General features: G+C 39.2%; 6 protein-coding genes across 12 annotated transcripts in view; 4 read left to right on the top strand and 2 right to left on the bottom strand.

Annotated features, from left to right (window-relative positions):
- Nucleotides 1-947: 947 nt before the first annotated feature.
- Nucleotides 948-14387, bottom strand: TRIM23 (tripartite motif containing 23). Its single transcript, XM_032214669.1, has 11 exons — nucleotides 14188-14387; nucleotides 12773-12935; nucleotides 12341-12462; nucleotides 11281-11559; nucleotides 10063-10245; nucleotides 9119-9334; nucleotides 6690-6824; nucleotides 5005-5134; nucleotides 4809-4919; nucleotides 3469-3593; nucleotides 948-2711 (listed from the first exon to the last, which is right to left on the bottom strand). Exons 1-11 carry the CDS (start codon nucleotides 14278-14280, stop codon nucleotides 2532-2534), a joined length of 1737 nt encoding a protein of 578 aa, XP_032070560.1. The 5' UTR covers nucleotides 14281-14387; the 3' UTR covers nucleotides 948-2531.
- A 239-nt stretch (nucleotides 14388-14626) lies between these two features.
- Nucleotides 14627-41941, top strand: TRAPPC13 (trafficking protein particle complex 13). 5 transcript variants are annotated; one of them, XR_004255066.1, is made up of 13 exons: nucleotides 14627-14884; nucleotides 23977-24045; nucleotides 25157-25256; nucleotides 26617-26701; nucleotides 28164-28291; nucleotides 28444-28516; nucleotides 30222-30284; nucleotides 32503-32520; nucleotides 36653-36786; nucleotides 38351-38549; nucleotides 39580-39680; nucleotides 40144-40261; nucleotides 41393-41481. XR_004255066.1 is itself a non-coding variant. In XM_032214671.1 (13 exons), the coding sequence occupies exons 1-13, from the start codon at nucleotides 14839-14841 to the stop codon at nucleotides 41720-41722; spliced, it is 1257 nt and encodes a 418-aa protein (XP_032070562.1). In that variant the 5' UTR covers nucleotides 14636-14838; the 3' UTR covers nucleotides 41723-41941. The 5 variants fall into 5 exon arrangements, 4 of the variants coding, with proteins under 4 accessions (XP_032070562.1, XP_032070564.1, XP_032070561.1 ...); XM_032214671.1 differs by lacking the exon at nucleotides 40144-40261 and adding an exon at nucleotides 41630-41941 and having other exon boundaries at nucleotides 14636-14884; nucleotides 41396-41543; XM_032214673.1 differs by lacking the exon at nucleotides 40144-40261 and adding an exon at nucleotides 41630-41941 and having other exon boundaries at nucleotides 14640-14884; nucleotides 30240-30284; nucleotides 41396-41543.
- On the top strand, nucleotides 17458-19292 carry SHLD3 (shieldin complex subunit 3). Its single transcript, XM_032214674.1, has one exon. The coding sequence runs from the start codon at nucleotides 17551-17553 to the stop codon at nucleotides 18313-18315; it is 765 nt and encodes a 254-aa protein (XP_032070565.1). The 5' UTR covers nucleotides 17458-17550; the 3' UTR covers nucleotides 18316-19292.
- Nucleotides 41942-44897: 2956 nt separating the features above from the next.
- On the bottom strand, nucleotides 44898-76052 carry SGTB (small glutamine rich tetratricopeptide repeat containing beta). Its single transcript, XM_032214752.1, has 11 exons — nucleotides 75916-76052; nucleotides 64409-64530; nucleotides 61739-61842; nucleotides 60572-60641; nucleotides 59348-59447; nucleotides 57241-57345; nucleotides 52996-53134; nucleotides 52836-52898; nucleotides 50159-50196; nucleotides 47900-47983; nucleotides 44898-47171 (listed from the first exon to the last, which is right to left on the bottom strand). The coding sequence occupies exons 2-11, from the start codon at nucleotides 64506-64508 to the stop codon at nucleotides 47060-47062; spliced, it is 915 nt and encodes a 304-aa protein (XP_032070643.1). The 5' UTR covers nucleotides 64509-64530; nucleotides 75916-76052; the 3' UTR covers nucleotides 44898-47059.
- A 111-nt stretch (nucleotides 76053-76163) lies between these two features.
- On the top strand, nucleotides 76164-121549 carry NLN (neurolysin). The gene is made up of 13 exons (XM_032214735.1): nucleotides 76164-76329; nucleotides 83454-83710; nucleotides 84425-84573; nucleotides 100508-100615; nucleotides 103823-103925; nucleotides 104495-104655; nucleotides 107086-107221; nucleotides 108116-108482; nucleotides 111659-111860; nucleotides 113838-114024; nucleotides 116133-116261; nucleotides 117148-117284; nucleotides 120337-121549. The coding sequence occupies exons 1-13, from the start codon at nucleotides 76289-76291 to the stop codon at nucleotides 120466-120468; spliced, it is 2109 nt and encodes a 702-aa protein (XP_032070626.1). The 5' UTR covers nucleotides 76164-76288; the 3' UTR covers nucleotides 120469-121549.
- A 49865-nt stretch (nucleotides 121550-171414) lies between these two features.
- Nucleotides 171415-243793, top strand: part of LOC116505685 (erbin-like) — a 92470-nt gene continuing 20091 nt past the window's right edge. Inside the window, exons 1-22 of one of the 3 annotated variants that reach the window (XM_032213034.1) lie at nucleotides 171415-172131; nucleotides 201032-201088; nucleotides 203912-204135; nucleotides 214895-215012; nucleotides 217775-217853; nucleotides 217971-218060; nucleotides 219903-219959; nucleotides 221302-221365; nucleotides 221777-221851; nucleotides 222334-222478; nucleotides 223436-223508; nucleotides 223854-223983; nucleotides 225512-225627; nucleotides 226427-226496; nucleotides 227798-227897; nucleotides 229357-229478; nucleotides 230801-230971; nucleotides 232443-232622; nucleotides 233775-233889; nucleotides 235167-235350; nucleotides 236253-237771; nucleotides 242496-242639. In XM_032213034.1, the coding sequence (XP_032068925.1) occupies nucleotides 203947-204135; nucleotides 214895-215012; nucleotides 217775-217853; nucleotides 217971-218060; nucleotides 219903-219959; nucleotides 221302-221365; nucleotides 221777-221851; nucleotides 222334-222478; nucleotides 223436-223508; nucleotides 223854-223983; nucleotides 225512-225627; nucleotides 226427-226496; nucleotides 227798-227897; nucleotides 229357-229478; nucleotides 230801-230971; nucleotides 232443-232622; nucleotides 233775-233889; nucleotides 235167-235350; nucleotides 236253-237771; nucleotides 242496-242639 (3741 nt within the window). In that variant the 5' untranslated portion in view covers nucleotides 171415-172131; nucleotides 201032-201088; nucleotides 203912-203946. The remainder of the gene's footprint in view (nucleotides 172132-201031; nucleotides 201089-203911; nucleotides 204136-214894; nucleotides 215013-217774; nucleotides 217854-217970; nucleotides 218061-219902; nucleotides 219960-221301; nucleotides 221366-221776; nucleotides 221852-222333; nucleotides 222479-223435; nucleotides 223509-223853; nucleotides 223984-225511; nucleotides 225628-226426; nucleotides 226497-227797; nucleotides 227898-229356; nucleotides 229479-230800; nucleotides 230972-232442; nucleotides 232623-233774; nucleotides 233890-235166; nucleotides 235351-236252; nucleotides 237772-242495; nucleotides 242640-243793) is intronic. The other 2 variants (XM_032213033.1, XM_032213035.1) reach the window with 2 other exon arrangements.

Raw genomic sequence — 243793 nt, 5'->3', positions numbered from 1 at the left:
TACTTATGTATAAACTTCTCTTTCAAGTTACTCTATCAAGCAAACTTTACCTTAAAATTTAGTGCATGTCAAAATGAATGAATTCAAGTATTAGCATGAAATTATTAACCATGGTAAAGCATGACCCTTAGAATGTGTATTACTTGATAAAACATAGTCAAAGAATTAAACAATATTAAACATCAAAATTACCAATTCACAGAACTTTCTCCATCAATAAGCCAACTAATATCAAGAGGGAAAATGAAAGATTATCTTTATAGAATCATAGTAAAAAAAATTAATCTAAAAGCAAATCTTAGTTCAAATTAAAGTAGAAACAAATGTGCAGTCTGTGGCACTAGGGAGATAGTGTGTTTCCATGTCTCTCATATATATATATATATATATATATATATATATATGTATGTATGTATGTATGTATGTATGTATGTATGTATGTATGTATGCATGCATACATACATACATATATATAGTGTGTGTGTGTGTGTTTCCATGTCTCATATATATATGAGATACACATATGTGTGTATACACACTCATACACACACACACACTCATACACACACACACACACACACACACACATATATGAATGAAAACCAAAGGATCTTCAACTTTCCAACATCTCCTCATAAAACAGATTTTGAATAATTAAATATTAAACAGATTAGAATGAACTGTAAAGCCTAACAATCCCCAAATTCTGATAAGCATTAAGATGACAAGGAAATGAGAAGGGATTCTGACATGCAATCTCAACTAAAAAAATGCTAAGATGCTAAGACAATGGCACAGTGTCTTTTAAAGAAAGTCTGATTTCCATGTACCAATTTAAGCAAAGACTGGTAGTTGTAAATTCTGAAACATTTGTTACATAATTCGAAATCGTATCTGCCACATATCTAACTGGTAGCTTTTCTGTAAGGCAGTGCTGTTTTTACTCCCAACAACATCCCAACTAAGATAAGTATAGTAGAAGACAAACAATCTGTGGATAGGGGCTTTTCATGAATTTTTATTACAAGAAATTTAAGAGACAGCAATCTGTCAAAGATGTAAAAACCCAACCCCTACAGAGAATTTTGGTAAAAAATAATGTGAAAAGAGAAAGAAACAAGAAAGGCATGTAGCAGAAGCAGTCTACATAAAATTGAAAAAGCAAATAAAACAGTCAGGACACTTTTTATCTAAGCTGAAACTATTTGGATGGGCTGGTACATTTCCCACAATTCACAGTGAGAATGTGTAACTTTGACATCTTTGTAAATAATTAAGTTGAGAAATGCTGCTCTTATCATTTTAATATTCAAGAGACTGCCTTCATTTTCCTCTCCATTTTTATTAGAATGCATTTTTTTCTGGGCAAAAATTTCCTGCCCTTTCTAGAGTTGAACAAATGGTTTGTTGAATCTTCCATGTTTGCTACAACCTGCACTATTAATTTTTAAACTTCTCATCTCAACTACATTAGTGGAGGTCCTATTTCACTACTGTTATTTATTTCTGCATTTTCAAGGCTGCTCATAATTTATCGAAAGCACACCAGTAACAAGTAATGTGTGCAAGAAAAATTAACCACAATTAAATAGGCTATATGATTTCAACAAGTTAAAAAATCATCATGTGCAATTAAAGCACACAATATATTTATGAACGGGTCAGAGTAACTTCAAATCTGTCAGATATTATACTTAATCCTTTCTTAACTCTGAATGGATGGAATATTTGTACATTAGAAATTTCTAAATGTATCTAAAAATTAACATGTGTGTCGTATTAATGCAATTTTAGGCAGCCTCAATATATACTTTGTAAGCCACATTTGCAAAATAACAGTAATAAGTCTTTGATCAGCACAACAGTTTTTCCAAGATACAGACCAAAAAAATCCTATGTTTATAGGAAATTTTACCTAGATGATATGTGCAAAAATGTATAATTATTTAATATCAGAGAAGAGTTTCCTCAAAAGCAGCATCCAAATTAAGAATAAAAGAAATACATAAAAGCAATAGTAAGCAATAGTAAGTCTATAGCACAAGTGGAAAACTGTTATTAGTATACTAGTATAGATATGGGCTTGAATTTTAAGAGCAAGAGCTATTAACCAAAACCAAGCATTTGTTCAATCAGTTCTTGCTTCGCTTTAATATATAGTAAACTATGTTGGTAATGTGAAATAATGGTTATACATGCACCCAAGTCTGCGAGAGCAAGTGAATGCAGCAAGGCCATCACTGAAAGAAGTAGAATTAAATAGATGCTAAGTCCTGAGAGAAGGATGTTTAATAGGGAAGGCTGAAGATCCTCAGTTCAAATTTCTTTAAAAGAAATTAAGGCACCTTTCCCACAAATACATTAGATCACTCTGTTTGGTTACTGTAATTTACACAAGTTATACCTACACTGTGCTTCAGTCTAGCATTCCAACAAAATGTTTTTAAGGATTAACAGGTTTAGATGAAGTTCGTATCTGATCATATCAATTCACATAAATAAACAACTAATCTTTATGCTTACTGGCTCTCTTAAGCCACATCCAGTACACCTGCAGCTACCAGGTGCCTTGAAAGCCAATCCAGTCCTTCGTAAAGTCCCATGCCACTTCGGGCATCACAACCTTGAATGTACCAGCTACGACCACAGCAAAGTTTGTGGAGATTCAGTAATTCTGTGATTTCTTCTACTGACAGTGCCCCTGGCACATCCTGTAAAGAGAGGTAATAGTTTAAAAGTAAATGTTCTCATTTAAGAATAGGGTGGGGTTTTGTTTTAAACAGTTTGAACATGTAGCACAATAGGGTGGGGAAACACATTTAGGACACTGAGGGGAAGAGAAAAGACAGATCACAACTTTTATTATAAAAATATTGTTACACATTGCATATAGTAAGAAATGCTTCATCCAACATCTAGGAAGAGAGATAGCAACACCATATATCATTTAAATTGTTTCTGTAACGGCATTCAAATTATGTAATATATATATCAAGATTCTTCCTAAGGGAAGAATCTTTCCAATCAACTTTCAACTAAGGATCCTGCTTTAAGTTCCAACCATTTGAAGAAATAAGTTGAAGAAATAAATTCAACACAAGAAACCAGACACATAACTACAAAGGGGTAGGCCAAAAATACCTAGTGTTAGAAAGCAAAATTTAACTAATTACGGGCTAACAGGTTCATATCAGCCTTTAGTGGGGTTTATTGATAATGTAACAAGTTAACACAAAGAGCATTTTGGAGGATTGACTTGGTATTGGGTGAATGGACATAGGAAAAAAGATTATTATTTTTAATGCAATAATCTAATATTTATTTTTATTTTGATTGATTGATGTGTTCTTAAGGATTGCCATTTAAATTACAACAGTTTTTTATTTATTCTGTGTTTTCTCCTATTTTATACTGCCAAAATGAAAACAATGGAAATGAAACAGAAAAAAACACAATGGGCTATATTACCTGCTTGTTGGCAAAGATCAGTAACAAAGCATCACGCAGCTCCTTCTCTGTTAATAGTTTGGCAAGTTCACTGTGTGCCTCACTGACTCTGTCTCTATGGCTGCTATCAATGACAAAGACCACAGCTACAGAAAAGAACAATTATGCAATTATATATGTTATGAACTTGTTTCTTCCTACTAACATTTTATTTTTTTTAGGTCAGGAGGAGGATTAAATTTTAAATTCAATTTGAAAGCTAGGACTTAGTACAAATGTCCAAATTGCCATCTACTTGAAGCAGACTCATATATTTACACACAAAAAAAATGCAGCCTCCTATGCAGCACCAGAAATCTTTGAAGAGCAAAATAGCTTTCAGGGTTAGGCAGAAGTAATAGCAGTAGACTTATATACCGCTTCATAGGGCTTTCAGCCCTCTCTAAGCGGTTTACAGAGAGTCAGCATATTGCCCCCAACAATCTGGGTCCTCATTTTACCCACCTCGGAAGGATGGAAGCTGAGTCAACCCTGAGCCGGTGGGATTTGAACCGCTGAACTGCTGATCTAGCAGTAGCCTGCAGTGCTGCATTTAACCACTGCGCCACCTTGGCTTTACTTTAACTTTAAACTTTATTAATTGGAGAACCAGCAACTGGAATGCAAGGAAGTGGTTTTAATGGCCTGCTTATCCAATCTAACAAAATTTGCTCCAAATAAGATAGCACTAAGAAGAGGAGGAAATAAAATCAGTGAAAATATCTATATTTTCCTGTTCCACTATGTGTGTGGCAATAGTAGAGACAGGAAGCTCTGCAGTTCAACCATGAGAAGAATCTTTGGAGGCCCCTCTGGTATGTCCTAAATTATTAGGGTCTGGACTTTAGAAAAAAGTCTTTAAGTGATTGCATGTAGGTTCTCCAACTTTATGAAATCAAATCACTTTGCCAACAAATGAAAGTCTCTCTTACTTCCTCCCTGAAAAGTAAGTGAAAACCCTTCCTTCTGAAGAGTTTTTAGTGTCTTTAGTGTATCATCTTTCTTAATTTTTGTTCTTGTTGCTGAATTGTCTTTTATGTTTCTACTTTTCAGAGAAATGCTTTTACTGTTATTTGCTGTGAGTTGCAGAGATTTCTGTCAAGGATATGTGGGATTTAATTTTTAAAAATTAATTAAACAACAATCCCATTATCATTTAAACTTTTGCAAATCCCCAGAAATCATAAACAAATAAATATAAACATTATCTACATTTTAAATATTTATACTTTGAAGTTAAATGAATTTCAATGGGACTACCAAAACCTTTGGATGAGAGATAAAATTTTGAGTAATTAAGTCACAAAGTATTGTATTCTTACCTTGTGTATTGAGGTAATAATGTTTCCATAAAGGCCTCAGTTTGTGTTTGCCACCTACATCCCAAATAGTAAATTTCAGGTTTTTATATTCTACTGTCTCAACATTAAAACCTAAGGGAGTGAAAGAACTTTAATTATACATTCCTAACAAAACATATTCAAGAAAGTCACAATTTTTAAAATCTCTGTTACTTACCTATAGTTGGAATGGGTTGCATGAACTCATCTTGTTTTAGTTTAAATAAAATAGTAGTTTTGCCTGCTCCATCTAATCCAAGGGTCACCACTCTAATCTCCATTTTTGGTCCAATGTGTACTCTGTTGTCCTGTATTAGAGAAAAAAAGAGGATTGCTCATTTTTGAAGCTAACATTCAAAGGCATTCTTACATGCCAGCCAAATATCTTATCCCTTTTGTTATAGAAATCAGGAATTGAGGATTGAGAAAATAATTTATCTTGTCAATATCCTCAGGCCTTAACAACTTGATGTTTCATAAACAACATTGACCATTATTTTACAAATCTGAAGTTTTGGAAATACACTGAAATGTGGTGCCCATACTGTGGTAGACAGGAACAAATTTTAAAATAACTGCACTAATCATCTTCGTTAGAGAGGGAAAGGAGGCTGAAACACAACCGTGGTAGTGATGGAGTGAATATGCATAGATAGATAGATAGATAGATAGATAGATAGATAGATAGATAGATAGATAGATAGATAGATATAGATAGATAGATAGATAGATAGATAGATAGATAGATAGAGATATAGTTGTATTTGTGCTGATAAATAAATAAAGGGAGACTAGTATAGATCTATTTCAAGCTATTTAGCTCTCATCAGCTAGCCATACCCTTACTGGGATTTGAACCTGGGCTATATTACATATTAGGCAGACGTCTTAGCCATTAGGCCACAGGCTCTGATCCGTTATCAGCCAAGCCAGGGTGAAAGGGCTTTTACAATCTCCGGTATGCCCAAATATGGGAGGAAGATCACTACTTCCATTCTCTGTCCTTCGGCTCGTCACAAGAGACCATTTTTCTGCCTGGATGGTCTCTTGTGACAAGCTGAAAGACAGAGAATGGAAGTAGTGATCTTCCTCCCATATTTGGGCATACCGGGGGTTGTAAATGGAAGTAGTGACCTTCCTCCCATATTTGGACATACCGGTAGGATAGAGTGCAACTTTCTTAAAACCTACTCAAGTGTGAAATTTTGCATGCACCTATAACAAGGGAGAAGTAACTGGGCATTTATGTGTATGATTTTGACTACAATTGCCTTTTCCTTCAGTGCTGTCCTGAAGAATTATCCAGCTACTACTACCAAGTTTTTCATCCAAAAGGCCATCTATCTTGAATTTGTAACATATGATGTTACAAAGATGATTTGTAAAAGGTGATTAATGTTGACAATTCCATATTGGATATATTACAACACTGGAAATCAAACTAATGTTTTGCTTTCCTGGCAATAGTTTAAATAGATAGATCAATGCCTATTGAAGTTCATGAATATACCCACTGTCAGGCCTATACAAATGAAAAGCTGTGCAGTTTTTCATTAGCAGATAGCAGTTCAACCAAATACAGCTTGAGAACTACTTGGCTCATGGAGGGCAATAGTCAATACATTCTTTGTTCCATCTGGTATAGAACATAAACAGAAGGAATGAATGGAACTCAACGTTCCAGGTTCCACTTTTAGCTACAGATCATGAACCAAATTAACCTTTTAATTGTAGTTTTCATCTTATCCCAAATAGATTCTTGTACCATACAGCAGACTATTTCAAAGTTGCCTAAGTTGTTAGTAGGCGAAGAATACAAACTCATGTTCTGAATCTTTAACCTAGAGATTAAAAGAACTATACCTTTGTAAAAGTAACTGGAATGCTAGCATCAAGTTGAATGTGGTCTGCAAGTTCTGTAAACTGTTGTTGTTGTTTCTGCAATGTTTCTAAAAGCCTTGTAATCTCTTGTTTAGCCAAAACAACTCTACAGTCATCCTAAAAAGGAAAGCTAAATTTAGTGTAATAAGCACAGAATCATCTAAATATTAGCATTCTCAACATATAACAGAATGGAAAATTGCTCCAAGATGGGGGAATTCACAGCCCTTGCACAGTACCTATTTTTGGCCCACAGGCCCTCAAATCATTTTGCCAACATTTGGCAATAGAATGGTTGAATTTCAGTTGCATTCCTATCACAACCCTACCTAAAATAAGTGGAAAACTCATTTTTGCTCATTCTGGTAAGGAGATGATGGTGAAGGAGAAGGAAAAAATAATTAGAACAGGTGGTATACAATACAATTAAATGATATATTCAATAAAACTACAAATTAGGATATTAATCAGTAAAAAAAAACCTCAACCAACAGGAACAGCAATAAAAATGCAACCTAGCTGACTTAATAACAACCACAATTACATTTCAAAAGTCCTACAAAAGAATTCTGACTTCATAGCTTTACATAAAAATTCCAAGTTAAATGCTGATCAAATCTCTGGTGGGATGGTATCGCACAAGATACCTCCACAGAAAAACATGTCTTTTGGGCCCTTACTAGTCTTACTTCCCACATTCTGGTAACTAAGCATCTTAAGAGCCAAGATGTGTATAAAACAAATCAGGTTTCTTGAGAGAGATAAACAACTGGAAACCAAACCACATAGTCCTTGAAAGGCCACTTTGAATTCTTCCTATAAACCTATCACAGATCTATGCAGCAGTCACAATTAGTATTAAAAGTATTAAATGGCTGCACCGACTTGTGCCGGCTGCTGCACTTTGCATTGACTGCAGTTTCAGAATAGTTATTCAAATGTTCCTTAAAAAGAGCATTGCAGTAATCTCCTGTTGTGATCATGAGATATGAATCACAATCAACAGGTGATCAGGTGGCCTTTGGAAGGCAGACTCTCAATTGTGGAAATATTGCCCATCTCTGAACATACAATCCCTCCCCAAACATTTAATTTTATGGCTTAATATAACATGGAACCTATACTACATAGAAGGAGAGATATGTCATGATTTGCAGCAACAGATTACTGATATGCATTATTTGTCAACATCTGAATCAGACTTTTCTTCGTGGCCACTTTATCAAAAAAGACTTTCAAGCAACACTAAATTTTTGAAATTGTTTTTCTTATAATATATGTAGTTCTTCCTCCCTTCTTTCCATATATCACCAAAGTTATATAACTCACAACTATATTTATTAATTTTGAGATTATATTTGATTGTTTAATGCTGTTGTATAATATACATTTTTCTGATGGATTAGATTACTGTACAAAGTAAAAAAAGATCTGTATGCCACTCCAAAACTGGTTAAGAAAAGCACATTAAAAAATGGAACTTCAACGTAGCAGATTTAGATTAAAATTATTTTGCAACAGAAATAAATACTACTATTTCATAATACATTAATATAAAAAACTACAAAGACAGTATATTGTTCATAAAAACTTTTCTCTTAAAGATCAGAGCAGCACTCTACTAGAAACAAGAAAACAAGTTATATTTTATTCAGTTGAAAGAATACAACCAAATTGCTCATCAATACTCAAAATGTTTTTAAATTAATTTCTAAAAGGTTAACCAGAAGATCAAGCCAGTCAATTTTAGTTTACTTCTTTTATATATTTTTGGACACAATGGTATTTAAATTTTATTGAATAATTACATGCTTTAGTAATCAAGTTTAATATCCTTCATAAACACTTTCACCCATGGGAATCCATAAAGAGGCAAATGGCATAATGTGTGTAATGAGGTCATCACACAAATACCACAACCTATGTATTTGCATCCAACATCACTGTAATGTACTACAGATGCCTAAGCTTATACCTCGAAGTCAGCTCTAATATATTTTCTTAGATATTTATATCACTTTTCAGAAGTGGGGTCTCAAACATTTTAATAAAAAATAAACCATAAATAAAACTCAAGGTTTAATTTGAATTTGACCTCAACCAATTACTTATGACATTTTTGGTTCCTTTGGCATTTTTGTTATTTTTTTGGCCCACTGCTATTTATGAAATCAGTATTTTCAGTAAAGCCAAGTTATAATTCAGTAACAGAATCTGTAACAAAATGAATGTAATTTGTCCAATAGTTATGAGAATTGGCATTACAAGATATAGCTAGATAGCTAGATACATACATACATACATACATACATACATACATACATACATACATACATACACACACACATACATACACACACACACACACCTCTGTCCCAATATTGATTTTGGTTATAGTATTGATTCCCTACCTGTTGTAAAGTCTTTTCACAGTGAAGACATGCAGTTGAAACTTGTGATAACAGGATAGTCATATCTTCTTGCTGTTGCCTAAGCCAGATCAATTTCTCTCGCACATGTGCATCTACCACACTAAGTGCCATTTCTTCTTGGCGGCAAAGAGTCTCGTGAAGGTCAGAAAAATAGGCTCTGATACATGACCGAGCATTCTCTGCAGTGCCTGGAATCTGAAGTGAGATTATAAAATCAAACAAAGAGGCTGCAGGGGCATTACAATTATACTAAAGCAGTTTTTTGTCATGAATGGTATTTCTCTCTAGTGTATGCTCAACCAGATACAGTATCACTTGCTACAGAGGGTATTCATTTTTAATATGTGACAATCATGAATTATTTGGAGGGAAGAATAAAAGACTAAGAGCAGCAGGTTTTTAGTATTAATGTATAAAAAAATCAAAATGCATGCTTTCAGATTTCACAATGTATATCTCCAATGTTAAAAATGCTGAAATATTAGAGCACAGAGTGAAATAAAAAAAACCAAAAAATTAGTTTTCTCCCATTAATTTGCACAAAATGGTTTTTTTTAAGTTTGTTTAAAGAAATGAATGAAAATCCCATTGAATGTGCCTTTGCCCTAGTTTTAAAGGAGTTCTCTGCTTTCCAAGTGTTTTTTCATTATGTTTTCAAATTTTCCATAATCAATTAGCTCCTTAATGCTCTTGACATCTGTTTTATCCTACAGATAAAAGTTCCTGTAAGAACTTTATCAACTTTTTGGGTGTCTGCCATAGTTGGTGCTAAATTTATTTACTGGGAGGGGGCACAAAAAAGTTCATAAATCATGTAACTACTGTAGCATGTGGCAAAAGTACTTCCAAAAGTAATTTAAAATTAGGAAATGAATTTATAATAAAGATTATGCATAAATTGAAGAAACTACAAAATTGCTTACATGTTCTGTATGGGTCATTCCTATACCATCTTCGAAGAGCTGTTCTCCTCCCTCTATTTGTTGTACAATTCCATCTAGTTTCCGAGAATAATCTGAGATTTCTTCTGTGAAAGTTCTTATACAATGAGCCATATCTAAAATGGAAGCGCGGATCTGATTTGCTTCTGGTTCCAAAATACTGTGCTAAAGGAAAAACAAACAAACAAAGCAATGAACATCCTTTCCTGAACTTCTTCTGATCTGCATTCCATTTGTCATCCATTATCAATTGGAAACAGAATGTTGGACATTCTGCTTACAAAAACATAGAATGCAACAGATATGGGAAAGCATATTTTCCAAATTCTTTAACAGAATTAGCTTTGACAGCATCAGGAGTCTGTATATTTTGTTTAGTGATATTCTGTATTTGAGTGTTTTTGTTCTTCCCTTGGGTTGTAGCTACGTTTTGGGATATATGGACACACTGTGAAGCACAGGAGGAGCTGCATATGGTCCACTTTAGATCATGAAGGACAAAGAGAGAGAGAGGGCTTAGAATGGAACAGTCAGAGACATTTCAAGCTGCCACCCAACTGGGTTTCCTGAATGACTGCATTGGAAAAATGCACACCAAATTTGGTCCCATTTTATTAAGTTTTTGGAGTGTGATCCTATCAACAGACAGAAAGTCTCTTTCATAATAATAAAAAGGGAGATGGTAAATTTAAAGAATAAATCTACTTTTCTAAAAGTTTTGATTTTGATTGAAGCTTTTAAAAAGACTATTTTATTCAGATTGGTTGATTCTAAAATATTACAGAGAGTAACAAGATAAGCACTGTATACAAACAGCATTTCCAATAAAATTAAAAACACTCATGCATAGACATCCTACCATATTACTGCAGACAAGCAATTTTAAAGTGATGTTACTGGAATGCATATACATATTACCTACTCAGTCAGTCATGTATTAAGAGCCATGGTGGCCCAGTGGTTAGAGTGCAGTACTGCAGGCTACTTTTGCTGTCTGCCGGCTACAAGCAGTTCAGCAGTTAGATTCTCATGGGCTCAAGGTTGACTCAGTCTTCCATCCTTCTGAGGTCGGTAAAATGAGGACCCAGATTGTTGGGGACAATATGCTGACTCTGAAAACTGCTTAAAGCACTGTGAAGTGGTTTATAAGTCTAAGTGCTATTGCTATTAACACAGATGGAAATAAAGAATGAAACCTACTTTATGACCCTGGTGTTTTCCGTATTCTTTGCAAACACAACACATAAGAGGACTGGCCTGACAACCTTCTTCCAAACATACAAATTCAATGGCATGCACTTGGTGCTGAGAACACATCGTCTTTTCATGTGGCTTATCAGCAAGGGGCACACGTCTGTGTTTTGCTAGTGTCTTTGTAGAATGTGTAAGGTGGGAACAGTCTGTACACAGGTGAGTAGCACAAACAGTGCAGTACACAGAAGCCAGATGAGTATCATCTTCATCACATCGGATAATGCACTAAAAATAAAGAAAAGAACAGCTTTTTTTTAAAAAAGTAAATAATCGAAATATTTATATCTTTCATTTTTTGAGACAAACTCCTACAAATATAGTTAAGCCAGTCTAGGTTAAAAAAAATTCAAAAACTTTCTTAAAGATCTATACCAGATTATGTAGAGAGATGCAGAGAGAAAGAAACTGAGAGGCCATTACTAAAAAAAATCCTGTCCTTTATTCTCACCAATCTAGCTGTTCTAACAACCAAATAAGAGTAAAGCAGTGGCCCTCAACTTTTTGGGCACCAGGGAAAGCTCTCTCCATGGAGAGAGCTTTTTCTGCAGACTGGAGGGGGCGTGGTTACATGTGCTGCCTGCATCCCGGGGATGGGGCTTCACTTGTTTGCACGGCCCAATTTCTGGCATGCCGCAGCCCGATACCAATCCCCAACCCCAGGGATTAGGGATCCCTGGAGTAGAGCACCTGATATAAATTTTTTTAAAAAATGGACAGGATTGCCTTTAGAAAATGTGGCTTAAAAGCCATTTATCCAATTAAAACAGGGTAACGAACTTGTGATTGTCCAAATTTTGCTGAACTACAATTCTCAGAATTTCTGGCCACTGGTGGCGCTGGGTAGGGCTGCTAGAGTAATAACTAAGGAACATGTGGAGAGCCACTTGTTTCAATCCTATTCAAAGGTGCTTTGAAGTATTTTCAAATCATTCTGGAAATGAAATTAGAAGCAAAAATGGTTGAATGTGAATGTGACAATCAAATAAATAAAATGAATTATTATTACCTCTCCGGATAGGCCAATAGTTTCTTCAATTGTTCCACACGGACCACCTAATCCATTCTGCAATCGCTCCAGGAGTTCCAACAAAGCAAAGTTTTTTTTCAATCCCCATACACCAGAATCACCTATTTGGGTAAAAAAGGTAGAAATTTAGCATCTTGGGATTCTTACTAAAACTTTGATTCATTCTGAGGCAAAAAATGAAGTTCCTTGGATTTTTATTAACTCAGTTTAGCATATGCAATACAGGTAGTCCTCATCTTACAATTGATTTCACAGGTACTTGGATCAACAGCTGGCTTTTATGGCTAATATATACATACACATATATACATGAATATATATAATCTGAATAAAATAGTTGAGTTCAACTTACTCTTCCACTTACTGAACAGCAAAATCTTAACCATGTATCAAGGTTTAAAAATACCATACCTAGTTCAGTAACTTGTCGATCAAAAGGACACCGAACTGCTCTACCATGGAGAGGAAGTCGAGTAAGACAGTCATGACAGACAGTATGACCACATAAAAGAAGTCTGGGAACTTTGTCTCCTTGCAATGAAAATACATCTTCACAGACTCCACATTCCAAAACCTATAATTAACAGAAGAGAATTGGACATAATTAAATGAAAAGAAAAAAAGTTCAATTTTGAATGATTAAGGCTATCTATGTGGCTTAAACTGATGCAATTAAGAGTGGAAAATGAAGACATCACCAATTTCCTTAGTTTATTTAGAAGATATAATTCATTCTCAACCTGCAACATTTATTCTGTACACCAATCAGTCTGCGTGATAGTTTACACCTCACGTCCTAGAGTACATCAGATAGTGCCTTGATCAGCAGATTTGATTCAAATGTTTTCTCAATAACCTTACACTGAGAATCCATGTCTTTTCAGAGGCAATTTTACATGGGACTTACTCCCAGCTAAGAGAGTTATATAGGATGGGCAATTACTAGTCTCAGTTCACTTTTCCTTTAACCCAAAAGAACATCCTAAGAGACCTCTTTTTTAAAAAGACAGAGATAAATCTACTGCCTTCTGGAGTGGAATAATATCTAGGTTTTAATTACTGCTATTGTATAAAGAGAAAAATCTCAATTTACTAAGGAGATTTCCTCTCTTCATATATTCATAGTTCCAATTACTTGACACTATATTTACATTTGTGAGGGGAAAGACTTTTTCAAGAATTACATGCCAAGAATAATTCAATCTGAAAAGGGCTGATTGTATTACTGTCTCCATCAACTACATTTTCCTGAAGTGTTTCACTCATTTAAATTGTATCCAATATATCATCCTGAAAGGAGAGGATCTCATCCCTAGCGGCAAGAATACTCATCCTTTTTCCTTATTCAATCTATGAAGAAAATATGAAGAACTGAGGAAGCTTCTTGGATGAGAAGCAACATGTCTTCTTTAAGGAAAAAAAATAGTCCTGTTATTTTGAAAAAAAAAGCACCTTTGAGACAACCATGATCTGGATGGTTGAGAATCTCCATAGACATATGAAGAAAATATAAATATAAAAAAATATGCGTGTGGGATTCTATTACTTTCACGCACTCGTTTTATCAAGATGGGAGAAAGAAAGGGAATGCATCTGAGTTGATGGCATAGACAAGGCGGGGCATTACAACTACCCTCTTTTGCTTCAACACCGCCTGCGAGAATCTAGCCAGAGAAATTCCAGTGATTCTCGAGGGATGCTACTAAGAAAGAGAGAGAAAGAGAAGCGCCAGCGGGGTAAAAGGACGGATCCTCTCGGTTTTCCCTCGCTCGATCCCTGCAGAAGGCAAAACCAAGGACCCGCCCTCTCAGGTTCACTGTCCTCACCTTCACAACAGGCCCCGCCGGATTCCGGCTGTGCCTGTTCCCGGCATCCATCCCAGCGCCAGACCCGATTTTGTTTACACTTAGCGTTGCCATCTTGGACGAGGAAGGAGAACGCCCGAGAGAAAGTGGACTCCACTAGGGAACCTACAGCGGAGGCCCCCCTGGAGACGGAGAAGACGCGAAAAACGTCACTAAAGAGAGCCGGAGGCAGGCCTACTAGAGAGACGTTTAAAAAAGGCGTTTAACTTGGGCCTATGGGCTTCTTACCACCACGCATGTCTGTTTCTTTTCAGGCCGCTACAGAACGTCATAATAAAGAAAAAGGTCAAGGTTCGCCGGAACTACAACTACCAGAATGCATTGTTTTGACAAAGCGCGTTGCTCTCGGTAGCAGCAATAATAATAATAATAATAAATCGAATCTACGGAAGGCGAACCGCGCGACGTATCGCAAGACTCTTTGGGAATTGTAGTTTCGGAAGAAACTACGGTAGTGGTCTGTCTTCCGCGAAACGCTATTGACTGAAAATCAGCGGACCAGAAGCAGGCGGGTTTTTATTTTTTTATAGAGTGGATAGGGAGTGATGCGGAGACAGGCTACTTTCTAATCTTGACTGAAGAAGGGAAGGCCCAAGTGGCGTGGCTGAGGCAATGGATGTGACCCAAGCCAAGCAAGAGCATCTCTTGGCCTTGAAAGGTACTGCTAGGTTTTCGGCTCCTTGTTATTGTGAAGCTCCTTGCCTCGCCTGGTGCTCGTCATCTGGTTTAGAGGAGAAAGGCCTAAGCCTGGTAGTAAAACCAATGTCCCACAAATGGGGGATCGGATTTCCTCTTGTGGGGCGTAAGGGCAGAAGTAACCTTCTTCCCACTTGTGATATCTTATTCGGGGCGGACAGTGGGGGATGGCAGGGATGATTGGGGTAAAAATGGGGAGGGCGCAATTCATTAACCTTGTTTCATCCCCTCCCTTCAATTGGATCAGTGGGAAGGACCATGTGGCTGTGCATATTCTGCAAACAAGGCAGAAAGAAGTTGGTTTTTGGTTCTTCTTCTCATTTAGCCATAACAGGAACAACAAGTCTGATGATAAAATATACTATGGGTTAGTTTTTGAAAATAAAGCCAGCAATTTTGTATCTTCTTGGTTGGTTCTCCTAGAAAATTATCCTTTTAGGGATTGTGGATAAGAAACCCCAGATAAAGAACTTGATATCTCTGTTCTGTCAGGCAAATGTAGATAGTCCTCAACCTACAATCTTTCATTTAGCGACTTATCGAAATTACAGTGGCACTGGGAAAAAGTGATTTATGACCATGTTTCACACTTGCAGCATCCCATGGTCATGTGATCAAAATTTGGTTGCTTGGCAACTGGCTCATATTTATGACAGCAGTAGTGTCCTGGGTCATGTGGTCACCTTTTGCAATCTTTGGACAAACAGAATCAATGAGAAAACCAGATTCACTTTACTAACCGAACAACTGCAAGAAAGATTGTAAAATTGAGCAAATTCACTAAACAGTTGTCTTGCTTAGCAATGGAAATTATAGTCATAAGTCAAGAACTATATCAAACAATTGCCTTCTGCAGTAGGACTTCACTCTTTCACCTTTGTACCAGGATAAAATTATATATGTTGACCTATGGATATTTCCCCAGCTTACTATTCTTGAAGAAAACAAAATGCTTTTATTATTTTGAAATGCATAATTATAGCAATAGCAATAGCAATAGCAGTTAGACTTATATACCGCTTCATAGGGCTTTCAGCCCTCTCTAAGCGGTTTACAGAGTCAGCATATTGCCCCCAACAACAATCCGGGTCCTCATTTTACCCACCTCGGAAGGATGGAAGGCTGAGTCAATCTTGAGCCGGTGAGATTTGAACAGCCGAACTGCAGAACTGCAGTCAGCTGAAGTAGCCTGCAGTGCTGCATTTAACCACTGCGCCACCTCGGCTCTGTAATTATTGTTTATGCTAGCATTAAAATAATATATATTATTAATATGTAATAATGTCAATATTGCTATTATTACAGTAATAGAACTAAACTGTATTAATGGAAAAATATGTTTATACACATACATTTTTTTAATTATTACATCTTGCAGAGTGTCCTACTCAGAATGCAGATTCCTGATGGGAAAACAATATAACTTGGGGTGACAAAAAGCTTATGTGGAGCACATGTATAGAAAAATTAGTTCCTTATTTGTGTATATTCTTTTCATTCACATTTTATATGTGTGAAAATAAAAGTTTTAAGGTTTAAGGCTAGAATCACTTTTTCAGGGTTTTTGCCTCTAAAATCCTTCTGATCAAAAGCCAAGATAATTTATATTGAATTTTTTAAAAAATATGCAAATGAGTGTTTTTTTTTTTAGTGTGCCTGTATAATGCTTAAAGCAGTGTGTCTAGCTTGTTGTTTTTAGATGGTCTGCCCTGGAACTACGACTCCCAGAATTCAAAGCCAGCATAAATAAAAACTGAGGGACGCAGTGCCTCAGTGGCTAAGACACTGAGCTTGTCGATCAGAAAGGTTTGCAGTTCAGCAGTTCGAATCCCTAGTGCCGCATAACGGAGTGAGCTCCCGTTACTTGTCCCAGCTTCTGCCAACCTAGCCGTTCGAAAGCATGTAAAAATGCAAGTAGAAAAATAGGAACCATCTTTGGTGGGAAGGTAACAGCGTTCCCTGCACCTTCAGCATTTAGTCATGCTGGCCACATGGCCACGGAGATGTCTTCAGACAGTGATGGCTCTTCAGTTTTGAAATGAAGATGAGCACAGCCCCCCTAGAATCAGGAATGACTAGCACATATGTGCGAAGGGACCCTTTATCTTTATAAATAGAAAATCGAGGAATTCTCCCAGGCTGGAGAAGAGTAGAACAGAAAGGATATATATATAGGGAAATTGTGTGACATGAAACTTAGTTTCACATAATATGTGATGATTAACATAATGTATATATCCAAATATTGTACTGTTTTGATCATCTAGGAAATATATGAACATTGAAAACAAAAGATACTATAGTTCTAACTCATTTGTTTCATACTGGTAACATAGAAACTCTTGTGGTTTCAATGACAATAATAAAACTGGGAAGAGGCTGTTAATAAAACTGAGGGTGTAATATACCATTTGAGATGTTTTTCCAAAAGTATATATTTATGGTAAATTAAATTAGTAGAATATTGACTAGCAAAATCTCAGTGAATTTGATGGTAAAGTTGTTAGAGTATCTTATTACTTCTACTCTAGGTCCTGTTCTCAGCTGCACAGCCCACAGAATAAGATTCTTTTGAGCAATAACATGTTTGTTGAGATACGCCTGCCCAGAAAACTTTTAAAATAAAACATGGATTCCCACTGTACAAGGATGGAAATGGTTTTGCACTACCGAGCTTGGGAAAAGGACCCTGCAGCATTGCAAAACATTGCAGAAGAAGCCTTGAAGAAATTTCCTAGGCGGCAATTGCCAGTCTTCATACCCTGGTTTCCAAACGCTTCATGTAAACTGACTATTAAACCTAAAAATGCTCCTCCAGTTGTTTCTGTTAGAGAAGTAGAAGAAGTTAAAGGATCTATTGCTACTTCAGAAACTATTTGCAACACTTCCTTTTGTTATAACAGTGTAGAAGGGCTTAAGGATTTTCAACCTAATATAAAAGCTGAACAGACTTTACACATTGAGCATGGAGAAACTGACCTGACCAATTTGGAAAAGCCATCAGGCCATGGCAGAGGCAAGCTAAGGAGAACTTGGAGTGTTTCTCTACCCGGCTCAAAACTTAAAAGCAGCATTCTTCCTTTATCTCTAGAATTGCAGAGAACTTTAAAAAAATTAAAGCTGCATGTATTCTATAGAGCATGGTGGATAATAGAACCGTCTATTTGTAACAACCAAGTTTTGGAAGACATTTGGATAAATCTTAATGGCATGATCAAACACAATGAACTTCCATCTTGTAATGCTACAATCCAGAGACATGAAAATCAGATTTTGGTTTTTTGTGATATATTATACTGTGAAAATGTTGCAAACTGCCTTAGAAAAAAATTAAACATTAAGGGAAAGATGAATCTGCTTGTTCACAAATATGGGATTATACATAGTTTCTAGTTTTTAGCTAAAGCAAGGCATGTATGTAACTTGGGAGCTGATAAATCAAAATAACATATTTGCTGCTGTATATTTGCCAAAACATGCTTCCACTCACCACTCTTCCCAACAAAGAGTTAAACAGTAGGTAGATGGTTCACAGATGGTTAGTTGAGTATTAGGCTCAAAGTGATCTATTTCTTCTATTCCCTATGAAGCTAAAAATCTAAATCCTGAATGTTTATGCAGGCAACAAGCAAGGCTGTCTTTTTTAAAAAATATACTGCTAAATAAACTACAAATGGAATTTATGGATTTATTAGCTGTGCCTTCTGGCAGGATAAGATGAGCAGAAGTAATCATGAAGCATGTGCTGATATAAGACACTTTAATAATACATTTGGTGAACCATACTTTCTTATAAATGATAACAGACAAATACAAGACTATATTAAATGTTTCTAGTTAGTTCTGTAGGAACTAAAGATACCAATAGTTTGTTGAGTACTAGAAATCCTTATTGTAGTCCCTCACATCATTTCTGAATTTACTGTTTAATTAAATGATTTTCTTAATATGATTCAGTCCATATGGTCAAGTGGTGATAAAACATATTTGCAAATGAATTGATTTCTACAAGATGTACTGTAAGTTTTCCAAAGATACACAATTATTTCAGAAAATGACATTTGGGGGAAAAAAGTCTGCCTGTGAATAATTATGTTTCGAATCTTTGTTACTAGAGCATAAAAATATTTGTGTATAAATATTAAATAAATGCAAAAGCTATTTCTATCAATATTTTAAAAATGTTGTTTGTAATATTTGACCCTATCATTGGATTATTATTACAGTACTATTAGGATAAGTAAGTATAGGCAATGGAGCTGGCAGTAAATTGGGAGGACAGAATTACATGCTGTGAGGCTTTATTTAAGTATCCTTGAATGTTCATTTTGAGTTCTGCCTCAATTTATTGTATGCTTCCTCTTCCTTGGCCCAAGCATGTACTGATCTTTTTTTAATAAAATCTACAATTTGTTTGAATGAATGACTGTTACTATCATAGGAAATGATAATACATACTCAGATTAGAGTCTGTAGAAGAGAGTCTTGTTTGCAATGCTCTTTTATTTTTGACATATAATTGGCTGATGATACTAATGAGAACAGCCCAGTGTGAGCCACATTAAGCCCTACATGAGCAAATAAAATAACTAGCAAATTTGGATTTGAATCACTTCAATTTCTAATTTGAGTCTTTCATTAAGGACAAATTGAAAGGTCAAATAAAGAGACTGTTAAAAAGGTCCACAATTAGAAAAGACTGTTGTTTTCTACATAGTAAATTGTGTGATGATTTTTGCAACAAATAATATGATGTTGGAGAGGAATAGAATTTCTTCCCTGTATCCAGTCCAATCTTTAAATTGCTGAGACCAGTATTTTAGGCCACAGAACAGGTATCATTGATATGTGTAGTTTTCTTACTAGAGGTTTGAAATACTGTATACAGTGGGGCAAAACTGGAAGATGGCTGGAAGAGGTGGGAGTGGGAGGCACCGTTTTACGGTGGTTCTCCTCTTAACTCTCCGACAGGTCACAGTCGGTATTGGTTGGAGGGCAGAGGTCGACTCCTAGGCCCCTTAATTATGGGGTGTCGCAGGGGTCGGTCCTGTCCCCCCTTCTATTTAATATCTACATGAAGCCACTGGGTGAGATCATTCGCTGGCACGGGATCAAATACCACTAGTATGCGGACGATACACAGTTGTATCTGTCCGCCCTGTGCCAACTCAGCATAGTGGTGGAAGTGATGCTCCAGTGCCTGGAAGCTGTTAGGGTCTGAATGGGAGTGAACAAACTCGCACTCAATCCCGACAAGACCGAGTGGCTGTGGATGTTGCCTCCTAAGGACAGCCCAGCTAGTCTGTCCCTAAGCCTGGGAGGAGAAAATTTGCTCCTCTCGGGGTCTGCAACTTGGGGGTCCTCCTGGATCTGCAGCTGATGTTGAAACATCATCTGTCGGCTGTGACCAGGGGGGCCTTTGCCCAGGTTCGCCTGGTGCACCAGTTGCAGCCCTATTTGGACCGGGAGGCACTGCAAACTGTCACTCACACCCTCGTCACCTCAAGACTGGATTACTGTAATGCGCTCTACATGGGGCTGCCCTTGAAAAGTGTTCGGAGACTACAATTAGTCCAGAATGCAGTCACGCGAGCGATACCTAGGTACACCCACACTACACCTATCCTCCACAAGCTGCACTGGCTTCCTATTGGTCTCTGAGCACGATTCAAGCTGCTGGTTATCACCTTTAAAGCCCTACATGGCCTAGGACCCAGATATCTACGAGACCGTCTTCTGCTGCGTACCTCCCTAAGACCGATAAGATCGCACAGGATGGGCCTTCTCCAAGTTCCATCAGCTGGACAATGCCGGCTGGCAACGCCTCAGAGTAGGGCCTTCTCTGTTGCCGCTCCGGCCCTATGGAATGAGCTACCCCCAGAGATCCGGACCCTACCCACTCTCATGGCCTTACGAAAAGCTATTAAAACCTGGCTATTCTGGCAGGCCTGGGGCTGTTGACCTCTGGATTGAGGTCCAGCCCCGCTTAGATTGGGTTTCATGTTGTGTCTTTTTTAAATTTGTTGTGTTTTATTTGTTTTTAATCTTTCTTAATTTTTGTTTCTGTAAGCCGCCCGGAGTCCTCCGGGATTGGGCGGCCTATAAATTTAATAAACAGTAAACAGTAAAAAAGTATTTAGTCAGTCACCAATTGTGCAAGTTCTCCCACTTAAAAAGATGAGCGAGGACTGTAATTGACTTCATAGGTAGACCTCAACTATGAGAGACAAAATGAGAAAACAAATCCAGACAATCACATTGTCTGATTTGGAAAGAATTTTTTTGCAAATTATAGAAATTTGATTAATAAATACATAAAATGTTCTACAAAGAGTATGATTGGGATCCTTATTTATTGGGGCTCTGGCTGAAAAACTCCATTGAAACAAATATTTTTAGTAAGATTTCAGTTCATACCTTTAACGGTTGTAAAATAAGTAAGTTTCATTCTGTAAATCAAAATTGGTTTTGTAAAAACAAACATAAAGCATATTGAAATGAAAACTCATATTAAAAGCAGATGAATCATTGGATATAAGTTCATCTGCCTAGCATAATTTTTTATTGTTTTTATGGGTAATCCTTGATTTATAACCATTTGTTCAAAATTACAGTGACACTGAAAAAGCTTTGAACCTCACACTTACAACCCTCAGTCATATGATCAGAATTCAGGCACTTGGCAATTGGCATGTATTTACAATTGTTGCAGCTTCCCAGGATCATTTGTCTGTCTGTCTGTCTGTCTGTCTGTCTGTCTGTCTCTCTCTCTCTCTCTCTCTCTCACACACACACACACACACACACACACACACACACACACACACACGCCATCCAAGAAGCCAAGTCGATGGGGGAAACCAAATTCATCTTAATGATTGTGTGATTCCCTTAACAACTGCAGTGATTCGCTTAACCATGGCAAAAGTGATCATAAAATCGAGCATGACTCTTAACTGTCTTACTTAGCTACATTAATTCTGGGCCCAGTTGCAGTTATGCATCAAGGACTACCTGTCATGAATTCTTCCCACTTGGCCATTCATTGTCTTGCAGTTATGATATAATTGTTATATAATTCATCCCTACAATTAAGAACAGGGCTTAATTATCTTCTTCACAGTTTAGAGTCATTGACAAAAGTGTCAGGAGCTGCTGGAAATTTTGACCACAATTTAAACTACAGAGTGAAAACTTCTGAATTGTTACTTTGGAGCACTGATTTAGCATTATTGGATTTTTTTAAAAAACAAAACCTTGGTATTTGCATGGTTTGTCTCACATTTTACTAGTCAATTACATGAATGATTGCTGCATTTCTATACAGGTAGCTCTCGACTTAAAATAGTTCATTTAGTGACTGTTTTTCACACTTACAACCGTTGTAGCATCCCCATGGTCGTGTGATCAAAATTCAGATGCTTGGTAACTGGTTCATATTTATGTTGGTTGCAGTGTCCTGGGGCCCTATGATCTCCTTTTGTGACGCTGACAAAGTCATGGGGAAGCAAGATTCACTTAACAACTGGGTTATTAACTTAACTGCAATGATTTACTTAACAACTTTGGCAAGAAAAGTCATAAAATGGGGCAAAACTCATTTAACAAATTTCTCACTTAGCAACATAAATATCGGGCTCAATTATAGTCATAGGTTGTGGACTACTTGTATGGTTGTACTGTATTCAGTTTTCTTCCTTCTTGAACTTGCTACCGATATTAAGCGGAAACTTCCGTGTTTTGATTATAGAAACAATATACTACTGTTCCTTGGATGATCTCTGTTAAAATATGTTATTTGAAAATATGAGCCGAGGTGGCGCAATGGTTAGGGTGCAGTACTGCAGGCCACTTCAGCTGACTCTTATCTGCAGTTCAGCGGTTCAGATCTCACTGGCTCAAGGTTGACTCAGCCTTCCATCCTTCCGAGGTGGGTGAAATGAGGACCCAGACTGTGGGGACAATATGCTGACTCTGTAAACCTCTTAGAGAGGGCTGAAAGCCCTATGAAGCAGTATATAAGTCTAACTGCTATTGCTATTGCTATGTTAGTGTTTTAAGGCAATCTAATTTACAAAGGATAGGATTTGTGTAAAAATAAATTCTTCCAAATCTCATTGTGATGGCAGATATTAAAATACAAATTAATCAGATGCATTTATTGATGCAACCATGAATCACAACTAATATCATGATAATTCCTTGTGTTAATTGTCACCAACTTCAGTGAAAAAAGTTAAGAAATACTAGACTTTCTTAAGGCTTCAATTACTCTCCACTTTCCCTATTTACACAGTTGTAATCTGGAAACGCAGAAGCAGCAATAGCAATAGTACTTAGATGTATATACCACTTCATAGTGCTTTACAGCCCTCTCTAAGCAGTTTACAGAGTCAGCATATTGCCCTCAACAATCTGGATCCTCATTTTACCGACATCGGAAGGATGGAAGGCTAAGCCAACCATGAACTGTTGAGAATTGAATTGCTCGAACTGCTGGCAGTTGGCAGTCAGCAGTATTAGTCTGCAATACTGCATTCTAACCACTGTGCCACCAAGGATCTAATTAATAAAGTGGTATTAACAATAAAGACAATTTTGTTCTCTTAATGTTTAAGAAATTATGCTATCTTTTATATTTATGTTAATATATTCACCATTTATTATTACCTGGTTTTGAATACTATTTAGAAAAATGGAACACTACAGATAGATTTTTATATGAAAAAATGTGCAACTTACATTCACAACAGTCAGAAAACAGCCACATACTATTTTTATTTATGCTTTTTTTCCATGCATATTCTTGGATTTGTTTATACCTTTTCTATTTAGCTCATTTTATAAATTATTTAGCAGCGTGAGAAATGGTCACACTTCATTAAACACAATATCTATTTCTCTTCAATTTGCAAAAGACAGTACAAATACTTACCTAACTCTAGCCCTACTTTTTAAAATGCCAAGGCAATGACTGATCAGTCTTATATTTTTTGAAGATTCCTTTAATATTTATATTCTGTATTAAATTGAATTTGCTTTTTACGTTCACAGTAATGAGATTGACCAAGCCTACATTATTCACGAATATACCAGTGACTTGTGAAGAAAGAGATCTGCCAGGTAAATAAAGTTATGTTTAAAAGTAATTTAAATGGTTATTAATTAATTGTTCTTATTTCTACACTAGGTTCTTAATTTCTGAAAAAGTAGTTTGGCTTTTACTTTAAAGCAATAAGCTTCCTCGGCTCTGATGGAATATATTGTCCTCTTGTCACCATTGCTAGTATACACAAATAGGTAGTGGAACATCCAGATAAGCAGAGTTTAACACCAGGTAAACAATCAAGCAGAAAACATCAAAATCAAGAAACTACCAAGGAGAACCCTCCCAACATTGGCAGGGCAAGTAACTATATATAAAGAGGGGGCAGTTTGCCCCCTCTTTATATATAGTTACTTGCCCTGATATTTTCTGCTTGATTGTTTGCCTGGTGTTAATCTCTGCTTATCTGGACATTGGATGTTAGCTGGTTGAGAATATGTGTTCTAATCTTTTAATGTTCTTATTATGTTTTTTGAAAAGTGTGCAATATGCTTTATTTCTATGTGTCTATTGGTGGCTGATTTGTCTGAATGCCAAGCTTCCAGGAATTCCCTAGCATTTTTAGATCAGCTTGATCTAGGGTACTGACAGCTTCCTGGTTGAAACTGGCTAAGGTTGTTCATATGTTGTGAGATTAAGATTCCATTGTGTCTTCTTACTGCTAGTTAATACTCATGAATGTGCTCTGCAGTGCTCTGTCATATGTATTGGTTGTTTCAGTCCTTACATTCTTTGTTGTGGATGACTCCTGTTTTTTCTTCTTAGATTACTGGGTCTCCTGGTTCACTTAAGACATCTTGGACAGTTTATGTGCCACATAAACTGTGTGTTTGTAATAGTCTGTTGGTTGTTTCTGAGATTTTTTGATGTATGACAGTGTTATCCTTTTCATAGTCTATGTGTTTCATAGCCTTAACACAAACTCACACTAATGATGTTACCTAATTGGGTAATATAATTGCCTGCAAGCCAAAAAGAAAGAAAACAAATCCAACAATTAAACTCAGAAAGCACCAAGGAATCCTGAGCTACAGATATTCTGTTTTATTGGTATAAATATGTATAAAAGATCTTTAATTAATTTGCATTCTAAATAGAGTTGACTTGACATAATTCTATATTCTTCAGGAGATCTATTTAATCAATTAATGAAAGATGATCCTTCTACTGTAAAAGGAGCAGAAACATTAATGCTTGGAGAAATGTTGACGTTGCCTCAGAATTTTGGGTAAGAATTTGTATATAGATTTAGATTTATTGATTTAATTATGCTTCCTGACTACAGGTAGTCCTCAACTTGCAACAGTTCATTTAATAACCCTTTGAAGTTGCAACGCCACTGAAAAATGTGACTTATGACCATTTTTCACACTTATGACCATTACAGCATCCCCATGGTCACGTGATTTTACATTTGGATGCTTAACAACTGGTTCATATTTATGATTATCGCAGTGTCCCAGGGTCATGTGATCACTTTTTGTGACCTTCTGGCAAGCAAAGTCAATGAAGAAATCCAGATTCACTTAACAACCATGTTCGTAACAACTACAGTGATTCACTTAACAAGTGTGGCAAGAAAGGTTGTAAAATGGGGCAAAATTCACTTAACAAATTTCTCACTTAGCAACATAAATTTTGGGCTCAATTGTGACCGTAAGCCGAGGACTACTTGTACGTATTTAGTTGCATTTTTGAGAGGAGAAATCTCATGAACTAATCCAAATATTATTTTTCCAAGACTATAAAAAGCCACATATGTTACTAATGTTACTAACTTTTCAGCACAAGAATATCTGTTTTCAGCACAAGAATATCTATTTATTTCTGGTTATTATAGTTGTTTGTTATAGTTGTTTTGTACAGTCTACAAAAAAAATGAATCTTTATATTCGTTATTAGTAGTGTGGTGAGACTCTTGAGATATTCCAACATTTTAATATTTGGAAGTGTTAGTCAAAGTTCTGTTGGATCAGACGAAAACATCCAGCATCCTATATCCTGTGGTCAACCAGTTGCAGCTTGGAAGTTCAAAAACTATTTATATCGTATGATATGATGAATCTGATATAAATAGCTTTTTCCTTATATTGTTTCCTAGCAACTGGTATGCATGAGTGTGACTAGTGGCTTCATTTTCCATATGTGTTTAATTTTTTAAACATTATGCTAATTCTTACACATTCATCCATATCATCTCCTTGTATTAATTCTGCTTGTTCTTAATATATTTTCAGTTGGTTTTGTCATACAACAAACTGCTAAAAACTATATAAGACATAGGTTCATAATTGATTACAGGTTCAATCAGTTTCATCAGTACTAACTGCATTAGCATAGCCTTCTTCCACTTGCTGTTTTCAGTTGTTGGGCATTAAGTGTCAGAATCTATAATCAATGACATTATTTTGGAACTTTGTACTGTTGCAGACCAACATATCTAGAGGTCACTGACCTGGAAGAAGTAGTACAGAAACTTTGGAAATATTTCAGGGGTGGGTTATGTAATGACTGAATGTAAAGATGAATCAGCTAAGAAAAAAAATGATTTATCACTTTACTGTCTTTCCTCCTTTCTGTTTGAACAGAAATATATTCTTAGGAGAAACATTTTCCAGCTACATTAGCGTTCATAATGACAGTCACCAAGTTGTAAAAGACATTTTGGTAAAGGTATGTTTCATTTTGTATAGTCACTCTTAATATGTTAAAATTCTTCTATTTGAAATTTGTAAATTTATTTGGTCCACAAATGTGAGAAATTGTAAAGGCATGTTTCTTCTGTTTGTAGGAGAATTTTTAAAGAAAAACTGGAAAAATACTTGGTTCTGCACTTTTCTTTCTTTTTAAGAGTTTAATCCAAGACTTTAATTATGGGTAAACTGATATGTAAAATGCTAACAGTTCAGTAATCTTAATAATCAAATATAGTTATTGTTGGAATTTGGATCTCCTTTGAATGAGAATTTTCTACTTAGTGAATATTTAAGCTTTGGAGTTTATATATTATTTAAATTTATTATATATTATTTTGGTTTATGGCCCACCTTTCTTTCATGGACAAAAGATAGCGTATTTACCATTCTTGCACTTATTTTTCGGGTGGAACAGAGGGAGAGGGGCTTTTTCAAGGTCACAGGAAATTTCTGTGGCTGAGTGTGAACTTAAGTCTGGCCATTCCAACACCTTAATCCCTATATCTCACCTGTTCCAATCTAACAATGACTGACATAAATGTATTAGCTGGAATTAATATGAGCTTGTCGATCAGAAGATCAGCAGTTCACGGTTTGAATCCTTAGCACCATGTAACTGAGTGAGCTTCCGTTACTTGTCCCAGCTTCTGCCAACCTTGAAGTTCCAAAGCATGTAAAAATTCAAGTAGAAAAATAGGGATCACTTTGGTGGGAAAGTAACAGCACTTCCTGTGCATTCTACATTTAGTCATGCTGGCCACATGACCACAGAAATGTCTTCGGACAGCGCTGGCTCTTCGGCTTGGAAACAGAGATGAGCATCGTCCCTAGAGCAGGAAATGACTAGCCCGCATGTGCGGGAGAACCTCTATATAGTAATTATATGTCATTTTGATTATTTAAGCAGGCTGGGCAAACTACAGTTCCGGGATTATCTGTGTCTCATGTGTCTACCTTTTTTGCAACCCTTCAGAATCCTAATTCTGAATGCTGAAAAATTAACAACATTGCAACTTTCAAAGCAGTAGTAAATGCATGATAACTGCTTTAAATTGTAAAAAAAATACAAAAAATAAAATGCCACCAAGCTACCCTGCAAACCCAGTCCTGCCAACAGACCATGGGCCACCTGCCAGCATTTGTAGAGGTACAGCTCTTGACCACCAAATGCCAGTTTGTTTTTAGGCCAGGAAAAGTCAGATTTCATAATGTAGGCAAATCATACTTATTGGATGACCTTAGTAAAATGCTATTGAGTGTGTCTTGTTCCATCTATAAAATGTGAAGATGAGAATTTTCTAATAGAACAGTATTGACTTCTGTTTTTCTCTGAGCCAATCTACAATTGTGATACAACACTATTCATTTCTATGGGTGTCTTTTAAAATTTATTTACTCTTTTATTTAATGTGTTTTTTTCTTTTGTTCCAATTTCCAAGGCTGACCTACAGACAAGTTCACAACGCTTAAACCTTTCAGCCTCTAATGCTGCAGTGGCAGAACTGAAGCAAGATTGTTGCATTGACGATGTAATCCATCATGAAGTAAAGGAAATAGGGACACATATGTGAGATACTTATTATTTTCTTATATTCATAAGCACATACCCATTGTTTATATTTTGTAATATATAGGCAGACAGGCAGGCAGATATATAACAGATACTCATTGCCCCTATCCCAAATAGTTAAAATACATTGAACTCTTTGTGTCTTTCAGTTTAGTATGTGCCGTAAGCTATACCACACAGACTGGTGAAAAGATGTACTTCCGAAAGTTCTTCAAATTCCAGGTATTGAAAATACAGCTAGGACTTTACACTGTCCCCCAATCTCTCTTTCTTATATCCTCAACATTGTATCAAATGTTTATAAGATAAATCTGAGAGGGGATAATGTTCAGAATGTTGTATTTAATATTAGCTTTGTCTGTACTATTTTGTATCAGTCTTAAAATAAACTACCAGGAAAAGGGTTTGCAGTACATGAGGAGGGGGATCCAGAGGAATATGCACATTTGGAACAAAGATCCATGATCCAGAGAGCCGAGGTGGGGCAGTGGTTAGAGTGCAGCATTGCAGGCTATTTCAGCTGACTTCTAGCTGCAGTTTGGCAGTTCAAATCTCACTGGCACAAGGTTGACTCAGCCTTCCATCCTTCCGAGGTGGGTAAATGAGGATCCAGATTGTTGGGGGCAATATGATGACTCTGTAAACCTTTTAGAGAGGGCTGTAAAAGCACTATGAAGAGGTATATAAATCTAAGTGCTATTGCTATGATTGTCCTGGTGGGATGCTAAGTAATTTTTGCCACTGTATTATGCACTGTGCAAAGCTCATACACCTGGGCTACTTTTTCAGACTAATTATTACATTTTTAAAAATCACAATTTAAAAATAGGTGAAGATAGAACAAAATTATATTACATTTAATAAAAACTAAAGCAAAATTGGATATGTTCTCTTCTCTCGTATCCTAGAGTCAACTCATTTAAGGCTGGAAGATGCTACCATCCATTGATACTAAGTAACACCGAGTTTAGGAAATCTCTAGATTGTGTAACTGACTCTACAGAAATTGTATAATATTTTCTGAACGGGATTGAAAACTTCTATCCATAATGGTTTTTTTTTTCAAATAAACCCACTTTTCATGGAAAGCTGGGCTTATTTGAAGCAAATCTTTTTGAACCCACATGGATAAAAATGCTTCATCTTTCTTCATAACTTTTTGGAATTGTAAGAGAATTGGGGACAGCTTGAACTTTGTGAGAATGCTGAGGAAGGGAGCACTGACAGAAAAAGGTCCCCAATGAAGCACTTCCTAAGTGTAGGAAGATGAAGAATTTTTCCCCTCTCATATCTTATTGAAAGAGCAGATATTAATGAGAGAAGATAGCCTGGATCCTGAGCCATGCAGGGCTTTAAAGGACAAAATCAATACCTTGAATTGCAGCAAAAGTCAATTGGTAACTAGTTTGACTCTAGAGATGTCATGTGGGAATATAATGTAGAACCTGTAGCTGTTTGAGCTAGTTCATTCTGGACTAGCTGTAACTTCCAAATATTGTGAAGGGTATCCCTTTCTACAAGAAGTAATAGTACTCATAAGATGAACAAGGCTTGAATTACTATGAGGAGAGCCTTCTGATCCAGGAAAAGTTGCAGTTGGTACACAAGATGTAATTGCCTGAATTTTGCTCTTTGACAAGCAGCTATGAGTTCAAGAAAACATCTAAACTGCATACCAGTTAAGCATGAGAGAGCACAACCCTTTCTAAAATTAAAGGAGGAAATTGATTGGTCTCAAATGGCATCCAAACTCACCGCTATTCTGTCTTGCTAGAATTGTGTTTCAAACAGTTCCTCTCCATCCAGACTCTTACAGCATCCTTAATGATATCTCCTGTTTGACTCAGATATATACCGTAGTTGGACTTAGAAAAACAAAAGCCAATAAATTAATGCCAGTGAAGGAATCTAGTAAATTTTCTGTTAGTATTTTTTTTTCCTGCAGGTCCTTAAACCACTAGATGTTAAAACTAAGTTCTACAATGCTGAGGTAAGTAGAAAATATTGGTGCCTTTAATGTACAGTAATATAAGGTAATTTCTCTTAGGAATGGAAACTGTGGTGTCAGGATTTTTCTCCTGCATGAGATAAACTAATAAGCCCAGCTACTTTTTTACAAAATCAATGTATCTATCTATCCACCATCTGCCTGTACTTAAGTATCTTCCTCCTATCTTAAGGATAGAAGAAGATACTTTTTTGTATCTTTTGAATATTATTATTTTTATTGATCAAGAGAATGCCAAATGATAATATCAGAAAACTAGGAAGAACATCAAGCAAAAAGAAAAAGAAAAGAATGGTTTTAAAAGTAATTGAAAAAACAGTTCATTTAAATATATTTAGAGCTTATTTTGTTTAAATCTGTGTCAGCTGTCCCCATTTTTGGTCCGAAGAGCACATTTTGAAGTTTGACAGCACATTATGTCACACTCACAAAATGAGAGGCATGGTGGCCATGTCCAGTTATAAAGTATCAGGGTTGCTGAGGTTTTTCCTGAGCATCCTCAGAGAAGGAAATAATACGTAAGGGTTTGAATGTTGTGCTTTTGAAACCAGCAATCACTGGACTTGTTTTGTTAAGTCTTATTAACTTTTCTTCTATAAATATATTATTATATTCTTCTAAACTTGATTAAATGATTCAGGTGCTAACTATGGGGTACAGACCTGATACCTCCAAAAATATTTTTTACTACCTTGGGTTCCCCCCCCCCCCGCCTTTTTCAGCATTGTATTTTAGCCCCATTTTAAGAATGTTTCTGTGTGTGTACAGGTCCAGAAACATTCCTGTAAATAACAAATTAGTTTATTCACTTTTTTATATCAAAGAATCTAAAAAAAATAATTTTAATTGAAAGAATCTAAATAATCAATACAACATGGAACCTGAGGGGCATCAAATATGTCTGTGGCACAATGGCGCCACTAGGGACCTTGGTATGAGGTTGCAAACATGAAAGATGTGCAAAATGGGGGGTGTCTGTCCTGCCAACAAGTTTATGTATGTTGGTTATATAAAGTAGCTACCTAGTTGATGCTGTGACAGTGGAATGACTGTTTGGATGAGGGTGGGGGTCGGGGTGTGCATGGAAGGGTGTATCCCTATTTTGTTGAGTAAATACAATTTACTCCCTCCCTTTTTAATCTACCCATTTATAATTGCTATTCTGATATAATTATATGTTTTGACATGGGGAAAATGGTAAAAGTATTGAGTATTCCTGCTCAACATTTCTCCTCGAAGGTGGACCTATAGTCAGAATTATTACATAGAGAAGACTGGTCTTAGCAATCAAGGAATAACATTTCTGTGATGTTTCCCAATGCTTGCCTGTTCCATACCATTGCTGCCTCTCCTTATGAGGAAAGCTGCACCTGCCAAATTAAAGAGGGAGAAAAACTGTGACAGGAGACCAAAATTGCACAGTCATGCTCTTCTGGCATCAGTCTGTTAATTTGATTTTCATAGGTCTTATGCACAATATTGGCAGGATGTGAAATGGGTGAATGAACAGAAGGTTAAATAAAAGCTGCATACAGAAAAGGAAAGTATGTCTCATAAATCTAAAGCAGGGGTGTCAAACTCATGTCGTCACGGCAGCGTCACGTGACATATCAGAACTCCCCCCCCTTTGCTAAATTGGGTGTGGGCATGGGCCGGGAGTTTGACAGTCATGATCTAAAGTAAGTTGGGAAATTGAAATTTAGTGGAAGGTGCATCTTTTAAAATTACATTTCCTCAACTGTGCTGCCTGCAACTTTGCATTTAGTTGTGTGCTTTAGAGAGGGAAATCATGTCTAAACAGATTTGATTTCTCTTATGGACACCTTCCATGTTAAAAGACAGTGTACAAGACAAAATCCTAAAAGAAAAGAAACCCAGATATTTCCCATGTAGAACCTCTTCCCTGAGCATGTACTAGTTTACCAGTGTGTTCATTGTACAATTACTGTCTTTACCATTCCACATATTTTTTCCCTTTGTTATACCATTTGCTGGCACAAGTCTTATTTAGAAGTTAAATGTCTTATTAGTGATCCTTTTCATTTTACTGCAGTGTACATTTTTCTCTTACTAATGCTGTCTTGTTTAAATACACAAAAATGCAAAAAGATGCATTTTATTTGAAACGTGGTTATCCTCCTCTTTTCTTTAACATTTAACCCTAAATTCTCTAATGTTTTTCTTTTTATTTTCCCATTAGAGTGACCTCAGTTCTGTGGTAATTTTTATTTATTATTTATAAATATGTATGTATGCTTGTCTTCTGTTTGTCTTTCTGCCTGTTACTAACATTTTGTTCAAATATAATGGAAAAGCAATGTTTGCTGTACTGACCCATAAATATTGCCTTTTGCTTTTTTTTCCTGGAATTATAAAAAATGTTGGGTAAAGGTGGGGAGAAAGAAAAAACAGCTCTCCAAATGCATTAGCTCTTTCCTTGTCATCCATTGCTTTCATTAGTTTTCAGTAACATGTTCTCAAAAACAATTTCCTTTTTTTTTGTTTGAACATAGAGCAACACATGATATTCCCAATATTATATACATAAGGCTGTTAGTGTTACATGGAAAACAACACAATTTTTAATTGGAAATAAATTCACATTCTAGAGTAGTATAACTCTGAAAAATGTCCAGATTCTATATGAGAAATTCTGAAGCCAAACAGGAATTTGAATACGATTTTTATTATTCGATAGTAAGAACTACTGGTCTTAAATTTTACATGGTCCTCTCTCATGACTAACAAAGCCAGAATAAATTAGGCAAAATGATAAAGAATGTATGTGAAATCAAAAAGATTGGGTGGAAAATGTTAGCAAGGATTTTTCTGCTGACAAAAATAGAATGTTTGCCTTGTGGGGAGTTTTTTTCACAAAAGGTTCCCCCCCTCCCCCAGTTACAAAAGATAAAGATTTGGAACAAACTGAAGCCTAAAAACTGCTATGAAACATATTTTCAGAGTATTGTCTCAAGCAGAAGGTGTTTTTAAACAGAAATCTGTCAGCCATTTTACTTCCTCTTGTAGTTGTTTGTATCCAGCCAAGAATTCAAATTTATTTTATATATACTGTATATGTTGCAGTTTCCCTCAGTTTGGATGGCCTGAGGAAAAAGGTGTGTTTTGTTTTTTGGAGTAGTATGAAGTACATGCAGCCCATTATATAGACTTATATCACATTACATTATGTTTAGGTTTCTGTTATCTACTTTTTTGTGAAGACACTGGATTGGAGGAGAGAGTCTAAGATCTATTGCATTTTTCTTCACATGCTTACGCTGCTTTCCAACTCCTAAACCAGTGTTTCTCAACTTTGGCGACTTTAAGTCCTGTGGACTTCAACTCCCAGACTCCTCCAGCTACGCTGGCTGGAGGAGTCTGGGAGTTGAAGTCCACAGGACTTAAAGTCACCAAGGTTAAGAAACACTGTCCTAAACGCATGTGGCAATGTTTACTATAACATTACTGCAGTGTGATTTTATTTCAAATTTTAATAGATGGGGTGGAATCTACAAATTTGCTATGAAACATTTTGCTCTAATAAAGTTATTGCTAAGATTAATCAGTTCTTGCTTCATTGTATTCTACTTTGCTTTTTCATTATATTACTTGATTTTGCTTTCTTCCCTCAACTGAATTATTGCTAATTTTTTGTTAATCGATTCTTTTTTAAATCTATTAGAGGAAAATATGGAAACCCCAGAGATTAGCAGTGAATTTATATTATTGTAGAATAGTAGAATATTTTAAATATCAGATACTGGAAAATGTGGGAGCAATTAAGCTAAAATGCTTCAGAAGCAAGATAGCTGAATTTGTCACTGGTGTTTTGCTTGACAAAGGCTGCATTCAAACATAGCTCTCCATTTTTAGTATCTTCATGACCTCTTGAAGGTCCCCAATTCCTTGAATTCTTCCAATGAGGTCAGGAAGGGGACAGAATTGACCACAATTTAGTATGGTACCCAAATCTTCATTAATCTTAACTATGGGTAATGCAAATAAGTCATAATTAGGTAAAGCTAAAAGTTCCCCTTGCACATTGCTCCCGGTTCATCTCCGTTTCAAAGCTGAAGAGCCAGTGCTGTCTGAAGACATCTCTGTGGTCATGTGGCCGGCATGACTAAATGCCAAAGGCGCACGGAACACTGTTACCTTCCCACCAAAGGTGGTTACTACTTTTCTACTTGCTTTTTTACATGCTTTTGAACCGCTAGGTTGGCAGAAGCCATAATTAGTGGTGTAAAATTAGATTGATTCTCATAACCGTAATTAATTTGAAGTAACTCAGAAAACATGGATTTTGTGCTAATCTAAAATGAGAAAAAGCGCTCTGAATAATTCCAAGGTGCACCTGAAAGGAAGGAGGGGAAGGAAGGAGCTTGCAGTCCCAGAACCATATGCCCTGCAATTGTTTTGATAAAGTTAAATTGGGATTTAGTATTAAAATCCAAACTGAGCCTATTTTTTTCCTTTTTTGTTGGTATCATGTCAATATCCAGGGATATTTGTTGTTGTTCAGTTAGCCCGCCGGGTTCCCCTGTCTTCCATTGTCCCCTGGAGTTTGCCTGAATTCATGTTCATCCCAGGATACCATAGACTAGAATCTACTGTGCAGTTTGCTACAATTATTCAACATGCTACTCTAACTATTTTTTTTACACATTGGGACTGTACAAATCCTTTAGAAGATGTTTTACAATGAACAGGAATGCATATGAACCTTTTTTTTTGAATCATCAAAGAAATGTGGAGTTTTTAAATGTATGCAGAGACAACCAGAAGCATTTTATGAAGCAGCTGTGTGAGAAGGGTTACTGCAGATTTTCAAAGACCTTTAAAAAAAAAAAAAGATTTGCCTAGCCAGAGAAAACCTGCTGTGAAATTTTCCTTGCATATGTTTTTGAAGAACAGGGTGTGTATAAGGAGACTTGATCAAGTGGCTATTTTCATCTCTGCTATGCTAGCTTTTTTAATCACCAACAGGTTTTGATTTCAGCTTGAAAAAGCTAGCTTTTTTTTTTTTTTTTGCTTTGCAGCACTCAGCTCTTGGAGAGAATAAAAACACAAAGAATTATTTTGCTGCTAAAAGGAATCATGCAGTTCACATGCAAACATCCATGAATCTCTGCATACTGCTATATAAATTATTATAATTATTTTTAAAACAGCGAATCATTTTTACTTGTCACTTAATGATTTATAAATATTTCAATCCTGAAGATGAATAGTTCTTGCTTATTTTTATTACTCTCCTCCTGTGTCTCCATTAACTTCAGGTTTTATTTTGACATATAATTGAAATGATATAATTTATTGATGAACTCTGTTCATTAACTCAGTTAATGAACATAATTAAATATATTAATATCTGAACTAATTAATATAAGGAGATGTACTAGATTACATTAGTGCTACTCAGGTACTTTTGCATTCTCTCTATGAAGAAACTCAGGCTAATATCCTCTGCACATTTACCTAGGGAGTTGATTTAATTGAAATTAGATCAAGTTGAGTTCACACACATAAAGACTGCACCTGCTGCATGGGTTTTACAGTACGGCTTTATCCGTAAATCTTTGTGAAAGGTGAAAACCAGCTCGGGCTTTTAAAATACATGTATTTTAGTCTTGAAACTGACAGCTAATCTCTTACTCTAAATTAGTCATTTTGGCAGAGTCCACAAGTGTCCAACTGTTCATTCATGGAAATAAAAGTAAGATCAGATGCTTATTGTTGGAAGTCTTAGAGCAAGAAATAACAGTGAGATAATAAGAAAATTAACCTATGTGACAGGATTCTTAGGGCTCCCTATAAGAGCTTCAGAAAAAATTCATAGGAATAAAATGTAAGAATTAATAGTGATTATATCATTTACGGTACCAGAGCTTCTGGGATAGTTGGTGTACTGTCAGAAACAGTGGCAAAGCTCCCCATTAATAATCCCATATTTTCTTCGTATGCAGTCCGATGCATCATTGGCATGGCATATGTACATATGCATTGCAGTCATTTCTCATTTCCTAAACATACTTTCCTTTTTTTGACAAATTCTGAATTCATGTGATTGTAGATCGATATGCAGACCTTAAAATATTACCATAAGCCAGGATAATGTAAGAAATTATCCCACATCCATTGTTCAGCACAATTCCAGTTGACTAACTTTTTTGCTTCTATTGCTCTCCTTTGGGATGAAGACTTTTCTCGCATTTAATTACTGTTACTTTGATTTTTCAGGCATGAAACTAACTGCGTATGTGGTTTAATGTTTTTCAAACATTTAAAGTGCTGGAACTTTTCTCAGTTCAAACTGCTCTTTATTTAAGCATTTTTCCTTGATTTTTCAGACTGATGAAGTGTTTTTGGAAGCTCAGATTCAGAATATCACAAGCTCTCCAATGTTTATGGAGAAGGTCTCCTTAGAACCTTCTATTATGTACAATGTAGCAGAATTAAATACAGTCAACCATGGGGGGAACAGGTAAGAGACTTGTTTGTAGCCAGTATTATTTGAGAGTGCTGTATTTACATTCACCTATAGCCGTGATGGCGAACTTATGGCATGCGTGCCACAGGTGGCACGCACAGCGTTCTCTGTGGTCACACCAGTCATTGCCCCAGCTCAGCTCCACTGCGCATGTGCGCGCGTCTCCCACCAGCCAGCTGATTTTTTGGTCTTTGCTGTACATGCACAGGGGCGGGGCATATGAGGGAGACACATTCATGGGGGTGGGGAGCGCAGGGGGAGCAGTGCCCCCCCTCACAGCCCATTTTGGTCCCAGGGGGCTGCAGGGAGTCACACAGCGACAAAAAGGTTAGCCATCACTTTCAGAAAGCAAAGACATCTGTGTCTAATTGGAACTGTTTCTATATATAGACTCAGTGTACTGTGTATCCCTGTATTGAGTAATGAGGACAGTTTAGCATCAAATAGTCTATTTCTCTTTTAGATTTTCTTCATTTCCCTAGGTTAATCTTCTAAGAATCACAAATGTTATGGTTGCGATTTTTTGGAATCAACTCACATAAGTTTGCAGTTGTGAAGAACTTAGATTGTAAAAGATACTGATTTTCATAAAATGGACATGTAAAAACCTTAACCGCTTATTTAATTAAATGTTTTGCAGGATGAAGAGTGTCTCTCACTGGATCAGAAATAAAAATGTGTTTTTATATTCCTAAGCATTAAATTTTTTTACCTGTGTAAGATGTGATGCTAACTTATTAGTAGTTCCATTCTTTGGATTACAATACCTCATTCAGACGTAGAATAAATTATATGTCTAAATACTTTGCATTTGTTAACATGTGAGGATAACTAGTATTTTAAAGATTTTTTTAAAAAACAACTCTTTAAAACTTGGAATTCTTTGTAAAAACTCCTTAATTGCCACCATCTTTTAAATTCAAAGATTATATTTAATATAAATATGACAAGCAGACTTTTAAGATTTATTATGTGTTGGTTAGCTATTTATCTTACCTTTCATTCAGGAACACAAGACAACATTATACAATGTTCCATCTTCCTATTTTTTTCTCTCAGAGACGCTTTGTGAGATAGGTTGGTGTTAGCTTTTTGAGGTAGAAGAGACACAAAAAAGGACCAGATGAACTAATTTTACTTTACTGTAAGGCTGTAATGTAAGGTTACCTTAAAAGAGATTTACAAGTCTGAAAAGGGAAGATTTCTTTTGAGCCTCATTTGCCATCCTTTCTTATCATTTCCTAAGCAGCATCTCGTCTCCCCATGCCTCACCCCACTTCTCCCAAGGCACTTCCACATTCCTTTACAGTTGGGCTGAGAATAACTGGCCCAAAATCATTTGGTGAACTTCCATTGGGCTGGAGAACCTTTGTTTCCTCATGCCAACCCAGACATTTAACCACTAAAGCACCAGGGCTTCCAATTTATCTGAGTGATTTTGTTTTTCTTCTCTTTGTGTTAATTTGTTTGCCATATTTGTAGACTGATTCCTAAATGAATTATCTAGAAGTCCAAATCTGAAGTATAAGCTGAGGTGAATTTTTAACTTTCCCTCCAGCGTGTCAACGTTTGGTACAAGGACATACTTACAGCCAATGGATACCCGGCAGTATTTATATTGTCTGAAACCCAAGCAGGAATTTTCAGAAAAAGTTGGTGTTATTAAAGGTGTAACAGTTATTGGGAAGCTCGACATCGTATGGAAGACAAATTTGGGTGAAAGGGGAAGGTTGCAAACCAGCCAACTTCAAAGAATGGCAAGTCCTTTTTTATGACATTCTCTTTAAAGAAAACGAAGCTGCATTTTCTTTGTTGTGAATAGAAAGGGGGGGGGGTGAAGGATCTGTCTGCTGATAAGTCACACTTAATATTTACCTGTGTTTTTTTTCCAGAAAAAAACCTTTTTAGGTATATCTGAGCATCTTTATCTTCAATAACAATTTTCAGAAGTAGCAAAAAGACAAGTGATATATGCTTTTTTCATTTGTCATCTGTTGTTAAAGAGTTGGAATGAACATATCCCTTATTCTTAATTGTTTCCTTGTTTTCATTATCACAAAATGGCCTGTAGGATGATGGCCATTTGCTTAAGTGCCTTTAAAAGGGGTCAGGCAGATTAATGAAGCACAGAACTATCGGTCTGTAATAGCTTGGCTGTTTCAGTGGAGCCTCTGTATATAGAATCAATATCAATTCATAGGAGGCAGCTAGTAGGAGAAAGTTATCACCTTTTTGCCTTGCTTGCAGGTTTCCCAAAAACCATAAAATAATCTTACATTTCTAATCCATTGAAACCATTGTTGAAATAGGGACTTTTTTTGGTCTCATGCAAATGACAGTACAATATTCCTAAAAAGAATTAAAACTTAATGCTATCTTTCAAACATAGTCCATGAGGAATGATAGCAGCTGGAGGGTGCAATTAAAACAAATAGAAAATATAAAACTGGTAAATATTATATTGGGTGTCTCCCTTTGTAAGAATGTATAGCTTGCAACTGGTGACTAATGCACCATTTCATGAATTTATACGATATGATTCTAAGTATTTTTTTAAAAGAATCTCAGGAAAGTTCCTCCTGCTTATATCGAGCCAAAGGAAGATATTATGGTCTCTCAATGACGTTTGCAGAGTTAATTTAATTCCTTACACTTTCATCCAAAGTACATTGAGGTTAGGCAAAGTGCACATTTTTATTATTCTGTGTTTTTGCTAGAAGTTAAAAATGACTTGATGGCTCGTAAGGATGATCAATCATGCTTTGCTAAGCTTTTAATACTCCTTAGGCTCCAGGTTACGGTGATGTGAGGCTTTCATTGGAGACAATACCCGACACAGTCGGCCTGGAAGAGCCTTTCAACATCACTTGTAAAATAACAAACTGCAGGTAATGCAATACTTTCCCTTGCTCATTTGGACTTTCAGAATGCAATCCTTATTTTCAGTCAAAGGAAAAGCACTGTAGAGGTATCAATAGCACTTAGATTTATATACTGTTTCATAGTGCTTTACAGCCCTCTCTAAGTGGTTTACAGAGTCAGCATATTGCCCCAACAATCTGGGCCCTCATTTTACTGACCTCAGAAGGATGGAAGGCTGAGTCAACCTTGAGCCTGGTGAGATTCAAACTGCCTAATTGCAGGCAGCAGAGGTAGCCTGCAGTATTGCATTCTAACCACTGTGCCACCACAGCTCTCAGTATGTTATTTTTTTTTTAGATGCACAGATAGTCTTCACCTAATGTTCACAATAGGGATCTGCAAGTCTGTTCTTAATTGATTCACTAGTTAATCAGATATCACAGGTCCATGAGTTGTGATTTTACTGCCAGCTTTTCCATTGACTATTAGTTGGAAGTCAGCAGGAAAATGCACAAATGGTTATCATGACCACGGAATGCTGTGGAGTTTGTAAATACCTGCTGGTGGCAAAGCATCTGAATCTCAATCACATGAACCTACAATAGTCGTAAGTGTGAGCATCTGTTAACATTACTTTTTCAGTACCGTTGTAAATTTGAACGGTTGCTAAACAGGGCTATTGTTAAGCGAGGATTGTTTGTACTAAAATATTAATGTTAATATATCAATCACAAAGTAATATTTTAATATGATTAAAACTGTTGAAGCAATTGGCTCTTAGAAATATTTTTACAAATAGATTGCCAGTAAACCTACCTTCAAACATTCAGATTTAGAATCAGAACTGATTTATTTCAGCAACAATGTTTGAGGCATATGTATTAATTAGGAAGGAAAAAGTTGTGTTCTAATTTTTATTATTGGCTGGGTCCAAAATTAGTTTAATGTGATAACTTAAGTTTGTAGCATAACTACTGTGATTGTAGCTTATTTAATAAACTATACCAAGTAATCTGCTTAACAGTGGTTCATTGTTTAACAAGCCACAGTAGCTAGGTGCATATACCACATTAAGCGAAAAATAAGCAAATCAGAGTGTGATTTAGCATATTTGTAAAGAAGACTGGTATTTTTGCTGAGCTTTCCATTATAAATATATAGAACTTGGTTTGTATAATCCATTAACTAAGATATGGTTGAGATGTTTGTAATTTAGTATGCTGTAGGAGCTAAGACACTCTGCCCCTTGCTTTAATACTTCATAGTTAAATCAATTAAAATGTTCTAAAATGCACTATTGGGCAGCATATAAAATAAGCTGGGGAATCTCTAATTCATCTGCATCCTACCTTTCTTCAATTTTCTTTAATCCATTTACAAACTCATAACCGAAACACCAAATTTCTGAGGTATAGATGTATGGGTATGAATTATTAGATCAATATTATTTATAAAAGGCCATTATGCATAAGAGAGAGAGAATCTAGAGGGACTTCTCCAACTGTGATGTGATTCCCAGAAAAGACTTCTCCAAATAGTGTGGTCTTTAGATTTACATTTTCTATCTCGGCCCCTGTATTTTGAAATTCAACATCACACACAGAAATGTGTGCATAAGATAAATGAATCATGATGTGTACCTCTAAAATTGCCAAAAAGAAAAACTGGTATAGTGATACGAACTGGATCTTTTAAAAACTGGTGTTTGTATTAAATTATATGTGTACATTTTATCTAGCAGTGAAAGGACCATGGATCTGGTTTTGGAAATGTGCAATACTAATTCAATTCACTGGTGTGGTGTGTCAGGAAGACAGCTGGGCAAACTGCATCCTACTTCATCACTATATTTGACACTTACGCTGCTATCATCAGTACAGGGACTACAAGTAAGATATTGAAGTGGTTCTGATTTTAGCCTTATTTCGTCTCCAACCACACTAATCACTGTGTCTATCCTTTCTTTCCATTTTAGAGTGTCTCTGGCTTAAGATTAACAGATACTTTTTTGAAAAGAACATACGAGTATGATGATATTGCTCAAGTCTGTGTGGTTTCTTCAAAATGAAAAAAAAAATATTCTTAAGATTTGTGGACCAACTGTCTGACAACAATCTAATGAATCCAGAATAATCTAACTGTATCCAAGAGAAAAAATGTTATTTAATAATTCCCCCCCCAAATGAACATGACATTTTTGGAATGTTTAAATATAGCTGCTAAGAGCCAACCAATTATGTGTATTTTAATTATTTGGAAATAAAGACTTAGGCAACTTATACAACTATTTAATTGTGTTACATTTTTGTACAGATCATTTTCTAATATTTGCAGTATGATTTGTAATTCTTGGGCAAATAATTCTCTACATGGGGATTGGACTAGAAACCTTTTTCCCAGTCTTCATTTGAAAAAAAAAACAGGATTCTATAAACGAAGGAACACAGATTTATAGCTGATATTTTAACATTAAAGGATCAATGGTTTGAACCATGTTGTATAGAATTATACAACATATATGGCATAAATCTAGCTTTAACATAGTTTTCATGCATGTAAATGTAGAGTTGGAGAAACAGATGGTTTGAAAAACAAATTTGATTTGAGAAAGAAACAAGCATGTACATTTGAACAAAGTAAATTCTGAATCAGATTAAACATCCATATAATATAGCATTTTCTTTGCCAATCAGTAACCAGATGTCTCTGGGAGTCAAGGGATGCTTGAATTTAATAGATAGTTATTATTGTTATTTCTTAGGAACTATATATATGTCCTGGCACATACAAATAGTTTCACCTTATTCTAACAAAAGAATAGCTATGGCTTGCTAAACAAATCACAATTTCTCAGTTCATATGTAACCATAAATTGTAATATACTGTATTTTTTGGAGTATAATACGCACTGGAGTATAAGACGCACCAAGAGTTTGAAGAGGCAAATTTAAAAAAAGTTTTTGCACTTTGCAGACCTCCCAAAAATGGCCCGTTTTTTGTCACAAAAAAGGGATGCATAACCTTTAGGAGGCTTAGAGTGCTTCTGAGGGCTGGGGGCACAAAAACAAGCAAAAAACAGCCAATTTTCACTCATTCTTGCCTTCCCCAGTCCCCAGGAGTACTCTATAAGCCTCCTAAAGGCTCTGCACGGCCATTTTTGCAAAGGGGGCGGGGTTTCAGGAGGCAAAAAAATGCTGTATTCAGTGTATAAGACACACCCAGATTTTCACCTTGAGGGGAAAAGGTGCGTCTTATACTCCAAAAAATATGGTAGGTGCATGTATAGCTCTAACTCAAAGGACACGCATCATATTATGGTTCAGAGGTATGTGTGAATAAAGCTACTGCCTATGAACTAGAAGGCTTTTTGATGAATAGTAATCTATTTGCCCTTTAAAACTGATTAGACATTCTTCTTGCAAGCTATTTTGTCTGAATTCTTTTTTTCATCTTACAACCTTCATCCTTAGTATATGAAACTGGGAGAATCTAAATGATTCTTAAATATAATTGAGGTACTACGACTTCTATAGCTATTGATGAAAGATGCTGGAAACTATGGTACAAAAACAACTGAAGGACCAGAGATTCTCTAACCCTTACCTAGTTTAATTCAAATAAGTCCATGAATGTTTCCAGTATCTTTAGGCATGGTAAGTCTTGCTCCATGTTCCTGGTTTTTTTTAATTAAAAGAAACTAGATGAAGTTGGCAGTCTCAAGATTTATTTCACAACCAAATCCATTTATACAAGTCTCAGACAAGAAACACCTTCCAACCGCCATTTGTCCCTACATTGTCAATAAATCACTAGAAAAGATCGATAACTGATTGAATTTTGTTGCTTTGTAAAGTCTCAGCTGCTCTGCTGGCATCCTGGGATGTTGCAGATGTTGGCCTGTTCTAAGCATTATCTCCTTCCTTTCCTAGTCGCCTCTCCAGCTGTTTCTGTTCTCCCTCCAGCAATTGGCCAGTCAAATACATCATGGTTAAGACCCTCTCTTGCACGGACTCTAAGCTAGTTAAAAGAATTTCCCGTGAAGCTTCCAACCGAGCACCATGCATACTTTGTATGCCTCAGTAAACGTCATTCCTCTTTCCTCTAATTCTAGGAATATCTCATAGCCTGCAGATGTGTGGACATGCTCTCCCCTGGCTTCAGTTGTGCTTTATACAGTCTTCTTGTCAGCAACACTTTATTGCCTACAGTCTAACATACACACTGAACAACGCCTCCCAGCAGTCTTTTGCAGACTGGAGACTCCTCATATGTATCAGCTGATTGTTCTCTAAAGCCAGAATTATGCTGGCTAATGCCTTCATTTCTTCTCCGGTCCCCATCATCCAGGTCTGTTGGTGGATCAGTAACTATCATCCACAAGTCCTCCCTTCGCAGGTACATCGCCATCTTTACACTCCATGAGAGATAGTTTGCCTCATTTAGCCAAGACACAACGAAACCTTCTCCCATTATGCTGATAGAAGCCATGTTCCCTGTTTCCGTTACAAGCACTAACCACTAACAAACCACGATGCACAGCCTCTGGCTCTGGAGCAAACTCTCACTGGATTTCTCTTCTCTGGTTTCTCTAGTCACTATGGCCTTCTCTCTGGACTGGGTCCATAACATGTCAGAGTGCACACAGTGTGACTATTTTGAGACAACCCAGGAGCAAAATACAGTAAACAGAGGTTTGTCTTTCAAATAGTGGTTTATCTACAAGGAATATATACATACATGTACTAGGCAAAGTCAGGCAATTAATCATCAAATACAGCACGGAAGCACAAAGAGAGAGAGAGAGATGCCCTCACAGGACTTCTCTTATAAAGCCCTCTTAAAGTGATAACAGTTGAATAGCCCTGCTGACTCATTCTCGTTGCATCATTTCAGTATTACAGCAACTGTTCAGCTATTAAATCATTACCTTAACACATCTCTTTGACTACATCTACTGATTCACTAAAAAGAGGGGATTGATAATTAAATATTCAGATTTTTAGACCAAATAAAGGGCATAAAGAGCTGGGAATAACAAGAAAATTGAATTATATCATATTACTAATACTGATATTTGGTATTTGCCACATTTGTTGACATTTATGAAAGTTTAACATGAAATAGGATTTTTTTTACTTAGAATGGCAATCTTTATTTAGGAAACAAGTTATATTAAACTTAGTAAGTCTGTCACTTAATAGCAATGGCTAAATTTCTAAATAGAATATGTAACTATAAGTGTACAAACTTTAGAAATACAGTTACCTCTACAAATATCCCTGGTTTAAAATAGCTTGAGACATGAGAATTGACTTTTTCCTGAAATAAAGAATGAAAAGAAAACACCACAGACAATACTGTATGAAAACGGCATATTTGTTTTATTAAACTTATTCCAAATAACACAGGACTGATCCATTATTCGTCCTTGAAAAATTGAGATAAGTAACTAGAGAGGAATGTGAATAATTATTTAAATGGTACTTTCTGAAATATGTATTCATTTGGCAAATACTCCACTGTGAATATGAAAGTGCTAGTGCTGTACTGCGCACCTAACTTTTTGAATTTGAAATGCAATGAATTGGGATATACAGGACATTTTAACACATGCTTATAGAAGGAGTAGGGTTGCTAAGAAAAACATGGAATCTTCATTTTATAATTAAAACTAGCAACAGTAAGCACTATAGTAGCAATTTTTAAGTTAGCATTGGAGTAAATTTACCAAATTATTTCAGAACATTACACATAGTATAATTTAGAACAGTTTTTAGAGTTAATTATTAACACCTGGACTACAAATGTATTCTAAATTAATATTTGTTAGCAGTTCCTCCCACTTTTAGAGTATATACTTAATGCAGTTAGTTTAATCTGTTCTAGTGCCAACAGAATTTGTTAAACACAGGTGGGAGGAAAATCAGAGTAGTTCAGGGGCTCCACATATATTCAGAATAAATGTTTAACAAACTGTTGTTTGGAGCAGAAGGTTGTCAATGTTCTTCCACCCACTCAATATTCCACAATATCCTCCCCTGAAAAGTTTTCTAAATATAACACTATACTGTGACACTGAAAGCTTTCTCCTGAATGAAGTGCTCTATTCCTGTAGAAATGATTTAAGTAATTCTGTTCCACATTTTTTTTAAATGGGAAGAGGGAGAAAAGAAACAAGAAAAAATAAAAGCGGAGTGGTGGTGGTGAAATCAGATTCATAATAGAGGAATAAAACTGTGATGAACACAGTTTTTTATATAGTAGTCAATGTTTTAAATAATGTATCTAAGTATGCCATCTCAAATTCTTAAAATGGATTTGTAATGTACAATCAACCATCCAGGACTATGCAAGCAGATAGATGACAAATACAGTTGATACCGTGCATATAAAATTATATTAATATAGAACATGGTATCATTTCATAAGAAAGGTCTTTAGAGTTTCCATATGCAGATTCTCCCCATTCTATATTCTCTGGAGCTTTCTCTTTTAACATTCCTTTATGTAACATTTCTGGACATCCATTCTAACTTCATCCTTCTACTAATCATTGAACACAAGCTTAATTATATCTCCTAAAGATGGAATTCACAATCCTCTTCTCCCATCCCTATAGTATAGAAGATTTGGATGTTAATCCTTTTTGTAAAACAATACAGAAGAGCAAGCATTTCGCTATATCTTCTTTTCAAACTTAGCAGTTAATCAATAGCAATCACTCTACAAACTGATTTGTCTGCCCTCGTACATTATAAATGCAGCTTAATATCTCTGGTCCACTTTCTATAACCACACCTATCCATATTCATAGCTTTTCTTTCTCCTGCCATAGTATCTGATCCTAAAGCAATTCAAACAGGTTGTCTTTTCTTCCAACAATTCCAATAATCAACCATACTTTGTCAGAAGTGAACCCTTTTATGTTTATTGCCAATTAGACATGCATAATTGTATATGTACCCCACAGCCTTGTATTGGAGGGCAAAAACAACCTTATCGAATATAATTTATACATAACCTTTATACAGGAGTGATAGCCCATCTTCTACTCCTCTGACATGCACCAGCTGTTTTTCAGTGCACAGTATGCTGCAAAATCCATTCTCTCAAAAGTGAATGAAAAATCCACATGCTGTTGCTTATTAATATAAAGATGCTCCCCGGACACAGAGATTGTAATAAGTCAACAGTTCTAATTATAATCCATGTACAAAGGCATCACTAAACATACATGATATGTTCAAATCTGTGTGCAATGATCTGTTTCCAACAGACAATAAGGAATACACACAAATAATTTTCTATCTCATGTCTGAGAAGAATTACAATGGTGATATTTGCTACAAGCTACAATATGCCTTTTGGAATTAGTGGAACGATATTTTAACTGATGTTTCTTGAATCAAGAATGCTCTTCAGTGCTACCACTGAAGGATCTGCTTCGAACATGATTTCGCAGTTGCTCTATGAGCTCTGGATTTTGCTGCTGGATCTGCTGGGCAAATTGCTGTCCCCTGTAAAAATATGTATTTTTTAAAACAAAGATCAAATAAAGACAGTTACTATCATGTACTAATCAAAGATGAATGAAATAATATTATTCAAAAAGAAGTTACTGTTTACCCTAAGAGAAAAATACATAAGCATTTGAAAATTCTTTCTAACTTAATGTTAACCTAAGGGTGTATAGGTAGTCCTTGACATGACATTAATGAAGCCTGCCTATTATGGTCATAAATTGTGACGGCTGTAAAGCAGGTCAGCACATGACCAACTTTATTTTACCTTTTTAGCAACTGCCGTTATTATAGTCATGGTAATTAAGTGAATCCATGATCATTAAGGAAACCTGTTGTTTGCTATAGGGTATTTTGCTGAAAAGTTGAACTAAGTGCTGTTTTGTCAAAAACATCATAAATTACAGTCCCATGATTTGGGATGCTGAAAATGGCTGTAAATGTGGGCCATTTGGAATGCATCTGAAATGAAATGTGACTGAGGGGGGGAGGCAGCTGTCGGAACCAGGCCATAATTACCTTCTTGGGGAGGGGCTCTATCATAACTTCAAATGGTTGTAAGTGACTGTCATTTAAAGGGGACTGCTGTGTTAAGCAATATAAAAATGATAAAAACAACAAAGATTAATCTTTATTTCTGTGTTATATGTCAATGTACATTTTTTGCACACCGATCTGGCAGTAATGCCAGTAGCAACCCATCCCTGTAAACCATATATACTCACGCATGAATTAGGCTTGAGAGATCAGTGAGACCGCCAACGCCTGCAGCAGGCCCGCCAATAGCATTTGTCATCATTCCTGACATTCTAAAGGGAACAGATATGACACTGATAGAGAGAAATACAGATTTTCAAATCCATTGTTATTGACTGTCTTTTTCTTTAAGAGTCTACAAATAAATGTAAAGCCTATTTACATTGAGAATGAGATATATTAATGCAAACAATTTCCACTCACATAAATCCAAATAAGAACAATGTGAGTTTTTTTAAAAGCAGTTACCATAAAAGTTGCTATCACTTGTGATCTCTGCAGAAACGGGGCGGGGGGGGGGGGCAGTTATGATGATCCACCTCAGATGTCTTATGGATAGAAGTGGTTTTAAAGATTTCCCTAACCATCTGGTGATTAGTTTGGCTCTTTACTTAGTTAATCTCTAGAATAGAAAGTGAACAATGCTGTTGTGCAAGATTTCACCACCACCACCATACACCTCCTCTGGTTGCTGATCCAAGGGTGCTCATGGTTTAAGGAGCAGCAAAGGGAAATTAAATGTAGATTTCACAGATTCTAGATCAGGGATGTCAAACTCGTGGCCCACGAGCCGGATGCATCACGCGCTGGCCACAGCTATGGCCACGCCTGGTTTAGCAAATGGGAAAAGGTTCGTGATACGTCACGTGATGACATAGTGACGACGTGAGTTTGACACCCTTGTTCCAGATAGTAAAATATGAATAAATATGACTGAACACTGGTATGAACCTAGGTTTGGATCTATACTATCTGTCTGCCTGTCTGCCTACTTGCCTATCGTGTCTGTCTGTCTGTCTAACTAACTAACTAACTAACTGTCAAATGTATCGGCTACCCATCTTACCTCTGGGTGGCTTACAATGTTAAACATTTACTTCACTGGTTAAGGTGGTGAAATAGTTCTCTCTGTGCCCTATTATATCTGTGCATCTCACAGCTCTGTTTAGATCAGGGGTAGTCAACCTTTTTATACCTACCGCCCGCTTTTGTATCTCTGTTAGTAGTAAAATTTTCTAACCGCCCACCAGTAATGGTGATTTATAAAGTAGGGAAGTAACTTTACTTTATAAAATTTATAAAGCAGAGTTACAGCAAACCCCTACCGCCCACCATGAAAGCTGAAACACCCACTAGTGGGCGGTAGGGACCAGGTTAACTACCACTGGTTTAGATGGACTGACATGCTGTTAGGGAATGATAGATGAGAAGAACTTCAGGCTACTGGGACTTGTTTATCAGGCATTTTGGAGATTAAAAGAATCACTTGAATTTGCAAGTTCGGCACACATAATTAAAGGCAAAATTCAATGACATAGCTGATGCAATGGCTTCTAAGTTTCTCTGGAACTGTTTTAAACCTGCAGAATCTTTTGGAGCAATTATATTCCCTTCCTGGACTTATATAAGCAGACAAGGAACAAACAGGCAACTGAGTTTGAGGGATGGAAAATACTTCTTTAAGGGAAGGGACTATACCAGTCACTTTGAAGAAGAGAACAAATACCACTGGGCTTTTAATTGACCCTTTCTACATAAAGGCAGAGAATATGACGAGGATTTGGTTAGAGAGAGTCCTGGATGTAGGGGATTTTAACCTGGCCTTGTGATCAAAACATCCTGATCATCACCCAGATGGGTAGAGTTTCTTGGTCTATTGGACCTCCCAGCAACATTCAAAACTATTGACACATCCTGAACAGCAGATGGAGGCTTAATCAGGATAACCATTACTCAGCTTTAGTTGCTGCACCAGAGTGACAATTTTTGAGCAGCAAATTCTGTTCAATAGACACTGATGCTCTTTATCACATCCTGCTTGAGGCTAACTCTCAAAACTACTTACAAGCTTTATATTTTGTACTCTATTGGTTTTATGAGTCACTTATAGAGTCTAAAAGTGTGGTGGAATAGAAACTACATCACATAACATGCATGTACTCATTTTATTAGGATTTGAATTTCAGAAACTCATATAAATTTTCTGTGAACCCATCAAAGAACAGATTCCACTGCCAGATTTTCTTCTTGAGTTCAAAAGCAGAGCTATAATCTCTTCTTCATCCTACCCTAACAAACGGAAAAATCATTACTAGAAAGAAATTTGTTCAGTGAAATTTCAGCACTAGGTGTGTTTCCTGAAAGTGATGTGTGCTCACCCTAATCCTCTATGTTATGCTTGCTTTGTCACCTCTATGACAACACAGGTGGCCTGTGTTGATACTTACAGTTGCTGGACTTGAGGATTCTGCATTAAACTTGCTGCCTGAAATAGATGAAATAATTTCAGCCATAAGGAAGCCAATACTTAGGATAGTTGCATTACCAGTAGTATTGAGTAATGGTTAAACTTGCACTTTCAAAGTCAAACTTTTTGGGGATTTAATTAACCTTAGCATCAAATGACTATGGCAGTGATGGCGAACCTTTTTTTTTTTTTTAAATATAATTTTTATTAAATATTATTACCTTTAAAAAACAAGAAGAAAAATACAACAACATAAATACAACGACATAAGCAAGACAAATCATACATAACAATATAGAGTAAAACATACAGATACAAATGCCGTTTTAAACATACAACCCCCCTCCCCCCCCCACGGTGACAGTCATTCACAGCCCGATTTTTTCTTTCTTTCCTCATTATTAGGTCTCTAAGCCACATCTTCTCATTGCAAGATTCAGGGATCTATTACGGTACCTACGTTAACTTTCCCCATTTTAAGTCCCTGCTGTTCTCCTAGTCGCCCACATATACCATAGGTTCCAGCTAAGATAATGTTCTGTTTCTCCTTTGTCTCTCAGCCAGCCCGTCATTCTGTCCATTTCTGCACATTCGTAGATCTTTTTAATTATAGCATCTTCCGACGGTATAGTGGTGGATTTCCAAGATTGTGCATAGGTTATTCTTGCAGCCACAATTATATGCAGGCTCAAGTGCCATATTGAACTGCTTATGTTATCTGGTTTGATGCTTAGTAACAGGTTCTCAGGTCTCCATTCAATGTTTGCCCCGGTAACCTCTTTTAACCATTTTTTAATCCTTTTCCAATATTTCGTGGCCTCAGTACAGGACCACCAAATATGATAGAATGTGCCCTCCTTTCTTCCACATTTCCAACACAATGGAGATAACCCAGGAAACATCTTGGCTAACCTCGTTGGGGGGAAGTGCCACCTATAAACCATCTTGTATATGTTTTCTTTGAATGCAGTGGATGTTGTAAGTTTAATGGTCTTACTCCATAGCTCCCACCATTTGCCCATTTCAATTTCATAACCTAGGTTTCTCTCCCATACTATTAGAAGGCTTTTGTCCATCTCTTCATTAGTATCTTGGCAGGTCAAAAATTGGTAGATCTTCGATAACATTTTCTTGTCTCCACCAAACAAAATCTTATCTAGCCCCTGAGGGTTTGGGTAGATCCCGAAACGTGCCTTATCACTTTTAAACCTGTTTCTAACCTGTAAATATTCCCACCATTCCAAATTCCTTCCCTGTTGCTCTAATTCCATTTTTGTTTTCATGTTGCCCTCTTCTGTCATGATATCTTTATATGTTATGTTTCTTGTCCAATTAAATAAACTCGGATGCGTTAAGGCCTCTAATGGTGCCAACCAACACGGAACCCTAAGATAATATTTTTTCCTCATTTTTTCCCAGACCCCCATCAAAATCTTCCAAATATAATGTCCCATGAAGTACCTATGGGGGGTGTCTCTTTCTTGCCAGAGGGAGGCATGCCATCCCTGGGGGAGGTCATGTCCCTCTATAGCCAATAGGCGAACCTTTTTTAGCTCCCGTGCCAAAAGCTGGGGGAGCACAGGGGGGTCATGCGCCAGCGTACCACACCCATAATGCTATGTGCGTGATGCCCCCCTGCCCATGCGTGCGTAACCAGTGCCCCCCTCCCCGCTTTTGCTGCAATTTTTTCACCCTTCCCAGGCTCCATAGGCTTTCTAGGAGCCTGGGGAAGGCGAAAACAGCTTTCGCCCCGGATGCCGTCCAGAAGCCTCGAGCTTCCCTGAAGCCTCTGGAGGGGAAAAACGGACCTACGAGGAACCCGGAAGTTCGGGAAGGGTAACTTCCAGTTTACTCGTAGGGCCGAAGGCCCCTGAAGGCTCCCGAGGGCGAAAAACAAACCTACAGAGAACCCGGAAGTTCAGACATGGTGACTTCTGGTTTGTCTGTAGGGCCAATTTTCGTCCTCTGGAGGCTTCAGAGGCCTTCAGGAGGCTTTCATGAAGGCTCTGGAGGGCGAAAAATGATCCAATGAGCAAACTGGAAGTTTGGGAACGCAAGGCCGGTTTTTCGTGCTACGGAGGCTTCAAGGAAGCCTCCAGAGGGTGAAAAACAGCCTCAAAAGAAGGTCGAAGTCAGCTGGCCAGCCACCCTGAAAAATAGCTCCACGTGCCACCTGTGGCATGCATCACGGGACTATGGTATCTCATTACTGGCTTATTATATAATTAATATGTGGTTCTTTTAAAAATGCCTCAGCTCAGCTATTCAAATCTTTTCAAGTGTGGAGCCAAGCTATGAAATACTTTCCCAGAGAATATAACTTCACCCCACCCTCAGTCTTCCAGTTTTTAGCAAAATATCAAAAAAACTCTTTTTCACCAGGCTTTTGGCTGTTTGAGCAGTTTGTCCTGGTGTTAAGAAAATTGCATTGTCTCCGTTGATTTTAATTGTATTGGTTTGATTGTTGAGTTTTTGTATTTTGTATTCCAGTTACAAGGTACTTTGAATAAGGTGAAAGACGGGATTTAATTTTAATCAATGGCATCATCATCTTAACAATTAATGAAAAGATGACGTCAAGAAGAGTAAGGAATAGTTAGCCAATATGAGAAACAGTGGAACCAGGAACAGCAAAAATATTTTTTAAGCGTACTTACCATGCTAATGAAGGCAGGATTGTTTATCAAACTTGCCATATCAAAACTCACACCAGTTCCAGTCTGAAAATAAATACATGTCAACTATTAGTAAAGAAGTATAGGTTAACCAAAGCATTTAAACAATATATTATTACAAATGGTTTGAAAGCTAACTTACAGGACTGGACATGTCTCTTGATTTCTGTTCAGCTATTTTCAGGTTTGATTTGTAAGAATCATTTTCTGGATCAAGGTCCAGTGCCTTTTGGTAACTGTTAATTGCCTCTCGGTATTTATTCATTGAAGTCAGAGCCAATCTAATATGCACAAAGGAAGCCAACATGAGGACAATCTGAATAAATATTTTTATTTTTTTAAATCTATTCTTTTAAAATATACAGTTTAAATTGTACGGAAAAGAATGGGCTCAAATCCATTAAAAATATGCCTCAAAGTAATAAAAATGTTAATATTTCCCTGGCTCTATAGCTTTATTTTAAAACAGCATTCACCAAATATTTATATTTGTTACTTTATTGCTCAGTTTATTTACAGTGTCTAGTAGTAACTCTACTGCAGTTTCATACAAGCTTCCCTCTGCCCCTCATTCCAACTACCTGCAGAATTGCTGAGATGTTTTTGTAAAAGAGCAGCAGAGCTGCAGGTGGGGCAGAATAAAACACATAATCAATTTAGAGTCCTTGCATTGCCACAAGTAATCCAAGCCTAGCCCCTCCTTGACTTCCTTTGACACTTATCTAGTGCCAATTTAGTGCTGATAGATACACTATATTGCCAAAAGTATTCGCTCACCCATCCAAATAATCAGAATCAGATGTTCCAATAACTTCCATGCCCATAGATGTATAAAATCAAGTACCTAGGCATGCAGACTGTTTTTACAAACATTTGTGAAAGAATGGGTTGCTCTCAGGAGCTCAGTAAATTCCAGCGTGGAACTGTGATCGGATGCCACCTGTGCAACAAATCCAGTTGTGAAATTTCCTCACTCCTAAATATTCCACTGTCAACTGACAGCTGTATTATAAGAACATGGAAGTGTTTGGGAACTACAACAACTCAACCACAAAGTGGTAGGCCACGTAAACTCGTCCAATATCAGTGTGTGACCTCACAAATGCACTTCTAGAAGAATGGTCAAAAATTCCCATCAACACACCCCTAAACCTTGTGGACAGCCTTCCCAGAAGAGTTGAAGCTGTTATAGCTGCAAAGGGTGGACCGACGTCATATTGAACCCTATGGATTAGGAATGGGATGTCACTTACAGTAAGTTCATATGCGAGTAAAGGCAGTTGAGCGAATACTTTTGGCAATATAGTGTAGTTGACCAGATTGTGTATAGGCTATATGGTATAGGCACTATAGGCTGTATATAGTAAATAAATCGTTTATGCTCCATTAATAGTTCTGATTCTTTGCACCTGACAGTTTTTGTCTGCAACTAAAAAAAGTTACAAGAAATCCCTTTAAAAGCATGGACCATATGTATACATTTGTAATGATATAATGTAGCATATGTGTAGCTAATAGTATCACATCATGTATAAGGAGAATTTTATTACAATTTGCATACATTTAGAAAATAGGGAGTGGTATATAATTTCAATTCTGTATAGTAGGATACCATGAGAATTGGGCTTACCATTCGGTTACATCAGGGGTGGGTTCGGGCAGGCACTACTACCGGTTCACTCATGATTGAGCTGCGTGTGCATGCTTGATACTGTGCGCGTATGCGCAGTGCAATAAAAATTGTTCTGTGCATTCACAGAACCCAAAAGCAAGATGGCAATGTCTATGGTGCCGCCCGGAGAACATATTTGGGTTTCTACAGGTTGGAATCAAATCTTACTTTTAAGAAGCTCAAAGCTTGCTTATCTTGAAAATAATAAGGGTCAACAGAGAGGGTCAATGTAATGAGTCAACTGAAAACAGGCCATCGATTAAAGTACTTCCTATTTTTTTGAAACCATGTTATATAACCCACCAATTATTAGCATGGAATTTAAAAATACTTATTACCCTATGTCCTTGAAAGTTCACAGTGGGCTTTTAACAAGGGGGGGGGAAGGAAGGAAGGAAGGAAGGAAGGAAGAAAAGAAAGAAAGAAAGAAAGAAAGAAAGAAAGAAAGAAAGAAAGAAAGAAAGAAAGAAAGAAAATCTTCCATGTAAAGAAAACTTTCTTGATCTGGCTTTTGCTGATTTTTCAATTACAAGATGGGAGAATAAATTGAAAGTTAAAAAATGATTTAAAAGTCCATTGATGAACATACATGAAATCACCAGGGACACTGCAGATTTCATAAACACAAGTAGTAGAACCTCAAAATTAATTGCTTTGGTTTTGAATGGAATTAAAATCATGAAGCATATCAGAATGAAGTCATGCAGTAATCCAGACAGCCCTTTCATTTTGTGGGTATTAATTTGAACAGCTTAGTTTAATTAAATTGATTAAATTATTATTATTATTCAGATTAATGAATTCAAATTGATCTTTTAAATTCTTTGTAGCCAAGTAAAAAGATATACTAATTTGAGATGTTCGTAAATATTTTCAATATCTAGAGCTTTTCCCTCTTAGAGAAAATGGTTCAGACTGCTAGGAGGAGCTTCATATTCCTCGTTTTCTGAGAAAATGGAAAAGGAGATAGGGAGGAAGACAAATACCACAGAGACTAGAAAGTGTGGAGAACAAAGGAGAGAATGGAAAGAAAGAAGGAACAAAAGTGCTAAAGAAAGAAAAATACGGAGGGGGAAAGAAATGAAAGAGTGTCAAAGAATGAATTAATAGCACTCTTGCTCCATGATTTATTTTTAATCTTTAACAGCATCAGTACATGGTCTAAGGCAATGGTTCTCAACTTTCCTAATGCCGTGACCCTTTAATACAGTTCCTCATGTTGTGGTGACCCCAACCATAAAATTATTATCATTGCTACTTCACAACTGTAATTTTGCTACTGTTATGAATCGTAATGTAAGGATGTATGCAGGATGTATTTTCATTATTACAAATTGAACATAATTAATTAAAGACCCATTTTGAGTCTAACCACTAGTAAGAGTTCACATTTGCATCTACACAGTGAAAATCCAACAATCAAATTGAGATATTTTGCCACATCATTGCATCTGATTAAAAAAAGAAAAGACGATTTTCATCAGCCAATATCAAAATCATTATGGCTCACAGTGTACTTAGCCACCATAGTACATGACTACATAACAAATTATATAGTTTATAATTCATTTTGCCATGAACCCAACAGTAGTTTGATTCATCACTAGTGCAATGTATGAATACAGGACTAAGGCAAGAATTAATACTGATTATGGCTTGGGCTGAAGAGACCACAAAGTGGCTGACTTGAGGCTGATAACACTCAAATTGACCTTCCTCAGCGGTTGTTATTTGAATGGCGATCCCCGAGCTGGGAACTCTAACTCCCAGAAGGAAGAAGGGATAGAAAAGCAATAATTAACTGAATACGAATTAGGGCACTGACCCAACTGGATTCAAAGCCCACACTTGAGCATCGTGCAAAGTTACAGGTTAAATTCGTGCAGCAAAGTAAGCAAAGAGCAAGGATGCCTCCTTTGACACTCAGCAGGCTGCAGCCCTGGATACTCACTTCCCTAGTTTGAAGTTAAAACCCGCTGCCTGGCCCAAGAACCTCAAAGGGGGACGCTGACACAAACCCCTTGCCACCACGATGGTTCCTCTTCCCTCTTGGTTGCCAGGGCAGCCTGAAGGGAAAGCGGTGAAGATACTTCCCTTGGCCGCTCAGCGCGGGTTATTCCGTAAGATGGCGGAGGCGTCTTGTGAAAAATAAAGGCTGTGCCAAACAGCTGTCGCCAATCTGGCTTGCGTCTCCCAAGAGTGGTGACTGCTTCTCCTTCCTGCCTTAGCCAAAGAAAGAGCAGGAGCCCAGCAGATCAATGGAATCGGTCCCAGCCCCGCTCCCTTCACTGCCCGCTCTTCTCATCTTTGCCGGGCCACCAGCGGCTACCGTGGCCGAGCGAGGCTCCCTTTTTAGGAAAGGAGGAGCGACTGCTCAGCGCTTGTGGCTCAGAGCAGCTCTTCCAAAGAGCATATCAGAAGCTTTGCCGAGCAGAAACAGCCAGCTGACACCCAGCCTTTCTTTTCGTGGCTCAGAAGGGGATGCCAGGAGCTGTAGTTTGAGCTCAGTCTACGCTGTTCCTAAAACCATCGAAAATATGTGTTTTCCGATGGTCTTAGGCGACCCGTGAAAGGGTTGTCCGACCCCCAAAGGGATCGTGACCCACAGGTTGAGAACCTCTGGTCTAAGTGAATGTAGCAAAAAATAGAACAATTCCCTCTCTGAAGGAGATGGGTGGTCCAGAAATGTGAGATATAACAAGTTAATTTACTTACCCCATTCTTCCATATGCTTTGCTGTATTTTGGATCTATTGCAATTGCTCTCTCACAGTCTTTTATTGCTTCACTGTGATTGTTCAGTTTACTTTGAGCAGCAGCTCTACGGTGTGAAAAAAGAGCAAAGCTCAAAAAATATAAAAGTCAACAAAATGATCTCATTCTGACCACCAATCATTAATATGACTAACATGTTGTCTTGCATTGAAAAAAAGGGCTGTAGATTGTTTTTCCACCCACCAATTATATGTTTTTTGAATAAAAAGAATATTGAGGAAAAAGATCTACCGAAGTCACATTTGCGTTTTGTCAAGAAATACATTCACAACACATTCTTTTGTCAAGGAACACAAAAATAAGAATATGTTTAGAGCATACATTTTTGCTTTCAGACTCCTTCCCACTTTTAAAAATTATGGAGGACCCTAACAGAGCCTATTTTGTATGATTCTTGTTTCACTGAAAATTAAGCCCAATCAGGTTTTTAAGCGCATGCACTAAAATAAGCCCGCCCCGAAAATATTGCAACACAGCAGCAGCTATGAGGTGACCACGTTCACCGCTTCCTGCACTTTCAAAAATAATAAGACGTCCCTGAAAATAAGGCCAAGAGCTTATTTCGGGGGTCAAAAGAAAATAAGACCCTGGGTTTTTTAGGGGAAATACGTTGTGTGTGTGTGTGTGTGTGTGTGTGTGTGTGTGTGTGTGTGTGTAAATTAAAAATTAAAACTTATGCATTTATAGAATCTTGTCAAAATAATATTATACCAATTAAATATTAACATAAATATTTTTCATGAAAAGCCCTACATTTTTAACTAAATGAGAAGAATGATCTTGTTTTAAATTTTTGCAAGTATCTTCAATATCTGGCAAAGAACTTAGATTTCTTGGACCTTTGAAGGGTCCTTTGAGACCCACAGGGGTCCTCGGAGCACACTTTAGGAAACATTATTCTAGAGTTTGTTTATTAATATAAATGCCACATGACTGCAGAGTGACTCTGGACAGTTTAGTCTGTGGAAACATAAACAATAAGTAAACAGAGAAAAGTCTCTATCCAGACATGACAACCTCCATATTTTATAAATACACTCCTGACAGGAGTTAAAAGTGATGCTACCCCAAGCCTGGGAGAACAACCCCACGCCTGGGAGAACAACCAGGATGGGCCGCAGTGGCGCAGTGGTTAGAGTGCAGTACTGCAGGCTACTTCTGCTGATCACTGGCTGCCAGCAGTTTGCCAGTTTGAATCTCAAGCTTGACTCAGCCTTTCATCCTTCTGAGGTGGGTAAAATGAGGACGCAGATTGTTGGGGGCAATATGCTGACTCTGGAAAACTGCTTAGAGAGGACTGTAAAGCACTGTGGAGCCGTATATAAGTCTAAGTGCTATTGCTATTTAAAGACTTCTAGAACAACATCAGAAGGCTATTCCCAGAGGGCAGGTGCTGTGTCAGAAAAGGCATAATCCTGACAGATGGTATGGTTGAACACAGTGCTTCTCAAATTCAATAATTTCAACATGTGTGGAATTCTAGAATTCCTCAGCCAGCATACTGGCTACATACTGGTTGAGAAACACTGGTTTAAAAGGATACAACCTGAAACAAAGACCTCTGCCTGATCTTACCAGACAGGCAGAAACCATGCAAGAGAGTTGGCTCGTCAATAACAATATCATTGTTGCATCATGTTGCTAACTCTTCAATGTCTCCTTCACTCAAAAATATATTTTCCCGGGACCATACAGTTACTATGCAAGGATGGGAAAAGAAACAGCTTCTTAAAGAATGCACACGTGTCTTCCAAAGTATTTGTTCTGCTTCAGAACTGAAGAGCTGCACATTCCTAAAACTAAACACAGACTTGCCCATCTAACTCTACTAACATTTTTTTTCAAAAGAAGTTCCATTGATCTCCGCTGGGCCTTAAATTTCAAATAAAAAGATAGCTGATGACTGAGCCTAATTAAGGAAGGACAATAAATGCAGCAGTGAAATTAACAAACGTCTGGCATAGCATTCTGCAGAACAGTGGTATATATTGAGAAAAGTATAAATATAGTTCAGAAATAAATATCCACATGCTTTATATGAACTTCACCTGTTGCAGTAATAGACCGCATTATTTGGATCTAATTCTATAGCTCTGGTGTAACAATCCACAGCAGCTGCATAATTGTCTTCTTTCATGTGATTATTACCTAAAATAAATCATCATAATAAAATGGTCATGAATAATTGAAATGATGAATTGCTGTTCACCCCTAGCCTTAGGGGTGCTGTAAAATACAACACATAAAAAACAACTTGGTTTCCCTTTGTAAATATTTTTTGAAAACAAATTATTTTGAGCAATGCTATACAAACTGGGACTATTAAAATTTGTGGCCTGTAATTTTGTTTGACACAAGATGGCACATTCCTTGAAAAACTGGCTGAAATTAATGATCCATTACAGTTCCAATAGCTACAGTATCATAGCTGAAATCAAAAGATTTGTGTCCAAATGCCATGTCATGAATGATGGCAATTTTGGATATCCTTTAACTTAAATTGATAATAATAATTACCTTAGAACACAGGACAAAAAAAATAGATTTTAAGCCACAGAAAAATAACAGACTTACGTTATAGTTATAGAACTATAAACAATACTTCAAAAATGGAACCAATTACCAGTGATCTAAGAAATGGACTCTCTTTGAATGAAGCACTGAGGCAGAAGATGGATAGCCATCTGTCAGAAATGCTTTAATTTATATTATTGCATTGAGCAGGGAGTTGCTAATTGGAGTAGCAACAAAAATAGCTACTGCTTTCATTCTACTAAACCACTTATGAGACTGCATTCTTTTGTAAGGGAGTCACACTGAATGTACAGTATATTATGATCTGAAAGGAAACAAATGATGTTACTAAAATGAAGCTGACAATGATAGGCTTGATTCAGGAAACAAAAAACTCTAAGGATTTTTAGGTTATTTTAACATGCTATAAACCATAGGCTGCAAAGCAAAGTCTTATACTATGTTACTGTGATTTAAATGCAATATACCTTTCCAGTCCTAAGTCCGAATAAGCATTTATATTGATTTGCTGTACATTTATCTTGTGGTTTTTTTTATTCTTCCACAGCAGCAAGGAGACATTATACTTTAAACACACTATTCATTCTATAAGAGATCATCTATCAAACACCAATTATCAAACACCAATTGTCTGAAGATTTGCAATTCATTAATGAGCTTAACTATCATCATGACCAACAAATAAACTATCAATGGCGGAAAGGATTCTTTTCTTCAATTCCTTTTCAATTTCCTACCTTCATCCTTGAGCTGATCGGCTTTTTCAAGATCCTCTGGCAAAGAATCTGAGAGAGGCAGAATCTCATTCTATGGGTATTTTAAAGAAAGACAAATATCATTTTCTATAACCCTTTATTTAGGGTCATTTATATCACTGATGTTAAACAAGCCACAAGGGGCCTATTCTGCAATAAATATCAATAAAGTAATATCAGGAAGAAATCAATACTATAAAGCAATTTCCTTTTTAGTGCACAGTATGTCAGAGCAGAGACACTATTCAAAATAGTAATCTGGGAGTACTCAAATCCACTCTTTAAATCTTGAGTTCCATTTACTGTATTAATTTTGAACACAAGCAGTAGGGTGAACAATGCACTAATCTATGCTGGATTTCACCATATTCAATCAGCTCTAAGTATGTCAATTTCTTTCTTTGGTATGTAGAACAAATGGATCTGATTGCCTTCTCTCTCTCTCTCTCTCTCTCTCTCTCTCTCTCTCTCTCTCCCTCCCTCCCTCCCTCCCTCCATCCATCCATATAATACATATATACATACATGCATACATACATACATACACATGCTACATACATACTTACATACATATATATATATATAAGATCTGAATGCAGGAAATATGCCAACTAAAGCTAGTTATTAAAGCTAAATATTAATCAGCAGTGTGCAACTAAGATATCTGAAGTTATACAAGGTATTTTGTATGAAAGTATACAAAACTATATTATAAATATTTACTTACATTTTTATATCAAATGTACGTTTCTAATTAAGCTATTCTACCTGCAATTGTACAATTATCATTTTTTGAACAAATCAAGCTCTCAAATACATTTTAAACCATATTTTTAAATCATGACAAGTTGTCAATAATAGTCTGTCAATAATCTGTCAGTAATAGTTCTTAATCTATATGAAATAAAAACCTGTCAGAACTTTCAAAAAAGGAATGGAAAAAAATCTATAAGCTGAGTGAAAATCTTTGGGCCAGGCTAACAAAAATATCATAACTTTTCATAAATAAGGCATCACCTATAAGAAAGGCCATTCTTACAATTCTTTGGAAGCAAACTGGAGCTAGAATTCTCTATAGAAAAGTGTAACCTATTAAAATGTTTGAATCTCTATATAAATACAATAATACAAAAGTTTATTTATTTGTACCTTATGACAGGAATCTGCAAATATTTCTATCAAACGTGACGGTACTGCAAGACGGGTATCCTCTAAATTAATTTTGAAGACTGTCTCCAAACACTGAATTGCCACTAGAGAGAGAAAAATTATTTTTAAAAATAATGTGATTTTATCATCATCATAAATTTCATACCGTAATTGTTATCTGATCTGAAACCTAAAAACCAATAATCTGGATTTTCATCTCTGATATTCAAAAAAGGAATGTAACTTCCATAATGCACAGCTATCATATAACTCAACACCCAGATTACCATAAATTGGAATAAGATTGGAATGTAGGATGGATGGGGCCCTTGTTCGATATATATTTTTTCTCTATGTTTCTATGCAAAGCAACTAAATCCCATCTTGTTTTGTTTTGTACTGTGTTTCCGTTTTTGTTTATTATTATTATTATCTTTTATTCATTAAACATGAAACTCAGTCAATTGAACATTTAAAAATGTATCACAACTATCATTGGCTGGCACTAATGGTAGATATGGGTTGCTGCCAGCATCCTAGTTGCTGTTGTTGTTGTTATATACTTTATAAAATAGCTTCATTCCACATTTAGTGTTGGATTGATAATGTGTGCTACCTCCACTCCCTTGCCCCAGTAGCCTGTAAAATCACCTCCCATCTTAACAGACACCCAAGTAAAAATGCCAACCAAAAATCACTTAATGATGAGCCAAAAAGTCAACAAATACCAAGTCTACTCAGACAGGACCTAAATTGTGCAAAATACAAATATTTCAGAAATATTTGAATCAGCACACAATGGGGACTTGTAGGAAGTCGATGTTTTCCTGGTAGTAGACAGAAGTAAATGATTCTATCCTAGGTAAGGCTACCTTCAGGGGTGGGGGGAACCGGACTTCCTACAATGGCTTTACATATGTTAGAGTAGATTAGAATAGCTTTAGTCCAAACTGATTTTGGGATATACTGCAGGAAATTACAATAGTTTCAATTACTACATTGGTATTATGTTTACAAATAAAATTTACAAATAAAGTTTACAAATAAAAATTAAATAAAGTGAGGCTGGGTGACTTCTATAAGATATTCAGTAAATCTCTGTTCTGATAGTGACTTAGAATTTTACTTCTCTTAATGACAAAAGAGTGAAATGTTTTTACCCATTTGATTTGGAAGAAGTGTTCTATAATACCTTTTTAAATTGTTTAAAATATATATCAAAGGAGACTTTCCTAAATATTTTCCTTAAAAAGTATCCACATTTTATTGATATAAAATATAGAAAATCTCAAAGCTTTCAAAGAAAACTTGTTGCTTCAACCAACAATAACTCTAAATGTAATTTCCTTTGAATATTCTAAAATTAGATTCAATTATCTAGACTTAACAGTAAACAAAATTTGTTCAGACATAAGCTTCACAATCTTAATCATATGCCTACATTCCCAAATACCTACAGCCTGGCTGGCAAGAATAACTTAACATATGGTAGAAAAAATATATTTAACAAATCGGCACAATTGTTAGCCTACAGCTATCAGCATCATGATCATGCTGTCCATATATTCAACAAGAGGTGAATTTGACAGAAAAAAACTATTAATGATTAAAATTATTTTATAATTAAATGACCATAATTTTATCAAAATGGATGCAATAATAATCTTGCAATCTCTGCTAAGCAGGAGATGGTAGCATCAAGCTGGTTTCAACAATTAAACAGGGTTCAGAAGGTACTCACAAAAAACAAGGCATGCATATGCTTTGGGAGGCTTGTAGAGTGCTCCTGGGACTGGAGGGCAAAAACAGGCAAAGAATGGTCTATTTTCACTCATTTTCGCCCTCCCTGGCCCCCAGGAACACTTTGCAAGCCTTCTAAACACTCTGCACGTCCATTTTTGCAAAAAACAAGATGCCTGGGGGCGGGGTGGCCAAAAATGCTTTGTTCAGTGTATAAGATGCACCCAGATGTTCACCCTCTTTTTAGGGGGAAAAGGTGCATCTTATACTCCGAAAATTATGGTAAATAGTCTGGGAAGTGGGAAAATTCCTCTGAATAAGATAAAGGCAAAATATTTCAATATTACCATCAAGGAAACTACATGGTTATTTCTATGTAATTATTATAATTCCCTGGGACATGGAAAATCCAAGGTATTAAAGCAACTGATAGATAAATATTTTATCATCACACGATATCCACATACTGATAGTTAACTCTGGTACTTACAATCAAGATTAGTCTTAACATACTGCAGGAAATAATGTATATTTCCCTTTATTAAATTAAAAGCTAAACCTTACCAGTTACTGGTAACTGGTACTATATAAATTATATAGTAAATCCTATAAAGAGGATTTACTATATAAATCCTACATATGAAATCTACTCTAGGTTTGTGAATTCTTGCCTGCCACAATAATTCTCCATGTGAACTGGATGCACATTCTGGAATACCAAACATTCCTCTATGACTATGCCCTGAAACCAGAAAACTGACTGTGTTGAACAATCTTTCTGATTTACCCATTTACTGAGGTAAACGTCTACGGGACTCTAAAGTTCTTCAGTTTTAAAATCAGCTTATAAAATACAATAAATAAAGCATTAACCCTTCTTAACAGCAACATTTCAACATTTCAATACCAAGTTGCCCCTTCTCTACACACCTTCCAAGCTTTCTTGTTCATCTGATGTGAAAGTATCCATCTGACTCTGTTCCCTCAGGAAATGGATGATAGCATAAACGAGGTGCTTCACTGAAGACATTCTCAAATTTAATGCAGTTTTCCTGAATCATAAAAACAGGACAATCAAAATGCTGTTAATGAAGTTAACATCTATTGCACTGAAGAAGAAATGGACAAACGAGGGGTTGTATTCTGAATTAGATTTTTAACTGAGCATCTCTTTCTTGAGGAAAAGCTTTCAGTCACTTTTAAATAGCATGGGCTCAGTTCTTCAAAAAGGACAAGAACTTTTTAGATATTATTTTACTCCTATTAACCTATTAATAGAATACAAAGAATAATTCAAAGAAAAATATAATTTAAAGGTATTGTCTAAAATCACCAGATTAACTAATTTTATTTCCCATTTCTCCATCTTTAGTAGTTAGAATAAGAAATGGATTCTAAAGCAAATGGTCTTCTTTCATCCTGGATTCTGTTTATAAGTTAACAAACTGCTAGAAGTTTCATAACAGTCTCTTAATCCACAGCTGAACCTCCCTTTGACATTCCTGCCATCTGTGGGCTAAAGAATCTAGATCCAACCTGTGCATAAACTGATTTGGCTGACCCGCCCTCCAGCATGCAATGTTTTCATCTGAAGAAGCAAACACAAATGCATTCAATTCAACTGTATTATGGCTTTTAGACAGCAAATAAAATAGTAAAGAAGCAGTAAATAAACCATAACTATACAACAAAGTGTGATTTTCCACTACAGATCATCTGCCAGAATCTGCTAAATAACAAAACTTTGCAATATTGTGTGTTGCATGAAAAACATTATCAACAAACAACACAGAAGATAGCTTAGTGACCAGGGATTGATCCTAAAATGGGAAAAAATAGTTTTGGTTCAATGTTGTATTAACAACGTAAAAGAAGATGAGTAATTGATTCTACCTACTTCTTGTGTGCAACATGGGCAGAGACAATGAACCACAAACACTGTAATATTTGCTCTTTAACAATGCTGTAGTAAGTGCATTACACCACCCTTAGTAAAGGTCCAATGATAACTTGGGTAAGCAAGTTAGATGGAGAGCCAGTGCCTCTGATTATTTTTTGTATCAATCAAAAGCTGGATAACCTGGTGCCTCCTCCACTGAGTGCTGAAGCAGAAGTGGTAGGGGGCCCAGGCCTACCTCTCGTCCTAGAATGAATGATATGAATGGCCTGCCGGGGAGATATGAATGATATGAATGGCCTGCTGGGGAGAATGGGGGCTACGGGAGGGGAAGTGGGGTCTACGGGTGCGAGGATGGGCCGGCGCATTCCGGTCATTGTTGGGAGAGGCAGGTTTGACTGGAGCTATAGGGCTAGCCATTACCAGGAAAGGAGGGTTCGCTACGTCACAGCAATCCCTCCTTCTGACCCTATTAGCTCCACTCCAGGACCAGATGGCGAGAGTTGTTAGGGCCCTGGTCTCAAGCTGCTGTTGCTAAATGCCAGGTCTGTGGTTCACAAAGCTCCCCTCGTCCGGGACCTAATATTAGACGAGGGGGCAGACCTGGCATGTATTATTGAGGCCTGGCTGGGCCATGAGGGAGGAGTCCTCCTCACTGAAATGTGCCCAGAAGGGTTTCAGGTGCTACATTAGCCGCGACACCAGTTAAGGGGTGGGGGAGTGGCAGTCATCATCCGAGAGTCCCTAGTTCCTTGTAGGATCCCTGCTCCGGAGATTGTCGGGTGTGAGTCCCTTCTGGTGAAGTTGGACCTTGGGGGTCAAATGGGTTTGTTGCTAACGTACCTACCTCCCAAAAGCATTGCAACAGCCCTGCCTATGCTCCTTGAGTCAGCTGAGCTGGCGGTTGAGTTCCCCAGGCTTGTAGTGCTGGGGGATTTCAACCTGCCGTCGCTCAGTGAACGCTCTGATGGAGCACAGGAGTTCATGGCTTCCATGACAGCCATGGACTTGACCCAGGTAATTCAGGGTCCGACTCATTCAGCAGGGCACACGCTCGACCTCGTATTTCTCTCGGAGCAGTGGAGACGTGATCTAGATTTGAAGGGCATTAAGATCTTGCCCTTGTCATGGTCAGATCACTCCCTACTGAGGCTTGACATTCGGAAACCAATCCCCCACTGTAGGTGGTTCCGCCCCAGGCGCCTGATGGACCCTATTGGATTTCAGATGGCACTTGGGGAGATACCTGACTCTCTGGCCCACAGTCCGGCAGAGTCCTTGGTCGCTGCTTGGAATATAGTGGCGGCAGAGGCTCTGGACCGGATCACGCCTTTACGGACTCTTCACAGCAGTGGATCCAGGTGGGCTCCTTGGTTTACCGAGGAACTCCGGGAGATAAAGCGCCAAAAGAGACGTCTAGAGCGATGCTGGAGGACTAGTAACTCCGAATCCGACCGAACACAATTAAGAGCCTTTATTAGGACTTATCTAGTGGCGATACGGGCGGCAAAATGTGCACATTTTTCCGCTCTTCTTGCATACGCCGAATCTCGCCCAGCCGCCCTGTTTAGGATAGCCCGCTCCCTCTTGAAAGGGAGGGATGCAGACGAACCCTTGCAGGGTAGAGCTGAGGAATTTGTTCAGTTTCTGATGGATAAAATCACTCGGATCCGGACGGACCTGGACTCCACTTTGACGGTACCAGCCAAGGCGCCGGGGGAAGGTCCTGATCGGATTTTATGGAGCGAGTTTGAAATTGTCGCTCCTGAGGAAGTGGACAAGGCCATGGGAGCGGTGAGTGCCTCCACCTGTTTACTGGACCCGTGTCCCTCCTGGCTAGTCTCGACCAGCAGGGAGGATTGTTAACACCTCTCTTCTGGAGGGATCCTTCCCACAGCTTCTAAAGGATGCGGTGGTGAGACCCCTCCTTAAGAAACCATCCCTGGACCCAGCCATTTTAAACAACTATCATCCAGTCTCCAACCTCCCATTCGTAGGGAAGGTTGTTGAGAAGGTGGTGGCCTTTCAACTCCGGCGGACCTTAGATGAAGCAGATTATCTGGATCCCTTTCAGTCGGGTTTCAGGCCTGGTCACGGCACGGAAACTGCTTTGGTCGCGCTGATCGATGATCTCTGGCAGGCCAGGGATAGAGGTCATTCCTCTATCCTAGTGCTCCTTGACCTCTCAGCGGCCTTCGATACCATCGACCATGGTATCCTTCTGCGACGGTTACGGGATGTGGGAGTGGGAGGCACCGTCCTAAGGTGGTTCTCCTCCTACCTCTCGGACAGGTCGCAGTTGGTGTTGGTTGGAGGACAGAGGTCGACCCCTAGGCCCCTCAAATATGGGGTGCCGCAGGGTTCGGTCCTGTCCCCCCTCCTATTTAACATCTACATGAAGCCGCTGGGTGAGATCATATCCTGGCATCGGATCAAATATCATCAATATGCGGACAATACCCAATTGTATCTGTCCGCCCGTGCCAGCTCAGCGAAGCAGTGGAAGTGATGTGCCAGTGCCTGGAGGCTGTCAGGGTCTGGATGGGAGCGAACAAGCTTGCACTCAATCCAGACAAGACCGAGTGGCTATTAATGTTGCCTCCCAAGGTTAGTCCAGATATTCCACCTCTTACCCTGGGGAGTGAAATTATACACCCCTCAGAGAGAGCCCACAATTTGGGTGTCCTCCTGGACCCACAGCTGATGTTAGAGCACCACCTGTCGGCTATGACCAGCGGGGCTTTTGCCCAGGTTCGCCCGGTGCATCAGTTGCGGCCCTACCTGGACCGGGAGGCACTTCGAATAGTCACTCATGCCCTCGTCACCTCAAGACTGGATTACTATAACGCGCTCTACATGGGGCTGCCCCTGAAGAGTGTTCGAAGACTACAGTTGGTCCAGAACGCAGCCACGCGAGCAATATGGGGTGTATCTAGATACACCCATGTTACACCGATCCTCCGCGAGCTGCACTGGCTCCCCATTGGTCTCCGGACTCGCTTCAAGGTGCTAGTCATTACTTTTAAAGCCCTACATGGTTTAGGACCTGGCTACCTGAGAGACCGCCTCCTGCCACTCACCTCCCAACGACCAATAAGATCGCACAGGTTGGGCCTTCTCCGGGTGCCGTCAACTGGACAATGCCAGTTGGCGGCTCCCCGGGGGAGGGCCTTCTCTGTTGCTGCGCCGGCCCTGTGGAACGATCTACCCTCAGAGATCCGGACACTTACTACTCTCCCGGCCTTCCGTAAAGCCGTTAAGACCTGGTTGTTCCAGCAGGCCTGGGGCTGTTGATGGATATCCAGCCCCCGCTTAGATGCAATGGATGATGTGAATTTTTTAATATTGTATTTTTCTATTTTTAAATTTAAACTGTTTCTGTCTTGCTGTGAGCCGCCCAGAGTCCCGATGGGAGTGGACAGCATACAAATTTTAATAAACCTTAAACCTTAAATCTCTTTAAATTATACTGTAACTCAATTTCAAATAATGATTGGACAATGAATTATTTTGCCTAAGACCAGCCAACAGTACATAAAATGGTCTTAAAAAGACTATGTGAAAGTAGTATCTGCTCAAGAGACTTCTTAAAGTAGATTGAAATGAATCATTTAAAACACAATAAAGAAGCCCAGTAGACTAATAAATAAATTTAAGCCACTAATTAAATATTCTTAAGATTTGTTTCTATTCTAATCAGCCTTGTTTCTGGCCTGAGCCACATATGAACCACATTTGGGAGTACCAAAAATAAACCTGAGAAATCTAGATTGAAGAGATCTCAGTAGACTAGAATTAGATTACAAACTGACAGTTGCCCCAAATAGTTATTGTACTAAGCCTTTGTCTGTAAAGTTTAAGAGCCCCGGATAAATATCTATTTCTTTATGAATAATAATACTGTATTATTAGTTTTTATTTTTATTATACTTTATTCATTAAACATGAAACTCAGTCAACTGAACATTCAAAAATGCATCACAAATGCCATTGACTGGTGCTAACGGTTGATACGGGTTGCTGCCAGCATTCAAGGTATCATCCAAGTACCTTCTTAAAATATACAATGTTCTGAGTAGCACAGTTTTTTACAATTCCACTGGTGTTATTGCAGGAAGCTGCAATTTGTTGATGTATCTATAACAGTTTCAACTTTGTTGTTGCAAAGTCGGCAGATACAAAGCAAAGATACAAAAATCAGTGGATTTTTGTATCTTTGCTTTCATGGCATTTGTTTGTAGTGCTTGCTGTTGAGCAGCGAGTATTAAACCTTCCATTTCTTTCTTGATGGTTCCCAACTTAAGCCACGTACATGTCAAGTTGTCATCACATTTTTCTTCAATGTTTTTCAAGTGCTGTGCATGCAAAGCTTTGGTTTTCCATCTATTTAATCTGTCATCCAGCTATTTTTCCTTATATTCTGCCTTTGTTTCTGTTGTTTTTATATTGTTCTCTGTTTTCACAGCCTGTAACAATTTTTCTGTGCTTTGGTTAACATAATCATTCAAACTTTGTTTTTCTTCTTCTACAATTTGATGGATTTCCAATAGCCCTCTGCTCCCTATTTTTCGTGGCAGGTACAACCTGTCGATGTCACTTCATGGATGTAAAACGTGATACATATTCAAAAGTTTGCAGATTTTCAGGTCCAAGTTTTCCAGTTCAGCCAAAGTCCAGTTGATGATTCCAGCTGAGTAGCATATCACTGGAACTTCCCATGTATTAATGGCTTTAATTATGTTTCCAGCATTCAGCTTTAATTTTAATATTTTGCGGACCCTCCTGATGTATTCCTGATGCTTTGACTTTTCCATTCAAGATGTTATCTGCCTCCAATATGCTTATGTATTTGTAACCATCATCCTTTGTTAATGCTTTCACTAATGCTTCAATTTCCCAGTTCTATTTCTTCTATTTTTTCCATTTTTCCTTGCTGCATGGATAATATAGCACATTTTTCAAGTCCAAAGCTCATTTTGTTTGTTTGTTTGTTGTTGTTGTTGTTATATTTAGTTTCCTAGTATGATTTATGTTGATTGCTTATTTAGTATACTATGACTATCACTAAGTGTTGTATCATGATTTATAATAAATGTATTTTTATGATGACTATGACCATGATTTATCACTTATAGCTTTTATTTACATTGAGAGCTTATGCACCAAAGACAAATTCTTTGTATGTTCGATTACACCTGGCCAATAAAGAATTCTATTCTATTCTATTCTATTCTATTCTATTCTATTCTATTCTATTCTATCCAATTATTAAACTCAAGATATATAAACAATTTAACATGTTCCGTCTGGTAACTATTAATGATTAACTAAAATGTTTTTTAAAAATAATTAACCATCAAATGCTTTTTAGGGTAATGCTGGACCAAGACAATGATAGGTCTTTTATGACCAATCCACGTTTAGAATGACAGAATCATCTATATAAAGATTGGAGGTGGTGATTTACCAGTTAGGGAGCCAAAATAGCTAGAGATTTTAACTGCTGAGGGAATTAATACACATATTAAATAAAATGGGAGCTAGAACACAACCCTGGTGAACATCCATAAATATCAAATAGATTTTTTTTTAAAAAAAGCTCAACTGTATCATGCACCCAAATCAGTTGAGGTGTTGTCGGGTTTGGACCATAGCAAATTATAAGAAATGACACCACTTTGAAGGCCACAAAAGTAGTAAACTGTTGACTTAGGACTAGGTTGTTATAAAATGTGTGGATGATCTTGGGGAATGAAGGAAAGAGATGCTACTTAGGAAACAATCAGACAAGTAAGACAGGATCCCTCAATGGCTGAACAATCAGAGAAAGTAAGTTAGGAAGGACCCTAATAGATCAAGCAGCTAAAAGTGGTGGCAGGAAATTTGTACTTTTAGGCTTGCAAAATTCTGTTAACGTAGTCTTGCAAAAAATTAAAATTAATTCATCTACTTTAATCACGTTTCCTGTCTGATTTACCTGGGAGAAATGACAAAGGGCAGCAGACACAGCAGATATCTCATGGATGACATAAATGCTTAGATATGCAACAAATGGCTGACTTTTTGCATGTGGCTAAGCACAACTCCAACCCACTTCTAAAACTATTCAAATGGGTAGCAATCATACCACACAACGGTAATGAATTCCACAGGTAAATTACACACTGTATGAAGAATTGCTTCCTTTTCTCTATTTTACATTTCATGCCAGCCTCACTGGATGGTCCCAATGTTTTGAGAATGAGATAAAAAGCTCTTTGCTGTCTTCTTTCTCCAAACCTGTTTCATTTTGTATTCTTCAGCTGTGTTCTACTGTGCTAAAATTTGCGGGTGAGAGTGTTACATGTTTTACATAAGCAATGATGCTCTTCATTAAAGCAGTAGAGTAAAATCTAATAGCTAATGATTCAAACATTAAAGCAGCATTAGAGTTAAAAAGCCATTATGGAGTTGGTCTTTTCGTTTATATATCTTAGGAAATCATAAAATGCTGGCTTATAAGGGAAGGAAAAGTTCTCCCATCTATATATTCTAATGTTTCTTGTACTATGATTGTCAAACTTTTTTTCAGGCATGGCAATAAAATTTGACTTGCCAAACATTAAATCCATAATCAGGAATTTGTACATAGGCACAATACAGCTTTGTATAATTGTTTTATTGCAGACAAGAGAAATCATGTATAATGGCAGAAGGATCAGGCCTTAAATACAGTATATGTTTCAAACTTTAAATCATAATTTTTCTCCTTGCAATTTTTGAATAAAAGGACATTGGGCTGTTCAACCATTCTGACAAGCCTGAAAATTCCTGTTTTACTCATCAGCTTCAGCCTTTACACTAATCTGCATTACTCTTTGATAATATTAAATATTCTATTAATTAAAAAATTAAATGTTATTTCATAACCTTATTTCTTCATTCTACCATATCCTTTCTTCTTCTCTGTTGGTTTAAAAATATTATGGTTGTCAGTTATCCTTTAAAGAATGCTAATTTCCTGATTACATAATGAAATACAAAGTTTGAAGGGTTATTTTGTTTTTTACTTTTGCAAGTCCATTATTGGATTAATATCTGTCCTGGATTATTTTTTCTGATTCATTCCAGATCCTAGTTTCTTTTAGAGTACTAAACTTGTCTGTTTTAATTTCTAAGTATATATCATTACACAGGCCAGGGTTGGGCACATTTGAGGCATGCTTGATTCGATTTCCTTTTTTCTAGAATCCCCAAATTCACCAAGCATTAACTATTGTAAAATGCATATACATAAGATGAAAAGTGTCAGATCTCAAAGAATTTAAGCACTAAAAATGTATTTTCAGTACTCGTACTGAACAGTTTTTCTACCCTCAAATCCACTCTTGGTTCTTCCAGGCTTTTTTCCTGCCAATCACATAATTTGGGGAATGCAATTATCATAACATTAGCTGTAAGCAATCTACTGCCAATCATTCAGAATTAAATATATCTGGATCCATCTTATGCTGAGGCAGACCTAAGTGGTTCCTTCCAATGAATCATAATAAAACCTATGCACATGAATGGTGCCCTGTAATGCAGAACGGCAGAGAGAGGGGTAGTTTGACTGCTCTGCTGATTATACTGTCTTTGTTTTATTTTGCAGTGCAATGGGTAGTGTTTTCTCGTAGTCCCTGCTTGTTTCTGAGTCTGATTCCCTCTCCTTCCCCAATTTCTTTCTCTTATTCTAAAATACAGAACCAATTTATGATTTCTTTATCTCTGCCACACTTAGAATGCAATCAGATGTCTTAATCCAAAATGGACAAGGTTTCTTTTCAAAAGTTTGTTTTTTCTCAGAGTTTGGCTACTAGTTCACAATTCAACTTCGGTGCCACATTAACCCAGCTCATCTTTATATTCTAGTCAGACTTCAGGTTCATTGCTAATGGCAATGGGCAGAGAGGGGGAAAAAGGAATTAAATCTGCAACAGGAAACCTGCCAGTTTCAAACATACAATGTGTGGATGATATCAATCCAGAATAAACTCTCTAGCTTTACTTGTGTCACAAATCCTGTCTCTTATTTTCCTCTATCCAACATGTATCCTTGCATAGCTCCAGTTCTACCATTGGCAATCATACAAAGTTTTCAGTTCCCTCAAATATCACCATCCTTCCTCTCCCCTCCCTGTCTTTTCCCTTACTTGTTCCTTGTGCCTGCAATTATCTTCCTGAATACTTTGTCTTGTTTCCTTCCAAATCCATTTTTTTAACATTTTGGCCCAATAATCTAGGAAATTTAAGGTTGTAATCCTAAAGATGCTCACTTGAAAGTAAATCCTACTAAACTCAACAGATACATTTCTGATTAGAAATTTACAAAATAAACATAAACATCAAAAAAAATATTTTTTTTTGCTTCTGCTTGGATTCTCCGTTATCTTTAAGTCCCACACAATCTTCAAGTCATACACAATGACTTGTTGAACAACAACTCAGTGGCAATTTCCCCATGAATTCAGACGCATAACTAATACAACTCACCATATTACATGAATCTAGCAAATGTGATTTATGGGATAATCCAGAAACAAACCACAAGTGACAGTGCGAATCAGAGTACAGTAATCTTGCTGGAAGAACATTTTATGTAGCTTATTGACCAGATCCCTGTTTGTCTTCCCTCCTTTTAAATTTACACATCTATAAATTGATTAGAGGTTTGAAAAAGGCATGAAGACAAACTAGAAATAACTAGGAAATCACACATATGGTGACAGTATCAGGCTAGAAGCCAGGAAACTGAGTTCTAGTCCAGCTTTAGGCATAAAAGCTCGCTGGATGACTTTCGGCCAATCACTCTCAGCCCAATTCACCTGACCGAGTTGTTGTGATGGGGAAAATAAGGAGGAGGGTGAAGTATTATGTATATTAGAGGGCCTTAAGTTATTCAAAAAAATAATAAAGGCAGGATATCAATAAATAAAGTTGGTAACCATTTCCATTTGCACATTATACAGAAAGCAGTAACAGTAAATACATAGCTAAGAACCATTTAGCATTTTGTTTGGTGATGTCAATTGCTAAGTGTTTTGCTGTATGGCACACAACATAGCACTTACAAACTAAATGTTTAATAAACTTTAAAACTAAAACCATGCCCTTCCTAGCCCTACCTACCAAACCAAAAGCATATTCTATTACAAAGGATGAACAAGACTTCTCCAGATAGGTTTCTGTTCCCTTATTCTTTGTAATTTTGATTGCAAATTCAGAATTGCCTTCAGTGTCATTTAAATCAAATTAGATGGTTAAATTTAAACAATGCATTTAGGGGGGGGGGAATCTGAAGTTATCCCAAAGAAGGCAAGATGACATCAGAAAAATGACACAAATTATAAACTCACATCATTTCCACAATGAAGTCATGGTGTTATCACTTACTAACCCTTTGAGGGCACCCATGAAAATATCTTACTTTTCACTTCGCTTATAAGCAGCCCAACTTTTCATAAACCTTCATTTTATAATAAAATCTGGAACATTGTGACCTCAATGCAAACTTGTGATTAGTGGCACAAACTGAGTCAGAGCTTCATTTACATTCAGCATCTCCTGTACCTATTAGAATTATATAACTTCAATAAAGTATTTTAGCCCAACTTCCAAGGTTCTTCATTTTCTTATAACATTTTCCCCCACATTTTATCCTGAAATCCTGAAAAATAAGCTGTACACATCTTGAAATTCTTGCTGACAAGACTACAAAGGTTTTTGTTTTTGTTGTTGTTGTTATTGAGAATGGTGAAGCGGTGATTGGAGATTTGCAAGAATGGAAATGCAAGTGTTGCCATATAAACATATTTTTTTTCTTTAAGAGGGGCACGGCCCACTGGAGGGCAGAAGCATGTGGCTACCTAAGGACATTAAAGAAGCATGTTTTGTCCGAATGGTGGTACAACCCATTCGAAGATGTGGTGAGATTCAACCTCCGGGGCGATATGCTTGATGGGATTATATAACTGGGCAATCTGATCTTTGAAATGTGACACCTTGGGGGGGGGGAACCCACACTTGGCAGTCAGCGGCAGATGGACATCTTTAATGATCTGAGCACGTAAAATGAGAGCGGTCGTATTTTTTTACACGGGGAACACACCTGCCAGGCAGCACTCGAAAAGAAACAGCTCCGCTCGTCCATCTTTCTCATCCCATCCCCTGAATCCTAAAGGCGCAAACAACCGCGGGCACCAATCCTTCAGTCCCCACCCCCCTTAAGGATGCTGGAGAGGGAAAGATAACGGCCAGGAGGAGTGGGGGTGGGGGTGGGGAGGAAACCAGGCAAGCCAGGTGCCTTGCCTTGATCGTGGCCAGTCACCCGAGACGGCTCCCGAGGACGCACAAAACAAAACCGGGTAGCCAAATGCGGGTCCCACCGCTCAGCCTTTATAGTATATAAGGGAAAGGCGGCGGCAGCCTCTCCTATTAGGAGCCACGGCTCCTATTCTGCTGCAGACAGCGGACAGTAGCATCCCTCCCCGCGCCCAGGGAAAGCTTAGCGGCCGTCGCTTACCGTGCCGGCAGGAATGGACGGGTGGTGAGGCGGTGTGATGCTAAATGGCTGGTCAGACGGGCGGACGGGTTGCTTGCTTGCTTCCCTCCGCCGACTCCAGGCGCAGCAAACTTCTCCCCGCTGCTGGCTCCCGCGGCGTCCTCCGGAAAGGGGTGGGGGGGACGTGAGCCGCGCGCGCGGGAGTCTGTAGAGGGCGCGCGACGCCGAGCTCAGGAAGGGCGGAAGTGACTCCGCCGCTCTCCCCAACTCGCCGGCCGGGCTGTGGGCGGCACGTGGTGGTGGGAGAGCTGTGCCTTCGCTTGCGGTGAAGCGGTCTGCGGTCGGCCGGCTGTGGGTCGGAAGGCGGTGGCGCCGTTCTCCTTGTCCTCGCTCGATGCTGTCCTTGGGCATTTCTGCGGGCCGAAGCTTGAGCAGGTATTGGGTGCAAAAGACACACACACACCACACATCACACACCGTTTCACCAGCCCGCATTTGTCGCCCAGATGAAGATTCGGGCGGGATCCCCCAAACGCCTGCAATGTGAGATCCTCCGCGTCTTCTTCCCATCCCCTGAAACAGCGTCTTTTGTTAGCAAAAGGAGAGGTGCCAAAATATAGCCAGGCCAGGTAGCCTTGTATGAAAGCGTTACATTTGTAAAAGGCCTTATCGCCTGTTGCCAAGAAGGTGAACCGTCTTGTCGTCTGTACAATATCTGGATTTCCTCCTGTCAGTTAATTTGGGAGAGGGGCAATCCCCAAGCCATAACAATGATCAGTGGGGTTAACCCACAGCAAGAATTATAACTGGTCTCTCTTATTCCTCTTGACTATGTGGATTAGTTTAGATTTCTGATGGGTGCTGTGTTGTCAGCAGAACTTGGATATTGCTATTAACATGCAAAAAAAAAAAAACTTGCCTAGATTTTCTAAACAAAAATATTATGAAGATAATATTCTGCACCTTCATAATGTGTCATTTCTTTCAACGTTAGGTAGTAAATGTTAAATATTCAGTTAAAGAAATTTAAATTAATTTAAGAAACCCAGTGCTTGCTTCTGTTGAAATATTTTTTTATTAATTATTATATTAAATCCATGCCTCCCAGATCAGCGCTTTGCAATTGGAAGATTGGAGTTGTGTGCCCTATAAATGTGCTAAAAGAAATTGTTTTTTAAGCTAGAATAGTATCTTTTATACTATAGTATACTGTTGGAAGAAATATACGTCCGGTTCAGTTGTAATCAGGAGAAAGGCACTGGAGACAAAATGGAGGCTGGAGGCTGATTGGAAAGAGGGTTCATTTATTGATGAAGCAGAACCACCAAGCACTAGCTGACCCCATGGAGTTGAGAGAGAGAGGTATTTATATCTTCTCTTGGGCTTCCTGTTCCTGTGCAAGAACATGTGTTCTATTGGCTGTTGCCAGACTCCCATGGTGCCATGTACAAATGCTAGGAGTTTGTCCGAGCTAAGCTTGGTTGAAATTTGGCTGATGCAATGAAGGGGCTTGGGCAATTCTCATTGTGGCTGAGAGTTAACCCTATCTTTGTTCAGACCTGGTTGTAGGGAGTAATGGATTACCAAATCTGTGTTTCTAAAAGCTGGCCTTAGCTTAGTATTTGCTTGGGGGGCAGGGAGCTGGGACTCTGACTTTCTGTCTCCCTTAAGATTTTTATTTCTCTTTTAGGGGAAAATTTTGTCCTGCCTTTTTAATATTTCTCAAAATATTTCATTCTTCTAGGAGAGGGGTGGATGCTAGCTTTCTACAATACTATACTATAGTTTTTGATCATCAAGATTCAGATCAGTGACAAAGAATAAAATAGCCAATAGTAATTGTTAAATAGGGTACTTGATTTTAGTTTTTTTTAACTAAAGATATTTGGCTATGGTTCAAGAAGTGCGTATTTTTCACAGCTAAAATAGCCACAAGACCACATTATGGGTATAGAGCAGTGATGTCGAATCGTTTTGGCACTAAGTGCCCAAACCGAAACACGCATGCACTCTAGGGCCCCATAAACTAAAAGACCAGCTGGCTGGTGTGCATGCGCACGCCAGCCAGCTGGTGGTCTGGTTTACAGCATGCACATTGCTGGTCAGCTGACCTTTGCGTGTGCCAGAGACCCGGAAACCTGGTCTTCGGGCTTCCAGTGCTCCCACACGCCCGAGACAGTCAGCTGGCTGGCGATGTGCATGTCAGAAACCAGAAAACCAGCTGGTGACGGCGCACATGCCCATAGAGAGGGCTTTGTGTGCCACTTCTGGCACGTGTGCCATAGGTTTGCCATCATGGGTATAGGGGTACCTAGGGTTATATCATTAAGGCAATGAAGGTTGAAATGAAAGTACTTGTTGTTTTGGATATTGGCTGGATTCCTCAACACAATAAGCCAGATCCAAACTTAATATTCTATCTTATTTAGGGTGGAAAAACCAACCAAAGTCCTGTTTTATTTCAAGAATCCATTTGCATGCTGATAAAAAATAAAATAAAAATCAAGAACATAATATATAATTTATATTTTATTTATTTATTACATTTTTAAAACTGACAGTCTAGGGAGTAAAGGTTGTACGTTGAAGGAATAGGATTGAAAGAATATTGATGCTACTTGGTGTTGGTGAAGACTCCTAAGAATTCCATGAATAACCAAGAAAACAAACAAATGGATCATGAACAATTCAATTGAAGCACAAACTACCAGGGTCAAATATTTCAGACATGCTACAAAAAGATCTAGTTGTCTGGAGAAGTCGGTAATGCAGGGAAGGGTAAAAGAAAAGACAAAAAGAGGAAGTAGGAAATTCATGGACTGAATTATAGCAATGTAGGGAAATGTACAGTACTAGGCTAAGGACAGATTTTCCTGGAGAAAATCTGCTTGGTCACTGAGAGTCAACATCACTTTAATGGCACTTGATCAATATTTGTGTACCACTGAATCAGATCAATTCACAATGGTTTATAAATAGATGAAACCAATATACAATCAAATTACAAAAGTAAAACAGTAAAACAATAATGGTAGACATTAAATTCAATTAATTTAGCAGTAAGTAAACTTCAAAGGCCCAATAGAAAAGCTTGATTTTGATGACCAGTTGGAATGACATTAAGATGGGTGCCAACTGGGCCTCTTGAGGGAAGTTATTCCTGCAAAGTATTTTCTGAATGATTCCCATACAGATATTGATCCAGCTTAGCTTCAAAGCCCAGACACAATCTACCAATTTTGTCAGCTTCACGGATTATGTTGGTAAACTTTAGCATAATTTTACCAAGCTTAGATTCATCTACATTTATATATCTGCTTAATATCCAGCAGCAAATTGTTGATAGCTGCAAGCCTGACACATAAACATCTGGTATGAGTATATTATGAGGACCCAGATTGTTGCGGGCAATATGCTGACTCTGTAAACCGCTTAGAGAGGGCTGTAAAACACTATGAAATGGTATATAAGTCTAAGTGCTATCGCTATTATAGGAAAACGTATATAAAATCAGTTAGTCCTTGAGTTTGATCCTTAGTTGACATTTCTGTAAACCACATAATATAATGCCACTATAAAATGGAATACATACCTGGAATAGAATGTGGTGAAAAACTCAGGAACATCCTATTTTTGTCCAGTGTATGCTGAACTTGCTCCTGGAGTGTGCTATTTTAACATCTGGTTTCTGGTTTGGATGATTTATTTATGAAAACTGCTCAACTTTCTATGGAAAGATGTAGTCTGAGAGGAGATTCGACCTGCTATGAGTAAACAGGAACATTCCATTATTCTCTAGAACACTCCATTCCCAGAACAATGGATTTTGCACTGCTTGGTGCTGAGATGGCGAACCCATGGCATGTGTGCAACAGGTGGCACTCAGAGCCCTCTCTGCGGGCACATGAGCCATCGCCCCAGCTCAGCTCCACCAGGCATGTGCACGTGCCTCCCACCAGCCAGTAGATTTTCAGGTCTCTGCTGTGCATGCACGGGGGGCAGGGTGCATGTGGGAGATGCACGTGCATGCATGTGGGTCCCAGGAGGCTGCAGGAAGGCCTGCTAGGCCTAAAGCGAGACGTGGGATGTGTGGCACACACACACACACCCTGGGGCCCATTTTTGGTCTCAGGAGGCTGGGAGGGAGGCTTACTAGGCCCAAAACAGGGCACGGGAGGGTTGTGTACACGTGCATGGGGCAGGGCATGGCATGGCATGGGGGATTTCACTCACACATTGCACTATGGGTGCGGGCGCGCACGCAGGCACACACTTTCAGCACATGACAACAAAAAGGTTAGCCATCACTGGCTTAGTGTCTGGAAAGTAATATTACCATTATATCTTAAAAACTGTATTGCTAAACTATATTTTTGAATACTGTTGGAAAATAAAGATAGAAATAAGTTCTATTATTTCTAATGCTAAATGCACCCACACAGAAACATTTAGCTGTATCTTTTAAAGTAAGCAGAAGAGTAATGATATTTAAGTTTAATTGTAGAAGCAGTTCCATTACTTACTGTGTAACTGTATTTGTAACTGTATTTGCAGAATTAAAGCCAATCATTTATCTAACTGCATGTACTTATTTACTTCCCATACTTACTTTTGTGCTGATAAATGGATAAAAGCCTTTTACATGAAATGCATTCTCACAATGCATTAAGCCATTGTGGTTTGAAAATAGAGGGGTTATAGTTTAGCATCCTTCTTTGAGCAAATTCTGCTTACCATGATGTATGCACATAGAGCGTCCTGAGAGTACTTTCAGTTCTTATTTATACTGCTAATGAAAATCTCAGGATTCTTTGCCTGATTAATGGACCTAAGACAGGAAGAAGACTCCTCCTATGTTTTCCTTTGAAGGCTGAGTTCAAGCTATGTCAGCTTGAGGAATTTATGCCAGAGAATTTAGCTTTAAATGGCTTTGGTCTGTTATGTTGTTACGTGGGATGTAGTGATAGGAAAAAATTCATTTGTGTCTTAGGCATGCCAGGACTCCAGCATTTCTTTGAAGACAAGAATAAAGCTTAGCAATATTGTGTTTCTCTGATGTTGTCAGAATTCCAACCATGACTGTATTTGTTTGGTGTGGTCTTTTAATGGTTAGCAGATAGGGAAATATTCCTTGGCATGCCACCCTTATTGCAAACTTTGCTCAGATGATGTTTTTCTGTTTTGCAATTAGAAGAATTTTATATTCTGGAAAACGAAAAAAAAAGAAATGCCCCCTATGAAATATCTAGGCACTTTTTCTTCATCTTAGACAAGCACTACTTCAAGGGAAAATCTGTAAAGTATTTCTGATAGAAAGACTTAGTATGATGAGACAGAACAAGAGATGAAGAATACAATGAAGAGAGGAAAAAGACTTTTTTAAAAATATCAGAATATAGCATTTTTAAAAGCTTTCTGCCTTTATCAAAGAACACCCCAGTCAGAGTATTAAGAGGCTAGCCCTGCAGCAGGATTTCAGTTCCAGAATTTCATACCCACAAATAATCTGGTTCACATTATAAACTTAGCCATAATGTGACATGTTTGGTTTTATCATAAACTTTCATGCTAACCAGCAATTGTGGTTTACTAACTGTTTTATAGGCAAGTTATTGTATGAAGCCAGCTAGTTGTTTTAGGGAGGAAACCAATCATGGCTTATTGTGCTGTCTTATCAATAGGCTTGCTATTGAATTCAGACCTGTTTCATATGATATATTTATCTAAGATCTTTCCCTGGCTTCCATTATTCTTTTTTACTTCCACCTTAAATTCATTTTGTTGGATTCCCCTTTTTGAAAGGTGACTTCTCATTTTTCTCTCATGCCTATTTAGCGAATCTGGGAGCCTGATGGATGGGCACATCACAAACAATTTTGAAATCTTGTCCATTAGGCTGTAATTTGTTTTGTTCAACAAAGTGTGCTTGGTAGAGAGAAAGGAATTAAATGCAGACCATCTGCCCATGTCAGTTACCATTCTATTCTACAGAAAATGTCTTTGTGGCCACGTCCATACGGCTTTATTTTTATGCTCCCACCCCATTGTAGAGCTGCCAGGAAATAATCTCACTCTAAATCATGCTACCCCCACTGCACATTCTTAATGCACATGTGGAACGGATTGTATGCTGCCCTGTTGTCCCTTTTTAAAAAGAATCCTTGAATGATAGGTTAGTTGGATGCATGTTCATTCTAACAGCCATTAGATGGCAGCAAAATTTAAGACTTTTTTTTTAATTGATTGCTATTTAATGACTTGTACAGCCATGATGCAGCAAGTGGAAAAGGACCCTTGGGAGTTTGAGAAAGGGAGAATGATGTAGAAGGTGTAAACAATGCTAAGGACACATTGTGGAGAAAGGAAGCAAGAAATCAAGACTCTCCTGGGAGCAGCAGCCACTCGGAGGGGAATTCCCAACTATAGCAATAGAATATATAACAAGTCCTTTCATGTTTGCATGCTCATAATTGACATTAAGCCTGGAATGAGCTAATCAGTGTTGATGCTTTGTAATCTGTAGATCTTTTTGATTGTAGAATGTAATAAGTAGACCTTTTCAGTCACTAGATGGCAGAATAGAGCTAAAGGTTATTGTATGGCTGCCACCTAGCGATCATGATAATTTGCATAGGCGTATATGCGGCTACTGGATAACTGTTGTTAAGGCATTCAGGAAAACAGCAGCTACAGAAGGAAATTTCCTGCTGTCAAGCTGTAGAAGAACAAGTTCTTTTTGATGATGTGTTCTGTTACATGCATTAAAAATGAATGTAACTTCGAAGCTTTGTGCTCTCTAGGTTGACCATTTCACAACTCATTAAAATAAAAAGTGATTGCAGAAGCTGGGATTTTGATTTCCTTTGTTTTCCAGCAAAAAGAAGTTGGGTTTACAGAAAAAGTGTGGTCCCGCAGAAAACCAATTGAATAGTATAGTTTTCATCACAACATTGCTTTTGATATCATTTTGATAAGAGCAAGAAGCTTCTGTGGATACCCATGACTTAGCAGGCTGTGTGAACCTATCTTGTAGTTTATTCAACAAATAGTAGCTAATGAAAGCATGTATGAACTCAATTATTCTCTCTTTTCCTCAGTATTACCCTGTTTCCCTGAAAATAAGACCTCCCCAGATAATAAGCCCAATCGGACTTTTGAGCACATGCGCTAAAATAAACCCTCCCCAAAAATACGCTCGCCACCTCCTGCACCTCAAAAATAATAAGACTTCCCTGAAAATAAGGCTAAGTGCTTATTTTGGGGGCAAATGAAAATAAGACACTGTCTTATTTTTGGAGAAACACGGTATAGTTTCCCAAAATGATTTCTCTTAATTTCATCTATAACATTCTTCTGGATGTATTGTCCAAATACATATTTTCCTTTTTAGCTTCAATATAATTTCTTAGCAAAATAATAATTATCCATAAAACGCTATGATCTTTCATCTCTCCTTAATGGCCAATTACATCTATTGTCTCTGTTTTCATCTTTGGGTTTTGTAATCAAATATCCTGGAGTATTAATTTTTTGTCTTACTCTTTTATTTTAAATTGCAGAGCTAGAAACTCAAGGATTTTACTCAAAATGACATTAGGAACAGAGATTACATCATTTCTCAAGGTGTCTTCTTACAGTGGAGCTGACCAAAATTTCCTGAAATGGGATCTCTCACCTGAGCAGATTAGAACAAAAACTGAAGAACTTATCAAGAAAGCAAAGCAAGTTTATGACAAAGTTGGCATACTTAATATGGAAGAAATCACTTATGAGAACACCGTACAGCCTCTAGCAGATTTAGAAGTGGAATATTCAGGTATATATAATATCAGTACAGTTAGACCAAGAGTGTCAAACTCAATTTCATTGAGGGCCACATCAGGGGGCATGGGGGTGGCCGTGGCTACGGTGGCCATGACATGGAACCGCGCCTCCGCAAACATGGTTTTATAAACTTATAAAAATAGGGAGGTGTACATTTCTGTGATTTTGTTTTTTTAATACTTACTTGATCTACTTGATCACCTTATGAAAGAGAGGCCAGATTAAGAAACAGTCTCCATAGGAAAACTAGAACTATAAATTATTGACATTGGCTATAGTAGCAGAATCTTTCAAGCCTGAAAGGTAAAATATTTTACTTTTCCTCCCTTTTATAACCTGAGTCAAGGATGGCTTCCTGGACCACTTGGGAGGCCCCGTTTTGGCCCTGGAAGACCGCCTAGACCACTCCGGAGACTTCATTTTGGGCCTGGAGGACTTCGGAGGCCAAAAGTGGTTGCGGGGGAGCACGCATGTCCCGCTCGCACTCCCTTTTTGCTAGCAGAGGCACCGTGGGCCAGTCTTTTGCTATTTCCAGATCGGCCCTGCGGGTTTGACCTGATCTAATAGATGTCTTAGTAACTATAGTTTAAAAACTTTAAATTATATATTTGTAATGGGAAAGTCTCTCCTTTCAAATACTTAAAGTAAATCAGTCTACTGCATTATCTGTTATTTTTCTTTGAAAGTTTTTCTTTCCTTCTGATAGTGGAAAGGAGCATATTGGATTTCCCACAACATGTATCCCCTGATAAAGATGTCCGTGCGGCAAGTACCGAAGCTGATAAAAAGCTTTCTCACTTTGATGTTGAGATGAGCATGAGAAAGGATGTGTTCCAAAGGATTGTCCATTTACAGGTAAATTAGAAATAAAGATTACGGGTTATTTGCAGAATCCTTTATAATGAAAAGCATTGCAGTTTGGATAATCAGTGCTTTCATCATCTTTGTCAATTGCTATCTCTTTGCAAATGACAGAAGAGGCAAATGACAGAAGAGGCACTACAACAATATTATTAAATACCTGAACAAGTTACAAAGTTGAAAAACATAGGAGCCTTGCAGTATTAGGTGAAAAGTCCACATAAAACTATAATGGCTGCATATGTACATTCTTGAAGTTCATAAAACATGCTGAGAATTCTCAGCAGTGCTCCTAGATTTGATGTTTACAGTACACAGTTTATAATTCAGGAACTAAGATGTATCCATCAAAAGTAATTGTTAATAGTTCTGCTTTCCATTAGCTTGTTTAGTTCATTTTTGGTAGCAAAATAAAGGAAGGAGAGGGCGTCATAAATGACTTAGCCAGGGCTAGCATTCCTTCGAAAGGCCACTGCAAAAATGTGTAAAATTGTTAATAGAATTGACGAAAGATACACTCAGTTACTACTGGCACATGATCATCAGAAATAGACTCACATTCAAAAACCCTCCAAAGCTATCAGTGTAATTTCTGGAAAATTGTGGACCCTTCTAAAGTAGATTGAATTTCTTAATACTATTTTGAGTGAGTTCTTTTGGCCATTATAGGAGACACACAGAAAGACTGAGTGGAAGCTTTTTAGCACTGTATTGTGTTTGACCATGTACCTGATACAAGCCCCCTTTACCTGGTGTGTACAGTTTATTGAAGATAGGCTGATTTGATTTAACAGTATCCTATATTGCAGGGGTGGGTTCCGGGCAGTACGGACCGGTTTGGCCATACCGATAGTAGCTGGGAGCAGCGGCCACCGTACTGGTATGGTGGCTCATTTAGCCCACACGCCCGCCTGCGTTCCTTACCTGCTTTTGAAGCAACTGGGCCAATTGCGCATGCGCGCACAGCGTGTGGCGTCTGCATGACCTCTGCCAAGCAGCTGGATGCCGCATGGTGGTGTGCGCATGTACGTGCAACGCACATGCCCGTCTAGTTGCGCCGGGGTCCGGAACCCACCACTGCTATAATGGTACGTGGGAATGAGTTTGGGAAACAGAAGGAAGAACCGCAGCCTACACAACCATCGTGCCAAAGGTATCTCAGCACACAGAAGCAGAGAGGGCGTGGGAAGCATTTCAGAAGGAACCCTCCCTAGTTTTTCAGAGAGTAAAAAAGAAAGAAGCGGAGGAATACAGATAGTCTTTGACTTACAACCACAACTGGAGCCCAAACTTTCTGTTGCTAAGTGAGACATTGGTTAAGCAGGTTTTGCCCCATTGTACGATATTTCTTGCCACAGTTGTTAAGTGAATCACTGCCATTGTTAAGTTAGTAACACGGTGGTTAAGTGAACTGGTTTCCCCATTGACTTTGCTTGTCAGAAGGTTGCCCACGGTGATCGTATGAATCCGATACACTGCAACTGTCATAAATATGAGTCGGTTGCCAAGCACCTGAATGTTTATCACATGACCATGGGGATGCGGCAGTGGACATCAATGGTCATAAGTCATTTTTTTTTCAGTGCTGTTGTAACTGAACAGTCACTAAATGAACTGTTGTAAGTCAAGGACTACCTATATTTTCAGGGCCACAAGTTAAAGTAACCTTGAGATAGAGCTAGTATTCATTGTGCTTCTTGTCTGGATTTAGTAGTTAGTTAGCAGTTAGCAGTTAGACTTATATACCGCTTCCTAGGGCTTTCAGCCCTCTCTTAAGCGATTTACAGAGTCAGCATATCGCCCCCACAGTCCGGGTCCTCATTTTACCCACCTCGGAAGGATGGAAGGCTGAGTCAACCCTGAGCTGGTGAGATTTGAACAGCCAAACTGCAGATAACAGTCAGCTGAAGTGGCTGCAGTACAGCACTCTAACCACTGCGCCACCTCGGCTCTCAAAGATTTAATATACCTTGACCCTTTCAGATGGAGTTTGCCAAATTGTCAATCCCTGGCAATGTGGGATAGTCATGGTTGCCCCAGGGTTTCTTGTTTCAGAGCTAGCTGCCTTCAGGCTGCATGCAGGGTTGTTCTAAAGATCCAAGATGAGCAGTGAGTAGGGCAGCTACTTAGTCTCTGAGCTCCCAAGCAACATTTCAGGCAACTTTGTGGTTGTTCCTGCTGGTCTTGTCTTTGTGGCTGAAATACTTGATCCTGATAAGCCTTGCTCTCTGGTAATAATAAGAACTGTGGGTGGACTTCTTTGTTGGCTTTATTTCTGCTGTCTTCCTTAGTTGCCTTGCTATTTGCCACCCTTCACTCATCCTTAACTCTGCCTTTAACTCCAATTCTCACGTGTGGCGAATGAGTCAACCTGTCTGACTACGAAAGAATCACATCACAAAAGAATTCAAGGTGTCCAGCTAGATAGTCCAGCTATGGACACCATTGCATATCCTAAAAGGCTGTGTCTACTCAAACAGCCATCTGAAAATACTGACAAGGGGATACATGAGAAGCAGGGTTGGACTAGTCAGGCTCTTCTGTATAGCTTTCCCAGCTGGATAGTTCCTTTTTTTCCCTGCACAACTTGGGAAGGCCAGGGAGGCACCATTTGAGCTGGCAGCAGCCACACCGGTCTTGGTTGTTTCCATGGAGCCCTTTTAAAGTGCAGAGATGTCATTTCAGCCTGCAGCCACAACCAATATTATATCCTGCTGAGCTGGGCTACTTTTTACAATAAAATCAGATAATTTACTTCCCAGATTCAGTTTTATTCCCAGTCTGATACTTTCTGTTGATGTTTAGAGATGTAGTGTATTTGGTTGGTATCTTTCTTTCTTTCTTTCTTTCTTTCTTTCTTTCTTTCTTTCTTTCTTTCTTTCTTTCTTTCTTTCTTTCTTTCTTCTATATATATAAAAACTGCTGTGTGTGTGTACGTTCCAGCGTAACTCTGAAACACCCTGAGCAATTTCAACCAAACTTGGTTCATAGATGACTTACTCTCTGAAAACAAATACTGTGGGGGTAAGACAGCCCTAAAAACCCTTGGGGGAGGGGCGGAGGTGCTCTGTTAAGATACAGCCTGTTGTGCCTTAAAATGGCTTCTACTATACTGCTGTAAAATGGCTTCCACAGTGCAGTGGAGTTGCCATGGTAACAGCTTCACAGTACTCCACAAGGGGGGAAATCCAACATTACAAATTATGTTTGGTCCAGACATTTTCCTCCTATAAATAAATACCCGGGCAACACTGGGTTATCAGCTACTAGACCTATAATAGAGAAATTGAGAAAGCCGCCATTCCTGAGCACAAGCAGACAGTGAGGGAAAGGGAATAATTCTTTTCTTCACAATCAGACCTTTCACTGTTTGCTTCCAACAAAGTCAATTTACTTAAGATTGCATCACCTAGGTCTGGGATTTAAAGAATTGCAGATTTGAGATAGCTGGAGTCACCACTGTTTTGTTTGTATAGAGCTAGAAATTGTAAGATGGAAGACCTTTCTTTATGCTTGTCATCATGCCAGATCATTCTCTAGTCAGTTTTAGACTGACTGTTCATATAAATGTCTTCAGTCTTCAGGGGTGGAGGTTTGTATACTTAAATATCCAACTTAAATGCCTGGTGGATGTGAATAGTTTAGTGGAAATAGATATTTCCTACACTGTGATAGTGCTCATGCCTGGTTAACCTGTGGAATGTGGATACATTTGCTTCTAAAGTGTACCTTCATAAAGTTACATTATAGTAATCCTACTTGTTCTAGGGAGTTGAATGGGGTAAAACAAATGGATGGATCAGATTATATAGAATGTGGGAGTCACATGTGGGAGTCATGTCAATGCCCATTTAAATTGTTATTCTGTGACAGAGGAGGCAGTTAGGAACACTTGTCTACCCTCCATTGTGTTGCACAGGACAGACTGGCATTGGTCTCCCATAATATGCAGTATCTTTTTCAACATGCTTAATAGAGAGAGCCCGAACAATTCATGGCATGCTGTCAGCAATTTGTATCATTCTTTATTAACATAACTGATTAGATTTGCCTTGATTTAGAATCCAGCATTGGGATGTAACTTGAGCAATCACTTGTCCTGTAAATTTGAATCCTTTCCATCTTGTACAGTTCAAGATTGTGTGCATGTGAATAAATTAGGATCATTGCCTATTTTTTCAACCTTCACCCCCCCTCCCCACCAGCCAATTAAATCAGCCAGACTGGCACAATCTGCATAGTTAAAGAAAGTAATCATTTCTTTCTTACAGAAGAGATATACTCCCAATTTGCCTAAAGATGTATCCCAGATTGGGAAATTTGTGCAATTGTATCCCAGTTCCAAACATTACATTTCTGGATCAAATTATTAAGAACATGCCTGACAATTCCAAATGGATTTAAATGATGCAAGTAATCCTTGACATATGACATTTGTTCAGCAACCATTCAAAGGCCATGATTGTGCAATGGTTAGAATGCAGTATTGCAGGCTAACTCTGCCCATTGCCAAGGAGTTTGATCCTAACCAGTTCAAGATTGACTTAGCCTTCCATCTTTCCGAGGATAAGGAAAGTGCATCTCTACTAGTCCTTCTGGATTACAATATTAACATCTGTGGTGTCCTTCTGGAACACTAGGTAGGGGTAATTTGGGCACTAGTATATGGTGGTTCTTTCATTCCTGTTAGGCTATGCCCAGAAAATAAAGTAGGGAGTTTATAAAGTACACAATTTATACTGAAAACTCTGCACTGGTGGCCAACACCTAATTGGACATGAGCGCTTAATAGCATAAAGCCCGATGTTTTGCTTATAGTTCCGTGATTTAAATGTGTAAGTGGAAATCAAGCTGAGAATAAATCAGGAAACCTTATGCAAACCACGCAGTCCCATTTACAGAGGCAGTCCCGTTCTTTACACTGTGTAGATTACAGTCTCATTCTTGAGTTCTCTTAGATATATGTTTTGGGCCATTATCTAGATGATTTCTGACTGAATTTTCTAAGAATGAGCATTGTATTTCGCTCCAAAATGTGTCCTAATGATTCCTGATTTCTTTGTATCCTAGCAAATTCAAAGTATCCAGTTTCTCAGTAAACAATGGTATTCTTTTCTTTAATAGCATCGCTTTTTCTTCTGAGAAATTATAGCTGCTGTGACTTAGCAAAAAGCTGTAATTTGTTTTCATCTTTCCAGAGGGCATTCTCCTAGAAAATGTGACTTGTCAACATCCATTTTAGCAAACTCCAGACATGCTTGTTGTGTGTCTGCCTTTTAGAAGAGGAGTCTTCCTAGGTCTTCTCTCATGGCAGGCGTCTTTTAGTAAGACGATGGATGGTGCAACTTTATATTGTTGTATCTTGATCTTCGGAGGTCAGACAGAATCTCTTTTAAACTTTTCATTGGTTCTTTCTACACCATTCAAACTATCCTTCTGTTCAGTTTTCTACTTGTGACCATGTCTAGGTAGGTTTGACTATGGTCCTGGGGACTTTAAAGTTGTTGATATTAGCAGCTGTGCTTTAGCAATATGAACCTCTTTGGAAATGGTTTTGTAATCTTTATCCTTACAATGCTTGGTTATTACCCTTTTCCTTTCCTCTCCAGAAAACCTCTGCTTTTCTTTCTCTTGTCTATGTTCACTATACTGCTCATGACCCAAAATGCCTGACTATGTTTCTCCATAATCAGCGACTTATGAGATTGAAACTATCTATGATACTAATTAAAGAAAACAGCCTGCTTGAGAGATCGCTAACATCAGAGATGGGTTTCTCCCGGGTGAACCGGTAGTAGTGGCAGTGGGGTGCTCCGTTCATCCACCCGGACGCATCTGCACATGCACAGAAGCATTGCGCGAGAGAGAAAGAGCAAACTGGTAGCAGAAAATTTAGAAACCCACCACTGACTAACATCCAATAATGTATTTTATTTTCTAAGGAATACCATTTTCATTTGTTTTGTTACTTACAAGAATATGTGAAGTCATCATACATCAAAAGCACAATGTCTGCTCTAGAGACACTGGAATAAGAATAGTGGTTGTCACTACTGATAGAGATGTAATCCTAGTCTGTGTATATATGTGTGTGTGTGTGTATGTGTATGTATGTGTATATATACAAAAAGGCAACAGTAAAAATATTGGGTTTCTGCCTGGATGGTCTCTTGTGACGAGCCGAAGGACAGAGAATGGAAATAGTGATCTTCCTCCCATATTTGGGCATACCGGGGGTTGTAAAAAATCTAATAAAAATCATATATATATATGATTTTTATTAGATTTTTAGATATACATACATACATACACACACACACACACACACACACAGGCCATGATTGAAACAATGTATCTGTCACTTTAAATGCTCAAGTGAGATGTGATTGGATGCTGTTGCTTTAATCAGCCATAAGAGGAAGTAGGAACTACTACTGTCTTGTTCCTGGTTGTTTCTTGTATGTTCTCCATGCTTGTTATTGGAGTTGAATACTATATATTGGATGGTGGCTACTCTGTATGTTAGTTACCTGTCTACATGGTGAATCGTGAGTTGAGCATCTGTAAACCAACGTGTTGTATCATAGACTATGTATATAATTCAAGACTACTTATCGCTTGTTTTGGAGAATGTTTATCCTACTTTATTCTTGTTAACGCAAGTAAAGTTATCCTTGTTTTAACTTCGGCGGCTGTGATTGGTAGTGTGACCATTCAGTGGCACATTCCTGGCTACTTTCTGCTACTTAACTCTAGTCTCCAAAAGGAGATATACTTAACAACTACCTTATATCAGTTTCAAATTTATTTAACAGGAAATTAGGATGGAAGGGAGGTGGACAGATACTAATACTTTCAGCTGCATCTGTACACTTGTTGTAATTAATAAGCCAACAAGAACCTCACTTTTTATTTCAATTTATATTTAAACTAAACTTCTAAAACTATCTAGTGACCTTCAATAATATAAAATCTTTATTCCAAGTTTAACACTTTCCATAGAATCTATTCATCATTGTTTATTTGTCTGACAACTGTTATATGAATTTTTTTTGTACATAAAAGGAGAGCCGATTAAAAGGCTTCTTCAAGTCTTGATGACAGCTGAATTATCTTTGTGGCCCATTCCTTTGCTGTTCATTGGAGCATTGTTTTTTCCTTTTATATGAATAAACAATGCTCCATCGGGAAGCCTGTCTCTAAAACGGATGATTTTCAATAGAAGACGCTCAGTTGCCTAGAGGTCTTGCCCTGAAATTTGATTCCGTTTTTGCTGATGAGCAGAAAAGAAGCATCCGGCTTGGCTTGCGCAGCTAATGAATTCAGCCTCTCTTTGTTGAATGAAGGTTCTGCTCAAAGAAAATGCCTCCACTCAGTTCATGTGATTCTCTGCCACAATGCATTCCATTTCTGAACTCCCATGTCTCAAAACATTAAAAAAAAACCTTGAGATTGTAAGGAACAGAAATGAATGGTGAAAGTCCTTTTACATATCACCTTCTACCAACATTTCTCTGTATTTTTAGAATGATACAGTAGATTCATTTGATCATCACTTTAAGTCTTAATGCATCACACAAAAATTAAAATAAAGATATATTCTATCCAGTATAGAGTTATGTAGTAAAACAATCCAAGAAACAGGCAAGAGTTTATAAACTCTGGGTATAACTTTGCTTAGCGCACATCTTCTGAATCAGTCCTTCCATATTCTCCAGTGCACTGCTCAGAGAGCCCAAATGCTGGGTTAACACAGCCTATCTGCCCTTGGACTGAGTGATGTTTTTCTTGACCACGCCTCCCTTTGCCTGCACATGCTCAATTTGAAAACTCAGTCCGCCCGAGTTAGGGCTGTTTTGGGAGAGCTCCAGTCTAAGAGCAGAAAGGCTGGAAAAAGTTTTCCCAATTTGGACCACGTTTAAATTCTCAGATAGAGGAAATCACGCTTCTACATCAGGTCTGTCTATTTGCCTCCAGTGAGGCTTCCGTCGCTTTAAGAGAAGGGCTGCCGGGTTTTCCCTGCTGTTGCTAATTGCAAGCACTGCAGGGGGTTGAAAAGGCTTGCACAGCGGGGGCTGGCTAGCAAGGGAGCAATTAGTGGGATAAACCAAGTTCCCTGTTGGAACAGGGGCGTCCCAGGGGGAGGGAAAGTCCAGCAAGGCTCTGAGAAGGCTCTAAAGCAGGTGAGCCGGATTGCTAGGATTCCCTCGCCTGCTCCATTTTGCCCGGCAACAGCAGCGACGGCTGGAGCCTTCGCGCGCTTTTCAGGGCTGGAAAGAGTGGGAAGCGGCTGCGTGCGCACCCCCCGCCATTTTGGATCGCTCCGACTCACTGTGCAGAGCGGCAGAGCTCAAGAAGAGCCCAGCCAGCCAACGGAGCCTCAGCGAGCCCTCAACGACTGCAGAATACCGCAGGGAGGCTGGGGGCTAGACTGGGAAGCCAGCTAGTCTCTCCCTCCGGAAGATAAGCTAAGTCTCGGGGAACCGAGGGCGGTGGGAGGAAGGAAATCCGACCCCAAGGCGGCCCTTCCCTCCTGGAGATTCTGCCAGCGCTTTTGGACTGCAAAGGCCAGCGCCTGCCCATCCCAGCTCCAGCTATCTCCCAGGCCTCGTGGGGACCTGAAGTGGCTGAGGAATGCAGGGAGGCCTTAGGGGATCAGGTGGGGCCCTCCAGCAAGCGCTGCAAGCTGGATCCCTCTGCAAATAAAGGCAAAGGGCACAAAGGCTCACTTGAAAGGTCTTCTCCAAGAGCCACAGTGGATCCCAGGGAGGTTTCAAGGCCCCTTCAGCCAGAACCTAGCCCAGACCGTCGCAGCAGGGAGTCAGCTTCCCCTGATCGTGAGGCCCAACCCCCCGGGGACAGTGAATTCTTGTCTGGGGATAACTATGCATCCAGGGATCCATCTCCTGAAGCATCTTGGGGGTACCCCGACTCCCCTAGCTCCTCCATCGGAGAGGAACGAGATTCTGTCCAGAATTCCCCCCTTGGGAAGGGTGGATCCAGCTCAGGCAGGCCTAGCCAGCGCAGGCCCAGGAAGCAGAAGAAAAAAAGGGGGAAAAGTCCTGCTCTCTCGGATGAAATGAGGGAGGTAATTGCCTTAGCCATCTCCCAAGGGATAGCTGAAGGCATTAAGCGCAAGGGCTCTCGCAAGGGCAAGGCCCCAAAGGAGAAACGCAAACCTCGGGCCTCCACCTCTAAGGAGCCTGTATCCTCCTCCCCATCTTCAAGCCCCTCTCACTCTGGGTTATCAAGTTCTGAGCAGGGAGAAGGGGAGATTTTCGCCCTTTCCGAAGACGAAAACCCCACCCCTGACAAGCCAAAAATTCTCTGGCCTGTTTCAACCGTCATTATTCAAGTCTATCTTGCACAAAGCCATGATGGCCACAGAGTTAGGCCCCATTTCCAGGCCTGAGGCCTCTCAGGCTTCCACTTCCAAGGATCTTAAGCATGGGTTGTTCAAAGAGACAGTAGAAACTCCCGAGGTTATTCCTGTGCCAGACCTATTTATGGACGCGGTATAGCGCCAGTGGCTACAGCCAGGCACCCTGACCAACCCCAGTGGGGGGGATAGAACTCTATATGCAGTAGAAGATAAAATGGAGGAAATCCTCAAATTCCCAGAAGTAGATGCCCCAGTCGTGTCTCTGACTTCCAATTCCAACCTGCCAGCTGAGCTCCTAGAGGGACTTAAGGCAGAAGATAAGAGGTCGGAAAAGGCATGTCAGAAAACACACATGGCGTCTGCCTGGGCCATCAAGGCATCCACCTCTGCCTCCTTTTTTATTAGGGCCACCCTATTCTGGCTGCGCCAACTCAGGTCCAGACCCCTGCCCAGGAAATCTAGGTGGCGCCATGAGCTAACCAAGATTATTACCGCTGTCGAGTATTCGGTGGATGCCACCTTGACAGCAGCAAAATTCTCTTCCAGAGCTCTAGCTTCCAATATCACCTCCCGCCGCCTCCTATGGCTCAGGCTCTGGCAGGCCGAAATGAAGGCTAAATGGAAGCTGGCATCGGCCCCATTTAAAGGGGGCTTTCTGTTTGGAGAGGCCCTGGACAAGTTTGTCACCGAAACCAAGGACAAACGCAAGATCCTTCCGGCAACCTTTAAAAGGGGTGACCGGAAAGGGGTGGGGTCCTTTCGTAAGAGACCCTACAGGAGCCAGGAAACAGGGCAATCTTCTCACCCTTCCTCCTATCAGAGGCCCTTTCAGGCAGGGGGGGATAGGCACCAAGACAGATCCTTCGGGGCTCGTGCCAACCAATCCCAGTCTTCCTTTCGGAGACCATTCCGAGGAGGAGGAAACAACAGTGGTGGATCCCGGCCCTTTCGTAAGGGAAAGTGACGGTCACAGGGATCCCCCCATCGGGGGTCGGCTACGGCTGTAGGCCGACAGGTGGGAGGAGATAACATCGGACAAGTGGGTCCTCAACACCATTCGCAAGGGCCTTCTCCTGGACTTCCTAGCCTTTCCCCAAAGAAAGTTTATCCGCTGTCCTACCCCCAGGAACCCAGAAAAGAGGGAACGCATGAGGGCAGAAATCTGCCATCTCCTAGAGATAGAGGCGATAGAGCCAGTCCCCAGGGATCAGCAGGGGAGGGGCTTCTATTCGATCCTCTTCCTAGTGCCCAAAAGTTCAGGGGGGTGGAGGGCCATCTTGGACCTCAAGAGCCTAAATCAGCATCTGGCTTACAAGAGGTTCAAGATGCAGTCACTCCACTCCATCCTGGGCTGTGTGAGGGAGGGGGACCTATTGACATCAATAGATCTCAAAGAGGCCTACCTGCATGTCCCCATCCATGTGGCCCACAGGCGGTTCCTGAGGTTCTACGCGGAAGGGAAGCATTTCCAGTACAGGGCTCTTCCCTTCGGGCTATCATCTGCGCCCAGAACATTCACCAAAATTCTGGCAGTGCTAGCGGCTCATCTCCGCAACCATCCGGTTCGTCTGGAATGTTATTTAGACGACATAATCATTCACTCTCTCACCACCAAGCAGGCACACCGCGATGTTTCTCTAACTGTGCAGACCCTGCAGTACCATGGCTTCTCTGTCAACATGGAGAAGAGCCAGTTCCGACCATCCACCTGTATACAGCACCTGGGTGCGGTCATCAACTCCACCTCCTGCCAGGTATTTCTTTCGCCAGACCGGCTGTCGAACCTGAGACGCAGAGTGAAGCACTGCAGCCTTGCCAGGTCGGTACCCATCATTCAGCTGTCCCAGCTCCTAGGGATAATGATCTCGTGCCTGGGGGTGATTCCCTGGGCTCGCCTTCACGCCAGGGAGCTGCAGTGGTTTCTGCTGCCAGTGCAGAGGGCCAGGAACAGCAACTCACTCAGGCGGGTTCGGCTCCCACAAAAGGTGATCCGGTCTCTGGCATGGTGGAGGTCCAAGGCAGTCAGGAAGGGCTGCCTGTTCAAGGAGCCGGAGAGACTAGTTGTCACCACGGATGCCAGCCTCCTGGGGTGGGGCGCCCACTGTCAGGGCCACCTAGCCCAAGGCCGATGGACTCAGAGGGAGGCCGCCCACAGCATCAATTGGCTGGAACTGAGGGCAGCTCGCCTAGCGCTGAGAAAGTTCGCATCTCTAGTAAGAGGGGCTCATGTACTGCTGATGACAGACAATGTGGCGACAAAAGCGCACATAAACCGGCAAGGGGGCACTCGATCAAAGGCCCTCATGCTCGAGGCAGAAGCGCTGGGCAGGTGGGCGGAACGTCATCTGGCTTCTCTCAGTGCAGATCACATCTCCGGCGTAAGCAACCGGGAAGCAGACTGGCTGAGCCGCCAACGCATCGACCACTCGGAGTGGCGCCTGCACCCGGACCTGTTCCAGCAGATCGTGAGGAGGTTCGGCAAGCCACAGGTAGACCTGTTTGCCACACACAACAACACACAGCTCCCACGCTGCTTCAGTCGCTACCACTCGCCCCAGGCGGAGGGAACAAATGCTCTGAGGTCAGCGTGGCCTCAGGGACTTCTGTATGCCTTCCCTCCACTTCCGCTCATCCCTCAAGTGGTGAACAAGCTCCTGACCGAAAAGGCAGACCTCATTCTGGTGGCTCCCTTCTGGCCCAGAAGGCCCTGGTACGCAGACCTGGTCAGCCTCTCAGTTCAAAGACCTTGGAGAATCCCCCGGGACAAGATTGCCCTCAGCCAGGGGGCCATCACCCATCCGGAGCCCCAGTGGCTGCAGCTAGCCGTTTGGCACTTGAAGGGGAGCTCCTGAGAAAGCAAAAATTCTCTGACCAGGTCATTCGAACAATCCAAGCGTCCAGGAAGCCCTCTACGACTAGAATCTACGATGCCACCTGGGCCGCCTTCTCACGGTGGTGCAAGACTAGGAACATAGAGGCCTCCTCAGCCTCGATCCCCCAGACCCTAGACTTTTTGCAAGAGGGTCTGGATAAGGGCCTTGCAGTCAGCACCCTCAGACGCCAGGTTGCAGCGTTGTCTACCATCCTGGCAAAGGGCTCCTCTCGCTCGCTGAGTCAGCTCCCCCAGATCAAGAGCTTTCTCAAGGGAGCACCGAACATCAGCCCTCCAACTGTTCACCGGTATCCGTCATGGGATCTTCCATTTGTGCTTAAGGCCCTGACCAAAGCCCCATTTGAGCCTTTAAAAAAGACCAGTCTGCGCTACCTCACCATCAAAACCGCTTTCCTGGTGGCCATTACATCCGCTCGCAGGGTAGCCGAGCTTGCTGCGCTCTCTGTCAGGGAAGATTTGTGCGTAGTTCACCCGGACAGAGTAATATTGAGACTTGATCCGTCATTTGCTCCGAAAATTAACTCCCTGTTTCACAGGACTCAAGAACTTATTTTGCCCAACTTCTGTCCCCATCCTTCTCACCCTAAGGAGCGTGAGTGGCACAAGCTGGACGTGAGACGGGCCGTGCGCACGTATGTAAAGAGAACAAAGGACTACCGCCGGTCAGAGGCTTTCTTTGTCTCCTTCCTCCCTGCGTCCCTGGGCCGCAAGGTCTCCTCTCACACTGTGGGACGTTGGCTACATGCTTGCATCAAACTGGCATATGAGCACCAGGGCAAGACGGCTCCAAGACGAATCACCGCTCACTCCACCAGGAGTGCTGCAACGTCTGCAGCCTGGGCAACCCAGGCCTCTATCCTAGACATTTGTAGAGCGGCCACCTGGGCTTCCCCCACGGCCTTTATTAGAAACTATAAGATTGACACCTTTGCCTCAGCCGAAGCCTCCTTTGGCAGAAGAGTATTACAAAGAGTGGCTGAAATGCCAGAGGCTTCGGCGCTTCCCCACCCTGGGACTCAATAGCTTGGGCATGTCCCAGCATTTGGGCTCTCTGAGCAGTGCACTGGAGAAAGACCGTTGGCTTACCTGAACGGTCGTTCTCGGGGCACTGCGAAGAGAGCCCAAACCCACCCGGGTGTTTGTATTTTGAACGATGTGGCTGTATTGACTGTAATTGATTACAGGACGGTTCCTTCGTTTTCGAATTGAGCATGTGCAGGCAAAGGAAGGCGTGGTCAAGAAAAACATCACTCAGTCCAAGGGCAGATAGGCTGTGTTAACCCAGCATTTGGGCTCTCTTCGCAGTGCCCCGAGAACGACCGTTCAGGTAAGCCAACGGTCTTTCTGAACTATTCCATCATAGCCAGAAGGGGTTGCTCCCAGTTCAGTCAAACCGGTAGTGGAATTCAGGTCTGGGTTGCCGAACCGGCAGCAACCCAGGCCTGCCACGCCCCTGAACCAGTACCCTCCCTGCCACTGGGCCAGTGCCATTTTGGTTTTTAGTGACTGCATGTGCGCAGTTCACTGTAATATTCTGCGCATGTGCGAAGAACAATTTACATTGAACAGTACACGCCCACCCACGTCTGGTGCGGGTTGTGCGGATTGCGAACCAGTATTAAAACTGGCAGCAACCCACCCTGATCATAGCATGTCCAAAAAGAACATTCACTCAGATTTGCAACCTTTGATGCTCTTCTATGGTCATAGAATAACCCTAAATATCTATCAGACGTAAACATTTTCTCAAATGGGATGAATTTTGGATGTCAAATATACACATAAAAAGCATCATTGTATAAAGAAGAGCATAACAGGATAGAGAAGCAATTCCAAAATGTGGGTCTGTTTGTAAACATTTGTTGAAGGTGGCCTGTTAGTCTTCATCTTACATACGCTTTCCAGGGTTGGTAGTTGAAAAGAAATCTCCCTCCTACCTTCAAAGATGCAGAAAAACAATGGTCCTGATTTTCTATGGTTGGAAATAGTTTTAACTCCTCTACCCACCAATCAATTTTATTCCCAGATCCATTGTTGGAATGAGAAGAATGCAGTATTTATCTGCTGGGGCAAATCATGTCCTGGTTCCTCAACCAAGACTTTGAGTTCATACACCATGCTGAATAAAAAATTACCCATAGGAGAAATGGTTCCTCTTCTTGCTGCAAATTGTCTTAATCAACAAGTCATTTTGTGACACCCTTAGTCAACAAGGGGTGTCACAAAATACACACAATCATGTAAATCTTTTCATGATATTTCAGTACCAAGGTACAAAGATGAATGAATTGGTTAGAGCTGAGTTTGCCTTTAATGGCTATGAATGTTTATTACCATTTCTATTATTAAAATACAACATTAATTAATATGTTCAGATATTGAACATATAATTCCTCGGGAGGTGGAAGAAAGGACATGTCCACCAAAGCTAAATGAAAATAGCAGGGCAGTCTCCTCCCAAAGATGCTGCTAAATTGATGTGTTGCAGGTGGCATGTATTGTGAGACGTGTAAAAATACTGTATTTTTCGGACTATAAGATGCACCGGTGTACAAGACACACCAAGATTTCGAAGAGGTAAGTAAGAAAAAAAGTTGTTGTCCTCCCCAGACCCCAGGGGTGGGGGAGGTGTTTTTGCCTTCCCCCAGCCCTGCTGAAGCCTGCACAGTGCTTCTGGGGGTTGGGGGAAGGCAAAAACGCCTACGTTTTGGGGGGAAACTACCCATTTTTCACAAAAATGGGATGCGTGGGCAGTGCTTCGGGAGGCCATAAATGGCTGTATTCGGTGTATAAGATGTACTGACATTTCCACACTCTTTTATGGGGGGGGGGGGAGGTGTGTCTTGTACTCCGAAAAATACAGTAAGTCTTAATGACAAATTTTGAATTTAAATGAATGTGGAACGATGGTGAGTACTAGTTTAAAGAAAACAAGGGCGGGACATTTTTAAAAGCATAAATCTTATGTGTTCTTAGCCTTACAGCAGTTAAAGTGAGCTAAAGTGGTTCATGTTACTCCTCACTTGACAGTAGTTTCTTGTAATGTTAATAAATGGCAAATTAATTGAGACAAATCTAATTTTTTCAAAAATGGCTTGTTGCGAAGTCGTATCCGACCCATCGCAACCCCATGGACAACATTCCTCCAGGCCTTCCTGTCCTCCACCATCCTCTGGAGTCCATTTAACCTCATGCCTTCTGCTTCGATGAATCCATCCAGCCACCTCATTCTCTGTCGTCCCATTCTTCTTTTGCCCTCCTTCTTTTGGGGGGGGGGCAAATTACTAGGTGATTTAAGGCAAGCTATTGTGTCTGACTCTCTTGGCTTCTAGCTGTGATCTACACATTTAGTCTTAAAGCTTATGAGGCTGTTAGCGTACAACTGAAGCTGTTTAACCTCAGCTATATTATCTTTTTTTTTAAGGATCTCCTTATTCAATTGAAGAAATATGAGAAATTTGGAAAAAAGGAATCTGTTCTGCCAGAACTGTTTTTGCTGCTGAACAGGCATGCATCACTGAATATAAAATTCACCGTGTCAAACTATTATTCTTATACCAAGCAAAATATTTAATGTTTTATATAGAAATACAACTCATGCATTAATACTGAACTTTGAATATATTAAATGTTATTATTTCTTTACATTTCAGCAAATGTGTAACCCTGAGATTTTAAGACCAGAAGCTAAAAGATACTTAGAGAAGTCAATAAAAATGGGGGAAAGGAATGGGCTTCACCTTCCTGCAGAAGTCCAGAATGTAAGTGTAGCATAATTCAACATTTTTTAAAAAGGTGAAAATTATATTTGTCCAAAAATATGTATATATTAATTTTAACTTTAGTAAGTCTTACAAATAACACATTGAAATCCTATACAAAGCTCCCCTTGGTTTCTTACTTACTATAAGATTGCAAATTCAGTAGAATCAAGGTGATAAAAGACTGTTTCAAATGATATAATTTTATGTTCTAACTCTTAGTTAGACTTTTCTGTTTTATATTCTTCTGAATTTAATATTTCTAAACTGTATGCATCAGACTTACATAGCAGACTTACTTTGGCAAGAATGATTTGCCAGGTAGCCCTGGATATCTTATTGGTTGGGATTATTATATTTCCATATTTGTTTCATATCTTCTTAGTTTATTTGAACAGTGTACAGCCATAATTTCATTTGAGTATATGTCTAGAATAGCCAACATCAGACATTAACATAAGACTCAATGGTGTAGATCTAAAGAATAGTCATACAATATTAATAAAGCTAAAACTAATTAACTGTCTCCTTTAGCAAGATTTATGACTGATTGGGGATTTGAAGTATCCTAATTTTGTAATGTTAAACACATTTATTAGCTAATTGCTTCCTTGCATTATTGTCAGCTTTCTGCTTATACATACTCAAGGGACCTTATCAAAATAATAACCATAAAATTGCCAATGGATATTGAGTGACATTAAAGTCTGTTATCCCACTCATGGAACAGCATCCATTAATGACAAGTCTTCTTTTGCAAACCTCCTCTCAAAACTGTAATGAAACTGGGGTGGTTGGGTGGGCTTCATAGCAGATTTTAGAGGCGTAATGAGAATCTGTAGAAGTGTGAGATTTCTTTCCATACATCTCAACTCCACTCATATACTGAAGCTATCTAACAGCAGTAATTCTCGAAGAGATACTGGTGATAGATAAATTTATTGAAATCAAGAAGAAAAGAAAATATATATCCATAAGATCCTAGAGAATAGGTATCAAGCCTATAGGAGTGCCCTCAGGATACAAATCCTAGCCTTTTCCTTTTGACTCATTTTCCATCATTTGCATTTGTCCCAAGTTTGAATAGTAGTTTCTCTAAACTGAGAGTCATAATTTCCAGCTTTTCCAATTTCTGCCCCTATGATATGGTAAAATATGTTGGATGGCCAGAAGTTTGTTCCTTGCTTGAGATTGTATGCAACCTGTTATCTTAAATATATGAAAGTATGGATAAATTAAGAATTACTTACTTTAAATGTGTTTCTTTTAGTTGAGGGCACACCATATTGACTTACCGTATATACTCGAGTATAGGCCGACCCGAATATAAGCCGAGGCACCTAATTTTACCACAAAAAACTGGAAAAGTTATTGACTCAAGTATAAGCCTAGGGTGGGAAATGCAGCAGCTACCGGTAAATTTCAAAAATAAAAATAGATACCAATAATGTTTTTGAATATTTATTTCAAAGAAAAACAGTAAACTAGCGGTGTATTCAATGAAATACTTCACTCACCTCATGATGCTGATGTCCCGCTATGATGATGATGTCCCGTGCAGCCGCGGGAGCGATGTCCCGCCTCCTATGACACACGGCACAGTGATTCCTATCATTGGATCACTGTACCAGATTAGGTGGGACATCGCTATGTGGCTGCTTGCTATAACAAGGAGGAGGTGGGACATCGTTGCAGAGCGGCAGGAGGGGGAGGAAGGGGAATCGTAAGACAGCCCTGCATTACATTAGAACGTGAGGAGGGGGGATGGTGCGGTGCACGCTGCGCGGCAAACTGACACAGAGGGAGGGGAAACTCACAGGGGCGCCGGGCCATTCACGAGCGTCACCCAGCGGCATAGCCCCGCCCCTTTTTCTCCTCCATTTCGGGCAAATTTTTCACTGACTCGAGTATAAGCCGAGGCGGCTTTTTTCAGCCCAAAAAGTGGGCTGAAAAACTCGGCTTATACTTGAGTATATACGGTATGTCAAAAGGGCATATTAAAAGAATACTAGGAATTTCTTGTATATAATACTTTAGTTTATCATATTTCTTTATCTGCCTTACCCAGCTATGGTGCCATAGATCAGAAAAGTACTTAAAATAGTGTTGTGGCCCACCAGCAGAGCTGGAAGCAGATTCGGACAGTGAGGAGGTCGGGGAAGAACATGGTCCAGTCCTGGAGTCTAGGGAAGGCTCTCATGTTGAAGGCAGAGAGGGGGCCAGAGGCATATGCCAGTTATCAGCTGCCTTCAGTGAGGCAGACAAACACCTGGAGCCTGTTCCCAGTGTGTGTATGCGCAGAGTTGCCAGACGAAGGGAACAGCTAAAGAACAGGGGCCGACTTGGGAGTAAGGCCACAGGTAGATGATGAATGGTCTTCCAGGAGGAAATAAAAGAGGAGTGAAAGTGGAGTGGAGTTTGCAGGAGAAATCAGTTCCAAGACTCCTTGCCAGGTTTTGCAGATATCAGCCTGGCAGCTCTCCAAACCAGATAAGGTCTATGACTATAGACCTGGCTATTCCGACAGGCCTGGGGCTAAAAAGCTTCTACCCCCTTCTCGAATGGTATGACTGTTGTGTGTTTTAAATTATGTATTGCTGCGCGTTGTTTTAATTTTTTGTCTGTATCCCCCTCCCTTAGTTGAGTTGTGAGCCACCCTGAGTCCCCTTTGGGGGGAAAAGGGCGGCATATAAATAAAATAAACATTCAACATTCAACATAAATCCTCCCTTGAAAAACTTTGCAAATGAGTGAATTAATACAGTAAATTAATAAAAGCGTTTTTTGTTGGAACAAGGAGTTTGCTTCATGTTCTTGGGAAGCCTAGGTCAGAACAGATAGTAGTTTCTTAAAGTCATAAAAGATGCATATTCTTATTCTCTTTAAACTGTGTGCCAAAGATGGGAAGAGAATATAAGAATAAATAAAATTGGGCCATGTCCTTGAAAACAAAACAACGGAAGGAGTTTGTTCACAAAGCATGTTACCATAAGGAAAACATCTCTCTTTGAAACGTTAAGGCATTTATGTCCTGTAAGAGGCTCATGGCAGCTTCTTCATAGACATAGACTGTTCCATGTTCATGAAGAACATTAGGGACAGCCCACCTTGGGACGCACTTGTTTTGAATGCTCTGCATGACTTCAGTAATGAACAGTGATACCTTTAATGTAACATTTTGCTTTTTATATATGGATTGACATTAAGGAAATCAAGACAATCAAGCAGAAGCTGAGTGAATTATGTATAGATTTTAGCAAAAATCTCAATGAAGATAACACATTTCTGATATTTTCTCAAAATGAACTTTGTGAGTATTTCTATTTGCTATTTATGACTTGTATCTATAGTTCAATAGTACCATCATATTGGTAAACAGTACAGTTAGTATTGCAAAACAGGAAGTTTTCATGCTATATTGGAATTGTTTCATATGTTGATCAACCTTAATCAATTCAATGTGATTTTCCCTTTATTTATGTTAACCTTCCATTTTTCCATAACTCTATAATTTTCTTTTACCGCCTTTGGTTACTTGTTCCTGTGTTCTTGAAAAGGTTCTACCTTGATTTTAAATATTTTATTATTTAACTCCAGAAAATAAAAACCTGATTATTGTTATCACAATGCATTTAAATAGCTAACTACAATTTTGCTCTTTGATAGAATAAGCATGATTACTGTAATATGAACAGTTAACTGATAAAATCATTGCTTACTCACTGGCAGTTAACTTATATTTCAAAGTTCCTTAAATGCCTTTTGTCTGTAGAAATCTATTTGCCACTAAACATTTAAAATGATTTTTGATGATTGTTAAAAGACATGTCTGAAAAAATGTATCCTTATATTAATCCAGTAGTGAAATGTGTTTCTCAGGTGCCCTGCCCGATGATTTTATCAGTAGTTTAGAGAAGATTGAAGCTGACAAATATAAAGTTACCTTAAAATATCCCCACTATTTTCCTGTTATGAAGAAGTGCAGTGTTCCAGATACCAGACGAAAAATGGAAACTTCTTTTAACAGCAGGTGCAGAGAGGTATGAAATTTTTTTCCCCATTCATAACAGATCAGATTATTTTAAGACTGTATCATGTAGACATCATACAATGGAAAATAAATCAGCAGTGTATGGTAGTATAAAAGTATGAAAGCACAATAGTGAATTTCAGTTACTTCCATTCTATGTATGAACAGTTAGCTTTTGTTAATTTAATTACAAATATGAAAATACTAAATTGACTGAAATACACTATATTGCCAAAAGTATTCGCTCACCCATCCAAATAATCAGAATCAGGTGTTCCAATCACTTCCATGGCCACAGGCGTATAAAATCAAGTACCTAGGCATGCAGACTGTTTTTACAAACATTTGTGAAAAAATGGGTCGCTCTCGAGAGCTCAGTGAATTCCAGCGTGGAACTGTGATAGGATGCCACCTGTGCAACAAATCCAGTCGTGACATTTCCTCGCTCCTAAATATTCCACAGTCAACTGTCAGCTGTATTATAAGAATGTGGAAGTGTTTGGGAACGACAGCAATTCAGCCACGAAGTGGTAGGCCATGTAAACTAACGGAGCGGGGTCAGCAGATGCTGACGCGCATAGTGCGAAGAGGTCGCCAACTTTCTGCAGAGTCAATCACTACAGACCTACAAACATCATGTGGCCTTCAGATTAGCTCAAGAACAGTGCGCAGGGAGCCTCATGGAATGGGTTCCCATGGCCGAGCAGCTGCATCCAAGCCATACATCACCAAGTGCAATGCAAAGCGTCAGATGCAGTGGTGTAAAGCACACTGCCACTGGACTCTAGAGCAGTGGAGACACATTCTCTGGAGTGACGAATCTCGCTTCTCCATCTGGCAATCTAATGGACAAGTCTGGGTTTGGCGGTTGCCAGGAGAATGTCTGTCTGACTGCATTGTGCCAAGTTTAAAGTTTGGTGGAGGGGGGATTATGGTGTGGGGTTGTTTTTCAGGAGCTGGACTTGGCCCCTTAGTTCCAGCGAAAGGAACTCTGAATCCTTCAGCATACCAAGACATTTTGGACAATCCCATGCTCCCAACTTTGTGGGAACAGTTTGGAGCTGGCCCCCTCCTCTTCCAATATGACTGTGCACCAGTGTACAAAGCAAGGTCCATAAAGACATGGATGACAGAGTCTGGTGTGGATGAACTTGACTGGCATGCACAGAGTCCTGACCTCAACCCGATAGAACACCTTTGGGATGAATTAGAGCAGAGACTGAGAGCCAGGCCTTCTCATCCAGCATCAGTGTGTGACCTCACAAATGCGCTTCTGGAAGAATGGTCAAAAATTCCCATAAACACACTTCTAAACCTTGTGGACAGCCTTCTCAGAAGAGTTGACGTCATTTTGAACCCTATGGATTAGGAATGGGATGTCACTTACAGTAAATTTATATGCGAGTAAAGGCAGGTGAGCGAATACTTTTGGCAATATAGTGTATTACAGATTGCGATTTTGGAGCAGGATGTTATAAAGCCTCTTGACATAAAAGACTAGTGTTCAACATCAATAAATTCTATACTCATACATATTCTTGGGCATAAAGATACCAATATATCTTTGCCATTTTTGCATATGTTCTGTTGGCAACTGAGTGATTTTATTCCAGAAGCAGAATTTCATAAACATTACTCCTAATATATTTAATTACATTTGTCATATAAGTAGTCAAGGTATTTTATATGAGCTGTCCCAATCTGATTCCTTCTGGATATTTTGGGACTAAATTTCTCAGAAGATTTAATGTAACTGAATAAAATTCAAGGAATTAATTACAGGCTGAGCAATGAGTTAGTAAAATAGATGGATAGGTTTGCTTGGAAAAGATACATTGTTAAAGCAATTATGTCACAAGAAAATTATAGTATTAGTTGTCATTTTACATTTTTAATATGGTATGTTGATAATTCTTAAAAATCCAGGACATCATAATATTTCCCGTGACTGAATAACATAATTAACCTAATATAAATGACAAGCTAGACTAATTGTTACCCACTTCGTACTCAATTTATTTGATTCATTTCCCCTTTTCAGAAAACTTACTGAATGCTATGTTGTTTGTATATGCACTTATACCATTTCCAGAATAATGCATGTAAACAATGGTTTGCTTTTTATTAAGTGGCTTTTTTCAATGTTATCATGCTGTATTTTTTTTTCTAAAGATGCCAGAATTGGAATTGAAACCTTTGGCATACAATCTAGACACTCTTATCACTGTTCCCTAGATAGTCCAAATATTCATTATAAATTCTTTACCACAAAATAAAAGGGAACTTTAAACTTTTTAAAAACCTGTTATTTCATAATACGAGAATTAAGTTTGGTTGCATTCAAAATGTAAAGTTGCAGTTTTCAACTACGTTTGTAACATATTTTGAGTTTATGTTTTTAATATTATAGTTAATGATTCAAAAAATTTTATTTTCCTAGGAAAATGCTGACATTCTTCGACAGCTTCTTCCTTTGAGGGCAAAATTAGCAGAACTCCTGGGTTATAGCACACATGCAAGTTTTGTTCTTGAAATGAACACTGCAAAAATAACAGACAATGTTATAACATTCTTAGGTCAGTTTTCATTTAACATGTAAGATATTATCAGAGTAATTTAAGTCAGTAAAATATTTATAGTGAAAATAACAACTTTTTGCCAGGGACAGGATGAATCTGAAGTATTTTTAATTTTTAAAAAAATAGTAACTGTGTTAATTGAGAGATAATAATTATGATAATATTGTATTAAGGAAACAACTTGATGTTTATGAAGACCAATACAAGCTAAAGAACTGGCAGCTGTGATTTCACATTTTTGTGTCATTAATAATGAAACTTAAGAAGAGTGATTCAAAATTGAACTCATTATTTTTAGTTTGTTAACTAGTGCAACTGCTAGAACATGAAGTTAATATTCCTGAATTTTACACATTATAAAACTTTCCGGTTTTATAGGATTTAGATTATAGAATTCCATTCCACCAGTTCTAAAATAGATATTTTTGAACGTAATAAAATCTTATCAAGATCATATGATTCCAAACTGGTTTGCTCTGATTGAGCTCCTATAATATTTGGACCAGAGTGAATTTTTTTGTAGAAAGCTACTCTCACTAAAGTTTTCAGTGAAACTGCTACTTCAGTATCATTAATATTAGCTTTTAATTATGAACGAATCAGTCAAATGTTAAAACATTGATTGCTTTTATCATTCGGCATAGAAGGCCCAGTGCTCATAATGCTAAAATGTAATTTAATACATTTGTTTTGGGATTATATGATATACAGACCAAATCAGGAAACAGCAGCACAAACTATTGGAAAATATTTTTCAAAACTGTATCTTGTTTTATGAACCAATAATTAGGTCATGAGAAAGAGAAAAGTATTTTTCTTAGTCTTGAATGTAATCTGAAATGGAATGTAACAAGCACTCAAAGTATTTTTTTTTTAATTTCTGTTTTGCAGATGGTCTAAGTAATAAGTTAAAACTTTTGGGTAAAGAGGAGAGAGCATTTATTTTAAAACTGAAGAAAAAAGAATGTGAAGAAATAGGTGTCGAGTATGATGGAAAGATTAACGCATGGGATCTACATTATTACATGAATCAGACAGAAGAGCTCAAATATTCTGTAGACCAAGAGAAGCTGAAGGAGTATTTTCCTATTGAAGCAGTCACAGAAGGCTTGCTCAAAATTTACCAGCAGCTGTTGGGACTTGTATTTGAACGAGTGGAAGATGCTCATGTTTGGCATGAGACCATTACTCTTTACACAGTGAAAGACAGCTCAACAGGAGAAATTCTGGGGCAGTTCTATTTAGACCTGTATCCAAGGTAACATATTTTTTCGAAGATTGCATTTGTATCTTTCTTTTTATCCAAGGAACTCTTTCAGTAGACACGATTCAAGTCTATGATTGTATTCCCAGAGTAGCCCTGTAGGATTAAACTGAAAGAGGAGGACTGGTGCAAGGTTATCCAGTGAGAATCTGTGACAAAGGTTTTTGTAAGCCAACTAGCTGATAACCCAGCGTTGCCCGCGTATTTATTTACAGGATGGAAATATCCAGGCCAAACGTAATTTCTAATGTTGGATTTTCTCCATTATCAGAGGGAGTACTGTTACCATGACAACTCCACTGGGCTGTACCAATGGTGGGTTCTGGCAGGTACGCCCTGGTACAGGTGTACCGGTGGCTGCTGGAAGCAGCAGCCACCATACCGGAACGGTGCTTTTGAGGGCCCGCCCGCCCTCCCTCGTTCCTTACCTGTATTTAAGCCAATTGGGCCACTTGCGCACATGCACGCAGCTTACGGTTCTTACGCGATGCTCCGCCGAGCAGCTGGAGCGTTGCAGAGCGGTGGGTGCGCATGCCTATGCAGCGTGTGTGCCCGTGGTGGACGCCTGGCCCCCGCATATGCGGTTGTGACGGGATCTGGAGCCCACTACTGGGCTGTACAGTAGAAGCCATTTTACGGCAGTACAATAGAAGTTATTTAAGACACAAAGGCTGTATCTTAACAGAACACACACCCCGAGGGGTATTAGTAGTGTCTTACTCCACAGTGTTTTTTTCCAGAGAATAAGTCATCTATGTACCAAGTTTGGTTGAAATTACTTGAGGCGTTCCAGAGTTAATGCTGGAACATGCACACACACACTAACAGCCATTTCTATATATACAGATAGATATATACACTATAGATAGACAACTATGTTTTTCTCATCTCTCCAGCAATCTGTTATTGGATAATAATAGTAGTTTTCTGAACATCCGAGTTATGGTATATCTCTAAGAATTACATCACACTGCTTCTGTTGATTGTGATAAGTAATGTAAGTTTTAATACAGGTAGTCCTTGACTTAGAACCAGTCATTTAACAACCATTCAAAATTATCATTGCGTCAGAAAGTGTGCTTTACAGTCTATAAAACAATTCCAATGTCACACTGCCAAACAGCACACACAGACTCTGGTCACATTACTGCATTTCAGGCATTTGGCAACTGACTCACGCTTACCCTGAACTGCAGGGTCCAATGGTAACATGTCTGTAATTTCACTTAATGACCATGTGATTCAGACGTAGGACCATATAATTCACTTAACAACCACTGTAAAAACGCTTTAAAAACCAGATCCAGTCACATGGGAGTCTTGACTTATGATCATAAACGTTTAGGACTGAACTTCCGATCCCAGTTTTGGTTGTAACTCGAGGACTGCCTGTATTGTCAGACATTTGATAACTGCCTAACTGGTGATGACACAGACCACAGAATACCTCCTTCTCTTCACCACCCTTTAAACCTCATTTTTCATCCACCTTCTTATCATTGGTAAACATTCTGCCAAGATACACAGATTCGTCTTATTTATTTGTCCTTTAATATTACTGAAATATACTGAAATATTACTGAAATGTCCATCAAGAGCTTACACCGTCCCAATGTCTGATTTTTTTCAACATAGACCACCCTGTCCTTGAATGGCTGGGTGGACTAGACATTAACATTGGAACCACTATACGTCTATCCATGTATTTGCCATACGCTAAATAAATAAATAAACTGAAATATATATTCAGACATTCATTTTATATTTTAGTCAGAATAATTACCTTGGTGTTTAATACATTAATTTTCAAATCTATATTTCTTTCTGCACCATAGACTTACCTTTGCTTCACCCATTCATTCAGCATTCCATTTATTCTCACTGCTTGTTTGTTGCTTGTTTATAACATTGTTATTGCATTAAGCCGCCAACATATATGTCCATATTCATACAAAATATTATATAATTTGAAGCTATTTGCTTTATCATGTTTTCTCTAAATCGACAAACATGCAGTGAACCTTCTTTTCCCTCCGTTCAGCTTACGGTTGCACTTCTCCAATTTTGCTTGTCATGTCTCATACCTTTTCAGTCAGAATTCTGCCAAACACTTTCCCAGGCTGGTTGAAGGTAATCCCCCTATAGTTTTTTCATCACTTTTGTTACCTTTCCTTCTTTATAAGGGAGCACAGATTACAGACTTCAAACACAGCCCTTCTATAACATTTCTCTGGTTACACTCTCAACACCTGCAGGCTTAACTTTTTTCAAAATTCTCACAGCAGTTCTTTTCTTTTTATTGTTTTTTCTTGGATATTATTTTATCTTAGATATTATTTTTATGGTATTGTAATTCTAGTCCTACAAAGATTAGGTAGAAAGAAAAGCCAATGCTTCAAGCAATAGAACAACTCTTGTGTAATTGCTATGACACCGTATTTTTTGGAGTATAAGATGCATCTTTTTCCCTCAAAAAAGAGGGTGAAAATCTGTGTGTGCATCTTATACACTGAATACAGCATTTTTGGACTCCTAAAACCCTGTCCCTTTGCAAAAATGGCAGTGCATAGCCTTTAGGAGATTTCTAGAATGCTCCTGGGGGCTGGGGAGGGCAAAAGGAGTGAAAAACAGGCCCTTTTTTGCTCAGTTTTGCCCCCAGCCCCTAGGAGCACTCTATAAGCCTCATAAATGGGCTATGCATGCCCGTTTTGTGACAAAAAATGGACCCGTTTTTGCGAAAAATGAGCCATTTGGGGGGAAATGGGCCGTTTTTGGGAGGTCTGCAGAGTGCAAAAACTTTTTTAAAAAATTTGCCTCTTCAAAATTTTGGTGCGTCTGATACTCTGAAAAATATGGTAATATAGCGTACAGTTGAACCATCTTACAAAAGCATCCTTTTTTCTCTCCCTCTTAAGAGTTGTACTGAATATTTCTTTTAAGTGAAACTGTTTAGCTTTAAGATTTTTAAAAGATACAATGTATACATCTGACTATTATAATGATAGAACCCCAAAAGCAAGCTCATTATGGAATTTAGACAAATGTATTGTTCCTGACTCTTCCAGGAAAAGAATGAGTCATTCATATAGATATAAGTTAAGAAGTGCCAAATGATTCACTTTCTTCGTGATGTTTTTTCTGTTTTTGATCTACTTTATTTTGTTACTCAGAGAAGGAAAGTATGGGCATGCCGCCTGCTTTGGTCTCCAGCCTGGCTGCCTTCTTTCTGACGGCAGCAGAATGATGTCAGTCGCAGCTCTTGTAACTAATTTCACAAAACCAACCTTAGATCGCCCATCACTGCTGCAGCATAATGAAGTGAAAACTTACTTCCATGAGTTTGGGCATGTAATGCACCAGATATGCGCTCAAGTAAGTATTCTGCTTTATCTTGAAATTCTTCTATTATGGCTATGAGGCTTCTGTGCTTAAAGGAAACAAGCAGTGAAGAATTGTACAGCAAATTTCTTCAACTGAAATATAATTAAAAATAGTTCCTTTAACCCTGATTTCATAAACGTCAACGTGCCAGTGATTTTTGCAAAGATACTGATTGAATGAACACATTGTGGTCAGGAGTGAAATCCAGCAAGTTCTGACAGGTTCTGGAGAACTGGTAGTGGACATTTTGAGTAGTTTGGAGAACCGGCAAATACCACCTCTGACTGGCCCCAGAGTGGAGTGGAAATGGAGATTATCCTTCCCCTGCCATGCCCACCAAGCCACACCCTCTAAGCAATACCATGTCCACCAAGCCATGTCCACAAAACCGGTAGTAAAAAAAAATGAATTTCACCACTGATTGTGTCGAGTTGCAGCTTATTTTACAGTGTTTACTAAATCCATTATTTGTTCTGTTCTTACAAGCTAAACTTTAAAGTTTGGTTCTTCAATGATGAGGGTTTGAGTTTGAGTTTGAGTTTAATAAAATTTGTATGCCGCCCACTCCCATTGGGACTCTGGGCGGCTCACAAGCAAAAATAAAAACATTTAAAAATTTAAAAAAGATACAATTATTAAAATTAATATAACATCCATTCAATCAAGTGGGGCTGGATATTAATCAACAGCTCCAGGCCTGCCGGAACAGCCAGGTCTTGGTTGCTTTACGGAAGGCCAGGAGAGTGGTAAGGGTCCGGATCTCTGCGGGTAGATTGTTCCACAGGGCCGGTGCAGCTACAAAGAAGGCCCTCCCTCGGGGGGCCACTAGCCGGCATTGTCCGGTCGACTACACCCAGAGGCGGCCCAACCTGTGTGATCTTATTGGTCGTTGGGAAGTGAATGGCAGGAGGCAGTCTCTCAGGTAGCCAGGTCCTATACCACATAGGGCTTTAAAAGTAACGACTAGCACCTTGAAGCAGGTCCGGAGACCAATGGGGAGCCAGTGCAGCTCGCGGAGGATAGGTGTAACATGGGTGTATCTAGGTACACCCATTATTGCTCGCCCGGCTGCATTCTGGACCAACTGTAATCTTCGAACACTCTTCAGGGTTCCCGATGTGCTAAGCCATAAGCGTACATTACAGATTCATTTGTTAATTTAGGAACTGTTGTTTGGAGGGTTAAACCTGCCTGTGCATTTGCTTATTGACCCATTCAGAATAATCCCAATTTGTACTCGTAAAATCCACTCTTGATCCTGATTCATTCATACATAAGAATGTTAAATTGGACCAGCTTGAATGTTATCTGAAAGGTCTAGCATGACCTATGGTAGGGTTGGTAAATTCACTTACATAGTCAATTTGTGTTGAACAAAATTGTCAGTTCCCAGAAGGTAAATAGTGACTGAACAATTTTATTTCATGCATGTGAGCCACATTAGGTCAAGGACACAACATGTTCACAGATACACTTCATAAGTGGATTGTCATAAGTTTTAAAGGGTTAAACTGATTTTTAAACAAAGTAGGTATCACCCATTGCATTGCATATATCCATTTAATTTCCCCAAATCGCTGAAATAATTGTCCCTACTCATTCTGGGGGCTGCAAATAGTATGTTGGTGGACTCCATATTACACATTTTGCAGCTGATAAGAGAGTTTACTTGTCTTTTCATTCATTCCATGTGATTTTAGTTCAGCTAGTTAGAGAGGATGTAGACAATACCAACCCACTGTAGACCATGTAGCAACAGTAGAATGAAGCTGCAAATATCCAGGCTCTTTTGGGAAATTTGCTGTATTCCTATTTAGGAATTGCCTGAACCATACCTAAATATTGAAACTATGATAAAGAATATTTGAATGTTTACTTTTCAATCTATGCTACAATTTAAAGTTTTATCATTTATATTAGTTCATGTGTATTTTACATGAATTTAATTTATATTGTCATCTTTCACAGACTGATTTTGCGAGGTTTAGTGGAACTAATGTGGAAACAGATTTTGTAGAAGTACCTTCACAAATGTTTGAAAACTGGGTTTGGGAAAAAGAACCTCTACAACAAATGTCCAGACACTATAAAGATGGAAGTCGAGTCCCCGATGATCTCCTTGAGAAACTAGTAGCTTCTAGACTAGCCAATACAGGTATTTTCCTTATTTATTAGTTAATTTGATTTTGATAGTTTCACGAAAGAATTGTTATAATCTGAGTCAAGCAGAATATTAAAGAATATATTTTGAAAGATTTATTTTAATAATCTTAAATGTAAGAAAAGTACCGCATTTCCCCGAAAATATGACAGGGTCTTATTTTCTTTTTACCTACAAAATATGGCTTGGCTTTATTATGGGGGGAGGGTTTATTGTTTTGGGGTTGCCCTGCTCTCTTGCGAGCAGGCTCCCAAAAAGCCGGGCACAACCTCATGGACGAATGGCTGTGTTGTGCTGTCGCAGCAGTGCAACACAACAGCCTTGAAGTGACCACGCTCACGAGCAGCCACCCGGCAAACCCCCTTTGCAACGGGCAGAGCACCATTCACTGACCTAGGGGAATTGCCAAGCCGCGTGGGCGTCTGTTCGCCGCCACCCGGCTCCCGCGGCTTGGAGCCTTCCAAATGAGAGTGAATGGTGCTCTGCACGGCTGGAGAGGGAGGTTGCGTGAGCACCTGTTCTCTCTCACTCACCTGCCTCCCAGCCTCACGATGCATGGCCCAGCTCTCATTACAGAGCCAGGGCACCTCCGCCGTCGCCGCCATCCCAGTCTGGCTTTTTCCGCAGCTTCCAACCCAAGTCTTTTGGCAGTGGGCGCACGCTCAATGGTTGTGGGCCAGCTGCCTGCAGAGCATACAACGATAGAGCAAGCACCCAGAGTGGCCACTGCCGAAAGACTTGGGTTGGAAGCTGCGGAAAAAGCCAGGCTGGGATGGCGGCGACGGCGGAGGTGCCCTGGCTCCGTAATGAGAGCTGGGCCATGCATCGTGAGGCTGGGAGATGGGTGAGCGAGAGCGGAACAGCCGCTTGTGCAACCTCCCTCTCCAGCCATGCAGAGCACCATTCACTGGCATTTGGAAGGCTGCAAGCCGTGGGACCCAGGTGGCGGCGAACAGGCACTCACGCGGCTTGGCAATACCCCTAAGTCAGTGTATGGTGCTGTGCCCGGCTGCAAAGGGGGGTTGCCGGGTGGCTGTTTGTGAACGTGGTCGCTTCATGGCTGTTGTGTTGCACTGCTTCGACAGCTCAACACAGCCATTCGCCCATGAGGCTGTGCCCAATTCTTTGGGAGCCCGCTTGCAAGAGAGCAGCCACCCGGCAACCCCCCACTTCAGCTGGGCACAGCACTGCTCACCAACCTAGCAGTATCCCAAAGGCGCCAAGCAACGTGATCACCTTTGCTTCCCCCCAGGTTCCCGCAGCTTGGCATCTTCGGGATTCTGCTAGGTTGGTGAGCGGCGCTCTGCCTGGCCGGAGGTGGGGGGTGGGTTGTCCAGGGGGTTTATATGGGGGGGGGGGGCTTATATTTTTGCCCACCAGAAAAATGTGGCATGGCTGTATTATGACATGTCATATTTTTGGGGAAACACAGTATCCCCTCACAAAAGGGAGAAAAGATTGAAGCCCACTTGGAGAAAATACCAGCAAATTTGTATATATAGTTTGTTTAATATTATTTAAATGAGATTACTTTTGAAGGTAATCTAAGAAATGTATTTTGAATCATCCAAAGATTAAGTCTCCATCAAACTGAAGTCAATATTTTTATGTTGCTTGGTACATTGGTAACAATATAGAAGTACTTTACCATTTAGGAATGTCTTATCTTGGATTCTCCTGGTGGTTTTCCATCCAAATACAAGTCCAATCCAGGCTATCTTAGCTTTTTCAAGATCAATCAAGGTTAATTAATCACATGCTGTTACCTGCCGTGATTTGCATTTTTACTCAGAAAGTAAAAGAATCCTTTGGGATTGGGCGGCCTATAAATTTAATTTAATTTTAATGAGTACTGAATTCAATATTGAATCCCAAAGAAATGTTTAACTTGGAATCGTAGAAAACTTCTTTATATTGAAACAGTTGTTCAACCTACTTCAGAATGATCAAAGGTAACTTGTAGCACCTCCAGATGACCACAGGAAAGATTCTGTGCTAACCTTGACTTGACATACTAGATACTGAATCCAGACCAGTTTTCATAGTTTCAGTTATATAAACAAAGTCTGCTGATATTCCTTTCGGTGTTCTTATTTAACTAGGTCTTCTGACTCTTCGTCAGATTGTTTTGAGCAAGGTTGATCAGGCTCTTCATACCCAGTCCTCGGCTGATCCTGCCAAAGAATATGCCAAACTCTGTGAAGAAATTTTGGGTATATCTGCAACCCCTGGTATGGACATTCAAAAATTTTATTTACCCCTTGTCAGTATTTTATCAAGAGAAATGTGATTGTGAATAAATATATAATGACATTATTTTCTAAAATTATAAAATATTTTTAAAATAAAGCAGGTGGTTGGACTAGATGACCAAACCTTGGCAAACCTTTTTGGCACAGATTTCCCAAACCGGAAGACACATGCTTGCACACTAGTGACCTGGTCTTCTGGTTTCCGGGATGTGCATGCACGCCGGCCAGCTGGTTTTCACGTGTGCTGGAGTGCTGAAAACCCAAAGACCAGGTGGCCGGTGCACATACGTGTGCATGCGTACCAGCCAACTGGTCTTTGGGTTTCCGGCGCATGCAAAGACTAGCTGGCCAGCGTACATGCACGCGCCGGAAACCAGAAAAGAACGCAATGCTTATAAAATTGTTTAGAACAGGGGTGTCAAACTTGCTTCATCACGTGATACATCATGACTTCCCCCCCTTTGTTAAAACTGAGGTGGGTGTGGCCAGCACGTGACGCATCTGGCCCGTGGGCGATGTGTTTGACCTCTCCCCCCCCCCCTCCAGTTTACACTGAGAAAATCTCAGATGAAAATGTCTTAAGTTTAAGGCATGCTTGGATTCAGTTCCATGAGCTTCAAGCCACAAAATATAGAGAGAGGATATATTTCTGTTTGGTCAGAGCAGATCCAAATTAATGTGTCTCCTCTTTCAGTAAATTAATACCTGAAGTGCATGGCATTCTCATTAATACCTACATTGATTCTAACCAGTCTGAAACATAATAAGCCTTTCAATAACATAATTAAACATCTTCAGATTGTTCTCTCTGGTGTTTTGTTTATTTTACAGAAACTGTTCAGAATTATTATTTGTTTCTTTTAAGGTACAAATATGCCAGCTACTTTTGGTCATTTGGCAAGTGGGTATGATGGCCAATACTATGGATACCTGTGGAGTGAGGTGTTTTCTATGGATATTTTTTACAGTTGCTTTAAATGTGAAGGGATAATGAATCCCAAGGTAAGGAAACTAGTTTTATTCTTTGTTATCCTTTTTCCTCACCTGTTTCTAAGTATAGGAGGACAACATGATAGCAGAAAGGAATTAACAAAACGTATGTTATCTCTTTCAAGATTGAATCTGGCTTGTTTAATATAAAATAGCTAAAGACAATCTTGGCATTTTTATTAAAGCCATGCATTTTGCTGCTATGTTTATTCCAGGGCCTTACTTTTATAACAAATCATAAAGTTTATATTGAGATATTTTAATGTTTGCTTAAAATTTAATATGCTTTACTATATTTATTGTTTTAATTGTGAGAGCTTCTCAGTCCTGATGAAGTATATTGTTAAAATAAACATCAATAGTTCCTGTAAGTAATACTAATAAAATATCTTTATTAGCTTTATTAGCTTCTTTTGAAACCCAATATGTATAATGCCAGATGGAAAATAACTGAAACAGAATTGAAGATTTAACAGTTTAGACAGATGAGAAAGAGGAAATGCTGAAGGAAAACTATGGAGGAATAATAGACATATCTTGAAAGATTTCTTGAAGAGCAGGAAGGATTAGATTCTACTAATATATGGGGCAGTAAGTGAATTCTAGTACAACCAAAAAAGCAGAAGGTATCATGAAGAATTATATCTGATGTTTGGTTTAGTTAAAAGAGGAGTAACTACCGTATTTTTCAGAGTATAAGACACACCTTCCCCCCCCCCCAAAAGAGGGTGAAAATTTGGGTGCATCTTACACACCAAATATAGCCCCACCCACCCCCTCCAGAGGCCAAAAACGCAAGGCATAGAGGCACCAATGGTCTGTGGCAATCCCTGCAGCCTGGAACATCTGATTGGGGGTATTCCAGCAGTCCGATCCACCCTCCAATCAGCTGTGCTGAATCAGGTTGCAATAAGTGCTAACGCTGACCTGGCTGGTCAGAGTTTGCAGCAGCAATCCCATTCAGAAAGCACATAACTGATTCAGCAGGATTCAAAATAATAATAATATACAATACATTACCAAAAGCAGGTTTTCCAAGGTAGCAGTAAATATAAGCAAAACACAAGCAGTTTCACTTTCAGTTCTCTGCTAATCCAGGTTCCTTGTTGCTCATACAGCAAATTTCAGAGTCCAAATAGCCCTCATTGGCTGACTTAGTTTCTATGCCTATTCATTGGCTGATCTTGTTACCATGTGTCAGCTAAATACCATGGATGCTGGTAGGCAGAAGCAGATTTTTTTTTCTTCTTATTTTCCTCCCCAAAAACTAAGGTGCGTCTTATACTCCAAAAAATATGGTAGTTATGAATAAAAACTATACAGCTAATTTGCAAACAGCCTTAGTATCAATGGAAAACCAGTAAAAGACCTTATAATAATCTTAATGTCCAGCTGTCTTCATGCAGCTTGAGTATGAATTCAATATTACCAGTTATATGGAACTTTATCTTTATCACCAATAGATGCCTCTGGGAATATTCAGGACTGGTGTGAAAATTATATGTAGAATGGGTTAGTTTTTGGCAGTGGTTTGCTTTTCAAGCTTATTTCAATTTAGTTTCTGAACCTTTCATAGATAATATCATCAGAAGGATTTTCTTGTCCTATTCTCCTTTAGCTTATATATGACTTGTGTGCCAGCGGCAAACAAGACATTTATAAGTTAAAAAAGAATAGGACAAAAAAAATCCTGCTTCTCATGTTACCTAGTCAGGTAATGAAACGTTCAGAAACTAAAATGAAACAAGCTTGCTGAGCAAACTACTGTCAAAATCTAAAACCAGAGCTATAAGTATTTTCTATTATTTCAAATCGATTGGTCTTCAGAGGAAGATAGATAACAACAAAATATCATGTCAAAGCAATACCCGAGGTTTGGATGAATGGAAGAACATTTTCAGATATGTATATATAAAGTGGAATGATACAGGGAATGCAATGGAGATGAACTATTAAGGGGGAGGGACCCAAACCTATTAGCTTCCCTGTTATGCCCCCCCCCCCAACTTCATGAAAGACTATCATTGGGTAGTAAAGGCGGCTGCTGAATCCATAGATTAATATAGTTGACTACAGCAGTGGTTCCCAAACTTGGCAACTTTAAGACTTGTGGACTTCAGAGCTGGCTGGAGAATTCTGGGAGTTGAAATCCACAAGTCTTAAAGTTGCCAAGTTTGGGAACCACTGGACTACAGTAACAAAGCCCATATCTTAGCTATTAATGCTTCAACATAGGTAATCATGTTAATGTTTGGGTTTCTGGGGTAGATTCTACCACATTCCCAACCACAAAGACAAGACCCAGTACATGTAATTATACCATGCCTTCTTCCACACAACATGCTGTGGTTAAAACTTTCAGTTGGCAAAGATGGATGAATATACATTGCCAATAGAAGATAACAATCTGCCTTAGTGAAGCAGGGACTTGTCTATGAAATTTTATACTGTTAAATCTGTTAGCTTTTTAGGTGCCATAGATAGTTTTGGATTTTTTTTTATTGGAACAACCCATGGCTATGAAAACATGCCAAAGGAAAACAACCTACTGAAAGGATTATAGAAACACAAAGCATATTGTCATAATTATGTAACAGAGAACCCTGGGGAAGTAGAGGCAGGGATTGACTGAGTGCCAGGTAAATTTTTGTAATAAATGATCAGGAGAGAATTCTGCACACTGTGAACTCTGCTAAGAGCAGATTGCCATATATAAAACTTGGCCACAAAATGAGACTGTGATTTAAAAAAAACAACCTTCATATGTTCGTCTCAGAGAGCCCAATGTCCATTGATCTTCTTTGTCAGTATAAGATGCTTTTAAAATATTTTCTTGTCACATGGAAACTTATGAGCATGGGTGACCTCATCATGTCCGTGCCACTCACATTGTGGAATGACATTCTGGATTGCAGTAAAAAAAAAAATAGCTTGTGGCTCATGAGAGAGCTACAAACTGTTACCATTGAGGCAGATTTCCTTTATCTTTACTTTTTTTTGTGAATTTAGAAAGTTTATATAAACATGAAACGTTAACCTACTCGTTTTATTTTTATTGTTTTAGGCTGGAATGAAATACAAAAATCTTATCTTGAAGCCTGGAGGCTCATTAGATGGGATGGACATGCTCCAAAACTTTTTAGGTCGTAAGCCAAACCAAAAAGCATTTTTATTGAGTAAAGGATTATGTACTTAGTAAAACTATGAGTTTTTTTTGGCAAAAGACATCACCTAGGAGACCATCTTAAAATACTATCAAGAAAATGTAAAAAAGACACTTTGTGTTTTAGGGAAAGTGTACTTGAGGGTTTAAATGTTTTTTATTACCAGTTTTCAAAATTATAATTCTCATTTTCATCTCAAACTTCATACAGAATCATGAAACAGTATTTTTCTTACTTGTTAGCAATATTTGTGCACTGTGTGTTGAATCGAAAGAAAAATATTGTTGCAATTTTTCATGGTAGATGTGTTAAATAAAAGACATAGCTTTAAGCTTTTTGTACATTTTTAGATTTGAATAACAAAATAATCATTACATTTCAGTCGTCTTAGCCAATTTTATCAAAATGTTTTGTTCTCTTTTTGAACTCTAATGAATCCAATGTCCTGAAGGACTCATCAAATCCTGACATATTTGATTATTTTCCATGGACACAGGGGCTCAAATTCACGGAAACAACTTCCTTTTTTTTTCAATTATGATGTGATCATAAATATAGAATTCAAGGATATTGCTTTAAAACAAGCATCTTGGGAGGAGAAATAGAGGCTTTTCCAGAGTTGAAACTGGCACGTAACTTTGGTTTCAATTTCTAAGCCTGGGATATTTTCCTCCTCACACAATACTATTCCAATGTAAAGAAATGTCTTTTTGCTGTAATACGTGTTCCTCATGGGAACTGAAGCCAGCCTATTCAATGTTCTTTGTCATTGTGCCAAGAACTCATTGTAGCCAATCACCTGCCTTTCTATACTTTTATTATGGGCCTTTCTACATAGAAGATAAGCTTCAGAATTGTGGAAGAAAGAAGAAAAAAACATTACATGTGATTGTTAAAGGTAAAGTTATTTTTTCTCAGTGCTGGTCTGATTGTCTGAGCTGTCCCAGGGGCTTGCAGAGAAAGGTGTGTGTGTGTGTGTGTGTATAAAACTCCTTAGAATCACTACAAGCTAACACGTGTAGGTTTTAAAGAAGCTGTAGCACAGGCGTGTCAGGCCTGGAAGCCATCTTGGGCCTTGGATCTTTAGGCCTGCCACATTTAGTGCTGTGGGAAACTGGGAGGGGGGATTGCATGGAACTGGGGAAGATATGTAGTCAAAATAACATTCCTTTCTCCAAGAGTCAAAGCCATGCTGCCCTGCACCTGGAGGTGTGTGACTGGGGAGTATCTCCAGTTAGGATGGTGCATTGATCGGACCATGTGATGGACCTGTGGGTGCTGGGGCAGGGACTTGAACTTGCTTTTGGATGGGGAAAACCTGGAAGCTTTCAGATTCGGATTTTCCCAGATGTGCCAATATGACATCTCTAATAAAATGGACCTTTGAGGAATGGCTAGGTTCGGAGTCTTCTTTTGTTGGGGGTGTTACTTGGAACCTTGACGTGTCATGTCGTCACGTGATGTATCACAACTTTTTTTCCCCCTTTGCTAAGCCGGGGGTGGCCGTGGCCGGCACATGTTGCACCTGGGGTGCGAGTTTGTCACCCCTGCTGTAGCAGATAGATGGAGGGAATGTGGAGGAGATGTGCCAGATGATCCATGGGAATGGAGAAGACTCAGGAAGGAACCTGATGCATTTGAAGAGTCTGCAAAAAAAAAGAGCCAGCAGAAGGAAAACATCACTTTGGATTCTAGGCACTGGCAGAGCAAATTCCATGAGGTCGAGGTCCTGGATTACAAGGCAATGGAGTATTGAAGAGAGCAATCTAATCACCATGTAAAAAGCTGGATTGAGAAAGAAGGAAGCAGATTGGTTACTGTTAGTAATATTATATTTGCCTTGAGATATGGCTTCAGAATTGAAGGATTGTTGAGTTTAGCTGTGATAAAGTAATAAAATGGTACGTGTTCATAATTAGAAAGTATTAAAAGTGTTCTATTCAATCCCTTGCCTACCTTAATTAAGATCCATGATGAAGTGGTTTCATGTGGTCCTGGACATACTGTTTACATCTGGTTGGTCAGTATTGTGGCAAATACATATTCACCTGATTAATATTAATGTTACAGGTAATCTTTACAATGACCCAAGATATATTAAAACTTCTAACAAAAACTTGGCAATAATTCTTTTTCCTCTCCTACAACACCTTTCCCAAATGCTCTTCTCAACCTTCATGGACAAAGGGGATAGGTTTCTCTACATACTGCATGGTGCATGATGATGCTGGTTTTTCCCCTTAAATTTAAATAAGCTTCCACAGGAGGGAAACCTTTCCCTGAAGAGAATATATTTGAGCTAGAGGAATAGCAGAGAAAAATATGCTGATAGAAAACTGATGGGATAATATTTGGAGAAATTAGTAGATTTTGCTAAATAAATACAACATGTTTGAATAAAATGTTTTCATTTATATTGATCACAAGAATCACAACAACCCATGCTAATAGGTTGCTAAAAGCTGAAACTCCCCTTTTTTTCATAACCATTAACCGTGGGTGTGACAGGGTTTTATATTCTTTTTATCCACAAAATATGGCTTGGGCCTTATGAGGTGAGGGTTTATTCTTTTGGAGTTGCCAGGTGGCTGCTCTCTTGCGAGTGGGCTCCCGGGCACAGCCTCTGGTGAATGGCTGTATTGCGCTGTCGCAGCAGTACAACACAACAGCCATGAAGCGATCACGATCATGAGCAACCACCCGGCAAACCCCCTTTCCAGCCGGGCCCAGCACCATTCACTGACCTAAGGGTATCACCAAGCTGTGTGAGTGCCTGTTCTCCGCCACCTGGCTCCCGCAGCTTGGTGCTTTCGAAATGCCAGTGAATGGTGAGCGGAACAGCCACACAACCTCCCTCTCCGTTCACTGGCATTTCAAAGGCACCAAATCGCAGGAGCTGGGTGGTGGTGAACAGGCGATCACGTGGCTTGGCGATACCCCTAGGTCAGTGAATGGCGCTGTGCCCGGGTGGAAAGAGGGTTTGCTGGGTGATTATTTGTGAACGTGGTCGCTTCATGGCTGTTGTGTTGTGCTTCTGCGACAGCACAACACAGTCTTTCGCCCATGAGGCTGTGCCCGGCTCTTTGGGAGCTCGCTCGCAAGAGCAGCCGCCCGGCAATCCCCCTCTTCAGCTGGACACAGCGCTGCTCACCAACCTAGAGGTATCCCGAAGGCGCCAAGCAATGCTATCACCTTTGCCTCCCTCCCCCGGTTCCCACGGCTTGGCACCTTTGGGATACTGTTACGTTGGTGAGCAGCACTCCGCCTGGCCAGAGGTAGGGGGCTGTCCATGGGGCTTATTTGCAGGGGAGGGCTTATATTTTTGCCCACCAGTAAAATGTGGCATGGCCTTATTATCAGGACATGTCGTATTTTCGGGGAAACGGTAGTTAAATATTTTTAAAAGTTAAAAGTTATTTTACTCTTAAATAAGAGGAGGGTTATGTCTTACTACAGCCAAATAAATGTGGACAAATAATGAGCAAGCATTCCTCTTCAGTAGATTTTTTCCCTATCTCTTCCCTTCCTCCCTTAAACATTGCTTTTAAATAATCTAGCTTGAAGAAGCTTTTTAACAATTTTGCTTTTCTAAATAAATACTATACTTTCTCATTTTTTTCTCCATTAGACAAGAAAAAATGACCTTGGCATTGCTTCCCCATTCCATTCCATAGTCTCTTCTATATTGTTTACCTTATTAGACCTGTGGATGGGTAGCATCATATCTAGCTCCTTCAACATAACTACAAAAGTTTTGCATACAAGATTAGTTTGACCACTTTTAAGGGATGCTTACTGGATAGAAGCATATAAACATTGAACTGAAAGAAGCTGTTTGGTACAATGTTCTCTTCAATGCAATAATCTACTTATATGGGGCTGTCCAGCTTCTGGCTAACTATGCATAGGCAGATATTTTTCTTTATTATTACTTTATTTTATTCAAAAGATTAAAATATAAAACTACAAACAAAGTCCAAGATGTTAAATTGTGCATTGGAAAGATATAAACACATACATGTATATTATCCCCCCATACATTTGTATTTGACTTCTCTAAGTATAGAAAAATTATTTATCTGAGTTAAACTTCATTAACGTCAGTCTGAATTTTATTTCTGGTGCACCTCCTAAATCAGTTAATTGCATCTGGTTCTGTGCCTTCTGAAATATAGAATCTTTTCTAAAGTTTATTGTACAATTATTAAAACTTTGATTTTAAAAGGCCAATTGACTTCCTACATGGCTGGCTGGGGATTTTATGTCCTTGCATTTTAAAGTTGTCAAGGTTGGGAAACCCTGTTCTAAAGTTTCATATGAATGCATGCATGTATGCCTTGTATCGTTTCCGGTGGCATTCTGTGAAGAAATGCAAAATTTGACCCAGTTTCTCTAACATCAGAGGTGGGTTGCTGCTGGATTGGCCCGGATTGGCTGAACCGGTGGTAGTGGTGGCAGGAGGCTCCGCCTGCCCTCTTCTGTGCATGTGCAGAAGCGTCGCGCGGGAGCACACCCAAACCGGTAGTAAAAAAATTGGCAATCCACTTCTTCCTAACATGTATGCCATTATGGACACCACAAGTTTAATTAAAAGGCAAATCAAAATAAAAATTTACCCAAGAAACAGTCGTGCTGTGTGTCTTGGAATTTGCTGAGCTGTAGGCGAATACATGCAAAGGTTCTGGGTTCAATATCTGCCATGCCCAGGGAGTGTGAGGAAAACTCTACCTAGAACAGGATCTGGAATCCTGTTGCTTGACTGAAATAGATGGACTTGTGATCCAATTTACCATAGTTTGTTTTTTGCCCAGTGCCTACGCTTGGATATAATACATTTATGATCAGCAGTTCAGGGATTATTGCAAGGAAACTGATGAAATACTTCACTAACACAAAAATTCCCAGCATTAGAACAAAATAAAACAATATCACAATTGGAGAGTTGATCATATTTCCAGCTGTAGTGGTTTATTAAAATTATTTACAAAAAGATTACATTCTACAGGATGCTTAGATGTGATTAAAGAAGCAACAGACCCTTTAAATTTTCTTTTTCTGGAAAAATAGCAGGCAAGAAACTCCACGGGATGTCTTGAGAGGCAGCTTGTGAGAAGGAAACTCAGGCAGAAAGAAAGAACCTTTTGCCAAGCCAAATTAGAATGGAGAACTATTTTTGGAAAAGTGCCAGTGAACAATTCTTAGCCAGGAGTATAGTTTCATTTTCTAGCCAATTCTCTCCCACTCAGTTGTAGCCTGGTGAAGAGTTCAGACAGGGCACCTAAACAGAAAGAATGAGCCAGGACAACTTGTTATGGCAAGTAAAATTTATAAACCACCAATAAATCAGGTATTTGTGTAGTTTCTCAGAAGGCAAGCCATACATTCCTGTGACAAAGCCAGCTGTTCAAATCACAGGCTAAAAAGAAGCATGGCTTAGTATTTGCATATTTATATGACCAATCATTGTTTTGGGTCATTATATGCAGACTATTTTTTTGCTTTTAATTTATTAATCATTAATTATATATTAATTATTCATAATCACATTCCCCAAAAGAAATTCTGGGCAGCATAGAATAAATAAAATAGCCAAAATAAAACTGATAAAAAACATAAAAAGTCACAGTGGTAAATAGCATAAAAACAAAAATAACCCTGGGATAAGAGAGGACAAAAATGGCTCCCTTGGCAATGGGGCCATTGCTGTTTTAAATTATTTTTTCTACTCTTCTTATTCCTAGCAGTCTTCCTCAGTCCCATTTTAGACTTCTGATGAATAAGCAATATGACAAAAATTCTACATAAAGGCTGAGGGAAGAAAACAGATATAAAAGATGTTGAAGTACAAATTAAAAGAGAAGAGAAAGATTTGAGTGAGATAAGAAAATACAGAAGAATACTGTTAATACAGAAGAAAAGATGCTGCCAATACTTGCACAACTTTGTTGATGTGCCTTTGTAAAAAATCAATAACGTATCCTATATTATGCATTCAGTGGTCAATAAAATGTTAATTCTTCGTAATGATCTGAATCTATCAGAGACAGGCATAATGTTGGGACTTGGGAGTGGATGACAGTTAGGTTATAAAATGTAATCGTCTTCAAAATAAACTTGTGGAATGTCTGGGCAAATAAAGCCAGTTCAGCCACAGGTCATTGTTTCGATTCACTGTATTATTCAGTATCTTAGATTCTGGGGAGGGGCAACTGGAAAGAGATTATATCTGCTTGTTTATGGAACTACTGTAGGTTTGTGGTACTGGATGAAAAAAGCTTGGGAATTTTGTTTACCTTTGGCACCATTTTTCTCAATCAAGAACCATGGAAACTTGTAGGTATGTGTTGACTCAAGTCCCAGAATTCCCTAGCTAGCTGAGTCTAGAGTCTATATGAGAGGTAGGGAAGTGATGTCCTCTCAGCATTTGTCACCCATGGCTCTTTTGCTTAGAACTTTCAGCAACATATGGTAGATTTTATATTGTCCGCATGTTCCAGCTTTCTTTGAAGAAATTTGGAAAAATGACTAATGCTGACTCTAATGGGACTAACTAAAGATTATCTTGTAGAAAGTTTTTTTTTTCTCAGACTTTTTCTCATCATTATCCTACAAATAATTTATTTGCCCATTAAGCAACTCAAGTTTGTATTTTTATAAGAATGTGGCAACGAAGTCCTATTGTCTCTGGAACATCTCCAGTAGGCTAGACAAAAGTATCTACGTATTTTACATATGTCTAATTCATTTATTATATGCCATATATTAATATATCTTATGATGTAATGTGTAGCCTTTGGACAATATTAGGATTTTAAGTTACTGATTCTTCATATATTTTTGTTTCTTGTTATGTGCTTGTTTACTATAAGATTAATTGAATGGGGATAGTTTTAGCTCACCTCTGGGGAAACTAGTCTTGAGTTCTGTCCCCCTATATATAAAAAATTGCAAGTGAACCAGTAGTGGGTTCCGGAATCCCGGTACAACCGCTTCTGTGCAACAGAGCCCGGTGTCCCCCACATGCATGCACATGCATGCGTCCTTACCTCTGCGATGCTCCAGCTGCTTGGCGGAGCGTCGCACAGGTGCAGTACGCTCCATGCGTGTGCGTGGAAATGCCAAAGAGCTCAAATACAGGTAAGAACTTGGGCGGGCAAGTGGGCCCTCCAGAGCACCGTACCGGAACAGTATCCAGTCTTCATGACAGGCACCGGTACACCCGTACCGGGGCATACTGCCTGCAACCCACCACTGAAGTGAACCTTTCAGTGAGCAGGTGTTAAAAATAATAGTGATACTTGATGGTCTACCATTGTTACAAATCACAATCGCAATTCTTATTTTTAAATAAGTCCCATGTTTCAGTACTACTAATCACAGTCCCCTAAAAGGGAGCAGCAGTTGCAAAAGAAAGGAAACAGAAAGGGCTTGTACTACAGTTAGATTAATAGGAAAATACAACAATTTCACAATAGTTGTTATCTAGCAGGTGCGCTATCTACCTTGATTTGGCCAGCTTCTCCTGCCTGTTGAGTTGATAGGATTGACTCTCTCCCACTATGAACTAATCAGTTCTGCTGCCCTAGATAAGAATGGGAAGGATGGGAGGTACATATTAGTCTGACAGCCTAACTCCAGGGTTGGAGTTAGATTTGATGTATTTGTTATGGGAACCCAGTTAATGGGATTGAGGATATCATATGCCCATATCCTCAGATCCACCCAACAGCCAAAACACTAACCAAGAAGCTGTATAAAAACTGAAATAGTTTAAATCTCATTTTTCTTGGAACATGTGATAAATTTGAAAATTCAAAGTCAAATCAATTAGACCACATATCCAGATCAGCTCCATAGAGTCCAGAAATAATGCACGTGCACACCAGAGTCAATCAAACATATGCCACCCAATATTTTATTCAAAGTCTGTGGATTAATGACAGCTACTTTCTTTGTTAACATGTAACTATCAATCCTCTTTCAAGAGGGTCAAAACAATTGATACATGTATTTGGTGTAGTCAGTGCACTACAAAAAGAAAAAAAACTGTTTTTGTAAGAGCAGAAAGAAACATGCTACGCCTTGGCATATTACAAAACAGTCTGTGTTGTCAATGTTTTTTTTTTTACATTCAGAAAAAAGACATCATAATATGGTGATCCCTCCCTATCATCCAAAACAGGGATGTTAGCAGTCAGTTGTTGCAACTTTCTGTGTATCTTTGGGCTTTGGGCAGCTAAATCTCTGAATATTCCTTTGCTTTTCAGAATCATCCTCATCAGAAACCTTTCATTTGTAGTTCAGGGCAATAAGCTACTCCGTGTGTAGAGCACAATGTTCTTTGGGCTATGCACTTTGGTTATCTTCAGAAAATGGTTCCCTGATGTGTCTGTTTTCCCTGCAGAATTCATTCTTCTCATTCCACCCTAATCGAAGGATATACAAGTTTTTCAACGTTCCACATTTTTGACAAACAGGACACTGTAAGTATACACCATCCTTTTAGGCCAAGGATCATGTTGGTCTGTGACAAGCTAAATTCCAAAAAGTTAGTAAGGCCAAGGGGAAAAAATAATCAAAACAAGCTATTACATGCAACTAATATGAATAATCCAATATATGCAGTGGTGGGATTCAGCCAGTTCACACCTATTTGGGAGAACCGATTGTTAACTTTCTATGCAGTTCTGAGAACCGGTTGTTGGAAGAAATCTCATTTTGTTTTTTCCCACTTTACAGGGCTAATCCTGTAAGGAAGGCAGAAAGGAAACATTCTGGTGTTGTTTCTAGGCTAATCTTTATTGCTCTGCTTACAGAAACTCTCTCTCCGGTTAACCCTTATTATATTGTAACAGCTAAGGTGACGCGCCTATCAACATGAGTGACATTGAGTTGACCACGCCCACCCAGTCACATGACCACTGAGACTCGCCTACCCAGCTGGTCATTAGGGCAGAGAACCGGTTGTTGAATTATTTGAATCCCACCACTCAACTTACAACAGTGCATTTAGTTTTATTCAGTGACGTGCGGTGAGGTTTATACCTGGTGAGGCTCAGCTGGGCATCCTTTTGCGAAGCAGCTCAGCAGGGCAGCGGTTCGCCTCGGCGGGGGGGGGAAATTTGCATCGCGGGAGCAACCAAGCGCCCGGGTCTGCAGCAAAGGCGCTTGGCGGCTCCCGCGATGCAAAGTGCCCCGCCGCCCCCCCGCTGCCCTGGCCTGCATCCGCTGCTTCTCCAAGCTCCGCCGCTGGAAGTCCCGGATCGCCTCTGGGGGAAGGCTGAGTGAGAAACGGAGCGAAGCTTCTCTGCGGCCTCCCGGCACTATGCAGAGGCTCTCACAGGAGCGCGTGCCAGTGGCCGGTGGCCCGGAGCGGCCCCGGCTGCGAAACAAGGCAGCGCTTAAAGCAGCCGCTGCCACCGCCACCGCCCCACCAGGTGAAGGAGGGGCGGTGGTGGCGGCAGCGGCTGCTTTAAGCGCTCCCTTGTCTCACAGCCGGGGCCACTCCAGGCTGCTGGCCGCTGACACGCGCTCCTGCGAGAGCATCTGCGCAGTGCCGGGAGGCCGCAGAGAAGCTTCGCTCCGCTTCTCACCCAGCCTTCCCCCAGAGGCGATCCGGGACTTCCAGCGATGGAGCCTGGAGAAGCAGGCCGGGGCAGCGGGCGGGCGGCAGCATCGGGGACGATGGGGCACTTTGCATCGCGGGAGCCGCCAAGCGCCCAGGTCTGCAGCAAAGAGCCAGCCTCCTCCTTCTCTCCCACTCCTCTCTCCTCTGAAGCACGCCCCATCCAACGTAAGCGTGCTCAAGAAGACATGATTCGCTGCTTCCAGATCAGGAGGCGGAAAAATTAGTGCCTCTTTTGCATCTGAACTTTTTTGCCTTTTAACTCTTTCTTAACTTTTAGAAGGTGAAAAATTCCTTATGGAAAGGAGGCCCCGAGTTCTCTCGCCTCCTGCTTTTGTTAACACTAAGCAGACATCAAGCCACTGTGACCTGGAATCTGGTAGCAACTATCTTGGCTTTAATTATTTTTAAAAAAATATTTAAATTTCTTTCTTTTTCCTGAGGAGACTGGTGAGGCTCCGCCTCCCTTGCCTCTAGTGACTGCACGTCCCTGGTTTTATTATACAATTTTTATTAGTTTATAATATAGCATAAAAATAGAATACAAAAGTAAATAGTAGGGAAGTTCGGAAAGGGAAACTGATAGTGGGGGAAGCAAGGGGAAAAAGAAAAAAAGGCATTGACTTCCAACTCCTTTGGTGCAGTAAAATAAGGCATTAAGATCTAACCTCAGTTTTTTTATTTTTACATAATAGTATAAATTAGCGATATATATAACAACAATAGTTTATTTTGTGACTGTTTGAAGTTGCAACAACGTGAAAAAAGTGACTTAGGACCATTGTAGCATCTCCGTAGGCTCGTGATTTACATTCAGATGCTTGACAGCTGACCAGTAGTGGGTTTCAAATAATTTAACAACTGGTTCTCTGTCCTAATGACCAGGTGGGTAGGTGGGGCTTAGTGGTCATGTGACCGTGAGGGCATGGCCAACTCAACATTACTCAAGTCGATGGGCACTTTAGCTATTAAAATGTAATCAGGGTTAACCGGAAAGGCAGTTTCTGTAAGCAGGGGAATAAAAATTAAGCTAGAAACAACACCAGAATGTTTCCTTCCTGCCTTCCTTACAGGATTAGCCCTGTAAAGTGGTAAAAAACCAAAAGAAGATTTCTTTCAACAACCAGTTCTCCGAACCTCTTAGAAAGTTAAGAACCGGTTCTCCCGAATAGGTGCGAACTGGCTGAATCCCACCACTGCAGCTGACTCACATTTATAACGGTTGCAGCATCCCGGAGTCATGGGATCCCCTTTTGCGATCTTCCGACAAGCAAAGTCAACGGGGAAGCCAGATTCACTGAACTACTGGCTTACTAATTTAACCATTGCAATGATTTGCTTAACATATGTCGCAAGAAAAGTCGTAAAAGGGGGCAAAATAGTAATAAAATGGTAAGTTTATTAAAAATTAAGGATTAATGAAATGTACATTCTTTTGGATAAAACACACAAGAATGTCCTATTTCCTTATGATGAGAATGCAAATTTGTAGCCATTGTCCTCATGATAAAAAAAAAACCTGCAGTGTTAAAAGTAAAAGTGAATACCTTAATTAGGAATAGGCTTCTTGGCAGTAATGTTGCCTATGCGAAGCCAAGTCAATTAAACAAATTATTAGTTTTTACCTTGCTGCTGAAATTGTTCCTCCTCCTTTCTCATTTCATTAAAGGAAATGGGACTGCAGCAAAAATTATTCATGTAGGAAGATCTGATGGCTTATTTACATTAAAACCTTCTGTATATTATTTTTAGCTAAAGAGATTTTGAGAGATGGGATTTGCAGGTGTGTGTGTATGTTTGGGTTATAATAAACTCTTAAAAAGAGAACAAATGGCAGATAACAAAATGAAAATTAGTGTAGTAATGCAACAGAATAGCTATAGTTCTGAATGTAAGTATCTTTTCAAAGTGGAAGAAAACACAGTTAAGGTGAAAATTAGTAAATTAGAAAATTAGAAAATACATTTCCCCTTGGTGTGTGGGAGCAAAAAAGCATTGTCTGTATCATAGCAAAACATAACTTAGATGTTTCTGAGTTGCAGAGAACCTCCATGGGAGATTTTAAAAGGCAGACAAACTTATATAGATGGTTGGACTGCTAAAGCAACAAAAATCCAGATGATTCCATGATAGAGGCAAAAAGGTAGGGTACTTCTCATGGTTGTTCAGCCTATGATTTGAGTTTTTATCAGTTATATAAATTAGGATGTTTAATGCTTTGTGCTAAAGATTTACTCCTTTGGAAAGAGACTAACAAAGTATAGTTATTTTGTCTTTTATTTTTAGTTAATTTGCCCATACATGAGGTCTTTCCAGTAACTAAAGAATTGCAAGTCTTCATGGAAAGTTTTTTTTTAAATGGCTCCTCTTCCTTCCTGTAATAAATTTGAGCAATTACTAAGATATATTGTTAGAAAATATTAATCTTTTATTAAGTTACTACTTCTTTCAAAGTTTGCAATTTATTATTAAAGTAATCTAAATGGTAAAATTACAGTGGAGCCCTGTTTTCTGTCTCAGAAATCAGATTTTTTTTAAAAAAAATTGGCCATTTTAAAAACTGGGGGCAGAACTCCTGAGAATGTAGTGGAAATGCTATATAAGTAACATGGTCTTCGCCATCAGCTTCAAGGGGATTTGGAATCTCCAGGAAGTTAGAGTACAGGTAATCTTCACTTAAGTCCATTAGGACCCCCAAAAAATGTTTCCCCCCCAAAAGTACTTATGACCTGGTTCCAGAGTTCCAACAGCTCCCCCTCTTTCCATGATCACACAATCCCATTTTGTGTGCTTGGCAACCAACTCACTTTTATGGCCAGTTCAAAGGTGGTATTCAGCCGGTTCGCACCAATTCGTGTGAATTGGTGGCAGCAATCTGCCGGAGGTCAGAGAACCGGTAGCGATGGCTGGCTGGCAACACCCCTGAACCAGTTCTCCTGTTGCTGCTCGCTTGCTTGCTCCACCCACCCAGTCATTGCTCGCTTGCCCCGCCTACCCACCTGCCTGATGATTGCTTGCCCCGACACTTGTCCCACCCATGTGAGCCCTATATATGCCTTTGCCACGCGGCCCAGCCCCCAGCTACGTGCCTCAACAGTCATCTCTGCACCTCGCCTGCTCTGCTCGGCTCACCAAAGGTAAGTAAGCATGCTGCCCGCTTACCCTGGGGCGAGGGCTAGGGCCCCTGAGGCCCCAGAGCCGCCATGCACCTCGGCCGGGTCAGGGAATGCACCATTCCCTGGCTCCAGCCTTGCCCCACTTCCACCACCACCACCACCACCTCTTTGTTCGGGCTGCTTACCTTCCGCGGAGGCTGGTCCAGAATCCGGAAGGCAAACTGACCTGAGTTTTCAGGGGCACCAGCAAGCCACCGCTGCTGGGGAGCGGCTGACTGGCAAAGAAACCTCCCAGCCACTGCTTTTTTGAGAGCTACTTTGCAAAAGTCAGAAAATGAATGTGACTCACTTAAAAGTCAACTTGTTTAGCAACGGAAACTCTGGCTCCAATTGTGATTGTAAGTTGAGGACTACCTCTATATGGTATGCATAATAAACCTGATGATTAAACTGGGTTTCTCCTAAATAGTTACCATTGGAGGAGAAGGTGCAGCAGATCACTTTTGTTATCCTTGCTTTCATAACAGAGAAATGTTGTATCCCAACCTCTTATTTCTGTGACTTGAAACTAAATTTCATATCCCATATGTCGGATCTGTCATAAATGTCATCAACTCTGTCTGTTCTAAATATAACTTATGACCAGATGATTTGGTAACTTTCGTGTACTCTGGGAAGGGCAAGAGCTGAGTAACAGAGAGAATGTTGTGAGATATCAGTGACTCATATTATGGCCTTTATAACTAAATGGATACGAGGCAACAGAGCTGAGAAAATGCTTCTTGGCAATCCTGGATTGAATGTACTTGGCTCGGCGCTTCTTAGATCATCAGCATTGAAAAGAAATGTCTTCATTTTCTCACTATTTAACATACATGTGTGTGGCCCACTCTTTGGAGAACTACATGCAGTCTGGGAGCCAAATACCGTTCCTCAAACATCTCTGGGTACATGAAGGAGTGGACTTCTGGGGAGGGAAAACTTACCTCAGAGCACAAGTCGTGTTTTTTTGGTAATCTTTCCTTTGAGCAACAGGAGGACAAAATGTGGCTGCTCTCTTTCTCCTTCTCTACAGCTTCCTTACTAAAGGTGGAAAGGTATGATGTCATGAAGAAGCAGAATACACCAGGGCAGGGGTCCCCAACCTTGGCAACTTTAAGACTTGTGGACTTCAACTCCCAGAGATCCAATTCAACTATGGGAGTTAAAGTCCACAAATCTTAAAGTTGCCAAGGTTGGAGACTCCTGCTCTAGGAAGACTTTTAGTATTGGATACATTTACTTAACTCTTCTTTTTTAATAATACATTATTCATAGGATCTGGATCATATTCATACTGCTTGAATATTGCTGTATAATGTATCTTTTACACGGTTGTAAATAAGAATGAAATGAGAAGAAATGAGGGCACGTTGCTATAGTGGTTAAGACATTGGGAGACTGGGAATTCTAGTCCTGCCTGTGCCATAAAGCCAGCTGGTGACCTTGCACTCTCTCTCAGCTCTACGAAGAAAGCAATGGCAAGCTACTTCCAAAATCTTGCCAAGAAAATCGCGAGGACTAGCCAAGCAGTCATCAAGAGTTAACAATGACTCAAAGTGGTGGTAGGGGGATGGGAACGCAGCAATTAAAATCTCTGCTGAGCATACGCTTCTAACCTCCATACAGAAAAATCAGTGATACAAATCGTAAAATAAATGCTTTGTTCTGGTTTATTTGGACTTGCATGGAGAGGGAGTGGTGGAAAATACGTTAGCCATATTGGCTCATTTTGCTATCAACATGTCAGCTGTCCAAGGAAATCAAATACAGGAATGAATCATAGCAGGAATGTAGAATACTTCCTTTCACTATGTAAAACAATTGTACCGAATATATATGTGTGGGTGTGTTTGTCTCTCTCTCTCTGTGTACTGTTTCTATTGGTATAGTGTGTTGTATGCTGTGGATTGTTTTGTTGTGTTTGCAAGTATTGCATGCCAGCCTTATGATCTCAGCTGAATTACGGGTACCCAGAAAGACACTATTTCTGCTTCTCTTTAATCATAACTGATAGATGAGATCCAGTCTGACTCAGTAGTCTTGGAACAAATAGAGAAAAGGCTCCAAAGTATTATATTAGACTGGGATAAATGAGACTGAAGATCTTTCAGAGGCAAAGATACCACTGGACTTGGTACTGTATTCTCCCTCTTCCAAAACTGTAAAAATGCTGCAGAAAAATGAGGGGGAAAAATCTTATTTTTTCCCTTAAGAATTGCATGTATACAATGACGTGCAGTCAGGGAGGCAGGGGAGGCAGAGTCTCACCACTATCATCATGAAAAGAAAAAAAATATAACAGGAAAAAGGCTGAGGTAGTTGCTGCCAGAGTCACAGTGGATGACTCTGCTTAGTGCTTATCTGTTTAAAAAACCTCTAAAAAGTGCCCTCTACAGGAGGAGGCGGGAGAACCACGTGCCTCATTTAGTCTGACTTTATGATCACTCGAGCAGAGTTAAGCAAGGGTTAAAAGCCGAAAAATTCCTTATGTAGATGAGGCACGTGGTTCTCTTGCCTCCTCCTGTAGAGGGCCTCCTCCTGTAGAGGGCGGGATGCCTCTATGTCGGAACATAGCAGCAGGGCAGCCAAAAGCCGCTTTCTTTCTTTTTGCCTCACCAGCCATAAACCTCACCGCACGTCACTGCATGTATATTACCAACATTGGCTATGCAACTAGTGAACTTTGTCTGGCATTAAGTTGACATGTCTGGTTACAGGTTGGTCATGGTGGATTTTAATCTAAGCTTGTTTTTCCTATGCAAATCCTGACAGCCTCAAGGTACTGGTTAATGCTTTGTATGGCACTTCAAACTTAGCCTAGGTTAGCTATGAATAAGTGTCACTAGTTTGTTTGTTTACACAATTTAAAGACCACTCAACTCTAAATGACTCTGGAAGATTTATATTTTAAAAATGAGAAACAACAAAGTGAGCAGATTACTGTATTTTTCAAAGTATAAGACGCACCTTAGTTTTTGGGGAAGAAAATAAGAAAAAAAAATCTTCCTCTGCCTACCAGCATCCATTGGTATTCATCTGGCTAGTGCCCTTAGCAAACAGCCTGGTCAGTTTCAGCACGTTAGCATGTGATTCAGCACGAACGGCTGATTGGCGGGTGGATCGGCCTCCCAGAATACCCAATCAGCTGTTCCCAGAGGTGAACTTTAGCAACAGGTTCATTGGTTGTGAACGTGGACCAAAATGAGTCCAGTCATGTGATATTCTGAGTCATGACTCTCACAAATTACAAATCTGATGGGGCAGGTTACCTTACAGTTGAAGAACAAGATTTCTCAAAGATTTCTAAACTTCAAGAAGACTTTTTGAGGGGAATGGGGGACAGAGTGAGGAATTGCTTGCTGCTTGCCTGATTTTACCCAAATATTTTTACTTAATCCACATTTCAAAGTCTAATCTTCATGTTTCCTTTGTTGAAAAAAAATCAAATTTAGGAGGCAGCTCAGTGGTGGGTTCCGGATCCCATTGCAACTGGTACGGTTGCAACGGGGCTAGCGTCCACCACATGAACGTGTGCAGTGCGCGCGCATGCATCCTTACCTCTTGTAACAGCCCCGCGAGCCTCTGCAACACTCCAGCTGCTCGGCGAAGCATCGCACAGGTGCCATGTGCTCCATGCATGTGCGCAGAAGCGCCGAAGAGCTCAAATACAGGTAAGGAGCTCGGGCGGGCGGGCGGACCCTCTGGAGTACTGTACCGGAACGGTACCGGGGCTCAGGGCAGGCCCCAGTATGCCGGTACTGGGGCATAATGCCTGCAACCCACCACTAGGGTAGCTATATAAGGTTGATTAAAAATAAAATAAAGTAAAATAAAATGCAGCAATTGTTCAGAGGTTTCCGCTTAGTAATAAAAATTCTGAATGACTTGACAGCTGTTCAGAAGACTTCCAGAATACCTAAATCACCCATACTGAAGCAAGAAAAAATATGATTTGTTTTATAGGCTCACATAACACATTGAGTTTTGAGGCTGGCCTTCATTAGTGGTAATTGAGCATCTGCTTCTTATATTTTATGACTATAGAAGCCAAATTTCCTGCAAGTGCTGTTTAATAGCATGCAGCAGTTTTTGTAGAGTGGCAGAACAAAAGTGGAAATCATAACCCGTACTGGAGCATAATAGAAGAATCTGATCTTATTGGTGTGAAACTGGCTTACATAATGCAAATTCTGCACAGATTGCCTCTAGTTATCTAAAAGGGACAATCAAAATCCAAAACAATGCTACGATCAGAGACTAAAATAGTTTGACCTGGTTTTTTACATTGGTGGAATACACTTTCTTTCAGGCAATTTTGTAGTGTCAAACAGTAGAGTGTGTTCTGCAGACTCAGCATATATGATTTTATATATTAAAAACAATAATATTAATATAATAATAATATAATAGCTATTTTCATAAATAAATAGAAATATATTTTAAATTTGGCAAAAGTGTCACATTGCTCAACGTCCAAATTATTAAAAGGTATTCATGTTATATTTAATTATTTCTTTATTTATCTTGATGCATACATTACTCTTAGTGATGCACAATATTAAAATATAAATTTGATATTTAAAAAAACCAAATTATCTTAACCTAAAATGAGCAGTATTGTGATTCTTCATGCTTCTTGGGGATCTTCACTTGAGTTTCCTTGTTTGCGTATTCTTGGAGTAGTGAACATCACAAGGGACCTCATAAAATAATCTATCTAATTATTGGAAAAGGAAATTCCAGGTTTGTATTAGATACTACTTTAAAGCAGAATGAAAATATACCTTGCCAATAGGAATGAGAGTATATATATATATTTAAAGCAACCAAAATAGAGTGAACCGTCAACATAAATTCCAGTAAATCCACTTTGGAGTCCACTTTTGTTTTATTGTGGTTGGGTAATAACTGCCCTGTAGTACAATTTAGCTCACTATCATTTTATTGAACTAATAACCCTACAGTGCAATTCCCACTGCTATTTAAAAGTGTGTTTGTCTGGTTAGGAAAATACTCCACAAAGTGCAGTAATATTCCGTTGGGTAACCTGCTTGTTTTCCTTTCCAATTGCCCAAATGCCCTGGTCAGTTGAATTCAGAAGCTTGTTATTTTGCAGCTGCCCTGCAGAACCATCTCAAATATAAAGGGGAAACATTTTACAGATAGTTCAAAGCAGGTGTGTCAAATTTGATTTCATGGAGGGCCGCATCAGGGTTGTGTTTGATCTCAGGGGGCTGGGGTGGCCAGCTTGACGTCACTCGTGTTGTGGTGGCCCGAGCGACTAGCCAGTGAAAATGGGCTCCTAATCTCATTTTCGGCTGGGATGGTCTCCTGCAACTCTCTGCCAGCAAAAACGGATCTTGGGAAGGCCGCACACAGGTTGCAGGAGGTTTTTCCAGCCAAAAATGGAGATTGGAAGCCCATTTTCACTGGCAGAGGCACTGCAGGTCCATCCTTCGCTGTTTCCAGGGCAGCCCAGCAGATCAGATCTAAGCACCTTGTGGGCCGGATCTGGCCTGTGGGCCATGAGCTTGACACCCCTGGTCTAAGGATCAGAATATACTTTTGCTTTTTAACTGCTGAAAAACTGTTTTCTATATGTATAGATTTTTTTAAACTACTCTGTTTAAACTGTAGCTCTGAGACATCCTAGCAACCTCCCACTCAAGAACAGTTAAGGCTGGTTGGATGTAAGCCTCCCCTGCAACTCTTAGAATATGCTCCCTTCTTCATTATGGATACCACCATTTTTCCTGGATTTCTCTATTTTTTTAGGTGCAAGAAAAAGGTTGGGGGGGGAGAGTAGTTTGAATAGGGAAGCTATCTGTCATCCTGATTCTTGTCCTATGCAGAGGACATATTTTTTCAGAAAAGGAATGAGACCTCAAAAAGGTCTGTCACTACAGTGCATTAGAAGCATGGCACTGTAGCTTAGTGATGCCCTATAGATGTTTCCCCTACTAAAGGAAGCTCTATAATGCATAATAGGCTGCAGAAAGGTAGGTGAAAAGAGATTTTTATCAGGTGAGGATGGATCTTGGTATCTGTGACAGGAACAAAAACATGAAAGGGCCCACAACAAAAGAGCCGAACCAAGAAGAATTCTATAACTAAGTCCTTATTATATTTCCTTCCAATCATCTATCATTGGCTTTTGCGGAAATACAGTTTCCAAGTTGCAGCATGGCCTTTTCATTCTTTCCAGCCTAAGGGAGTGTTTGTTAGGGAAAAAAATTACATAAAGAGACTCAGGACTCTAATTCTCCGTCAGAATGCTCGCTTTAAGCAACCTGAGCAGAACAGGATCTTAATTAATTAATTAATTAATTAATTAATTAATTAATTAATACAATTGAAAGAGGTATTTCACGAGAAGAGTACTCCACTTCTCTGTTCACGACAGAATTCCTTATGGCACCAAGCTCAAAAATTGGATAACCTGGAACTATGCGGTCTGACCTAAACATAGTACACAAAATTGTCTGCTACAATGTCCTACCTGTCAACAACTTCTTCAGCTTCAACCTCAATAATACGCGAGCAAATAATAATAGATACAAACTCAAGGTAAACCCCTCCAAACTCGATTGCAGAAAATACGATTTCAGCAACAGAGTGGTAAACACCTGGAATGCTCTACCTGACTCTGTTGTTACATCCTCAAACCCCCACAGCTTTAACCTCAAAGTGTCTACCATAGACCTCACCCCATTCTTAAGACATCCGTAAGGGGGCATGCATTTGTACTCATTTCCTTTGTTCATGTATACCTGTTATCTTGTACATGTTTGACAAACCAAATATAATAAATAAAAACAACTGGATCTCTGACAATTTGTAGTGGCCAACTAATCACAGCCAACTTGCCAAGGGACAACTTGCTCCAGGACAAGAGTTACACTAATAGCAAAGAAATGTTAGAATGGAAGTACTAAAGAAAGGATGCAAAAGGAAGTACAGAATGAAATGTGAATGACAAAAATTAAAATATTTCTTATTTATTTTAAATAATTAAATTTAAATTCTTAAATTGTCCCACAGTAAGTTGGCCCATGATGAGTTGGCCATGGTGATTTATCCCTCAGCAAGTTGGCCATGTTGAGTTGGCTGTGACAAGTTGTCCCATTCCAATCACAATTAGGGTGTGTGCATGCTGAGGGGGATGGGGATAAGTGTAAGTATAATCTTTATTGTCACTGTACTTAAATACAACGAAATTGGTTGCAAAATAAACTTGCCAAAAAAGTGAAATTTGACATGGGACCAGATTTAGTTGGTGCTGCAAAGAAGAAAAAATTACCCCCATACCCCTCTATGGCAGAGGCAGTTGGGAAGCAGCTCCAAATATTGACTTCTCCATTCTAAGCCATCCTTCGTCTTCTTCCTGGTCTCAAGTCCCAGAACAAAAATAGTTGAAGGGTAGGGAAGAATTTCAGGAGCCGAGTTCTGCATGGTTTCAACACTTGGTTTATTTTTACCAGAATGCTGGAAGGAAATATGTACAATAAATTGGGGAGATGCAGTGGTGGAATTCAACATTTTTTACTACCAGTTCTGTGGGCGTAGCTTGGTGGGCGTGGCATGGCTTGGTGGATGTGGCTTGGTGGGCATGGTAGGGGAAGGATACTGTAAAATCTCCATTCCCATCCCACTCCAGGGAAGGTTATGGCAAAATCCGCATTTCCTCCCAAACAGATGGGACTCAGGAGGCAGAGAATAAATGGGGGCTGGGCCATTCAGAGGTGGTATTTACCGGTTCTCCGAACTACTCAAAATTTCTGCTACCAGTTCTCCAGAACTAGTCAGAACCTGCTGAATACCACCTCTGGGGAAGTATTGTCTCTTTTGAACTCTCCTTCAACTGGACAGAATGGGATCATAATTTGGTGCATGAGAAGAAGCTGGCAAAGGAAAGGTCTCATCTGAAAATGGGCTTGCTCTAACCAGGAGTGGTGTAGAAAAACTTTCCAGAGAAAGTTCCAACAGAGCACCCCTAATGGATCAGAATGTTCCTGGCTGCGTCATTCCTGGATATGTGATCTCTAGGCTGGAATACTGCAATGTGCTCTACATGGGGCTGCCCTTGAAGAGCATCCGGCGACTTCAGCTAGTCCAGAACGCAGCCGCGCGAGTGATTGTGGGCGCACCACGTTTCGCCCACATAACACCGATCCTCCGTGAGCTGCGCTGGCTACCTGTTGATCTCCGGGTGCACTTCAAGGTCCTACTTACCATTCATAAAGCGCTCCATGGTAGTGGATCTGGCTATTTGAGAGACCGCCTTCTGCCAATTACCTCCCTTCGTCCCATCAGATCGCATAGAGTAGGCCTCCTCCGAATTCCATCCGCCAGTCAGTGCCGACTGGCGACTACGCGGAGGAGAGCCTTCTCAGTTGCAGCTCCGACGCTATGGAACAATCTCCCCGTGGAGATCCGTACCCTCACCACCGTCCAGGCCTTCCGCACAGCCCTCAAGATCTGGCTATCCCGTCAGGCCTGGGGATAAGACTTTACTCTCGCCCCTCCCGAATGTTGAGTGAATGTTGTGTTTTACCGCTAATTATTTTTACTCACATTTTCTTTTTGTGTTTTGTCCTGCACTCCCCTCCCCTATTATTGTAAGCCGCCCTGAGTCCCCTCAGGGAAAAGGGCGGCCTATAAATGTTTAATAAAAGTAAAAAAAAAAAAAGTAAAAGACAGAGAATATAGCATATACTATATAGTCCATCTTTGTCTTCTTTCATATACACAACAGACAAAGAGAAAATGTAAAGAGAGAGCAAAAGCACCTCTAGAGATACGACATGTTCTTTTGTTATAGGCAAACATTCAGAATGTTTCCTGTTGTCAATGTACATAAACAGTTCCAGAAGCCATGTTTACATGCTTTCTCTATCTTGCTATTGTATATTATTCAGTTGTTTGGTTGCTTTTGATTCTTCATGAGAATCAAAAGACAACATTTAACTGGGATCATCTATTAGTAATTTTTTGTTTTGCTTTGCTCTGTTCTGGTCATGCTTGTGATATCAGTATTAGTACTTATCCAACTTGTTTATGTGAGCCTCATTTTTCTATTGCTTTAAATCTTTTCAAGTATAAGAGTCTTCTTCCAAAACATTTGCTTCTATATCATTTATCCAAAATATGGAAACTTTACATTCATTATTAGTGCTTCTGCGTAGCTATCTATTTTTACTTTATCTAGCATTGTTTTCCTTGCTGTCCAAGGTACTCTCAATAGTTTTATTCAGCAGCACATTTAAAAGCGTCAAGGGTCCCGAAAGCTTAAGGGATGGACTATATATATCGTTCTGAGAAATTCTACTTTGGTTCTACTCGTGTAAATTCAAAGATTGTGCCTTGTTTGAGAAAATGTAATTGGCATAAACTGTTCTGACCTAGGCTTCCCCAAAAAGCATTAGGGAGAGTCCTGGTCCTGAAAAAACCCCATTTATTAAACGAATGTGAATTCCTCTCATTCACATTCAGCAACGCCTGGAAAACAGTCTTTCAAAAGAATATTTATGACTACAGACATTATCAATCTTGGAAAGCTGCCATGTAAATATTTTCCAAATGTGGTGCTGTGGACGGAAAGACTGGGCACAGAGTCTTTGAGATTCATGGACAGATCTTCACACTTCACACTCTTGAAAGGAATCTAATGACCAAATGAACAAATTGTTTCCTGCAAAAGCCCATTCCCCTTTTGCTCCTCTTATTTCCTATGGGAAGGGCCAATCACCTTCCACCTGTGACTTTACTCTCAAGTCTACCCTGATTTCTGAGTTGTTCTTTTCTTCTGGCAGCTCTGCGCATGCACACACTGGGAAGAGGTTCTAGCTGTTCTTCTGCCCCACTGCTGTCTAGCTCCATAGGCACCTGATCACTGCCAGAGGGTCTCAGCCCTATCTCTGCCTCCTATTCAGAGGCCTCGTCTGAGCCTTCCCCAGCCTCCAGGACTGGCCCATGCTCCTCCTCTCACTGTCAGGAAGTTTCTTCTTATTTCTAGGTTGGATCTCTCCTTGGTTAGTTTCCACCTGTTGCTCCATGTCCTGCCTTCAGGTGCTTTGGAAAATAAGTTGACTCCTTATTCTTTGTGGCAGCCCTTCAAATATTGGAACAATGCTACCATGTACCCCTAGTACTTCTCTTCATTAAACACACCCAGTTCCTGCAACCATTCATATGTTTTTGCCTCTAGCTCCTTAACCATCTTGGTGCCCTTCTCTGAACTCCTTCGAGAGTCCTGACATTTTTTTGGTATTGTGATGATCAAAACTGGATGCAGTATTCAAGGTGTGATCTTACCAAAGTATTACAAAAACTGTACTACCACTTCGTATGATTCTGTCCCCTGTTAATGCAGCTTAGGACCGCATTGGCTTTTTTGGCTGCTGCAGCATAATTATATATTATAATTATATTATAATTATCAAAGTTCTGAATTAGATTTATAATAGGTAGAAGACTGATGGAGTTCTTAATTAAATCATTTATGTCCAGCAAATATAATAGCCTCTTCATTTGTTCTGATTGTTGTAAAGTCAAAGGATTAGAGAAACTGGCTACAATTGTATATGCAGGGTTACCAGTTCTTCCTCTGTTGTAAAGTTTGTAAGATATCCTTAGGCTATTTACTATGAATAATTCTCCCTTTCAACCTGAGAATTTTTTTTACAATGGATTAGCATGAATACTTAGGAGATGCAGATTAAATATTTGCATCTCTTTATGTATCATTGCAAGTATTTACATAAAATGGAGTGTACACCTTTTTTTAAAAAAAATGAATATTGATGAACCATGAACTCTACATTACATTTTATAACAGAAATAACAGGAAGTAAATGGCAGGCTTGAGATGACGTCAATATGAATCAACTAGCTGTTTACTGGAGCTCTGGAACAATCTTTTCCCATAGATTGCATCAGTGATATCATCAATATTCCCAGAAAACTACAAAGAAAACCCTTTGCTCTAATTCTTGTACTGCTGAAAGAACTGAAATTAGAAATTACTTGTAATCACTCTCTTTTGTTCAGTTCTGTTAAGTTCTGGCTTCTTTTTCTAGTTGCATGGTAAGAAATGGATCGTTTTCTGTATATATTCACTCCTTCCTTTCTCCCTTCCAAAATAGATTTTCCAAAAATGTGCTCTATTTCTCAAGTTCCAAAGCCGAGTCCTGCGTGTTTACAGATTCATCCCTCTTAAAAGAATTTGACATTGAGGAGAGCAGCTTAATGGGTTGCACCTTGCCTTTTCTTGCACCACGGCTTATTCTGTCTCCTTAGATTAGCATTGATCTCATCCACTCATGATTTTCAGTGCTGTTGGGGCCCCCGTTATGGAAGCTCATGATATATATGACAAAACCATAGACAGTGAATGTGGATAGCTAATGTTACATTTGAAGACAATAGGCTCTTTGGTGATGCCATCATATCAGCCTTGCATGTTATGGGAACTAGAATGCTGGAATGCTGGGACCACCCATTTTGACTTTTTGTCCCTACACACTCTGGTAAACAAATAATTTCCTCAACACTGTCAAACTATTTACTAAGTCTGCATTACTATTACTATTAATCTTGTCATCATTCCTATCACCCATCTCCTCCCACTTATGACTGTATGACTGTTACTTTGTTGCTTGTATCCTTCCTAGTATAATTTGATTGCTTACTTATATCCTATGACTATCACTACGTGTTGTACCTTAGGATTCATGATGAATGTATCTTTTCTTTTATGTACACTGAGAACATATGCACCAAAGACAGATTCCTTGTGTGTCCAATCACACTTGGCCAATAAAGTATTCTATTCTATTCTATCTTGGTTATCACCATTACCTAGATTCATAGAGGTTAAATAGGGTTGTAAGAATGCTAAAGGAACCCTTAGCTCAAGAAAAGATGGCAGGCCAAAGTCGCCAGTAAACTACCTAGATGAATGGGATCCATCAGAAGAGCTTACACAATTAATAAGGGAATGCATACGTGTGAATTTGTGCATGTTGCAGGGAAACAGGTGAAAGGGTGTGCAGGTAGCCCTCAACTGATGACAGTTCATTTAGTGACTCTTCAAAGTTGCAATGGCCTCACAGGTGGGTTCCTACCAGTTCGCACCAGTTCGGTAGAACCAGTTCGTCCAATCTACCGAACTGGTTAGAAGATGTTCCACCAGAAAGCAGGCCACACCTACAGAAGAGGTTCCAAAAATTTTTGAAACCCACCACTGACACACACACACACACACACACACAGAGAGAGAGAGAGAGAGGGAGAGAGAAAGGGAGGAAGAAAGAAATAAAGAAAAAAAGGAAAAAAAGAAAAAGTGAGAGATGAAAGAAAAAAAGGAAAAAGGGACAGAGAGACAAAAGGAAGGAAAGAGAAAAAGGGAGAGAGAGAGAAAGAAAACACATGGCCGGCAAGCCACTTCCACTGGTCACATGGCCGGCAAGCCACTCCCACAAAGGAGGCCACACCCACAGAGTAGGTTCGAAATTTTTTTGAAACCCACCACTGAATGGTCTTGAAAAAAGTGACTTATGACCATTTTTGTTTTTCACACAATCATTGCAGCATCCCCATGGTGACGTGATTTTACATTCAAATGCTTGACAATTGGTTCATGTTTATGACCGTTGCAGTGTGCCGGGGTCATGTGATCAGCTTTGCAACCTTCTGACAAGCAAAATCAATGGGAAAGCCAGATTCACTTCACAACTTTTGTTACTAACTTAACAATCACAGCAATTAACTGAACAAGAAAAGTTGTAAAATGGGGCAAAACTCACTTAACAAATTTCTTAGCAACATCAATTTTGGGCTCAGTTGTGGTCCTAGTTCCAGGACTACCGGTAATGCAAGCACATGGATGTAGATTGGATACTGGAAATTTATTTCCATGAAACATTTAATATAATGATGGGTGTGTGGTGGTGTATTTCTGTAAGCACTAAAAATAAAATAGTAAATAGTTAAATCTGGACATAACCCAAGTGCAAAATAAAAATATGGATGAGCTAAAAATGGGTACAGGATGCACCGAACATGTTTAGCAGAAAGCTTTTGTGATGGATCCTATAATTAGGTTCACAATACTTTCACCTCAGAGGTGGGTTGCTCCCAGACTAGCCCAGATCGGCTGAATTGGTAATGGCTGCGACGGGATGCTCCGCCCACCTGCCTGGACGCTTCTGTGCATGCGCAAAAGCATCACGCGCATGCACAAGCGAACCAGTAGTGCAGGGATTTGGAACCAACCTCTGTTTCACACTAAAATCACACTTCTGGTTACCTTGTAATATTCTTTTCAGCAGCAGATTGCCTATGTTAACTTCTGTGATACAATAAATGGGAAACAGATGTTCTTGATCCGCTATTGCAGGAGAACTGTAGTGGATTCCATGTGTCCTACTGACTCCTTCCCATTCCTTGAAGCATACTGCATATTTGACAAAAGTATCCAGTAATTTGATACCATGGCTTCAGCCCCATACAGTCCCACACTCCTGCTTTTGCCTCCTCCTCTTCTATGCCCTCTTCTAGATGCACAATGCGATTTGATAAGCCACTCTCTCCTCAGTTGCCTGGATCAAGAAATTGCTATTGAATGCTGCAGTGCATATCAACCAGCCTATCTTACCAGGTCCATAAGATGCTTTTTCCCCACAAGAACCAATTAGATACTGCTTGGCACGTGTCTTTTTATATACGTACATTTTAATTGCTTTTAAAATAATAGCAGAAAAAGGAGCAAAACACATACATTATTTAAAGAAACACATAATACATGTTTTTAAAATGGAAAAATAAAACAGAAGAAATATAGAGTACAATAGGTCATTACAACTGTAAATAGTTGCAATTCTATATGTAATTATCTAATGCAAATATTTTGCATATATGTAGCAATCATGCTTTTTAAAAGTACTGTATTTTACATAAATGAATCCCATATTTCATTATGTCCTTTTCTATATAGACACAATTAAATTCAATAAATTCTAAATATTATTTTTGTAGTTTAAGTTGTAGTTTAAGATCCTACTTGGCATACATGAAAATTAAATCTTCAGTAAGTTCTCTGTTTCAAAAAATGTGGGTGTTCTGTTTCTCTTTTGACCATTGTTTCCCTTTCTCCTCTTCTTCCTTCTTCTCCTCTTTTTTTCCTCTTTGCCCTGTGGCTGCTGAGTAAGAGGGAGAGCTTTTTCATGCCAGATGTTGGAACAGATTGCTTCAGAATGGCTTTTGAAAATAATCCAACACTCCTAGATCACCCATTTCTGTCCCTTCTTGCTGCATCAGCAACTAGCCAAGGTCTAATATAATATAACCAAATGGACTTCTTTGTTTAAATCGTGGCTTGATTATGAGCCATTATTTTTGCTCATATATTTTTACTCATAGAAAAATTCTACACAATCACAAGATTCAGATGGAAACACTCATATATCAAAGGTAGCGTAGTAAGAAATATATTTATATTTATCATATCTTATGATGAAACAAATATAATGTCATATAGGGAACCCTTTCTAGGGACTCTAAAGAGAAATTCCAACATTTGGATGCAGGCTGGCTGTGCATTGTAAAGGATTCTTTGATGCGTTCAAGGTACATAAGTGAGTTGATTATGGGCTGCTGGCCAAGCATGTTGCGTGTCATTTCTCCTCTTCTGCATTCCATTTCTCTGTGCCACTGAGTGGCACTTCAAGTACTGGTCAAACCTCCCCCCCCCCCATGACATATCTGCTGACAGTGTATGTGCCAGCTAAGAGTAAGAACATGTGGGGCTTTCATAAACACTAGGCTTAATGGGAAATATATCTTTGAAACAGATGTCTAAACAGCAGAGAACAGAAAGTTAGACTGGTACTTTTCTACCAGAAGGACTAATGCACCTAACAACATACCACCTACAAGTATTGAATTAAGCACAGATTTTGCTCTTAATTTGAAAAGAATATCAAAATGCTTTACATTTGGTTTTCCTTTCAAGATTCTTTTGTTATAATTGCAGACCTCTTTGTAATCTCTTCTCTGAGATAATGTGGAAATACTAGATAATATACGGATACTCCATGGAAACCGTAGTAATGGAAAAGAATTTTTTACATACTATTTAGGAGCCTGGCTGGCGCAGTGTTTAGAATGCAGTATTGCAGGCTAACTCTGCCCATAGCCAGGAGTTTGATCCTGATGGCATAGTGGTTGACTCAACCTTCTGTCTTTCCGAGACTGGTAAATTGAGGGCGCAGAATATTGGGGGCAATATGCTGATCCTGTAAATTGCTTAGAGCAGGGGTGTCAAACTCGATTTCATTGAGGACTGCATCAGGGGTCTGTTTGACCTTGGGGAGGGTGTGTGTGGCCAGCTCATTGTCACTCATGTTGGGGGTTCCTGTGGTAGTCCGAGTGCTCTTCGAGCAAAAAGGGAACACGGGAAGGCCATGTGTGGCCCTCCCGATCTCTATTTTTGCTGGCAGAGGGTTGCAGGAGGCCATCACAGCTGAAAACGGAGCTTAGGAGGGTTGCGCATGGCCCTTCTGAACTTCGTTGTCACTGGCAGGCTGATCCTTTGCTGTTTCTAGGGTGGTCCTGCAGGCCAGATCTAAGCACCCTAGAACCGGCCTCAGGCCTTGAATTTGACACCACCAGCTTAGAGAGTCCTGTAAAGCACCGTGAAGCAGTATATAAGTCTAAGGGCTATTGCTAGTGCTATTTCTACCTTAATTTGGGAAATGGAATGTAGACATTTCCAGATTGTTTATATGCTATGCTTTAGCCACAGAGCAGTTCAAAAAAACTTCTCATATGACTTATCTTTAATCAAATATTAAGCAGAAAAAGGCTTGATATTTTTCTTCCACACATGGTAGCAGACCCATACCTTTGTTAAGTTTGAATTAAAAACAAAAAAAATGTGAATAAATTAAAATATTAGTAAAATATTAAAACTCTTCAGGCTGAAGGAGGAAGGAAGAAAGATTATTTTGCAAAAAATGTTGAAAATCAAGTATCAGCTAATTTATTATGACGATTAATAAAGTGATTCCTAGACTACTTTAATTCCTTAACTGATGGATCAGCTTAGTTACTTGCAAGTTTGTTTACTGCATGATAAAGTATTTACATTGAGTTATGACCAAAATGGGCCTTGCCCATTGGGTCTTGTAAGTCATTTTGGTCATAAAACAGATTGGTCATGTCACCAATTTTATGAATATTTTTGTGGCAGTTATTAAGCTATTCTTTATTTACTATGGCACAGTTTTGTCAAAAACTAGTAGTTCTGGTTTTCAGCAAAATGTAATTATGTGACTGCAGGACATTGCAAACATTCATAAATGCCTAGTGGAGTCACATGACCTTGGGGGGCTGGGCAATCATTGAAATTGTGAATCTAGCTGGTAATTGCTCTTTTTCAGGTAGTTTATAATTTTGAACTGTTCTTGAGCAACCGGTTATAAGTCAAGGAACAGCTATATCAGTGCTTCTTGAATAACAAAATTTTCAAGTATAAAAAATAGCAACTCTCACTAAATAGGCTAAGTTGGGTCATATGTTTGTTCAGTAGGTTTAATATACCAAACTGACTTAAAGCAGACCCTTTAAAACCCTTCTGGGGAAAGTTTGGGAAATATGAAATCCATCTTAAGGAAGTTGAGATAGCCTGTTCCATGAATGCATTCCCTAGCCTAACATTCCAGAAGTAAAATGTCCATATGATCTCTTGGCTGAAATCCATCAGACAGTTGTGCCAAAAATACCTGAAATATAAGCTGATTTAATTCTACTGAGTAAATTGAGTTTAATCCAAACATCCAAACCCAAATGACTATAGATCATGCTGATTGAAAGGAAAATATTTTTACTCCAAAAAGTACTGTACTTCTCTGATTCGTGTAGGTTATCCCATAACTAGCAATTACAAAAGAATGTTGGCAAGCAACATTGGAAATAATATAACTGCAGGGCTATGAAGCGAAGATGCTTTCTCTATGTCTTCTGCAGTCAATGAGAAATTATTTGGCACTGGGTAGAAAAGAGAGATGCCTGTGAAATGTTAAACATTTTTATTCAGTTGTCATTATAAGGTTGCAGACTAAGAATGGCAAGACTTTTGATCACAGCTCCCTTGTTTAGACTTTGTAAAATAATAATTAAAAAATTCCTGACCTAACCAACCTCTGTTTTGTTATTCTATCTGAATTGTGAATGGGACATGGAGGGGGGGGGAATCTAAATGGATTATAAGGATTATAACTTATACAATTTTTAACTGAAAAGCAGACAATTGTTTTTATAATTTTTATTAAGATTTTAATTAAGAGAAGTAAAAATGAATAGAAACTAAACTCAGAAAAAGAGATGAAAAAGAATGGAGTTGGAGTTGGAGTTGGAGTTTATTCAAATTGTAGGCCGCCCTATTCCCCGAAGGGACTCAGGGCGGCTGAACAAAAGCCAAGGGAGGGGAAATTACAAAAAGTAAGACAAAAACAATCAGACAATGCAAACAATTTAAAAGCACAACAGACACAGCAAATTCGAGTAGGGGGGGAACTCAACCCCAGGCTTGCTGGGACAGCCAAGTCTTCACGGCCGTCCAGAAGGCCCGAAGGGTGGAGAGGGTCCGAATCTCCACAGGGAGCTCGTTCCAAAGGACCGGGGCAGGCACAGAAGAGGCCCTCCTCCGAGTAGTCGCCAGCTGACATTGGCCGGCAGATGGAATACGGAGGAAGCCTAATCTGTGGGATCGAATGGGTCTGTGGGAGGTAATCGGCAGAAGGCGGTCTCTCAAGTACCCGGGTCCAATACCATGTAGGGCTTTATAAGTAATAACTAGCACCCTGAAGCGTATCCGGAGACCAATAGGTAGCCAGTGCAGCTCGCAGAGGATAGGTGTAACGTGGGTGTACCGGGGTGCACCCACAATCGCTCACGCGGCTGCATTCTGGACCAGCTGGAGTCTCTGAACACTCTTCAAGGGCTGCCCCATGTAGAGCGTATTGCAGTAGTCCAGTCTTGAGGTCACGAGGGAATGAGTGACTGTTGTAAGATCCTCCCGGTTCAGGTAGGGACACAATTGGTGCACCAGTCAAACCTGGGCAAACGCCCCCCTGATCTAAAGTCAGCTGTGGGTCCAGGAGGACTCCCAAATTGCGCACCCTGTCTGAGGGGTGTATAATTTCACCCCCCAGCCTGAGAGATGGAATACTAAGCCAATTTGTGGGAGGAAAAAACACAAGCCACTCAGTCTTGTCAGGATTGAGAGCCAGTCTGTTCACCCCCATCCAGACCCTCACATCCTCCAGGCACTGGCACATCACGTCATCTGCTTCACTGAGTTGGCACGGGGCGGACAGATACAATTGAGTATCGTCCGCGTATTGGTGGTATCCTATCCCGTGCCGTCGGATGATCTCTCCCAGCGGCTTCATGTAATTGTTGAACAGGAGGGGGGACAGGACTGACCCCTGCGGCACCCAATAATTAAGGGGCCTGGGGGTTGACCTCTGTCCTCCAACCAACACTGACTGCGACCTGCCCGAGAGGTAGGAGGAGAACCACCGAAGAACGGTGCCTCCCACCCCCACCTCTCGCAACCGCCGCAGCAGGATACCATGGTCAATGGTATCGAAGGCCGCTGAGAGGTCCAGGAGAACCAGAACGGAGGCACGGCCCCCGTCTCTGGCTCTCCAGAGATCATCAGTCAGTGCGACCAAAGCAGTTTCCGTGCCGTAACCAGGCCTGAAACCAGATTGGAAGGCGTCTAGATAATCGGTTTCCTCCAAGGACCGACGGGCTGAGAGGCCACCACTTTCTCAACAACCTTCCCAACAAAGGGGAGGTTGGAGACTGGACGATAGTTATTTAAAACGGCTGGATCCAAGGACAGTCTCTTCAGTAGGGGAATGTAATGTGCAAAGCAATAAAAAAAAGGAATGAGTTAAAATATATAAAAATCACTTCCAAACATCATAGCGACAGCAAAAACATATTTGATAACTCTACCTTAAAAAGGTTTCAGATAATTGATTTGCTACTTAAAACAAACCATTGATGTGGAAATAATTATACTTGAGGACCCGAACTTGCATTTAATTGAAATAGATCTTCACTTTATTGATTGGTATCATTAATCATAAACAGATGCAAGACCAAATACTATAAATGCAACTAGAAACTGACACAGCTTTTTAGTATGAACTAAAGCTGATTTTATCTAGTGATATAAGATAAAGAACAGCATAGTTAAGAATGTGTATTCTGATGATTAGTTTCTGCCTCCATATAATAAAATAGGAAGATAGATATAAGCAGCGCCTTACAGAATTGGATCTCTGGACTGTCTAGTCCTCAGGTCTGTTTTTACAATGGTCAACTCACTGCACAAGGAAGCCCATTAGTGTCCAGCAGGTGGCTTTCAGAGGTAGGTCATTGTCATCAAGGCTAATAGCCATTGAACTCTAAAATGCAGAAAGTGGAAAGAAGACAAATAAAACCTAATATATAACCTAAACATGCTAATTTAAAATTATATGTTAAATTACATAGAAATGTGCATCTTCCATTCTACACATTCCACCAATATTGTCTCATTTTTCCCTTTCTTCCTTAATTTTCAAACACCTGGCTGCTCTTCTCTGTTGACTGACAGAGAGAAAAGAGCCATCATCTGTTCATAACCATTATTCAAGCATTCCATGGCTGTTCAGCATATGTCCCCTCCCCCCCCCACCGATTATGAGTAGACAGTGGCTCTGCCCCCATCTACGTTAGCATTAGCTGCATCCTTTTAGTCTAGATCACTATTAACTTCCTGGAAAAGAAAATAGTATGAGTCGGATTGCATTAATTATTGCAGCCAAGAGGTCATGGAAGGAAAAGGTTCACGTCACCAGAATTGTAAGGTGTTCACAAGACTTCCAGCCCACGTTGAATCACATCACTATGAAGGGGGAAAAAATGAGACCAAGATAATGTTTGAAGTTGAATGTTTTAAAAAAGAGGTTGGACAGCCATTTGTCTGAAATGGTATAGTGCCATGATGGTGAACCTATGGAACACATGCCACAGACGGCATGTGGAGCCCTCTCTGAGGACATGTGAGCCGTTGCCCCAGCTCAATTCTACCACGCATGCGTGCATGCCTCCTGCTGGTCAGCTGATTTTCAGGTCTCTGCCGCGCATGGGCACGCGGCAGGAGTCCATGCAGGAGACATGTGTACATGTGGGGGGGCATGTGTGTATGCATGGGGGTGGGGACTGCTGATATGTATGATGCACAAACCTGTACCCCATTTATGGTCCCAGGAGGCTTCAGGGAGGCCTGCTAGACCCAAAATGAGCTGAGAAAGTGCGGCGCCTCCCCCCCCCCCCGTGCCCTGTTTTTGGTCCCAGGAGGCTGTAGGGAGGCCTGCTAGACCCAAAATGGGGCTAGTTTGGAGTCTAGAAGTGAATTCACTCATCAGTATGGCTAGTTTGGTTTCATCTCGCCATGCTTTACATCTTTGCATTGTGCATTATGCAGACCCAAACAATAAGGGTTTATTCAGGAAGAGATGGTTAAATAGTAGTATAGCATGATATGTAAAACCCACCAGAGTGTGTCTTCCAGTTAAACAACAAGTTGTAATTTGAGAAGTAGTTTTGTTCAGGGCCAATATAAGATGCTCTCTCTCAAAAACTCTCATCACAAAATTCTTGAGCCAAAGGTAGGGTAAAGCACATTCAGCATAATCGTTAGATTTTGGGAATATAGTTGGATTCATCCATTTGCTAATTAAAATGCAGTATTGAACATGGCTAGAGGTAATTTAGAAATTATGAATGAGGTTTCCCCCCCTACTGCAATATATTTGCTAAATTGAAGGGTCATGAATATACAACTCTTCCTCTTGTGAGATATGAAACATTAAAAAGATAAACAAATCTCTCAAGAACTTGTGTGAGAAAAAAAAATAATTACTGCTTTTCTCAGGTTGAAAGGACAGATATCTTTAGGGCAGGGGTGTCAAACTCAAGGCTTAAGGGCCAGATCTGGCCAGTGCCTTGAGTTTGACACCCCTGGTGCCTTGGTCAGCGAAAACGGGCTCATGAGCTCCATTTTTGGCTGTGATGGCCTCCTGTAACCTTCGGGCCCTCCCAAGCTCTGTTTTCATTGGCAGAGAGTTGCAGGAGGCTATCACAGCCAAAAATGGAGCTCGGGAGCCCATTTTTGCTGGCAGAACACTTGGGACATCACAGACACATCTGACATGAGTGACGTCGAGCTGGCCATGCCCATCCCAGCTATCTTCACCTCGACCCCCCCCCAAGGTCAAGCACAACATCGATGTTGCCCTCAATGAAATCAAGTTTGACACCCCTGCTTTAGAACCTAGTGCCATCGTAGCTTTGTGTATATGTGCATGCACATGTGTGCATGTGTACACATTCTATAAAAGGGCATAGGAGAAAAGAGTGACTTGTTTCCTATCCTCTTTGAGCGGACCTACCAATTTAATTCTAAACTACAATAGGCCAATGTGCAGAGCCCTATATGATGCCTGCATGTCGTTTCTGTTTTCTGAAGTCACTGCATTTGCCCTTCAAAAGTGGAGTAATTCAGTTAGGATGGTATGCATAACTCAGACTCTCTGCCCCGACTCTCATTCTGAAGAGGAGATGACAGAAGAGAAATAAGAGGGCCTGTTCGCTTAAGGCAATTGCACAGGCGGAGAGTGCCAAAAGCAATGCACAGCCTGCTGGCATACTTTAACGGAAGCTAATTTAAGATAAGAAAGCATTAGAAAATGAAAGTCAGATTTCACAGATTATGCAAAAGTAAGCCAATTAAAATAGGGTTTTAAATGTGTTAGATTTCTTTTTTCTGCTTATTTTGCATAAATGCTTTGACTTTATAAAATCGAACGATTTGTTTTATTTACAGGGAGTCATTACAAAATTCACTTTATTTATTGCAAAGTTTGAAAACCCTGCCACAATACATTCCCCACATAGTGACATGCTAAATGCTAGTTTGTGAACTGTGCAGTCTAGAGAGCTACCCTTTTAAAAGAAGGATTCCTGTGAAGATACTTAAGCAATGTTCCTTGCATTACTCTTTTCATTCCTCTTCCTCTAGGTCTCGAGGTAGAATATTTCCCATCTTATCACATGTGTCCTTGTTTTATGATCACAATTGAATGCAAAAATTGCATTGCTAAACAAGACAGTTGTTAAGTGAGTTATGTCCCATTTTACGACCTTTTTTGCTGCTCTTTTTAAGGGAATCACTGTCAGAGTTTGCTGCAGAAATCAGATCCAGAAAGCACACACAGGTAAGTGATTCAACAGGATTCATTATCTTTATATACATAACAACACATGAGTAAATGTACAATATCAATAGTGGATTCTCCAACGTGGTAGTACTTACAGGCAAAACACAGGAAGAGGAGAAATTGGTTTCAGTTCAGAGCTTAATTCAGAACAGTTGGACTAAGCCACGCCCAGGTGCCTAGCTGCCTCCAGCAAATACTGTTTCAATTTCTAAACAGCCCCTCATTGGCTGATTTAGTTGCTATGCCTATTCATTGGCTGACGTTGTTGCCACGTGTCTGCCAGTTCATGAATATTGTGACAATCACTGCAGTTAAATAAATCATGTGTTTGTTAAGTAAATCTTGTTTTCCCCATTGACTTTGCTTGTTGGAAGCCGGCTGGGAAGGTTACAAATAGTGATCACATGACTCCAGGACAGGGCAACTGTCATGAATACATGCCAGTTGCTCTGAGCCTGAATTTTGATCTCATGACCATGGAGATGCTGTAATGGTCGTAAGTGTGAAAAACGATCATGTCATTGTTTTCAATACCATTATGATTTTGAAGGGTCACTCAACCATTGGTTGTAGGTTGAGGACTACCTGCCGATTGTGATAGCTAGGTACTCTTGGCTAATCTCAAAAAGATGGAAGTTGCACTCATCTAGTTCTTGGGTGTTCTGTGGCAGGGGTGTCAAACTCAAGGCCCGGGGGCCAAATCCTGCCTGTGGGCTGCTTAGATCTGGCCCTGGAAACAGTGAAGGACTGGGCCACAATGCCTCTGCTAGTGAAAATGGAGCTTGGGAGGGCTGTGTGCAGCCCTCCCGAGCTCTGTTTTCACTGGCAAAGGGTTACAGGAGACTGTAACAGCAAAAAACGGAGCTTGGAAGACCGTTTTTGCTGGCAGAGCTCTTGGGCCACCACAGGGACCTCTGACATGAGTGATGTTGAGCTGGCTACATACACTTGAACAAGCTTGCGCTCAATCCTGACAAGACTGAATGGCTATTGATGTTCCCTCCCAAAGATTGGCAAACTATTCCATCTCTCAGGCTGGGGGGTGAAATTATATGCCCCTCAGAGAGGGTTCGCAATTTGGGAGTCCTCCTGGACCCACAGCTGACTTTTGATCACCATTTGTCGGCTGTGACCAGGGGGGTCTTTGCCCAGGTTCGCCTGGTGCACCAATTGCGACCCTACCTGGACCGTGAGGCACTTCAGATAGTCACTCATGCCCTCGTCACCTCAAGACTGGATTACTGTAACACTCTCTATATGGGGCTGCCCTTGAAAAGTGTTCGAAGACTTCAGCTAGTCCAGAATGCAGCCGTGCGAGTGATTGTGGGTGCACCCAGGTACACCCACGTTACACCTATCCTCCGCGAGCTTCAATGGCTACCTATTGGTCTCCAGACACGCTTCAAGGTGCTAGTCATTACTTATAAAGCCCTGCATGGCATCGGACCTGGGTGCCTGAGAGACCGCCTCCTGCCAATTACCTCCCAAAGACCGATTCGATCTCACAGGCTTGGCCTTCTCTGGGTTCCATCGGCCAGCCAATGTCGGCTGGCAACCCCCGGGGGAGAGCCTTCTCTGTTGCTGTGCCGGCCCTCTGGAATGAGCTCCCCGTGGAGATCCGGACCCTTACTACTCTCCCGGCCTTCCATAAAGCTACCAAGTCCTGGCTGTTCCGACAGGCTGGGGGCTGTTGAAATATCCAGCCCCGCCTCAATTGTGAATGTTGTGCATTTTTAAATTCTTTGTATTGTCTTATTTATTTCCCTTCCTTGTTTATTGTGAGCCGCCCGGAGTCCTTCGGGAGTGGGCGGCATACAAAACTAATAAACACAACACAAACACAAACACACTCTGGCCACACACACCTGCCCTCCCCAAGGTCAAACACAACCCTGATGTGGCCTTCAATTAAATCGAGTATGAAACCCCTGCTCTATGGAAACACTAGGAAATTGAAAATCCTAGGAACCGAGCTCAATTTGTGGGAAGCTTTACCTTTCATCATATAAAGTATGACTAAGTACCATATATAATTTTTATAATCCATTTATTTACTTTAGGATTTGTTTTGCTTGTAAAATCTCTAAGCCATTTATTTATGTTTGTGTTAATACAGTTTGCACTAAACACCACCCAAAAGTCTCCACCTCATTAAAACCACAAAAGTTTCCTTTGCTGTCTTCCTCTCCTCATTTATTTTTCATTGTGACAAACATCATAATTCTGTAGAAATTAACTTTCTAACTCATACATCATCAATCATTTATCCCTTTACCTCTTTTAATACTTTAAAGTAAGCCAAAATGGTAACAAAACTGTAAGGAAAAAGAACTTCAACAAATATTGAATTTATCCTTCAATAAATAAACATGCACAATTCTATTATTTAAATCAGCTGGCTGACTTGGAAATTCTGGGAGTTGAAGTTCATATCTCCTAACGTTGGTAAGGTTAATAAACACTGACCTAAAATTAACAATTAACCCAATACATAATATAATATTAAAATTAAAGTGTACAATACAGGAAATATGTGTCATTAAGAATTTGTATTATAAAGGAACAACTTCAGAAAAGTTAACCAAATGTTATGACTTTTCTTGGAAAGCAACTACTGTACTTCACTGTCTTGATTTGTTTTCTGTAGCAATAGCACTTAGATTTATATACCACTTTACGGTGCATTACAACCCTCTCTAAGTGGTTTAGAGAGAAGCAATTTAGAACTGACGAGAAATTTCCTGACAGTCAGAACAATTAATCTGTGGAACAGCTTGCCTCCAGAAGTTGTGAATGCCCCAACACTGCAAGTCTTTAAGAAGATGTTGGATAGCCATTTGTCTGAAACGATATAGGGTTTCCTGCCTAGGCAGGGGGTTGGACTAGAAGACCTCCAAGGTCCCTTCCAACTCTGCTATTGTATTGTATTGTATTGTATTGTATTGTATTGTATTGTATTGTATTGTATTGTATTGTATTGTATTGTATTGTATTGTTTAGAGTCAGCATATTGCCCCTAACAATTGGGTCCTCATTTTACCCATCTCGGAAAGATGGAAGGCTGAGTCAACCTTGAGCCTGGTGAGATTCGATCTGCCAAATTGCAGGTAGCTGGAAGTCAGCAGAGGTAGCCTGCACTCTAACCACTGCACCACCGTACCTTTTAAAGACCCCATATTTTTTTATTTGTTTCTGAAAAGGGATGATCAGCACTGTGCACATATTTTAAACCTGGTCATTTCATATATTTTCTCTCAATTGATTATGATTTGCCAATTTAATTTTAAATGCTTGATCTATCAACAACTATACCTTCTTTTATATTGTTCTGAGTCTTGAATTGTTTGTTATAACTTCCAGAAATCTTTTGCACGATAAAGTGTCTTGTACGCTAACTGCACCTAATGAATTAAGTTATTAGATTTGCCTTAGAGTTAGAAGAAGTGATATGTACTTCATTAAACAAGTTATGTTAATTTGGATATTATGAGTTCTAAATTCAAGTGTATACTGTATTACAAAATATGGTTTTCTACCAGCTGTCAGTACAAGACCAAACCATTCTGTCTGATCCGCTAGAGAACAGCTGCTGACTTAAACTGCTTAGGAAGCTTTTTATTATTAGCTTCAAAAAGCTATTTGAAATTGAAATTATAGGGAGTTCCTCATTCCTTTAACCCCCAAAACACATGGCACAGACTACAAATGCATGATTACAATATAGTGAGCAAGAAAGGAAAACATGGGCAGGTTGAATTTATTTTTAAAGTAAATGACCATGTTTTAAACTCATTAAAAAGATTAGTAATTAAATTTATGATCAGATGTTATGATGGATTACCTCTCTTTATAACTCATATGTTACAATCCACTTAAAAAAATAACTGGCTTTGATTATTGGATCTGGATCAGACATAGCAGCATGCTGCAATATTCTCTGGTTCTTAGCATCACAGAGCTAGGTACAAATTCAGATCATATGTGAGCTGGAGGGATGGGAGGTAGGTATATGAATAGTTAAAAACATCCTATAATATACAGTCCTAGTATGTCCCCCTTCCAGAATAATTTCCCCTCTGAAGAAGCCATTAAATCAATCCTCCTCCTAAACCAGGGGTGGACTGCTATGGGGTTGCCCGGGTTCGGGAGAACCCATAGATAAGGTGATGGCCAATTCAGAGAGCCTTCAAATCCCTTGGCTGGCCTCTCCCACCCCTCCCCTTCCTCCCAGGAGTCTCCACTTGGCCCGTTTTGGATGCACGCTAAGTGCAGGTCCCAGATGGAAACTCAGCAAAAACAGACTTCCTGGAAGTTCCAGAAGGCCCGAAAGGGCCTCTGGAGCCCGGGAGAGACAGTTTTTACCCTCCCATAGGCTCGAAGAAAGACTCCGGAGCCTGGGGAAGGTGAAAATGCCCCCTATTGTGGTGCAGGAGGCCGACTAGGCCACGCCAGGCAGAAAACCCATTGCTTAAATTTTTGAAGCCCACCACTGTCGTTAACCACTATGAGATGTGTATTTTTAAAGTAAAAGAAATCATCTCTAGATTTTTTTCTGTTAATATCTGTCTCATGTTGGTAACCAACTACAAACAAAAGCAACATTTTCCAAGAGTTTTCTTTGACACATCTTGCTGAATAGAATGAAGTTTTAGAAATACCAGTACTTGACTGTTTCTACTTTAGAATCCAATTTATATATGTTTAAAGAAAAACTAGTTCAATTGGCTACTAACGTATCCTCACTTTTCTTGATTATGACAGACCCCTTCAAACTGAATACAAATACAATGTCAGAATGACTAACATGTAGGAATATTGAGAAATTAACTTTTAATGACAAAAATGTATTTAAGACTCTTGGGTCCATTGTTAACAACAGTACATTGTTAATTGTTAACAACAGTGGCTGCAGAGGAAGCAAAGCTGGATCAGAGATTTTCAGGCCCAAAGCATGTGGGATGCTGACAATCACATATTTCTGACATTATAGGGCTAAAAGTATTTTGCAGTTGATTTTAATTTGAACTTAGTGTCCGATGTATTTTTGCTGCAGCATCCAACAACAGTTACCACGCACAGATGGATTTCAATTGGTCTGATACACTTTTCATTGTTGCAACGTCCTGCTGAAATCTTTCACCATGTCTGTCACTGATTGCACCTAGAATTTTGGGAAAGAAGTCCAAGTGTGAATGCAGAAAACAAATCTTCAATGACATGTTGCACTTAAAAGTCCTGTATGCTATAAGAAGTCTGTCAACCAGTTGAATATAATTTGGTGCTCTGCAGTTGTCAAGAAAATCCTTAAGGACATCCTTGAATGCTTTCCAGGTAATTTTTCCTCTTGTTCCACTAACAGATCTTTGAATCTCTTGTCATTGATGACATAGTTAATCTGTGAAGCTACAAAAATGCCTTCCTTAATCCTGACATCAGTTATTCCTGGAAACATCTGTCTCAAATAACAAAACCCTTAGCTGTCTTTGTTTATTGTTGTTGTTTTTTTTAAATTCTTCAGACTGAGTTTTATGTGAAGCGATGGCAAAAAAATATCTTTCTTGGATCAACTAGTGGTTCGTATATCAGGTTTTTCTGTCCTGGAACCACATTCTTTTGGAGTGTTGATTTCTGTTTAATGTAATATGATTCTCTTGCATGGCTGCCCTATTTGCATATGTAACAACAGTATTTGGTATATTCAAGCAGCCTTCTAAGCAGCAAGCAAACTACTTTTAGATCTCCACAATCATTCCAATTGTACTTGTGTACTGGATGTGTTTCAATAGCAGTTCCATGTTTTTTATATGTTTCTTTCATGTGTGTAGCATAGCAAAAACAGTTACTGAAGGGTGTTTATTACAAAGCCAAAAGATTTTGATACAATGGTATACAATAAGTTAAATTACAAATTATTTTCATCATTAGCAGTAACTTTCATACTATCAAAATAAATCTTGTTGGGGGTTTTTTATAAGTCTGAAGCAAAAAAGCATTATTCCAATATGTAAATTGATTTGCATGAATAATTAGAGTCAAAATTATGCATCTATTACAATTATTTTGCAACATTTAATGCAAAAAAGTCCAAAAAAGCTATGGCTAAATACACAGCAGGCTTCTAACATTATAGAGTAGAGGTTCTATAATAACATTCTGCATTCCATAGATAAAGTGAAAATATATTTCCAATATAAAACTGCAGTTCAGAAATTCAAATTTAAATTTATCTAGCATTATATAAACAATATTGCTATCAACTCTCAAAATGATAATAATTATGCCTATTATTAACTTATATTATTCACATTAGAAATAACTATTCATTTGAAAGTTCAAAGCAAGAATTAGAAGTTCAATTAATTAATTACTCAGATTTCACATTCAAGTAACTAATGAAATGAAAAACCACAGACCCCACAACAATGTTGAATTGGCCATATGTCATAGGTCAATAAATGTAACAACAAAATGAATTATTAACATGGAACAGAAGGTTGGGACATAAAATTCTACACTCCTGATTCTTCCCAGATTTCCCTGGTTGATCGTATTTATTTTGTATATTGTTCAAAATGAATTGAAATTCAAAAGGGCATCTCATAACTTTATCTTCATATTAGAGAAATAAGGTAGTAAAAAGGCCCAAAGAGACTTTTTCTAGAATTCCTTTGTGTCCCTTTATTTTTCAATCAAAGTATGAAGGCAGTTAAATAATTCCCTGCAGCTAAATACAGTAATTCTCCATAATTGTTAGTACAACTACAATAAACAACAATGACTTATCCTGCAACATTTACAATATATTATGTTTACCTACTCTGTATTATTCAGTAAACTGATCATTAGATTGTAATATTAACAAAAGGATACTATGAAATTATTTCAGTATTAATATTTGTTTCACCTGGAACTCACATAAAAGGAGTTAAGTATACCTATACTGTCTATTGATATTATTTTATATAATAGGATTGGGTTTATGTACAAACCTTTTAGGGGTGGGATTCTATTGTGTGGACTGGTTCAGGTGAGCCGGTATCTCTGACGATCAGCTGGGAGCAAACTGGTTCGTCCTGATGATCAAATGGGCCTGCCTACCCCGCGCTATTTTCCTACCTTTATATTTTCAGCTGATTCACGTGGCAGAGTGATTGCCATGCGAATCAGCTGTGTTACTCCTCTGGAGAAACCCAAAAGTGAAGATTTCTTCAAACTGCGCATGCACATGCAAATCATGCAATCACCAAACCAGTTGTTATACTGGGAGGATCCCACCACTGAAACCTATGCAAATCACAGGCTCTCCCCTCCACATTTCAGGAATGGTGAATTGGAGACAACTAGAGGTTTTGTACCTTACCTGGGCACTACAAAAGTTTTCAAGATCAACATAAGTACCAGAGGTGGTATTCAGCAGGCTCTGACCAATTCTGGAGAACGGGTAGCAGAAATTTTGAGTAGTTCGGAGAACCGGTAAACACCACCTCTGATTGGTTCCGCCCCCCATCTATTCTCTGCCTCCTGAGTCCCAGCTACGCCACGCCCAACAAGCCACGCCCACAGAACCGGTAGTAAAAAGTTTGAATCCCACCACTGATAAGTACCAAATATAGGCTAAATCTAAAACAGGTCTAATGGTTTGAAATCAAATTCTCCCCTCTTATTTTTCATTTGCAAGAGGGAGAGTGTAAAAGATTTCACTTATTCTATAGAATAAATCACATTTTCAGGGAACTGCAGCCTGTTCTATCCAGAGTTATTTAAAGTATTATGAAATGAAATAATGGTCCTGCTATGGCTCATTTACAGTGATCAGAACTAAAGCTTGGATGATCCCCTCAACAGTTAACTGGTTCCCAGAATGGCAGCATCTGGGTTATACTAGAAGGATTCTTTCTCTTTCGCTCCATTAATTGAAAACGCTTCGTTCTTTCTCTATCCTACATAATCACAGGCTTTTCAGAGGAGATCCTATCACTACATTTTTTTCTCATTTAATCTGCTTATATAATTATTGTCTAGCTCTTGCTTGTTCTTTCTTGTAATTTTTGAGCATGTGGCATTTTTAGAATGCTTTGTATATTTATTCCATTCTACTATTCTAAACAGAAAAGCATTCAACAGAAGTTATTGAATCAATTTCTTTGGCAAAGACATCTTGCAAGACTTTTCATTGTGCCAGTAATTGGGGAAAATGGACATAACATTCCACATTTTCAGGGTGGACCATTGCTTTGGTCACTGGTTAGAATAAGGAAGTTTAGAACTGGGCTCTTAGTAAGGAAACTTACTGTTTTGTTCCATTGAAATCCTGACTAAACTAGAAATCTGTGTTCAGCATACAATTTCAACATCTGTATAAGAAAAACAACCTGCTATCAGACATGTCCATTACTAAAAAAAAGAGACAAACGGAAGCAATCTTTTGGCAGGCAACGTCAACACAAGGGAAAGTTCTCCCACTGTTTATTTTAACAACATTTATTGAACGAGAATAGTAGTTAGAGAAATCCTGCTGTTATTTTAGAATCCAATTTATCTCTCAGCTAGTTAGGGGCTGAGACTTGTTCAATCTTTCACTAGTGGTCTCAGTGTGAACCAACAAAGAGGCTGCTGTTTTACCAGACTTGCTTCCTAACCCATGAAACGGCAGTCCACTGCATTTCAAAGCTTGATTGTGAAAAAGAGGCATAAGGTTTTGAACTGACTGGTTCTCTGCCAATCAGCTTCACATTTGGGACCCAGCTCATTTTCTGCCTCTGTTGGTAGGTTAGAAAAAACAGCATGCATGGTTCAAAAACTTTATTAGTCCTGTCAATCTAAAAGCACAGACATATACTATATACAGTATACATACATTTCATTTGTTTCCTAAATTCACATATTGTCTATATTTGTTGATAATGTCTGTAAGCTACCTAGTGTCCCCTCTGGTGAGGTAGGCGGCGTACAAGCTTAATAAATAAGTAAACAAATATTTGTTGATTTATTACTTTTTAAAATCCCTTTAACAGTTACAAAATCTGATTCAAGATGCTTGTTTTGTTTGTTACATTTTATTCTGATGCAAGATGCTAACATTTGTTTGTTACATTTTACATGTAACAAATGTTACATTTGGCCTGTCTGTTTGGCCATGGTCTCCATTGGCAAGTCAGCAGTAGCTGCAAGTCTAGGACAATTGTGGATTGCTCCTTCAGGAAGAGGTCTGATTAGAGCAGTGGTTCCCAAACTTGGCAACTTTAAGACCTTTAAGCTCCGCTGGCTGGAAAATTCTGGGAGTTGAAGTCCACAGGTCTTAAAGTTGCCAAGTTTGGGAACCACTGGATTAGAGCATACCCAGAGTACAAAGTGGTTTCTGGACAAGCAGCAACTTCATAGCCTGTCAGTTCAAGTCAGTTTCAACCTGAGTTGTCCCACAGTATCACAGGGCCCCTCCAGACTACCTTCAATGCATCCCAGGATAGAAGGATAGAAACGCAAAAAATTATATATAAAATTGGTACCACCGCCATATAAAAGGTAAGGTAAAAGTTCCCCTCACACATATGTGCTAGTCATTGCTGACTCTAGGGGGCAGTGCTCATCTCCATTTCAAAGTCAAAGAACCAGCGCTGTCAGAAGACGTCTCCGTCATGTGGCTGGTATGACTAAATGCCGAAGGCGCACGGAACGCTATTCCTTCCCACCAAAGGTGGTTCCTATTTTCTACTTGCATTTTTACATGCTTTTGAACTGCTAGGTCATCACCATATATTGTACCTCCAAACCAACCAAACAACCAACCTTCTTTTAGCAATTTCACTTAGATGTTAAGAAGTAGAGGTGAGAAGAATCCACAAGGGAGGGACTACTAAGCTGATATCTAGCTTTCCTTCCTCCCATTGACTGAAGGAGCAGACGAACCAGTTCAAAACAGCACCTCTTACTTACTCTTACACTTTGCTTTATGATCAAGAGGGACCAGGAAGGTGCACTCTCCAATATCCAAGTCTTAAGAAAAGACAACTAATGCCATTTCTGTCCTATTCCCAAAACTTGAATTTAATGCAGTGGGTAAACTGCTTCCTCTAGTATTTTTTTTCACTGAAGCCCCATCAAAATGTGACCTAGATTGAAAAGAAAGGATGAAGAGAGTAGTCTAATATAACTTGATCTAACTTAAGCCTCTTCAAAAGACACTACAGAAGCCTTCTATAAGGCTTCTGACCCAACCCTCCTCTTCCAAAGAAGCTTTAATCAGCATCCCAGTTCCAGCTACTCTTCTCACACCACTCCAACTAATGAAGGAGCAAGGAAAGGAATAGATTCAAGTCAGAAGGGATGGATCTCATGTTTATTAAATTTATATCATGTCCATCTTGTGGTTCGAGGCAACTCTGGGCAGCGAACAATGTTATAGATAGTTCTCGACATATGATCAAAAGTGAGCCCAGAATTATGGTCATAAGTGTGTCAATCACTAAGCAAGTCACCACATGACTGCCTGATTTTATGACCTTATGGCAGTGGTCATTAAGTGAATCACCATGGTTGCTAAGCAGGCAGCTTTATAGATAAAATGCATGCAAACATGTCACAGCGGTCTGATGACAGCTCTTTCTGCCCATCCTCCTTCAATAGGGAACAGACCACCTTAAATAGTGCTGCTGGGTGACAACTCACCATTAGCAGGGCAGAGGTGTATTGATGCTCTGCCACCCTTCCCCCCATGGTATAGGTTCTTAGCTGTGCCAGTCAAATTCTTTTTTCTTCCTCCAGCAGTGATCAAAGTCTCTCTTTTGTTATTTGATCTTCTAGACTCCCTCAATAAACCAAGTGGAAGATAAAGGTCCCTTGAGGGCAATCATGTCAAGTAGCTTTGCCTTTAACCCCAGAGCATAACCATACCCATCATTGTCTAAAGCAGGCCTCCGCTATATCCAGCCCACAGACCGCATTCTGCCTTATGCAGCCTGCCAGTGGTTTTTCTTTTTTAACAATGAGCTTAGAACAGCTGTTCTTGAAGGATGCACTGCTGAGTGCTTCCGAGCCTTACTTGTTACCATCAGCTCCAGCATTGTTGACGCTTTTCTAGTTGCCAGATTATTGAAAATACACCAGGTATTGCATTGTCCTGCAATTTTACTAATGTGGCCTTTGCCTTCTACAGGTTGTGTAGGACTGGTCTAAAGAAATGCTTCTTTTAAAAAAGAATACACTAAATATAATTTTACAAGCAGACCAAATTACACAAAATAGATTTCATGCAATAATAAATCAATTGTGCTTAATAAATGCTAAAAGTGTGTTCCATATATTTTCTTCAGAATTTAATTTAAATGTCCCCCCCCCCCCCGCCATTACAAAATTTCAGGAGGTATGAGATAAAAATGGGTTTGCATGGGAATTTTACTTTTATGAATCAAGTTATCTCTTATTTTTTTTCATATTTCTGCCAATTTTGCACGGGACCATGGGAAACTGCAAATGGTTGTAAGTGTGCTGTGTTGCTGAGTACCTGAAATTTAATCATGCAAGCAGAGGGGACTTAACTGTCATTAACTTTGGATCCAATTCATAAGTTACCCTTTTTCAGTCTTTGTAATTTTGAATGTAAATTGAGAACCACCTGTAGCACTTCGATATTAAGCTACCTAATTTCTTGTAGGGTTATTTCCTCTTCAATCTGAGCACTGACCAGGAAAAGCCAAGCCTTCAAAACTTTTATGGAAGGCTAGGTGGGTGGATGCCTGCTGAACTTTAGGCGTAAGAGTGTTCCATTGGACAGGAGCTGCCACAGGAAAGGTATACTTCAGATGGCAACATTTAGGGGAACAGACTAGGAGTGTGCCTACCCTTTTTGTTCTGATAGGATGGGTAGATGTCCTTTAAAAAGGCAATCCTGCAGATAAGGCTGAATTGCAACTGGAAAGAAACTGGAATTCAGTTCAACCTGTGCAACTGAGGTGTTACATGGGCACACCTATGTACTGTGCATATTGCTACATTCTGGAGCACTTGAACTTTCTGGGTGGTCTTCAAGGGCAGCCTCACATAGATCACATTGTAGTAATCCACATGGGAGATGACCAAAGCATGAATAACCATGAGCAGAGTGTTCTGGACAAAGAAAGGGCACAATTGGCACATTAGACAAATCTATGTAAAGCTCCTCCCTTCCCCAGCCACAGCTGCCACCTGCTTGTTGTCTAAAAGATCTTCAGCTTCCTTCAGTATTGTACATGCACTTTAATGCATTTACATATCAAGTTTATTTCATATTTCTCGCACCATATGAAATCACCTATGATGGACTTCCTTGTTTTTAATCTGCTTTCCTTCAATATTGTTTCCAGTCTGAAGTTTGCTTGTCCCTAAAGATTAATAAATGAATGTGTATCAGTGGTGGATTCAAAGTTTTTTACTACCGGTTCTGTGGGCATGGCCTGACTTGGTGGGCATGGCTTGGTGGGCATGGCAGGGGATGGATACTGTAAAATCTCCATTCCCTCCCCACTCCAGGGGAAGGATACTGCAAAATTCCCATTCCCTCTCTATCAGCTGGGACTCGGGAGGCAGAGAATAGATGGGGGCGGGACCAGTCAGAAGTGGTATTTACCGGTTCTCCAAACTACTCAAAATTTCCACTACTGGTTCTCCAGAATTGGTCAGAACCTTCTGAATACCACCTCTACTGTGTACGTTCATTTGCATACCACCTTCATTACATTTACAAATAATTGAAGGCGGTGAACGTTTCTGGTCCACCATCCTCTTCCTATTTCCCCAAAACAATAATCCTGTCAGGTGGGATGGACTGAGAGAATGAGTGACCCAAAGTCACAGTTGGTTTTCATGGTAAAGGTGGGACTTGAACTCACAATCTCCTGGTTTCTAATCTGGTGCTATTGTTGATGTTGATGTATCAATTCATTTCAATGCTGATTGACAATTTAGGCAAAAGCCTTTCTCTCTAGAATTGGCTAGTTAAAACAGGGGTCCCAAACCCCAGTCCGTGGACCAGCACTGGTCCTTGGCATGCCAGAAACGGGGCTATGCAAACAAGTGTTGAAAGAAATGTCCTTCTGGGTTCGGCTTCAAGTGGGGAAAAAGACACTGGAGACATGGAAGCTGCTTGGAAAGATGGTTTAATGGTGGACAGGACCACATGGCTTGAGTCCTGAACAGAAAAGGTGATCACATGCTTCAATGTTGGGTGAAGAAGAGAGAAGGAAGGGCTAAGATGCTGAGACTCTGGTTTTATGCCCTCTCTGGCCTTTGATCTTGAGCTTTTGTTCTGATTGGTTGTCAAACTCCCAAGGGGGCCATTCAGGGGCAACCCTCTAGGCTGTGTTTTGAATCCCAAGTTTGATTGAATTCTCAGATGCCATGTGGTGAGTTTCTGTGAAAAGCTGATACTACCTTTATTATGTAAAGTGGACTAGCTCAGGCTTTAATGGCTCATTGACAAAGGGGGTGGGGGCAGGAAGCTGCAGGGAGCTACTCTGTCTTTTTAAAACATGTTTCTTCCTTTTCACATCCAGGGAATATTCTGCCATTTCAATATTTATTAGGATATTTCATTTTTCTGGGAAAGGGCTGGGTGATAACTTTCCACACAAGCAAAGCCCCAGGAACACGAAACCACAATCCCTCCGGTATTTGCCTTTTCTTCCACTCTTTGCACATTGTTGACTGGGGAGGGGGGGCTTATATTGGTAGATATGCATGCATGCAGAAATCCTCCTGATTGGCCCAGAAACTCCTTTATATAGTGTTGGAAGAAATGTCCATTTGGGTTCAGCTCCAAGTGGGGAAAAGACACTGGAAACATGGAGGCCGCTTAGAAAGATGGGTTTTTTTATTTTAATTTTTTTAAATTAATAAACATGTAAAATACACACAAAAAAACCTTAAAGATGTACACCACATTTACACAATACAATACGAACAGGGGCTTCCTGTTCTTTCTAATAGCAATTATCAATCGATACCGCTCACCTTATATTATCTCCCTTTCTATTTTATTTCATTTGGATTTCACCATTCTTAACCCTCTTATTTTACTCATAACTATTCTTTTTTGAGTTTTGTTATATTCCTTCATTGATTCTTGTTTCTTTCCTCCATCCACCTATACCATTTATCCCATATCTGGTAGAATTCTGATTCTTCTTTTCCATGGATTTCTTTAGTTAATTTGTCCATTTCAACACAATCCATAACCTTTCATATTAATTCATCTTTGCTTGGAATTCATTTGTTTTTCCATTTCTGGGCAAAGGCAATCCTTGTCGCCGTAATTATATGTAGTATTAAATACTGGATTTATGAAAATATATGAAAGATGGTTTTAATGGTGGACAGAACCACCTGGGGAAAAGGGGGATCATGTCTCAAAGATGTTGAAGAAGAAAAAAAAGGGCTGGTTTGCTGAGAGTCCCTGGGTTTTATGCCCACCCAGGGGCTCCTGTGCAAGAAATGCACTCTGATTGGCTCTCAGACTCCCATGGGGCCATACAGGGGCAACTCTGTAGGCCGTGCTTTAAGTCCGAGGTTGGTTGAGCCTTGCTGGGTGATGTAATGAAAGGGCTTTGGGATTCCTATTATGGCTCTGCCTGTAGATCTTTGTTATGTAGAATAGACTGGCTCAGGTCTTAATGGCCCATTGACAAAGGTGGGGACTATTAAGAGTGAGTCTGTTTCCTGCCTAAACACATGTTTCTCTGGCCCAGGCCTTAATGGCCCATTGACAAAGGTGGTGGGGATGAATTTATTCCTTCCTTTTAGGGGGAAACATTCTGCCCTTTAATATGTCATTTTCTAGGACAGAGGTGGGTGCTAACGTCCTACAAAAAATCTTATTATGGTCTACTGGCATTTTGGCTGAGATCAGAAAGATCAGACTTGTCCAACACCTCGGGAGAGTATTAGGTTGGAAACGGCTGCTTCAAACCTTATTATACATAACTACACCACTACTGCATAGGGCCAAGTCGGTGTCACAATTTTGCCCAAATTGTTTCTGATCCGGTGTTTTCCACCTCTGGGATACCTCTTCCTCACAGCTCCTCAACGGTAACTCAAGGATTAATACCCCTCCTTCACCTTCCTTAATTATATTTGTAAATTAGCTCAACCCGCTCCTTCCTTTTCCATGCCGTCCCCCCCCCCCGCCCGCAATCGCTTTTCAAGGCCCACGACTCCCCCCCTCCCCAAATCTAATCTCGCCTTCAACCTTTTCTCCTATTTCCCTGGCACAAAACACTAAGTCTGAGATCCTCCTCGGTGGTTGGAACTCTCTCTACCTCACCACCTCTTTCTCTCCCCTCAGCTCCCCCCCCCCCCCCCCCGCCGCTTTCCTCCCCGTCTTTTTCTTTCCTACACATCCTAACATGATCTTTCTTCCCTTCACGGCCGCCCTTCCGAGCAGGGTCATTGGCTGTTGCTAGCGGCTCCTCGCTCCCGATTGGCTAAGTCGCGCTTGCCCCTCGCTTCGACTTGGTTCTAGACTTGTTGTCTGGCTCCGAGGCTGAAAGTCTGAGGGGGGGGGGAGGAGGAGAGTATCATTCAGTCACGCTTGGCTGTCTGGGCGGCGCTGCAGTCTCTCTCGCTCTCCCCCCCCTCCACCGCCTCCCCGACTCAGCGGCGGTGGTAATCGTAGTAGTAGCAACAGTACCGTCCCCGCCGCCCTCGTGGGCCGCGAGCGCCCTCCCTCGCTCTTGCCTGCTTGCTCTCCCGCCGCCGCCCTTCTCTCTGGGGGGAACGCGGCGGAGACGCTGGAGCGAAGTCGCCGGCGGGTGCCCACGGAGGGAGCTGCCGAACGGGAGAGGGGCGGGAAAGGCGAGAGGAAGGAAGGGGGAAGTGTGGAGAGGAGGAGCCGGGCGTGCGAAGAAGGAGAGAGAGACTGAGGGGCCGAGGGGAAGAAAGAAAGGAAAGCGGGGAACGCTCGCGGAAGCCCCGCTCTTCTCCCCCCCCGCCCCACCGCGTGCGGCCGCTCGGGCAGGAGCAGCGACGGCGGCGCTAACGGGGGGCTGCGGCAGGCGCTGCTGCTACGGCATCCGGGGCCCGGCCTACGAAGCCGGAGGTGGTGGGGGTAGCGAGAGGGATCGGCCTCCCGCTTCGGAAGAACCAAGCCAGGCTGCTGCGCAGGCACTGCGGCCCCGTTGTTGCTCTTAGCCGCCGCCGCCCCCTCGAGAGGGCAGGAAGTGACTCTAAAGCCGGGACTGGGCGGTGTGTCCCTGCGCGAAGCACCTGAAACCGCATATTTGTCAGCGGAAAGAGGGCGAAGACGCCGAGACCCGCCGAGACCTCCTTCCCCTGCTCGAAAAAGTGAAACGGCGGGGAAGGAAAGGGATAAAAAAAAGACCTCCCTTCCCTCCAGCCCCGCTTCTCTCTGGCCTCTCCTTTCGGTCGTGTCCCGCTGCCCTCGCCGAGGTTGGCCTTTTCCTCCTCGGCTTCGCTCTCCTTTTTTTTTTTTTTTTTTTTTTTTGAACTCGAGAAAACTTGGCTTGGATTTAAAGCGTCGCGGAGCGGCCAAAGGGATCCGCTTGTAGATGGAGGAAACCGGGACGGCCGAAGTGTAAGGTGAGCGAATCGTCGTCAAAAATCCGAATGTGAATGTGGAGCTGTTGGGTGGTTGGATGTTTATAGGAAAATTGCTTTGCGCGGGAGGGGGAAAAGTAATACCCCCCCCCTCCGAGATCCTGATCTGCTCCCTCGCATAATTGATTTTGCAATTCAAGTAGTGGAGTTCACTCCCCTAATCCTATGAAAAAGTTGCAATAGACGTCTCTGTCTCGCTACTTGTTCGTGGCCGAAGTGAAGTGAAAGAAAGCGGATTTGGTGTTGGGGGGCGGGGGCGGCGGAACGGGGCTAAAGCTTCTCAAACAGGAATTTCTTTGTTCCACAGTGGAAGGTAGTGTATTGCAATGGAACTGCTTGATTATGCATTGATGATTCAGTTGAAACTTATTTCTGAAAGGGTAACTTTTCCCCTTCATCTGTTGATATTATAGTCGAAATTCTTTTTCTTTGGTAGGTTAAAAAAGTTTAAGAGGTGTTGGGCAGGGAAGATCGAATTTCTCTATTTGGTAGTTAAGACTAAGACTGAAGTTAAGACTAAGACTATTACTATTCTTCTTTTCGTTACTAGTATCTTATCTTTTCCAACTTATTACTATAACCATGTTGCTTGTATCCTTCAATATGTTTTTAATTGTTTCCTGATATGATTTGATAACTTACTAGTAATCTTGAATATCACTAAGTCTTGTATTTTTTATTCTTGATGAATGTATTTTATTCACCTTATGTATACTGAGAGCATATGCACTAAAGGCAAATTCCTTGTGTGTCCAATCACACTTGGCCAATAAAGAATAAAGAATTCTTAAGTAAGTTTATACAGCTGTAAAGGCCTGATGAACTTATGAGAGTTTTACTTCCTCTTCCAAGTTCTGCAGTTTGAAGGTATTCGGTAGCTATTTCCAATTCCGATTGAACAACTTCTTTTTTGGGTAAATTAGTCGAAAACTTTTCAAGAGTCTATAAAAGTTGTAGTTCATCCACCAAATCTATAATAGCAACCTAAAAGAGGAAAACAATTTGCCCATATCATATTTATTGCTCTTTGGACTAGATATTTTCATTTGAGAACAATTAGGTAATTAGGAAACACATATGAAGGTAGTTTTAAAAGATTTTTAAAAGTTTTCATAAAACAAAAACCTTAGGTTTTTTTTGCTTGGAATTAAAATATCCCACTTGTAGAGTTACTTAATGTTGATTAGGCAAGAATTGAATGTTTTTATTTAAAGTGAATTGAGCAAAATTGTAAACTATATAACTGATAACTGTAAGTAAAGTATGTTTTGTCTTGTAAACACATGTTTTTATTTCTATAGTCTACATGCATAGAAAAGTAATTTTTTTCTACTCCAATTAGCTTTGTCGGAGTAAAATATATAAGCCCTTTTTACATCTGATAGCATGATCTGAGCAAAGATTACTTTGTCATCCAACAATATTCAATAAAATAGATGGCAATGAAATTTAACTTCCTTATATGGCTTAGTCATGAACTTGAAATAGAATACAGTACCTATAATCCTTTTACAGAAAAGGGTCATTTCAAAAGCAATATTATTTCCTAGCCTTGACTTTAAATGCTGAAGGGACAAAAATGTATAACTCTGAAAGTTACATATGTAAAACTTCACATTTGTATTTTGAGCTGTTGGAATCTTTTCCCACTCAAAAACCTAGAAAACATTAGCCACCTTTTTGAACATTGTGTGTCTTGATGCTTTTGTTTTTGGCTAATTCTGATGTCATAAAAATCCATTAGTTTAGTGTAAAATGATTTATTGAGATTCTTACTCCTGGCAAATCATCTGATCTATTAATTTTCTTTAGTTGACTTGTGTATTACATTGTTAATTGATCTTTTCAGAACTGCACTGGTGCTCTATTCCCTTTATTAATGTACAAAACCTTTAGTTTTGATCAAAAAATAATATATACAACATATTTTAGAAATTGTAATCAACATTTTACAATTGTAACCTGTTTGAATAAATACTTTTTTTGTCATAAAACGTTTGGGTGATTACAAACTGCTCTTCAGTTTATATTTTACAAGTGTATTGTTGACTATATAATATATTAATGCGCCTATTTTCATAAGACGATGTGCCACTGTATCAGCCTAAGTAGTAAGTAACAAGAGAAACTGAGGTGAATATAGCTTTTTGCAGACATTTTATTAATAAATCGAACGCAGAGTCTGTTACTTTAGAGACTTTCTGTTCTGCAAAAAAAAAAACAGCAAAAAGAGAATCTATGCAATTGGTGTAAATAGTGTGAATGGTCACAACAACATATCTGTAAAATATCACATTAGGGAAACTCAGCAGCTTCAGAATATTGAAGAAATTGTCACTTTTTCTATAACTCAGTTTTAAAAGGTGGTATTCAGAGCCTGTCTGCAATGCCCTTGGTAAAATAAGTAGAATAACCTAAACATGTGAATCCAGGCCTTTAATTGGACAATGCCCAGAGGGCCTATGAAGTCTATGTGCTTCTGCGTAAAGTTGTAATGTTTTCCTGGTAATTCATTCCTGTCAAGGCAAGCCTTTCTGCACCTTGCCAGCTGCATCCTTTGAAAGAAAAGTAAATAAATAAGTATAAAATTTATTAAGTAGTAGTGGGATTAAAATAAAAAATATACATGAATCTGGTAATAATTCAACTCTTCTTTAAAGAGATTGGTAAAAATTGTGCCTGGCTACTGAGATCTGTATGTACTACTGTCAATGTTGGAAGTACTGTTGTTTCAGTTGCCCATAAGGCAATGATTAGAAGGCACATTCAGTAAATTGGTATTTGAATCTGTTTCTACAGCTGCCACCAAAATATTTTGGTTCAGGCTTGTCCTGTGTTATTTGTGTATTTTTTCAGATACATCCTTTCAAACAGTAACAATGTTCTGCTTACAGCAAACTTAGTTGCTATATAAAGTGTGGATCTTCTCTGAGCGTTAGAATGTTTAATTGAGTCAGTAACCAGTTGCAGTTTTGATGAAGTGCTTTTGGAGTTATCATACATTAATTGACTATGATTTTGGGTGAAATACGCCACTTCTGCTTCCGGTTCTATCCCCCCCCCCCCCGCCCCAGTGTGTTCATGTTAAGTCTTAGAATTTTCTCAGGGTGAAATACAGGTGATCGCAAATTTGGTAAAGATAGAAGACATTATTTTATTTGTATGTTTTGGTGTGTCGCTTTGAATGCCAAATACATGTTGAATTGCAGATTGCTCAAACAATGGATTGGAAACAAATTTGTTTTTAGGCAAATAGAAATTGTTGTTTTCTTCATGTAAGAGATTTATGTAGCACAGACTTCCATTAGAACAGAAGGGAGGCAGTTTATACTGGTTTCCCTATTACATCCAGAGTCCCACTCATACCCTCTCCCTTCTAAAATAGAGGGGAGGGGTTGACAGAAAGAGCTGCAAGGGGAAGGAAAAGGTACATTCTGTAAGTCATCTGAGTCCTTGAATTACGACCACAATTGAGCCCAAAATTTATGTTGCTAAATGAAATATTTGTTAAGTGAGTCTGCTCCATTTTACGACTTTTCTTGCCACAGTTGTTAAGTGGATCATTGCATTTGTTAAATTAGTAACATGGTTGTTAAGGAATCTGGATTCCCCATTGACTTTGCTTATCAGAAGGTCACAAAAGCTGATCACGTGACCCTGGGACATGGCAACCATCATAAATATGCCAAGCATCTGAATGTTGATCATGTGATCATGGGGATGCTGTGAAAAATGGTTGTAAGTCACTTTTTTCAGTGCTGTTGTAACTCTCGGGTCACTAAATGAACTGTTGTAATCTGAGGACTATCTGTATAAAACCAATATGTTAAAATAATCAGGACTCAGTCTTTAGTTTTGTTATATTTATATTTTGCTGCTGGGATTCTTTAATAATGAGGGAGGCAAAAGGCAAATTATGGCCAGAAGTGACCTGTGTCGTTTTCAGTTACTTCCTCCTTTAATTTTATTGTAAATGTGTAGCAATAGCACTTAGACTTATATACTGCTTCACAGTGCTTTACAGTCTTCTCTAAGCAGTTTACACAGTCAGTATATTGCCCCCAACAATTCAAGTCCTCATTTTACTGACCTTGGCAAGGTGGAACGCTGAGTCAATCTTCAGCCGGTGAGATTAGTTATCATTTCAAGTGTCCAAAAAATGACTTAATTACGGGAATACAAATAATGCTTTTAGAAGCTGAGACTTTAAAATCTATTTAGCAACCATAAAGAAGCATATTTGGTAGCAGAGATATCACGCTGAAATGGTAAAATGAAATTAGTCCATGCCAAGAAGCCCTGGCAACTTGTTCTGCTTAAATTAGCAGAAAAGGAAAAACACACCCAATGAATGTTTTAATAATAGGTAACATGAGACAAAAGGAGTCCAGATAGAAATGATATAACTGGACCTAATGAAACCTGGAAAATATGTATGAAATTTTCAACGTACCATACATAAATTGGAGGAATGGAGCAAGTAATAGAAAAGAGGAAGGAGCTACATGGCCTAGCACAGATTGTAAACTATTCAAGTAATAAAAGAGGAAGTATTAAATATACAGTATTATATACTTATATGAACTCTATTAAACAAAATATTTGAAAAGAATCACATTCATAAATTTAGCTGATATTCATGAAGTCATTCCCTTGACTTATTTAGTGTGATTAAAATTATATAACTATCACAAAATCATGTTTTATTCCGTTAAAACATTTTTGTTTTAATGTTTTGACATTTTAAAAAGCAAACATGAAACTCAACACAATGCAAATACTATAGAACTTCTTCTTTCAGTATATTTTGTAGACTTTGAAAATGTGGGAGGGAAGAGAATTTGGCCATTTATGGTTTTTTTTTTTAAAATCATATTTGGGTTTTTTAGTCTGAATATGTTTATCAGTGTCTTTAGCGCTGCAAAATCAGTCTGAAAGAAAAGACAATTATATGCCCTGTTATTTCTCTGGATGAATCTCTTTGTCCTGAAGAGTGTGAATTGGACAGCAATGTTAGTGTGCTAATGCCTTTTATGTTTCCCTGAAAATAAGACAGGGTCTTATTTTCTTTTTACCCACAAAATATGGTTTGGGCCTTATTATCAGGGGAAGGCTTATTATTTTGGGGTTGCCTGGCGGCTGCTCTCGTGAGTAAGCTGCCAAAGAGCCGGCCACAGCCTCAAGGGCAAACGGCTGTGTTGCGCTGTCGCAGCAGCGCAGCACAGCAGCCATGAAGTGACTACACTCACGAGCAGCCACCCGGCAAACTCTCTTTCTAGCTGGGCATAGTGCCATTCACTGACCTAGGGGCATCGCCAAGCCATGGGAGCGCCTCTTCACTGCCGCCCTGCTCCTGTGACTTGGTGCCTTCGAAATGCCAGTGAATGGCACTCTGCCAGCAGCCAGCCCACAACCATAGAGTGTACGCCCAGAGCGGCCACTGCCAGAAGACTCGGTTTGGAAGCCCCTGAAAAAGCCATGCTGGGATGGTGGTGGCGGCAGTGGAGGTGCCATGAATCTGCAGGGAGAGCTGGGCCAGGGCACTGTGAGACCAGGAGGCGTGCGAGCGGGAGCAGAACAGCCACAACCCCTCTCTCCAGCCATGCAGAGCGCCATTCACTGGCATTTTGAAGGCACCAAGTCGCGGGAGTCGGGCGGCGGCGAACAGGCACTCCCATGGCTTGGCGATACCCCTAGGTCAGTGAATGGCACTGTGCCCAGTTGGAAAGGGGGTTTGCCGGGTGGCTGTTCGTGAGCGTGGTCACTTCATGGCTGCTACGCTGCGCTGCTGCAACACGCAACATAACTGTTCTCCCCTGAGGTTGTACCCGGCTCTTCGGGAACTCACTCATAAGAGAGCAGTCGCCCGGCAACCCCTCTCTCCAGGTGGGCACAGTGCTGTTCACCAACCTAGTGGTATCCCGAAGGTGCCAAGCAATGCGATCACTTTTGCCTCCCCCCCCAATTCCCGTGGCTTGGCACCTTCGGGATACCGCTAGGTTGGTGAGCAGCACTCTGCCTGGCTGGTGGTGGTGGGGTCGCAGGAGGCTTATTTGCAGGGGAGGGCTTATATTTTTGCCCACCAGAAAAATGTGGCATGGCTTTATTATCAGGACATGTCATATTTTGGGGGAAACACGGTAACAAATTTTATAAAGGTGTAAACTCAACTGCAATTCATTTTATAGCAATAGCAATAATAGCAATAACAGTAGACTTATATACCGCTTCATAGGGCTTTTAGCCCTCTCTAAGCGGTTTACAGAGTCAGCATATTGCCCCCAACAACAATCCGGGTCCTCATTTTACCCACCTCGGAAGGATGGAAGGCTGAGTCAACCCTGAGCCGGTGAGATTTGAACCGCTGAACTGCTGATCTAGCAGTCAGCCTGAAGTGCTGCATTTAACCACTGCGCCACCTTGGCTCAGGTGCATAGAGTGGTTATTTTATTACTAAACCATAACCACAGCTAAAACCACTAATATTAGATTTTCTGGACCAGTCATTGCTATTGGCTCAGCAAAGCAATGTGAAGGGCCAGCAGCTTCCAATGTGAGCTGAAGAACGTGCACCAGAAGCACTGCTGGAGAACAGGTCTGTGGGCTGCGTTGGAAGCTGCTGCCTCCTTGTGTTTTTTCAAGAGGCAAATGGACTTTCTGCGGTTTTTTTTTTTTAAGATGTTTTGCTTCTTACCCAAGGAAGTTCTTCAGTTCTGACTGGATGGTGGGGAATGGAAGGATTTATATTCCTTGCAGATAGCTGGTTATTTGCATTCTGGTCATTTGAATTCTGGTCATTTGCATCCACTCCCAAGGATAAAACACCCAGACACAAACTGAGTAAAGTGGTATATGCAGTACAATGCAGTGAGCCATATGCAGATCTGTACATTGGGGAAACAAAGCAACCACTTCATAAACACATGGCACAACATAGAAGAACTAACTCATCAGGACAAGATTCAGCAGTCTATCTGCACTTGAAAGACAAAGGCCACTCTTTTGAAGACAGCAAAGTCCACATTTTGGACAGAGAAGACTGCTGCTTTGAAATAGGGGTCAAAGAAGCCATCTATGTCAAAATTGAGCAGCCCTGCCTCAACAGAAAGGGAGGGATATAACATTATCTATCTCCAGTCTACAACAGTCTTTTCAACAGTTCCAAGAAGGCGCCACACTCATTTGCACCACTCCGGTGACCCTGATGACACAGATAAACCTCCAGGGGGCCTTAATTTGGCACAGGTGTCAAATTTGCGGTGTTATGTCATCACATAATGTTTTGTGTCGTTTTTCTCCTTTGCGGGGATGGGGGGGGGGCATGACATGCACATGTGATGCATTTGGCCCATGGAGCACCAGTTTGAATGCAAATGACCAGATGTCTGCAAGGAATATAAACCCTTCCATGCTCCAGCATCCAGTCAGAGCTGAACAAGCTAGTTGGATAAGAAGCGAAAGTCTTCAAAAGAAAAACCAGAAAGTTCAGTTGCTTCTTGAAAAAGCACCTTTGGGTAGCCCAAATTGGATAAGTGTTTTTTTTCATTGGTAACAACCCATCACCAATCACAGCATGGATATTTAAATTAATAAAGTGTTTTACTTTGGGTAAAATTGATTTTCTGGTAAGTGGTTTTGTGTAACGAAGGGAAAAGTTTGGAAAACCCTGACCTAAAGATGTCATCTTCCATCAGTTACTGACGCCTGCTGTCCTAACAACCACAATTGGAACTATTGGAACTGCTCTGGCTAAGCAATGTCCTGATATTTCACCTAATGAACTGCATTGCTTAACAATTGAAATCCAGTCCCAGTTATGATAGTTAAGTGAGGACTGCCTAAAGATTCGAGGATCAAATGCTAATAATGGCTTCTTTTGACTGATTTGGGAATAAAGTCTCTGCATCTTTTTGTTGACATTGTAATCCAGTCTTTTTTGACGGTGAGATTGGTAGCTTAACTATATAGTTATGATCTCTTTGCTTTTCAATGTCACTTTGGCAATTACAGCTAAATAGTATTTTATCGGTTTCAGTTGACATACTTATGGTTTATATTTCAGGCCACATATTTCAGACTTTATTTCTAGTTAAAGTACAATAGTAAGCAGACTTCATACGTAAGTGTAAGTGAACCTCAACAAAATCTCAATCATATATGAGATTGTTTGCAAACAAGTTCCAAATAGCAACAGTGTTGCCAGGTCATGATCCAAAGATTGTCAGCCAGCTCAGGTTCAGAGCAACTGAAATGTTGAGAGGCAGGAGATTCAGGGCTTTAGGAACATAGAAATACAGTAGAACGATGATTGTACCCAATTAAGAGTCAGGTGAGAGCCAATCAAAGCTAGGAATGCCATTTCCAGGTAGAGAGGTACATAGAGTATTTTCGCTTTTGCTTCGCTGAGATATAGAGCATGGTATGCTTTGAGGGTTGGGCAGTCAACCAACATCCTGGTTGTGAGAGGAGCAACTCTTGATTATTGCTGCTGAGGCCAGCCTCCATAGTTTCTTGTCTTCTGAAGTTGAAATCAGGAAGCCTGCTCTGATATATTCAGAGCAGACTTCCTGATTTCAGAGTCTTCCAGTTTGGGTTGGCCATGACAGTCATTATGCCTAATGTTTTTTAGAACGCTAATCATGCTTCTATTGGGAATCTTACAGTACAACATTTGGTTGTACTGTTACAACCATGATTGTAGTCAGGTGGTTGCTAGCGTACTGCTCAAAAGGCATCTGTGACAAAATAATTGAACAGTTTCAGAGGTGGCACTGAACAACTTCAAGAACGTAGTGATGGGAGACTGCAGCATCTGCATTGCTGTTGGTGTATGGATCGTTGGCGTTTTTTTAATTAATCAGGTCAGTAATTTGGGAGTTATTTGGGGTTCATATTCATTGGATAAAGGTAAAAGTTCCCCCACACATGTGTGCTAGTCGTTTTCCGGTTGTAGGGATGATGCTCATCTCTGTTTCTAAGCCAAAGAGCCAGCACTGTCCGAAGACATCTCTGTGGTCATATGGCCGCATGATTCAACGCTGAAGGAGCACGGAGCACTGATACCTTCTCACCAAAATGGTCTCAATTTTTCTACTTGCATTTTTCATGCTTTTGAACCGTGAGGTTGGCAGAAGCTGGGACAAGTAATGGGAGCTCATCCTGTTAGGTGGTGCTAGGGATTCGAACTGCTGACCTTCAGATCGACAAGCTCAGTGTCTTAGCCACTGAGGCGCCGCATCTGTACTTATATTCATAGATTGATACAATCTAATAAATGTATCTCAAAGCAACAAATGTTGCTTGTTTTCCTGATTTCAAGAAGAAAGACATTGACTTTGGGGCAGCCAGGTCCTCCTCAGCTGCTTTCTTCTTTTATTCCTTCCTTGGGCAGCCTCAGCCTCATGATTTCTCTCTTTTTTTGGTTAGTCCTCTTCTCACTGCTGCCGAAAAACCTGATGCAGCCTTAGAAGCAGTGACTGCCAGAGATCACGACAGCGGGTTCATGTTCTAAGCAATGTGGAGCTGAGCATGCAATAACTTGGAGTACAGCTGAGAAGACTCTGTTGTTGAAAACTTACTGGTCAGGGCAAGATAATAGGTCTTGGTTTTTCAATGTTTGAGTGTTTCCTCTAGCTCTGCTTGCTCATAATTGTGAACTGAGGTCTGGAGCATTGCTGGGCAGTTTTGAGCTGTGAGTTTGAGATTCTGAACTAAGACATCCTTATAATGAGAAAATATGGTAACAAAAAGGTCTTTTCTTTTCATATATCATGAAATATTTTTCTAGTATAGCTAGAGGATTTATTAATTTCTCCCCAGTGACAGAAGTGCTCAAATCTAATATAACTCAATGGCAGCATTTAAGTACTTAATGGTAAGTGCTTTAATGTTGCCTTAAGTGCCAGATTCCATATCTGGCCTAATTCTGTGGGTTGGCTTTCTGTTGTTACGGCCTGAGGGCAGGGAGAAGCTGTTTTATTATAAGGCCAATGTTTTGTTGTCTGACCTCGTTCTTCATGACTGATTTACGTTAGTTAGGAAAGAATGACTGAATTAGGTACAGTGATGTATGCATTGTTGCATAAGTTGGTACTGAAGACCTTCCAAAAGAGGGAGCTCTGCCAGATAAAACCTAACTCCGGATAAAGGTAAAGGTTCCCCTTGTACATATGTTCTAGTCGTTCCCGACTCTAGGGGGTGGTGCTCATCTCCTTTTCAATGCCAAAGAGCCAGCGCTGTCCGAAGACTTCTCCATGGTCTTGTGGCTGGCATGACTAAATGCTGAAGGCACACAGAACGCAGTTACCTTCCCACTAAAGGTGGTCCCTATTTTTCTACTTGCATTTTTACATGCTTTCGAACTGCCAAGTTGGCAGAAGCTGGACTAAGTAATGGGAGCACTAGGGATTTGAACCGCTGATCTGCAGACCTTTCGATCGACAACCTCAGCGTCTTAGCCACTGAGCCACCTTTTTACTCTGGATACTACTCAGCAATCTATAACATTTGAATAAAAGGTAATAGTTCAGTTCCGGATTGTAGAGCTATTTTAATATGAGTTCAAATGTGATTTAGGAACTGAAATCACCTCAGTTATTGTTGTGGTCTTTATTGGAAAATGAGCAGAGAATACAATCCTTATTCTTAGTCTCTCAACAGCTTCTTGTTACTATTAAATATATAATATTAAAGCTTATCTCAAACACCCATGGCCAAAGCATTTCTTTCATTTTCTCTCTAATAGTAAAGTCAACAAGTGTTACAAAATGCATGCATGCTATCCATTCATATAATTGCCAGGGATAAAGTTCAAATTGTAGGCAATTTTATTTTTTAATTGTTAATACTTTTCACATCTGATGGATACGTCTAAGCACACTTAAATTGCAATTAAGTTTGCTATTCATTTTGGTTTAAATTAGGTACATCAAGCTGGAATGACATTTTTTCTTACATGACTCTTAATGTACAAGAATAGTCAAAAAGTTCTTATATTTCTGATTCTGTCTATTGCATTTAATTTTATACAGAAATATTGAGATGTTTTTCTGCTGAATCAGATTCAGGTAACTTATTTTTAAATAAATTTTTCAATTTGTGTAATATAAATGTATGGAAATTACATTTCCTTTTAAAAATTTTAATAGATATATAGAAGCACAATCCAGAAAAAGCAGAAAAAAGTAAACATACAAAAGACACTTATAAGCTATGTAAAACTGAGTAAAATTTTTAAAGTAACATAAGGTTAGTTCTGTATGTAAAAGTGATCAAAACCATTATTAAAATAGGTGATGATTTAATAATTAATAAAGCTAAGCAATATAATAGCAATAGCATTTAGACTTATATATTGTTTCATAGTGCTTTACAGTCCTCTCTAAGCGGTTTACAGAGTCAGCATATTGCCTCTAACAATCTGGATCCTCATTTTACCCAACTCTGAAGGATGGAAGGCTGAGTCTACCTTGAGCCTGGTGAGATTTGAACTACCAAATTGCAGGCAGCCAGCAGTCATCTGAAGTAGCCTGCTGTACTGCATTCTAACCACTGCGCCACCACAGCATACCAGACATAAAAATCAGATTAGAATAAAAATTAACATAAGTTCTATCTGCTCTAAAATATTCTATCCTTGCTTTATTAAATCAAAAGTGAGTTTGCTAAAGTCTTACATAACAGAACCTATATGTACAATAATAATACATGGATTATTATTGTACATAATTATTATCCCAAGCTGAGTGAAAATATTTATCAGGCTTATTTTTCAAATACAAAGTTATTTTTGACAGTGATGAATATTTCTATAACTTTGTTTGCCATTATTCTAAAGCTGATTATATGTGATTTCTATGAAGTGTCCTGGGAGTTGGTATACTTTTCAGGAATATAAGATTTTGTGATATTTAATAGAAAAATATATAGTCTTTGGACTATAATAAATATTATGATTTTTAAAAATATATTTTGATTATAATTTTTAATACAGTAAAAAAGTAAAAAAGAATACAGAAAAGAATTAAAAGGAAAAAATACAGAATTATAACTTCTCTGTATTGAGTAATTTTAATCTTAATCTTTTCTCCATCCATTTCATCATTTTTTAGCACCAAATTCCAAAATAATCAATTTGATCTTCTTTCAACAAAAAGTCCACATAAGGTTTCCAATTTTTCAAAAACATTCTTTGTTGTCTTTTCTTTAAGTTCAGTTCATTTTAAAATCCAATCTTCTACTAGAAGTATTCCAAATTTTTATATATAATAATCTCATTTCAGGTACCATTTACAATATTTCTTTTCTAATTCCTTACCCATAAAACCCAATGGGAATAAATATGGCTTTGTTATTGACAATATCTCTTGACATAATTTTATGAATTTGCATCTAATTTTTTTAAAAAAATTTCACGAGTTCACTGTTCACAACCAAAATTTTCTTTGAATATGTAAGGCAGTTTTAGCCACTGTTACATTGTACATTTTTTTTGTGAAGGTTCTCTCTTAATGTAAATTTAATACCTGTGGGTATGTCATAAATATTACAGTTGTCCAGAATGAATTTCAATCTTCTTCAATTTCCTTTCCCGCCCTTAAGTTCCCTTGTTCTTTGCTGTATGTAATAAAGATTAAAATTTGGAGTGAAGCATTGGAACTTACTCTGAAAGGGAAGTCATGCCAGAAGAATGTAAAATGAAGGTGCCATTTAGCTACTTGCTGGTAAATTAGCAGCAAGTGTAAAGTAGCTGGTGATTACCTCTCTAGAGTATGCAAACAGGTATAGCAGAGTTGTAGGAGGAAGGTCTGGAAATCCCACGCAGATCAGTGGGTCCAAGCACATATTTTACTTTACTTTGTATTACAATTTTTTTTTCAATCCTTCTCTATATTCTATGTGCATTTGGTTTTTGGGAAAGCTAAAGAAATAGCCCATTTGCTGCCTACTTTGGTACCAGCTATGTGTTTCCTGCTGAATAGTTACCATATTTTTCGAGTATAAGACGCAACAAAATTTTGAAGAGGCAAATTAAAAAAAAAAAGGTTTTGCACTCTGCAGACCTCATTAAAATGGGCCCATTTTTTTCCCAAAAAAGGGCATGAATAGCCTTTAGGAGGCTTGTAGGGTGCTCCTGGGGTGTGTCCTCCCAAATGAGCAAAAAATGGTCCATTTTTTTTTTGCAAAGAAGGGCCTGTTTTTGTCAACAAAAGAGCATGCATAGCCTTTAGGAAGCTTATAGAGTGCTCCTGGGGGCTGGGGGGGGGGAATTGAGCAAAACATGCCCCATTTTTCACTCATTTCTGCCCTCCCCAGTCCCCAGGAGCACTCTGGAAACCTCCTAAAGGCTATGCACGGCCATTTTGGTGAAGGGGATGGGGTTTCGGGAGGCCAAAATTCAGTATATGATGCACCCAGATTTTCAGCCTCCTTTTTGAGGGAAAAAGGTGTGTCTTATACTCCAAAAATACGGTATGTCCTTTCTGAAGGGTGCATGGAAGAATTAAGCTTCAATGCTGGCATTTATAACATACTGTAGCCACATGAAGTTAGACAACAACAACAATGAACAAACAACCCCCTTCCCCAAAAGAGTTTCTTTAAAATGAAGCAAAGCTCTATCATACAGTTACGTGTTATGCACAACCAAAATATGTTTCTCTTACAGAGTTCACAGATACCTTAAATTTGTTAGGGCAATGTTGAAAAAATAAACTATGTAAAGCACCCCAACTGGGGAGGATTCATATTGTTATTTAGTACAGTAGATGAGACACAGTATATGAATCTATGAATCTATTTTTCAAGTTGGAAAATATTGTAATTGGAGGAAAAACATTTCTCTGAGAACCTATTTCCATCATAATTGTATTAGTTTGCATATAAATGCATTCATATTTTTTAAAATCACAAAACTTTGGTGTGTTTATGTATAACTGTATGGAAATTCAATTAAAGACTGCTTTAAAACTATTAATAATACTTATGGTACAGTTACTGTGAGAAATATTCCATCCAGCAGACTCTTGTAATATTCCTCGACAGTACTCTTTTCTACAGCTTTATATTGTCATATAAAAGAGTTTAGCTTTTAATAAGAGCTTTGTTTTCAAATGACAATTTAAATGTAAAAAAAGATAAAAGCATAAATTGAATTAGTAATTAGTCTGCGTCCCTACAAAGAATCAATAAGCATATGGGAATGGGAAAAATAACAGTTGTATTCAAGTGGAAGGTATCCAGTATTTGAGTTATCTAGTAGAGAAGAGTTACATTAGATGCAAAATCATATTTCCCCCTCCCCCAATATCAACAGTGGTCCTGAACCCCCCTGGGTCAAAAATGCCTCCTTTTGTAAAATGTTGCCGTCCCTCCACATGTTATTGTGATCTGGGTGCTTGACAATCTGTTTTCTCTTACTACCACAGTCCCAAATGTCCACAATTTGCAAAAAAATTTTTGCCAGCTTTCCCAGAAAGTCAGTGGGGAAACTGGCTGGGAAATTTGAAAGCTGTTGTTGCTTGCTGAGGGATTTCCCTCCCGTCCACTTGTGGGGGAGGGGGCAGCATGAAAATCCTTTGGCAGGCTGCAAAAATGAAACTCAGATCTTATCAATCTTGGCTTTGTTTCTTCAGCCCACTGTAGCATTCCCTTCCACACCCGGAGGAGAAAGAAACCTCCTTTAAAAGCCTGCAGAAACAGAAGTCAGATCTCAATATTCTGAGCCCTGTTTTTGCAGGCCTTGGAGTTCCCCTTCATGCATGGAAGTGAAAGGAGCTCTTGTAGCGGACTGCAGAAATGAAGCTTGGATCCCCAAAATCTGAGCTGTTTTCTGTAGCCCACCACAGGAACTCTCATTCTCACACAGAGGCAAAACTGCCTGCTTTCCTTCGGCAGACAGCTCTTTCACGCCATTGGCTTAATGACTGTGGAGTTGTGTAATGACCACAGTTGGGAGAGCCAAGATTGTAGTTGTTGAGTGAACAACTACAGTCACATGGATGTCTCCCTTAACACTTCTGCTTGGCTTATATTCTGCCCTCCAGTTCTGGTTGTAAGGATTACCTATATGTGCTGTTTTTCTAAACTGTTAAGTGTATCGGCAATTTTTTTGTGCTATAACAGTACAGTTTTAATTATGTAATTGAGTCACTTCAGGTTTTTAGTTATTGAAGCAATAGTAAATGGCTGTCTGAATAGATGTGCACATTTATATCATTCTCTGCTTTTATATTTACATCAGAATATTACAATAACTTACATTTGGATAAGATTCCCATCTGATTAAAGACATTACATGACTCACTAGGCTACAATACTTATGCAGTCATAAGTGTTCATTTTTGCAGGGTGTAAGACATGGGTATCAAACTCGATTATGTCATGTGACATGACTTTTTTTCTTTTGCGGAGTCGGGTGGATGTGGCTTGTGCATAATGAAAGTTGGTGGCAATGCAAGTTTCTTCCAGTTTTGAGCAGGAAACAAACATAAGACAAAAGTTCTGTTGTGATTTGGTTAGGCTTACCTTGTTTCCCTGAAAATAAGACCTCCCCGGATAATAAGCCCAATTGGGCATTTGCACGCATGCGCTAAAATAAGCCCTCCCCAAAAATATTGTAACACAGCAGCAGCCATGAGGTGACCACGCTCGCTGCCTCCTGCGCCTCAAAAATAATAAGACCTCCCCAAAAATAAGTCCAAATGCTTATTTTGGGAGTAAAAAGAAAATAAGACTGTCTTATTTTTGGGGAAACACAGTACCATACTATAGAAATTATACAATGATCCCTTCAGCTAAAATTTTTGGTTCATTGAAAAATGCACGCTCGACAAAAGTGTGCCGATGAAACCGCGGTGAGAAAACCGCAAGGTCGAAATCGCACTGATGAATGGGCGCAGAAGCGCGCCAACAAAAGTGCGCCTTCAACAAACAACTAATAACAACTTAATAACCCTAAACTTAACCCTAAACCTAACCCTTACCTTAACTTGAATTGCGCTTTTGTGGGTGCGGTTTTGTCGGTGCACTATTGTGGGTGCGTTTATGATGTTGCGGTTTTCTCGCCACGGTTTTGTCAGCGCGCTTTTGTCTTGCGCGCATTTGTCGGGTCACAACATTTTTCACTTAAGGAAAAAAATTACTTTCCTTTAGTAATGGAATTATAGATCTGTTTTTGTTCTTGGCTATTAACATTTTGAAAGTGTATTGTCCTTGCACACTGACAGTTGTACTGCCTACTCATCCTATTTTAAAGTGTTAATTGTTGTGAACGATTAAGAGCTGTGATAGTTAGCATTTACAAATTAAACAAAATTAGATGTTTCAGTGGTTCTTTAATGACTGATTATGCATTAACACATTAAATGCAGGTTGATACAGATAATAAAATTGAATTCACTGACAATTGATTTTTCATTATTTAAATAATTATATTGAAGTTAGAGAAATTTTATTCTAAATACCTATATCTAGATTTGAGCTAAATTCAGATTTGTAAAACATGGGAATTGAAGTTAATTCATTCAGATTTTTATAGCAATACATCAAAATTGCAACATAAATTTTGGAATATTCTACAAATGTTAATCTCTAGCTTCATGGATTTAGCGATGTGCAGTTTAAATGCTTTGAAAATTAACGAGTGTATTTGCTGAAGTAAATTTCTAGCTGAATTCTAAAACACAATGTTGAAAGTAGGTTCCATGGTTTTGTTATCCAAGACAGCATGGGAAACAGTTCTTCTGATTCCATCAACCACCTGCAGTAGTAAGCGTCCCTGTGCCCCAGCCCCAAGCCAACTGGCAAAGGCCAGTTTTAATAGCATTCCAGAAGATCAAAAGCTTGGGAACAGTTCTCACCTCTGGGGTGGGGCCACAGCAGAAAAGGCTCTTCTCCTTCACCCTGCCTGCTGGAATTCCTTAACAGATGGAAGATGCAGCAGGCCTTTTCCATTGGGATAAGTGGGGCAGATACCTTTGACCTATGCCATATAGGGCTTTAAAAGTAACAACTACATCTTGAATTTGATCCGGAAGCAAACTGGTAACCAATGCAGCTTGTGCAATAACGGTGTTATATATGCAATCCTGGGGGCTTCCAGAACTATGTGCACCACAACATTATGTACCAGCTGTAGCTTCTGAATACCTGTCAAGGGTATACCCTATGTAGAATGTATTGCAGAAATCTAGCCAAGAGACGTCTAGGGTATGAGTGACCATGTGCAAGCCTTCATGATAAAGGTGAAGGTGCAAAGGCCCTGCTAGTCATGAGTACCACTTGCTCTTTGATCAGGAGTTGCAAGTACAGGAGGATCCTCATGGTGCACAACAGGTCTGTCTGAGGTAGTGCAACTCCATCCAGAATAATGATAAACAATCGTATTCTGGGTCACTTGCACCCACCATCTTGCCTGGGTTCAAATGAAACCTGTTGTCGCCCATCCAGACCCCAGCAGCCTCCAGGCATTGAGAAAGGTCTGCCACATGATTGCTTGGATCACCAGGAATGGAGATGTAAAGCTGAGTATCCTCAGCATATTGATGATCTCTCAGTCTAAGTGTTGGATGGTTTTACATAGAATGTTTTAACTTTATGCACATCATTATTTGAAAATATGATTTTAATTTTATAAAATTGTCATTTCTCCCTGATGAGGAAACTCAAATTTTCTTATTTTCTCAACCATCTGAGTAGGTCAGTAGACTAGGTCAAGAATCCACAAACGGAAGAACATAAGGAACTCCAAAACCGCCTGGTTGAAAGAAGTTTGGGCAGCAAAATATTAGAGCAGGAGCTTTTAACCATAACCATGCTTTTATATTTTCAATATATTTGCAGCAGCTTAGTCAGGTTTAAATTTTTACTTGGCTGCCAAAGCTTTTAGGATGGCTTTGGCAAATGGCAGTCTTTCATTGAAATTAACCTGAATGGTATACTGTATATACTCGCGTATAAGCCTAGTTTTTCAGCCCACTTTTTGGGCTGAAAAAAGCCGCCTCGGCTTATACTCGAGTCAGTGAAAAATTTGCCCAAAATGGAGGAGAAAAAGGGGCGGGGCCATGCCGCTGGGTGACACTCGTGAATGGCCCAGTGCCCCTGTGAGTTTCCCCTCCCTCTGTGTCAGTTTGCCGCGCAGCGCGCACCGCACCATCCCTCCTCCTCACGTTCTAATGTAATGCAGGGCTGTCTTACGATTCCCCTTCCTCCCCCTCCTGCCGCTCTGCAACGATGTCCCACCTCCTCCTTGTTATGGCAAGCAGCCACATAGCGATGTCCCACCTCCTCTGGTACAGTGATCCAATGATAGGAATCACTGTGCCGTGTGTCATAGGAGGCGGGACATCGCTCCCGCGGCTGCACGGGACATCATCATCACAGCGGGACGTCAGCATCATGAGGTGAGTGAAGTATTTCATTGAATACACCGCTAGTTTACTGTTTTTCTTTGAAATAAATATTCAAAAACATTATTGGTATCTATTTTTACTTTTGAAATTTACCGGTAGCTGCTGCATTTCCCACCCTAGGCTTATACTCGAGTCAATAACTTTTCCAGTTTTTTGTGGTAAAATTAGGTGCCTCGGCTTATATTCGGGTCGGCCTATACTCGAGTATATACGGTAAATCGCATGGGGAAGAATGGCTATAAATATAAAACAAATTTAAGGTTGTTTCATCCTGCTTTAAACTTGGAATTCAATCAAATTGTTTTCGGTAATACAAAGTATGCGAAAGAAAAAAAGGAAAGAAAAAGAAAACAAAAATGTATTTTTTCTCAGTAATAGTCTTTTCAGTCAAGGAACCACATCCTGTTTTGTGAGGTTGAACATTTTAAAAAGCAAGGCATAAGAGTTTACAGTTCTTGGTGTTGCATTTTGTTTATGAAAAGGTTAAGCAGGGTTTAAATTTTTTTTGGGGGTGGTGGTGATGGTATTCTTCAGGCTGGTAACAGAGGGAAAACTGATTTCACCTAGGAATTATTTCTGGCATTATATCTGATAGATTTTATTTACCATATTTTTCAGAGTATAAGACGCACTAAGATTTTGAAGAATCAAATTAAAAAAAAAAGTTTTTGCACTCTGCAGACCTCCCCAAAATGTCCAGTTTTTTGTAAAAATGAGCCCTTTCTTTTCTCAAAAAGAGGTATGCATAGCCTTTAGGGGGCTTATAGAGTGCTCTTGGGGGCTGGGGGGAGCAAAATTGATTTCTCCCCTCCCCAGCCCCCAGGAGCACTCTAGAAGCCTCCTAAAGGTGCTGCACAGCCATTTTGGTGAAGGGAGCAGGGTTTGGGGAGGAAAAAAATGTTGCATAAGACGCACCCAGGTTTTCAGCCTCTTTTTTGAGAGAAAAATATGCATCTTATATTCTGAAAAATATGGTAAGAGAAGCTTAAAGGTTTTCTCATTGCTAGTAACTTAAATATCCTGGATGGAATATATATATATAGCACTCACAGACATAATACATTGAAAATAGAGATTTGAACTGCCAAATTGCAGTCAGCAGAAGTAGCCTGCAGTATTGCATTCTAACCACTGCGCCACCGGAGCTCAAATCCTCTAATATTGTTTTCTGCCTCCTGCTTTAAATATTAAAAAAATCCGGCCTGATACTGGGGGTGTTAATTAATCCCTACAAAATGTAATCTTTCATTCTCTTCTGCACAGTGAATAGAGGACTCACTAGATGAATGCTGTAATGCTAAACTTTGAATCTTTTACAGTAGTCTTCAAGTTACAACCATAATGGAGCCTGCTTATTAGGGTTGGAAGTCTAATCAGTCAAACGACCTATTTACGATCTCTCAAGGTCTCCCGTCCCTTCATGCAGGCCATCATAGCTGTCCATCTGACTGCTCAGGGCTGGCTTCCCAAAACCAGGCATGAGGCATGAGAGCTTTGCCATCACTCAGTGGCCATCTGATTGTCACACAAAGCTCAAAGAGCAGCCACTATTTCTGTAAAGAATTGTGGGGGCACTGAAAAGGGCTGATTCTAGGAGGCATGGGGAACAGGCCTGAGCACTGCAGGTCCCATCAAGGCAGGATGGTGGGAAGAGAAGCAGGGGATGCTGCAGCATCTCCGTGGTCTCTTATATGGACAAAGGACCATGGGGACACTGAAGCTGTCCTAACTTTGAAACATGGTCACATATGGTTTTGGGGTATCAGTCTTAACTTTGATTGTTAAGTGGCTTGTCATTTCTTGAGATTACCGATATAAAGATCTTCTTCAAATAGCAGGTAATTATGGTTTTTCAGTTAATAATTTTGAATGTATTGTTTGTAGAATTTGGAAAAATCATTCTAATAGGGAGCTGAAGGTTTGAAAATTCACCTGTGAGAAAAAATAAGGGCATTAAACAATATATGTCTATTATAAAATTAATGAAAAATATATTTATTCTGAATATAGCTAATCCAATTTTTTCAGCCTTAGCATTGAATACAATTTAATTTGAGGAGAAAAATAGTTTTATTACTTACACCCAGAAAGCATACTCTTTGTGGATTTATATGATCCTTATTTTTTTTATTTCATGACAACTCAAATATTATAAAACATTTAATTAGCAACCTTTTCAGCTATTATTTTTCTTGTATTTCTTCCTCAGCTTAGTTGTTCTGTTGTATGTAGAATTCAGAACGTTGCTATACACTGAAATAGTAGTATAGTTTATGTTGTAACAAGATCTGACTTTCTGTGCTGTTAAAAAGCACAGAAAGAAAAAACAAAGATATTTCAGATTTTGTTTTGGTGTACATACACAGATTGTGTATATGTACTTCACTTATTTTTCAGTCATGGTGGAATTGGTGGCTTCTGTCTTCAACAGCAGCAACAATAACAACATGATAATACTATTCAAAAGTTCTTGGACTTCTTATAAACTTACCTGATTCATTCCTGTCTGCTTTAACCACTGCACTTTTGTAATGCAATGATCAACTTGATGCCCTCAGAAATTTACAATTTCTGTAGAAGGTAATAAATCTTCCACTGCTTCTGTGTATCAACTTCTATTTGCACCATACTGCCTGTCATTTACCATGTTTGTCATTGAGAGGGTACAATAAAAAGCCATCAATGTTATCCATTGACATTTCATGTGAGGAATGAAACTTGTAAACAGCACTAGTAGAATCACTGTGTAAGTATGGACCAGATGCGTTACAATCTCAATCCTGGTAAAAGAATGGCCAAGAGTTGTTGACTGGAAAGATGTGAAGAAAAGACTTAAGACTCAAACTCTGATGAAGTTCTGAACAATTTTTCAGAGCTTCATCAGAGTGTGAATCTTAAGTCTTTTCCTCTCTATTCTACACCATAACATTTGTGCATGGATGGCTTCCATTTGTCTGCAAATTAACTACTGTACCCATTGTTGTGAAATCTATTAGCTTCAGTAATTGTGTAGTTCCTGAATATGAATTATGCTTCTGGAAATAAGAAATTTGAAGTCTGACAACCTATTTCTCCATGAATTAGTCCTATTGTCTTTTAAAATTATCTAAATTGGGATTCATCTTTAAATCCAGTGGAGAACTGTCTACAATGTATAAAGAAATGCCTCCTTTTCTATCTTAAAATTCCCATATTTAATATTCCTTTAACATTGTTAGGTTGGAAGAAAAACTTTTCATACAGTTCAGGATTTTGTGTTCCATCATTAAACTGTCTTTTTTGACTAAAATGTCTATAGTTTCATAAAATTGCTGTTGCAGCTTTAGCGATTTTGATGACCTTTTTTGGCATCTTTTCCAGTTCTGTAGTATTGTAAGAGGGAAGGTAATAGGAGAAATTAAAGTTGTGGTTAACGTGTCATATGTTTTAATTTCTAAACGTGTAGAATATTTTATTAAAAATGGAATGTTCAATTTAGAATGAAAAAACTGATTCATTGTTTAAGCTAGCAACACAATCTTGTTGAATAATACTTTAATAAATTACCTTTTCATATTAAAATTATGACATTTGAATATACAGGCCTGATCATTTATAAATGTTAGAAAGTATATAACTGTACAATATTGCAATATTTATCCCTCTTTTCTCTTTTAACTGCAAAATTGTGCTGTATGTGTTTTCTGAGGGCATTTTACTTTGTGGGTGATTTCTCCAAAATTTTTCAGCAATGCAATACAATGGGTAAGCTGTTCAGTTATTTTAACCTGAGTTATGCTGGGAAGAATATTAGTGTTATGATGGAATGTGTGACAGACTCTGGGAAAATAGAGGGACCATTGCAAAAGAGATACTCAGTTAATGACTGCAGTTGGAATTGGTAACTGTTGCTAAATTATAAAAGGAAAAATGATGAGATTTGCGACAGCAGTTCTGGTTGAGATTGTTAAACAAATCACATGTGGTTATTGAGTGTGATGTCACATAACTGCGACCTGCAACTTCTTCCAGCTTTCCCAACAGCTCTGCTGGTTGGAATCTGGCAGTGAATGTCATAAATAGCCAAATTGGGTGACCAAATTGGGATCATATGAGCAAGGGGAATGCTGAGCTGCAACTTCAAGGAATGGTCATCTCTTCGTTCAGCAATGTTGTAGTGTTGAATGGTCACTAAATGAATAGTTGCAAAACAGGAATTATCTGCACTTCAGCCCAGAGTAGGGAGAAGCATAAGAAAAGGGATTCAGAATAACTCTACTTCCATTACATTAGATAAGAGTTGAGTGGGAGAATTTAACAGGCTTCCAAGGTTCTGCTACATTAACTTACTGGCAATAAAAATCTTTCCAGAAATTTATGTGGCTTTTGTTTTCAGACTGCCTAAAAGAGCCTGACACGTGCTACTACACATTAAAAGTGTGAGAGAAATAAAATCATTTTATTTTGTATAAGTAGCGCTCAACTTACGATCACAATGGAGCCTGGAATTTTGGCTGTATGTCATTGCATTTGTAAGTCAATGTGATTGGACTTATTTTATGACTGTCATAAAGCGAGAAACTAGTCATTAAGTGAATCCATTTCTCTGGGCATTTTTTGCCAGAAATTGACAGAAAATATTGGAAACTGACAAATGGACAATGCAATTGGTTGCAAAAGCTTGCAAATACCTGAAACACAATCACATAACCCTCTGGGTGTGTGTGTGTGTGTGTGTATGTGTATGTGTGTGCATGCGCGCACCCTGTCACTCTGAGGAAGGAGCTTTTTAAAATTACAACATAATTGAAAGGTTGTTCAACCACTAGTCATAAGTTGAAGACTACCTACATATTGGCTTCATGGCTGCAAGAAACTGATTTGATTTGATGAAATAATTCAGGGATGTCAAATTAAGGCCCGCGGGTTGAATCTGGCCCACAGGGTGATTAAATCTGGCCGTGTGGTTGCCCAGGAAACAGCGAAGGACCGACCTGCGGTGCCTATGCCAACAAAAACTCCATTTTCGCTGGCAGAGGACTGCATGATCTTGAGCTGGCCACACCCATCCCAGCCATTGCCATCCCAACCGTGCCCATTCGGGCCCCCCTCTGAGGTCAAACGCAATCCTGATGCAGACCTCAATGAAATCGAGTTTGAATAATTGAATGACATTCAGTAGATAGTGTATTAAATGGAACAGTAAATTAAATTTAGAATCAAAGTGCTTAGAAAGAGTATCTTTATTGACATGAAAGGAAAATGCTATTCATTTCATAGGCAAAAGGTTTGACAAGAGCTAGGTGCCTTTCGCTGTAAAAGTGCTATAGAATTGATCTATGCAATAAAATAAATAAATAAAAGTGGGATGCCCTCTGCCCAAAGGCTTCTAGGCAACCCAGTGAAGCAGAATATTTAAGTGCCATGTTCAGGAAGTAGATACAATTATCAGCTAGTGGCCTTTGCCAGGAACATGAAGTTAAAGGCCTGGCTTGTGAGAAAAGCTGCCAGATACCACAATACACTCCTGTCTGCCTGGGCCAAGTGGTGATTTCCCTCCCTTCCAACTTTTAATTAGAGGCAGAGCAGCTATTCTAATTACAGATCTCAAGACACAATAGATAATATATTAAAAAAAGGGTTTTATATCTTATGGGGATCATCTTGAGTGGAAGGAGGTTTCATTGGTGAATTTATATTCAAGTGTAAAGTTTGGTTAAAATGATGCTAATTATAAAACAAATGGAGTCCAACTTTTTTTTTAAAAAAAGCAGAAGGGAAGTAGTTATGGGATACTCAGGAAATTAAATTTGAATGCTATGAGTAAGCAGTGACATTGGAAGCATTTTAAAAATAATAATGCAGAAGGATATGAAGGGCCTCCGGATGTATTTTGAAGGAAGATCCCTAAATAACAGTTCTGCAGTTGGTTGCAAGGGAAAAACAAAAACCCTCATCTGTTGCCAACTAGCTTTGAATCTAGGAATTGGGTGTGCAACCTTACATGTGTCTTATTATAGTATACGTAGTCAATAACATTTACTTTTCGGGCACTGTAAAACAAGCTGCAGTGTTCTCAGAACTACATTTTTGTATGATACTAAATCTATAACATTTTATTTTGAAAATGTAAAAATGATGCTACCAGCAATTTTTGGAAACATTCTCGGTTTTGGTGGTGGTGAATGTTTATAATAGACTATAAAAATCTATTCCATGTCAAACCAGTTATTTAGAGTACTGATTAAAAGTTTGTGAAATTTCAATATTTCTGCTTAAACATTACCCTAAAACCAGTCCCGATTTAACAAATGGGTAAAAAACATTATAATTGTTCATTTATTGAGAAAACGATCCTAAGCTAAATATTTTTGTGTGGCAAATGAATTTAAGCCTCTAGGCTTATCAGTTGATTTGAAGGGGAAATTAAAGTCATGTGTTCAATCACTGGTATGATAATGTAGAAGGTCCTGCTTTATAAAAAATAATAAAATTTTGGCTATTCATCTTCAAAGTCTCATCTTAAAAACACGACATGTGGAAGTGTATCATAGCTAAAAGGATATTTCAGAGGTTCTCCAACAAAAATTATTGATGTTTCCCGATTTGGGAAATGTTACAAAACTTATTTCCAAAAAGTTTGGACTCCAGGAATAACTTTCAGGCTGTTTGTATAGATCCCACCAATGAAAGGAACTGAAAGCTTCTCTTGCATTTTTATGTATGTATGAAGTTTATATGGCCACCCATCTCATAAGAAGTGACTGAGTGGTGTTTGGCAATTAAAACAAACACAAAAACAATTATTAATAAAATGAGAGTGTCTTTATTAAAATACAAACTACTAAGTCAGTGATGGGATACGACTGGTACGCCCTGGTACGGGTGTACTGGTGCCTCTGGAGGGCTCACCCGCCTGCCGCTTTCCTTACCTGTATTTGAGCCGATTGAGGCTTACACACATGGAGCGTACAGAGCCTGCATGATGCTCCACCGAGCAGCTGGTGCATCACGGAGCATAATGGGCGGTAAGTACACATGCACACACTGTGTGGGTGCTGCGCATGTGCATATGGTGGACTCCTGGCCCCGTTGCACTGTACCAATTGCACTGGGATCCGGAACCCACCACTGCACTAGGTACAGGAGAGAATAAATTAAGAACAATGAAGGAGCTATCTTCGAATATCACTCTTCTTCTGGGATCCCAAGCCAAATGACATAACCAGAGTTTAATGGACTTACAGAACGTTAACAGGGACGAGACTTAATCTTACTTTGTGAAGTAAAGTGTTTCAGGAGGTAGGTTATACACGGTAGAAAAAGTCCACCTTCTGGGACCTGCCAACTATAAGTCCCTAGCAGATGGGACTCAAAGCCAGATCGAATGGGACTGCAGATGTAATTGGGTAAAGGTGGCCCCCTCAGATAATCTAATCTGATGGGCTGAAAAGGTTAAACCCACAACTTGTAATGGACATGGAAGCAAACTGGCAACCAGTGCAGCTTGTGGAGCAAAGATACGATGCGTGTTGTTTTACAAGCACATGTAACCACCATATTGCTTTCTGTATCAATTGAAGCTTCCACAAGTTCTTCAGGGTAATCCCATATAGTTTGTATTACAGTAGTCCAATATGGAGCTGACTATGGGATGAATGATCGTAAACAGAGCCCCCGATCTAGGAATGGGTGCAACTGATGCACAACATAAAGCTAGACAAAGGTGTTGATGAATGTGTTCATGATGCCACTAAACAACACTAAACAGCAGTACTGCAGTTGGGTTGCAAGGAGAAAGCTATCAATCTCTACAAAGAGCATTATTGCCAATCTACAGTTTCCAAAAGTCTAAGTGGATAAGACAGAAGGCTATTGAAATAATGTTTTATGGATAGATGTTATCAATATAATAAAACTTTTTTCCTTGAATGAAAAGTAATTTGTTTGATTAAAGGTCAACTCCACTTTCTATCATAAGAACCTTATCTGAGAAATGTAGTTGCAAAATCATGGTTTGGATATGCTGTGCTGCCTCAGGATAGTTTGCCCTAATTGATGAAACTAATGATTCTGAATTGTACCAGCAAATTGAACTATTTAATGAAATACTTGTCTAGAACTGCTGTTTGAAGCTGGGAAGCAAGTACTGTAACTTGACCTGATTTTGGGAAAGGGGAATCTTCGCTCTATTCTTAAAATTTAATGTATCACTAAGAAAAAAAACAATTTAAATAATCTAGGGTTAGATCTTGTACTGAAATAACTGCAGAATGCCTTTAATATTTTTACATATATGAAAAAGAATCCAATCTTTGGGAGATATAATAATTAATTGTGGGCAGTATGGCATTCCCTACTGTTCACTTCTTATATTCAATCCAGATGATGTAACTGTTCAGGGTTAAAAACTATCATGTGGTTGGTATTCTCATTTTGCATTTTATACATAGATACACATTGTCTTAGGTACAAAATATAAATTTTTGACAAGAAGAATTCTATCAACAGCTGGCACTATTACTATAGCCTTTTATGTTTGGGTTAAGCATTACAGGTAGCGCTTGACGTAGGACCACAATTGGGACTGGTATTTTGGTAGTAAGTTGAGACACTATGCAGCCAGGCATAATTGTTTTTATGGCAGTTTTATTGCTGCCATAGTTAGTAGTCTTTAGACTTGATGGTGACCAGAGGGCTGCATCAGGTGGTTATCATGATGCAAATTCTGAAAGCATGGCTGTCTCTTGGAACGTGGTTTTGTTTGCATTTGTTACTGCATATACTGTATTTTTCAGACTATAAGACACACTCCCCCCCCAAGTGGTTTGAAATGTCTGTGCTTATTATAGAGCGAATGTTGCCAAAGCCCTTCCCACCCGCTGGCCCCCATCCTTTGGCCTCTGCCTCCCAGCAATTTGCCTCCTTGCAGCAACCTGGTCAGCTTCAGCACAGCCTGATTTTACATGAGCAGCTGATTAGCAATTGGATTGGCCTCCCAGAATCCCACCTATCAGCTGTTCCAGGTTGCGGGGATCACTGCTCTCCATTGCCGCCGCTGCCACTTATCACCACTTCTGTGCGCCCTATTTTTGGCCTCCGTGTGTTCCATTTTCTGCCTGTTCCAGGTAGCGGGGATAGGCGGCAGTGATCCCTGCCACCTGGGACCAGCAGAAAATGGGATGTGTGGACGCCGAAAATAGAGCATGTGGAGGCGGTGATAGGTGGCAGCATCTATGAGCGACAGTGATCCCCACAACCTGGAACAACTGATAGGCAGTATTCTGGGAGGCTGATACGGGAGGCCAATCCAGCCGCCAATCAGCTGCTCATGGTAAATCAGGTTGTGTTGAAGCTGACCAGGCTGTTTGTTGTTTGCTGCAAGGAGGCAAATTGCTGGGAGGCAAAGGCAGATTTTTTTTCTTGTTTTCCTCCCCAAAAGCTAAGCTTCTACTTCGGAGCATCTTATAGTCCGAAAAATACAGTACATTCCTTTACTTCCTGAAATTATTCAGAGGCCTTGGAAATACTCAATCCTAAACTTATAACAATGGAGAAATATAGAATTGAGAGGAATCCTGTCATTAGCATATAGATGACAATTGGTTTAAAGTCTGGGAATAATCCTTCCCTGTGGTTGCATATTCAGTGGCATAGGAGATAATCATAATACATTCTATTTTGGGCTGCCTTGAGTTGGTCTCAAATAGGGGAGCAGGACTGCTAATTGCAATGGGATGTTTTTGAACAGAACTCAGTTCCGCTAGTTTCTAGTCAGTTTTTGGAATCGGTGTAAAGCCTTTGTAGTGGGCTGTAACATTCTAAGTTGTTAGACTTACTGACAAGCTTTTATTTAGCATTTGGCTTAGTAGAGGTTGAGTAACATGCAGGTTCTCTCCTTAACAGAAAGTGGCTAGCTACTGCATACTAGGAAGAAGCCCTAAAATGGGTAATGGCAAGCAGACATCCAAGATGCATTTGTATATTAATCATAGTTCAATTCTGTCTCTTCCTTCTCTTAGCCTTCCATTGTTTTCTCAATATTGATATTTGCTTTTTAGCCTTGAAGTTGGGCACTATTGTTTATTGGCATAACTTGACATGTCTGCCCTAAGAAACACTGGCTGTTTCACATAAAAGATTTGATTGAGTTGCCTTATGTAGTACAAACCTACCCGAATATGAAGCCATTTTTGGAATACAGATGCAATATTCCTGAACAAAGGAATTGAACTTTGGTTCCATAGCTCCCTTTTTGTGAAACACCTTCACTTGGTAGCAAATGACTGTTTTGGTTTTTTATATATATATTTTCTTCTATTGTACATATCCTAATATCTTTTAAAATTGTTACTGCACTTTGGTGTTTGATCTATAGCTTATTTTGGTGAAGATTTTTAAAAGGGGAAGTATTAGCAAAAAATAAACAGAAGGTTGTAGAATATTGTATATAGTTATAGTTTTAACCAAAGTTATTGTTTCCCTTTTCACAGAATGTTGGTTTTGAAAGCTCAGGGAAGAAGCAACAGGGAGAAAATCACAATCCAGTGGTAAGCATGACTGCATGGACATCCCATTTAATTATTTAACAAATAATATTTTAGCTGGGCTTTTTATTGAAATAAATATAGCAGTTAGAAATATTAATAAAATATTAGAGAATAATCAGGAAATGAAAGAACAATTTACTTGATTTAGCTATTCAATTTTAAGTGCATAATTTGAAATTTTAAACAATTTTTGTTCTTAAAATGTTAAAGTCTTAGTTATACTGTCTCTGTTTTCTCTAGCCATAATATCCTTGGCATCATAAATAAACATACATAGCAAAGAATGGGGGAAGGGAGAAGTGAGAGAAGGCAAGGAATCAAATCCATGAATGCTAGAGCTTAGTTTTCAGATAATGCTATACATTTCCTTGTCTGACATTTCTAGGAGATGTTTTGACCAAATTAAAATGTTTATTCTACATTGCTCCCCTACACTCTTAACTGGTTATCAGATGTCCACAGATATTGGCATGACATAATTTTCTGCTATGATGGTATATATACAAGAATGGTTAGAGTGAAGACTATGACAGCTATAATAAATTGCCACTAAATTCTATTTTAAAACAAAATGACAAGATAATGAAGCCATAATTATCATAGGGCTGGAAGGATCTTGGAGGTCTTCAAGTTCAAATCCCCCCCCCCCCCAATGCAATGCAGGAGACCTTATTGTATCCTGAATAAATGACTGCCAAATATTTTTTGAAGACCTCCAGCAATGGAGCACCCAGAACTCTGAGAGGCAAGTTGTTCCATTGATCAATTGTTCTTATCGTCAGGAAATTTCTCCTTAGTTTCCAATTGGATCTGTCTTCAACAAGTCTGCCCATTGATTCTTATCCTGCCCTCAGATGTTTTGGAAAACAAGCTGACTCCCTCTTCTCTGTGATAGCCTTCAAATGCTCAAAGACAGTTATGTCACATGCAATACCCTTCTTTTCATTATATTAGACATTCCTAGTTCCCTTAACCTATTTATCTTATGAGTTATCCTCCATAACTTTTGTCATCTTTGTTGCTTTTCTCTGCACTCTTTTTAGTCTCTCAGTAATGTTTTGTTTGTTGGTGACTAGTACTGGTTGCAGTATTACAAGTGTGGCTCACTAATGTAGTGTGTGATACTATCACTTCTCATGATCTTGACCCCAAAATGTCTGACACAGACGGGCGGAAGTGGTGGCGGCGAGAGGAGATGGTTTTGTATGCACACATGTGCACGGCTTTCACAATGGGCCACAAGGGTTGGGGATCCCTGTACTAGACACTATCCCTCTGTTGATGCAGCCTAGGGCTTCACATGCTTTTTTGACTGCTGCAGAACACTGCTGGTTGTATTAGATCAGTGTTTTTCAACCACTGTGCCGTGGCACACTAGTGTGCCGTGACATAGTGTAAGGTGTGCCGTGGGAAAATTACTTTATATATAGTCAATATAGGCACAGAGTTAAATTTTTTTAACATTTTCTAATGGTGGTGTGCCTCGTGATTTTTTTCATGAAAAAAGTGTGCCTTTGCACAAAAAAGGTTGAAAAACACTGCATTAGATGATAGTACACTAGAACAGTGGTCCCCAACCTTTTTATCGCCGCGGACCAGTCAGCCTTTGATAATTTTACCGTGGCCTGCTGAGCGCGCGCAGGGGTGGGGGGGCGTTGTTCGCGACGACACATTGATTGTTTATATATCACGTGCGTACCAGCGCGGGGCTCTCTTCCCTGGAGCCTTTGCGACGGCCCAGGAGCTTTTGCGCACGGCCCAAGAGCCTTTGCGCAGCGATCATGGCCCCCGGCCGCTGCAGCGATCATGGCCCCCGGCCGCTGCAGCGATCATGGCCCCCGGCCGCTGCAGCGATCATGGCCCCCGGCCGCTGCGCGGCCCGGTGCCAGGTACTCCACGGCCCGGCACCGGTCCGCGGACCGGGGGTTGGGGACCACTGCACTAGAATATCAAGTTCCCTCACAGTTACTACACTTGAGTCGGGTAACTCCTTTTCTCTACCTATGCATTTGGTTGTTCCTGTCTAAGGGCAGGACCTTATTTTTCTCATCTTTGAACTGCATCTTATTGGATAGAGCTCACGTTTGTCAAGATCCTTCTGAATCTAGAATCTGTCTTCCAAAGTGAGGTTCTTGGTGTTCTCTGAGTTTGCTTGTTTTCTTGCAGACTTTGGTGAGAATGGTCTTGGTGGTTCCCTATGAGGGTGTTGTTTACTGTTACCTTGTTTGTCTGAATTGATGGTTATTTGATTTGGGTATTGTTTGCTTCTTGATTGTTGGTTTATAAATAGACCAATCAAGGAACCACCAAGACCACTTGCCTCAACACTAAACGAGAAACGACTAATATATAAAATGAGAGCAAACCCCACTTTTTACTAGCACTGATGATGTAGCCTAGTTTCACAATGAAACATTTCCAGCAAACCAATCAAGACAGAAAGCACTAAGGACCCCGCAGTTCAACCATGAGCTACAACTATTCTCTTCTGTTCATCTTCCCAAAGTGTTGGCTATTTTCCCCAACTTGGTGTCATCTGCAAATTTGATGAATTCATCTTCTATAAATTTTTAGTTTTATGTTCAAGTTAAAAAAGATGGTTACATAGCTGGCTTTCACATCTTTTTGGGAGGATTCATTACTATAAAGAGGCTAATACTTATGTTTAGAGATAATTCTATTCAAGAAGATGCATGAACATAACATTAAAAACTTTGTAAGTGCTATGAACTAAGTACTTAGTGTCTTTTATTTAAAAATAACTCATATCTGTAAATATGTGGCAATATTTATTCAACTTCCTGGGCTTGTTACTATTTTTAGAGTACTACTTTGTTGTCTCACAATAGTGCCTGAAAATGACAACAAAACGGAACTTGTTTGTGCGATTTGTCCCATGCCGTTGCTTGCGTGGAGAAGAAGAAACTGTGACTGTACTTGATTATTCGCACTGCAGCCTGGAGCAGGTTCCTAAGGAAATCTTTACTTTTGAAAAGACATTGGAAGAACTCTATTTAGATGCTAATCAAATTGAAGAACTTCCAAAGGTATGTTGCATTCTCATATGGCATTTCTTTATGTAAGTGAATAACAGTGAATCCTCACACAAATGCTTTGTGTACAAAGCTAGGTAGAGTACATTTTCTAGTAGTTGTATAATGTTTGTATGTCAGGACAGAAATATTAATATGACAAATCAAGGTTGACATATCAATATTTATATAAGGTTCTGTACATGCATGTCACCTTTGTTGAAATCAACCATAGTTGCTTGCTTATTGATTATTGTTCTAGCATTTGTTAGTGGCCGGCAAAATAGATTTTGTGGAGAAGAAAATAATTTATAGTATTCTAGGCTAATAGAGTGTTTCCATTTTCAGAAGAATCAGTTTTAAAAATAATACTAAATGACTTCCTTAAACATGGATTGTTGGTAAATTTAGAATCCAAGCAATATGTTTTGTACATTCCTAGGTGAAGCAGTGGAATTACTGTTGCTCTCCAGAGCTTCAGATAAATCCTTTCCAGTGACTTCCTGTAGATGCTAAATAATAAAGGTCAAATTAAGTGGTTTTATTGAATAGTGTTCTATTTTTCAAACACAGCACAGTAGAATAGAACATAACCTTTGTAACTTATTGATCTCAACTCTGCCTTAGGAGGGAACACTTGTTAATGTGAAGAAAGTACCATCGTTAAAACATTAAAGCAGATTATATGCTGATAGGCATGCATAGCGTCTCTGAAGACTGTTGTTCATTTTCTGCATAATATTTTCACGGCTTTGATCAGTAAAGTGAAGCATTGCATACATGCACAAACATACCCAGGAATAGCCTTTTGAGGCAGCCAAGCGGGCGTTCCAACATTTCTCCTAGCCGCTGCTTGGAGTGTCCAAGCATGGGTTAACTTCAGCTTGCTGCCCAAGGACTGAGTTAAAAGTTTGTGTAGCCACGCCTCCTGCTCCCTTTAGAGGCCCAGTTTAAAAAACTCAGTCACCCTAAAAGGATGCAGTTGGGGAGATCCAGTTCTTGGACAACAAGTTGGACTCTCCAAACAGTCTAGTGTAGCCTAATTTTTTATTTTTCTTGTCAGTGGATAGTTTAGGAAGCATTAGGGTTTTATTATTTTTTCCTACAAGTGAAAACTTTCTCATACAGCCTTCCTGACGCGCAGAACAGGCAGCTTGGAGCGAGGCTGCCTTCCGTGACCACCGCGGTCGAGGCACCACCGGGAGGCTCGTCAGTGGCTGCTGGCAAGCTCAGAGAGCAGGTAGGAAGGTTAGGGAGCCCCCAGACACTGTCGGAGGACTGTTTCTAGCCCCGGAGGCTCTACTGAGCTATCCGGATTGCCGACAGCTCCCCGGTGCTGCTCCAAAGCTCGTGGTGGCCATTTTGAAAGGAAAAAAGTGGCATGCTTTATTTCCCAGCCATTTAAAACACCGCAGCCTGGTTTCCAAAGCAGATCGCCGCTGGGAGGGCGTTTAACATCGGAATCTCGTTCTGGGGCTCCAGGCAGGTTCCCCCCTCCCCAGGAAGACTATTGAAGGCAGCCACAGGGAGTTTGGCTTTGCTCTGGCCATTCCCTATTTTATTATAGCGCGGATCTGTGGGTGCTCTGGGACTTTCCAATTTGGCACCAAAATCTTGCACCAATTTTGCTCCCTGTCTGGCCCTTCCCTCAGAACTGTGACTGCATAAGGGGCTCATCATTTCTATCCTCGGCACTTCCAAGGCTTAATTATTCAACTTGCCTGTGTTACAGCTTGGAGTGGACCATGGCCAGCAATAGTGTGGCTGAAGTCAGTGATCAGACAGGTCCTTCCACCAACAAACACAACAGACTTAATCCTGCTGCCAAGGGGGACAGTGCAAGTCGCTGTGCAAAAGGGAAGCAGCCCCAAAACAAGAAGGCTTCAAAGCAGAAGAAAGATTGGATGAGAGGCAACAAAAGGTATTGGAAAGGCAGTTTCAAAGGGCACAATCTGCCCAGGAGCAAACTGCCCAAGCCAGGGAGCCACCACCAGCTGAGGTGCTGCAGCTCCTTCCGCAATTACCAACCAGCAGGATAGATCACCATCACTGGGCAGAAGAAGGGGATTTTGGTTTTTCGCCCAGTCCTTTTAGGGCATCTCCCAGGTCCCTTGCTTCCTCTCTGGAGGAAGATTACATGGCCTGTTCTCTGTTGGAGGAGGAACTCCGTCCTCTGGAGCCTAGAACTGGGGTCACACGTCCCTCTCAGGATCCAGACACTGAGTTATCCCCAGCAATGCAGGAGGTGGTCGCATGTGCGATTTCTCAGGGCATTGCAGGTGGCATCCAGCAACTAGGCCTCACATTGCCTCCCAATAGCCAGGCCAGAGCCAACTGCCTCTCAGGACCAACCTAAAAGGGCCTTTCCTCCCGTTTCCTCAGCCGTCAGCGAGGCGTCTGAGGATGAAGAGGGTGTTCAAGACGCCCCAGACCTATCTGAGGACAAGAATCCGGCTCCTGACACTCCCGCCTTTTCGGGGTTATTCAAGCATTCCATGTTTAGGGCCATCCTCACTAAGGCGAAAGCTTCATCTGTCCAGATGCCACTCCCTGCTCAATCCGATAGGAACAATGCCACAGAGCAGGGTAATAAGGAAACTGTTGGTTCCTCAGATCCAGGTGCTCGACTGTTCAAGGAGAGCACCCCCCTCAGGCTCTGGTTCCAGCCCCCCAGCTCTTTCTGGATGTTATCCAGTGCCAATGGGCCCAGCCTGGGTCTATGGCTAATCCCAGTGGGGTAGATAAAAAACTCTATTTGATGGAAAGTGGCATTGAGGACCTTCTGAAGCTTCCGCAGGTAGATGACCCCATAGTGGCCCTAACCTCGAATTCGGTCCTTCCAGCTGATCTGCTGGAGGGACTCAAGGCAGAGGACAAAAGGGCGGAGAAGGCCTGTCATAAAACTCACCTGGCCACTGCGTGGGCCATGAAGGCCACCTCCTCCTCCTCATACTTCAGTAGGGCAGCCCTGTTTTGGCTTCGTAAGCTGCTAGCCAACCTTCCAGCTGGCGACACTAGATCACACCAGGACATCAACAAAATTATTGCAGTGGTCGAATATTCAGCCTCCCTTGACGCTACCAAATTCTCCTCTAGGGCCCTGACCTCTAATATGACTTTGCTCCGACTCTCTTAATTGAGTCCAAGGACAAACGCAAAGTCTTGCCAGCGATTACAAAAAAATCAGACCGCAAAGGCCATTCCTTTTTTGTAGGCAGCCCTTTCGGACTGCAGACTCCCCTTCCACTTCCAGGGATTTTACCAGACCTTACTCCCAAACGCAGGACCACTCCCATGACAGGGCTTCGTTTAGGGACAAAAAGAAGCAGCAGGGTACCCGCAGGTCCTTTAGAGGGGGGGTTCTCCAACCGCTCCTTTAGAAGAACCAAGTGACCATCACCGGTCCCTTTCCATAGGCGGTCGCCTGCAACTCTACGCCAATCAGAGGGAGGTGACAACGACGGACAGTTGGGTCTTGAACATGATCCGTCACGTACTTACCCTGGACTTTCTCTCATTACCGCGGACATTCATCTGCTGTCCCCTGTCCGAAATCTGCCCACAAACGACAACTGATGCTGGCAGAGATCAGGCATTTGCTGGACATAGCGGCCATCGAAAAGGTACCACAGGGCCAGGAGGGCAAAGGATTTTACTGGATCCTCTTCCTCGTTCCCAAGGCCTCGGGAGGGGTGAGAGCCATACTGGACTTCAAGAAACTCAACATCCATCTAGCATACAAGCGCTCCAAGATGCAATCGCTCCAGACCATCTTGGGTTGAATCAGGCAGGGCGACTTCCTGACGTCAATCGACCTGAAGGAGGCGTACCTGCACGTTCCTCTTCATCCAGCGCATCACAAGTTTCTGAGGTTCCAATTTGCAGGCCAGCATTTCCAGAACAAGGCTCTACCCTTCGGCCTCTCATCGGCCCCCAGGACATTTACCAAGCTTCTGGCTATTGTCGCTGCATGTCTTCGGTCTCATCCAGTGAGACTCATTTGTTATCTGGATGACATCCAGGGAACAGGCATGTCGGGATCTCAGCGTCACCATCCGCACGTTCGAACAACAGTTTTTCCGTAAATTTGGAGAAAAGCCACACGATCTCATGCATCACAGTGGTTCCCTGGGCACGACTGCATGCACAGGCTTCAGTGGTTCCTGCTTCCGATTCAAGGCCAGCAATTCCAAAAGAGTGGTGAGCATTCTTCCATGGGTACTCTGGTCGCTCAGATGGTGGCAGATAGCGGCGCTGAAGAAGGGGTCCCTCAAGGAACCAGAGCGCCTGGTCATAACAACAGATGCCAGCTTGTATGGTTGGGGCACCCACCTTCAGCCGCACGTGACGCAGCCTGTCAGTGACCAAGCAGTGGCACATATCTCAGGAGCAAATCTCCCTCAGCCAAGGGGCCATCCCACACCCAGACCCTCAATGGCTTCAGTTTGGCACTTGAGGGGGACCTCCTGAGGCGGGACAACTTCTCTGACAAGGTCATCCATACCATCTAGGCATCCAGGCGACCTTCTACCGTGCGGATCTATGACACAACTTGGGCTATTGTCTCCTCTTGGTGTCAGTCTCATCACATCGATGCCACAGCAGCAACAAGTCCACAAATTCTGGACTTCCTCCAGGAGGAGTTGGACAAAGGCCTCGCCCCCAACACCCTTCGAAACAGACGGCAGCCCTAGCCACCATCTTGCCCAGAGATGATTCTCAACCACTCACCATACACCCACAGGTTAGCAGTTTCCTAAAGGGGGCTACCAACCTACGCCCTCAGACAGTACACTGTTACCCAACTTGGGACTTATCGGTTATATTGCAGGCCTTAACATCGGCGCAATTCAAACCAATTTGCTCTGTTAGCCTACGACATTTGTCGTTCAAAACCGCCTTTCTTGTAGCCATCACTTCAGCGAGCAGAATTTCGGAGCTAGCTGTGCTCTCCATTAGGGAGGACCTTTGTATTATACATTCGGACAGAGTAATTCTGTGATTGGATCCAGCATTTTTACCAAAAATTAACAGCTTATTCCACAGAATGCAGGAGGTCATCCTCCCCGATTTCTGCCCACACTCCAGTCATCCCAGGGAGCACGTTTGGCACAAATTGGATGTGCGCCGTGCTGTGCAGGTATACAAAAAGAGGACAGCTTCATTTCACAAGTCAGAATCGTTCTTCATATCATTCCAGCCCACCTCCATGGGTAGGAAGGTATCATCTTCTACCATAGGATGCTGGCTGCGTGCTTGCATCAAGCTGGCTTACGAGCAACAATCCAGACCTGTTCCTCCTCATATAATAGCACACTCCATGAGGAGCGCCGCGACTATGGCCGCCTGGGCCACTCAAGCGCCTTTGAAGAGATCTGCAGGGCAGTTACCTGGTCCTCGATGTCACCGTTCATTTGGAATTACAGACTGGATTCCTTTGCCTCTGCAGAGACTTCATTTGGAAGGAGAGTTTTACAGCGAGTCCTCGTGGCTCCTGCTAACCAGGACATTCCTTCTTCCCACCCTGGGGCTACATAGCTTGGGTATATCCCATGCTTGGACACTCCAAGCAGCGGCTAGGAGAATGACCGTTGGCTTACCTGAATGGTCATTCTCTAGGCGCTGCGGGAGTGTCCAACCCCGCCCTGGGGTCACCTATGAGTGCATGAATTATCACCTTCATGGCATGGACCTTACTCCTTACAGCATTCTTCTAGGTCTTATACCTTCGTTTTTTAAAGGCAGCGGGAGGCATGGCTACACAAACTTTGAACTCAGTCCTTGGGCAGCAGGCAGAAGTTAACCCATGCTTGGACACTCCCGCAGTGCCTAGAGAACGACCATTCAGGTAAGCCAACGGTCATTTTCATGTTTTCACAAAAGATTCTTCACTCAAACTGGCAGCTTTTGTGAAACACTCTTTTTAGGTGGTTTGTTTGGCTCTACTGCTGTAAGTAATTTTGGTTGATAACGTTAAAAAGTAAAAGAATTAGATAGTTTACCAAGATGACCATGGTAACCTTTGTACAACATTCAAGGCAAAAATCTGAATAAAACAGATCCATATAATCAGTACCATTTGGATCACAGTGATATTACAATATCACACGCAAATAAACATTTTTCACTGGCTGAATCAGCAAAAAATGTAATGTTGAAAAACAACTTCTATCACTCAGACATTCTGTCTGCATCCTCAAGATCCAAAAGCTAAACAAATTAAAAACTATTAGATAAGCACCTGAAACAGATGTTTCACAATGAGCAGCTGACTGCTACACCTTTTCCCTTTGCACCATCCCAGCAAATAAAGCCTCAGACTACAGAACGATAGTAGATATTACTATCTACTAAATATGAGTGCTCTAAATATGATATAGATTTTCGATACTCCTGTCCATATCTGACCTTCTTCATCCCAAATTGCTTTTTTGTTAGGACTCTAGATGTGTATATCCATATTTCTGGAGATCTAAAATCACAGAATAACTATTTAAAAATGTACTTTAGGAAGATGTTTTTATCTGCCACAAACCTTCCAGAGATGGCAAATTGTACGGAAATTACATTTTGAAATGTGCACTATAATCAGGAATATGTGATTGAATATTTTATATAAATTGACTTTATGATCCTAGCCTTATTTTTACTTCTTAAGTGATTATCACTTCTCAATTTAATATATAGCATTTTTCCAGATAAAATTTAAGGTTAGGATTTATCTATTTTTCTCTTGAAAAGGGGATCTTGTAGACATGAGAAAGCCTACCAACTTTGATTAAGCTGTCCAACTGTATGCTTTTACATGTACACAGGTTTATACTTTCTCCTTCCAAGTTTCCCTTTTTCAGAAATACAGGTTCTGTGCCATTAATGATTACCTTTTCTTGATAAGGCACTTGTTGGCCTACAGAATGGGAAAACAGGTTATCATATTCTGTTTTATGGGATACACCATATTTCAGTTTATGAAGCCAAGAACATGGACAAGAAACCTGTACCTGCCTGCCTGACAACACACACTCTGATCTCTGGTGATGTGGCCTCGTTTGAGCTGGCTGAGGGATTGAGTGGGTGGATGCAGGGAGTGGTAAACGAATTTTGCATGAGAGAGTAGTGCCATCAGACCGCACGGAAGGCCATTTGTCTTTCTGCTCCTCAGGAAACATTGCCTGGATTGTCTCAAAGTACCTGAGCATGTAATAGTTTTGCATTTCTTAGAGGATACTGATTATTACTTTTAAATTAAAGCTTATTGAACACATTTTTATGAAAATAAAACAGTGCAGCTATTAGAAAAGAAATAGAAAATAAGAAAGAAATTAAGAAAAAGAAATAGAAGTAGAAAAGAAAGGATTATAAAGCAACTTCCAGTCTTCTCGACAGTAGTCATAAATGCATTTAGATTTTACCTTCTCTCTCTAAGGTTGCATCATAATTTTCACAAGGTTCACAAAATTCACAAGTAGGTAGTTGTTTCTCTAATCAAAGGAAGTTAATTTTGCCGTTATCTTTATAAACTTTCTTCTATTGTGGGTATTTTAGAGTCTTTACATTTTTGCAGATTTATTTTGTTCCCTTTGATCTTGGTTCAGCCCTGGTTTTGGGATAAAGTCAGCTATGGATAGATTTATTTACTTATTTATTAAACTCAATTTAGGTGCTGACTCCAGACAGCTCACAATATAATAAACCATAAAAATACAATACAAAACAAAATGGAATCCGGTTACTAGTCTACACAAAAACATAGACAAAAATACAGCCAGTAAAGGGCTCCATGCATTTTAACCCAAGGCCTGGGAAAATAATCATGTTTTTAAAAACTTTTGGATTGTCATGACAAAGAAGGCACATTTCTGGAATCCCCATCGATAGTACTGTTTAAAGGAACCTGGAGCATGCCAAATCTGCCAGCACATACTTACTAGGCAGAAATATTGGCTGTTTGTCAAATAAGCTGGTTCTTAAGTGTAGCTAGATGAGATGGATGGTCTGTTATGGGAATTGATGTAAAGAGAATGTGAGTTTATTTATTATGTTGGATTTCTCAACAGCTTTTGGTATTGCTGATACAGTACTTTCCTGGGATGCCTCTGTGAGTTGGTAACTGGGGGACACTATATTACAATGATACTCTCTCTAGTTGCAAGGAGAGTTTTGGAGAGTAATACTAGGCAAGTGTACTTTTACACCCTATGCCTATGATGGTAAACCTATGGCACGCGTGAGCCATTTCCAAGGGCAAGCGAGGCATTGCCCTATCAGCTCCAGCGTACATGCGCACTGGCCAGCTGATTTTCAGCCTTGATTTTTGACAATTTTTCATCCGGAGGGCAAAAAACAACCCAATGTGCAAACTGGAAGTTTGGGAATGGACTTCCGGTTTGCGTGTTGGGCTGTTTTTCGTCCTCCATAGGCTTCAGGGAAGCCTCCTGAAGCTTCCGGAGGGAGAAAAACGGCCCAACGGGCAACCCAGAAGTCCATTCCCAAACTTCTGGTTTGCATGTTGGGCCATTTTTCGCCCTCCCCAGGCTTCTAGAAAACCTCTGGAGCCTGGGGACGCTGAAAAATGGATCTACCGGGCCCACTGGAAGTTGAAAAATGGGCTGTTTGCAGCCTCCGAAGGGTCTCCAAGTGGGAGCGGGAGGGCTAGTTTTCACCCTTCCTAGGCTCCAAAAAAGCCATGCGTGCATGCACAGGTTGTCAGCTCCGGCCAGCCCAGAGGCCTGGAGTTGCCATTCAGGGGAGAAACCCGGGCCAGCTGCCAGGACTCACCAGGTTTCAGTCCTACACAAACAGCTGAATAAATCTACAAAGTAGTGATAGCTGACTGACAATAATCCACGATTAATTGCCAGGTGGTTTTTATTTTGGGTTATGAGGGGATGGGTGTGCGCATGCATGTGGTGCAGGTGATCCTAATTACTAAGTAACTATAAAATGTGATGGGGAACACCGGGTGGAAGCTCTGACAATTTATTCATTACCTTAGTTCTTTATTGGTCAGTTCGTGCCAAAGGAAGAATACAAACTGCACTTCAAACCGTTTCTGTATTTGGCTGTTTTCATTAACCCTTTGGAAACTGACATGGGGCAGAAGTTGGGGTCACACGCGCATGCGCAGGGGAACGGTGTGGGGGGACATTAAATTATAGGGGTGGGCATGCGCACATGTGCAATAGCGTGCTTTTGGCACCTGAGGTGAAAAGGGTTCGCCATCACTGCCCAATGCTATGGGGTGCCTGACGGCACTCTCCCCCATATTATTTAAAGTATTTGTAAAGCCATTAAGAGTCATCAAAATTTGGGTAACTAAATATCACCCTTGACTTGATTTCTCTGTATCATTCAAATTAGGAGAGGTGGTTGACTCAGCCTTCCATCCTTCTGAGGTGGGTAAAATGAGGACACGGATTGTTGGGGGCAATATGCTGACTCTGTAAACCACTTAGAGAGGGCTGAAAACCCTATGAAGCGGTATATAAGTCTAACTGCTATTGCTATTGCTATTGGTGCAGCGCCGTGTGCCGTAATGATCAGGAGAAACAAAGACTTAATCCTAATAATATTGAGACTGGTGGGTGTGTGGCTCCTGCTTTGGGAATTGTGGAGCTGATTTTGTTCCATAAGGGGTTGTATTTATTTAGAAGTAACTGCCATTTACTACCAAGCTACCTTTATGATTTTTATGTTATTTGAGACTAGTCCTCAAATATAGTGACCTCAATTGCAACTGGCAACTTGGTTGTTAAACAAAGCAGATACTGAATGAAACTGTGGCTTTGCCTAACATCTTACTTCAACTTTCCTTTGCTTTATAGGCTTGTGAAGGTCATAAACACAAGGATTAGGTGGAAAGTTACTTTTTCATCACTGTTGTAACTACAAATAGTTATTCTATGAGATAGTTGCTAAACAAACTAAACCTGTAGGAGATCTGCCAGATTATTAACCTCAGGAAGGACTTGCAACCTTTACTGAGAAATGCTGAATGTCATCTGATGGCTATTCCCGGTCTGATCTTCTCAGTGAAAGTTCTACACCCTGAAATGCTTTTCCCCTGAAGTTTGAGGAAGCATCTACTTATTATACTATTGTTTAGGCACCAGTTGAAAACTTGTCCTTTCAAGCCATAGATTCAATACTGTTTTATTAGTTCATCGTTCCCCAACATGACTGTCATCCAGCTGTATTAACTTCATCTCCCAGATTTTTCGGTAATACGTCATGCTGGCAGGGAAGTTATATAATGACTAATTTCAGTTGTTACATAAATCTGTATTTTATGAAGGTTGGGAAACTTGCATTGATTTTTCAAACTTTTGTCAGACCAGATAGGTTGGAAAAGGGTCAGGGGAGGGGAAGTGCTGATGTTCGACCTTGACTATACCATTCTTACAGGTTATTAGGGACAGTCTCCAATTGTGTGATTATTTATAGAATTTATATTGGACAACACCAAGGAATCTCCAAAAGCTGGCTGCTGCTGGTGCAAATCACGTTTGTCATTCTTCCATTTTTATAAATACAAACTAGTCTAATCTTACCAGCATGAATAAAATCATATGTGCCTCGTGTTCGCCTGATAAAAATAAATGCGCCAATCATTATAAGTTATAATATTAGCTATAAGTGTTACTTATTGAAGTGTTACAATATTAAATTATGGATTATTATTTTCACAATATTGTTCAACACAATGTTTTTACAGATAATTTTGAAGTTTTGCGCCTCATTAACAGTTTTGCTTATTTATTTTTTGTCTCAATAGCAACTTTTTAACTGTCAGTCTCTATACAAGTTGAGTTTGCCGGACAATGATTTAACAACATTGCCTGCATCCATAGCAAATCTAATTAACCTCAGGGAACTGGATGTCAGCAAAAATGGTGAGTTTTTCCTAATATTATCATGAACACTAAGGAACAAGATTATAAAAATAGACATTTAGGTTTCTGAATCTAGGGGAATAACTTTGGGTGCAAAGGTCCAAAAGTGTGATAGTACATCACATATTTTTTATTGAATCAATTAATTTCACCAAAAACACTTTTCATCTTTCTTTTAGAAAGGAATGTGCTTTGGCATGGCAAAACTGAAGTTAAAAGAAAGTAACCTGTATAATGGTTTCCTATGCAAGCAGACTAAATTGGAGATTGCAGTTATGGAAGATGTATATATTTTAAATCACAATAACTGGAAAACTCTTACCTGCTTGCACAAGAAACATTTTTCTGTTTGTTATTGCATAACATACTGTAACAAACCCATTTTATTTGTTTGTTACAGTGTGTTAGTCATTATACCATTGTGGCAAATTACCATTCTATGGACAAATCTATTTATTTTTCTTGATATGACATTGTCATCTTCAGTGATAAATTTATGACACCTTTATGGTTTCCTGGTGATCTGCCATTCAAGTACCAACCAGGTCTGTCCATGTTTAGCTTTGCAAGATCAGTAAAAATTGCTTAAGTACTTCCACTTAACTGAACAAAAACAGTATCAAATCCAGTTTGACTCCTACTGCCTTTATTCAGACATGCAATAAGAAGGGGAACATGTAGGTGTAGAACGAATTCTGTTTTATAAGTAATACACACCTAAGTTGCAAGCCCAAATTGACATTAATTATTGCTTAAATAAATTACATTGGTTAGAAGAAATACACTGCTAGAATTGTGACTTGCAACAATTACCTCAATTTGTGATATTTTTTGTTTAGAATTTAAGCATCACTGTTCCATTTTAATTTCTTTCCCCCTGGCAGTTGGCTAGCATTCTATGTTTATTCTTAATTGGGCAGGTATTATGTATTCTCTTTTGTCTCTAAATACTTTTTATTTAATAATTTTCTATGTGTTAACAAATTATAGGGCTTCCCCAAATCTGCTTTTAGTAGGGCCTTCCTAAGAACTGAAATTGCTATAAATATTTGTGATCCATTCCAATTGGTGATTCTGTTGTAAAGTTATATGGTGGTCTTTCTTTTTGTTGCCTAGATTTTCAGTTTCATATGAAAGTGTCATAACTAGGTACACTATTTTGACAGCTAGACAAAATTTCATACTTTTTTTGTTGGACAAACAAATAAAATGTTTAGTGTATACAATTTCAGTATAACATTTTCCACAATTCTGAACTTTGAAGTGCATTAAAAAAACATTGATAACTTGTAAAACATTGATTTAGATTGCTCCTTTAGCTAGTCCAGGGTGGCCCACGGGGCTACACTGGAAACAGTGAAGGATGATGCCACGGTGCCTCTGACAGCCAAAATGGAGCTCGGGGTGGCTGCTCTTTTGCTGGCAGAGGGCTGTAGGAGGCTGTTGGCTGACAATGTCCCTCCCCGGGGGTGTGCACAGTTCCCCTGGGCTCTGTTTCCGCTGGCAGAGGGCTGCAGGATGCTGTTGTGGCCAAAAACAGAGTTTGGGAGGGCCACACACAGCCCTCTGTGCTTGTTTTTGCTGGCAAAGGGCTGCAAGAGACCATTGCAACCGAAAATGGCCCCTGGGGAGTCAATTAAAACTTGGGTTTTAGGATTTGTTTTCACAAAGGAAAAAGCTGAATGGGTGTACAATCATTGCTTTTACTAGGAACTTTAGATATATTGTTTCAAATGCCTTATTGCTATATTTAGTTTTGAATTTATTATTGTGTACCATCTTAAATATAGAATGGAACAGATGAGTTGCCTTTTTAAAAAAAGGATGTCTGCATTGTAACTAAGTGATAAATTCCTTATTCGAAGTGTAATGTTTCAAGTTTCATTGTTCCTTGACTATTCCCTACTGAGCAAAAGCTTAAGGCAGATAGACAGAAAATCTATTCTTTATTATTTCAAAATTGATACTGACTGAAAGGATGCTCACAAGGAGTTCAGTTCCTCATGAAGAGCTTATGTTATTTCTAGAGGCTGACAGAAGGAAATAAAAACTGTGCCACAAAAACTGCTTCTAAGATCTTTGTGCCACTATTTCAAATGTGGTTAGGAATTAATTAATACATTTACATTGAACTATATAACAAGCAAGCAGTTCATTGCTTATTTTGGTTCTATTTTTCACTACCCTTTTATATTAGCTAATCAAATACAAACTTTGTAATTTATACTTAACAAATGCTTTTGCAGTTACATTTTTATCCAATAATGCTGTGCCTATTGTAGCTCAATAAAATTTTGAAATAAAAAATAAGTTTAAAAATTGCTGCTACAGTATAAATGCACCTTCATAGTAGCAGTCATTATTACTACTCAACTTTCTCTAATTTACAGAAAAGTCATGATTGCACAATTGAAGAGAAATCGTTGTGCAATACTATACACACACACACACACAATAAAGAATTATGCAGAAATGAAACAAACATGTAGGCTATACATTTATAGACAAGTATATATCAATAAATAGAAGCCATGATTTTTTACAGTCATGCATGGCTAAGCTATATGAGTAAATTCTGCAGACCACTGCATATTTTAAGCCATATATTTGCCTTTCCAATTATGACATGTAAGCCTTTTGGCTATAAATAAGGTACAGTAAATCCATTTTATTTGTTTGGATGTCAACTCCATTGTAATATATTAATAACATAAACCCACATTACTGATTTTATGATATTTTTTAATGTTCTGATTCTACAGGTATACAAGAGTTTCCAGAAAATATCAAGAACTGTAAAGTTTTAGCAATTGTTGAGGCCAGTGTAAATCCTATTTCAAAGTAAGTTCTGTTGTAATATTTAAATAAAAACGTGTTGCCCAATGAGTATTACATTGTTTTCAGATTAAGAATATGATCTTGTATTTGTTAAATTTATCTCTGTTTAAATTTATCTAGGCTTCCAGATGGATTTTCACAGTTGTTAAACCTAACACAATTATATCTGAATGATGCTTTTCTGGAATTCTTACCAGCCAATTTTGGCAGGTAAGTTGTAAATAAGTTTACAAAGGCAAGTCACTAGTAGCTATGAAAGAGGATTGAATGTTGAATCTTCCAAATACTTCAAAACAGTAGACCATGTCCTTGAACTAAAATATCTTAATTCAGAACTATAATAGATCTCAAGTCTCTCTGTACATGGCTTTTGTTAACTTTAAATCAGCATTCAAGTCTATTGCAAAACTGCTATAGGGAGAGGGGGATTGGACATTGACTTGAGGCCCTTGCTAGTAATATAGAAATCATATTAAAACTCTAGGAGGAGAATATGTTGTGATCCACAAGGTCTAATTTTAGACTTTAGCTAGTGTACATAAGGAAGTCAGGCAGTGATGTCTGTTCAATTTGGAAATGAACTCATTAGCAAAAAGAACTCTCAAATCCAAATTTTCATGGCAGATAAGGATTTCCCCTTGCAGCTGATCTTAGCATGCACTCAAAAACCTAGGATGCCTTGTAATAAACTTCCAGAAGATCAAAATAATGGTCTCTATTAAAACACTCACAAAGTTTCATTGGATAATAAAAGGGCAGGACATTCAGTAAGTCTGGGTTTTAAATAATTTAGATATTGCCTTTTGGAGTCTGTGCAATGATCATGCAGGTGTAAAAAAGCTCTTCTGCCATCCTAATTTTCTTCTGTGCAAAAGGTGGAGAATGTCTCTCCTCAAATCTCAAATTATTCCCAGCAAGATCTCTGGCTCAGCTGCTCTGTAGTTCCTAGCTAAGCCCCTACCTAAATTATTCACAGTTGCAAGCTTCACAAATCACGATTATAAAATCAATGTTCCAAACCCAAAGCTGCATGCATATCCAGTGCAATTTTGAGATAGAAACTGACCAAGAGAGGATTGAGCTTAGAGCATGTTTAATCCTATTTAATTACTGACTTCTGTCAGCGAAGGAATGTCAATTGGTGAGTTCCAAGAGAAATGACTTTTCTGCTGTAGTGACCGCTCTCTAGAACAGGGGTCTCCAACCGTGTCAACTTTAAGATCTGTGGACTTCCAGATTCCAGCTTTGCTGGCTGAGGAATTCTGGGAGTTGAAGTCCACAGGTCTTAAAGTTGACAAGGTTGGAGACCCCTGCTCTAGAGTACCTGCTCTTCTGATGGTCCAGACACTGCTTGTCTTTTGGAAGATTTTGCAAACCTACATGGCCAGACCTGCGGTTCACTGTGTATGAAGGGCCCCATTTCCTGGTTAAGCTGACACTAACGAATTATATTATATTGGCTACTATTTATATTTAATTTTTTATTTATATTGTATTTTAATTGTTTCTTTGATTGGTCACCCCCAACCCGAGTTACTGGCTTGAGAATATAAAGTAGATGAATGATTGCAGTTTTGTTTTATTCCTAACATCCTAGAGGATATTAAATAAAAGGAATTCAAAGATTAAGGTCAATTTTAAATACTTGTAAGGAAAAAAAAGCCTGCATACTTATTTTGATCATTAGGAAGAATATGCTAATATCATAATTGGACAACTCCGTTGCTCAGAAATAGAGAACATTCCATTCAGGAGGACAAAATCAGTAATTTTAGGGGAAAAAACAGTTGAATTTTATGGATTAAAAATAATTTTAAGTTCTACTTATGTTACATCTTAGAAATCTATTCTTATAAATTAAAAAAAGTCTAAATATTAGAGAAAACAGGCAGCATGATTTGAAAGGCTGTATTTTTAACACAGTTCTTTATTAGCTAAGGTCACAAATTTGTGTTTTAATAGTTTAAACTTGCAAATTAAATCAAATTTCTGTTATAATAATAGGTTTATTTCATACTTCTCAAAAAGTAATTCATTGTATTTCTTTTAAAGGTTAACTAAACTCCAGATTTTAGAACTTCGAGAAAACCAGTTAAAAATGTTGCCAAAGTAAGTATACAGTGGTATTTGAATATATTTTGTTATGAATTGAAATATAATGAAAATCAGAATTTTAAAATGAACTTTGACATTCTAGGACCATTGTCTTTCTTGAGGTTTGTTTCTGTTGGAATTATTATGAATTATTTCTTTTTGGTCTATCTATGCAATTATTCATTTTGACAGTAATTCTACCTTATGGATGCTCACAGTTTTCCAGTTGAAACTATGATTTAAGTCTATCCATATGTTGTGAAATTAAAGAGTTTTCATCATGTCTTCTGACTGCTAGTTGTTATTCCTGGATGCGCTCTGCTAGTTTTGTTTGTCCTATATAGTGGCAGTTATAGTCCTTACATATATGTTGCAGGTGACTCCTGTTTTTTCCTTCTGGTTCTGCTGGATCTTTTGGTTTACTTAGGATTTCTGAAGAGCTTTCATTGGTTTACAGTAGTAGCAACCATAACCGTAACGGTTGTAATAGTGTGTTTATGGTTTTTGATGGTAGTGTTGGCAATGTTATCCTTTTCCACAGCTTCTGTTGGTTGTGCTATATTGGGCTGAGGTAGAGACACTTGATAAAGTTGATGGGGTATCCATTTTGTTGGGAAAAGTTGTACAGATGATTTGATTCCTTTTCTGGTGTTTGAGGTTGCTGCAGTTGTTTGTCCTTGCCTAAATAGTGTTCTTACAGAGTTTCTATTGTGGAAGGTTGGGTTATTACTTGGTAATAATAGAATACATGGTTGGTGTTGGATGTTTTGGGATAGACTTGTGCTTCTAATTTGCTATTCTAATTCTGCTGATGAGGATATCCAGGAATCATGTTGCTTTTTCTTTTTCCCTTGTGAATTTTATTCCTTTGAAAATGTTGTTGATAGTTTTGTGTGTCTTCTCTAATTGGTTCTTTTTATTATAACAAAAGTGTCATAATTTTAAGTTTTAGCTCCTTTTCTATTATATAACAGATTGCCCATTTGTTTTCAATTTAATTTTTTTAATTTATCTGTATCCTGCCTTATTATTTTAGCAAATACCTTCCCATAATTTAGCTTTGAGCATTTATTTTATTTATAGAATTGCTGCAAATTGGAGGGCATATAAGTTTTATCAGTAATTATTACAATTAGAAATATACTAAGATGCTAGTATTTAGAGCAAAATCATTTAATCTTAGTAGTAGGATAATTTGACTGTTTACTTCTTATGAACTGATCCTATTTGGTATGTTTTCTATAACTGTTAAACTGTAATGCTTATTTAAAAAGGCATCAGAATGAGTACATGAAAATAAGATATAATTGGCATTTCCCTTAAATCTAAGAACTTTTAATCCTTTTCATTTTTGCAGAACCATGAACAGACTGACTCAGTTGGAGAGGCTAGATCTGGGAAGTAATGAATTCACAGAAGTGGTAAGTTGTACTTACAGTTTCGGTTTAAAAGGTCATATCCTTAAATCTTTTAGATAATGCCAGATAAGAAATTGCCTTAACTTTTATATTCTAAGCTAACTTTATTGAATTGTATCATTTTAAAGTTGACTGCTTTCCCCCAAATTTTATTTGCTGTAGGCACGGCATTTTGGTGACAAATTGAATGTATGCATTGAACCAATGACTCTAGATTTATGTAATTCAATAAACTGAATAGTTAATAAAAATATTGAACATAAAAATAAAGATTTTGAATAGAGAGTAAAACATCTATGTATAAATACATAAAACAAATCAGCAAAATTCTCAGTATTTTTTCTTAATATTGTATTTTCTGTTAAATATTCTGTTATAAAAATAATTATAATGTATTTTTTTTATTTCTATTAGCCTGAAGTACTTGAACAATTAAGTGGGTTAAAAGAATTTTGGATGGATGATAACAAACTAACACTTGTTCCAGGGGTAATGTATATTTATTATTTTTATATTTATATTACAACTACTATAACAATTCAGTAGTATGCTTAATGCTTAAGTGGATAATTGTATTCAAGAATGCTGGTCACCTTTCCTGAAAGAGATTCATGAAAACAGTTCTCTCTACATTCAGCAAAAACTCAACAAATATACCTTCGGGATAAAAGTCTGAAAATAACAAGGAGTAATTTTTCTGTGTCACATAGCTTATCACCTTTCTTGAATTCATAGAGAGTGGGAATTGGTTAAAATGTTTAGTAGAATCCCACAATGAAATATCTTTTTCTCTAGATTTGGATTCTGTAAAACTTTGATTAAAGTATACATCCTAATTTGCAACAGAGCATAAGTATGATCTGATGTCATAGCAAATAAAAATTTCTTTAGAATTAATTTACCTGTAGAGTAGGTATATTCATGTTTTAATTCACAAGCTTTGTATTTTACCAATGTCTCTGTATTTTCAGTTTATGGGCAGTTTGAAGCACTTGACCTACTTGGATATTTCCAAAAACAATATTGAAACTCTTGAAGAAGGTGTTTCAGGATGTGAAAGTTTACAAGACCTGCTATTATCTAGTAATTCACTTCAGCAGCTGCCAGAGTCCATTGGTTTGTATTGTTACCTATAAATATATCATAATATCATGACCACATTTTGGCATTCTTTATTTAAACATAACTGTACTTTTGTACCATATAAACAAAACATACCTTGTCTTATTTTTTTATTTTAAAGAACAATTTTATATTGAAGTTAACTTAAAAGTAATTCATCAGTGGAAACAATTACAGTGGTAGTAATAAAGAAGAACATTTGTAGCTCAGGGTTGGCATGAAGGGTCCTTGGTGCTCTCTTAGCTTGCTTGTTTCCTTGCAGACTTTTCATTTCCCAAATTACATAACATCAGTGCTAGTTGTTCTCTAGACCAGCTCTGCTGATGTTACTTAGTTTGAGTAATGAAACATCTGCAAAAAAACAAGCAAACTCAGAGAGCACTAAGGACATAGTCCCCCATGACAATGGTTTAACCAATCCAGTATAATGCAGTAAGGTGGATTAATATTTCCAAATTGTTTTGCATTAGTTAGCGTGCTGCCAGATTTATTAGTCTAGAGTTCTCATTATCCCAATTCAACTTTGTTTGTGATCAGAGAGCTGGCAAAGGAAAAACAGAATATAGCATCTGTCAATTATTATCTGTCAATATAGGTCTGTCAATTATTAAATATTTATGGTTTTAGATATTGCTTGGTAGTAACCATGACACTTGCAAATAAATTTTCTCTTTTCCTCAATTGACAGTATCTACAGATGTCCTTTAATAATACATAATAATAAATTAAAAGAAGTACTTTTTCTTTTGTAATAAAATTTGGTTTGATTTTGGTTGCAATTGATTTAGGACTAGAATAATCTAGCTACTCTGTTTTGCACAGGATACAATGTAATAGTTGCACATAAAAAATGGAAGACACCTTGAGAGATTGCTTGCTTCCTCTACAATGATGTAGATTATGTCATGTGAATACCGTATGACTACCATTTTGATATTTCTTTTATAACAGGTTGTCTGAAGAAATTAACAGTTCTTAAAATTGATGAGAATCAGTTAATGTACTTGCCAGATTCCATAGGAGGGTAGGTATTTCTACATCTTCTTTAACAAAGAACATGTTATATTTCATTTTAATGGTTCTTTAATGAGTAACTTAAATAGAATAGTTTACCTAACGCCTTTCAAATCTATTAATATAGCCATATTTGTATTTGTAACCATTTTGAAGTTTATAATCCTGCATATCCAGTAGATTTAGATTATTTTGGGGGGTTTACAGGGATTTGGTATATTGAGCTTTGTTCCAATCAGTAGCAATTCAAGTTTCAATTGGTATTGTTTATATTTTCCATACTTGAATTTATATTCTTCTAACAAATAATTTTATTTTTAATTTATTTTAATTTTATTTATTGAAATTGGTTTAGGTTAACATCAATTGAAGAACTAGATTGCAGCTTCAATGAAATTGAAACTTTGCCTTCATCTATTGGGCAGCTCTCTAACATAAGGACTTTTGCTGCAGATCATAATTTTTTAACACAGTTGCCACCAGAGGTATGCTTTTATTCATGGATCCAGTTGTTTGTGTTTATAGGCTTAGATTATTGAGATATTTTAAAAAAAATAGTAGAATGTGACTTTTTTTTTTTTGACATAAACTAGAAACTAATTTTGGAACTCCTGATTCTTGGAAAATTGGTATAAAAATGCTCAAGTACCGAGGGTACTCATCTGCCAAATGATTCATTGTGGCACAAGTTAGCTCAAAAAGCAGGATATAAATTTAACAAATGAATAAAAACGAGAACTGCTTGGGAGCGTGTAGCTACTTTGTAATGAGAAACGGGGAAGTTGGGAGAGGAAATACTTGTTAAAAACTTTTTACCACCTGGAGCATTGTCCTGTATGTGACAAAATGTGCAAAATTGGATATTTGGAAATGAAGGACTCCATTTTGATGACCATGAAGTACTCTCTCTACACCTTTTTTTGATGATGCATTAAGATTTTTCTGTTATTAGAATACACAGTTAATCCAAACTTGCTCTTCTACTTATGGAAAGACTTAAAGAGATAGAGTATGTTTTGCTGATCTCTCTTTCCAGAAATCATGTAGGGCTTTAGAGATAACAATAAGCACACAATAGGACACAAGGCATGCGCATACTGCTGCATTCCATACCAGTGATCTTCAAGGACAGCCCCGTGAAGAATGCATTGCAGTACTTGAGTTGTTAGGTGATTAGAGCATAGATCCGTGATGGTGAACCCAGAAGTGGCACGCAGAGCCATCTCTCTGTGCAATATGAGCCATCACCCGTTATTCTTCTGGGTTCTGGTGCACTGGCCAGCTGGTCTTACTACGTTCAGGAGCAACAAAACCGGAAGAGCAGCCGCCGGGAAGATGAACTTCTGGTTTCCAGCACGCATATGCGCACTGGCCAGCTGGTCTTCATGCACGCATGCACTGCAGAAACCGGAAGACCCAGTAATGGTGCGCATGTGCACACCAGAAACTGGAAGATCATCTTCCTGGCGTGCGCTGCCATTTTGGCACTCAGTGCTGAAAGGTTCGCCAACACTTGCCCAGATTATAATTGCCTAAAGGGCCTCCCGATTCAGAAAACAAAATCTGATTTCATACTAGAAGCAGTTGTCCAAAGGCTTTCTTTTCCTCCTAGTACTAAATGCTTTGGTTTTTGAACTTAGACAGTTGACCATAAAGGACACAACTGCTAAAGTATATTAGTCTGATTTTATTGGCTTATCTTAATTTGATAGTATCAACTGGATTTCCAGGTTCTGCAGAAGAGTTGTTCAGGACTGATGCAGTGGCTGAAGATTGCCTTCCTATACATTAGATAGAAAAAATACATGTAATCTCAATGTGAAATATATTCTCTGCAAAGTATAAAGTCTAAATATGATCAGAAATATGATCTTTTAGCTGTGTTTTCTATCAATTTTGGTAATTCAACAATGTCATATTGAAATATACTTTTATATTCAACAGCAAAATACCAATATGTACATTTATTATTGATAAAATAAGCTTATGTATAATTATGTTTATTTTTTTCAGATTGGAAGCTGGAAATATGTAACTGTTTTGTTTCTTCATTCTAATAAATTGGAGGTTCTTCCAGAGGAAATGGGGGATATGCAGAAATTAAAAGTTATAAATTTAAGTGATAATAGGTTTGTAACTTACATTATTTTGCATGAGTATTCTGTTATTCACAATGAAGTTCTGGATGGATATAATCCAATCACTATTTCTCACATAGAATTGTTATAAGCATAAAATGATGGGTCATTCAAATGGGGAATTATTGTTTCTTTGGATGAAGGTGGACTGAACATGTAATATATTGTATTTATATAAAGCATATGTTATGTAAAATATTTTGATATATTATTTTATAGTTTCTGTTGGTGAGAAAAGGTATGTCTAGGAAATGTGAAAGTCACATTAGGAAATGTGACTTAAGAATTTAGACAGGAGTGGGCACCGAGGAAAGAGCATAGTTGTTTGCAAGAGAAATGTGCTTTGATTCCAGAAAAGTTTGAAGGTTGCAGGGGCTGCAGTTGTGTTGGCAAGAAAAGGAGCAGTATTTCAAACCAGGAAGACCAAGTGACAACTTGAAGACATTATGATGGATTCGCCTCTTTTTTTGCCTCTGTTTTTAATTCATTTATATTATTCAATGATCCAGAGCAATGTGCAAATGCCTTACTCTTGAATTATTTGAGTTCTGCTTCAGAACTTATTCACAGTCTAGCTGTGTAAAACTGTCTGGAACCACTTAAAAAGCTGAATTTACCACAAGAATAATTTGTAATCCCAATAATAATTAGAAAGATAAAAATTACACAATTAAAATGGATAAGAATGTGGGAAAAAATAATCATTTTATTGCTATATTTTACTAATAAATAATTATTACTGCTTTGATTTGCTGATTAGCTAAACAATCATCTTGACTTTTATTCACAGATTGAAGTATTTGCCTTATAGCATTTTGCAACTGCAACATTTGACTGCTTTGTGGTTATCAGATAATCAGGTAAATGGTATTTGTATTTCATAATTTAATATTTATATTTCCTTTGAAACAGAGTACGTTTTAAAAATAGCACTTGAACTGAAAATACATTGTTAAATTATTTCATAATATTGACTTGTACATTTGATATTTTTATCATAAAGTGTTGTATTGAATATGTTGCTATGTTTCTCATGAGAAAAATATTTTATTGATACTTTGCCTAGAAATAAAGTGAAAGAACGGTCATCAAGAGAATTTTAGATACTCAAAAAACTCTCTGAGCAGTTTTACTCAGTTTCTTAAGAAATATCTTCCCTTCCTTGTCTATAAAAGTGCAGTTGAAAATACTTGGGTTAGATAATGTTTATTATATTTCTCATTTGCTTGTTAAGAAAAGTTTAAGCCTTCCTCCCTCATTCTGTGGCTTATTCTGAGCAGAATGCAGGAGGCGGGCGGGGAGGGGGGGAAGGAAGAAACGTGAGGAAGGAAGGAAAATGTTTCAGTAAAATATAAAAGAAAGTTTTACTTACACAGTAAAACATATGCTTGTCTAATTGCTGGAAATTAAGTTCTTTTGTATTTCCATATGAAGAACGAATATCTGAACTGTACTTGTTTCCTCATACATTGAACAAATAACATTTAATATTCTGTTCCATGATTTTTACTATTTTTTTATAGGCATATATGATTTTTGTAAATAGGCTCTCTCTAATGACCCACCACCTATATAATATGTGACCCACATCACATTATATATCCATTGTGGTTATAATTAAACATGAATATTTACTTACTTATTTACCAAATTTACATAGTTGCCCAACTCTCCCTCCCTCTCTCCCCCCTCTTTATTTCAACACATGTTTATCTTATCGTTATATATCTTAGACATTCTTTTGCTATCAACATAAGATTTGTTTTGTGTCCAAACAATTACCAATGACAAATTCCAAATCATGGTTTATCTCTTAATATGAAGTGACAGTACAAATATAATAAATTAACTTTTGGAGCTGTATACAGTTTTCTTTTATCACTATACCTTCAGAACTGAGATAAGATTCTGTGGAGTCAGGCACGTTGAATCATTCAAGTAGACTTTGTTGCTTTTTCACAGCTAGCAGATTTTTGTTCCTTAGAGATCTGTAGAGAACAATCATCTAATAATCCAGAGCAAATTTTGAACTGGTCTCAAAGAACCATGTTTAATGTTTTACAGCAAGTTATATAAATAATTAGATAAAAAATGAATTATAGTAGCTTAACCTGCATAATCTCTATATGTATTCATAAATGTTCCCTTCTTTCATTCACAGTCTAAACCTCTCATTCCACTTCAAAAAGAAGTTGATCCAGAAACACAGGAAACTGTTGTTACTAATTATATGTTCCCACAACAACCAAGATCTGAAGATGGTAAGAATTATATTTATTGATTATTATACAAAATGCTACTTGGAATAAAAAAAGGTTAGATTGGATTTGTTTGCCTGACCTTAGAAATTCAAAACACCTGAAAAAATATTTTAAGATATTTCATGGGAGAAACAAGTATTAACAATATTTAAATTCTGTAGGTCTCCCCAGTATATAATAGAGATATGATGACCATTAGGATTCTGAAAGATTTTTAGGTTTTGGCTCACAGATTTGTGAGCCAGCATCTAAACAACTGCTGTTTAAGGCATATTATACTATAACTTTACAGCACTTATAAATGAATGTGTTTTGTGTCTATGTTCTGGACATGCTCTGAGCATTGAGTAAAAAATACATTGGAAGTTATGGCTCAGATTAAAATCAGTAGTTCACATCTACTGTCTCATATAAAAGGGAAAAAAGCAAGGTACAATTTAAACTGCATAAAGAAGAAAGTCTCGTGAAATAATTGGGAGCTGCCTGAAATTTTGCCTTCTGGAATACATTAGGAATGGAGCCACATTATCTGTTTTATAAATTGCTTCATGCTTTATCAAGTCTTTATAATTGGGATGAGAAAATGAATAGATTCATTGTGCATAATTTCTCTCATTACTGTTTATAAACATAGATAATTGTAGCCCTTAGGACAGTCTTAGTGCAATATCTGGTCCAAAATATAAATTAACAAATTTGAAAAAAACAAGTGGTTATTTCCTCAGCAGTCTTTCAGTTGTAGAGAATTCTGAAATTGTGATACTTAGAGCAATTAATAAAATTAGTCCTTAACTTACAATGATAATAGAGCTGGCTAATTATGTCATAAAGCGGGCCCTCACATGACTGACCCGGTTTTATGACCTTTTTTGTGATGGTTGTTAAGCAAACACCATTGCTGCAGATGTTAAATGACTGCCAGGATCGTTAACAATGTCGGGCATCTTTGCTGAAAATCAGAAGTAAATGTGTTTTTAGCAAAAACATCATGAGTTGGGATCATATGACAGCAGGATGCTGCAAACAGCCATAAATGTGAGCAAGTTGCCAAGTGCCCAAAATGCAGTCACATGTGTATGTGTGTGTGTGTGTGAGTGAGCAGAACTGGGTTGTAACTACCTTTTGTGTTTGTGGGGGTTCTGGTGTAACTTTGATTGATCACCAAGTAACTTGTCATGTTTTGCACTGTCTATAAACATTTCATTTTTTAAAAACAAGATTATCATCATGAATTTTCAGATCTAAATATTTTTCATTTGATTTCAGTAAAGTTCATCAGATCTTGACTATTCTTGTTGCCAGGTAGTAATGGAAATGGAAACTTCATTCATTTCAAATTGGAGCTTGGGCTGTTTATAGTGCATTCAGCCTGTTTCGTTAAGGAGGATTTTAAGAAATGCTACGTGCTGTTGTATGAATTACTTTATTTTCTCTAACTTACCTTTATACTTTTATTCAGTTATGTTCCTATCTGATAATGAGAGTTTCAATCCTTCACTGTGGGAGGAGCAAAGGAAGCAGCGTGCTCAGGTGGCTTTTGAATGTGATGAAGATAAAGATGAAAGAGAAGCACCACCTAGAGTATGTATTTGCTTTATTCTGTTATCTTGCCTTTAGCTTTATCCTTTACAGGTGAACCACAAGCTGCTTTGGATGTAATATTTTGCTGAGGTGGATAATCTGTCAATGGATATCCTATTTGATCTGATGGGGTGGGCAGATAATCTCAGAGAGAGGTGGTCCTACAGATAACCTGCTCTGGTGTCATGTAGAGCAGGGGTCTCCAACCTTGGCAACTGTTGCTAAGGTTGGAGACTCCTGCTTTAGAGCTTTAAAGGTGATAGACTTTAAAGGTGATAACCAGCACCTTACATTGTACCTGGAAGAAAACCTGGATCCAGTGCAGCTTGCTTATCAGGCATGTAACATGAGCAAACTGGTGGGTGGTGGCAGCCAACACTTTCAGATGGTCTTCAAAGGTAGCCCCAAGTATAACACATTACAGTAGTCCAGATGGAAAGTGACCAAGATATAGGCGATGTTACTGATAGCCCTTATTTACTGATCATTCTAAGTTATGTAAACCCCAGAAAGCATGTTTTACAGCCTTTTACAGACAGTACTTTTGACTGTCACAAAATGCTCCCCCACCAATGCATGGGGTATTGGCAACAGGTTCGCATTTATAACTGGTTGAAGCATCCTGTAGTCACGTGTCTGCAATTTGTGGCAGAAAACAGCAAAAAAGTTCCATTGGATATGCTGGATTCCCTTAACAACTGTCAGGGTTCCAAGTAATAGATCCATATCAAGTAAAACTCCAAAGCAGGTAAATTCCTCAAAGAATAGCTTTATTGGAAATACATTGGCACAGATCTGGTGAAAACTGACCCTGAGGACTCCCACAGTTTTCACCTAATTAAAAATAAAATGTTGTCACTTTCTCAAAACAATCAGGTACATGGTCCAATCACACCTCAAGTCATGTTGCTGCTGGGTGATATCACTCTGCCTTTCTCCGGCAGGGTGTGAGAATGTCCTTGGTTCACAACAGAAAGTATTTTGTTTTGGCTACGGAATCCCAACTATCTCAACTCCCCCTTCCCTATCCCTCAGCTCCAGTGTGGCAATGAGGTCAATGAAGTCAGCTTCAGGGTTTACAACAACCACCTGATTTGCTTAATGGCGGGTGACTTAATTTACGACTACTGTAAAAATGGTTATAAAATAGTCAGGTCACATGGTGACCCACTTAACAACTGCCCTAATTTACACCCAAAATTCTGTACCCCTTGTGGTAGTAAATTGAGGAGTAACTGCACTTACTGTATTGATCAGAATGTGGAACACTCTTTGCTGCAATTTATAACTGGTTAATTTTAAAATTGATTTATTTTCTTTAGGAGGGTAATTTGAAGAGGTATCCAACACCTTACCCTGATGAACTGAAGAATATGGTCAAAACTGTTCAAACAATAGTACACCGATTAAAAGATGAAGAAAACACAGAAGAAACTAATAAAGAAGCAAAGCAAGAAAGCCAACAAGTTTCAGTAAAGGATATAGGAGTAAAGGTTAGATTCAGTTTTATGCTAGAAATTTTCTAACTTTTCACTACACGTTCACTACACTTTTGAGAGCAGTGAAAATTTGAACTGTTTAATTTTTTTTAAACATTAGTTCATGTGAAGATAACTTTAAAACAACCTTATAATTGACATTCTGTACATTTTACAAGATGTTCATCCAAGATAGATATATCATAAATAAATAATGTGTTTCACAATTTTGGTTAGCAGATTGGCCCATTTAGTTAACATTACAATTAATAGATAACGAATCAAGATAAAGAATAAAATAACCCTATAAAGAATCAAATCGTTTAAAAATCTAAAGAAACTTTTAGAAACCGCCTCAAAGTGATAAAACCCAGCACAATTAAGAACATATAAAGAATACATGACAATAGCATTTAAAATCTGGTAGCAAAATGGGATTCCAAAGTCTTGGTGCTATCACCAAAAAAGCTCTCTGGCTTGTCAGTTACAAGCAGGTAAATGGCCAGGTCAGCTCTTGTCAAGAAGAGAGAAAGCTGGTAGGTTTTCTATAGATGGATATCACACTGACTTGAGCAGGGTCTTGGAGTACTTCCAACTACTAGCCTGGAATGAGAGTAATTGATACATGGGGCTTAGCTACTGTTAAAAAAAAGAAGGTAACTTATACTTGTTAATGTTGATCCTTGAAATATAATCCAAAGCACTTTTGAATTTAATTGAATTTTTGTCCCATTCCATCACTTAGTTAATGCCCTGTTATAAAATAAATTACTCTAATTTGCAGAAATACGTTGGGTCAAGGCCGTATATCTGAAATTCAAGAAACAAATTCAGACTATTGCATCATAGTAACATAGTTTGATTGGGTAAATAAACATGTTTGCTATAAGCATTTTTGGAAGAAGTGCAGAAAGCAATAAAAATGATAATATGTTGTAAAAAATTAAAAAATAATAATCCTGCATAGAACTATATTGTTTTCTCATTTTTTTTTGCTAAAAACTTGTTTTTTCTATATTTTAACTATCTATTAATAAATAGCGCCTTTTTTACATGTATAGTTGAGTTTATAATGGGCTGGTAGGAAAATGTTAGGACTAGTGTAAGTAGACTTTGGATTTGATGAATTTATACTACCTTTCTCCTTACTATAATGCATTTCATTTCTTTAATTTTAACATGCAGTAAGTCCCACTTTATTTGTGACCAATTCTGCTAATTTTGTTGAGTGAGGTCTCACACTCCTGTGAGTGAAATCCAGCTGGTTATTATTTTTCAATCCTCATTTTTATTATTGAAATGCAGCAAGCTATGTTGCAGACTGGAGTCAGTAATACTTTACAACTGCTTAATTTATCTGATATCAAAATCGGAATCTGAGGAAGTGGGGGATATTGATTATTTATAATATCTGCACATTATTTTTAGTATACCTAAGAAGCCTCATCCAATGGGAATCTCTTTTCTTACTGTGTTAAATATTTAGACTTTAGAAATTACTCCAGTGAAAAACAAAATGGAAAATGAACAGAATGTTATGGGAAACTGTGTGCAGAAACCTAATGAACCAGATGATGAGAACAGTACCAGAAATTTGCAGATGAACCATCAAGTTAAAAACACAGAAAATGTGAAGCCAATTGTTAACCATGAAGATACTCTGGAGGTATTTTATGTATTTCTATGTCTTATTCTCTATCATCGTGGCATTAAATTTGGATAAAACATAAGGAGTATATAATTTTCAGTATATTTTTTTATAAATCTAAAACAAAAAACTCCCATGCATACTTCATACAGTAATGTATACATGCCTTTTAAAAATAAAATAATCCTATACATATCTCCCAAAACTATCATGTACTTGAGTAGTCATGGATAGAATCACTCTGTTAGTTACCAACATCAAACTTTTTACTGAATAGTAAATTTGAATAAATGCTAAGAATAATTATCGAATTTGTTACCTGGTAACAAATTTAGGTATTTATTATGTGCATTTATTTAAATTTGTTACCTGGTAACATTTCAAAAATATATTTTTATTATTTTTGTGCAACTAAAATATCATTATTGCTGCTATTGCTTTTATTTTATACTGTCCTAGCTTTATAACTTTGTGCGAATTAGTACTAGAAAAAATTCAATCAGCATGATTAAAAGAAGTCAGGTATAATAAATGTTTCATTTATATAGCGTCAATTTCAGTGGTGAAATTCAAAATTTTTTACTACCGATTCTGTGGGTGTGACTTGGTGAGCGTGGCGGGGGAAGGATACTGCAAAATCCCCATTCCTTTCCCACTCTGGGGCCAGCCAGAGTTGGTATTTGCGGGTTTTCTGAACTAATCAAAATTTCCACTACCTGTTCTCTAGAACCTATCAGAACCTGCTGAATTTCACCCCTGCTCAAGTTAGATGAGACTTTTGTAGCTTACAAATATCCTACATACTATTATTACTAGTATCACCCAGTGAGGTAACATTTGTATAGTCTTTGATGGCCAGCTGTTTTTCTGAAGACCAGCTATCCAAATACAGCTATATACCTCTTAAACAACAGCTTTGTGGAAAATCTTTTAAGGCAGGGGTCCCAACCCTGAGGCCAAGAACTGGTCCTGGTTTCTGGCCTGTTAAGAGACGGACTGCACAGCTGGGGTGAGCAAACAAAACCGAAATAATTTGTGAAAGATTGTCTTCCACAAAACCTGTCCCTGGTGCCAGAAAAGTTAAGAGACTGCTGCTTCAAGATCTTTGTGTTAACCTTAAAGGCTGTTTGTAGTTATGTTGACAAACCTGATGTTCATCTTCTTTTACAGGAATCAGAAGAATTATCTTCTGATGAGGAAATGAAAGTAGCAGAAATGAGACCTCCTCTCATAGAAACTTCCATTAACCAACCAAAAGTAGTAGCACTTGGCAATAGCAAAAAAGGTAGGCCTTTATTCAGTGATAAATGCTTTAAAAAGAGATCTATTTCTCTGAATTGACTAAAGTTACAAATAAGAGTTTTGCTTGAAAAGTAGCATAAAAATACATTTATACTCACATATTTTTTACTTAAGCTCCTTCTTCAGTTGTTTGGGCCTGGATTGCAGCTATTAGGAAACAATAGAGATCCCATGCTGTGTAAAGATCTATGTGCTTAAATTTGATGTCGTTGCCTTGTATTCTACCTACCTTCTTCCAGTTCAGTGCTTATTATTTGGGTTTGTGCTTGTTGTCTTTCACATCTTCAATTTTGGATTAACCTAAATAAGCCAAATCTGCAACTCTTTATTATATCTTGCAGCCTAGTTTGTTTGATATGCTGACCACTGTCTATGCTTTCTTTATTTCTGCTTTATTGTCTATTCTGTATTGCATTATCTTAATCCTTTTTGTGTGGTTTTAATATAAATAATTAGTACAAATATACTTAGATTAGGATGATAAAGTTTTACTATTTTGTGTTTGTAGTCCCTATAATTTTGTTATTATTTTGTTAAAGTGTTCTTCAATGCATTTGCTATTTTGTAAGATTTGAACACAGCCTATTCAAACTTAAAATCAACTATTTAGCATATTTAGTATTAAGCATATTAAGCATATTTAGTAGGGTTGTATGAGTCATTCAGACTCATTCATCTTCCAAAAAATAGAAGTGCTTTTCTTAAACTATTCCCCAAACTACCAGAGTAGTGTGACTTTTCTGCTAGTTTACTGGCACTCTGGTCAGTGGTGGGATTCAAATATTTTTATTACTGGTTCTGTAGGTGTGGCATGGCTAGGTGGGCATGACGGGAAGGATACTGTAAAATCTTCATTCCCACCTCACTCCAGGGGAAGGTTACTCCAAAATCCCAATTTCCTCCTGATCAGCTGGGATTTGGGAGGCAGAGAATAGATGGGAGCGGGGTCAGTCAGAGGTGGTATTTACTGGTTCCCCAAACTACTCAAAATTTTCGCTACTGGTTCTCCAGAACTGGTCAGAACCTGCTGAATACCACCTCTGACTCTGGTGGACATGTCTTTGAGAGGACATAATGCTTCAAGTTGCAGGTTTGGAGAAGCCTCACTGAGTTCCAGGAAGGTGTTCCTCCAGATGATTCACAAGGGCCGTGATACTTACTGTCTATGAAAAGCCTCATTTAAACTGAACGTGTACCATAGATGTACCTTTGCATGAGTTAGTAATACAAATATGCTAAATCAAATTAAATTATTTTCAGATGACAGTAAAGCAGTAGATTCTTCGTCTGATGATCCCACCCATAACAGCAATCAGAATAATAGCAATTGTTCCTCTCCTTCCCGAATGTCGGATTCAGAATCTCTAAACACTGACAGTAGCCAAGAAGCATCATTGTGTTCTCCAGACAGAGAAATTACCATGACTGTCAATACCAAAATCAGGTTTGAAAAATATTATAGTATGTTATAAGACCATTTGAAATAATGAAAAAATTTTTTTTTACATTTTTTCTATCCTCTGCAATTTGTATCATCTGCAAATTTAATAAGCATCCTTTCTACTTCATAATTGTCATGCCATTTAGTATGCTTAATTACCTCACTAATCAGAATATCATGAGGTATTTGTATCGTTTGCTGAAGTCAATGCATATTATGGGTACCTCATTCCTTCAATTCATTAATAAAATAACCCAATCAAAGAAATGCAATAAGATTAATTTGGCACAAATCTGTACACTGCATTGTTTTCAAGATGCTATTAGACTTCACTCTATAAATTTCTGAAACATCTTGCTAAATCCTAACGTCAGTCGGATTGAATTTCTGGATATTCCTTTACCTGTTTTTGAAGAAAGAGCAATATTTCTTGTCCTCCAGCTATCTGGTATTTCATCAGTTCTCCAGGATTGCTCAGAGAAGGGTTCAACTAGGTATTAACTGGTTCCGCTATCTTGTTTTGAAGATTTAAATTCATTCAGAATAAAGAGATAATCCTTAACAATGTTTCTGTTTGTGTAAAGCTTTAGACTGCCCCTTCATCATGCAATTCACAATTTCCTGGTGTATCACAATGTTTGTTAGAAAAGACTATAAAGACGTTTAATCCCATTATCATCTTAGATAAATTCTACTGCTCCCTTTTGTCTTGGTTGACTGATATCTCTTTCATTACTATTATTATTATTTGCTCAGTTTTTAAGCAGCTATCTCTCTGAGTCCAGTTTATTTGTCTCTACAGATGATTAAATCTTGCTTAATGCTGATTTCTTAAAATATATTTATTAAATATAGCCATTTTATAAAATTGCTCTTGTTATATTTAGGATTGTTTTATTTTACAGGGAAGAAGATGAAAATTCTAACAGTCTTTTGCAAAATGGAGAAGTAAATGCTCTGACAGAAGAAAAAATGAACTCTCCAGATAAAATCACAAATCTATCTGAATTCAGTTTAAATATTGAGGAGAGATTAGCTTTAATAGAGAAAGGTGTTGAACTAAACAACGCCACTGATGAGCCTCACAACGTGCATCAGATCAACAGGAATATCTGCAAATTAGCTGAAGAGGGACTACAATCTAATGTAGTGAATCAAATAAAATCAACAGAGATGTCAATTAAGGACTTGATAAATGACCATATGAAAGAAGAAATTAAACAATTGGAAAATAAATATCCAAATCTATGCCCAGTAAATATTATCAATGGACATTCTGAAGACATGCCACACACTGCAAGAAAGTCAGAGCTAAAGAGAAGTGCTACCATTGAAACCGATTCTTCTTTGGAAATGTGTCTTTCAAAAAGCACTGAAGACTTGTCTCCACAGAGGAGTGGGCCAGTGGTGAAATCCCACAGCATAACTAACATGGAGACAGGTGCTCTAAAAATCTGTGATATTCTAAATGACAGTGGATCCCAGAACCCCAATCCAGCAATAAAATCAGCAGGTATGGCTGCAGATGGAAAAAATATAGTCCGGAGCAAGTCAGCTACTCTCTTATATGATCAGCCATTACAAGTATTTCCTGGATGTTCATCATCTTCTGATTTAATATCTACAAAAACAGCAACTAAATTTGATTTGAATCATAATCCTGAAGATACTAATACAGTTAGAGGGCAAGGACCGCATTCCTCACAACCATTCACTACCCCTCAATATAATATACAATACAGCAGCAATATTGTACCCAAAGAGTCTTTGTGGCTCCAAAAACAAAATCCTGTAGCTGAACAAAGTTGTTCGTCTTCTCAGCGCTTACCAAGGCTGGATAGTACAGAGAGCTGCACTTCTGCAAAACATTCGGCCAACATGAATTTCTCTAACCATAATAACGTTAGAGCTAGTGCTGCCTATAATATGCATCAAAGGATGGGCAGTAGGCATATGGAAATGTGGGCTGTTTCACCAAATGACAGGCATCCTTCTAGTGCAACCCGAAATACTCTCCAGCGACAGAGTAGTGTGTCTTCTACTGCTTCAGCTAATGTTGATCCTGGATCTTCACGCCGTCCTCTGGTTTCTGAGGGGGATTATTTAACGTATAGGGATTTGCATTCAGCGGGAAGAGTCCCGCCAAAATTGTCAGGGCAACAGAGACCTCTTTCAGCAAGAACACATAGCATTGATGGACCAAATGTACCCCGACCTCAGAGTGCCCGTCCTTCAGCAAACGATATACCAGAGAGAACTATGTCGGTCAGTGACTTCAATTACTCAAGGACTAGTCCGTCTAAAAGAACAAATCCAAGAGTTAATTCTGAATACTCTCTGATGGATCCTACAGGAAAAAATAAAGTTCCTCATGACTGGAGAGAACAAGTACTACGGCACATAGAGGCCAAGAAGTTAGAAAAGGTAAGCAGTTTTACTTCCTCTTCTTGAATTCAGCAGTTTGTTTTTTATGAAGCTGGTAAAAGCCTGGCATTTTAAGGGATACATCGTTGTGATATTATAATTCAAAATTTCAATAATTGGTTTAGTAATAAACTCATGTTCGTACAATAGGTAAGTTAGCTTTAGGATTACCCAGCTAGATGTTTTATTATAATACATAGTATGCTTTATTTGTAAGGAAGAACTGTAAAATCATCAAGATAATTATTGCCATAAAGTTAATGTTTATGACATCTAAGCAGATAAAAATCTAACCATCTTCAGCAGCATGTTTGAAATACCGAGATAATATAAAATCCTACTATAGTGGCATGGTTATTGCTTTGCTGATTATACATTCTTGTTAAAATGAAAAATATCAAATATATATTTACTTCCCAGAGGGCTGATAGCAATTTTTCAAATGATTTAATTTTTCTGGGGTACTAGGAAAGTGGCAATATCCAAGTAATCCTCAATTTATGACCAGCCACTTACTGGATGTTTGAAGTCACAATGAATTTCTTCAGAGCTGACCAGCCACTTAGTTAATGTTTGAGGTCACAGTGGGTTTCCTCAGGGCTACTTACAAAACTAAATTCAAAATTCCTGACAGCAGTTGAAAAAGTCATAAAATCAGTCACATGGTTACTCACTTAACGACTGGTACAACTTATGACCATAATTGCAGTTGAATGTCAAGGTCTATCTATTTAGTAACACAGAAACTTGAAACTTAGGGCAAATTCAGTCTAATACAGAATATCTTTGAAAAGGTTCATGTAGAAATTTAATCAGACTGGTTTATTTTTGGTTCCTAGTCTTGACGTATCCTTACACAGATATTAATTCTGTATTGATCTCTGTTGTCCCGCTTGTTGCCTTTCCATATTTTTCCAGTCCCTCTTCCCCAATATGGGGTTCGTGAAAGTGTGGATCACAAAAACTGTATTTTCTAGTTTTCTGATAACAACAGTAGAGATTACAGGAAAACAACTGATATGATAAACTGCTAAAATATAAGACTCATTTGGCCTCATGGATGATATTGAAGACTATTAGCGAGTATGCTTTCATAAATTCGGTCATCTTTTGACTGTCAGATGTCAAGGATTGGGATTATTTGTTTGATGTAAAAATTTTAATTATGAAATACTTTTTCCTTAGAAGTATTTGGTTCAGGTCTATTTTCCTCAAATAGCCTGTCACTATAGCTATCCATTTCTTCCAGCTTTGTACATTAGCAGTTTGACATTAGCTTTGTACATTAGCAGTTTGACTGTGCAAATAAACAGGAAGTTTTAAATAAGTCAAAACAGAAGGTTTCCTGTCCGGTAAACTATACTCTTGAATATTTTAAGTGGAAATATATTATGGAGTGTAAACGATTATATTATGTGGCTCATATCTATTGATGTTGATCTGTTCTGGTTAGGATCAACATGTGCCTAGTGTGTCTGCAGCATTTATATCTTGGTGTGGAGGAATGCTTTTCTTGAATATTTATTTATGTTGGATGTTTCAGATACTATTTTCTTTTAAATGCAGATTTGCAGATTGATCTGAACTTTATATATTACTTCTGTGCATACTGTCAGCCAGATTTTTAGTCTGAATTTTTATCCACTTATCAAGTCCTTCCCAATGTCTTGGGATAGGCAGGTGTTGTTTTATGATGTTAAAGGTATACGTTGTAAGATACCTTTCAAAGTGAAACTGTCTTTTGCAATTAACGGATGGGTATTTTGTCAATGCTGATGATGTTCAAGTGGTGCTCCAAAGATATTGGAATTATATCCAAGGTACCTATTCCTACTGGCACTATCATTGCTTTCTTTTGTTATTCTATTTCTGTTTGCAGGTCTATATATTGTGATCTTTCTCCAGTTCTTTTTTGTATATCTTATTGTCTAGGACTATTGCAAAGTCTACTATCCAGACTTTCTTTCTCTGTTATTGACCATTTTTAAGTCTGGGATGTTATGTGGCAGGTGTTTATGCATTTGAATTTTAAAATCCCAGACCACTTTAGCTTCTTCATTTTCTATTTTCTTTTTCTGTTTTGTCGTCGCACCAATTCTTGCTTGCAGGCAAATGATGTTTCTTGCAGAACTTCCAATATACCATTGCTGTTATTTTGTCATGTCATAGCTTGTAAATGTCTTATGCAGATTCTCAGTCTTTGGTTTGTAGTCAATCTGTGCAAACTTCTTATAGCAGCTAACTAAATGATCCATTGTTTCTTCAGCTTCTTTGCAAGAGGCAGCACTTGCTGTTGTTGCTGTGTTCTCAATTCTGGCTTTTTATGCATTTGTTTTTAATGTCTTGTGCTGCCATAATTAGCTCCTCTGTCTCTCTTCAACTTCATGTTCTTAGCTATATTACCAGACCTTATTGTTATCTGCTTTGCTTCCTTTTTTTTAATGTACTAGCCCTATAATGCTTTGTCTTGGCAATGCCTTGCCATGTCTTTTTTCTAGTCTTCATTTGGTCTTTCTTTCGGCCAATATGGTCTCTCCAGTATTCAGTAAGCCTTCCTTGTATACTAGCTTCAGCACATCTTCTTCACTGCCCTTCAGATATTCTCCCAGTGCCCTTTTTTCTTCTTAGCTGCCTGATGTATTTGCAACATTCCATACCAACTTATTTTCCTTGGTAAGTGTTTCCAGGAACAGGAGACTGTCTTAGACTACCATGAAAACATAGTGAATTTTTGACAGAAAGTCTGTTTGCTTTAGATTTAAATGGCAATAGCAAATTTCTTTTCATCTATCCCTCCACAGACTTTTGAGAAATGATGGATATTCTCATTCTCTCTCTCTCCCTCCCTCCTTCCCTCTCCCTCCCTCCCTCCCTCCCTCCCTCTCTCTCTCTCATGCACAATATTGTATTTCATTTATGCCTATCTCAGCTTGATTTGCAAAAGTGTTTTTTCACCTCACTATGTAGTTTATTTTTATTTTCTCCCTCAGCAGTATCTTTATTAGGAGAGGGAAAGCAAGAAAAAATATGCTGTTGCCCATCCTACAAAAAGATTGTCGGCTCACCGACAAAACCGCGCCGACAAAACCGCGCCTGCCATCAACAAACAACATAACGGGATGTGAAAACAATGTTATAACCCTAACCCTAACCCTTTATAACGTTTCCGCATCCCACTATGTTGTTTGTTGATGGCGGGCACGGTTTTGTTGGTGCGCATTTGTCGGGCACGCATTTGACAGGTCACGAAGATTGACAATAAGATTTTTAAAACATCTTTTAAAAATTGTCTTAAGAAATCATGGAACTGAATTAAAACAATTAATTGTAATACAATCTAGCACAGACTATTTTGAGCCCAGCAGGAAACAAGCAAAACGATTTATATTACTTCATAAACTCATAAACAACAACCAGTAAAAACAAAGCCAAGATATTTCTTATGGCTATAGATTTGGGAGAAGCTTATTCATAATATACCTGAATATATTTAAGTTTTTGTTTGGAAACTAGGCTGTAATCAGTAAGAATCAGCAGCAATAAACATGCAAAGTGATTTAGTAGCTCATGATAAACTATGATAGCAGTAGACTTATATACCGCTTCATAGGGCTTTCAGCCCTCTCTAAGCGGTTTACAGAGAGTCAGCATATTGCCCCCAACAATCTGGGTCCTCATTTTACCCACCTCGGAAGGATGGAAGGCTGAGTCAACCCTGAGCCGGTGAGATTTGAACCGCTGAACTGCTGATCTAGCAGTAGCCTGCAGTGCTGCATTTAACCACTGCGCCACCTTGGCTCATTGATGATGAAATCAATATAATATTTCTTTATGGGCAAGGTCTTTGTAGTCAGAGTAATCTCTTGCAATCAAAATAATGTCTCCATTCCAATATGATGTGCAAGCCAGTACATTTGGAAACATTGACATCCCTGAAGCTATTTGATTTAAGTTTCCTAGCCCTATCTTTACAATCTCAAGATGCATTAAAACATAGTACTTTGTTAGAGTCAGGCTTGGTTTTCTTTCATGTTAGAACTTAATACCAATTCTTTTCTAGATTGGCTCTTGTTCCATTTGTTTTTGGACACCACTCTGGTGGTGTCCAAACCAAACCTGGTTTTAAAGGGTGATTAGCAGGGTTCCTTCTGTAGGAGTTTTTCCGGAGCTTGCTTTGTTCATTAAGTTTTGATAATACTGGAAATATTGTTAAATAGCCCTTGGGGATATTGATCTTCAGTTTAAATCTGGTTTGTGTGGCCTTTTCACAATGGGTTGATCTCATAGTGATCTAAATATAGATCTCATCTATTATGTGCCGAAATTCTATTGGGTTTTCACTATGTAGTCAAAAGTGGAAAAGGCACATTTCCAATGTCTTACTAAATGGCAAGATTTCAGGAAGAGAAGCTTGGAAGCATGCCTCCTCCCCACTCCCCAAATCTGGTCTTGTGGGATGGGCAGATAGGGAGAGGTGATCCTGGCCAATGAATGGGCGTATGCTGTGCTTTGTGTGGTGATTATGTCAGACAGCATGTTCAGTTATATTGTGAAAAATCACATGGCATGTGACCGAGATTTTGTATTCACAGCGGGACGGTTTTTTGTTTGCATGGTTATAACATGATATACAATCTGTGTGTCTGCACTGACTTTGTGTATAACATGGCTTGTGATTTATGCATGCTGCACTAATCTCTGTTATCTGTCCCCTCTTTATTCAGAGCATGCTGTCACGGTCCTTTAATTCCAATTATGCTCCAGTTAGCAACTTTTACTATGGCAGCTCTAGGGATCTGCATGGCAGCCAGGGCAATGTTGCTTTGAGTGTTGCAGATGGAAGAAGTTCTGGTGTTCCAGTTCTTCGTGTGAGTACACTCCTAATAACATGCTTGTTGAAAGGAAATTGGAAATGACCAATTTAATTCTTGAAATTTGTGAAATCTTTACTATGTTTGATTTTATTCATTACTGTATTGGTTTTAAAAGGTAATGATTTAAGAATAATGCACGAATCCACCTGTCCCTTTAATATTACTTCATTTCCTGCTCTGAGCCAAACAGCAGATCATCTTCTGATTTTAAAAATACTCATTGGCATGTTTTAGTCCTGTGGGACAGCTTGTGTATAGAATGAGTATATTTGTTGCATTGGCAGATGACTTAAAAGATTTTGATGAAATATGAACATACAGAGGATCCTCAGGTTATGGCAGTAATTGAGGCTGGAATTCCCATCATGAAATGACGCAGTCATAAGGCATGTTGTCACATGACCACATTGTTTTAGTGATGATAATGCCATTTGCTATTGTTAATCCCACCCAGTCATTACGATGCACCCTGACTCAAGCCATTCACAGCTTTGTCCCAGTCCCAGATTTCAGTAAGATTAGAGGCTGCTTCCAACTACTTGCACCTGCCTATCTCTACCCATCTCTCTGCCTTTTTGGCTAGCCGGTGTAAAAGGGCCTTCAGCTGATCTCTTGTTTTCTTTCTCCCGCTATTGGCAAAGTGCAACCACCTAGTCCTTTGTAAGGCAGCTGCCTTCTTCCTAAGGCCAGAATGATGCTCCCGCTGATGTCGTGTCCCATTTGCAACCAAACTTCATGGAACTCAGAGGGTCTCTGCAATTGGAATGGTGGTCACGATAGTGCAATTGAAGCTGGCCGATTGTGGCAAAGTGTCTGCAGAGGTTTGATCGCACCATCACGTTCACCGCCCCCTTTTTAACCCTACCCTATGTGTTCTTGTCAAAATTGCAAATTGGTAAGCCTTCTTGTGAGCCTTTCAAATTGAACAGTCGGCAGAAGGCCTGGCCTGGTAAACAGCAGCCTTGCAAAGATCCAGGCACATCTTGTGAAGGTTAGGCAGAGACTGTGGAGCAGAGGCTGGCAGAAGCAGTGAGAGCATTGCAGTTAAAGAGCAGAGATGGGAGAGGATATTGGTTGAGGAGTTGAAGTTACCGTACATATTGTCATAAGTACACTCAAATTTTGATCACATGACAACAAGGGCACTG

Source organism: Thamnophis elegans, chromosome 3 (assembly GCF_009769535.1).
Source record: "Thamnophis elegans isolate rThaEle1 chromosome 3, rThaEle1.pri, whole genome shotgun sequence".
Lineage (NCBI taxonomy): Eukaryota > Metazoa > Chordata > Lepidosauria > Squamata > Colubridae > Thamnophis > Thamnophis elegans.
Note: the sequence above shows the minus strand (reverse complement) of the source record. Positions and strands in the feature narration are given on the sequence as shown.

Excerpts from the sequence above, each read along its gene's own strand:
- TRIM23 (XM_032214669.1), bottom strand. The coding sequence starts at position 14,280 with ATGGCAACGCTAAGTGTAAACAAAATCGGGTCTGGCGCTGGGATGGAT. Across the intron at positions 10,246-11,280 it reads GAAAACACCAGGGTCATAAA|CACAGTATTTTGGAACCAGA; the intron begins GTAGGTTTCATT and ends TTTTTCCTTTAG. Across the intron at positions 3,594-4,808 it reads TTATTACCTCAATACACAAG|CTGTGGTCTTTGTCATTGAT; the intron begins GTAAGAATACAA and ends TCTTTTCTGTAG.
- SHLD3 (XM_032214674.1), top strand. The coding sequence starts at position 17,551 with ATGGATTCCCACTGTACAAGGATGGAAATGGTTTTGCACTACCGAGCT.
- TRAPPC13 (XM_032214670.1), top strand. The coding sequence starts at position 14,839 with ATGGATGTGACCCAAGCCAAGCAAGAGCATCTCTTGGCCTTGAAAG. Across the intron at positions 24,046-25,156 it reads TGAAGAAAGAGATCTGCCAG|GAGATCTATTTAATCAATTA; the intron begins GTAAATAAAGTT and ends TATATTCTTCAG. Across the intron at positions 36,787-38,350 it reads GTCAACCATGGGGGGAACAG|CGTGTCAACGTTTGGTACAA; the intron begins GTAAGAGACTTG and ends CTTTCCCTCCAG.
- NLN (XM_032214735.1), top strand. The coding sequence starts at position 76,289 with ATGCTGTCCTTGGGCATTTCTGCGGGCCGAAGCTTGAGCAG. Across the intron at positions 83,711-84,424 it reads TTTAGAAGTGGAATATTCAG|TGGAAAGGAGCATATTGGAT; the intron begins GTATATATAATA and ends TCCTTCTGATAG. Across the intron at positions 100,616-103,822 it reads TTCCTGCAGAAGTCCAGAAT|GAAATCAAGACAATCAAGCA; the intron begins GTAAGTGTAGCA and ends ATTGACATTAAG.
- SGTB (XM_032214752.1), bottom strand. The coding sequence starts at position 64,508 with ATGTCTTCAGTGAAGCACCTCGTTTATGCTATCATCCATTTCCTGAGG. Across the intron at positions 50,197-52,835 it reads ATCCTGCCTTCATTAGCATG|GCAGCAAGTTTAATGCAGAA; the intron begins GTAAGTACGCTT and ends CATCTATTTCAG. Across the intron at positions 47,984-50,158 it reads AATCCTCAAGTCCAGCAACT|AATGTCAGGAATGATGACAA; the intron begins GTAAGTATCAAC and ends TGTTCCCTTTAG.